At 37.1% G+C, this 288,358-nt stretch overlaps 3 protein-coding genes and 1 long non-coding RNA gene across 4 annotated transcripts; 2 read left to right on the forward strand and 2 right to left on the reverse strand.

The window, feature by feature from the left end:
* Positions 1 to 38,514: 38,514 nt before the first annotated feature.
* LOC5572908 (Krueppel-like factor luna) lies at positions 38,515 to 182,020 on the reverse strand. The gene is made up of 3 exons (XM_021842987.1): positions 181,275 to 182,020; positions 181,064 to 181,204; positions 38,515 to 39,963 (listed from the first exon to the last, which is right to left on the reverse strand). The coding sequence occupies exons 1-3, from the start codon at positions 181,984 to 181,986 to the stop codon at positions 39,788 to 39,790; spliced, it is 1,029 nt and encodes a 342-aa protein (XP_021698679.1). The 5' UTR covers positions 181,987 to 182,020; the 3' UTR covers positions 38,515 to 39,787.
* LOC110676173 lies at positions 80,617 to 81,556 on the reverse strand. Its single transcript, XM_021842988.1, has one exon. The coding sequence runs from the start codon at positions 81,468 to 81,470 to the stop codon at positions 80,652 to 80,654; it is 819 nt and encodes a 272-aa protein (XP_021698680.1). The 5' UTR covers positions 81,471 to 81,556; the 3' UTR covers positions 80,617 to 80,651.
* LOC5572910 (protein artichoke) lies at positions 98,267 to 100,064 on the forward strand. Its single transcript, XM_001660601.2, has 2 exons — positions 98,267 to 98,389; positions 98,447 to 100,064. The coding sequence occupies exons 1-2, from the start codon at positions 98,361 to 98,363 to the stop codon at positions 99,978 to 99,980; spliced, it is 1,563 nt and encodes a 520-aa protein (XP_001660651.2). The 5' UTR covers positions 98,267 to 98,360; the 3' UTR covers positions 99,981 to 100,064.
* On the forward strand, positions 130,939 to 131,511 carry LOC110676175. The gene is made up of 2 exons (XR_002500132.1): positions 130,939 to 131,201; positions 131,268 to 131,511. It is a non-coding gene; the product is annotated as an uncharacterized LOC110676175 (long non-coding RNA).
* Positions 182,021 to 288,358: the final 106,338 nt, after the last annotated feature.

A 288,358-nucleotide genomic window follows, 5' to 3' on the forward strand; every position in this document is an offset into this window, starting at 1 on the left:
TTTATTTTTACGCAAAAAAAAAACTATTTTTGTGAAATTTTATATTTTTCAGGAAAGGTCAAAATCTTTAGCTTCCATTTCGTCCTTTTGAAATCAAATTGATAATCGGTCAAGCGGTTATAATATTTTAAAAAATAAAAATTTTGCAAAATCGCGATTTTTCTGGTCATCCTATTTTGGAAATGGTCACCCTAATAAAACAATTCCAAAAACACGTGTATCCTTATTTCGGATAAGGAACAGAATAGTAAAATTTCACGGAATTCGGTGACCCACTAGATCGATTTTTCATGGTATGGCTGCATGTTAAGATTTTAGATGAACTTAGCTTCAATTTTAGACATATTTCATCATATTGCCACTTCTAAACCTTCTATAAATACCAATTCAGAGCACTATTATTGCATTTAATGTATGTTTTTGAAATGTACATCCTCTTGATTTGTAGGTTTCACAGGTGTTCTATTGATACAATTTACAATTTTGATATTTTTGAAGCCAATTTGTAAGTGTTATGAAAATAACCATCATTAATAAGTAGCATAGTGTATTAATAATGCAATACATGATTTCCCGCACATATATTGCTCATTGGAAATGAGCATAGAACGACCAGCCTGTCCAAATTATATGAATGTCCAAGTTATATTCCCTATGAATCCAAGATAAGACTATTCAGAGACAAACGCCAAAACGTATGCTTTCACTAACACACTATTCGTTTACCTCGCAGAACAATTGCTGTTATAGTGTTTTGATCCATAATTGGGTCTATTCTACGAGTGGCGTGAGGTGACAATTGTCGGTGTCGTATAGCAAAGTGACAATTCTCGACTCGAGTGAAGTGACTTTCCATTTGATTTGCACGGCGAGTCACTTCACTCGAGTCGAGAGTTGTCACTTCGCTATACGACACCGACAATTGTCACCTCACGCCACTCGTAGAATTAACCCAAATATGAGTCGATTTGATCAATAATAAGGAACCTCCCTTTCTTGCATCAAAATCAACACTTTTTGGTGAGGCATATGCTCAAAAACCAACTATATTATACTGTACATGGTAGGTTATTTTGTTTTGTACAGCGTCACCATGTTTTCTAATCATATTTTCTAAGAAATGACACTTAGTTGAACTGTGGGGTACTTTCGTACTAATAAGGCCCAAACGCAATGATAGCGGAACGGCAACGGAAAGCGGAACCGGTTCGCCAGCATGAATCACACCATCCTGACTGAGCTGTCAACGAACGAAAGTGAACCAAGTCTGAGTCGACAAGCATGCTATAGTTCATGCTGGCGAACCGGTTCCGCATTCCGTGGCCGTTCCGCTATCATTGCGTTTGGGCCTTGCGCTATTGATTACGAAATAGTGTTCTCTTAGTAGTAGGGTAACGGTCGTATTTTGGACCCCCTAAGGGAGTGATTTTCATTTTTTGTCCCAATTGATTAATTGCACAGCGTAGCCAAGTCAAAAAACTTCATCTACGAGATACCCATACGGTCATAGAGGATCCAAAAAACGTCTAAAATGGCTTAATTGGTCGGCGTTAAGTCAGAGTGGACTAAGTGATATTTTTCATATTTTGAGAAAAATATGCCTTTTAATTTTTCCACGCGTTATAATTTTGGTTCAAAATTTCTACACATCTTTGTGTTACCTACTTTCAAACATTATTATGTGAAGTGATAATCATGAAAAATCATAATCCAAACCTTTGAAAGCACGACTGTTTCCTATCAAACTATTTGCACTTGGTCCACTCTGACTGAACTAAAGACCACCGTTCAGTGAGTTGGTTCACTCTGAATGAACAATTTCTAGGAGAAAACAATCATTTAATGCTTGCATAGTCAAACTGGGTGCATATCTCTAAGATAAACAGATTATCAAGACCCTGAGACAACAGTATTGTAAATTCTTCAATAATCCATATCTTCTCTCCCGAAATCAGTAATGTCGATAGCTTGAAAATTAAGGGTTTGAAGGGTCAGGGCATTGAAGACCATAAATATTCTAATATTTATATCAATAAATGCAATAATCAATCAGTTTTTTGCTTCTTGACACTTGGTCCGCTCTGTCTGCACAGAAGTTCTTGCAATATCTGACCACCCAACCGAACATGATAAATGGTCAAAAATAAAAATCAAAGGCATCAAATTAAGTAATATTTATGAATTTCTGTTGATGGATGAGTAGAAGAATCATTCGATGTCGAAAAATATGATAAATCTCTTGAAGTGTCTTCTATTTCCTCGCATTCCTCAGCGCACTGATAATTTTCGCTTTTATGGTTATAAGCACTTGGTTCACTCTGACTGCATACTTTTATTGATTTTTTTTTTGATCATACATAGCAAATTCGTTACATATCTCTGGCAGTTTACAGCATTCATCAAATCTGATAGAAGTGAAATGGAGGTAAGGTAATTTCGCATCTTTTGATAGAATAATCCAATTTTTCCATGTTTTGTACTTGGTCCGCTCTGACTTAACGCCGACTAATTGTGACGTACTTTTTTTCATTATTTTGGACCCTCAAAGTATATATTTTGGACCCCCGGCATTTTTTATCGTTTGTCGACACTAGTTGTATAATATGCTTGCCCATAGTCTAATCAATCGATTGACAATGGAAAATCGAAAAAAAAAACTACTTTTAGTTCAGAAATTTGAAAAAAGTTTTTGTTTACATTTGAACAACTTCTGACGGCTTCAATTTCTGTGTGTAACGTGTTGTAACGGTTGCATGAGTGAACCGATTAAATTAAATTAATTACAGATAAAATAAACACATTTTCTATGTACAAACGGTTGATGCAAGTGCGGAATAGTCCTATCTTTCCTAATGGTATGCGAATTGAGTTGGTTTATTTAAACTGGGAAATTCCAGAAATTCTACGATGGATTTTCCAAGAAACCCAAAAATTCTTCAAACTGCAAGTTCAGATATTCCTTCAGATATCCTATTATTTAAGAATATTTCCCAGTTCTTCCATCATGACGTCCTCCAGGACGTGCCTATAAGGCTTCTCAAAGAGATTCATATTGGAATTTCGATAGGAATCCGTCAGAAAATCCTCCAGGAATTCTTTCAATTTTTTTTAAAGAAATTTATTCAGAAATCATTGCATCCAGGAATACCTCCAAATGTGTCCTTAGGGATTTTTTTTTCCATAAATGCCTGCAGGAGTTCCTCCAGGGAATCCTTTGGACTTTTCTAAAGAGATTTCTTCAGAATTTTATTTACAGAAAATGCTCCAGGAACATTTCAGGAATTCCATTTTTTCCCGAAATTACTCCAAGAATTTCTTCAAAAAATGTTCTTGGTTTCTATAAAGGCTTGTTTACCGTAAAATTGGGTGTTAAGGGTGTCAAGTTTAAAAAGTCACAAAAACGTCGAAAGTGGATAAATGTGTCATCTGAAATACTTGATTTTCGGGAGACTGTGAGCTGCATTATGTGATAAAAGCTGTCTATAAATATAAAGTATTGTAGATTTTAGATATTTAAAACTTTTCAAAAAAATTTTGTATGAATTTTATGGACATTTATCTACAAAACTATGAAACAATACTGAGAAAAATATGTGAGTATCTTAGAAGATAAGTATATTTAATTGAGATCATGACACAGACAAAAACTTTAGAAATTGTATCTAGTTTTTGATTTTTAATAATGTTTGCGATAAAAGTATCTTTTCGAAAATAAGTGGGGTGTTTGGGAATTATCTATTCTACTTTTTATAACTAACTAACTCATTCGATTTATGCTGTAATACATTTCAAAATACATTTGTCTTGTTCCGTGACGTAAAACTGCATTGTAAAAGTTAAGGGGTTTATTTTGTTTGTCCTAAACATCACCAAAAATTTCTAATCTCGAAATTCTGAAAAACTGATTAGAAATTGATGAGAACATATCATTGTGAAAATGGGATACTTCTTGAAACTATTTCCAAAATTAGTTCGATTATATTGGTAAAATGTTTGGAAACATGAATGATTCCACTATTTAGAAATGGTTTTGATGTCATTTTAGGCACTACATAGGTAAACAATAGTAATATTTTGAGCTCTTTTTGACAAACTTCGTGACTATGGGAAAAGTGTCGTGGGGCATTAAGCGCATTACACTATAGAGTGTGCGTTACATTTCCACTCCATACGGGAAAACTTTTCGTTAGCATTATGACGTAAAAAGTTATAGTGACGACTTCCTTCGGAAGGGAAGTAAAGCCGTTGGTCCCGAGATGAACTAGCCCAGGGCTAAAAATCTCGTTAATAAAGTCAAATCAATCAATAAGTATTAAAATCATTTCAAGACAATTGTACGATGTACTGATAGCTTCCAAATGGAATTTATAAGTATGAGAGATTAAGCAGGTTTGCATTTGTAGGTGTTCCAACTTTAATAATATTGATCTAATATCAGCTGTAGATTGAACAAAATCTATGGAATTGAATGCAACACCAAAGAGACAATGTTTTGTTGTTCGTAAAATATGGTTTTATTTACAAAACTCAAATTCCTTAACACCCCATTTTACGGTATGTATTTCTAACGCTTAAATTGGTGTCCATCCACCCCCTTAAGACGCTTTTTATATTGGTACTCTACAAAGTTTGTGTGAGCTGTAACAACGTTTAAATAAATTACGTTTCATCTAGCAACTCATTCAGTTACTCCTTCAGAATATTCTTAAAGGTACTCCTAAAAATGTCTGCATATGTTAATTCAGGTATACCTCTAAGTATAAAAGGGTTTCTTTAAAAATTCCTTTGGAGATCGCTCTAGAAATTACTTCAGAAATTCGAATAACAGTCCTGCAGCTATTTATCTATGTATTGCTCCAGGAAATCCTGTAGGAACTCCTCCAGTTTTTTTTTTGAAGTATCACTGTAAGAATATCATGAAGAATACTTGGCGTAATACCTGAAAAAAAAACTTAAGAAATTTTTGCAAATATTCTGGAAGCAATCTCTGAAAGAATTTTCGAAGTAATTTATGGAAAGCTTTAAAATTCCTTAATAAATTTCCTGAGGAATGCCTGGCGGTGTTATACCTGAAGGAATCTCTTGGGGAGTTGCTTAAGATATTTTTGAAGAAATATCTGAAAAAAAAATCATGCGCAAAATTTTGCAAATACTACTGGAACATAATTTTGCAAATATCTGGAAAAATATATTAAAGAATTCCTTGCTGATTCCATAGTAAAAAAATCAGGAAAACTCGTGGAGAGATAATTGGAGGATTCTACACACTCAATCACGATTTGCTTGTTCGGTAATTTTTTATACTGGGTAGGAATTGTAAATCATAAAAATACCGAACTTTCAGCTTTTTGATTGAAAACTTCTGAGGTTCATTAATAATTTTTACTTTTTACTGAACTACGGTAGCTGTCAGACCCAATTTTGCAACATTACCAAACAGGCCGAAAAGTCAGTAAAAACAATTACTGACTATTCAGTAGTTGATGTTTTTTACTGACTTGTCGTTAAAATCAAATCAAAACAAACTGATGTGCATGCGGTAAAGTGTCAAATGAGAATCTCCTGCTGTAAAATCATCCGGCGCCGGGAGACACGACTATGGCAACCGAACTTTTCCTGCACCTATTTTGCGATTTCTCGTGGTAAGTAGTCGAAATTTAGTGAGAAACTCAACTATTTTAAGCAACCAATACGGCTCAGGACGATTTAACTGCTTACGTTGGTAAATTCGGTTGGTTTCCATACAAGAGGTAAATTCATCTGCATCATTGAGTTTGCCTCTCGTATGCAAACCAACCAAATAATGATTTTGTCACACATTTTTCGATTACTTCCACTGAGATATGAGCATACCGTAGATGTTTATTCGTATGAAAAATGCATGTCGATGTTCATGTTCATATCGATTGGGTTTTAATTTGTATTGATTTCTGAAAAAAACAGTATCCGGAAAAGCAAAGCATGAAGCATGGGAAACTGGAAAGCCAGTAAAAACGCTCAACAATTTTACTGAGTAAGTCAGTAATTTCCATCAATCAAAACATATTTTGGTTTACTGTTTTTTTTTCGGTAATCGTAAAAAATTACCGAAAACCCGTAATTCCAAAACCCAGTAAATTTTACTGGGGTCGCCTTGAGCCAACCCTTCTCCAGTAGAGAAATCTGAATTGGCTGTGTATAAAGAAAAATCATGAGAAATTATTGGAAGAATTTCTGCATAAATCTTTTGGAGAATATCCAAACAAATGTCTGAATGTATTTCTGGAAGAATACCTCTAGAAACTCCTGGAGAAATATTTGCAAATATTCTGGGAGGACTCTGAAATCTCTTGACGGATTTCCGGAGGAATTCACAACGGTTGTATACCTGGAGAAATCTTTCACAGATATCCAAGAGGAAACTAGGAGGAGGAATTCTAGAAATAAAATCTGGAATATTTTCGGAGAAATCATTGGAAAAATTTCAGTAGGAATACCCAAAAACCAAAAAAAAAAATTGAAGTAATCTATGGCTGTTTCACTGGAAAAAAATTATGGAAAAATGATACAATGAAAAATTTTGTTTGATATGAGCTGAACAAATGGCTCTTAGCTTATTGCATTTTAATAAACTTTTGTTCAGCTACTAATGTTACATGGGAATTCCTGTAGATATTTTTGAATTTCTCAACGATTCTCAATTCTCAAGCAAATTTGGGAAGGAATATTTTTAAGAATTCCAGAAATAGTTACTAACTGAATTTCTGGAGGAATATTGAAGGAATCTATTAAAGAACTTCTAGGAAAATCCCTGGAAATTTGTGGTGGAAGCTTAGAAGAAGGAGGAGAGATTGTCAAAATTCAGAAGCAATCTCTGGAGGAATGCAAAGAGTAGTTTCTGAAGCAGCTTCTGGATGGATTCCTAAAGGAATCCCTGGTAGAATTCTTATAAAAACCCTTGCAGCAATACATAAAAAAAATTCCGGGAGCAAATCGTTTAATATTTCATGGAAAACATCCTGAAGGAATTCGTTTTAGATGTTCTAGAGATGCTACTGGGTGAATTTCTAGAGGAATTGCTGCTTTAAGAAATTTCTTTAAAATCTGTGGAGTAATTTATGGAAGAATCCTAGAGAAGTCTCTCTAATTTTTTTAAGAGGAGTTCTGTGTATGTATTTCTGAAGAAATCTTGAGAAGCATTTCTGTGAGAATTTGTTGTAGAACTAATAGAAGAATCCCTAGAGTAATTTCCGAATCCTCTTTGTAGGATTTTTTACAGAAATTCTTAAAGGAATGTCTGTAAGAATACTGGGATACATTCCCAGTAGTTATTTTAGAACAAAATCGAGAAAGAGTTTCTGGAGGAATATATCAATAAATCGGATGAAGGTTTTTTGGAGGAGAACTGGAATATTAGGGACGAACTTTCAGATAAATCTCTGATGATAACTTCCTTAGGAATTTCTGGCGCAATTTCTGCAGAAAATTCTGGATGAACCTGGGATGTATTCTGAAGGAATTTCTGGATTATGTATAAGTAGAATTTCTGAAAGAATCAGTAAGAAACTTCGGCTTAATCCCCTGAAATATTTGAGAAAGGAGTCCATGGAATATTTTCTGGAGGAATCCCCTTAGAATTTTCAGGAAGTATTCTTGAAGGAGAAATACATTCCTTACCCAAGTGGTTAGAGTCCGAGGCTAAAAAGCACAGCCATGCTGAGGGTGTCTGGGTTCGATTCCCGGTAACTTCCCTGGGCATAAAGTATAATCGTACCTGCCACACCATATACGAATGCAAAAATGGCAACTTGGCAAAGAAAGCTCTCGGTTAATAACTGTGAAAGTGCTCGTAAGAACACTTAGCTGAGAAGCAGGATCTGTCCCAGTGAGGACTTTTGTTAGGCATCTCTGAGGAATTTTCTGAAGAAATCACTGGAAAATTTGTAAAAGTATCTTTAAAGGGGTTTCTTTTGGAATTTCAGAAGGAATCACTGACAGAAATGATTGAGGATTTCCCTGAAGAAGTATCTGGAAGGAATTTCTGCTGGAATCTATGAAAGAATTTCTGAAGGTATCCCGGGAGGAATTTCTAATGGGTATTCGTATTTCAGGAGGAATCTCTGGAGGATTCTTTTTCTTCTTTCTGGCGTTACGTCCCAACTGGGACAAAACCCGCTTCTCAGATTAGTGTTCTTATGAGCACTTCCACAGTTATTAACTGAGGTCAATTTGCCGATTGCCGATATTTACGGGAAAATTCTTAAAGTTCTTCTTTTAAGTGTCTTCTAAAGATTCTGAATATAAATCATGATTGAACTAAATTTATATCAAATGGAAAAAAATTAAAAGGTTATTCTGTCTAAAAATATGTTTTCAACATGCACAACGTATAACGAATTTCAAATAAAATGGCTTTTATTCTTAAAAGGATTGCTCGTAAAAGGCTCATTTATTGGAATTAGTCGGTTTTGAATAGTCGCTTTTTTATTTTATATATTTTGATTGATTTGGAATCTCTGCCAAATACAGCTGAAATTGTACAGAGTACCATTTTTTGCTTACCTTGCATAATTATGTAGAGAAACTTTTTCAACCAATTTTTGTTTCGTTTCAATAGGTCGATTTTGCCTTTAATGTGTAGAAATGGAAATTATAAAACCGAGGTCCTTTCAAATTCCCTTTTTTCGTTTTTTGAATATACTTCCAAATAGAGAAAGCTTAAAAGTAGATTGGAGTACCTTGTACCTTTTAAATTCTCCCTAAATGCCTACCATTTGCAGTCTTTTTCAGTGTAAATTACTCTGGATAAGAGTATTTGTTCAGCTCATATAGATACTGTTTCAATGCAACATTGTTCTAGCTTTTAAGATACCATTTAATTGAACACGACTCTTACCTCGACGTCGAATGCAAGCTTAACCCTCTAATACCCAAATTTTTATTTTCGATTTAAGTATTATTTTTCGTTATCTAAAATCGTTCTAAACACGTTTTGGGCATTTATTTATTTTTATTCGAAAATTTTTAAATTTTGGTTTTTGATTTTTATAATTTTTATTTTTGAACATCCCTAGCTTTTTTCATTTTTTCTTGAAGCCTTTTCTAGTTGTTGATTTTTGGCAATAATAAAAATTTAAATTGTCACGGTATTTTTAAAAATATAAAATTTTAAATTTTTTTTCGGAGCGTATTTTATTTTCCGTGTAACTAACGGGAAAACAGGTTTGAAATGATTTTAATACCACCAGGCTCTTCGTTTGTGATAGGTTAATCGTAGAAAAATATAAAAGGTACGATTTTTTATATTACACGTTAAATGAAGCCCAGGCATTTGTAGGTTATATAAGAATGCAATTTTTCAAACAATTTCTAAAAATACAAAAAAGTTTAAAAAGTCATAAAAAACTTTTCCTATATGCGTGTTATGAGTCAAGGTATAAGCCAAAAATAAAATCATTTTGATTTGCGAGCTACGAAAAAATACACAAAATTCCAAAGTGTACCCCGTCTAAAGGCGGGGTTGGGTATTAGAGGGTTAATCCAAGTATTTACTGAAATATAACCAATGCCGCAACATTCCAATCTTTACCGTTTTATCCATCCCTGAGATAAAAATTTGTTTCAGTCACTGTGCTTCTGATAAGCCATTTTTTTTTCTAGGCAACTAATATACACTATTTACGGCACTTTTCATTTGTCGTGGTCACTCAACACATTTCAACACTTTTCAATATTGCAGATTATCGACAGATTTCTCTTAATTTATCGTTCTTCTCCGGAAATGGCAATGATCCATGATCATTAAAAACTTTCCATCACTTTACACTTTATTAGTTGGTAGACTACGCTCCGCACTGATCTCTTCCTCCTCCTCCGTTATGGTCAAGTTTTCCCCTTCAGCTTCGTGTGCAGAATGGTCAGCACTCGAATCTGATTCCACATCATGCTCGGGCTCACTGCTCTCGTAGTATGAGTAATCTTCAGCGGATTCAGACGATGGTGACAGCGTTGGGGGAGGTTGAGTTGCAACGTTTTTCATCTCTTCCAGCATTCCAGTATAATTTTGAATCAAAGTGTTCAATTGAAGTCGCATCTTTTCGACGGTATCTTGTAGGTTGTGGTTTACTTGCTCTAGATTTTTGATTTCACCTTGGAATTTCGCCTCCGACTTTATGCTCATTTCTATGATGTATCGATAATCAATCAGATCCGTGGTATCAGAACAACATACTTTATGGACGGACCTGGTTTTGCACTCACTGCTTCGAATGATAATGTTATGGTCGAGTAAGTACTTGCTTACAATGGACAAATGTTGACAACCCCAGTAATTGTCATCGATCACAATGCTGCGAATATCCGGCAAGAAGGTTCTGATTGGTTCCAGTTCCATGTAGAAGATTTTATTCCCGTTCAACCATAAGTGCTCCAATTTGGGGAATGTTTGAAACAGCTGCATGTCAATGTAGGTGAGCTGATTGTTTGAGAGATCTAATCTTTTCAATTCTTGTAGATTTAGTCTGAGGCTGTTAACGATTCTGGTCATACCAACGTTTTCAAGATCCAATTTCCACAGCTTAGTCATTCGTGAGAAAACGGCTAGATCCACATTTCCAAGATGTAAATTATTTTCTAAAACCAGTACCTGTAGGTTTGGCAGATTGGTAATATTTGAAAGATCTTTCAGCATGTTCGCCTCCAAGTATAACTCCTTCAAATTGTTTGATCCATTTCCATCCACAATAACAGAAGTGATTTGATTGTTCCCGGCGTACATTTTTTCGATCAACCTCGTTATTCTTAATGATTCCAAAGAACATCTCCGAACATATAACTCCCGAATATCATCAAAGTTTCGATAGAGAGAAGGTGGCACTATAGGAAACTTCGAATTTGTGAACGCAATCTTCTGATAATCCAAACTGCTGGCCATGAAATCACCATATCGAATACTGGCCGACATGTACACTTCGTTGAATACGCAAAAGTCGTCCTTTTTCTTGTGGTACATGCTATCGTACAGTTCAAATTTTTCATAATTACAGATCACCACATCACACGCGACTTGAGTTACAGTGAGCACGAGAGCAATCGTTAGAAAGTCCTGGGCCATCGAAGCCCACCGAAACGATTTCAACCTCATCGCTGCGCCGTTACGAACTACACTGTGGCCAGTGGCTAGGTTCGAATCGCTTCAAGGTCCGTAATGGGTCGCTGCGAGAGAGCCGTGGTTCACTTTTACTTTTATTAGCGGGGTCTCTGCTTAAGGTGTCATTATCTTCAGCATCGTGCATCACCTATCAGCGTTGTGAGCATAATTTACGTGGATGAATGAACAAGCTCAGGAGCGGATACTGAAGTGGGAGTTCATAAGCCGTTTAAAAAAATGTTCACCTATTAAAGCTATTAGGTCGACCCGCATATTTGAGATAATTGTATTCCAGGAGCTACAAACCGGATATTATACACGTTTCATAAATCACTGTGGAAATTTGTTCACCTATTCGTTTTTTCCTACTGACTAACTAACTGACTTCATTTATACTGGGTCAAGGGATTGACAGCACCCCTTCAGCATTCAATGAAATTTTGTGGGTATGAAAACATAAGTCAAGTAAGAAACTATGTAAACATAGTTTATCTGAAAATTAATCTAGACCAATATGTAGAAAGGTTCACAGTTTTTACAACTCATAAAGGTAAGTCCAACAAAGTGTGCTCTAAGGTGGATCTTCGCGATAAAGAGTGGATTCTTTTATAAAAAATAACTCAAGACCAGGTCGTATGCATGTACTGAGTACACGCACCTTAAGTTCGCTTTACGTTTACATACACAACTCGGGGAAGCTGACTATGGCTGAATGCACGGCCGCTCCTGAGTTCATAATAGGAAAAAATAAAACATGAATTCCATTATGTTATTGAACTCTGCTTTAAGTTTAATAACAGTTTTGTAATCGCTTACGTAATGCCCTAGTAGACGAATAAAATTTCAGGTACGTAAAGGTTTATTTTGGAGCTTTATACAGTGATATACTTCTTCTTTCTGGCGTTACGTCCCAACTGGGACAAAGCCTGCTTCTCAGATTAGTGTTCTTATGAGCGCTTCCACAGTTATTAACTGAGAGCTTTCTTTGCCGAATGACCATTTTTGCATGTGTATATCGTGTTTTTCAGGTACGAAGATACTCTATGCTCTGGGAATCGAAAAAATTTCCTTTACGAAAAGATCCTCGACCAGCGGGATTCAAGCCCACGACCCTCGGCATGGTCATGCTGAATAGCTGCGCGTTTACCGCTACGGCTATCTGGGCCCCACATACAGTGATATAATTTATCCCTTAAACTCATTCTCTTGAATAAAGTAAGATATAGTATGGTTCATGAAGTTGGCAGTTTGCTTAACGACAGTGAGGAAATTTTAACAATTTATTTTATTTTGTTTTGTTTTTAAAGTTTTTTTTTTGTTATTATTTCGAGTTTTACTGTTGCAAAATATATTGGCATTGAAGTTTCTCATATATTAAGACAGTATGAGAAGTCATTGTAGTCACAAATAAAAGCTCCCGTGTTACTTTAAGCATAAATTTAACCTTTTTTAAATATAGAATGTTCTTTCTAGTCATATTGTTTAGTAATCGAAATCATTAGCAACAGATTTATATTTTTATCTGAGCTTCGTTGCCGTGCGGTTAGTGTTACCAAGCATTTAGCTGCATCGAGTCAAGGAGTGTGGGTTCGAGTCCCGATCCAGTCCAGAAAACTTTTCGTCAGAAATGTATTTCAACTGTGCCACTTGGCGCTGCATGCTCTAGCCTGTTGTCCTAGTGTGGTGCTTTTTGTAAGATGAGGATTCAACTGAAAGCATTAACGTTTTGGTGTTTTTTAATGTTTAACTGTCCCAGAAAAGATGGGTAGAGCCATCAACTTTTGTATGTTCTTCTTCTTGGCATTACCTCCGCACTGGGACAGAGCATGCTTCTCAGCATCCCTAGTTATTAACTGAGAGCTTTCTTTGCCAAAGTTACTATTTTCGAATTCGTATATCCTGTGGCAGGTACGATGATACTCTATACCCAGGGAAGTCAAGAAAATTTCCATTACGGAAAGATACTGGATCGACCGGGAATCGAACCCAGACACCTTCAGCATGTTATGTTATACCTTTTTTATATATTTTATCTGTTAACAATACATTAATAAATTGTTTCAAAAATCCCGCATTGTGCAAATTTTAAACTAAGAAGGAGGACTAATCTTTATCTTTCTTTAAATCTATTTTAACTAATCATATTGAAAAACTTTTTACTCTTATAAAAACTGTTATATTAACCCCTCATGAAGTATTACAAATCGATTGTTACATCATAAATATATTGTGTTTTAGTCTGATCATTTATGTTACGTATTGTTGCAAATAATGAATATACATAACGACTTTATGCCAAATCACTTTTACGTGAATTAACCTTATGCCAAATGCCAAACGACGTTATGCCTAACGAGATGTAGGGGAAAAGTAATGATTTTCGACCTACAAGAATTTTGTGCCAATTATCGGATTTTCATATAAAGTTAGCCAAAATCGGGCCTTCCTTAGCCGAGTGGTTAGAGTCCACGGCTACAAAGCAAAGCCATGCTGAAGGTGTTTGGGTTCGATTCCCGGTTGGTCCAGGATCTTTTCGTAATGGAAATTTCCTTGACTTCCCTGGGCATAGAGTAACATCGTACCTGTCACACGATATACGAATGCAAAAATTGCAACTTTGGCAAAGAAAGCTCTCAGTTAATAATTGTGGAAGTGCTCATAATAACACTAAGCTGAGAAGCAGGCTCTGTCCCAGTGGGGACGTTCATGCCAAGAAGAAGAAGGCCAAAATCGTATGAATGGGTTGAAAATTAGTGCTTTTTCCCAGTGCAAGACTGCACTTAGTGTTGAGGATAGAACGTATGCTGCGATGGGGCAGATTTGGGTCATAATACTATGAACAATAATTTCGAAATAAAAGTAGGGTAATTTACGGCTTCCGCACCATTCGACTATTATCGGCAACCAAATTTCAAACGTGAAATACACAGTATTTTTTTTTTTGTCAAAACACACCAATGAAAACATTCAGATGATTCTTTGTCCTGTTAGATTCCCGCTGACGAGATTTCCGAGACTGAACAAACAATTGCGCTAGAGATGTCATCAATTCAAATTAACACGCCTCAAATTACGACAGATTTCGAGCTGCCGAAGAGATTCGCCTGCATTTTTTATGGGAAAGCTGTCGAAAAGAATGGGGCTGTTGACAATAGTCACGCTGACAAGAGACGTTCGAAGCGTTGTAAAAACGTTTCTAAAAAAGCTTTTAACAAGTCTGTCGGTGTGAATCGATAGAGGATTGAGCAGCGCATAAATGCAAACAGACACACACGTAATTTATCTGAATCTCGGCATCGGCTTAGCCTGCCGAGAATACGTAAAATCTCCTATGTTCTGTTTTTATTAACACGGTCGGAAATTTTCAGTTGATGACAACGGAACCGTGACCAAATCGGAACAATTTTCTTAGACAAAATATTTTACATGTGTGAATAGAAAACTGCAGATTTGACAAGAAAATAAACCTTTTTTACCATATACACGCACAGTTAAGGGCATGTTAAGGGGCAGATGGTAGAAGAATCAATCAAATTTTTCTAATTTATTCCAGGTTTAATATAATTACTGAATTCCTTAAAAAAAAAAAATTACTAATTGCTGAATGTTTACTTATTAAGTGCTTACGTCTAATGATTAAATTCCAATTTTCTACGCAACTATTTCCCTTCTGATTATGCAAACAAATTTGTTTTCGCTTATGGACCGATGCACGAGTTTACTATTTGACATTTGAGCGGTGCCGTGTTATTCACGTGACCATGGCAATAAGTGAATTCGGCACCGCTCTAACGTCAAATTAGTGAACTCGTGCATTGGTCCATAGCTTTGTTGGCAAAGTAGGCAAATCATTCACTTGTACTCACAGTGAGGAGGTTGAGGTAGGTCTGAAAATCTTGAAAAAATGACCAAGTGGTTTATCGACAGCCCCATACGTAATTCACAAACAATAATCACACAAACGTATTATGAACTTATTCACGGTATTTTTCAATCCTCAATGATGCTTTTCTTTTCAGAGCAAATATTGTCAACTCCAACCTCTGCGATTGATCCTTGAACTAGGGAGACATTGATCACATTGTTTGGGAATGTATGCGATTCGAAGAGACAAGACCATCCCTGTCACAACAATTGAAACGAGAAAATCGAGCTCAGCAACCTATCAGAGATATTTTGGGAAATATGGGTATATTTATGCAAGTCATTTGTCATTTTATCATCAAGTCAAAAATTCAACTGTAAACTATTCTGATAATTATACATTATTTTTGTTAATTCTATATAAACAAATAACAAAGTAATATATGTAAAGAAATTAAACAGCTAACGTGAACAATCGGTTCCGTTGAAGTCTTCTAATAAGCCTAATAAGCTACCTTGTAATTGAAAAAAAAAAAAACAGACCCCTTTAACTGGAATGAATTGAATTCTACATTGATTCATCAATCGAAAATTTGAGGTCGAGGTAATCGCTGAGCTGAGAAAGTGTTTGTTCTTCTCTCTCCGTTTTTAGATAATGATTCTCTCCATAGTTGAATATGCTTGTTAATTTAGCCATCAAATTACACCCCAACCTCTTTTTACGAGCGTTATCGGGGGGTCATAAAAAAAATCAGGGTTATAATTATGTTTTTGAAAAATGCAACGTCTAGATGTGGAAACACTTATTGGAGATATTCGGCAAAGTTGAACCATGGGTTGAGCACTTTCCAAAATGGCCGTTCAAAATTACATATTACCTATTACCAGATGGCAACACTGCTCGATTGTTATCAAAAGAACCAATTTTATGGGGGTGTGATATGTAAATACCAATTTTTTTAAGTTATTGAACCAATGTTGGTTGAGCAGTCTTCAGGGAATTAAAAACGCTAATTTTTGATTTTTTCCCTAGGGAAAAAATCAAAAATTAGCGTTTTTAATTCCCTGAAGACTGCTCAACCAACATTGGTTCAATAACATAACCTCAGTCGAAGCTCATCCAAAAAATTTTTTTAAGGATAACGATACCGAATGTACAGCAAAGTTGAAGGAGCTGTTGCGTGCCATACAGTTGGCCGAATCACAAATGTTCATGTGGCTGGCAGCACTGTTTAATAAGAATAAAGAAAATATCAAAACCATAAAACTTGAGCGGAACAGAAAAATAGAATGCTTAGCAACATAGCAATACTCTTCAACTGTAATCCAGTTTTTCATTAAGGGTTCAAAATTTTGTCGTAGCTGGCAACACTGCATAAGTGAAATAACGCCACCAGGCAGTACAAGTGTGCATGCAACTTTTGTTTTGCGGATATTTCAGGATCCTTACTACTAAGAAAGATGGCGCCTTCGGCAAAGATGTTCAGTAGCTCAAAGACTATCATTATTCTAGCCAAGAGATTCGAGATTTTGCCACCAGGTGGCGCTAGTGAGCATAGAACTTTTGTTTTGCGGATAGCCCAGGATCCTGACCACTTAGAAAGATGGGGTCTTCGGCGATGCTACTCGGTAGCTCAAGGGCTATTATTATTGCAGTCAAGATAATCGAGATTTTCCCACCAGGCAGTGGAAAGTTAGTGAGCATAGAACTTTTGTTTTGCGTATATCTCAGGATCCTGGCCACTTAGAAAGATGGCGCCTTCGGCAAAGTTGTTCAGTAGCTCAAGCGCTATCATAACAATAGCTATGCGATACATAATTTTGCCACCAGGCGGCGCTAGTGAGCATGAAACTTTTGTTTTGCGGACATCTCAGGATCCTGACTACATAGACATAGCGTCTTGGGCAAAGTTGAGCTACTCAACAAATTTACCGAAGACACCATCTATTTTAGTGGTCAAGATTTCCCAAGACGCCATTTTTCTAAGTGGTCAGGATCCGGAGAATCCGCAAAACAAATGTTCTATGCTTACTAACGCCGCCTGGTGGCAAAATTTCGAATCTCATAGTTTTTTTCATGATAGCGTTTGAGCTACTGAACAACTTTGCCGAAGGCGCAATCTTTCTAAGTAGTCAGGATCCTGAGCTATCCGCAAAACAAATGAATCATGTTTACTAGCGCCGCCTGGTGGCAATATTTTGAATTTTATACCTCTTATAATGATAGTCCTTGAGCCAATGAGCAACTTTGCCGAAGGCTCCATCTTTCTAAAGGTTTATGGACAAAAGGTCGAAAGACAAAAGGTCCAAAGGACAAAAGGTCGAAAGAAAAAAGGCCGAAAGGACAAAAGGTCGAAAACGATTTGCTTGGTGGGAAATTTTTCCTTCTTTGAAAAATTTTTTTCCACCATTTGTCCCTCCTTTTTTGTTCTTCGACCTTTTGTCCATTCGAACTTTTGTCTTTCGAACTTTTGTCATAGATTCCTAAGGCCAGGATCCTAAGATAACCGCAAAACAAAAGTTTCATTTTCACTAGCGCCACCTAGTGGCAGAATTCTGCAATTCAATGACCACCATATGTTAGCCCTTGAGCTACTGAACAATTTTGCTGAACATCATAATCCTCTATTTTGAATACTTTTTAAGATATTGATCATGTATTATATTGCTATTTGCATTTGGGATGCAAATCAAGACTAAAGGTCCTCCAAATGCGGTAACACGAAACAATCAAAGGACACCTAGGAACGATTAAATAAATCACCGCCGTCTTAGCAAGAAAAATCTATCTTTGACATCGCATTTCTTGTGAAAAATCTTACCGCGTTTGGTGTTCCCGCATTTGATATTTGCATTTCAAACGCACACAGCAATACAAACGGTCGTTAATCTGAATTTCGGTCGTAAACAAGTGGTCGTAAAACGAACCGTCGGTTAAAAAACGGTCGTAAAAAGAGGTTGGAGTGTATAAACAAAACACTCCCGCAGTTCAATGCTTCGTTTAATCTGTTCAGTGTATCCAATGAACTTTTTTTTTGAGAAGTTTCAAGAAGTTAGTGCGAACATGATTAGTGCCGGAAAATGACCACTTTTATCACACTTTTGCATAAGCCTCTATGACTTCAATGCCATTTAAGCTAAAGCAGAGTATAATGAAGTTGAATCAATCAGTCGAAAAATGGGATGTCTCAGTACCAATCAGCATCCGGTATGAAGGGATGGCTGAAGTTAAAACTAAATTCTGAAGTCGCACCCAAATTACACACGATCAACAATAGTGAAAACCTCATATTTGTCGACTTGTTACTATTAGGAAATGTTATCTCGGTTGTGTTTGCCAACCAGGCCCTCATCGAATAGCAACATCCTGAATTACGGTTCTTCATTTGCCGCTCGCAGTGGAGTGGCAGTATCCCGGGTAGAGGTGAATAACAAACTAATGTTAAATTCCTCTAGCAGTAAAGTTTTTGAAAGGCTATTTTGCACATAATGATGGTCCATACCAACGTACAATCAAATTTTGCCAATGAACAGTTCGGATTCTGACATGGACATTCGACCACTCATTAAATTTTACGTGTAACAAAATTGAATCGTTCTAACAAATCTGAAGGCTATTCTACTGGTCTTGCTCTTTTAGATATAGAAAAAGCATTCGACAGTGAAGGCTTGATTGTAAAATTAAAAAACCTCAATTTTCCAACATACATTGTTAGAATAATCCAAAGTTATCGGTCAAGTCGTACACTTCAGGTTAATTGTCAGAACTCCAGGTCTGAAAGACCTTCTATAAGAGCTGGTGTTCCTCAAGGCAGCATTTTGGGACCAATATTATATATTTTCACATCTGACTTACCTGAATTATATCACGCAAAAATCTTTGTTTGCGGATGACACAGGCATCTCTGCCAAAGGACGAAACCTGGGTATCATCATCATTTCAAAAGAGTTTGGATATTTTTCTTCATACTTGCAAAAATGGAAGATTTCTACTAATACTATCAAAACTCAACTTATAATATGCACACATAAACCATAAGCTCTTTATTTGAAACCTTCAAGTAGAAATGTTGTCACGATGAGAGGGGTTCTAACAAATTGGTCAGATAAGTATTTAGGGCTCATGCTAGATAAAAATTTAAATTTCAAGACTCACATTCCAAATGTAACATACACTTCCGTGCATAAGTTTGGGTTCACTCCCTTAAAAACATTCAAAAGTGTTCAGTCCACACGGATAAAAATCTGATCCCCACACTATGATTTACAAATCATGAAATTCATAAATTGGTTAGGTCATGATATCAGGATCACAAATCATGGCTCCTGGAGTCATAATCATGATTCCTCATAAGCGTAACATCCAGTGTGAAAACACTAAGCGGCGCACTTTGCTTCATCACATTCGTATCGATCACTCACAATTCAAGATGACGAAGCGGTTGAGTGGTAGAGTACGTGACTCACAATCGGAAGGTTCTTGGATCGAATCTCAATGTATGCTATTTTTAACTTTTTTTTTTATTTTTCTCGATTATAAACGGATGCGCGACTCAGCATTCTTGGAATTTGAATCATGATTCCGAGCAATCAGCTACAAAAACCTAACGCGTGTGTTGCGTTACGGCAATCTGACTCATGATATCATGAGTCCAAATCATGGTGTATTTTCATAAGACAAAAACACGCTGGAATCATGATATCATGAGTCATAATCTTGTTTTTGGGTTCTGATTTCTACCCGTGCATATCTCTGTGATTACACGTCCAATTGAAACTCTTTAAGCCACATTCGAAAGGCAAAGAGTTATTCTCGTATGTATTTTTCCAAAAACATTTTTTGAATTTTGTATACTAAATTTTTACTTGAAGTTGTGACATTTTTCAAAAAACACACTGAAAAGTCTAATCTAATTTCCTCAGCATTGAATCGACAAAAATTTTAAATCAAAGTGTCATTAGAATCGTAATCTTATATTCTTCGAAGAGACCCCACGAAATTTTAGCGGAAAAATCTGGAAAGTATTCAAAATCAATGAAACAGTCAGTCAAGTCATCGTGCAAAAGTTTGGGTTCACCCCTCAGTATGGCGAATCGTGCAAAAGTTTGGGTTCACCATACCACTCATTATCACTCATACCAAATTAGGATAATAGTGTTTTCTAAAACAAAACACCTAGATATAAGAAATCAATGTCATGTTTGAAATTACACTAATAGAGGAATTTAAAAAATGGTTGAACGTCAAAATACGTATTTCTACATTTTTAAGAAGAGTTAAAATATCAAAAAATAATAACTTAGTTTGTATGGGATAAAAACTTTTTTTAAAAGACAATTAACACCGTCTTCAGCCATAGGCTGCACAGACTGAACGATCACTAACATTAGGTAACGGACAACACGGAACACCCAGTAACCCAGTGATGAATTTTCCGTTTGACGAAAAGTTTCCACCGACTGGAGCGGGAATCGAACCCCCACCTCGTGGAACAATACGCCTGAACGACTGACGCCGCTAACCGCACGGCCAAGAAGCCCACCTGATTACACAAATGTAATAACAAACTTATATCAAAAATACAGACACGTAAAAAATACAAAATAGGTTATTATTTTGTAATCAAAATCTCAATAATTCATTATTTGGTTGATTTTGTCCATATTTTTGTTATTGGTTTATTATTGTAAAGGAAAAATAAGTTATTCTTGAGTTTTCATGTCATACAAACTGAGTTATTATATCATTACTCCTATATCAAACAAACTAGTAACACATTTTGATATTCAAACGTTCTAGTTAAATGGTAGAATTTGATATTCAATTGCCATTCTCCTCTACCCGGGTAGCAGTTGAAGCAGCAGCAGCAGCAGCAATTTCCATCATCAACGAGGCAAGAAACAAACAAACATTAATTACAGTGCTGCTGTTTTGTGTGTGATCTATGCATCCCGAGGGAGTGATGGAAGGACATCCGTAAGTGGGGGTGGTAAGGCAGGATGTTGCCCAAAAATGTCGCCCTGCCAACTATTTATATGTGCGCGTTCACGAGCTAGAACGAAACAAGGAAACGGAGGACCATGTCGTTACGTAGTTTAGCACTTTTGAAACTCTCGGTTGAGCTGCCGTTCCGAGGGGGGACTTGGGGACTCTGTCGGATGTAATTAACAAAAGGCTACACGGTTCGGTTCATTTTTGTAACAGGAACGTACGTTTATTTTTTTCCTTAAATTTAATATGCACATAGCAGAAATTTAAGCTATAACTTTCATTCACTTCTTCCAAGGTGAAGGTAATTTTCAAATTATTAGATTAGAATCGATAGAGGTCGCCCGTCGCCATATTTGTCAGTGTTCGCACAAACAAGTTTTTTTTACACAGGCTGCGTTGGGCCATCCGATTGGAATCAAACATGGATACTGATTAATTATTTGGAACTAATTTTTAGATTTAATCTGTTTTGTTGCACTTTGCTGTTGAGTTTGGACTCGCCTTTGCGCTGGTAAAATATTAAGCTATCAATCAATGAATAATAAGCTGGTTTTGATTTAAAGTCATATGATGTACTTAACGGTTCAATTATTATATTAAATATATCTTGCACAACGAAAGCCTTGCTTTCTATATTCATAGTTTTCGTCATTCTTTGCTTCGAATGGTTAATAAATATACTCCTCTTTTCCAATCAGTAGCAGAAAAGCCAGCAAATATATGGTTGATTAATACTTACAGTATTATAGCATTTTGGTTTACGTTTTCTTTTGTTGTAGTTTGATGAAAAAGCTAGAACATTAAGATGCAAACAATGAATATCTTACGTGATGCCAAAACATTTAGTAAAATCTGTCATAAAAATTTATTTACGATCTTTTTCAATCTGAATAAGTCTTTAAAGCAACTTAGACTGACGTCAAAGGAATTATTCGATTATATATCAACAACTATGAGAATTTCAAATTCCGAAAGCATTCCTTACTTCGCTCGCTTCCGACTCCCACCGGTCCGTACTGCTTTTTTTTTCAATAATTAACTAAATGACCTGCTCTTTATCTACAATCAATCCAAACAAACATGTCTCGAAATAGTTCAGTTTTCTGCCACCGTCTCGCACACTACTGGTACGTTTGAAACAATTCAAACCGTTAGCACGTGGTTCGAAATTTCTCAGACTCACTCTCGCTCCTATCAAATACAATTACAGTTATAAATTTCTCATAAAAATAGCTTTTCTCTCATCTTTAGCACGGTCGCTCGTTCGCTTTCCCTTACTCACTAATTATTTTCGTTTGAAAACTACTGGAAAATATCACTTATTTACTTACAATTACTTATTTGCTTCAATTTACCTATGTACACGTGATTTCCTCTTTTGCTGTAGTTTTAGCTTGCATCCGTTCTTTAGATTTATGCTCTCTTGTCTAATAAACCTTAATTCGTAAGTTTTGCACCAAATAAAGTAACATTTGCTTTCCGTTTGAATCTTCCATGGGCGAAACTCAACAGACGGGATTCGCTGATGGCATTTTTGTTTTCCATTTTTCTCATATGGCGACGAGTCCATCGATTCTTTTTGATTTCTAACATAAAACTAACATTACCTTTATGCTTCAATGCGTGAACCACACAAAGGGGACTTAAGTCGATTTGTAACCGTCAAAAACGGAAAATGAAGTGATGAAAAACTGTTGATTGTACATGTAGCGCATGCTTGAAAAAAAAATGTACTCGTTACATGATTTACGATCCTTAAAACAATAAATTACATTTATGGTAATCATTTTTCTTTTGGTTGCGATGATTATCCTTTTTTTCTCTTTTTTATCTTTTTCGTTTTTAAAATGCGTTTTCGGTTTGGGTTGACGTGCTCTTGGTTGTATTATTCACCTCTTCTTACTATCCTCCACACCTTGAAACGACAAAACTCTTTAGAAAATACAGTAAAAATATCAAGAGCGTTAGAAAATAACTTCCGAAAGAGTTTTTATCGTGAGCTTTTGTGATTCTGTGTATGTGTCTGTATGCGTGTGTGTGAGAGAGAGTTTGTGTCAGTGTTACATGCATGTTATGTGATAAAAATGTGGGCTGTTGTCTGTTTCTACTGATGACATCGCGAATCATTTTTCCTACACCCATTCCAACAACAAAAACAGCTTATAAACAGCAAAAGACACAGAACTAGCCTAGCAAAAACGATCGTGATGATGAAATTCTCACTCGACAAATCTGCCTGTAACACTTTATTTTCTCTTTTACCTAAAAACTTCAAGCATAAACATTCTTACTCAAAAATTAGATAGATTGTTGATCATTTTCATTGAAAATGGGATGGCATAGAATCAACATAAATTTGATTGCTCAAAAACATACATAGACAAATTTTATTTCTTGTTTTGCTAAAATTGCAACTCATCAAATTTTGAACAAAAACATGGTTTTGATTTTTGCAGTTAAATCTTACAGATGATTTTGGTGATGTAATAAGCAGAAATCTATTGTTAGCGACGTGACGAATCAAATTATTTTCAAAACTGCTTAAGGTAATTGTATAAATTGTAAAAACGTTTGCAGTTCCTGAAAAAAAAAAATGCCTTCAGCTTCAAACATATATCCTGATTGATCACTTTTGAACGATAATGTTTTAATCTGGTAGAATGTTAAAGGGTCAAATGTTGCCTATACATAGTTTACAAATGTAATTGAATCCAGTTTCTTAATTCGAGTTTCTTGTACATAATTGCACCTTGAGCTGGCTATCTGAACAGAAGTATATTACACAGTGGCACAGTGTCTATCAAATGGGTTAAACCTGTGCACCTTTGGCTACGAGAATATACGCCAGCACCAGCTAAACCTTCAAGAAGAGAGCCACCAGCATACAATATTGTTGGATATACCTCTTCCGAGATAGAAAGACGTCCACTTTTCACGTGAAGGGAATTGCGTGGAGAAATTTATGTAAGGAAAACTAAAAACAATAGTGGGATCACTTGAAGCAAGCACAATTTTAACAAAATTCGTTCGAATTTATCAAAAGTCGACACAACAAAGCGCGTGTAGATCTATGATTTACAGGATTTTTCTCCTGTAAATCCAGTACGCAGGAACGAGAAGAACTAGAAAGTGTTTCTTGCTAAGATGTATATACACTACCTGTCATAAATACGGATTCACTTAATAAATGAGTATTGCAACACTCAATTGTATATTGAATCACCCCTTAAAAAGTTTAGCATAACCTCAAAACAGGTAAATTCATGATGAAATATCTCTATATCCTTCTTCTTCTTTTCTTCTTGACATTAACGTCCTTACTGAGACAGAGCCTGCTTCTCAGCTTAGTGTTCTTATGAGTACTTCCACAGTTATAACTGAGAGCTTTATTAGCCAATGTTGCCATTTTCGCATTCGTATATCGTGTGGCAGGTACAATGATACTCTATGCCCAGGAAAGTCAAGGGAATTTCCATTACGAAAAGATCCTGGATCGACCTGGAATCGATACCACACACCACTCTAACCACTCGGCTAAGGAAGGCAAAGAAGCGATTTTCAGCGGATCAAGGACATCTGGAAGGCAAACAGTTTTAAATTGTGCCACTAGGTTGCGCTAGTGAGTTTGAGTAGTAACATTGAGCGTTCTAAACTAGTTCTACCTTGTAATCCACATGAGATAGAAAGTTCGAGTATTCGACAACGTTTTTCGGAAAATCGTGGACATCCGAAAAGTAGATAATTTGGTTCGAAATTTTGCCACTAGGTGGCGCTAGTGAACATATAAAATGAGCGTCTATCTCATGATCCCGAAAGTTCAAGTCTTCGACAAAATTGTTTCGAAAATCAAGTACATCCGGAAGCCAACAGTTTAGTGTTAGTAGATGAAAAAACCGAATTTAGTACTATACCATTTAATTCCACTAGAGTTTGTATCCTTTGACAGATACGCGTATTTCGTCTTTCCGTCTTCAGTGTCGTGTCATTCGACTTGAAGATGTTTAGTGTTACCGCTAGGTGGCGCTATTAGGCGTTTAAAAAGTATTTTAAGTATTTCAAGCAATTCCTTCTTGTGATTCACATGAGATAAAAAGCTCGAGTATACGGCAAAGCTTTTCAAGATGTCAAGAACATCAGGAAGGCAGACCTTTTAATTAAAAAAAATCAGCGTGGTGTAGCTAGTGAGAAAATAAAATAAAAAAAAAAATCAAAAAAATCAAACGAGTAATATCTTCTGATCCAGTTAAGATAGAACATTCGAGTCTTGAATATTCAATGACTTAGACCTGAATCAATAGGAAATAAATGAAGTCCAGAATCTCTTGAAAATTAGGTAAATCAGCCCTTAATTATTTGAACTTGAAGTGAATCAGTTTTGTATAACTTGTTAATTTAGTGAATCAGACCTGAATTCCTTAAAATACAGGAAATCAGACCCGACTCACTAAAAATCGAATTGAATCAAACTTGAAACACTTGGATATAAAATATATCAGACATCAATCACTTGTAAATCAAGTGAATCAAACCTGAATCACTTAAAGATGAAGTGAACCAATAATAATTCCCAAAATATGAAGTAAATCAGTCCTGAAACTCTAGAAAATGAAGTCTATGGCACCTGAAACGCTTAAATATAAAGTAAATCAGACATAAATCACTAGAAAATGAAGTGAATCTGTCCTGAACTGCTTGAACATCAAGTGAATTATTCCTGAATCACTGAAAAATGCAGTGAAGCAATACTAAATGACCTGCAATTGAGGTGAAGGGTAATTCATACCTAAATCAGGTGAATATGAAGAAATTCAGACCTGCACCACTTGCACATAAAGTGAATCAGACCTGAACCACTTGTATGTGGAATGAATCCGACATGAATAGGGCGATATTCAAAACTGAAAAGGCAATAGATGGCTCTTTTTCAGTGTTAGTAAAAACAAAATCCTGAAGCAAAGAAAGGCTGTCTTGGTAGTGTTATTCGAACAACACGCTAAACCGTTCCCATAGGGGACGTAGGCCACAAGGAAGGACGTTTCAAGTGATACTGTTTCATCCAATTTCTCTCGTCGTTTCCTTACGGTACCTATTCATCTAGTATTAATTGCTTTCTTCTCCATGCTCCTTCTTACTTCGAGCAAAAATAGACCGATATGCTGGTAAACAAATTAAACTTAACACAAAAAGTTATCTATTAACATTACGCTTGATTTCTTATCACTACTACTTCGATCCAGATTCTTAATTGTTGATAATTTTCGTTTTTCATTATTTTCCATACGTTTTGACAGTTCTCGACTATAATTCTTCCACACGCTTGTGTTGGGAGTTTGAGAAATGAGCGTAGCGCGATCAGTGAGTGAAATGCAAACATCAGTGTCGCCGCTCGGCGGCCAGTGAGAGAACCTGCATGTTCGAAACGTTGTTGTCTGTAGTTTTTGCCGCTGGCGCCAACTGTTATTATTTTAGAAGGATGCTACAGTCATTACCCTATTACTTACGCATCTAAAATGAATCACTTTGATATGGAGCCAATCAAACATGAATCACTAGAATATGGAGTGAAGCAATCCTAAATTACTTGAATACATTGGCGCGACACTTAGTTTTGGGTGTAACTTTTTATCGCGTGGGTAAAAAATAATGGAATTTTGGGTAATACTAGTTCAGAGTGTAATGTTTATATGTGCAAAACAATCGCGATCTGTCAAGTAGTTTTCATGATGCATTCGGAACAAAATCAGCAAATCTTGGGCGCGGTGATCGATAATCCTGGTCAGTCACAAAAATGGATCGGCAAAAGGCTTGTAATCCACCATTCCACCGAGTTCCGCATTGTGAAGATGTTCCAGGAAACGAAGACCTTTGAGCGGCGTGCTGGAAGCGGCCGAAAACCAAAAACGGAATATTCAGAAAAGGCGCGGAAGATAAGGCAGTACTTTAAGAATAACCCGAACCTTCCCATCCGAGACGTGTCCAAAAAGGTCAATTCGTCGGAGTGGTTCGTCCAGTAGACCATGAAGCGGACTGGGCTACGCGTTTTTTGCGGTCAACAAGGCGCCAAACCGAACTGAACAGCAAAACACGGAGGCCAAACCGGCTCTATAAACGGGCAGATTAATCGAAAGGAATGCTTGCAGAAGCGCTTGCTGCCCTTCCTCCACTCTCACCTGGTGGCAAAATTACGAACTAAAATGTTTGCCTACCGGATTCCCTTGACCATCTGAACTATCATTCATTTTTTTAACATAGAATTATTGAAAAGTTCACATTTAAACATGATCAATAACGCCACATGACGGCAAAATTACCTATAAATAAATCTGTCTGCCTTTCGGATGTCATTGATTTTCTAAACAACTTGGCTGAAGTCTCGAACTTTCTATCTCATATGGTTCACAGGATTTATGTTTTTCATATGTTTAGTACAATATGCTTAATAGTGCCACCTAGCGGCGTAATTGAGATCCAAACGGTTTGCTTTTCGGAGGTCCTTGACTTTCTGGATAACTTTGCCGAAGATTCGATTTTTCTATCTCATTGGATCACAAGATAAAACTTAATTGAAAATGCTCACTAGCGCCACCTAGTGGCAAAATTCGTCACTAAACTTTTTGCATTTCGGATGTCCTTGACCTTCTGAACAACTTTTCGAAGATCCGAACTTTTTATCTTAAATGGATCATTAGATAAATGCTCATTTTTATATGCTCACTAGCGCCACCTATCGGAACAATTTAGAACAAAATTGTTAACCTTTCTGGTTTTTGGATGACGGGTAGAGTAGAGTAGGACAACGTCTTAAAGTAATATTACCCCATTATCCCGAATGCCATTGTCTCGCCTTGAATTCCATCACCCTGAATGTTATTTCGCCGAGTTTACAATTATTTTGACATGATGAAATTAATGACATTTCCCCATAATATTGGAATTCGGGGTAGCATCATTCGGGGTTATGGGTCGTTCGTGGTTTTGGGAGTCGGAGTAATGGCATTCGGGTTAATGGCATTCAGGATAATGACATTTGGAGTAATGGGGTAGAATCCTTTTTTTAGGTATTCATAATACCACTATTATTTAGCCACAGGTAAAAGAAGGCGATAATTATAACTAGAAATCAAGTTTAACCTTTTTTCAGGAAACAGCAAACGTTACAGCACAAAATTCTAGCAACTGAATCCACTAATCTTCGTTTCCCGCGCTCACTCTTCACCTCGCACACATTCCATCGAAACTAGGTTCCACCAATATAGAGTTGTTTGTTGCGTTGTTGTCCTATTAAAAACCACTAATCAGACCTCTAAATTTACATTGTTCAACACATGGAACAGAACACACATAGAGTTTTGCCTCTGCACAGGTTATTCATTCGCTAGCAGCACAAACAAAACGCACACGTTTTATCTGACTCGCTTTCAATAGATACAAAAATTGTCCAATCAAACAGCCTGTGCTGGCAACGGTGCCAACTCAATGGATCAGCTGTAGTGTTTCCGCATTGGGGCTTCTAAAACAAATGGAATCAATTTACAAAACTATTTGCTTGCTTACAGCAGATTGCCTTAACTTACGTAACATAGAATTACTGTTTCTTTTTTCTGTTTTTTTTTTTTGTTCTACATGTCCTTCTCCGTTTGCCTTAGTGTTTACCTTAAATATAGCTTGTATAAAATTCGTTTCTTTATTTTATTGTTTTAAATGTATTTTTAATCGTATTGGATTTCATTTCCTACCTTTTCCCCGTCTTTTAAATCATTCGCTTTTATACAAGTTTTTGCTTTGCTTCATCAATTAACCTGTGCAACGATTTCTTGAAATTATTCTTTCACGTCTCAGTGTGAGCATGGTTGGCTTTGCTGAGAAAGTTGTTGAACGTACGCGTTTCATCAAATGCATAAAATTAATCAACGGAAATCATACTTAAAAAAAATAAAGGTCAACTTAGCATACGAATAACTTTTTTGATTTTGATTTTTGGTATCATTCAATTGGGAGGGATAACATTTTCGATTAACCTAATTGTGCTCTTAGACAATATTATTCAAAGTTATTCTGCCAATGCAAGTTTATGCTAGAAGCTTTAAAACCTATAGTGCCTGAAATGAATACGACTGACTTATCCCAAGCAATTGTGAAGAATACTGGAAGTTTGTAATACACACGATAAGGGTTTTGGAAAAGCGCGCTTTCTGCTTTCATGGTTTCAGCAACTTTTTGCAACACTTTGCTCTAGATCTTCAGTTGTGTTTCTTTTACGATTTTCTTTGTTACGAAAAAAAAGTTCGTAAAAAATATATTTTGTCTAAACTACAGTTTTTTTCCGCTAGTTTTTTTTCCTAATGTTCTCACCGATTTGCTTCATTTCTCTATTCTAGTTCTAAATATTACACCATTCTTTGTTTTGCTGTGCTTCCTTTTTTCTTTCACTATTCTTTTCTTCTCAGTGTCCACATCATTAGTAATCTAGGCTGGACTGTACCTTCAAAGTTAAATGCAGCGTGTTGATTCACTCTTAAATAATACTTTTTTTTTCTTTTTGATTGTGTTTGAGTGTAAAACTGTGTTTCAATCTGGTAGTTTGCTTTCTGATTCATTTCTGTAATATATGAAAGGAAATAAATAGCTTTTCATCGTGTGTTCTGGTTATCAGTGCTGATTTTATTTTGTAGTGTTGCTTGTTCTGTTGTAGTTTGTTCTGTCATTATTGCATTTCGGTTTTTTGTTTAACTTTTGTCAGTTTGTTTTCAGTTTTGGGTTTTATAAGGGTTTTTATTTATTTTGCGCAGGTTCAGTTTTCTCTTAGTTGATGGCAATAGTAGTTGCTAATTTCATTCTACGGACACAACTATTTTTATCGGGTAGATTGAACGGCTGAAACAACGAACAAAGGAGTACAAAACGATAAAAACTTTTGCAACGGTAACACACTTAATCCGTTTGGCTTATCTGCCCAAAGCAGCCATATCAAACGGATTGACATTGAACATTCGGAAAGCGCTGTAAACTCTCATCCATGGGGTTTAGTTTTGCCGGACTCTTACCTTCATTTCTCTTCGTTTTTTTTTTATTATTACGTGTTTTGTTTAAGATTCATCTAGTGGTTTTAAAATACGTAAAAAATTATCCAGTCTTTGATTAATACTATTTTTGACACATTTTTCCACTGTTCATTTTTAATCAGTTTTATGATCCGTTCTTGTTATGGTTTCATTAAGCTAGATTTTTATTCTAAAATGGCATGGGTAATGGGGGTGAATGAAAAGTTTGTGTAAGCGTTTTTGATAGTGTTGTGAAGGTATTGCTAATTTTCACTGGAGTTTTGGAGTCTTCTATAATTTGTTAAAATATTAGAACAATGTCATGAGTACGGTGCAGATTCTTTGTGAACATTGTGAATGAACTTTTCAAATCAGTGGTGCTCAAATAGCGGTCCTTGGATTCCAAATTTGCGAAAATTTCAAATGTTTCCAATCGTATCGATAAAATGTTTTAAATACGAAAAATTTCCATGTGGCTTTATTACGAATTACAACATGAGCCTGATGGTTTGGTACCACGTTAATACTGTGTACACAAAGCAAGGGTTTTCCAAAAATATTGTACAAAATATAAGATCGCAATCGCTGAAGGGCTAATAACTGTGGAAGCGCGCAAATGTGGAGGAATGTGGAGGCAATATACTTATATTTTGCATGTAGCCTAATGGCGCTTGTAAGGCACGGTCCATAGAAAATGCGAAATTTAAGGAACTAATTTAGCACACAAAAGAAATATTTTAAATCATATAGTCCAATTTTGTCCTATTTTATACAGATATAGTTAATGTGCTAAAACAAAGAAAAGTTCGAATGTTTTGTTCTTCAAGAGTTTGAAAAAGCGTTTGATCGTTACATACTCTGGATATAATAAACTTTCATGGTTCGAACATTGCATTGAATTGTTGAAAATATTAGTTTGTTCGGTCTTGGAGAATATAAGAGGTCTTAGAGGACTTATTTTTCATGGTGCAATAAAATATTTTACCAGAGTAATGGTCTTGGGGCCATTTGCTTCTTATGGGTTTTTGTGCCTTAATTATTCGTCAAAGTTGCGGATTTTTTAACGAAATTTGTTACTTTAGTTGGAGACATCTTAGATGAACACCGGGTTACAGTTTTCAGTAAAACAGAGCCGCATGCAAGGCCGCATATCAAACTTGCATAAACCTCAATCACGACGAATGCTCGAGACAAGACTTGTAAAGAGTCTCAACCCGTGGTTGACGTTTCAGAATTATTCATCACAAAGATAAGTAGCTCGATGACTGCATGATAGCAGGCCGCTTGAAGATTGGAAGCCACATGTTCCAGTTCGATTGCTTTCGCCTGTTTTCTCACGAAATAAATTATGCCTCATATCGTTTTTTTTTGTTCTTGCTGAATAGCCCTTTTCTTTTCAACCAAACAGATTGAACTTTTATTGTCGCATTTGATTACCAGAGATTCGTTGATGTCGTACAGCTCACGGATGAATCCCCTCCATCAGACAGCCTCTTGAGTGACCATTGAAATCGCCATGTATTCTGCTTCTGTGGTTTATAGAGCGACAGCTTGCCTTCTGGAACTCCATGAAACTGCTCCAACACACTGTAGAAATACATATCAATTGGCTGATCGCCTGGTCTCCGGATCGTTCGCCCAAAGCTTGCACTGCTTGGTCCCTTTGAGGTAACGCAAAATTCGTTTGACCGCTGTCCAGTGTGGAATCCCAGGATCAATGCAAAATGAGCTTACCATCGGCCACTTTATAGTACACACACATGTCGTACTTCGAACGCTTCAGTCCTTGAGTTTCGCTTGAGTTTATGGTCCAGCTTGAACTCTGCTTACCTGTTTGAGTCCGTATAAAGCTTTCTTCAGTCTGCAGACCTTCCTTGGGGCAGCATCATCTTGGAATTCCTCAGGCTGCTCCAAATATGCCTTGGAGGAATGCTGTCACAGCGTCCATTTGGTAGACAAGAATACCCATTTGCGTATCTAGCGCAAGTAGATGTTAAACTGTGGTGTAGCGGACAACAGGAGCATATGTTTCGTTGTAATCCATTCCTTCCACTTGCGAGAATCCTTTAACTACAAGTCTTGCCTTGTAACGCTCGACAGAACCATCCATAGCGTGTTTGATCTTGAAGAGACACTTGTTCTTCAACGCTCTTCGCCCCTTTGGAAGATCTACAAGACACCATGTCCCGTTGGAACTCAATGCTTCGTACTCTGACTGCATTGCTGCAATCCATTGTTCGCGGTCCTCGCGATTCAGTAGTTCCTGCACCTTATCAGGATCCTGGACTACCTGTGGAATACATTCCGGCGAAAAATGGTTACCGCTATCGATGGTACTAGGTAACTTGCCTTGGACTGGGCGCTCCCAGTCACTATACCCAATTTTGTGTTGCAATTCAATAGCTACTTCCTTCGAGTGTGATGGGAGCGCAGTGCTGGTCAATTTCCCGAGCTACGCATCACGCCGTACTTGGCTGCTTTGACTCTGTGAAGTTGCAACTCCCTGCGCTACCTCTCACTGCGCGTAACTGTAGAATTCTGAGCAAATTGCGAGGGGAGCGCAAGTTGATTCAGTGGGCCTTCTTACACTATCCGCGTCAAATTTCCGCTGCCCCTCTCTGCTCTGCCGGAATCCTCGCTCGAGTCGACGACCACGTGTTGATTGTCGATCACCTTCAACCGGCGCTCGGCATCTACGACCACTTGCTGATAAACTTCCGTGAATGAATACCATCACTTCGACGGTCAAATCCGCATTTTCCGTCTCCGGTAACTCCTGTACCGGTCACTCGTCCGGTATTACGACGTCTCACCTCTTAAAAACATGATTTTTCTTCGTATCGTACATACAATGGACCTTGGAACACTCCGAGTAGCCTATCAAATTGCACGGTACCGACTTGGGGTCCCACTTCGCACCAGTGATGGAAAGTGGCGAACATATCTACTGAACTGGAACACAAACAAAACCAAACGCTCCCGAGCGTCAGAACGCTGGTTTTCTCGCATCTATCGTGCTCCCGAGTAACTAAAGCTAAAAGTGATTCGTGAACGTTTTCGGAGCTGTTCAAAGTCAATCGTGCTTTTGGGAAAAAAGCTGCTTCCCCTCCGAGATTTATGGTTTCCAAGGGTTTTTGACTACAAACTAATAGTTTACTCTCGATTTGATGGTTATAAAATTAATTTGTCGGACAAAACCATAATAAATCACTCATTGCTCGGTTACTCGCGAGTAAACGTTCCCGAGCTTGTTGATACTTCTTTAGAAATGTTCTCCCGAGCAGACGGGTGCGGACTTACTCACACCTAGCCAGTTCGCGAGTCTGTAATGTTTGTTATGCGTTGGTATACACCCGTGAGCTGCTTCATGATGTATAACTGCTTCGCACGCTTGACCTTAGGAACGTACGCCATTGCTCTTGCTCCGAAGACTCGCAGTTTAGATAAATCCGGTTTGCTTGCCGCAAACTTCTCGAATGGGGTGACTGAGATGCGCTTCGTTGGCGATCGGTTGATTAGGTAAACCGCTGTCGATGCCGCCTATGCTCGAAACCGCTTGTCCAACATACCGTCGAACAACAAACATCTTGCTCACTCCTGAATTGTCCGGTTCATGCGTTCAGCCAACCCGCTTTGCTCCGGATTGTGAGGCACTGTTGTCTCATGACCAGGTATTGCAGAACTCGCTCTCATTTGATTTTGAAGCACGATCAAAGCAAGCAAAGGAAAACATCCCATCTGTTGCGCTCCATGATCGGCAATGTAGGGTAGGTGTATAAGTTATGGACATACAGTAGAAGCTCGTTATAACGACAACTTTTATAACGACAAAAGCTCTCTATTGCGACATTTTTCGGTCCCATGAAACACATTTCGATGTTATAACTATTCTCTATAACGACCTTTCTCTATTGCGACGGTCCCTTGCGATGTCGTTATAACGCGCTTCGACTGTAGTGGTTTCCTAATTCACCATACGTGATTACTTCAATGTCTTCAAATTTTGAAAATTTTTGTGTGTTGTAGTAGTTAGATTTAAGATATATCTAGATGTTAAAACATCCAAAAAGATTTAAAATGTGAAAGTTATCAAAATTTTACATATGGCCAAATAGGGAACCACTATGGCCATAACTGGTACACTTTCCCTATCACAAGTTGTAACATTTTTCTCGCTTGTTTGCAGTTGGGGGAAGGTGTTTTACTCTACTGACACGATCAACAAGCCCCGAACTTCCGATAGTAAATGTGTCCCCCAGGTTTTGAGCTTGTTTCAATCGTCACTGGATACCTGAAACGTCCATTCTCATCGTCGGATGGTATCTCTTCGGCAGTCCCATCATGATTATCAACGACATCCACTGGTCGTTTAGCTGACTTGTGGTCAAAATTTCGTCCACGTACTCTTCAACGGAAGAACAGTCTTCGAGTACCAGTCTTATTAGCTTGCGCAGCAAACTAATCTTGCGATACTTTCCGCAGTCCTGGAAGGCCATTCGGAGACTGTGCCAAGCTTCTTTGACCGTTCGTGCGCTTTGGACTAAGCTGTAATTATACCTTTTGATACTGAGGCAAATCATCGTCAAAGCACGGTCCGACAAGTCCTCGCTGATCTGCACATCGTCCGGTGAATTGACGGCACGCCATTATCCCTCCTTGATCATCACAATCCGCATTCTAAACGCACATGCTGCGTAGTTTTTTTCGACAACTCACAGAATGTTGTTCCAGTTATCAAGAACAAAATGCTTAATATCTGGATTTTGTTGCTGGTAACGTTAACATCATTCATGCGCGCTGTCAGTTTTAGTAACGCTGGAGAATATACTCAGATGTCAACAAAGGTGCAACGAGTGGGATGAAAGTAAGAATTGCAGGAGATTGATTTTTATGTAGTTGCCTATTTGTATGAATATTGCCAATTTATTGAGCTGCTGCTGCTGCTAATGTTGCCGGAAGAATGTGAAGGGTGCTGTCTAAGTGCAACCAGATCGTGTCTACAAGCATTTACTTCCGTGAGCGGTAGTTCAGTTGTCATTAAAATGGGAGAAATCATCGCTGTGAAAAATAGTGATTATGCTTCCAGGATACCATTAATAGCGATAGATTCCTTGAAAAAGTACTCCTTCCAAGATGACCGCTCATTGCCTGATATCTAAGGCCGGTATTAAACTTTGGAACCAAAGTTCCTATTTAAATGAATTGAAAATTTGCCTCCATGAATTAGGTCCCGTGTGAGAACTGACAATCACAAAACCCCAGGCAATGGACATGCCCTATATCAACTGCAGCGATTTGCAGTAGACAGGATGTCCCGGGCCCGATCTATCTGGCAAGCCAATCGAGCCCTCTGTCACCATAGAAGATGGTGTCTCCATCATGTCGATAGCCTGCAAAACCCGGAACAAAATTCATGCATTTATGATTTTGGTTCTTGGCACCATTCCGTTACCAAGGCGTTACGTATGTGATGTGGAATGATGTTCACAAGCTCGTGACTTTTGTTCATGGTGTATATTCGTAAATAAAAATCTGACGTGTTCCAGATAACATGACTGGATGTTGACGATTTTCGGAACGAATTATTTTGCGTGCGTGCTCCATTCCCAACCGGAACACCGAGTTGAATTGGCGGTAATCTTCCGTTCTTCCCATGGACATGCTTCAGAATTGCCTGAAAACTTTTTGCGAAAAAAAATCCTTTTTCGGCTAATTATTTGGCCGGTTGCTAGGTTCCCAGTTGCAAACAGCTATGGACCGATGCACGAGTTCACTATTTGACGTTTGAGCGGTGCCTTGTTATTTACGTGACCATGGCAACTAGTGAATTCGGCACCGCTCAAACGTCAAATTAGTGAACTCGTGCACTGGTCCATACTGGGGCAATAACCTGATAGAGAGTAAAAGCGTCTGAACATGTATACACAGACAAACAGACGTAACACTCGAAATGTTTGCATTGTACAATGAAGTAGCACTCAACTCTAAATTTTGGTAGTTGGCCTCATATCGCTTTCGTTCGTGTTTGACGTTTGCGCACTACTGCCACCTAGTTAATGGTTTGCCAAACACCGTATTTTAGCACAGAGCTGTAATATTCGCGTGGCTATGTTTTGCATTGGTAATTAGCTGTTTCGTCTGTTTGTCTGTGTATACAGTCTAGCAAAGAATGATTTATTGGTCCAATTATAAATGCAACGCTTACAACGCTTATGCTATGACGTTTTACGCATTTGAAATGGACCTTACTATGCAAATATTGCCACCACGCATACGTATACGAGTTTGTGTTTACTGTGTGCTTAAAAAAACTTAAACCAAAGTAAAATTTCAAAAGGACACATCGACATTGGTAAACATTAGCTTTGCAAGACGCTGGTGAGCCCAATTCAACTCGATCACGCTTACCAATACCACTATCAGGAAGAGCTAATATCAATCTTTCTAATAGTGGTGATAGTTTGCGTGGGCGGGCTTAAAAGGTCTCAATAGCAACGTTTCTGAAAAAAGGCTCAAGACCTCTTGGGCCCTTTTCAAATGTTTGTCCAGATTTATGCTCTCCCAATAAACAAAGTAATTTGGGGTAATATTTATCAGTATTTTATATTTCTTAAAAAAAGTTGCAATCGAAAATGCAAATGTTGCAAGTTTTGTATTTTTAAAACAAGTGCTGGCACTCGTCGCTTCTGACTATACATTGTATTTTCCTTATTTTCTGAGTCTTCGATCTCAGAGCAGAATCTCACTACTACTTTTTTGATTCTCCACTGTATTTTGTTTTCTGAAAATTTTAAGCACGTTTAAAATAGTAGTTTACGGAACTAGTTGCAGAATGATGATTTTTACAGCACGAGTGGTAGATTTATCCTACGAGGCTTGCCGAGTAGGATAATAATGACGAGTGCTGTATAAATCGTGTTCTGCAACGAGTTACGTACAACATTTTTTGCAATTTTGTTGCAGACCACTTGAGGGCATCAAAAATTATATCGGAATGCATTCACCATTATTTTACAACTTCTGTAAAATTGTTATGTAATGATTCATTACGCAACTCAAAACAGTTGCGTTATGAGAAAGCGTTGCGTAATGAATCATTACAGCACTGATTTCAGATGCGTAATGACTATTCCCGCACTGCATACTTCAGTGCAGGAAAGTAGGCCGTTTCATGACAGATTTTCGTGATGAAAAACACCCTATTCATTCGGCAACTTATTCCGTAAACTACTATTACGCTTTTTCCAATATGGCTGTAAATTGATCACTCATGTAAATAGGGGGCGGACCTGGTATAGTGGTTAGACCACACGCCTCTCACGCCGAGGACCTGGGATCGAATCCCATCCCCGAGATAGTCACAAAAAAGTGACGACTTCCTTCGGAAGGGAAGTAAAGCCGTTGGATGAACTAGCCAAGGGCTAAAAATCTCGTTAATAAAGATAACAAAAAAACTCATGTAAATAGTATATCACGAAAACTATTCCCAAAATAAAAAAAAAACAAAGTCTAAACACATGAAACAAATCAATTAATGAATAAAAATTGGGATTCGTTTTCCATATAAAGGTTATGTTGACATGACGATTTTCGCATTTTAAATGGGCCGTACTGTACGTATATCACCTCGACTTTTGTATTCTTATGTGTATTCGTTTACCAGTTTGTTTTTGCTGGGAGCTGCCCAACAGTCGAATCAAAGTGTCTGCAAACGCACTGAAAAAGAATTATGAGAATCATGGGCAAACATAATATATGGTTTAAAGTGAACCAAATTGAAATTTAGTTGAATTTATTCTTCGTGTAAGTTTTTGAATACGTTTTTTCTCGGTTCATCAAAAAATCTGCACTGCAAGCTGCCACTAGTGTCCAATCAAGCACAATATCGGAAACGGAATAAAACTGACCCTCATGGCTGTAATTACTATTGAAACTCAACGGTAAAACATCAATCCATTCACACTGCACTAAATTCTACAATCCTACAGGTAAGAGTGAATGCAGCTACTTATCTCACAACTACGTGGTATGTGTCGTTATTTGCGTTGCTTCTTTTGTCCATTGAAATGTTACACTGTAAACTGTTTTCAATCGTTAGTCACCTGTGTTATTTTACTCTACGTGTTGGTTTTATTTTTTGTTGTTGTTGCTGTATAAATCTGACCACTGTCGGTCACTCGAAAAATGCTGTATGCAGATCACAGAAATTGCATCACGCAATCGATAGGATATTTCTCCGTTTCTTGTTTTCATTTTTATTTTTACATTCGCGGTCAATTTGAATCACCTTCCGCTTTAGTGTGAATTGTTGTGTGAATGTAATGTTTGTGTCGCAGTTGTGTTACTTTTTATGTTGAAAAGTCATGGATGTTGAGGTTTTCATGAGTTTGGTATTCAATGGAAAACAAGCTTGAAAGCAATGAAATATTTTAAGGAAGTACTGAAGCCACCAGCATCGAATTGTTAACAGAAACGTTAAACTACAAACATTAAAGTGGCATTGATTTATTTATACATATAGTTTCCCTATATTAACACTAAGAATTATAAAATTCAAGGGCAGGATATGTTTAATTTTCATTTATTATTAAGTTCAATGATGAAAACCTGAAAAAATAAGCAAAAATATAAAGCAAGCTAGCAAAGTTAAACCGTCGGATCTTATCCTAGTCGAAATGTTTTTTTTTTGTATTTTGGCAGTGATGTTTTCTTCAATATTGTTGGATAATTGTATTTATTCTCTCGTTTACTTTGCTCACCTGTCGGGAAAACAAAACTGAAAGATTTAAATGTTACGCTTTGTCACTATTGCAAATAAACTTTTAAACAAAACAAAAACAAAAATATTACATTCTAAAATGGCCACATTCGATACGAAATCTTTTGCACTCTTAACTTGAAGAATTTTAAATTCACTTGACTATAACAACAAAGTTATACACTTCAAAAAATCTATATACATGTCAATTATCCTAAAGTAAAAAAAACGCATTCAATGAAGCTGATGTAGTAAAACGAAATGGTCCGAGAACCGATTTGCAAGGGAGGGTGATGTGATTCTTAAAACTAATTAAAATACAATGAGACTATTTGCAATTTGCCCACGCTCATGGAGTTATATAATACCAATACTCAAATTTTACTTTTTTCGCAAACGCTTGGAATTGCCAGATGTGTGCATCTGAGTTTTAATTTTTGATCCACCTTCTGCTCTAAAATCAGTTTATCTAGGTTCGCTAACCGCTTTTCTATTTCTCACTCGTGTTTCTAAAAAACTTACGTCCTGGTGTATAATAGTCTAATGAGAAAACTTTTCTAGATAATGATGTGTTTATTCGGGGACGATAGCGAGAATGAGCAGAATCGTATCAATGCTGAAGATGAAGATGATGATGATGGCGTTAGTGATGACTTAAAAGTTTTTGTGATGATGACAATGTCTGAGGGGAAGAGGTTCATTCTAGTCTTCTAAAGTTACTTAAATGTCTAAATATGAGTTTTTGTTTACAGGAAATACTTTTCAAACGGAATCATCTCAAGGTGACGACAACGAATGTACCGCACTCCAGCTTTTGAAGTGTTTCGGTTGTCGTTGCTTGCTCTTTGAATGTGTGTGTGTCTGTCTGTGCTTGGGATGTGTGTGTGGTTCATGACCGTAGAGGATGATACAAGCTCATTTTTCGGGATGCCAGGGATAATTTACGTCCTGCTGGGCTTCCTCCTTCACTTCTCAATGCTGAATGTCAGTTCACGATCTTAGGCTTAGGCGTGACGTTTCATGTGTAGTGCCAAATGGTCCGAGCGGGAGAAACACCGGTCACAGTGTCGACATTTGAACGGTTTCGCTCCGGTGTGCTTTCGGTAATGGCGGGTGAGTTCATCGCTGCGGGCAAAGCGCCATTCGCATCCATCCCAGGAGCATTTGTACGGTTTCTCGCCTGTAACAGAAAGAGAAGGAAAAACTGGATTAGTTTTGAAACGAAACATTTGTACGAAGTTGGTATAGGCTCATGTCATAGTCCAGAATATGTTATTTATGGCGCGAAAACTTCGATGAACAATGTTACAAATTTTGCTCGATTATGTAATTTACAAATTCATTTGAGCAAATAATGGTGTAACATAAGTATCTTGACGAATATAGCATAGAACTACATTATGCAAACGCAGCATGGAAGCTTAAGTTTTCCTGGATACCAAGGATGCTTCTGATTCGGCTTTCATACATACAGTATAAAAAATCTGTGCAAAAGTTTTACACAGCCAATCAGCATGGAACCTTTTGTGTTCAGTAGATCACATTCACATGATAGAGCTACATTCATTTACTCGTCCAAATTGATTTAAATAATAAGAAAAACAATTTATGTTCCTTATAATTTTAACTCCCATACACCTAATTTGGCCAAGGCACTCCCAAATTGGCCACTCCCATGAGAAATCAATGCGATTGGCCAATTTAGAAACCGAAGTTAAATCTCTGGCCGAAACTGGTTCCGTTGGCCTATATTGACCAACGGGATTTTCATAGCGTAAAAATGGTTTTAGCTCAGTTTTGATATTTACACACATAATATGGATTGAAAGCTTACTTTTGACATATTTGTAGTATAAATACGGCTTTTTTTTAATTATTTATAACATTTTCTCTTAGAATGGCCAAAACCGGTGATTTTACACTATTGAAAAATTACTCGCACATTTTGAATCCAGACCAAATACCTAGAGATGCAGAATAGTAATGGATATTACAACGACATTCCTTCTCTTCTCCGATGCCGTTTTTGCCTTCATAATAAACACAATTGTTCGATATTTAACTGTTTCATACAGATCTAAAAGAAATCTTCTCAAAGCAATTCACTATTAATGCAAAAACCTGAACACTTTTGAAGTTATGTCCCCATACCCTATTATAATGAAACACGTTTTGTTCGCACACAAAAACTACAAGTGTACTGGGTGGCCTTATCGAATTTCTTACTTTCAATATTAATGTAAACAAATTTAGGGAATGCTCTTGCTTAAGTCTAATAAATTACATTCATTTTTCTTTGTCTGTCGGTGTGCTGCCGCTATGCTGTGTTACCCACCGCTTCGGGATGTCGAGTCCTTTTTCAGAGGACTTCCGCTTCTTCCTGTGCTCTGCAGCACACGATGTCGGTGGAGCTGCTGTTGATTTTAGTTGCGAAATGAGTTCTACTATTGCACATTGCTCCTCGTATGGTGACGGTGAAACGGATACGACGACACAGGACCACCGGAAGTCAACGGATCTCCTCTGGTAAACTCTGCGACCCTTTCGAAGAAGAGCGTGTTTCGTACCGAGGTGAATGTAGTACTTGAAAAATGAGTTTCAACTTTATTGTGCAAATCATCGCTAGCTGCAAGAGTGTAAAATGAGTAAAATTAATCCGGAACAGGGAAGTCAAGTGGAAGCATAAAATTGAAATATTTATCAAATTTTGTGCGGCTTTCGAGGAAGTAAATCTGGGTAAATTGCCACCAACAACGTCGGCAATGGGAAACTTTTCTGGGCTGTTTGAATTTTGACACTATCTAGGCGTTCATCCACCAAGCAATGGCAGAAAACCGTCACCCAATGGAGACAGTTACACATTCGTTAGATACAATTAAAACTTTAAAACAAACAACCACACAAAAAAGCGTAGCAAAGTCCCTCCGGCAATTAGAGGAAACGGAAACTGTAGCTGTGGTTTTTTTCCTGATGTTTCCGCTTCCTTTAGTTTTCGTTTCGCTTTCTGATCGGACCCCGTAGAGTAAGGTGGGGCAAAAGTTCGACTTTAGTGGAATAGTCAATGTTTCCAGATATACTAAAATAGTTGAAAAGATACAAATGCCACAGTGGGCCTTCTACACATTGACAACTATGTTGCCCATAAAAGCATAACTTCGCCATATAGATCTTCGAACCTATACCTTTTTTCGTCGCATCATTCATGTTTTCATATATACTTTACTATGCATATGAAAATTAACAAATCTTTGATTTTGATAACCTTCAAAAATTGACCGTTCCAAATATTTTGTATGATTCCTGTGAAGCTGAATCATTTTGGTGACTATTTAATTTTCACATCATGGTACAATATATGTACAGAAAACCAATTGTGATTTCATGAAGAAATAAAAAGATACAGCATGCACAAAAGGGTACAACTTATTTCTCGAATCAGTGCGCATCGTACCTTCGTGCTGTGCGTACACGAATTCTCTCTGCTCTTGGAAGTTTTCCTAAAAACTACCTAAAGCAATAAAACAGTACTTTTCAGTGCTACATAAACAGTACTTTTCAGTGCTAAAATTAAAAACGGTACTTTTCAGTGCTACTAAAACAGTACTTTTCAGTACTATTTTTTCTGCTATTGATCCCTTTACGATCCTTGTTTGGACCCGTGCCTTCGATTTTTCGTTGGACCCGTTGGCGAAAGCTAGCGGTGGTAATCCTTCTTGGACACCGTTTAGGGAAAAAACCTTTCGAAGGTCACGTCTTTCTCGTTTATTAACTAAACATGGTATCAACAACTAACAAAAGGAAGGGTGAATCTCTGAATTCACTACTTCCTTCCAAAAAAGTGGGTTTTAAAACTGTCACTACACGTGGCAAGAATGGAAGAAAGGACGCTTCCCCGGAATGCGAAGTTTCTTCCAAGGGTGAAATGAATAATTGTATCGAAATGAGCAATCAGTTCGATGCTCTAGACAAATTTTCCGAACACCAAATCGAAGCAGCCTCTAGCCCAGGCTCTTTGATTCAAGTGAGGAAGCAAAGAGTGCCGCCTATCGTGGTCAGTTGTTCCGAATTTGCGGGATTTAGGCAGGAGATCTTGAACTCCATTAGGGGAATCAAGGTTTCCTTCCAAATCGCAAAGAAAGGAGACTGTCGCGTTTTGCCGGAAACTCTTAAAGATCGTGAACTTCTTCTCAGACATCTTGAAGAGAAGAAGCACAAATTTTTTACTTATGACGACAAAACTGAACGTTTGTTCAAAGTTGTCTTGAAAGGTCTCTCAAGTGACTATAAGTCACCTGAAGAGATCAAAAATGAAATAAATGATATACTTGGATTTTCCCCAGTCCAAGTAATCATTATGAAAAAGAGAACCCAATCTGGCATTGTTCGGAAAGGGCTTTCTCAAGAATTTTATTTAGTTCACTTTAACAAAAAAGAACTAAATAATATTAAAGCTTTAGAAAAAGCAAAACTTTTGTTCGATGTCCGTGTGACGTGGGAACATTTCCAGAAACCTGGAGGAAATTACCAGAACCCCACTCAGTGCCGTCGGTGCCAAAAGTGGGGTCATGGTACAAAAAATTGTCGCATGGATGCTAAATGCATGATTTGCGGAGGTTCTTCTCACGCCAAAGACGTCTGTCCAGTGAAGGAAGATACCACCAAATTCATATGCTGTAATTGCGGGGCTAACCATAAGTCCAATTTTTGGAATTGTCCTTCACGCAAAAGGGTCATTGAGGCTCGTGCCAGGCAGATGAAAGATAATATCCGTTTCGATAACGGTCGTTTCCGGAATTTGCCTGGTAGAGTATCGAACAATGCTCATTTTTCAGTTAACGATCGCTTGATCATGAATCATACCCATCAGGAAGATCATAATCATGCTCATTCACAAACTAATTTCAATCCGTCGGGTAGCCGTTCGAATCTTTCAATTTCGAATGTATCTACCCACGGTAAATCCTTTGCCGATATCGTAGCAGGAAATTCGAACTCCTCCCCTGTTCGACCCATGGGTACCCATTCTACTTGTTTCAAATCAAATGGAAAAAATTCTACCGCCACAGGTAACTCCGCTTCTTCGTCCACCGGAAATTCCAATGGGAAATCACATGACATGTCTGCCTCTGATTTTAATTTTCTAACTGAACAATTGAATCTAATGATTGATGCAATGTTCAAAGCCACCACTATGACTGAAGCAGTCCAAGTAGGTGTAAAATTTACAAATCAAATTGTTATTGGATTACGTTTTTCTAATGGATCCAAATAATAATTTAAATATTTTAAATTGGAATGCTCGTTCTCTGAATGGTAAAGAGGACGAGCTGTTTAATTTTCTTACGGTTAATAACGTGCATATAGCAGTTATTACCGAAACGTATTTAAAACCTGGATCTAAACTCAAAAGAGATCCTAACTTTTTTGTTTATTGTAATGATCGACTTGATGGGGCATGTGGGGGAGTTGCAATCATCATTCATAGGCGTATAAAACATCAACTGTTTTCATCATTTGAAACTAAAGTTTTTGAAACTTTAGGTGTTTCTGTTGAAACACAGTTTGGTAAATATACTTTCATAGCTGCCTATTTGCCTTTTCAATGCTCTGGACAGCAAGTTAATTTGCTCCAAACTGACTTGCGAAAATTGACTCGCAATAAGTCACATTTTTTTGTCATTGGTGACTTTAATGCCAAACATCGGTCATGGAATAATTCTCAAAGTAATTCCAACGGCAGAATTTTATTTGATGAGTGCTCTTCAGGATATTTCTCAATTCAATACCCTGATAGCCCCACATGTTTTTCCTCTTCTAGAAATCCATCTACGATTGATTTGGTCTTAACCGACTCTAGTCATCTTTGTAGCCAACTGATTACTCATGCTGATTTTGATTCTGATCATGTCCCTGTTACATTTCAAATATCCCAAGAAGCGATTCTCAATCCTATCAGCTCCACTTTCAATTATTTACGAGCCGACTGGAATATATATACAACGTATGTTGACTCTAATCTTGATGTTAACATTTCTTTAGAAACTAAACTTGATATTGACAATGCTCTTGAAACTTTAACAAATTCCATTGTTGAAGCCCGGAGCATTGCAATTCCAAAATGTGAAGTAAAATTTGAATCCGTGATTATAGACGATGAACTTAAACTCTTGATCCGTCTTAAAAACGTGAGGAGAAGGCAATTTCAACGCACTCGCGATCCTGCTATGAAAATTATATGGCAGGATTTGCAGAAAGAAATCAAGAAACGTTTTGCTCAACTAAGAAACAAAAATTTTGAAAATAAAATTTCTCAATTGGACCCTGGCTCTAAGCCCTTTTGGAAATTATCTAAAATCTTGAAAAAACCTCAGAAGCCAATACCGGCATTGAAAGAGGAAAACAAATTATTACTAACTAATTGCAAAAAAGCTCAAAAACTTGCTATGCAGTTTGAAAGCGCGCACAATTTTAATTTAGGACTTACTAGTCCAATTGAAAATGAAGTTACTCAGGAGTTCGAAAATATTCTCAATCAAGAGAACGTTTTCGAAAATGCCTGGGAGACTGATTTGGAAGAAGTGAGAACTATTATTAAAAAATTCAAAAACATGAAAGCTCCTGGCGATGATGGAATTTTCTACATCCTCATCAAGAAACTTCCAGAAAGTAGCTTATCATTTTTAGTTGATATATTTAACAAATGTTTTCAATTAGCATATTTTCCTGACAAATGGAAAAATGCTAAGGTTGTTCCAATTTTAAAACCAGACAAAAATCCTGCAGAAGCTTCTAGCTATCGTCCAATCAGTTTGCTTTCCTCCATCAGTAAACTTTTTGAAAAGGTTATTTTGAACAGAATGATGGCCCACATCAACGAAAATTCAATTTTTGCCAATGAACAGTTCGGATTCCGCCATGGACATTCGACCACTCATCAACTTTTACGTGTAACAAATTTGATCCGTTCCAACAAATCTGAAGGCTATTCTACTGGTCTTGCTCTTCTAGACATAGAAAAAGCATTCGACAGTGTTTGGCATGAAGGTTTGATTGTAAAATTAAATAACTTTAATTTTCCAACATACATTGTTAGAATAATTCAAAGTTATCTGTCAAATCGTACACTTCAGGTTAATTATCAGAACTCCAGATCTGAAAGACTTCCTGTAAGAGCTGGTGTTCCTCAAGGCAGCATTTTGGGACCAATATTATACAATATTTTCACATCTGACTTACCTGAGTTACCTCAGGGATGTCAAAAATCTTTGTTTGCGGATGACACAGGCCTCTCCGCCAAAGGACGAAGCCTGCGTGTCATCTGTAGTCGATTGCAAAAAAGTTTGGATATTTTTTCTTCATACTTGCAAAAATGGAAGATTTCTCCTAATGCTTCCAAAACTCAACTTATAATATCCCCACATAAACCAAAAGCTCTTTATTTGAAACCTTCAAGTAGACATGTTGTCACGATGAGAGGGGTTCCAATTAATTGGTCAGATGAAGTTAAGTATCTAGGGCTCATGCTAGATAAGAATTTAACTTTCAAAAATCACATTGAGGGCATTCAAGCCAAATGTAATAAATATGTAAAATGTCTCTATCCCCTTATTAATAGAAAATCAAAACTTTGTCTTAAGAACAAGCTTTTGATATTCAAACAAATTTTCAGGCCAGCCATGTTGTATGCTGTACCAATATGGACTAGCTGTTGTAATACCAGGAAGAAAGCTCTGCAGAGAATTCAAAATAAAATTTTGAAAATGATTCTGAGGCTTCCTCCCTGGTATAGTACCAATGAGTTACATAGAATATCCAATGTTGAAACATTGGAACAAATGTCAAATAAAATAATAAATAATTTCAGGCAAAAATCGTTACAATCTTCTATTGCCACGATTAATGCGTTATATGTTTAGGTTAAGTTAGGTTAAGTATATTAAAAACGTTTTTTTTTTCTCTTATAAGCAGGTGAAATCAACTCACCTGTAAAAAAACTGAATTGCTACGGCAAATGAAATGTAATATGTTGTTAACAAAATGTTAATTAAATCTTAAATTTATTTTACCAAATTAGGATGATAGTGTTGTCTAATAACACAGAACACCTAGATATAAGAAATGAATGTAATGTTTGGAATAATACTAATAAAGAAATTAAAAAAAAAAAAACTTATTTCTCGAAAGTTTTTAAAACCGACAATTTGTATATTCTACGAAATTAAAATCAAAATAAAAGAGAATACTCAAAGCTGGAGCCAAAATAATAGGATTTGGATATTAGGAGGTGCCACAAGTGACTGGAAGGTGAATTTTCAAGTTATTAAATGTAACCATCATAACTTTGTTGTTTTCGAATCAATTTTTAAACCTTATTTTTAAATAATCATTCTCTACAAAATTAAATTTATGAAAAGTTTGAAGAACATCAAATTTGTCTTACGTCAGAACTAGTCTTTGTTAAAAGTAGTTTTCTTCAAAATTTTCCTCATTTCAATACAAAATCATCTCTGTTTGACATAAGCTGATGCTGTGCAACTGTTTATGTACAAAATACAAGAGCAAGAACATTGAAGTGTTAATTAGTATTAGCATTATTAGCAAATTCACACAAATTCGTAGGTGGCACAGTCCTAGACCGTTTTATGAGGTTTGCCTCCTTCCAGTCCGTTGCCAAGGTCAAAGATTTGGGACGGACCCTTGACTCTTAGACAAGATTGACGCATCCTTCAACAGCCGAGAGCTGTCCTTGCCACGTCCTTGCGAATACTGAGGAATGGGAAGGAATGATAAATTGAGCACCTACTTAAGAAAGATGCAAAGAACTCTACGACCTCTCATATGTGTTACGGGATATTGTGGAATGTTAATGAGATGGGAAAGGCCATAGAATACGTTTGATAGACGTTATGTAACATATAAACAATATTTGGGCAATGGTTCATATTGGAACGAACCCACCGAAATATGCGTTTGAAACCTGTTTACAATTCATCGATTAATCGACCGTCCAAATAAAAAAATGTCTTTACACGGGTTTGTGTAAACGATCCTGATGGCATGGATCGTATTCGCAAAACACGCAAATACGAAAGCCGAGAAAAAAATCATTTCGGCGATGCACTAACCGAACTCGCTTGCTTGGGCTTTCGGAAGCACACTCTGAGGACGAACACTGAAGTGTAATATGACCAAAATAAGAAAGCTCGTTTGTTGGTTGTCAACATTTTCAGCAAAGTTGTTTTGTTGGTTAGAAGCGTATTTTTGTGGAAGGCAGTCATGCTGAAGTATAAACGGTTTATTAATTATAAAAAAAATATGAAAAATTCCGAGATCTGATTTTTTTTTTCGAGCTGTTTTAAGTTCCAACACTACGAAACAATGAGGATATTGTCACGACTTGTCCACGAGAGATGTGCCTTTTGGTGTGAAGAAAATTTCGTCCAAGGATTGAGGAATTTCCAATAGTTTATGATATAGCTGTACTGTACTAACATCTAGCTACGAATTGAAAAACGTATAACTACGTGTAACTAACGTATAAAACTTCGTAAAATGAACAGTCCTTAAAGTGATTTTTGCATAAAAATACTCACTAAAATTGAATCAGAAATTAGCCAGAAACCAGGTTCATATTAATATATTCATAAATAGCCGTTTTTTGCAAACAAGTAGAACGAGAAACTTTGGAGGCTTTATTCGTGTGATCAGACATTATTTTTTGAATGATAATATAATGATCTTACCAATGAATTTTATTTTGATTTCATTCCATGCAATAGAAGACCGATCGTAAATTATAATTTTCTTGTAAAAAAAACAACAAACAGCCATAACTTAACCCAATATTTATGGAATCTTACTCTTAAAAATTCGAACCACCATGACATCTATAAATTGAGCTAGAAATTTTGATACGAAACTTTTGCCCCAACTTACTCTACTGATTCAAACCAACATATAGGAGGTGCATCATTTGTTTCAGAAACTTCAAGCAAATATGCAAAGCATTTGCTCTTCACGGTGCTCTGCCTTTTTTTAGACTCGTGTATTTGTATCAGTGCAGTGGGTCACATAGTTCAAATCACGATTGAAAATGATAAGCTTTTATTGAACTGAAAGCATTGTGTGACTGTCTACAAATTTTGAATCGTTGAGAACCATTGTGCAGCAGGGCACAGTTATGTAAAAAGGAACACCATTCTGAACGCAGCAGAAGGGTTGGTGGGTGTGTCTAGGCGAACAGCCCGCAGGGAAAAACCGGAGAAAAACTGCAACCGCATCGCATCCTTTAGTTTGGCCAAAAATTTCCCGTATTTGTCTATGCATGCCAAACTGTTGACCAAGAGACCTCGGAGGCAGTTTGCGACAGAGCAAAGGAGAGAGAGGGCGTACGTTCGTTCAAATATAAAGTTGTACAAAAGCATGGCAACGGATCATGGTACGAGAGTTTCCAGTGCCAAAAATCAGCACCAAATCTTCTGCACTACCCGGTGGAGCAAATATAGGAGCAAAATGGTGGGAATAATGGCTTGCAATGGGAAAATGTACGCGAAACAGTCTCGTGATTCAGCTTGCCTGCAGTGGATCTAAAGCAGTTGATTTTTTTTTTTGCTGAAAAGTGTGCATCTTAACGGAGACAGCTTTTATCCGCTCACATTTTATTACAATCCATGGGAAGCCTAGACGTGCTCGGAATGCATGTCTGTCATGTTGAAAATATATCCACCAAACATACATACTGAGACAATTGCGGCTTGCAAGACCTGCTTGCAAACATATGGAGGGATGCGAAATGAATTTCTAATGTCTTCAATTGGTCCTGTTTTTTTCCTGTATTTTAAGTCCTGTTAAAGTTATGCAAGTATTAAGTTATTTACGTCACGAGGGCCTTCCTTAGCCGAGTAGTTAGAGTCCGCAGCTACAAAGCAAAGCCATGCTGAAGGTGTATGGGTTCAATTCCCGGTCGGTCCAGGATGTTTTCGTAATGGAAATTTCCTTGACTTCCCTGGGCATTGATACCCTACTCGTACCTACCACACGATATACGAATGCGAAAATGGCAATTTTGGCAATGAAAGCTCTCAGTTAAGAACTGTGGAAGTGCTCATAAGAACACTAAGCTGAGAAGCAAGCTCTGTCCCAATGAGGACATTATTGCCAAGAAGAAGAAGGAAGATGTCACGAGTTGAACAACAGTGTTTCTTCTTATTCTTGGTATCACGGATACGGACCCTAATGACAGAGGTGAGGTAATATAATGAACAAGTAGGGAAGCTGATTATGTGCTACTGAAATAATGAAAAGATTCTAACTGACAACAGTCTAAGAAAGTGAGAGCAGGAATTGAAACTGACCGGAGGGATCGGTATCACGCTCGATTTAACAAATTCCACAATTCATCAGAATTTTGATAGGATTTATCATATTATATGTAGGGAAGCAGTGAGCAGCTATTGAAGGGAAATTCGGGTAAAATGAGCGTGATGCCGAAGTAAATCTTTACCCTTAATGAAAATACTTCATAGATTTAGAAGTGATGCTTTGTATTATGTATGATTCTGCTCCTTTTGTTTTCCTATTTTTAGGTTAAGCTCCAAGTAGTATTTTAGTCATGCCTTTGTTCAAGAATTTTTGCTCTGCAATGGATAAATTCCATCTTGGCCTATAGTACAATATTTTATTATTATTTTTATTATTTTGTAATATTGTTTTGGAAAAATAAACAGGTTTTGCGCCTTTTTGTGTACTATTTCAAAAATAAAACATTCAAAGGGGCTTTTCCTTCTTTCAAAATTGTTTGGTTAAAAAAAAGTAAATGGATTACACTGCAAGAGTTATACCCGAAAAATAAAGGCTCATTAATCAAAAACAGTTGCATAATTTTGTATAATTTTAATCACATGATAAACATTCTGTAGCATTGGATATAACGTAGGTCATAGAATCGATCCTACCATTTTGTTTTTTGTTTTAATTATTTTTAAGTATCATTTCAAATATTACATTCATTCTTATATGTAAGTCCTCTGTGTTAAAAACACTATCATCTTAATTTGGTTAAACTAAATAAAGCATTTATCAACATTTTCTTAACAACATATTGCATTTCATTTGCCGTAGCAGTTCAGAATGTTTACAGGTGAGTTGATTTCACCTGCTTATAAGAGACAAACTAATAAAACGTTTTCAATTAACTTAACTTAACTTAACTTAATCTAGATATATAACACATTTATCTCCACAGTAGAAGATTGCAAAGATATTTGTTTAAAATGTTTAATAATTTTATTCGACATTTGTTCTAATGTTTTAACATCGGATATTCTATGTAACTTATTAGTACTATTTCAGAGAGGGAGCTTCAGAACCGTTTTCAATTTTTTTTTGATTTATTTGCAGAGCTTTCTTCCTGGTATTACAACAATATGTTCTTTATAGTTTTTTGTCCGATATAATTGTTGCAAGTAAAACCGTTAAAATTTAAATTACGAATATTGTAAGAAAGGTTTACCAAATGCTCGTAACTTATCGTAATCTAGGGTAACATTGATCAGCGGTGTAACATTGATCTGTATGACCGTTCTCGTAAAAAGCTGGAATCATCATTTATTGATGGAATATTTTCAAAGCATGAATGGTGTCTCTCTTTCTTGCATTCATAAGCTAATTAGTGGGTTATTCTCATTGCGCCGTGCCGGGTTGGGGCCCGACCAGGTTATGTTTTGAATAACTTTCTTATGTTTTATATTATTTTGAGCGTGCACACTAAAGCTATCGTGCCGTTACCGGGTCAATCCGGGGTATAACCGGGCTGTCAACGATATTTGAAACTCTCCGGTGGCTGCATGGGTGGCAGCATATTCTTTGTCATGTGTATGTAGTTGTGAGATCTCTGTGCATTACCATTACCATGATAGCAATGTAAAGCAATTAGGCATTTCACGGCGAAATTATCTCTCTTTGTTTTTAGTGGTGGTTTAATGTTGGGAATCATACTAATTCCCGTACATATTTCCAGGCAATTTTTTCTATTTAATTATTGAATATGTATCACCAGCACTGGAAATTTAGGTTGTTGAACAGTGAATTGTTTGGCTGAATGTCGTGAATCCTTTGAAAATGTGTAATTAAATCCTTTGGGCTTTGTTCGATCGTCTCGATCTCTGGTAATTCTGATGTCAGACTAATAGTAATGCGATTGAGGCTAATAGAGTTTAAAATTCCTACAGGAATTCTTCCAGGTGTTCTTTAAGGTATTCCTACAGAAGTTTCTTTATGAATTCCTCCAGAATTTCCTTGTGGAATTCCTCCAGGGATTCTTGATGGATTTTTCATTGGATTTCTGAAAGTATTCTTTCAAAGATTCATTTAGGAACTCATCTAGGAGGTTCTTCAGGATTTCCTCTAAAGTTTTTTTTTTTAAGAATTCCTCTAAGAGTTCATTCATGAATTTGTCTAGGAATTCCTACATGTGTTCTTTCAGGAATTGCTTCAGGAGTTCCATTTAGGATTCTCCCAGTAGTATCTTTAGGATTCCTCCAGAAGTATCGTAAGAAATTTCTTTAGGAGTTCCTTCAGGATTTTTCCAGGAGATTCTCTCCATGAGTTCTTCCAGATTTTCCTCAAGGAGTTTCTCCAGGGATTACTACAAGTATCCCTCCAGGAATTCCTCCAAATATTTCTAAAGTAGTTCCTTAAATAGTTACTCCAGGAGTTTCTCTAGGGATACCTCAAGGAGTTCCTCGAGGTATTCCTTCAAATATTCCTCCAGGAATTCCTCCAAATATTCCTCTAGGAGTTCCTTAAGGCATTTATCCAGGGAGTGAGTTTCTCAAGCGATAACTCCACGAGGTCCTAAAAGTATTCCTCCAAATATTTTTCCTGAAATGCCTTCAAACATTTCTCCAGGAATTCCTTCAAGATTTTTCCAGGAATTCTTCGCGCTGTTTTTCCAGGGATTACTACACAAGCTTCTCCGGATATTGCTCCAAATATTCCGTCAGGAAATTCTTTGGCAATTACTCCAGGGGTTCGTCCAGGTATTCCTACAAATATTAATCCAGAAATTCCTCAAAATATTCCTCCAGAAGTTCATTTGGAACATTTTTTTTTTTATTTTATTTATTTCTTCTTTTTTTGGAGCAGGGAAAAGCCCATTGGAGGTGAGCTTCTTTTAAGCATCTTCCTCCAATAGGCATAAAACCTCCTCATCTTTTCGTTTATATAGTTCACATTTTCATTTTTCATACAATATGATACACTTTCCAGTGAGCATAGTCGCTCTTTTAAGGAAGTGAAATTTGATGGTTAATGTTAACCTAGGTTTACAAATTTCTGATTTTCTTGGCAAGACATTAAATTTTGGCGATGGTGGAGTTGGGCTGATGTGGGCGGTTGCTGATGGAGGGCAATGGCGGTTGGTGGCGAGGCTGGCGGTGGCTGGCGGGGGCTGGCGGAGATATAAGAAAAATTATGGCAGGTGAATACTTATATATAAACACATATAAGGGAAGGAGGGTGGAGGCGGCATTAACGGAGGTAAGAATAAACGTTTTCTTTCAAATGATTTCTCAATGAAAATTTGAACTTATTGAGAGTTGCTGAAGTTTTACAAACGGTTGGTAGTTCGTTGAACAGTTTGCTTCCTGCATATTCAAATCTTCTACGGCCGAATTCTGTATACGGTCTTCCCAATGATAGGTTTCCTTCGTATCTTGACTCTCTGTTACGAGCAATTCTCCTGAGATGCGTGTTATGATGCGTTGAGGGGTCGCTGAGTATTTTCCGTACATGCAACAACATTTGGAACGATTGAAGAGCTTTCACTGGAAGAATCGAGTCCGTGTTCCGTGTGTAGAGTGCGATAGTCGGGTACAGTACTGGAAATCCGTGTATTATTTTCAAGCATCGATTTTGAAGTACTTGAACCTCTTTCAAAGTAGATTTGCTGGCCGACCCCCAGCAGGTCACCAGATATTGCAGTCTGGAGTGGAACAATGCGTGATACAACTTCATCAACCATTTTTTCGGGATACACTCGGCGATTCTTCGGAATATTCCACAAATAGAGCTTAGTTTGTTTTTCAGCATGTTTACATGGGCATTCCATTTCATTGTACTATCCAACAAAAGACCAAGAAACGAATATTCTGCTACTTCTTCTATCACACATCCCCGAACTTCCAAGATATTGCGAGCTGGAAGCCGTTTACGAGGAGAGTGAAAGATCATATACTTGGTTTTGCTGAGGTTCAGAGACAGCAGATTTGCGCTGAAAAAATCTTGCAGTAGAATGATGTCTTCCTTGATCTGCCTTTGCAGATTCTCGATGGAGTTGGCTTCATACAGCAAAGACGTATCATCGGCAAAAAGCCTCAGTTTACCATTCAGTGGAAGTTTAGAAAGATCATTGATAAATAGCAAGAAAAGAATGGGGCCTAAATTGCTACCCTGTGGCACCCCCGTTTTCATTAATCCAGGAGGACTTTTATATCCTGCTATAGCGACAAACTGACGACGATTTGTTAGGTAGCTGCTCAATAATGATTTTGTAACTCCTCTGAATCCCATAATTTCTAATTTTTCAATTAGTAAGTGATGATCGATTGTATCAAATGCTTTTTTAAGATCAATAAAAAGCGCGGCAGAGAGTCGTCTGCGATCGAGTGAATCGTAAATATTATCAACGAGATCACTACAGGCTGTAAGTGTGCTGGATCCACTCCGGAAACCATATTGATGATCGAAGATTAGATTGAAGCGTTGTGCAAAGCTGATGATCCTTGTAGCCAGCAGTTTCTCCAATATTTTATCCATTATGGATAAACAAGATACTGGGCGATAGTTGTTAAGATCTTTGTTATTGCCTGATTTGAATATGGGCACCACCCGAGCAATTTTAAGACAATCAGGATACTGACCAGTAGATATTATTTCGTTAAACACATCCGTTAGCAAACGAGCGAAGAACGAATGGTGGGTTTTGATAAAGTTGGCTGGTATATTGTCAGGGCCAGCTGATTTTTTTGAGTCCAAGTTATGAATCATGATTGTAATTTCACTGATCGTCGTGGGATTTATGTATAGAGAATTTCTTTGGGGAACGAGCGTACCAAACTTGCTGATGTTTCGATCACTATTGATTTTGGCTGCCAAGGAGGATCCTACGCTACAGAAAAAATCGTTGAAAGCACTGCAGATGTGGCTGTTATCGGAAACTAATCGATCGTTCACAGATATCGCAGATATTTTGTTGATATTTGGCTGCTTTCCTAAATTTGAGTTGACGAATCTCCACGCAGTCCTGGCGTCAGCACGTTCCAGTTGCTTGTAGTAGTAGTCACTTTTACATTGAGCTTTCTTCCGCTGAACTAGTTTCGATGCATGCTGAAGCGTTTCTTTTATTGCAACATCATCAGGGTTACGGTGATATCTGCCTAACGCATTTTCTTTTATACGAATCAGTCTTATCAGATCGTAAGTCATCCAAGGACAGTGGCCTTTTAGTTTTGTCTTCAAAGTCACTTTCTTAGTGCATTGAGTTAACAGAGAATTATATGTTCTAATCACGTGCTCTAGTTTACCGTTTGCATCACAGTCGGGCGGAATTTGTGTACTGTTTTGAGCAAACAACTCATTCAAACGTGCGTGGTCTATAACATTTTTCGTGAAAATTTGTTTACTGACTTCATGCCGGAGTTCTACGTTTGTTACAATGAAGCAATGATCGCTCAAATCATTGTAAACTGTCTCGTTTATTATGTTATCTACAATCTGGCCTGAACATACAACATGGTCCAGAATGTTGCCACTTGCCTTTCTGGTAACCATGGTGTTCGTCAAAAATGCATGGTATGATTCCAAAAGCCGGATGTATTCTAACGCAATGTTATTTGTGACAATGTTTACAGGAACGTTCATATCACCAAGTATCAAACGGTCATGATTACTACTACCTGACGATAACATAGTTTCTATTTCCGAGAAGAAGCGCCTTGCATCAAAACTTGGTGGTCTGTATACTGCGTGTATTTGAAGATGTCTTCCCTTGGTTTGAAGTTGCAGATGGATGTGATGAAAGCCATCCACATTTCTGTTCGAACAAAGATCATAGTGCATATCTTGTCGAACAAATAACGCCAATCCCCCATGCGAACTATCTCTGCATGAAAAATAGCCTTTATAACCCTTTATTGAGTATAATACAGCCTTGTCATCTTTCAACCATGTTTCGCCAAGAACGATTATATCCACCCGTTCCCCATAACGATCTAACAATTCTCTTACATTGTCAAACTTGGACAATTCATTCATCCCTCTGATGTTTAACTGAATGATTTTCAAAGACGTATTTGATACTGCACAGTATTTATTTTTCAACCACGATTCAGAACAATCATAAAAATAATTTGAAAACATTGAAATAAATTTTCATAGTGTGTCCGCAGTGGGCCTGCCTAACGTCGCTTCGCCGCCGGTTCCGACACAGGCGATGACTGTGTAGATGAGTTGGTCGTGGATGTTTCCAAATTGCGTTTCGCACCAGTCCGCTGTAATCCCGCAACGTCTGAGCGAGAGCGAATGAACTCTGTTTTTGAGTTTTCGGATTTTTTTGCCAATATTACACCGTTTCTGCCGGGCCACACAAACTTGTAGTTTAAACAGTCTTGTATCTCACGTACTTGTTTGTAGAGTTCCATTCCACGTGGTGTGAGTTCGTCGCGTAAAACGATTTTACGTGAACCATCAGGCAACGGTAGATCAACAGCAGCAGACAGCAGCGGACCGAAGGAACGCTTTTTGGCAAATAACTCCTCTTTGTACTGCTCACTCACAAACACTACTTTTATCGGTGCGGGTTCGGTGTTCCGTAGTTTTTCTCCATTCGATGTCAGACGTTTGGCCTCCAGTATTGCTCCATCCGGGATTTCATAGCCGATCGCGGACGACACTTTTCCGATGATTTCCTTGACGTTTTCATCCTTTCTTGGGGGTATTCCAAGGACTATCATATTTCGCGACAAGGTCATCCTGCTCAACCGTTCCACATCCATCTCCAGTTCATCCACCGTGTAGCTTAATTGATGATGTTTTTTTCGTATTTGATCAGCTTCTGCCTTCATTGCTGCATGTTCCACTTTAAGTGCCTTGACCTCGTTCAGAAGAGTGTCGAGCTTGCTGGAGAGGAAATTCTGAAATTTCTCCATTTCGCAAATCGTGCTCTTCATGTCCTGCACCTCCGAGCGGGTTGCTCTGACCTCCATAAGAACAGTATGCAGCTCCTTGAGTATGTCCGGGTCAGTCGAAGAATTCCCTGAAGCCCTTTGGAAGAACTCCTGGCATTCTAGGGTACAAAAGAAGTCCTTTCCTTTAAGCTTTCGTATTGCATTTCCAAATGTGTTTCGGCATTTGAAATGCTCGCATTTGTGGCACTGTGCACACTCTATGACCTTTTTGGGGTCTTTTTCTTCCTTCTTGCACGTAACACAGACGATGGTATCGTCAGACATTGTTTATATTTTACGATGGTGATAACAGACTGACTGGTTTATCGCTACCAACCGCAAACTCCGACAGAATGTGATAGACAGATTGACGAAATATTTCACGATCACGCTTGTGTGTGTTGTGTTAAGAATAAAGACGAAACTGTGCAAAGACCACCATGAATCACTTAAAGCGATAATTATGGGATAAACTGATTCGTGCTTTAGAACGTAATCGTCGAAAAACCAGATTGTATAACGTTTCAGCAGATTTATCTATGTTAAGATTCCTGCTTCTTCGATGTCGTAGCTTCAGAATTTTTCGATTTCACTTCACTTTTTGTAATTTATTCCGAGCCCTAATAGGATGCCGTTCTAGTCGATTCAGTGTTGCCAGATTTATTTTTGATTTATCTTTAGGAATTTTTCCACGAGTTCCTTCAGATATTTCTCTAAGAGTTCCTTCAGGAATTCCTCCAAGTGTTCCTTCAGGAGTTCCTCCAGGTATTCATCTAGGATTTTCTCTGAATATTTCTTCAGTTTCTTCAAAAATTCCTTTAGAAATTTCTCCAAATATTCTTCCAAGAGATCCTTCAGGAATTTTTCAAAGAGTTCCTCCAAGAATTCCTCCAGGATTTCCTTCAATAATTCCTCCAAGAGTTTCTTCAAAAAATCACCAGGAGTTCCTTCAGGTATTCCTCCGAGAGTTCCTTCAGGAATTCTTTCAGAAGTTTCTACAGCAATTTGTCCAAGAGTTTTTCCAAGGATTACTTCCGAAGTCCTTTCAGGCATTCATCCAGGAGTTCCTACAGGGAAATCTTTGAAAGTTCCAGAAATTCCTCCAGCTGCTTCTCCATGGATTACACCAGAAGGTCCTCCAGGTATGCCTCCAAATATTTCTGCAGGAATTCCTCCAAATATTCCTCTAGAAGTTCGTTCAGGAATTCCTTCAGAAATATCTCCAGGAGTTCTTTCAGAAATTTCTCGAGGAGTTCCGTCAGAAATGCCATCAAGAATTTCTTCAAGAAGTCTTCTAGTAGTTCCTTCAGGAATTCCTCCAGGTATTCCTCCAAATATTCCTCCAGGTGTTCATTCAGGATTTTTTAGGAGTTTCTTCAGGAATTCCTCCAGGAGCTCCTTCAGAAATTCCTCTAGGACATCCTTACGAAATTCATCTAGGAGTTCTTCCGCTGGAGATTCCTAAGAAGTTCTTCCAGGAGTTTTTCCTGGTATCCCTTCACGAGATCCTCCAGGGAATTGCTCCAAGTTGTACCTCTAAAGATTCCTCCATCTCCTGAAGGAATCTTTAGAGGTACAACTTGGAGCAATTCCCTGGAGGATCTCGTAAAGGGATACCAGGAAAAACTTCAGGATTTCTAGAGTATTTCCTTAAGAAACTCCTCAGAAATTTCTCCAGAAGATCCTTCAAGAATTCCTCCAGGAATTTATCCAGGAGATCCTTCAAGAACTCATCTAGGAATTTTGTCCAGGAGATCCTTCAAGAATTCCTCCAAATATTCCTCCAGGAATTCCACAAAATATCCTGCAAAATATTCATTCAGGAATTCCTCTAAGATTTCGTTCAGGAATTCTTCCTGGAGTTTCATCCGGAATAACTTCAGGAGCTTCTCTAGGAGTTCCTTCAGGAATTCCTCCAGGTGTTCCTTCAGGAGTTTCTCCAGGTATTCCTCTAGGATTTTCTCTAAATATTCCTTCAAGTTCTTCAGAAATTCCTTTAGAAATTTCTTCAAATATTCTTCCAGGAGATCCTTCAGGAATCTCCCCAAGAGTTCCCCCAATAATTCCTCCAGGAGTTCCTTCAATAATCCCTCCAAGAGTTTCTTCAAAAACTTCTCCGGGAGTTCCTTCAGGAATTCCTCCAGAAGTTTTTTTTTTCAGAAATTCGTCCAAAAATTTTCCAGGGATTACTTCAGAAGTCCTTTCAGGTATTCATCCAGGAGTTCCTACAGGAAAATCTTCGTAAGTTCCAGAAATTCCTCCAGGAGCTTCTTGATGGATTACTCTAGAAGTTCCTCCAGGTATTCCTCCAAATATTTCTCCAGGAATTCCTTCAAATATTCCTCCAGGAGTTCGTTCAGGAAATCTTCAGAAATATCTCCGGGAGTTCCTTCAGAAATATCTCCAGGAGTTCCTTCAGAAATTTTTCGAGGAGTTCCGTCAGAAATTCCATTAGGAATTTCTTCAGGAAGTCTTCTAGTAGTTCCTTCAGGAATTCCCCCAGGAGTTCCTTCAGGAATTCCTTCAAGAATTTCTCCAAATGTTCCTCCAGGAATTCTTCCAAATATTCCTCCAGGTGTTCATTCAGGAATTCTTTCAGGAGCTCCTTCAGAAATTCCTCTAGGGCATCCTTATAAAATTCATCCAGGAGCTCTACCGCTAGAGATTCCTAAGGAGATCTTTCAGGAGTTTTTCCTGGAGTTTTTTTTTTAAGAAACTCCTCAGAAATTTCTCCAGGAGATCCTTCAAGAATTCCTCCAGGAATTTCTCCAGGAGATCCTTAAAGAATTCCTCCAGGAATTTCTCCAGGAGATCTTTTAAGGAATCCTCCAGGAATTCTTCCAGATATTCCTCCAGGAATTCCACAAAATATCCTGTAAAATATTCATTCAGGAATTCCTCCAGGATTTTGTTCAGGAATTCTTCCAGGAGTTTCATTTGGAATAACTTGAAGAGCTCCTCTAGGAGTTCTCCTTCGAGAAATTCTCTAGAAGTTCCTTCTGGAATTCTTCCAGAAGTTCGTTCAGGAATTCTTCCAGGATTTCGTTTAGGAATTCATCTAGAATTTCCTTTAGAAATTCCTCCAAGAGTTCTTTATGGAATCCATGAAAACCAAATCCGACTAGGCGTTATCCGCACGTTATTCGCAAACCAGCATGGAGAGCTGCGAGATGGATCAACTAGGTCCAAGCTCTAAAGAAAGCAAAGAAAAAAAAAACAACGATGTGAGCAACGCTCTTCCTCGATCGCAACATTCCTGAAGAGTTGTTAGAATCGAGTCAGACTGAGTGGCAGAATGCACGAACCCTCTCTCCCGCAGAAAGCTCTCACAAGCCTCCCGACGATGCTATCAGTAACCTTGCTTCGGAGGAAAATAACCATCATCGTTTTACAAATTTTTAAAACCAGTTTTTTTGTTCAAATTTGAAGCAATTTTCATAAAAATGTAACGCTTGCTATTTGTAATGTAATGATAGATTTGCATGAAAATTACTATAAATTTCAACGTATTTTTGTTTTTTTATGATTGCTGATTAAATGATGGATTCTTGAGCCTTAAGGTGACTTAAAGTCACTTTAGAGCAGTGGAGGAAATAGGTGAACATAGTCTGTTCAAGCCAAGGCGGGTCCAGCTCCTCTGGCTACAGAGTACAATGAACCAGCCTAGGATCAAGCACTTTTGTGCGATTGTGTTCTTGCTTTCTTTGTTCACGCTCGTCCGAACACAAAAACTTAACACGGCATCGCATCATCTTATTGTGACATGCATTCACGCATCCGATTCCCCGTGATATTTCTACAATAACACCATGTATCGGTCAATGTTCTCAATACTGTCGAGCATTGATTTGTAATATATCTATTAAAATCATAATCTACCCAATTAATAAAAGAACCTCTGCTCATCCAGCGATCACGCTCACGATCCCTTGAGTCCCCAAATAGAGTTCAAGACCTCCAGCCTAAATCCTCCAAATTCGGAACAACGATATCACGATAGGCGGCACTATTTGTTTCCTCAATTGAATCAAAGAGCCTGGGCTAGACTGCTTCGATTTGATATTCGGAAAATTTGTCTAGAACATCGAGCTAATTTCTCATTTCGATGCAATTATCAACATTAACCATTTAACCATTTCACCCTTGGAAGAAAGCGCGCATTCCGGAGAAACGTCCTTTCTTCCATTCTTGCCACGGTTAGTGACAAGTTATAATCCCACATTTTTGGAAGGTAGTTGTGAATTCAGATGTTCACCCTTCTGTTCTGATGATTTTCCAAAAGGAACCGACTTCAAAGAAGACTCGGCAGAATCAAATAGTCAAAAATTCACAATCTAAATAATGTCGATTTATTCTAATAAGAGGATTTTACTCAGAAAGTTCATCATATTCGAAGAAAAGAGAAACGCAAATATAATTTCAAACTCAAATCTCATCAGGATGCATTATGAAGTATTTATCATGCAATCATAGTTTCATGCCTTGGTGCAATCCAAACATCTTCGAGTAAACAATCCAATATATGTACTGCTATGCTGATCTCGCATGGGAAATACAATGAAGCTAATGGAAATAGTTTCGTTTCATGGCGATGTAAAACCTTATCAGGCAATGTCTCGAATTCACATCCACAAAACTCCATGAGAAAGTGATGCATCGAAGGAATGTCGTATGCTTTCACCAAAATGATGCATGTCACAAGTGGATTGTACTAATTGCCCTTCTTGCAAGGCAAGATTTCTGTTTCAACAGTTGTAAACCGTTGTTGCATCCGAAGGGAATTGGTGGTGATTTAATTTGAGAATTTATTGTTATAGCTATTACATAATGCATTTCTCAATCAAATATTCGATGGAGTGTATAGTACCATTATTAAACTCCATAAAAATATCACCGAAAATATTATTTAGTTCTAAATTTGAGAGTTTCAGATATTTTTCTTCCTTGCTCCCTTATGACTTTAAATAGTCGCCATCTGTTACGTCGTTTGTTGAATTTTATGGACCGCAATGTGCTGTATCTTACCTCGCATAGCAACAGCATTCCTTAATCCGAGAGGTAAAGACGTCTTAGTTTCATTGGCCCAGAACATTTTTCCTCCAGTTCATCCGATTTACGACTGGACAACAAGCTCAAACCAAAGTAGCTCTTAGCTTAATCACATTAGCCCGGTAAAACTGCGTGTTTTAATTTGCAAAAAGACATGTGGGTATATCCGTTTGCAGTTTGCGTATCCGACGAATGTAATGCTTGGGGCAAACCTCAGCATAACACGCAATCCAGACCCGAAATCTGTGTTACAGCGAAATGTATGTGCTCTATAAAAATAGGTTTAATAACAGAGTCCATACATTAAGTCGTATCCTGGGCACCCACTCTCGTAAGCTAAATGGAAAGACATTCTTTTCCTGATGGTAGAGAAAGGAGGGGGGCATGAGAACAAGCCATGATGGCCGAAAAGGATGCCGTAAGGTGGTCCATTAACCGTTTCCGAGTTCAGACGAAGAAGGAAGATCTCCTGGCTGATGAAGCTTTCGACCATTTTGCCGTCTGTGTAAGTGTGCATTTCTAGGAAGCGGAAGCAGATACAGATGGCTAGAAGAAAAAAAAATCGGCTCGATTTCTTGCCTCTGGAGCATTTGGGCGGAATGGAAGATAAAAATATTTGCCCTACACGACGACGATGTTCACGTTCCGGGTCATTCAACAACCAATCAGCGCTGTTTGCTTTTCGGGTGGGAAACACGTGTTTTGGCTGGTTTTGCTGGTCTTTGTATGAAAATGCTGTGCGAGACGAAAACAACGCATTAATGTTGATTTTGTTTGTTGTGGAGAAATGTTGAAATTAGTTATTAGGCTCAATCGGAAGACTACACTCTATGTTAACATATGAAATTTTATCATTTTTTGATATACATAAATTTTAAGAATGAAAAAGTGTAAATCATGGTTGTTTCAATGTAGCAGTAAGTCAGGTAATGGTAAACGTACAGCTTTTCGATACATCTATGCTCAGACTTTCAACGTCGAAGAAATTCTGTGAGGAATTCCTACATGTGAATCTATGACAAAAGGTCGAAAGACAAAAGGTCGAAAGGACAAAAGGTCGAAAGACAAAAGGTCGAAAGGACAAAAGGTCGAAGAACAAAAAAGAAGGGACAAAAGGTCGAAAATCTTTTTTCAAAGAAGGAAAAAATTCCCTCCATGCAAATCGTTTTCGACCTTTTGTCCTTTCGACCTTTTGTCTTTCGACCTTATGTCCTTTCGACCTTTTGTCTTTCGACCTTTTGTCCATAAACCCCTACATGTATTTAGTTTGAAATTTATTCGAAAACTGGGGAAAAAAATCTTATAATCGTACTGGATGTTACATTCGTCGGATACGCAAACTGCAAACGGATATACCCACATGTCTTTTTGCAAATTAAAACACGCAGTTTTACCGGGCTAATGTGATTAAGCTAAGAGCTACTTTGGTTTGAGCTTGTTGTCCAGTCGTAAATCGGATGAACTGGAGGAAAAATGTTCTGGGCCAATGAAACTAAGACGTCTTTACCTCTCGGATTAAGGAATGCTGTTGCTATGCGAGGTAAGATACAGCACATTGCGGTCCATAAAATTCAACAAACGACGTAACAGATGGCGACTATTTAAAGTCATAAGGGAGCAAGGAAGAAAAATATCTGAAACTCTCAAATTTAGAACTAAATAATATTTTCGGTGATATTTTTATGGAGTTTAATAATGGTACTATACACTCCATCGAATATTTGATTGAGAAATGCATTATGTAATAGCTATAACAATAAATTCTCAAATTAAATCACCACCAATTCCCTTCGGATGCAACAACGGTTTACAACTGTTGAAACAGAAATCTTGCCTTGCAAGAAGGGCAAATAGTACAATCCACTTGTGACATGCATCATTTTGGTGTATTATTGTTCGAAAGTATTCAAGATTAAATACTAGGATAAACCGCTGAAAAAACTCTTGAAGGGCTGTAAAATAATCTCCAGATATTTTGTGGATTTTTTAGCTTTACATAAAAAGATTCCAGGACAAATTTTTGAAGATATTTCTTTTCTGAAAGCTTTAAGAATAAATTTTGGTTGAAACTGCTAGAAGAATTTTCGTTGAATTGGTAAAAAAAAAATCTGGACAATTTTCTGGAGGAATTCTTAGAGTTATGCTGAAAGAAAAATTGTCTAAAATATCACCATGATGTTTTGGAGGACTTTTAAAAGAAATCCTTGAAAGAATTTTTAGATGAATCTCCGAAAGGATTTTAATTATCTGAAGGAATTCGCAGGTTCTAAGAGTTGCTACTGGTGTTCATTTTGTAGGAGCCCCAGAGAATATGCCTGCAATAATTTCTGAAGGAAATCCTCAAGAAATTCTTAGAGATGTTCTAAGAAATATCTCTATACGAGCTTTTGGTAAAGTTCGTATAGGATGCATTTTTATTAATAATCTCCAGAGGAAAGGATACGAGGAAGAATTGTTTGCAGAATTCATGGATTAATTTATGTTGAAAACTCAAACTCGAAAATAAGAAAAGAAAAATAGTGAATGATCCTTTGGTAATGATGCTTGCCCCTGCGGAGGTGGCAGAAACAATAGGATCAATCGTGTTACGCGTCTATATTTGTGCAGAGTAAATAGTATCATGAATTGCTATTTTTCTGTTGTGTTGCTTGATCTTGAGGGGATGAGTATTATTGATTTCATTGTTTTGTTGTATTCCAGAAGTGATCGAGATCGAGAGAGGTTAATTCGAAGTCAATTGTTATTAATATTATTTTTATTTGTCACTCCAAATTGTCGAATGGAGCTTATCCTAAGAACCATCCTGTTCTTCTAACACAATTGTTTCCTTCCTGTGACGTTTATGAAGATAGTTTGAGTTTCCTGTATCTTCTTAAGTAGAGGTTTAATTAAAATTCCTTTCCTTCCTTAACGATTGTAAGGACGTGACACATTGCATAGTGGTGCTTGTTTTGTTTATTTATTTTTTGTAATTTCTCATCATAATAGGCTGTTTTTCATCACGCCAATCTGTCATGAAACGGCCTACTTTCCTACACTGAAGTATGCAGTGCGGGAATCATTCATAACCACTGAAACCAGTGCTGTAATGATTCATTACGCAACGCTTTTTCATTACGCAACTGTTTTGAGTTGCGTAAGGAATCATTACACAACACGTCCTTACGCTCATCAGGGGAAGGGAATGAATATTAGTCAGACAACCATTTTTACTAGAGACCGAAGAATCGTCTGCATCACCACAGTTGTCATGGAAAGGATGTTGGATTAGTGGGATAAGGTAAAGATCTGGAAGTCACCTTTGGTTGTTGATGAGATATGTGATACATCTACGCCTAACCGGATTCGCGTTATTGTTCAATCAACATTGTACGCCGAACAAGTGATTGATTGCAAGCGATATTGTCCATACGCGACTACGATTCCAAGTCCTTGGTGCGATATTCCTTCTTTTAAGTATAATCTCTATATGTGTACTTCCATCTTTTTTGTCTTCATTTTCTATTTCCTATCTTACCACGCTAGATGATAGAAAAGGCTTAAACATGGCGATGGCACAAATCTTCTTATTGGAGGGATACGTGTCTCTCGAGTTGGCCATCTGGTAACTGATATGCAATGATATTTTCAAAAGCGGCAACTGCAAATTTTAATTGAATAATAAGCGGTATTTAGGTACTTAGAACAAATAAAAGATTACATTGTGTGATATGGGCGGTTTAAAACTTAAAAAAGTTTGGAAATGCAATCTACCATATTCTTTACCACCCTTACCATAAAAATAGTGTTCTGTGAAGTTTTAAGCTTTCTATGTTGTGATTGTAACGTGGAAATTACTGTGGAGAAATTTTGAAAAATGTTCCAAACACGTTAGTACTGTAATGTAAGTACAAACTCATCATCCCATAGTGTAAAACTTATACTTAAAATCATAATAAAGAAATTTGCTTAAGAGAGCAATCCAATCCGATGAGTAGGAAAAAAATATTCATGAGTTTGTTTGTATTATTTAGCTTTATATGGTATTACAGTTCTACAAAAAAAGATTTGTTTCTTCAGCAACATCGTTCATATACGTTTCAGGAATGAGTTTTCACTAAGGGATGATAAGTTTGTACTTACATTACAATACGTGCTTGGAAAATTTTTTAACACCGCTCCACAGTAATTTCCATACTAACCTACATTGGCCTTAGGTCTCCTTTAAATCTCCACCGAAAAAGCAGAAAATTTCACAGAACACTATGTTTTTGGTAAGGAGGGTGAGAAATATATGGGAGATTAAATTTGCAATCATTTTAAATTTTGAAACGCCCTACTGTATGATTTAAAATGGCACCTTAATACAATACTTAACGATTCGCAATAAAACGTACAAAGCTCGCTCGATAATAGGCATTAAAAGTACAAAAAAAGCTTCCAAGCCTGTTCCGCACTTCGAATGCAATTATACCGGTCTTAACACGTCAAACAGAGACCCCAGGTCCAATCTAATTTACTATCGCGCTTCCATATGCGTCGAGCTTCGCAAAAATGGACACCAGAGGAGATGATGTCGATTCGTGTTCCCGGGACCGTAATCCATTATGGCGGAATAATCAACATTAAAAATTCATAAACTGTGCCAATTTCCAGACGCGAGCCCGGCCATAAATTAGGTCCATCTCTTCCAAGCGAAAGCTTTGAGGTGGTGATCGTTTGGAAAAATTTTCCTTATCATTATGTTCTTCATTCTGTATGGGGGAGAGAGAGAGAAAAAAAACAATTTTTCTTGCCCCCGGCATTCCACAGCGAAGCTTCACAGCCAATTTACGACCCAGCCCGGCCGACAACAGTAGTAGGAAGACGAACAGCATCATCCGTGCATTTCGTCACAAGGGGGAGTGGGGGCAATAGCGCGGGTGGGTGGACCTGATTGGTGGGATGGCAAAGGATCACGTCTACCAACACTATATACATCCCTGTGCAAAAGTTTGGGGTCACCTTCTAAGAAACATATAAAAGTGGTTTGTCCATATCTCTATGATTTCACGTGTTATTGAAAATATATGGCTCATTTAAAAGGCTTCAATTCGTATTTAGACAGAAATATTTTTTTTAAATTTTGTTTACTTATTTTTACATGAAGTTGTGAAATTTTTTAAAATTACACTGACAAACATTGTTAATTTTCTAAGCATTCAATCAACCAAAATTTCAAAAAAGTACTTGTTGAAAACTTAAAAAAAATGTCAAAAAAGCTATCCACAATTAACCAAACAGTCATTCAAGTCAACGTGCAAAAAATATAAGTCAGCCATCAGTGTATCGTTCGAAAGTTCAGGGCCACTAGAACTAACTTAAAACATAAAAATGAGCAACAGCTTAGTTTAATGGGCCGCACATGGTTGCTACTTAAGGATCGCCAGATCACCTGGAACCAACCAGATGACTACTTGAAGCTAACAGGCACACTCAGTAAAAAAGTTCTGTTGATCTTCTATTTTTAGGCAACAATGGCGCCTGCCACGTCAAAATGCAGACCAAAAAGGGGAAGGAGTAGGAACATACACATGGAACCAACCAGATGACTACTTGAAGCTAACAGGCACACTCAGTAAAAAGTTCTGTTGATCTTCTATTTTTAGGCAACAATGGCGCCTGCCACGTCAAAATGCAGACCAAAAAGGGGAAGGAGTAGGAATTGGCGTTGCATTTAAAAGTGGCCCACAGTAGACCGAATACACCCCTGAATCTACGCCGGGTTATGCGGGAAGGTATAGGGGTAAGATATTTTTTGGCTGAAAGGCTTGCTTCTGGTTAGCAGACTGCTTATGTATCAGGCGTAAGGAAAGGAGTGCTATAACGATGGAAGAATAGAAGTGTAGGGAAACGGTTTCTTGTCTGTCTCTGAGTTCTAGCAATTCCTATGAACAAATAGTTTAAGTGCGAAAGATTGAATGAAAAGAGTTTTTGAGTGGGTGACCCCAAACTTCTGCACGGGACTGTAACATCCTTCAGTATCGAGCTCCGAAAGCGTCGTCGACGACTGCCCTTTTCCAAACATGACGATGATGATGACGACGACGTCGACGGATGGATAGATGGTTGGACGTACCAACTTCCGACAACGATCTACTACACCGAGCGCGCGAACTAAAATCCACATAATGCTCTTGCCATGGTCTCCATAAATGTCTTCATCGCGCAATTAAAATAAATTATGCACCATTAATGCGCGAAAGGTATCCGTCAACAGGATGTCTTCATCAAACCGATAAACTTTTCGAACCATATTTTGGAGGCGATCCGGTAGCAGCAAAATAGGTGTGAGGAATATTTGGGTTGATTTCATATGAAGTTCATCTGACGTGTTGATTCGTTATGTATTGCAAACTTGGAGATAAAATCGACGAGGTATCAAAATTTATTGACTCCAATAGATTAGAATTAAAAAAAGACGCTGTTCCTCTTCCTATACTTTATATTGCCATGAGTATGCAAAACGAAACATCGTTATGTTAAAAGCTTGTATTTCCTTGCAAACATCAAACATGAGTCTAAAATATCTTGCACGAAAGTAAGACAAAAACGAACCTTCTATTACAAGATTCTGCATTGCACTGCTACATATTGGCAACAGCCATCAATTCACGGAAGAAAAGAAACATCTTTGCTCCGGCAGGGCACGATAAAAAAAAAGAAACCATGTACCTAACATCCAACGGAGCAAACTTTATGTAGCCGTAGACAGTTTCAATTCGAACCAGCAGCGTACAGATTCCTCAAACTGCCATGAACCTTTTGTTTATGATCTTCCCTTTGCTAGTAGTGCTTACACTGGCTGCAGCATAGCAGCAAGAAGGCAATATTGGCCTGTACGGTGGAATGACATTATAATCATAATACATGCAGAGCAATTTTTCCACGTTGCAGTGGCGTACTGACAGCTAAACAAATGAAGCTGATGGGAAATGTGTTTGGAATGGGAGTTTGCGGCATTCAGCCCAGCTGGAGAAGATGGTGAAAAATCTCACTTAACTGGCGTTTTTTTTCTCTCGATCAACAGGACGGTAAGTACTGTGTGCAGTGAAAGTGTATCACTCCATGACGTTATTTTATTAACATTTTCAATGTTTTTTAACTAATCAGTTCAATGCTCTTGCCAAGATTTCCGAACACCAAATCGAAACAGTCTTTAGCCCAGGCTCTTTGATTCAAGTGAGGAGAAAAGAGTGCCGCCTATCGTGGTCAGTTGTTCCGAATTTGGAGGATTTAGGCAGGATATCCCGAACTCAATTAGGGTGTTAACACTTGTCCGCCTAAGATATTCGTCACTTACACGGACGACGAAGCCTCAAAATCAGTTGGAACGCTAAATTCAACCCACTATATCTCGGCTGTCCTAAGCCCGATTTACAAAATTTTGGCACCTACAGAAATGTATGGGCTTCTAGATTCATGTCATATTTTTGAAATATTTTTGGGAACTACTGTTTGATTTGTAGTACTTAAAACACCGGAGCAAGTCCTAAAAAAATTTCTAACCGGCGGTAATTTGTAGATAACTTAGAATTTATCGCGATAACCTATAGATTTTTTTATTGTATGATGATCGTTTTAGTGTAATCTAACAATTGGCATTTGATTGTTAGCCGTTCAAAGAACTACAATATATTCACAAAACTGCGTAGAATACAGAAAAAAATACATTTTCAATTATAACTTGAAATTTATCGCGATGACCCAAACATTTTATGATCTTAAAATATACTCACATTAGAGGCCATTAAATTTGCAGAACACTGATAAAAAATTCCTGTTGGAAAAACTACAATATTTTCACAAAATAGTGAAAAATACAGGAAAATACAGGTTTTCTACAGTAATTTCATATATATCGCAATGAGTCATCAGTTTTATAATTTTAATCTCATTGTTTGTTCATGAGAAACAAATTTCCTGAACATTTTTGATCGCTGTTTGTTTAAAGAACTACAATATATTCACAAATCTGCGTAGAATACAGAAAAAAAGACATTTTCAATTATAACTTGAAATTTATTGTGATGCGCCAAACATTTTATGATCTTGAAATATACTCATATTTAAGGCCATCACATTTGCAGAACACTGATAATGAATTTCTGTTGGGTAAGCTACAATATTTTCACAAAATAGTGAAAAATACAGGAATACAGGTTTTCTACAGTAATTTCATATTTATCGCAATGAGTCATCAGTTTTATAATTTTAAACTCTTTGTGTGTTCATGAGAAACAAATTTCCTGAACATCGTTGATCGCTGTTTGTTCAAAGAACTACAATATATTCACAAAACGGCGTAGAATACAGGAAAAAATACATTATCAACTATAACTTGAAATTTATCGCTATGACCCAAACGTTTTATGATCTTAAAATATACTCATATTTAAGGCCATCAAATTTGCAAACACTGATAATGAATTTCTGTTGGAAAAACTACAATATTTTCACAAAATAGTGGAAAAAGGCAGAAAATACAGGTTTTCTACAATAATTTCATGTTTATCGCAATGACTCATCAGTTTTATAATTTTAATCTCTTTGTATGTTCACTTTCACAAAATCTTGTATTGTAATTTTCTGTATTAAATTCTGAAATTTCTTCTACAATTTATTGGTTGTCTCTAGACCTTATCAATTTAAAGACAATGCTTCAATTGTGAGATAAAAATAAACATATTTTAAAACATTTTTTATGTTTTTCAAAGAACGACAACTTTTTCGCAAAACTGTGAATAATATCGGAAAAATACGATCCTAACAACAGTTTGAATTTTTTTGTAATGATCCATGGGTTTTTTTTATTTTAAAATATTCTTATATTTAGGGTTGTCAAGTTTGCACAACATAATCGATGAAATTTTATTGAAAGAACTACAATATTTTCACAAATCATCGTATAATACAAAAATATTCTGTTGCTACCGAAGTTTGAACATATTAGTGTGCTCGAAAATCATGTATAATACAGAAATATATAAAATTTCTCCTGTAATTTTGAAATTGCTGCATTTTCTTATAATCTCCACGGTTTAAAATTTTTCAGATTCATATATAAATTGATAGAACGTATCAAACAACAAACCTTTAATGTGAAAACGTCGAAAGGAATAACACATCGAAAAGAAAAAAATATCGAATTATATTATTCTTTCGGAAGAGAATAATTCTTCCAAGATCATTTCTTTCTCTTCCAATTCCCACCTTTCGACGTTTTGTCAGTCAAATGCAAATAACTGATTGCCTCCAGACCATATAATTTTAAGGGTTGGGAGCATAATTATATATAAAAGTAAATATATCTACAGAACATTTTTGGTGATTTCTGAAGAACTAAAACATATACACAAAACTGTGGAAAATACCAGAAAAGTTAGATCGTAATAACAACCTGAAATTGACCACAATGTTCCATGGATTTTATGATTTGAAAATGTTAAATAAAATGTTATCATTTAGAGTTGGTAAGCTTGTATAAATTAACCGATGAAATTTTGTTAGAAAACTTCGATATTTTCACAAAATACTATGTAATACAAGAATATACTATTTCTGCGCTTGTTTCATATTATTCAAGATGACTAATTGATTTTATTATTCGAAACCGTATAAAGTTTAAAAAAAAAAAACTAACTTTCTCAACAATTATAATGGCTATTTACTCTAAGAACTAACAATATTTTCAGAAAATCACGAAAAATACAGAACAGTCTCTGACTATGGTTGCGTTTTCATAGTTGTGTTTACGATTTGAAATTTTCTCAACGTAATAAATATAAAAAAATAGAGCAGTTATTATTTCTGTTTTCAAAGCACGTCAAACAATTTACAAAATTGGTAATATAACAATTTCAATTTATTGATAATATTTGCACAAATCATATCTATGTATTATTATGTATTATAACAGAAATGGGGCCCAGATAGCCGTAGCGGTAAACGCGCAGCTATTCAGCAAGACCAAGCTGAGGGTCGTGGGTTCGAATCCCACCGGTCGAGGATCTTTTCGGGTTGGAAATTTTCTCAACATCCCAGGGCATAGAGTATCTTCGTACCTGCCACACGATATACACATGCAAAAATGGTCAATTGGCATAGAAAGCTCTCAGTTAATAACTGTGGAAGTGCTCATAAGAACACTAAGCTGAGAAGCAGGCTTTGTCCCAGTTGGGACGTAACGCCAGAAAGAAAAAGAAGAAGAACAGAAATATATCAGATTTCCGTTGCAATATAATAATTTGTTGCAAAGATTTTTCATTTTAATAATTTTATTATATTTTTTCATATTATAAACCATAAATTAACTGAGCAAATTTTATAGTTTCTCCAATGCATTAAACCATTCTCAAAAAATTGTAAATAATACAGACAAAATACCTTCAACAATCTTACTTCATATTCACCGCAACGACCCATAGATTTTGTGGTTTTAAACTATTCTCATGTTTGAGACTTACAACTACAAATTGTAGCTAATCCATTATTGTCGCAATGACATCATTTTTTAATTTACTCATAATAACGCAATTAATGATATTTTACTTACATGGATGACGGTGTTAAAAAAAAGTTGATCGCTTCAACCCTAGTTTGTCCTTATTTGTAGATTCATGTGCGGTTATAGAAATGTGCTTGGAATCTATTGTTTGATTTGTAGTACTACAAACACTGGAGCTAGTCTAAAAAAAAATAGCGTTTGTTTGTACACAACTTGGAACTTATCTAACAATGAAGTTCGAATTTATATTACCAAACATTTTTCATTGTAATTTATACATTTAACGAATTACAACATATATATTGAACTGCGTAGTATTTGGCAGAAAAAAAGTTTCAGCAATAGTTTAAAATAATCGCTATTACCCATGAATTTTACAATTTATAATTTTTTTCATATCTAGTGTAGTTTGATATTCATTGCGATGACGCATTGATTTTATTAATTAAAACCATTTTCATGTTCACGAGAAAAGAATATAAATGGAAGAACTAACATATTTTCATTAAATAATTTATTCAAAACTAAGAACTCTTTTGTAATTTAATAATTTTACGCAATGACCTATATTTTATGGTTCAAAACTTTCGCATAAAAAAACAAGAACATGTTTGATGCCATCTATCTAATAACCTATAATAAGAATTAAGAATAAAAATATAAAGGTAAATATTTCAAATATGCAGTTACCCTAATCACTGTCTCAGCTAGAGCTTAATTGAAAACCCATTTTCATGTCACTTCTTCTGATCCATTTTGATGTTGTACTAATAGCATATACTTTTAACTACCATGTAGTAAGTTAAACAGTAAGAATCGATTCAACCAGCTTTACTTTAATAATATATGAACATGACACATCTTAAAAAATCTGCTTCCAAATACTATCATTTTATTCTTAAAAGAACTACAATCACAATAGAATGTTGAATGCAATAAAAAACTTTCGTTTACCTATTGCTATGGAAAACTTACAGATATTTTAATGTTTAACCACATAGTACTGTTTACTATCACCGTAGTTTTCCTATTTCGCAGGGAAAAGAAATAGAGTACCATCTGTGTTCGAAGGTTCATTTTAAAATAACTATTGAGTCGATCAATACTTTTTTTATGTTACAATGCAGCTCCAAGTATAGATGATCAGCGTTAATACAGAAATTATTTTAAAAACATTCATAAAACATATTTAATAGAAACTGTTACTGCATCTAAGTGTTCCTATTCCGCTCACGGTAAACAGATTTCGTGACGAACATACTGGATAAAAAGCATTACATAATTAGAATTTCGTTATTTATCCTGCTATTTTTTATGGTCAAATTATACCTACTTCAGCAAAAAGAATAAGTATACATAATAATTTTTGAATGAGCGATTATTGAAACATAAAAAATACCTACTGATCCAATAGCCACTCAAGGCGTCTTGTGTTATAAATGTAAAGAATAATTTTACCACATAAAAATAAAGTCAGACGACTTCATTTGAAAGTTGTTAATATTGCTAGAATATATCACGCTATGTCTTAATCAGCAGATTATGCAAATCGAATGTACCTCGGATTTATTTCTGCTACAGTTCAGTAATTGGGTTATGTTTTCATAATTAGAAAGTTTTACAATATTCCAAAGGAACAAACAAACAAACAGCTTCTAATAATTTTGAGCACATTTATTTTTATTGAAAATACACAACGATTTAGAAAATTATACAAGTGATAAAATTTTCAAACTTCGGTAGCAACAGAATATTTTTGTATTATATGGTAATTTGTGAAAATATTGTAGTTCTTTTAATAAAATTTCATCGATTATATTGTGAAAACTTGATAACCCTAAATATGACAATATTTTAAAATCACAAAATACATGTATCATTGCAAAGAATTTCAAACTGTTGTTAGGATCGTAATTTCCCTGTATTATTCATAGTTTTGTGAAACTGTTGTAGTTTTTTAAAAAACATCAATAATGTTCTGTAAATATATTTATTTTCATAAATAAAAATACTTCAAATCTTTTAATTGATCTAGAGGCAATCAATACATTGCAGCAGAAATTTAAGATTTTTCTGTATTATACAAGATTTTGTGAATATATTGTAGTTCTTTGAACAATCAGCGATCAACGATGTTCAGGAAATTTATTTCTCATGAACAAACAAAGAGTTTAAATTTCTAAAACTGATGACTCAATGCGAAAAATATGAAATTACTGTAGAAAACCTGTATTTTCCTGTATTTTTTTAATATTTTGTGAAAATATTGTAGTTTTTCCAACAGAAATTTATTATTCAGTATATTTTAAGATCATAAAACGTTTGGGTCATCGCGATAAATTTCAAGTTATAGTTGAAAATGTATTTTTTTTCTGTATTCTACGCAGTTTTGTGAATATATTGTAGTTCTTTGAACAAACAGCGATCAACGATGTTCAGAAAATTTGTTTCTCATGAACACACAAAGAGTTTAAAATTATAAAACTGATGACTCATTGCAAAAAATATGAAATTTCTGTAGAAAACCTGTATTTTCCTGTATTTTTCACTATTTTGTGAAAATATTGTAGTTTTTCCAACCGAAATTTATTATCAGTGTTCTACAAATTTGATGGCCTTAAATATGAGTATATTTTAAGATCATAAAATGTTTGGGTCATCGCGGTAAATTTCAAGTTATAATTGAAAATGTATTTTTTCTGTATTCTACGCAGTTTTGTGAATATATTGTAGTTTTTTGAACGGCTAACAATCAAAAATTCAATTCCAATTGTTAGATTACACTAAAACGATCATCATACAATAAAAAAAATCTATAGGTTATCGCGAAAAATTCTAAGTTATCTACAAATTACCGCCGGTTAGAATTTTTTTTAGGACTTGCTCCGGTGTTTTAAGTACTACAAATCAAACAGTAGTTTCCAAAAATATTTCAAAAATCTGACATGAATCTAGAAGCCCATACATTTCTGTAGGTGCCAAAATTTTGTAAATCGGGCTTAGGACAGCCGAGATATAGTGGGTTGAATTTAGCGTTCCAACTGATTTTAAGGCTTCGTCCTCGGTGTGTTAAGGTCTCCTTCCAAATAGCAAAGAAAGGAGACTGGTGTATATTACAAGAAACTCAAGCATCTTGAAGAGCAGAAACACAAATTTTTACTTATGACGACGAAACTGAACGTTTGTTCAAAGTCGTCTTGAAAGGTCTCTCAAGTGACTATAAGTCACCTGAAGAGTTCAAAAATGGAATAAATGATTTACTAGGATTTTCAACAGTCTAAGTAATCATTATGAAAAATAGAACCCAATCTCACATTCTTCGGAAAGGGATTTCTCAAGAATATTATTTAGTTTACTATAACAAAAGTGATCTAAATAACATTAGAGCTTTAGAAAAAGCAAGACTTATGTTCGAGATCCGTGTGACATTGGAACATATCTAGCAACCTGGAGGAAATTTTCAGAACCCCACTCAGAGCCGCCGTTGACAAAAGTGGGGCCATGGAACAAAACATTGCCGCATGGGTGCCAAATGCCTGATTTGCGTATTTCTTCTCACGATAAGGACGTCTATCCTGTGAAGGAAGATACCACAAAATATGTATGCTCAAATTGCGGAGGACTTAATAAATCTAACTTTTGGGATTGTCCTTCACGTAGGCGAGTCATTGAGGCTCGTGCCAGGCAGATGAACGGTAATGTCAATTACGGTAACGGTAACGGTCGTTTCCGGAATCCCCAAGGTAGAGTATCGAACAATGCTCATTTTTCAGTTGACGATCGCTTTGTTAAGAATCATACCAATCAGATGGATTATAATCATGCTCATTAACAAACTGTTTTTTTCCCGTCGGGTAGCCGTTTTAATCTTTTAATTTCGAATGGATTGACCCAAAGAAAATCCTATGCCGATATCGTAGCACTCATATCAGGTAATTCAAATTACTTTTTTTAATACTATGAGTAACTGTTCTAAGTGTTTCAAATCAAATGAAAAAAAAAACCCTGCCGCCACAGACAACTCATATTCCGCCTTTTCATCTACCGAAAATTTTAACGGAAAATCTTCAGATAATGTACCTACTTCAAGCAATAATCGAAATAATAATATAAATATATTAAATTGAAATTCTCGTTCTTCGAATGGTAAACAGGACGAGCTGTTTAATTTTCTACCAGCTAATAACGTACATATAGCAGTTATAACCGAAACTTATTCGAAACCTGGGTCCAAACTCAAAAGAGATCCATTTATTTTTGTTTATCGTAATGATTGATTTGATGGGGCGTATTGTAATCATCATTCATAGGCGCAAAAAAACATCAACTGTTTTCATCATTTGAAACTTTAGGTGTTTCAGTTGAAACACAGCTTGGTAAATATACTTTCATAGCTGCCTATTTGCCTTTTCAATGCTCTGGATAGCAAGTTAATTTGCTCCAAACTGACTTGCGAAAATTGACTCGCAATAAGTCATTTTTTGCCATTAGTGACTTCAATGCCAAACATCGGTCATGGAATAATTCTCAAAATAATTTCAACAGCAGAATTTTATCTGATGAGTACAGGATATTTCTCAATTCAATACCCTGATAGCCCTACAAGTATTTCCACTTCAAAAAATCCATCATACGATTGATTTGGTCCTAACCGACTCTATTCAGCTTTGTAACCAACTGGTTACTCATGCTGATTTTAATTCTGATCATGTCCTTGTTACAATTTTAATATCCCATGAAGTGATTCTCAATCCTATCAGCTCCACTTTCAATTATTTTCGAGTCGACTGGAATATATAGGAAACATATATTGACTCTTATCTTGATGTTAACATTTTCTTACAAACAAAAATTGATATTGACAATGCTCTTGAAACTTTAAAAAAAAATCCATTGAAGCCAGGGGCATTGCAATTCTGAAATTTGAATCCGTGATTATAGACCATGATCTTGAACTCTTGATCCGTCTTAAAAACGTGAGGAGAAGACTATTTAAACGCATTCGCGATCCAGCTATGAAAATTATACAGAACACAGAAACAAATAAAATAAAAACAATTCTCACTAATAAGAAATAACAATTCTGAAAATAAAATTTCTCAATTGGAAGCTGGCCCTGAGCCCTTTTGGAAATTATCTGAAATTTTGAAAAAAAAAAAAACTCAGAAGCCAATACCGGCATTGAAAGAGGAAAACAAATTATTACTAACTAATTGCAAAAAAGCTCAAAAACTTTATATGCAGTTCGAAAGAGCGCACAATTTTAAGTTAGGACTTACTAGTCCAATTGAAAATCAAGGTACTCAGGACTTCGAAAACATTCTCAATCAAGAGAATGTTTTCGAAAATTCCTGGTAGACTAATTTGGAAGAAGTAAGCACTGTTATTAAAAAAAAATTAAAAATATGAAAGCCCCTGGTGACGATGAAATTTTCTACTTCCTCACCAAGAAACTTCCAGAAAGTACCTTGTCATTCTTAGTTGATATATTTAACAAATGTTTTCAGTTGGTATATTTTCCTGACAAATGGAAAAATGCTAAGGTTGTAACAATTTTAAAACCAGACAAACTTCCTGCAGAAGCTTCTAGCTATCGTCCAATCAGTTTGCTTTCATTCATCAGTAAACTTTTTGAAAAGGTTATTTTGAACAAAATGATGGTCCACATCAACGAAAATTCAATTTTTGCCAATGAACAGTTTGGATTCCGTCATGCACATTTGACCACTAATCAACTTTTACGTGTAAGAAATATAATTCGTTTCAACAAATCTGAGGGATATTCAACTGGTCTTGCTATTCTAGGTATAGAAAAAGCATTCGACAGTTTCAGGCATAAATCGTTTAAATCTTCTGTTGCCACGATTAATGCGTTATATATTTAGGTTAATTTAGGCTAAGTAAATAGAAAACGTGTTTTTTTTTCTCTTATAAGGCTGATACAAATATTAATTTTCTTTTATGTCACCCCCCCCCCCTCCAACAACCGAAAATTTTGAAGGGGAGAAAAAAAGAGATTCATCATTTTGTTGACATCAGTTAGGTTTTTTCAATTTACAAAGTAAAAAACAAGTAAAATAATGATCCAGAGGACGAATTAAAACAGTTTAACAACTATCATTAAAAGTAAAAATTCGAAAAAATAACTTTTTTTCATTTTTTTTTTGTTCCTTATTTATTTTTATCCCCCCCCCCCCCCCCTCGTACCTTCCAAGTGGTCTCGGACATAAAAGAAATTTAATATTTGTATCAGCCTAAGCAGGTGAAATCAACTCACCTGTAAAAAATCTGAACTGCTATGGCAAATGGAATGTATTATGTTGTTAACAAAATGTTAATAAAATCTTAAATTTGTTTTACCAAATTTGGATGAGAGTGTTGTCTAATAACACAGAAGACCTAGAGATAAGAAATGAATGTAATGTTTGGAATGACACCAATAAAGAAATAAAAAAATAAAGCAACGGGCAACACGGATCACCCTGTAGCCCATTGAAGAATTTTTAGTTTGATGAAAAGTTTCCTCTGACTGGAGCGGAAATCGAACCCGCGCTTTGTGACATAATAGCCTAAACGACGTTATTTATTTAAGAATTTCGTTTGAGTTTTTTAGTATTAAACCAGAGATTCGTTTAACCCTTTGTCTATTTTCTGGGGTGAATAGGAAGGGCTGTAACTCATTTTTGCTTGTGAATCGATTTTTGTGATTTTTTTTCACACATTGTTATTGTGTCCACGAGTTGTTTGTTTTGACCATGAATGGTTTTAAAATGTCTTGAAAAATAGTTATCGAAAATTATAGAATTCGAGGTATCAGAATTCCCAACTAAGCAATGTGCAACGTAGTAGCCCTACCCATGTTGCAAATCTTTATCGAAGCAAGTATAATCTTATAAAAAAATTGTTTCTAAGATAAAGATAATTTCATGTTGTTCTTACCCTTTTTCACAATAAACCCTTCCCACCAAGAACCACCGCCTCTTGAGTTTTCTCTTATTTTCAAGTGAAAGTGAATCAAATTTTCCGTGGAATTCCGTGAAGTTATTACGATTTGAATTTGAGGACAATTTAACCCCATCGTGCAGACAGAAGGCTACCCAAATCTTGGAAATAACCCAGTGCAGCGCTCTATCCAGTGCATCACCACCGTATCGCCACACCTCAGCGGCTTTGTTATTTTTAAGCCGTCCAATCTCCGTTTTAACCTCTTGGAGATCTGGAGGCGGAAGTCTTTCGTCCTACGCGTGTGCTCTCAAAGTTACTGCCGTACCACCTTCGCTACTGGCCACATCACCGTTAAGAGTCTCATTGTAGTGCTGCCTCTAATGTATGCTCTTAGAATTCATCCCAGACCTCCTTCAGTAATACTTATAATAATGCGCACAAATTTTTTTTTTGTATTTCTGAAGGAGTTCCTCCAAAGTTTTCTTCACATCAACTTTAAAACTAGTCATTATTAGCACATGTTTTGCTACTAGAATTTAAAAAAAAAAAATCTTGTTTTTTTTCATGTTAACTTTGAGAATATCTTGAAACACTCGTGCAAGAATTCTTCGAAGAGTTCTCCCAAAAGTCTAACAAAAAATATCCAAAAATGCTACTTACACATTTTTTTCGATAATTTATACACATTTTTCTGGGCTCAAAACAGAGAACAATTTTCAAACATTTTGATGTTGATTTTTTTTTGCACGACGATGTACGCCGCCGTCACTGCTGCCAAAACTATTCTCAATAAACATTGCTTCAATTTCAAAAAGAAATTCACTTAGAAAAAAAATATTTTTCTTTTATTTTTGTAAACACATTTTTAAAGTGTGTTCGAACGTATTGAACATTCTGGAAAATTCTGAACTGCTACTGCAAATGAAATGTCATATGTTGTTAACAAAATGTTAATAAATGGTGAATTTAGTTCTACCAGATTAGAATTCACTTTACCCAGTTCGTGAACTCGACTCCTATTATTCCCATCCTATTAATGACTCTTTACTCTTTATATATTGTTTCGGAATAAACAAACTCCACACTAAGCTGTCTTTTCATTAGTATGCTTCATAGATTTATTTTTTAACTAGCACTATTTCTCAAATCTATATCCGGGATGACGGAAGTTTGGTCTGAACCTACATCATCTCCAGAACTCGTTTCACTTGTTACGTTTTGCACTGCAGCGGAAGCTTCGGTTGTTGTTGTTGAAGATGTGGTACCGACGATTTCACGTGCCCCGATGGGATATTCAATTCCAGTTGTTCCGTGGATGGCCGGTGAATTTGCGTTGATTTTAGCCTGCAGTTTTTTCTTGTCACTTTCAAGTTTATGAACGGTCACATTTAGACTTTTGATTGTTTTTTCCAGCTTGGCACGATTCGCTTTCAAGGTTTGTATCTCGGCTTCCAGTTCTGTTTTGTTTCCCTCGCTATAGTATTTCTGTAGCTTACATTCTTCATTCTCCTGGAAATAAAAGTTGCTCTTATCTTGCTGATATTGCAAGACTTTCCTTAGCCGCTGCAAATTATCCTCCAGTCCAATCTTTTCAATTCCGAACTCTCTGCTCTTGGTCAGAATTTCATCCTCTAATTCTTTACATCCATTTGTTGGTTTTCCTCTGCCATTTTTGTTATATTTGTTATGACTATAACTGCCATAGTAACTCTCTTGTTGAGCTGCACTTATTTCAGCATTCAGCATTTTGAGAATGTAACTAGTTCTCGATACGTATGATTTTCCGCCGTATACTTGCATATTGTAATTGTGATTATGTGCTTCATTTATGAGTTGTTGATGAATTTGTTCCAAAGAATCAATGTATTGCAAACAAGATTCCTCACATTGTACTAATGCACAGGCAATCATTACCACCAAAGCGGTAAACAGCAACGATCGCATGGTTTTGTTATTGATCTGAACACTTCACACTCCGAACCGTATTTGAGAGCTCGTTCTGAACGACTGAACTTGCCCAGCTTAAGAGCTCCGTCGAGCTCATTAAACAAAACAGCAAGCAAGGGATCGCAAAAAAGAACCGCTCATTGAACTGGCTAGGAATTCCCCTACGACTGAAGGAATGATAGTGATGTTGATATTTGCCGATGAGTCGGTGATTAACCGTGGAAATAAATGGGATGGTCGGAGCTACGCTGAAACACATCAAGCGGCTGTTTGTTCTTTTTTTAATAGAGTAAGCATGCTTGAAAACGTTCTGAAGAAAGTTTTTTTTTTGTATTTTCTACTCTAAGTAGCACGCTTTACCATAAAAAAGTAAAAGCTACTCTAAAGCCAAATTATTTTACAGCACATGTATCAAACTTCTTGCTCGTTTATGGGATCTCAAAATTGAAAAAAGTTCAGTTGAAGTAGGTATGCCAGTTTCAACTTCAAGTTTGCTACGTTTTAGCGTTTCGTCGACTAAATATTGTAGCAACAGTCATTAGCTAGACCTATGCCTTGAACCTTGAAGCTTGATTGTCATGCTTAAATATGTTTTGTTTTTGCATCTGTTCTACTTTGCTTCTCGTTTTTTTTTGTTTTATACGCATTTGAGCAAAGCAATTTAGAGGAAGCAAATGTAGTCGATTATTACTTAGCTTATATAGCAAAACTAATTCGATCGATTTGATGATTTGCTAGTTTATGTTGAAACAGGTACTGCCATACAGAGTAGAACTCATCACTGGAAGCTTGTTTTATACTGCGCTTATAAAAATGTATACTCCTTGCGTTTACTGCAATGGCTTTGCAGACTGGACAGATTAAAAACAAATAGGGTAGAGGGCTACTTAGGTACCTCAATAAATCAATTTGGTATACAAAATGTTTAGATCAAACTGTCAAACTAAACAATAAGATGCTCTTGAGGATTTTTCTGGGTTGGAAATTTTCTGCTTTAGAGGAAACTTCTTCAACACATAATGTAGTAAATTTTAAAATGTGTTCAGAAACTTCCAAGAAATACTAGGAGCAATTCCTGGGCAAATCTCCGAAAGCATACGTAAAAGGAATTCACATTAAATTCCTCGAGCAATCAACAATTCCCAAAACCCATCAGATTCACTATCAATGTTCCTCAATGCTTTAATTAAAACACCGAAGTTTACCTACTCACTCAATTTTCGTCCCCATTTGCTACATCAAAGTGTAAACTGAAAACTCGAGTTTGTCGTATCCGTGAGATCCGTTTTCCTTCCGGTACGACTCTTCGTTGTCGGACCGAAGCATGCGAAAAACAATTTCGTTCCACCCCCAGGGCAGCCCCATACGCCAACACTTCTCAGGAAAAGTTGTTTGTCTTCGTGTGTTAATGGCCCCTGTTCAAACAAACCATCTCACGCATCATGTGAAGCATCACACAGCAGCATGTCGTTCTCCGAAGAGAAACACCCTCAAACTTACTTACAGTATTGGGCAATACAATTGGAACCTTTTCGATTTTCCATACAAAGTTGGCAATTTTAGAAGTTTTTTATGTACAGATTGAAATGAAATTTTCACAATTCGTCAGACATGACTTGAATTTTAACATATCCCTTTCGGGACGATCCAGCACAATTGTGCTGTTCGGCACCCATGACATTGAATGATTCTTTTAGCCAATAAATCATTGTTTTACTAAACTTTTTTGATTTCGATTATTGAATTAACATTGATACTTGTAATTAAGCACAAAAGCTTTTGTTTACATCGTGTTTAGAAAACACCAGCTCAGGGTAAACAAAATGTAAACAAACACTATGAGAATTGAAAAAGTTTTATCTGTCGCAACTTTTCAACTATTCGTTTTTTCTAGGTATGCACAGATACGAATCGAGAGTGAAAGAGTCATTCTTTGAAATGGTGAAGACCAAATGAGAATTGATTCACACAGCAAAGATTTCTGGAGGGACAAAGTGGGACCAGCACAATTGTGCTGGTGCCGGCACTTACCCGGTCGATGTTCGTTGTGGACTACCAACTTTCATTTTCAGTATTTTGATCAAGTTAAGTGGATGAATCTGTATCTAATGTCCACAATAGTGCATAATATTGCATTAAAACATGAACGAGTGGATTACGAACGAATCATAACAATTATGTACCGTACAAAAACTATGTAACAGAAACTCGTAGCTTTGGTTTAAAACCTGTTTTATAAGTTCATATTTGAAATAGATTGGGAATCATAAATATTTAAAATAGATTAGGAATCATAATCATAAATCAAAGCAAAGTTTAAAAAACAGTAAAATTTTTGGGGAACGTTCGAAAATTATGTCAATCATTTAGGAGAGTGGGGTGTACGAAAGTGTGACAGTGCATGTACTCGGGGCATGGGAAAAAGTGGGATAGTGAGCATAGGATACTTAAAAACAATAGAGATAGACTTAAAAACAATGGACGTAATATTTGAATGTCTCCTTGCTTTGATAATCTGTCAATACCATGTTGAATCGATAATCCATTTTGGTGTTCTACAATGCATGTTGGTTCAATATCTGCTATAATATTTATGAAGTTGGACAACTGGAGCTGAAAACCTTTACTTACTGCAGAGTTTTTTAAATGGCATATACTATTGATGTATGTAGCCCGTGCTGGTATCACTCGCAAAAATGTTGTTCATTATTTGATGTACGAAATGCGTTTTAAACTAGGAAATTTTAAACTATTGCAGTACTATGAAATACTCATTTACATTTTTAAGCAATGTATGAAGTTCTGGAGTCTAGACTATCCGCTCATATAAAAATAAATATCGTTTGGTTCCTTTTATCTTTACAAATATATTTATATATATATATTAAAATTTGGACTTCATTGCCGTGCGTATAGTTTTGCAAAGTAACTAGCTGTATCGATCAAAGAAGTTTAGGTTCAATTCCCGCTGCAGTGTTTTTTTTTTCGTCATGAACGTATTACGACTGTGCCATTTGGCGTTGCATGCTAGTCCGTTGTTTCGTGAGATGCTCCTTTCAAAGGTCATAATCGTACATAATGCTTTCCAGGAAACTTTCCACGGTAAGGTTAACAGCTAAAAGTGCCCATGCAACAGAAACGAAAGGGAAACAAAACGTACGAGTGTGGTCAGAGCATTACATTTTCATTTGTAATCTAACTCCAGCTATTTGAAAAATTACATAAAACAATCATTTTTTTTTTCGAATGTCTTCAAATATTTGAAGATAATAATAACACACCGATTGCGAAACTTTAAAAACACATGGCAAACCAAAAAGCCTGCTGATCGCAGTTGTCTTACGGATTGTCTTATTAGAAGCATTGTCAGTATCTTTATTTTCAAATCTGATAGTTTCCAAATATTTGAGGATATTCGAAAAAAAAATTGATTGTTTAATGAAATTTTTCAAATAGCTGGAATATATGTAACAATTTCAAAAAGCGAATTCATGCTTTATTATGGGTAGTGACCCGATTTTGACAATCCGTTTTTGAACGGGTTTTAAAATTCTCTGTAATATGTAAGCTATCCGTCTAAGTTCTTTCAATCCTACAAACTAATCTAATCTAATCTAATCTAAGTGCTTGCACAGCCAATATTGAAAAGCATCCTGTAAACACCAGAATTTCTTCTAGTATTTTCTAATCAGCATTAATATTTGCAGCATATCGAAAATAGGATACAAGTATTAAAATGGCCAGGCCCACTGTGCAGACTTGGGTTTGAAGGTAATTGCAAAATTCACGGCGATCAAATTATCCACGAATGAATAACGTGATAGACGAAAATTTTTCAATTTTACGATGGAAGAAACGGGGACAACCGTTTCATTCAGGGAGAGATAGATCAAATCGTTGGAAGTGGCGTTGCTAAGAAAGTTAATGCACGCTCAATTGTTGAGATCGATTTCCTGGGATGGGAAAACGATATTTATTCCTTATGTCCTGGCATTATATCCTCGGCTAAAGCGCCGTTACTCGCTCTCTGAAACGAAAAGACAAATTGTCCCTCTCCCATTATATATAAATTTACTTTAGTAAGACAAGATCATCGATCATCAACTTAAAACCAATTATCACTAGTCTTCTACTAAAATAAAGGATGATAAATGGAAAGGTCTCACCGAACACTTTGAAGTGTCTGAACAGGAATGGAATGTCCTCTAGGGGTATTCTGCTCCATTCATCGAAACCTTAGTAGCTGTCCTACTGCTTTTTCTTTAAGTCACCAAGCTTGATACTTCCAACACACTGTTACCCCTTCAGCGCTGCTTTGGTCTTTGGTCTTGATTGTTGTACACACTTTTCATTCAGTTTGAACACTATCCACATTTGACCACTTCAACTAAGTTGCTTTCATAAAACCTAATATAAGAATTGATCAGCTGAAACACCATTTTTATTCACTATTTTATTTACGCTAGTGATTAAATCATAAGTTCCTTCAATCCTACAAACTACTAAAAACTAAAATTATAATGACGTAAATTCAATTTTAAGCAAAATAGGGTGCAGAGCTACTTGGGCACTTCCATGATTCACTTTGGCATAGGAGGTTTTTCTCGGCCGAATTGTCTGAAAGTTTGTACTTTAGTACGACGCATATTGTGGCCAAATATGAGCTCACAAGCTTTCAAATAACCCCGCTGCCGCAGTGAATCAAGAGTGCCAAGAATAGGATCCGGCTCCCTACACGATGTAAAAAATAAAATAAAGTAAATTTGATATTGGGGGCCACATAGCCATAACGGTAAACATGCAGATACCATGCTGAGGGTCGTAGGTTAGAGTCCAGCCAGTTGAGGATTTTTTTTCGTAGAGTAAATTTTCTCGACTAGACTAGGGTAGAGTATGATCGTACCTGTCACACGATATACACATGCAAAATTGGTCGATTGACAAAGAGAGCTGTCAGTTAATAGCTGTGGAAGTGCTCATGAGAAGGTGAAAGCAGGCTTCTGTAGCGTCAGAAAGAAAAAGTAGAAATTTGATGGTAATTATTTGCACTAAAAAATGCGTCATTTTTGTAATTAACCTAAAAACTGTCGGGCACATATTAGGTGAATTTACATGATTTTTAAGGATGCTGCATACGCAGACTGAATGTTTTTATGTTTCCATTTAAATTCTAGGAATAAAATAAATTATTCCATTTAAATTCTAGGAATAAAGTACATGATTCCATTTATTGAAAATTAATCAGTTCCATGTTAGCAACCTTTACAAAAACATAGTATAAGTATCATTTGAAGGAGGGCTATGTGATTTCAAAAGTGATAGTGCATATGTTAGGTAAAATGAGTGAAAGAGGTTGGAGGGGGTCTCTAAAAAATTAACTTAATTTTCGAGTCTAGTACATGACTCTGATAACGGACTTATAGTGGAGGTCGAATTACGAAATCTGTCAAAAGATACAAACTCTAGTGGAATTAAATGGTGAAGTACTAAATTCGGTTTTCATTTGGGGCCCAGATAGCCGTAGCGGTAAACGCGCAGCTATTCAGCAAGACCAAGCTGAGGGTCGTGGGTTCGAATCCCACCGGTCGAGGATCTTTTCGGGTTGAAAATTTTCTCGACTGCCCAGGGCATAGAGTATCTTCGTACCTGCCACACGATATACGCATGCAAAAATGGTCATTGGCATAGTAAACTCTCAGTTAATAACTGTGGAAGTGCTCATAAGAACACTAAGCTGAGAAGCAGGCTCTGTCCCAGTGAGGACGTAACGCCAGAAAAGAAGAAGTTCTTTATAAATATTCCACTTAACAATTCGAAGGTTTATCATTATTTTTAATTTTGATTTTAATTACATAAATTATTTTTGAGAAATAAAATGTTATATAATTTTTGAGATTATAAACAAAATAGCAAAACCAAGATGGTTTGGTTGAGACAATTAGTTTTCAAGTCATTCACACTTGTATGTTTACCCATTTTTCTATGACGTAGATTAGTTCTTGAATTATAGCAATAAACGTCATTGTCACCTAATGCTTTGAATCTTAGAGAGAATATGAAGTATTTATGTATCTCGTACATTGTTTTTGATCCATTTATAACAAAAATCATATAAATTAAAGTATATTTTTTTTATTTTAATGTACATTAAAAATAAAAAATATTTTTTGAATTTTTGGGTCACCCTATCTTACGAAAGAGCACCCTAATGACGAAATAAAAAATACGGGTCCAAAATTTTTTAAAAAAGCATGACTGGAACAAATAAAAAATAAATAAAAAAATATTTGTTTTTTCGAACATCGACCGCCTTGGGGACGGACCAGCACAATTGTGCTGGTCTGAATTTGACCCTAAAAAGTTCATGGATTGATAGAATAGCCAAAATAAAGAAAGTTTTGTTCTACGAGATGATCAGTTTATAAGATAAATTTTGAAATAATCACTCAAATATGGTCCGTCCCGAAAGGGATATAGAGTAGTGATTGATCTGTAGATTCTGTGCGAGTGACGAAATCAGGATCTTGTCCGGTCGCGTAGTGTGGCTATGATAAGAGTATCGATCATCTATGTTCATGCTCACGTATTCTTTTCAAATTATATCTTTATCATTTACCAAAACGAATCCCTTGAATAACCGTTGAACATTGTGGAAGTGCAGAGGACTCCTCGGCTTCCATGAAGCAAGTAATACGACAATATTTCCCTCCGGTCCTCAGATTGACCTGCAGTACTCACACATTGAGGATGCTACTTGAGTAGTGTCTGTTGATTCCCTGTGTAAGTACAGCTGTTCTGACAATAACGAATAGCAACTGCGAAAAACATGCCCATGCTCATGCTCATAATATGAATTTTATCATATTTCGCTTTAGCCAAATCGTTACACAAAAGTATAAATAAAAAGCACGTTATAAGGACTGTTCATTTTATAAAGTGGACACTTTGGACATGCAATATCTTTTAATTTATCAATGAAATCGAAATCGGTTTTCTGTACATCGTTCGACTAATATTGTACAATGCTGTGGTAATAAAAAAGTTACCAAAATAATATGATTTCACACTAATAAGGCACAACGTTTAGAACGGTCGATTTTTGGAGGTTATCAAAATCAAGGATTATTAAAAATCGGCAGGAAAGTTCGACAATTTATATTTTTTATTTTCAAAAAATGGTTGTACTTAGAAAGCATCATCAATTAGAAGCTTGCTAAAAAATATCAAGTTATTTTTGGAGAAGCAATTTTGCAGATATCATAAAATCATTTTTTATCATTTTTTTTTTAAAGAAAAATATCTTAAATTTAAATGGAACTGATATGAGTAGAATTTTAAGATTTAAAGTACGTTCAGACGGAAGTAATAATATAGTATTTATAATAAAAATAACTTACGCCTTCATAGAGTTGCTGATTTAGTCCCCACGTCATATTTTAAGCACAATAGAAAAACAAATAATTCATTTTCAGAAGACCACTCAAAGCACAGTGACAATCATCAAGATTGGGAACACTGCTTGAATTAAATCAAATTTATTTTGCATGTATTATTTTCAGAATGTGTTATTCTGAGACTACCTATCACAATATTTTGAGAAAAACGCTTACAGTTTGCTCTAGATCGATAAACATGCGTATATAATTTTAAATGTATGGGATTTTTCAATAAAACGACCATAAAGAGTAAATTTGGTACCCAAGAATGCGGTTAAAACTCAAGATTTTGCTTTTTTTATACATACAGTCATCTCCCCTAACTCGATATTGAAGGGACCATCGAGTTAGGGAGGTATCGAGATACAGAACACATATTTTTTAAATTTTAAACTTTTCATTATTTTGACAAAATACATTCAAAACAGTGATTTTAGCGTGACAAAGAGTACCATTTTGTCATATTTACCTATGTGGTACTCTTTCAATGGCCTGAATGAATGAAAATTCAATCACCCAGAAATGGGTAGTAAACCTTAATTTTACTATCAATTTTATCATAATATTCAAATTTATAAAATGTATAAACATTTGAAGGGCATTTGAAACTTTTCATGAAAATATCGAGTTAGAGAGGTAAGCTCACATGGAAAACTCGAACTGATCGCATCGAGGTAGGGAACATCGAGTTAGAGAGGAATCGACTTACAGAGGTATCGAAGCAAGCTACATTGGGTCCCTTCATTCCATCGAGTTAGGGGAAATATCGAGATACAGAATATCGAGTAAGGGAGAGTTAACTGTAAATAGTTTCTTTAGTAATCTAAACCAGTTTTGAACACGCTTATTACTTTACTTTTTTGCTGGTAGTAAAAATATGGTGAATCAGCAAATTTGACCATAAGGAATAGATCACTAAAGTGACTCAGCGTCATGAACTGATGGAATATTACACTGCGGAACACGTTTTTGTCTCCAGCACCAAAAAACCGCTATTCACTTAATTAAGGGTTGCTGAATCCATTGCCGTTTTCAGAAATATCATAGCACGTCTAGTTTTTGAGATATTGGCTGTTGAAAATGCAAAAAATGACTATTTCAGCCAACTTGCATGCAAGTTTGCCAGCTTGTAAGGTAATATATTGGCTTAATTTGCCACAGAATTCAAACTTTATGTGTATAATAATACTTATTATCAATGTTTGTAATACTTTCGATGCGAAAAAGTTAGTTTTTGATGGTTTAGAGAATTGTTGTTTTTTTTTCATATAGAAGAAACGAAGAATTTTGTATGGAGACTGCAAGCATATTGAAAAAATCGGTTTAATCGAAATTTAATCGCGCAATTTCAATTAAATTATGTCTGAAATGAAAGTTCAAGTTCTATTTTGCATGTTTGGCGGATTAGATCACAAAAAATTTTGACAAATCGTACTTTAAATTTCATGTACACATGAATAAAACCAGTGTTTTATACAACTTTGGCGACCTGCAGCTAAAAATTGTGACGTGTTGGAACATTTCTGAGACTGGCACCAGATTTAGCAACACCAAATCTACTAAAGACACATAATTTGATCCTTGAGACACGCAAAAATGTCATTTTTGTTACGCTGTGTTATTGATGTTTTTAAAAGCTCTACCTTAAGTTGAATAGTAAAGGATACCAACATACAATTTGTTCATTAAATTTAGGATTTTTTCATGCGAAAAATAATGCTTGAACTTGACGTACAGTTTTTCTTAGGAGTTTTTGCAAAAACTATTTAGTTCTTCAACCGAAAGCATTTTGTAAGTTTCTGTATTTTCATAACATTGTAGAATAATAGTTGAACGATACACAGAAAACCGTTTACGATTTCATCAATAAATAAAAAAGATATAGCATAAAAAAGGTGTCCACTAGGGTGCGGCTTATTTTTCAAAAGTTCTCAAAACCAAAAATTCGTGTGCTCTACTGAATTATTATCACATTAAAAGAGAAACCTCAAAATATGAGCCAAAAATATTAACATTTAGAGGTGGCGCAAGCGTCTTGAAGGTGAATTTTCAAGTTATGAAAAATGACCTTCAGTGAAATAAACATAACTTTGTAATTTTTCAACCGATTTTGAAACTTTTAGCATAAATACCTTCAAAATTAAATTTGTAAAAACTTTGTAGAACATCGAATTTATCTAAAATTAAAACTAGTCTTAGTTATAAATACTTTTATCCAAATTTTTCCTCATTTTACTAAAAAAATCATTTTTGTTTGACCATTACTTCATAATTACTCAATCGATTCCGAATCTTTCTTCATGTTTTTGAAGCAAATTTATTTGTTTTTCATTGTTCATACGACACTTTTTTTTCTAAAAAAAGGTTTTGACTTAGTAATTCAACAAAAACTACCCAAAAACATGATTTTTCAATGAAAAAATATTTTTTTTATTGATTATTTAAGTTTTTTCGCCGGAAATTGCATTTTTTCTGTTAAACTTAAATTTATAAAGCATCTTGCCTTAATTACGAGTTGAACAGTGCATATATATTTTACATACGCAAAAATATTTTTGTTGCAGAATTATTTAAAAATTGTTGCAAAGTCACTCACAAAGGTTAAACAAATGAGAAAAACCAGTTTCAGCTTTGATGATAATATTTAACTGGCAAATAATTGAAAAAACTGGCATTTTTCGTTAAAAATCATGTTTTTGTCAGGGGGAGTATACGCAACGAGGTGCGCCTACCGTTCATGTTTTGTGGGTGCATTCGTTTGGTTCACAACGCTGCTAGGCATCCTGCTGTTTGAGTTTTGAAATGCATCAGCATTTGCTGCCTGGCATGGCCCGCGTTTCAACCTGTGCTTTTTGGGTCGTCCCGCGTGAGAGATGATGCTGTTTGGGCCGGCCCGTCCGATAGATGATTGTTAGGGGAGTTTTGTTTATAATTGACAGACGTACACCCACCCTGGTTTTTGTTCAGTTTTTGCTAAAAAACTTGGTCAAGACATTTTTTTAGTGAAATGTGATGTATGAGAGGTTTGAAACCAATTGAATAAGCTTCAAAATCATATGAAAAGATTTGGAATCGGTTGAGTAATCCTGAAGTTATGGTCAAACAAAGTTGAAATTTATAGAAAAATGAGGAAAATTTTTGAGAAAATTACTAATAACTAAAACTATTTTTGATTTTAGACAAATTTGATGTTCTATAGAGTTTTCATAAATTTAATTTTGAAGGTATTGATGCTAAAAGTTTCAAAATCGATTGAAAAATAACACAGTTATGTTTACTTCACTGAAGGTCATTTTTCATAACCTGAAAATTTACCTTCAAGACGCTTGCGCCACCTCTAAATTTTAATATTTTTGGCTCAGATTTTGAGGTTTCTCTTTTAATGTGATTAGAATTCAGTAGAGCATACGAATTTTTTGTTTTGAGAACTTTTGAAAAATAAGCCGCACCCTAGTGTCCACTTTATAAAATGAACAGTCCTTATTTGAAATTTCGTTCATATTAGTCCATAAATAAATGAGATCTAGCCTATTAAAGTTGATTATTTTATATGGAACAGTTTCTAACGTATTGTCCAATACTGTCGGTAATACGTTGAAGGACATCCGCTGTCTGCTGTGTTTGTTCGGGACCTAGTAGTTCATCATCACCCAGGCAGAAGCATTCGCTACGAAATTTATTGCAGAACACTAATTCGATAACATGTTTGAATAATGGTGAACTCTAGTATTTTGTAATTACGTTATTCGTTCATTTTTCTGATATTAGCTCGACGGAAGGTTCCACGGCGTCCCTTCGTTTGCGCAAATTTGTTCTTGATTAGGTACAGTTTCTGTTGAAAACAGATTCATCTATCGAAACGAAACAGATACGTTTTGGTTGAGATTGGTGATTGCCTGTCAAACATTAATTCCACAACCTGGAAGGGAGAAATGTTTGTTTTTCTTTTTTAAATTTCTTTATTAGTATCATTCTCAATATTACATTCATTTCTTATATCTAGGTGTTCTGTGTTATTTGACAACACTATCATCCTAATTTGGTAAAACAAATATAAGATTTTATTTTCATTTTGTTAACAACATATTACATTCAATTTGCCGTAGCAGTTCAGATTTTTTACAGGTGAGTTGATTTCACCTGCTTATAAGAGAAAAAACACATTTTCAATTTACTTAACCTAAACATATAACGCATTAATCGTCGCAATAAAAGAGTGTGACCATTTTGGGTGTTCTGTTTGATCTTTCGACATTGACGCTTGCTCCTTAGCAGTGCGTCAAGAAAGCCCGAGTAGTCCTCAGTTGTTTTCCCTCTCGGGTCGTGCGCCTATTTTCTCTGAGTGCTTTTATATAGCCGAGCAAACGAGTTAAGCTGAAGTGGATTGTTGCTGCTCAGTCAAGGATGACGGATCAATTGGTGAGCTCGTTTCATGCTACTATTTCTATTCTATAAAATATGTATGACTGCACATTCAATCGATACAACGGTAGGACGTTAATATGATTCTAATGATGATTCTCTAATTCATGAATTATTTATGTTTAACATTTTTTTGTTTTCAAAACACCCCTTTCTTTTTATCTTTATTTTTGTAATTAAAAAATCTTTGAACGGTTCGATACTACAAGTGTAGACTTGCGAAAGGTTCACTTTATTCAACAAACTTTTGATGGTTCGCCACTGTAAGTGTCGGCATAAGAATAAGAGTGTTCTTTGATGTTCCAGCCAATCGAGTTTTTTGTTTCTTTTCAAATAAGTAAAATATAATAACACATGCTTTCGTCCCGACAGCTGTAGGAATGTTACATTTAGGGGGACCTCTTTTGAGTTTAGATCCAGGTTTCAAATACGTTTCAGTAATTACTGCTATATGCACGTTATTAACTGTAAGAAAATTAGTGGTGGCTTTGAACATTGAATCAATCATTAAATTCAATTGTTCAGTTAGAAAATTAAAATCTGAGGCAGATATATCACTTGAAGTGGGTACATTTGATGCTTTCCCATTGGAATTTTCGGTAGACAAAGAGGCGGAGTAGGTGTTACCTGTGGCGGTAGGGTTTTTTTCCATTTGATTTGAAACAAGTAGAATGGTATTCATAGAACGAATAGGGAAGGAGTTCAAATTACCTGCTACGATATCGGCAAAGTATTTACCGTAGGTAGATACATGCGAAATTGATAGATTCGAACGGCTATCCGACGGATTAAAATTAGTTTGCGAATGAGCATGATTATGATCTTCCCGATGGGTATGATTCCTAATCAAGCGATCGTTAACTGAAAAATGAGTATTGTTCGATACTGTACCAGGAAAATTCCTGAAACGACCAGAGTTGCTTGCTGTCACTATCAACGCTTGAAATTTGCTGATTTGTACAGGCTGACTGCGATACAATTCGGATCATTCCATTTCACATCAACATCATGCTGTCTACTCCATCACCAGTGCATTGATAGCGATAGACTTTGGATATCACTGATAGGTCAAGTTTAGCCTTAAAATAAGCAAATAAAATGACAATTTATCAGTACTATATTCTTGATAGTGCTGCAGACGGATTGAAACTGTTTGTTGGTCACTGAAAAAGTTTAATAGCGTGGGTAATTACCACGTGATCACTCATTCTGCAGTGATTATGATCTAGAGTGCGATGTCGCATCACCGCTGTTGGTTGTCAAATCAAAGTGATATTGATAGTTCGCAACTGATATTGACAGTTTTAGACCATCAGTCATGAGCTGATATGACTGATATTGTGCAACTCTGGAAACGACCGTTATCGTAACGGATATTATCCTTCATCTGCCTGGCACGATCCTCAATGACTCTTTTGTGTGAAGGGCAATTCCAAAAATTTGACTTATGATTGGCCCCGCAATTAGAGCATATAAACTTGGTGGTATCTTCCTTCACTGGACAGATGACCTTGGCGTGAGAAGAACCTCCGCAAATCATGCATTTAACATCCATGCGACAATGTTTTGTACCATGACCCCACTTTTGGCAACGACGGCACTGAGTGGGGTTCTGGTAATTTCCTCCAGGTTTCTGGAAATGTTCCCATGTCACACGGACTTCGAACAAAAGTTTTGCTTTTTCTAAAGCTTTAATATTATTTAGTTCTTTTTTGTTAAAGTGAACTACCGTTTTGACTCATATTCCGAACACTTAAGGATAAAAGTGACTTCAAATGCATCTGATGGTCATAAATTAGCTGATATTCGTGAAAATTTTGATTCTCCCACAAGGTATAACTGTTAGCTGTTGGGTGAGCACATAAAAATGTGTATTTTAACTTGTTTAGTATTGTTTTTACGTAAAAGTATGGAATAATATTTTGATTCAAATGCTGAACACTGTGTTCATTCTGCCTCATATTCCGAACACCTTGATTCAAATTCCGAACAGCACGAATAAATCGTATTCTAATGAATAATTTTGCAAACAAATTTATTTGAGCTAGTTTTACTGACCCCGAACTAGACAATCAACACTACTCCCGATGTATAAAATATATTGGAAGACGTAAAATTCAATTGCAATCGACTGCCATTTTGAGGTTATTTGGTGACATTTTTCAGCGAAACATTTCAACCAAGTCGCCATACAAAAACAACAAAAAGTGTTCGAAATATGAGTCTGTTCGGAATTTAAGACAAAACGGTAAATAATATTCTTAAGAAAGCCCTTTCCGAACAATGCCAGATTGGGTTCTCTTTTTCATAATGATTACTTGGACTGGGGAAAATCCAAGTAAATCATTTATTCCATTTGTGATCTCTTTAGGTGATTTAAAGCTTATTTTAGAAGTTAAGAGGTCTGCTACTGATTTGGAATCGTTTCCCTCCTAGATGTCGAAAGATAAACTCTTGAACTCGGAAAGAAATTGTCTCATGCGTTGAAACCAACCTCAGATGCTGATTGAGCCATTTTTCTACTTCAGCCTCCTCATCATCTAGGACAAATAGGTGGATCTTAGTAGCTTGTTACTCTCTAATACTCTTCCGACCGTAACTTATAAGTATTCACAAGAACAGATACAACAAGAGCACAATTTGGTAGATCTTACCCCGTAACGCACCTCGAAAAGGTGATCTACCTACGTTACGGGTCAACTTAGGAGACCTTTCAAGACGATTTTGAATAAACGTTCAGTTTTGTCGTCATAAGTAAAAAATTGTGCTTCTTCTCTTCAAGATGTTTGAGAAGAAGTTCGCGATCTTTAAGAGTTTCCGGCAAAACGCGACAGTCTCCTTTCTTTTCCCCTTTCTGATTCCCCTAATGGAGTTCAAGATCTCCTGCCTAAATCCCCCAAATTCGAAACAACTGACCACCATAGGCGGTACTCTTTCCCAAGACGGTGTCCAAGAAGGATTACCACCGCTAGCTTTCGCCAACGGGTCCAACAAAAAATCGAAGGCACGGCAAACAAGGATCGTAAAGGGATCAATAGTAGAAAGAATAGTACTGAAAAGTACTGTTTTAGTAGCACTGAAAAGTACCGTTTTTAATTTTAGTTTCTTTTATATACCAAATTTCTTCTTCTTTTCGTTCAGTTGGCGTAGTCATGTGAATATAATGCGTGCGATCTGAAAATGCTTTTGGTCATGAAAATAGGTTCGAATTCCATCGGTGGAAGCTATTTTTGTTATTTATGAACCTTGTGATAATTATCGCGATAAATTTAGAGACGATAAAGTTGGATAAGTGAAAATGATCTGATCATTCTTGGCCTATCGTCAGTACTATGATCAACAATTGAGCAGATCACGCATTGAGTTTTCCGCAAAAAAGACAGCAAGGAATGGTCGGGTTGGTTGTAGGACAAAAGGTTGAAGGACAGAAGGTCGAATGACAAAAGGTCGAAGGGACAAAAGGTTGAATGGACAAAAGGTCGAAAGGATAAAAGGTCGAATGACGAAAAAAGACGAATGGTCAAAAATTTAGGAAGAACAAAAGGCTATGCTCTTTAGATAAAAAAGCAAGTTATCACTAAACCAAGCACAATAGTTACAGCTAAAATAGACGTGACGAAAACGCAACAAATTTTCACAGAAAGACCGTGTGCTGAGGGAGGTTCAATTTCAGTTGCTCAACTATATTTTCGGGGTGAAATTTTATTAGACTTTGCATACAAGCTGGCAAACTTGCATACAAGTTGGCTGAAATGGTCGAATTTGGCATTTTCAATAGTCAATATCTCAAAAACTAGACGTGCTATGATATTTTTGAAAACGGCAATGGTTTCAGCAACCTATAACTGAGTAAATAACGGTATTTTGGTGCTTGAGACAAAAACGTGTTCCGCAGTGTAATCCATTGCAAATTTTTCATTACTTGTAAGATTTTTGGAAGAAGCCTGATTTCTAGTTGGATTCTTAGAGGTCTTCAGTGTTATGAGAAACTCAAATTCTCATTACTCACAATTGAAATTTTGCATGTGTAAGTTGTCAAAAACGCATCTCAAAAAGTAATGGATGAGTTGGCTCTTCTGTTTGACCCATTGTCTCGCAGTTCCACAGTTTACTCCCATAAAGCAATGTTTTTTTGTTAGTCTGGTAGAATTATAGAAATCCTTTTTAACGAAAACAACAACATTCAGCTATCCCAAGTTTTTGACAGGATTTATAACTCAATTATTTTTGACGGGTTGAGTGTGATTGAGTGATTTTGCACGAAAACAGGTCCGGCTCTTAGTATGTATTTGCTTGTATTAGTCACGAAAAAGATGTAAACAAATCGATCAGCTGATGGTGACGGCAAGTCTGCCAAAAATTTTGTTCGCAGTTTGCCAATATGACGTCATTTTCATTGCACAACTATCCCTTCAAATACTAATTTGATCTTCGACCGCACCTCTTAACATCCCACATCGTAGAGCGGGTCCAGATCACGTGGGGATCATACGGGAGCGTTCCCCGGTCAAGTATCACAATTCTTGGACCGAGTGAATTTATTACACCGGTGGATTAGACTATTCTACAAATTTTCTCACCTTTCGTCGATCATATGCCCAAGCTTAATGAAAAATTCTAAACAAACATTTGAAAAGGGCTCAAGATGTCTTGGACCTTTTTTCGGAAACTTTGTAGTTGATCCCATTTTAGCTCGCCCACGCAAAGTAACACCACTATCAAGAGGATTAATGTTGGCTTTTACTGATAGTGGTATTGGTGAGCGTGATCAAGTTGAATTGGGCTCAACAGCGTCTTGCAAAACCATTGTTTACCAATGTTGGTGTGCTCTTTTCAAATGTTTGTCCAGAATTATCACTGAAACGTTTATGTTACGTAAATCAGGAGCATTGCTTTTTTTGTTTGCTTCAAAATTGTATTAGTACTGCGTCGATCAGGTTGTTGCGTTATCAGTTGCAAGTTTATTTCTTTTCGTTAGTCAACAGCGAGGTGTTTTTGGTTCATGCACTGATTTGCAGTTCAAATCATAATGTCAGCGAAAACGGTACTTTTCCTCTGGTGAGTTGGTCATTCGATAATTTTCAACCGAAATTTTATTATTTTCTTATTTTTTAGTTTGATTCAAATCCTTGAGACCATAAGCTCTCTGGGGACAAAAACATCGTTGGCTCTGAATTGTGTCCAACCACAAAAAGCTGGAATATGTAGTCTTCGTTTTGTCAAAGTGTTAGAAAAAGATGTTATCGATAGTGCTACCCAAGCAACGTCAGACAAGGTGATACACATCGAGCAGTCACAACTGGAGTACATTCCGGAAGTTTTGTTCAACAGATTTCCACAAATGGAAACCTTTCAAGCGATTGGTGTGGGGCTGAAAAAGTTTTCTGCCGATGCTTTTGCCAAATCGCCAAAGTTGAAGCTTTTGGACGTGTCGGTCAATTCGATTAGCATCCTGCCGCAGGACGTTTTCGGAACATGTCAGCACCTGGAACTGATCAATATGGCCCAGAACAGATTGCATCTCTTCAATGGAATCGAGCTCATAGGATGCAATAAGCTTCGTCAATTAAACATATCATCCAACCAACTTATATTTATCAATTGGGATCCACTGAACGATTTGCGTCATTTAGAGCAAATTGATTTGAGTAATAACTTGATCTCCTCCGTTACAGTTCCAAGACATGTAAAACGCATTGTAGCCCGCAATAATCACATCCATAAACTGACCACTGATTCAAATTCCTTCATATTTTTGCTGGAACATTTGGATGCATCGAGAAACCGGTTGAGCAATATAGATGTTCTTGCCCGCTTCGGTAAGATGACCTACATAAATCTCTCGTACAACCGATTACTGAATGTGGATTTTGCACTGTTTAAAAACATGCCTTCCCTCGTGGAGCTTAATCTGGCCTATAATAACATATTCGTTGTAACGACGTCTGATGTTAAGCTCATTGCGCTCGAGTCGGTAGATCTGTCAAACAACGAGCTGACGCGCTTATCAGAAGCTGATAGTAAGGGATTCTCACAGGCGAGGAAACTGCTCTTGAACAATAATTATTTGGTCAAATTGGAGGTTATGAAAGGTGCAATCAACTTTCCTAGACTGCAGTCGATTTCACTGAATGGAAATGATTGGGCTTGTCCGGATATGGAGGCAATGCTTACAGAACTAGGTGCAAAGAAAATCACTGTCAAACCTACCGATGAAGCATGTGGAACTTATCAGGTCAAGAAAAGAGATTTATGCTGTCGCGATTTGAGCACTTCTTTTGACGAGCTTGTTTTGTTGGAAACACAAAAATTATCCGAGATGAGACAAGTGGACCAAAGTAGAACAGTATCAGCCTCGACCGTAAAACCAACATCGGTGACGCGTCAGAAACAAGTTTCCGTTACAGCAAACAAAGAATCAGTTTCCCGATACTCTGAAGAGATGCACAATCTATCGAATTCGTTGCGTGAGACTATGAGTCGTCTTGCTATCATCGAAGCAGAGCTAAAAGCTTCGAAAAGTGAGAAGGTCATCTTGAAAGATTCCCTGGACCGAGCACAGATCGAATTGAAAGCCCTGAATGAGAAGCTAGCTCGTTGTAAATCTACTGTTAATCAACGGACTGGACAAACTGTGCTGATTAATTGAAATACTGGGACATATAATTGATTTAAGATAAAGAATGTAAATCTTTTTGCTTTAAACAAATAAGATTTGTTTCTAAGTGTGTTTGAGGTGCGTATTTTTCTCAAAAAACGACAATTTTTGATGAGCTCAAAATATATGAATATCCAAATTGAAAAATATAAACAGGCGCCCGAATGCACATACTCTCTCTCTCTCCATATCTGCAAATTTATCACTTTCCGCTGAACGATTTGCGTCATTTAGAGAAAATTGATTTGAGTAATAACTTGACTTCCTCAGTTGCAATTCCAAGACATGTAAAGCGCATCGTGGCCCGCAATAATCACATCCATAAACTGACCACTGATTCAAATTCCTTCATATTTTTGCTGGAACATTTGGATGCATCGAGAAAACGGTTGAGCAATATAGATGTTCTTGCCACTTCGGCAAGATGACCTACATAAATCTCTCGTACAACCGATTACTGAATGTGGATTTTGTACTGTTTAAAAACATGTCTTCCCTCGTGGAGCTTAATCTGGCCCATAATAACATATTCGTTGTAACGACGTCTGATGTTAAGCTTGTTGCGCTCGAGTCAGTAGATCTGTCAAACAACGAGCTGACACGCTTATCAGAAGCCGATAGTAAGGGCACGGTGTCTTTGTGGAGCAACTTTATTGCAAAAAAATAGGTAAGTCTGAAATTTCAAACTTAAAACAATTAGATTTTTCTCTTTCATTTGCGACCAAAATCAAAATAATCGGTCGGGGGGTCCAGAACATTTTTTTTTTAATTTTGTGTAAAGTGTTTATGGATATGCGTTGTTGTACCAACGCACATTGCGTGGAACGTATGGAGGTACGGGACAAACTGCAAGATCAAACCATTTGAATACCTTGGCATGGAAATTAAAGTTGTTCTTGGTCAAAAGAGCTGTAATAAGCATAAATGACATATGATATACGCATAATCGCAAAACTGTCTCAAGCATCATTTCAATTATTTTCCACAAAAACCCTTGAAAATCGTACCTAAATTGATCATAATGATATAAGAAGTTATTAGGAAATATTTCTCGCATAACTTATGATCTCGTCCTAAGGTGAAGATGCATCGAAGTCAAACTTCGAATTTTCAAGAGCACAAATCTAGAGAACCAGACAACCTTTTACGTCGAACATTTTATTGATTGGTCGCCACCAGCGAGTGACCCGTGAGTTGCCGGTTGTCTGCTTCTCTAGACTTGTGCTATTGGAAATTCGAGGTTTGGCTTCTACGTATCTTCACCCTAAAAACCATTGGTAACTGAGTGTGTAGCTCGTTGTTATTAAGCAGATAAACGGACAAAAATAAAAACTGTCACTGCTGGGAGACAGAGGGGGATGATCTTCTCTTCATCGTAGCATTGTGAAATAAAGTGTAAATCCATTCGTTTGCTCAGTAATAACAGTAATTTGGTCACCTATGGCTTTTAGGACGAGATCATACATTATGCGAATTTCCTCTTTTTACTCGTAGATACAAAAGTGAAACACCGGAATCTTTTCAAATGTATTACATAACATAACAGTCTCTATATGAACTTTGAATCGCAATAGCAATTGCAAAACTGGAATTATGTTCAACTTTTTAATTTTTTACTGATCAATATTAGCAAAATGAGTATTCTGTGGGGTTGTGCTAAATGAATATTGCATTCAAAAATTTACTAGAATATTATGAACATTTGTATGAAAATGCAAACTTCAAATTTTGAGCGCTGTTTTCTCAATGTCTACTTATTCCATATGGGACAGTTATGCCTTTATGGGCAGTATAGATGGATAACAGTTTTATAAAATGACCGGTCGCATTTGAAAAAAAGCGCTGAAATCTTGACTAATATCCATTCTACAGTATTCCTAGTATACTTAAATATTTACTTACAGATATACATACGTACATTCATTTATATATACATCCAAACATATGTACATTAGGGCGATTCAAATTTGAAAATTGTTTGAAAATCCAATCTCCCATATGCTACTTACCATCTTTACCATAAAAATAGTGATCTGTGAAATTTTCAGTTCTCTAGGTGCTGATTTAAAGGTGGTCCAAAGACAATGTAGGTCTATATGTAAATTACTATGGAGATTTTTTGAGAAATGTTCCAAACACGCTATTACTGTTAAGTAAGAAAAAACTTATCATCCCATATTGAAAACTCATTCTTCAAATCTTAATGAAGGATGTTGCTGAAGAAACAAATCCTTTTGAGCTAATTTTGTTTGGGATATTTTTACATGTTTGCAGGGCTATAATCCCATATTAAGCTAAATAATAGCAAACAAACTCATGAATATCTCTTCTGCTTTCCGTTGGATTGAATTTCTCTCTTGAGCAAATTTCTTTGTTATGGTAGAAGAATGAGTTTTTAGTTTGTACTTATATTACATTACAAGCGTGTTTGGAATATATCTCAAAATTTCTTTATAGTAATTTCCATATAGAGCTACATTGTCTATGGGCCACCTTTAAATCTCCACCTAGAAAGCTGAAAATTTCACAGAACGCTTTTTATATAGTAAGGATGACAAGAAACATATGGAAGATTGGATTCTCAAACATTTTTAATTTTTGAACCACCCCAATGTACATAAACACACGGATACGCAAATACAAACATATGTGCAAGTCTCTCGAAATCAAACAAAAAAAAATACTCTAGACCCCCCGACCGATTATTTTGGTTTTTGCAGCAAATGAACACGAGAGACCTAGATTTTATTGTGGCGAAGTTTCAGACTTACCTATTTTTTTGTTATAAAGTTGTTCTACGAAACACACCGTGAGGGATTCTCACAGGCGAGGAAACTGCTCTTGAACAACAATTTTTTGATCAAATTAGAGTTATGAAAGGTGCAAGCAACTTTCCTAGACTACAGTCAATTTCATTGAACGGAAATGATTGGGTTTGTTCGGATATGGAGGCAATGGTCACAGAACTAGGTGCAAAGAAAGTCACTGTCAAACCCACCGATGAAGCATGTGGAACTTATCAGGTCAAGAAAAGAGGTTTATGCTGTCGTGACTTGAGCACTTCTTTTGACGAGCTTGTTTTATTGGAATCACAAAAATTATCCGAGATGAGGCAAATGGACACAAGTAGCACAGTATCAGCCTCGACCGTAAAGACAACTTCGGTGACGCGACAGAAACAAGTTCCCGTTACAGCAAAGCTTCCCGATACTCTGAAGAATATTGAAAAGTTTCGAAAACTTTGCGTGAGACTATGAGTTGTCTCGTAATCATCAAAGCAGAGCTAAAAACTTCTCACAGTGGAAAGGTCGTCTTGAATAATTTCCTGGATCGAGCACAGATCGAATTGAATGAGAAGTTCGTTGTAATGTTAATCAACGTGTTGATTGATTGAAAGACTGGGGCTTATGTTCCAGGGTTTGTAATTGATTTCAATTAGAGAAAGAGTAATCTTTGCTGCTGTCATCATAGGAGATCAAAACGCCCAGGTTGGCCAGGAGGATGAGTTCAGACCGACTATTGGAAAGTTCAGCGCCAACCGGCTGACGAATGGAAACGGCTTACGATTAATTGATTTTGCCGCCTCCAAGAATATGGCCATTCGTAGCACCTACTTCCAGCACAGCCTTCCATACCAATAAACCTGGAGATAACCACAGCAGACAAAATCACGAATCGACCACGTTCTGAACGTCATTATCGACGTCAGGACCTATCGTGGCACTAACATCGACTCTAATCACTATCTGGTGATGGTCAAACTGCGCCAAAAACTCTCCGTCGTTAACAACGTACGGTACTGACGGCCGCCCCGGTATAATTTGGAGCGACTCAAGCAACCGGATGTCATAATGGCATACGCGCAGAACCTCGAGGCTGCATTACCGGAAGAGCTGGATGAAGCCCCTCTTGAGGACTACTGGAGATCAGTGAAGGCAGTCATCAACAATGCAGCTGAAAGCAACGTTGGGTACGTTGAACGGAGTCGACGGAACGATTGGTTCGACGAGGAATGTAGGCAGATTCTGGAGGAGAAGAACGCAGCGCGGGCGGTCATGCTGCAGCAAGGGACCCGACAGAACGTGGAGCGTTATAGACGGAACCGGCAACAGCAGACCCGCCTCTTTCGGGAGAAAAAATGCTGCCTGGAGGAGACGGAGTGTGAGGAGATGGAACAGCTTTGTCGGTCTCAAGAAATACGTAAGTTCTATCAGAAGCTCAAAACATCCCGCAACGGCTTCGTGCCGCGAGCCAGGATGTGCAGGGATAAGGATGGGAGCATCTTGACGGACGAGCGTGAGGTGATCGAAAGGTGGAAGCAGCACTTCGACGAGCATCTGAATGGCGCTGAGAGCACAGGCAATGAAGGTCAGGACAACGGAGGAAATGCCTTCGTCGGTACTGCGGAGGATGGAAACCAACCAGCCCTTACTTTGAGGGTGGTTAAGGATGCCATTCACCAGCTCAAGAACAATAAAGCTGCTGGTAAGGATGGTATTGGAGCTAAACTCATAAAGATGGGCCTGGAGAGGTTGACCATTTGGCTGCATCGGCTGATAGCACAATCTGGGAAAAAGAACAGCTATCAGAGGAGTGGAAGGAAGGAGTGATATGCCCCATCTACAAGAAAGGCGACAAATTAGATTGTGAGAACTTTCGAGCGATCATCATTCTAAATGCGGCCTACAAGGTATTATCCCAGATCATCTTCCGTCGTATTTCACCTATAGTAAGCATGTTCGTGGGAAGATATCAGGCCGGCTTCGTTGACGGCCGATCGGCAACGCACCAGATCTTCACTGTACGGCAAATCCTCCAAAAATGTCGTGAATACCAGATCACAACACATCACCTTTTCATCGATTTTAAGGTGGCATACGATAGTATCGACCGCATAGAGCTATGCAAAATCATGGACGATCACGCCGGGGACTACGAAAAGGTGATGGACTATCGTGCCTATTGTTCAATATTGCGTTAGAAGGTGTTATGCGGAGAGCTGGGCTTAACAGTCGGGGTACGATTTTTACGAGATCCAGTCAATTTGTTTGCTTCGCGGATGATACGGATATTGTCGGCCGAACATTTGAAAAGGTGGCAGACCTGTACACCCGCCTGAAACGCGAGGCAGCAAAAGTTGGACTGGTGGTGAATGCGACTAAGACAAAGTACATGCTAGCTGGTGGGGTCAAGCGCGACAGAGCTCGCCTAGGTAGCATTGTTACGATAGACGGAGGTACCTTCGAGGTGGTCGACGAGTTCGTCTACCTCGGATCCTTGTTGACGGCTGACAACAATGTTAGCCGTGAAATACGGAGGCGCATCATCAGTGGAAGTCTGGCCTACTATGGTCTCAACAAAAAGCTGTGGTCAAAAAAGATTCACACCCGCACCAAATGTACCATGTACAAAACGCTCATAAGGCCGGTAGTCCTCTACGGGCATGGAACGTGGACGCTGCTCGAGGAGGACTTACAAGCACTTGGAGTCTTCGAACGTCGGGTGCTTTGGACGATCTTTGGTGGTGTGCAGGAAAACGGTGTGTGGCGAAGAAGGATGATCCACGAGGTCGTCCAACTCTACGGCGAACCCAGTATCCTGAAGGTGGCCAAAGCTGGAAGGATACGATGGGCAGGGCATATTTCAAGAATGCCGGGCAGCAACCCTGCAAAGATGGTGTTCTTGTCAGATCCGGTCGATACAAGAAGGCGTGGAGCTAGGTGGGTGTGGAGCAGAACCGAAAATGGAGAGATGCGGCCACGAACCGAATATCGTGGCGTGAAATTGTTGATTTAGTGTTATCTGTTTAGGTGTTAACTAGGGTAGGTGTACCAGTTATGGACATAGTGGTTCCCTATTTCGCTATACTTGTTTACTTACATGTCTTCAATTTTTGAAAATGTTTGTGTGTTGTAGTAGTTAGTTTTAAGATATATCTTGATGATAAAATATTCAAAAATATTTAAAATGTGAAAGTTATCATAATTTCACATATGGCCTAATAGGGAACCACTATAGCCATAACTGGTACACTTTCCCTACATAAATGAAATGAACATCCTTACCTTAACGTCGCCACGTGTTGGTTTTCAACAATGCATTCACGATATTCAAATGAACCGTATTCACTATAGACGGTACGACAACTATTAACTTAATATCCACCAATTTTTCTTCCATTCTCAACTAACAAACCGGAAATTAAATATCCGACCCTATAATTGGCTGCTTGCAGAAAAATAAACACTACTACTGTCGGGTTGAAATTATTGTCAGCTCCTTCGACTAAGAGTCTTCCCAGCCATCTTCAAATCTTCTTTTCTTTTCTATACGGAGAGGAGCAGAGTGGTATAATTCTCACTTTCACAGCTGTCTGAGGCACCACTCTGAAAACCGTCATCTCAAGCCAGCCGGTATCATAAAATAATCAAAATAGGAAATAAAATTTAATACGCGCCTTTGTGAATTCACGCCGTTGGTGGTGATTGTCATTTCCAGCCGACAGAGACAAGGCAAGGTCGACATTTTTGCTGAACAGGGCTAGAAATTAACATTTTGTATTTGAATTAGATCCAAATGCCAATGAATGCATAAATAGCACATTTACTCAGTTTTTAACAGCATTTCCAAGTTTCAGTTTCGAAAAAGTAGCAAACAAATAAAATTTCCGTTGTCAGGCTCGGATCTGGCAACACTGTCAATCATGAGTCGTGATAATTACAGTGTCGCACGTGACTCTCAGACCAACTGTAGACGCACCACTGACTGTTGTTAATATTGTTATAGTCGTGCCGAATGACAGTTGAAAGGTACGATTGCCCAGAAGAAGTGCACGGTTTAAGGGGAAATAATACGGAAGAGATTTGAAGCACATTTCAGGACACAGCCAAAGTTCCACTTCGTTCCGCATCTGATAGGTCCTTATTTTAATAACAATGATTATTAAGCAGCCAATTGTTTGGGCCTCTGAATGTAAATGGCTCAATTTATTGCGAGTCGTGAAAGCTTTCTATTGGGACATCTTTGAACGGCTTTCTTTCGGGAATGGAAGCTCATTTCGACTCAATGGCACCGTTTTTTGAGAACTTCTGTAGCCGACTCATTAGCAGTTAGTTGATTAATGGTAGCTAAGAAGTGTCTGGTAATCATTAACGTTTAAAATTTTATTATAATTTCTATGTTAACCAATTTCACAGTTCAAAGTTATTCCGTTAATGGAAGTTGCCAACAAAAATGTCACTTTTGAGTTTTAAATACGGATATGGTAGCAACACCCATGGTCAACCTGCGAGATTTTTTTAATGTTTCGCTAGTCCTTTATGTGCTGCTTATATTGTTCATTACAGAGGGTAGCTATCCCAAAAAGTAGAGATTTAGAACGTTCGGAATTTGTTCATCATTCAAACTTTCTGCGTTATGTTATAATACCTACTATAACGTATCAATCACGTGAAAATAAGCCCGAAAGTTAAACCATTTCATTTGATAGCTGTAACCACATTACAGTTAATTCGTTGAATGCAGCAAACCAACACCCCCTAGTTGGCTTAAGGGTTTCACGCTTTTCTCGCCTCTCGTTCTTATTCAATAGAACGTGAAAATGAAATATGATTGCTCATTAAAAGCGCTATAAATTTTATAGACCTCGTCGCACTAACGTGCTCGGGGTCGTAGGATGATATCAGACATTGCCTGTGCGGTGGTGCATATTCGCACTATGCGCCAAGTAACGGAGTCGAAAGAACGTCTCTGGTCGACAGAAAACATTTTCCAAAGGAAACTGAAAGGTGATGCTAGGCTTCAAACTTGATTTTCTTCGCCAGACTTCAATGATTGCTCTCGGTCGGAGCGGTAAAATGAAACCCACAAAATGGGAGATTTGAACGGAAACTTTCATAAAAGCCAAACGGATCTGTAATCTGGTTGGCTGCTGGTGAAAAGACGGTTAATTTTACCTTTATTAATCTCTGTCTGTTGGTACATAGTTGCTGATTTGTAGCAGCAAGGACCCCTTGCATTGCACTATGGACATAGGTTATTGACTTCTAAAATATGTACCTTATCTGGATATACAAATTGCAACTCAGCAGATGATGTGCCGTGGGAAGTTCAGTGGCTCCGAAAATGATTCACATGAAAATTTACCTAAAAAGAAAAGAAAAAATGTATATCTGTTAGCCTTAAGTGTTACAAGAGTAATTTTCAAGTTTATTTCCAAACTAATAATACATATACAGCTATTTAGATATGAATTAATGGATTCCAACAAAAGAAATCATTATAGGCCTTTCTCAAATAAGCTAGCTTAGTTGATCATCACAGAACTAGCTCTGAAAACAGCTTTTCGTATTATAACTAATACATATACCTACATTTCATGAACCAAGATTTCATACATTTTTCATTCGTTATACGAAATATTTGAACTTTGACACAATTTCCGCGATTCAGCAACTTTATGAAACATTCGTGAAACACTCGTTTTAAAATTCGTACATAATCGTTTTCGTTTTCATTCGTTGTTTTCTACAACAAAACGGTTTCGTGGATTCATTTCGTAGAAAAAAAAAACTGATTTTTTCGAATATATGACATTTGGTCGAAAGACATTTGGTCGAATGACATTTAGTCGAATGATGTTTGGTCGAAGGTACATTTGGTCGAACGGACATTTCGTCGAATAGACATTTGGTCGAAAAGGTTTAGTTGCAACAGAAAACATATGATATTTAGTCGAACCGACATTTCGTGGACAGTATAGTGGTTGAATCTAAATAGGGATGGTACACAAATTATGTCACGCTAAATTTCGACTTTTCCAACCCCCCCCCCCTTGTCACTTTTTGTGTATGAGTCCTCTGAAAATTTTGTAAGGCTTGTCACGCTTGGCTTGAACCCCCCCCCCCCCCTTGGGGAGTGACGTAATTTGTGCATGACCCTATAGTATGGAAGCAAAGTTCTACGTTTATTCTGACTATCGTCGAGAGTAGCATTTTAAAAGACAATTTACACCGTCTTCAGCCATGGGCTGCACAGATTGAACATAACTAACATTAGACAACGGACACACGGAACGACCAGTGAAGAATTTTTCGTTTGACGAAAAGTTTTCTCCGACTGTGGTGGGAATCGAACCCACACTCCGTAGCAAAATACGCCTAAACGACTGACGCCGCTAACCGCACGGCTATGTCGCTAATACAGGAAACAAGTGATTGAATAACTGGAAAAAAATATCAGCCCAACAATTTATAGGCAATTGGCAAATTTTTGTTATTCAATTTAATGAGCACTCTCCCAACAAATTGATCAACCTCTTGCGTTTTTGACGTTTCATGCTGCTTTTTCGTTCAGGCATGTTCTACAATTCAAGATAAGCCGATCTTAAATAGATGCAAGACAACTTCTGTCGCCTCAGTCAACTCGTCTTTCCTCACCCGATACAAAGGATTCGTTTTCAATAACTCAAAGCTTCTACTGCAACCTCTGTTATTCACCCAAGGTCATTAACGCAGTCAGCAAAGCCATATATTTTCTTAAGGAATTTTATTAAGCTGTAAATCACAATAAGCCAATTAGCCATAAATAGAGTTACCGATACCTAACATTCACTTCGCCATAAAGGTTTTCCCTTTAGTAAATTTTTCCTGCCGTTTTAATTTTGATTTCCGCATTTAAAAATCTTACCCACGTCCGTAAGCTGCAAGACCCGCAATTTAAAGAAAGGTCCCGAGCACTCTCTCCGAATGCTTTCATCAGGTAAATTTCAGCAATTCATTATGAAGAACGATGAAATTTCAAAAGAATAATAAATAATGAAAACATTATGTTCACAGCATTGAGTAGTTAAATAACTTGTTAAGCAGATTTTCAAAGAATGATGATATTTTCAAAGAATAATAAATTCACTTGAACATAATATTTTAGTCAATGTACATAAAATAAACTTCTAAAAAGTTCATAACTTCAAATTACAAATAAAAAGATGATGATGATATGAAATTAAAAAAAAAAACAGAATACATAATGTGTCCCATTTTTTATTCAACAACAGTTAATGATTCAGATTATTCAAAAGAATACGTTACCTTACCAACTTTGTAAAGTTTAGAAAAAAATAGTCAATTTTATCAAATGATTTTTCAATAAACCATTTGAAAATAAGCTTTCAACCAAATTTCCGTTCAACTAATCGTCATTCGACCAAAATAAGTGTTCCAAAGCAATTCGACCAAATGTCCATTCGACCAAATGTCCATTCGACCAAATGTACTTTCGATCAAATGTCATTCGACCAAACGTCATTCGATCAAATGTCATTCGACGAAATGTCCTAAAGCCGATTTTTTCCCATACTTTTGTATTTTTGTAAAATGTATGAAACAAGCTCATAACATGCACTGAAGCATTAAAAATCCGTAATGTTTTTACTGAGGGTTTGCACATTGTGTTTCAGTATTAGTTCTTACGAAAAAATAACTAATTTCGATAAAAAAAAATGCTTGGTACAATATAACAATTGTTTGTGTATAGCATGGAGATTGAGTTTTACGAAACTAAGTTGGTTACACACATGCTAAAGAGACGATTCCTTACAAAAAACCAACGAATGATTTTGTAGTTTGAACGAACGAAAGTACAATAAGCATGCTTTTGCAAAGTTGTGTAGACCAAGCCATTTAAAGTAAATTTTCCATAAAAGTTATTTATAGCTCTCAAATTGGCCAATTCAGAGCTTTTTTTTTCCTATGAGACATAGGGTCACCCGAAGAAAGCTGTTTTTTGGCTTCAGCGTGTTTTGAATTCTTATATCCCATCAAAGTAGTCGTTGAAACACTTTTCGAATTTTAAAAATTGCATAATTTGGTGAGTGGATGAACTCGCTAACTCTTTTCGTTTAGGAGTAACTGTTGTTTATCTTGCGAAAACACGCCTACTTTGATAGCGAATATTTATGATTTGGGCAAACTATAAAGAATAACCAAAATAAATTGTATTGTATATCCAAAATTTACAGATGTGTTATTTTATCTGACAATTGAAATACTTTGAAAAACAAAGAGATTTGTATCAGAAAAACTTCGATAATATTTGAACTAAAGTAGAAATCGACAATCTTTATTTATCAGAATTTAGTTTTAAAAGTCGTTCGTAGACTGCTTTGACGAAAATATAATATTAGAAAAATTTACATTTTTCTTGGACCACCCTACTCTGATTGGGTTTGATTGGGTTGCTCTAAACCGGTTCAATTGTGAGCTACAGAAAAACTTTTTTAGCAAAATAATTGAAATTTGACGTTGACATCTTTGTCTAAGGGTATATACCATTATTTGTGCAAACACATATATTATTTATGAGAAAATGTGAACCACTCTAGTTTTAGATAATACTGAATAAAACACTACAATTTTGATTTTTTTGAAGAAGTCCGTTTTTGTCTAAAATTTTATTTTCATGTCAAATAATAGAATAAACATACAATAAAATTCTGAAAACTATTTTTATTCCAATATCTTTCTTATTCCAGTTTTCTCGTCAAAGTAGTAAATGAATAACTTTTAGAACTTGAAAAAGGCAAAATTCATGCAAAATAATGGTGATATCTTTTCAGTACAAAAATAAGACGATTTCTGATAACAAACCTTTGTTTTCAAGGCATATCACTAGAGTTAACTTTTCAATACTGTTAACGGTGCTGAAATGTAGTACTCTTCATTTTTGATTCGTCTCAAATATATTGAAAACTGTCCATATGTCACTGTTTCGTTCCGTATACTAATTGATTGCGTTCAATTGAGCCCATAATGACAAATACACTAGTTGATACCCTAATGAACAAAATTGCAGAAGGCTGTATCTGTATTTAATCTAATTTTCATTACCCTTTCAGTTATTGAAAGTTAGGCTTAGTTCAGCACTCCCGTACAATCACTTATATGCATGCTTCTTGGGCAGCAGCTCGCCTAGCGTCATAGGTGGATATGATGCGCTTAGTGACTACCACCAAGAAGAAATACAAAGCAGTATTGCATGATCTACTTCAGATAGGTAAAACACTATCTTTCTCAATTCTAATCATAATACAACCTTCTACAATATTGTTCGCTATTATATCAAGTAGTGTTTTTGACATTCTGGGTTCAATTGAACGCGATCAACAATTTTCCTGAGCCAAACAGGAGATTATGTGCTGTTTCCCATATGTTTGAGCTGAAAATCCCATATTAAATTAATTTCAATTGCGCCAGCTCATGGAACGACCAAATGAGCTGAAATTTTCAGGAAGTCTCCATCTAATCCCAAGGAATTATCCTGAGAGGTTCCCTTTGGAATTATACAACTTTATTTTTCTCCCATACTTAGATGGGCCAGTCTACTATTTATAATTCAACTAGAACAGCATTTTTGTAATTGCAAAAAAATGTTTCATGTATTGCGTTGCAGAACAGTGTTTTCAGCAATCTCCGCAATTATTCATTTTGTAACTTGTTGCATAAATAGTAGGTATATGTTTGCCCAAATCCCAATTCAGAATCAAAGTAGGCGTGTTTTTGAAATAAAAATAACAATAACTCCCAAACGGAAAGAAATTGCGGGTTCCCTCACTCGCCAAATTACGCATTTTTCAATGCTGTAAAAGTGTTTTTGCAATTTCTCATCGTAATAGGATGTTTTTCATATCGCAAATCTGTCATGGAACGGCCTACTTTCCTGCATTGAATTATGCACTTTTAAGCAACACTTTTTCATTACGCAATTGTTTTGTGTTGCGTAATAAACCTTTAAAAAACTTTTTTTAGAAATGTCTAAATAATGTTGAACGCATCCCGATATGTTTTCTGGTACCCTCAAGTAGATTTCTACGAAATTGCAAAAAATGTTGTAATTGAATAATCCACAACTTTGCTGAAGCATAAACTATATTTTTTTTTAATAAGAAAGCAAGTTATACCATTTCTATGACCCACCTTATTTTCAACAACATCAAACAAAGAGGCAATAACTTTGTTTTCGTTTTATATATCATACTGATGCTCAGAATGCAGTTTCTTCTTAAAATGGATTTTTGGATCACTGTGCACTGTCGACAAATCTCGATTACTTTTTCAAATCTACGTAAGTTACTTTCATACGGTTTTGAGAAAATTATATAAGAAGAATCACAAACTGTCTCCTAAAAGTGTTTTAAAATGAATCACCTTTTTAACAAAAGTAGATTGTTTCTACTTTTTCTCTCAAAAATTTTATGGCAAAATGATAAGCCATTTTACTCAGTAACTTGCGACGTTTTTGAACCAGTGCAAAATCGACTAAAGTAGAATTTTGTTTCGATTCGTGGTTAAGTAACTTTATCTCTCCATAAAACGGAGCGGTGAATTTTTTTTTTAAAAAACACTGATACGTTAATGCTTCCAGTGGGCATTTATGCCCTTTGAAGGAAGCACCACACTAGACAACGGACTAGCATGCAACGCCCAGTGGCACATTCGGAAAGCATTCCTCATGAAAAGTTTACCGGCATGAGGCGGGAATCGAACCCACACTCCCTAGCACGATGCGGCTAAATGCCTGGTGACACTAACCGCACGGCTACGAAGCGAGAATTGAAAATCTTACTTCCGTCGTTTTGTAAATCCAGTAATTAAACGTTCTAAAAGTGAAAAATCGAGTTGATTAAGAGCTGAACACGTAGAATTTCGTACGCAGAACACGTAGGATCTATAAAGTAGGTTTGTTTACTATTTTGACTTGAGACTATAAGTTTTCAAGAAATGTTTAGCTCTGAGAGACTCGCGAAGAGGACAAATATCAACTTCATGAGCAGTTAAGATTCCGTTGTCACGAAACGTCAAATGCAGCCAATCGTTTTTATGGCTGAAAAGTGATAAATACCCAAGTAACCATAAGCACTAATAATAAGCCCTTAATCAGCATCATAGATGCGTACATGCCTTATAATAGCACCACAACCTTATAACAGAACTTCCGCTGCATAGAAACCCTTTTACAACATCATTAATGCTTCTAAGCCTGAAGCATACAGGCATTAAATAAGCACTATATTGGCTTTATATTCGAATACAGGGCATGTTTAAATGCCATCCAGTGTTTTGACAGATATACCACGTGTTTTGTGTTTGCAAATAGTGGTAAGAGGGAGTCAAACATAAATCTTCTCACTACTACAATTGCAGGTTTTATGACGGGGAAAAGTGATGGTTTAAACTATGTGGCCGTAGGAGCAAAGGAGCAGGACAACAACTCAACAATACGGGTGTCGCAGGTTCGAGACGCAAAATGAGGAATTTCATCATCATAAAACGAGGATAAAAATGTGGCAATTGCAAGTCCTCAAAGGATGAAAACTACCAAAACGAATATGTCTGATACGGAGAAGTAGGGTGCAGAGCTACTTGGGCACTTCCAAGATTCACTTTGGCATGGGGGGTTTTTCTCGACCGAATTGTCTGAAACTTTGCAACAAGAAGCACTTCAATACGACGCATATTGTGGCAAAATATGAGCTCAGTAGCTTTCAAAAAACCCCACTGCCAAAGTGAAACAAAAGTGCCAAGAATAGGATCTGGCTCTCACTATCTGTATAATTTTATTACTTTTTTTGCATACTATTAGAAATTTCCGTTCTCATTCATTCATTTATTCACCTCGTGTACCAGTTGCTTGGCCGCATACGTGAAAGCTCTCTGGCTGCGTACGCGAAAGCACAAAATATTCGCCCTGAAAACCTGGCGAAAACAACTGACGTTTCTCACGTGGTCTTATATCAGCATTAGTGGTGCAGAGAAGCACGGTTATATCTTGGCACTATAATGGCACGCTATTTCGCCTTTTCTGGCATTATAATAGCATTATATGCGTATATAAAACTGACATGCATCAAATGATTACCCTATATGCGCATATAATGCTGTTACCGTGCCGCATTATCGTGCCTACTGGTTACTATTCAAACAATGTTAATAAAACCTCAGTCAGCAGGAGCAGATTTTCAAAAAAAAAACATGTTCAATTTACACGTTATAAATGCTTTATTTTTATTTTTGTGGCATGAGTTGTACTATACTGATTTCGAGGGTTGTATCAAACTTGGTTATGTTTGAAGAGAATCAAAAAACTAGGTTTGAGTATCGTTAATTTTAATTCCGCTCTTATTGCTTATCTTTTGGCAGATATGCGTGTTTCGAATACCATTTGCAGTCTTCTTCAGGTATAACATTCATATCTACTTTCTTGATTCTCTTCAATAGGATTCTGCTCAGAGGGTTCGAATACGTAAAAAAATGTTAAATATGTTTTTTGATACAATTTATTCTTCTTCTTTAAAAATTTATAACGTCATGGAACAGCGTTTTGCATGAAGCAGTTTCGCATAAGGACGTTTCGTATAAAGACTTCTGTCATAATGGAAATTTTTAGTGAAGTAGTTAAAGACATAAGCATAAGCATAGATGACCAAATAATTCGTAGTTGCAACTCCATGATTGACCAAAATATTCAAAATTGTACAAGAGACCAACAGATGGAGCTTGGGAAAAGCTCACCATCCTTAATATACACTTTTGAGAGTCTGAAAAATTGTTAAGTCAATAATAGTGCCGGCCAGCCCTCACGGTCATTGCGGAAGCCGACACATGTAGCGACGAACCATTCAAATGTTTCTGATAGATTTAGTGATGAAACAAAATATATACAAAAACTCACCAATTGGTGGGCTGAACCTAGATAATGTAACCCTTGTCGTATGGTGATATTTTCGTACAAAATTATCGGCCAACGCGCAAACTGGACCAAAATGCCTCTTCCCGAAATCATACTAGGAAAAACAACGAATGTTTCCATCGGAGTAGCCAAAACGCACTGCAAAACGGTTCTCTTCGTTCATGTCTTCATCTTGTTACTGATTCTTCTGTGTAAATTTGTAAATTCCTGCTAAATAACTAGGTAAAACTTTTTCACTTCAGTTTTTTGATCAGCGAAAAAACGCTACACTTAGCAAAAAAAACAACCGCAACCGCAAGCCTTGGTGGGAGGCTTACTACGTTCTCAGTTTTGAGTAAAGTATCTAAAAATACAAAAAACAAAAAACATTTAAAAGAATGTACCTATCTTTATGTTGAACTGGACTTAACTGAAACGTTCTATCATAAAATTAACATCCTAAAGTTCATCAGAACTATTTTCTTTAAATTATCAATTCAAATGGACGTTAATACTTAAATGGTCAAATTGCATTTAAAACTACCCCTACGGTTTTTTAAGTGAGATATTTTTTTCTGATTGAGATTGGTTGTATAAAAGCCATACAAAAAAATAATAACGCATGAAAAAATTAAATTTCTTTTTCCCATAGTATTCAACACGATGTTATTACATTTTACCACTTCGATTTCCAAACAATATTTTGCTATGAATGGTACTGTTGTTTCATTAACATGCTAAGAAACGACTATTGTTTAAATTCTATATCTTTTACTCAGAAAAAATATTAAAATATCACATTATGTTTGCTACACATCAGTTCAGCAAATATTTTGTGCTGCTATGCATTAGTCCCATTTTTTATTGAGTATGGTTGAGGATGGTCTACAAATGGTGTTGATTTAAACGTTTTTTTTTGATAATTTTTCAAACACGTCGTATTCTAAGTCTCAATTTGTCTATTTTAAGCCTCAGATGGTTGTTTTCTAAAATATGTGATTGGTTATCATATTTTGGATACTTATGCAACTCAGAATGTTTGATAAGGTATTGAAAAGTAAAGTAAAAGTTATTTAGGTGCAAAGTTTGTTTTGGACTTGTTGTTTCACGTTCCGATGTTATGATTTACTAAATGAAAAGAATTTTCACAAATTTTGTTCAGTAGCTGTCGTATTGAACCGATTTTCCGACAATAGGAAGAATCTGGCCATCCTCTTCGCGAACCAATCTGTAAGCACAATCCCCCCGTTTAATCCGAAATGGTGCTTAACAAAGTTACTGTAACAACATTGTTTCTGTTTCACCGCTCATCGCACAACAGTTGGTATGGCGCAAAAAGCATTCTTGAGCGGTGCTTTCGGGTAAAATTTTCCTCTAATGAAAAATCTAAAATATTCTACCCCACTTCTGCTATTATGAATTCATTTCATTTTCTCGTTGGCGCGGAGAAATCTGCTGCTGGAACACAACTTCCGTGCAGCCAACGAACCCAGCCCAATAATGCTGGGAGCGAGCGTAGAATGCTTTCCTTAGTATAGAATAGAAGATATTTGTGAACATTTTCTTTGCCGCTGCCAGGCTCCGTGTTGGGTTGTTCCACTACTGCCTGCGTTCCATTGGTGTTGTGGTTACTGCGTTTGAATGACTGACTGACTATCCACGTGAAGGCAAATGTAGCTATCCAACTCCCCATAAAATTATTCCGCTGCCATGTCAGTGTTCTCCGAAGTAATTTAATTTATGACGGCATAATTACTGCAGAAATCCATTTCATATCGTTGGTTCACTCATACTTTTGTTCCGTTGGAATCTTTGCCCAATGTTTGGATGATTATGGTTAGTGGAATTTGGGCATCAGAAGTTTTTTTATACACTTTTGCATAGATTTTGGAGACCAGAAGTACACAAACAGACTTTAAAGCTGACTAAGAGTACACTACCCATGTTCCCCTGCTGTATACATAGTAAATTCTAACATTATCAAAACATATCTGTAGAAATATTCTCCTCTGGGGACATTGAATGGAATTTTATGTTGTACGCATGAGCGTATACAAAGGTTAAATGGTTTGCGGTTTGGACGTTTTCACTACCGAGCATCTTGCGATGGAGAAGGCCAGTCAAACAACCGGAAGACGTTTGTTTTGCCGGAAGCTCAGCGTTGAACAGCATCGTTTAGACAAGCACACGCTCTGATTGGTTTACCTGAATAGGTACGAGCAAAAGTTAGGTCTTGTTTTTTTTGTCCCAAGTTCAATGATACATGTTTCCCCGAATGGACCCCACTGGAAACAGGAACCTACATAAAATATGATTTTAATAAGCTTCAGTCTTAGAAGTTTTGCAGGACATTGCACAGTGGTTTGATCTAGACAAAATGTGGCCAGAACTTAGAACTTCCGTGAAAATGGTGAATATTGCTGTATTTTTGCTTATTTTATATATTCAACAAATATTTTCTTTTAACAAGAATTACGCAATTTTACTTTCAAATATTTCTTGTTCTGGGTTGATATATTGGATATAGTTCATATGATTCTTGACAAGAGCATAACATTGATTCAAGTATCAATTCTCATTCTGAAAATTCGATACGAAATAATAAGCTTGTTTTTTTTTCTATCTTTATTACAGTTTTTAGCCATGGGCTAGTTCATCTCGGGACCAACGGTTTTACTTTCCTCCCGAAGGAAGTCGTCACTATAACCTTTTTGCATCATAAGTGACTATTTCGGGGATGTGATTCGAAATCAGGTCCTCAGCGTGAGAGGCACCACTACACCAGGTTCGTCCCCTCGAGTTTCTTCTTCGATTCTATACTAAGTTGAAAGTACACAACCGGTACTGTTCAATATTATGAGTTTCACTTTAAATTTGAATTTATACAAAATATCCATAAAATTCTTATAAAATCGGATTGAGTAATATCTGTTCTTGTAATTATTTCTGAATTACTTTCATTGGTCATACTAACCAACAATAGATTAGGCTTGGAAAAAAGCTAAGACGTTTAACAACAATCATAAATGTGTTCAAGAACCTATCTGTAGAAGCTGCCTCAATTGAATTCTTTTTTTTTATGGATTTTTCTAGTTCAGAAACAAAAGGAAAGCCTACTGTTATTTCTGAATGCCATGATTTGAAATGGATTTGTGATAACACTTTTGTATAATTTGCAAGGAAATCTAAGATGGGAAGCGTTCATAAATAACTTAACACAATGTTGGAATTAAGAAGAGCATGAACACAAGTATGGTTGACCGCCCATAGTTGCAATAGCTGTACTAATACAGGGAAATATGCTGTATGTATATGTCTGGTACTCTTATTATGAGAAACTATGATGGCGTCGGCTACGTTCGAATGCAGGTCAATTTTGGGATGGGAAGGAATTGTTGACGTGTTACTTGCTTCAAAATGCTGTCCAATGAATCGTAGAAAAATGTACGTTCAAAATCACATATTCATGCGTCAAAAATCAGAATCGTACAATATGCCAAACTAACATGAATATTGGAAGCATACCTTCAAATTTGATCATACAGTCATCGAGTTCGATATATTTGTTATAAAAGCGTCAATGATGGGTGTGATATTTCAGAGGACTTGTCTTGAACATTCGCCCATGTCAAATTATAGAATTTATTTATAACTGTTAAGCGGCTCTGTTTTGCTAAAACGTATAAGCCAGTATAAGCGTCAATTTATGTATAAGCCAGTATTGATCTAAATTATCTCTAACCAAAGAAAAAAACTTTTTCCTCAAAAAAGTTTTCAAGACCTTTGTATTTATTTATCATTTAAATTTAACAAAAAATAAAACCACATCAAACCTATAAGGGGGGTCTGTAGCCTTGAAGTTACGCTTTCGCTTCATAAGCGGAAGGTCATGGGTTCGATTCCCAGCCCCTCCACAATAAACCCGTCCAGCCACCAGAAGACGCCTCACGGAGGACCGTGCTTTTGGGAGCACATCCATCTTCCGTCAGTATCAGATGGTGACTGAGACAAACTGACCCTCTTCACAGGCAGCTAGCCTCACTAATAGCAGAGCGCTCTCCAACTCCTCGGTGTGGTAAGAGTAAAAGAGTAGGAGAGAGTGAAACTAGATGTAAATATAGATAAGTTGAAAATAGATCTGTATCGGTAGAGAAGCTACAAGATCAACTGAGTCCGGCACAGTAGTGGCCACGAGCACGGAGTGCCTTAAAAAAAAAAATCAAACCTATAAGAATAATAATGATGATCTCCAAATCATGACCCTGGCAAAATAATTTACAGTCAACCCTCCATGAGTCAATATTGAAGGGACCATCAACTCATGGAAATATCGAGTCATGGAACAGCAATGCTAAGGAAAGCCGTTTGAGGGGACCATCATAGTAACCATGAAATTTTATTTTTAGTATGGTTCCATGAGTCGATATCGAGTAATGGAACATCGACTCATGGAGGTTTAACTGTACTATCCCCCTGAAAAACACGTTCTCTAAGACCTCTTCTATCTTCTGATGCCAAAACAAATATTTTCAATAACTAGGTGTGATTTTAGAAAGTGGAAAGTTTATCACCAGAGTATGCGACAATCTAATGCTTTTTTCTGAGTTTTAGAGAGCAAAGCCTTTAAACTACTTTTCTTCAGTACATTATTTGAGTTAGTATAAAAATATGATAAAAACTGTCCTATACCGAGAATATATGTCAGAATGTACTACAGTAATCAAAAATCACATTCACTTACGGAAACAATGAAAATAACTTTTGCGTAGGCTCAACAAATTTTCGCATTTTTATAGGCCATACCGTAAATTAGGGTGCAGCTTGTTTTTCGAAAGTTTTCTAAACCAAAAAATCGTGTCCTCTTCCGAATTCAAATCACACAAAAAAGAAAACCTCAAATTTTGAGCCTGAAGCTGCATTTGCTATGTAATACTACTTTCAGAGAAGTCTTCATAGCTTTGTTATTTCCTAACCAATTTTGAAGCTCTTAGCATCATTCTCTTTAAAATTATATTTATGAACAGTTTGAAGAATACCAAATTTACCATCAATCAAAACTAGTCTTAATTTAGAGTAGTTTTTTTTTCTAATTTTTTCCACCTTTTATAAGAAAAAATCATGTTTGTTTGACCATAACTTCATGGATACTCATCCGATTCCAGCTATTTTCATAAGTTTTGAAGCAAATTAAGTTGTTTTCAAGTTGTGTTTACAACAATTTGATTAAAAAAAGATTTCGTTATTCAACAAAAACTACCCGAAAAACATGATTTTTTAATGAGAGTATTTTTTCGAATTGAATGTGCATATATATATTTCAAAAAGTTCAAAAATATTTTTGTTTTAAAATTTATGAAAAATTGCTTAAAAGTTTAAATGATGAGAACAACTAGTTTCAGCTTATTTTCTAACGTTTAACTGGCAAAATTTGAAAAATATTGCATTTTTTTTTTGTTAAAAATTCATATTTTTGGCCAGTTTTTTATTAAAAAACTAAGTAAAAACTATGTTTTAAATAATTTGTTGTTTCTTAATAATTCTAAATAATTTGCTTCTAAAGCGTTTACAAATATTTGGAATTGGTTAAGTATTCATACAGTTATGGTCAAACAAAAATGATGTTTTTTAGAAAAAAATGCTAAAAACTACTTTTAACTAAGACTTCTTTTGATATTTGACAAATTTTATGTTCAACAAACTTTTCAAAAATTGAATTATGAAGAGAATGATGCTAAGAGCTTGAAAATTGGTGAGAAATTAACAAAGTAATGAAGTTTCACTGAAGGTCATGTTTCATAACTTGAAAATTGAACTTCGAGTCACTTGCGCCACCTCTAAATCTTAATATTTTGGCTCAAAATTTGAGGTTTTCCTTTTCATGTGGTTTGAATTTATAAGAGCACACGAATTTTTGGTTTTGAGAACTTTCTAAAAATAAGCCGCACCCTACTGTACATTTAACCTTTTTTCGATTTTTTTTACGTTTTGATGAAAATTTCGTGGTGAAAGGTTAAAAAATTTCTGCTAAGAAAAATTCACCTATGGGAGGTTTTCCGCCAGAAATTAGCCATTGATACTACGTCTTGTGGAACCCGAAAAATATATATTAGGCAATAGCTTGTATAGAAGTTTCTACACATTTTTGTTGAAAATATATTTAAATATATTCTTAAATAACTTTATGTATATTGTATGGTATTTAGTAGTTTGCTTACGGTTATTCCTTATTCATAACCTCTTGGAGACTCGTGAAAAAAAAATCTTGGAACAATTTATAGGAAAATATCTAGTTAAATCGCAGAACAAATTCCTGAAATTCTAGTATTGCACAAATCGCATATTTCCCTTGGGACTTTGTTTAAAATCCTTAAATATTTTGATTTGTTTTTAGAAACTTATAAAAGAAGTCTTATCTCCTAGAAGAAATCTTGCAAGAATATTTAAAAGCAATGAAACGTCCTGATGACGCCTGGTCACCCGATAATAAATTGGGATGATTCTGGTGAATATTTTTGTATGATTTTGAAAATAATACGTTAAAGAATATCGATTCACAATAAAATTCGTGGAGGAGCCATTGGGGGTTGTTCAGTGAAACCCGGCGTGGAATAATCAAAATATTTTCTAAAATGATCATTAGTATACTTTTTAGCAGAAATGCATGCAGAATTATTGTAATTATCTTCAAAGCATTGATTTTGAGTCAAGGCTGATACAAACAATATTTTTCCTCTAAAATTTCAAAAAATTTGAAGGGTGGAAAAAAAGATGTATTATTTTGTTCAAACCTATCAGGTAAATTTCAAAGTCAAAGAACCTCATGGAACGAGGACCCTAAGAACAACCGTAAACATGAAGAGCGTAATATTACTTTCTCGTTAAGGTCCAAACGAAAAACATTAAATTTAAATTCACAGAAATAATTTGTATTGTATCGTAAGAAAATGTGTACAAGCTCAAAGCTCACAAATGCTCCAGATTTTTGCAGGCCTATAAACTTGGAGTAATGATCGATGAAAAGCTCAGCTCTCAGCTTCGCTAGCCACGTTGAATATGCGTGTAAAAGGGCATCTACGGCTATATCGGCGCTTTCGAGGATGATGTCTAACAGCTCTGCTGTAATTGCCAGCAAACGCAACCTACTGGCAAGCGTAGCGCTATCCATACTAAGGTATGGAGAACCAATCCACAGTGGTTCGATCTAGAACAAATGTCGGACAAAACCTCAAACTCTCTTCAAATTAGCTGAAATCATATATTTGACATATTTTATGCAATATTGAACTATTATGGACTTTTATTTTCGATTTTTTCTTGTTTTGGCCTGATAATTAGAATTTTCAGGTTTGGACAATACATTTTCAACTTTCCAATCTTCCATACAAAATGGTCCACTTAGGCAGGCTGATTCGCAGTTATTTATTGACAGATTGAAATGAAATTTTCCAGCATGCCAGGCATTACTTGAATTTCAACATATAGTTTTGAGTAATTTTTCCATGCACAACTGCAATAGTGAAAACAACTAGACTAAAGCGCAATTTTTGACAAAAAATATTAACTATACATCCAAAGATATGGAAGCTCTACACAAAAACCATCATAAGTAAATATGTTCATCTCGTCTTAATGACCACCATATTTATTAATTGCGCCAATTTTTTACAAATTTGTTAAAAAAACACTACGATGAACTCGTGATTAGAAAAACCACTCAAAAATTCATGTTGAAATTCTTGTGACGTCTGAAAAAAAAAGTGAGAATTTCATGCACATTTGTCCATAAATATCTCAGATCTAACCCTGCTTTTATGCAAATATTATCCATTTAATCAGTTTCAGCATGTCATGTCTTTAGCTTCAGTCTGTTATCATACTTGTTTTAATAGCTAAAGCAAGTCCACGTAGGGAATGATTTTTCCAATTTGTTTCATTTTATCTGGAGGCTGCATTTCGAAGGAAATAGTTTCGTTCAACCATCTAAATAAGCCGAGATAATTTGTCTTATTTTATTTAGTGACAGCTCAAATTTTAATTCAAGGAAGTTCAATATCCTAATAATATCAAATAAAGGTATAGACAATATTTTATTAAGGTATAACACCAAAATATTGCATACATAGGGGCCCTGAGAATCCTAGCGGTAAACGCGCAGCTATTCAGGGTTCGAATCCCACCAGTCGAGGATCTTTTGGTAAAGTAATTTTTCTCGACTTGACAGAGCATAAAGTATCATCGTACCTGCCAGACAATATACACATGCAAAAATGATCAATCGGCAAAGAAAGTCCTTAGTTAATAACTGCGGAAGTGGTCATAAGAACACCTGCCTGCTTAGAAGCAGGCTTTGTCCCAGTTGGGACGTAACGCCAGAAATAAAAAGAAGAAGAAGAAGATTGGAGCGAGTTTTTCGTTTCTTCTCGGGACGGGATGCAATTCATGACTACTGCGATTGCAATGCACGTACTAGCGCATTACAGGATTATTTTTATTTAATTAGAATTGCACTCCGTACACCTTCAAACGCGTTGAAAGTGGTCTATCGCAAGTTTTCGCAAAATAATTTGTACCCTACTTGAAAGCTCTTGTTTTTAGATTTCGAATGAACTTATTCTCATCGCGGGCATTCGCGGGCTACTAATGTCTTAGGGTACTTTTATAAAAAATAATATGTTTTTTGAACCATTTTAACTTTAATTCACTTTGTATGTATATAATGAAAATTTTTATTCAACTCAGGTGTGCTTTATGTATATACAAACAACTTCTCTAAAGATACCATTGCGGCTTAAGCTCTCTTGAAATTCATAAATAGCTTGTGAAAAATGGATCGTAAATATTAATTTTCTTGAAAAATCATGTCCACGGTCCACTCAAAGAGCTGTAAAAAATTCAAATTTCAATGAATCTGCTTCAAACTTTGGATTTGAACAACAGAAGTGTTGAGGAAGTCGGGAAAAATATTACTGTTCGGATAAAACAACTTTGATTTTTGAGGTTTTGGCCGCCCTCGGACCATTGTGCAATCTGGTCAAAAGCGCTTAGAACGAGCAGAAACCTAAAGCGCCTGGAAAGCACGTACAGGATAATGTGTTTAAGAGTAGCAAGTGCATTCCGGACGGTATCTAAAGAGGCCGTGTGCATCATAGCCGGGATGACGCCCATCGGGCTCATCATCAAGGAAGATGTTCAATGCTTCAACCAAAGGGGTACCAGAGGAGTCCGCGACGCGTGTAAAGAGGAAACGCTCAGAAGCTGGCAGCAGGAATGGGATAACTCCACTAAGGGTAGGGTACATCTACCCCGGCTAGTACCAAATGTGTCAGATTGGTATAGTAGAAACCATGGGGAAGTGAACTTCAATCGGACGCAGTTTCTGTCAGGACATGGTTGCTATAGACAGTACCTGCATAGGTTCGGGCACTCAGAATCTCCTGCGTGCCCCAATTGTGCTGGTGTGGAGGAAACAGCGGAGCATGTCGTATTCGATTCCCCCCGTTTAATTGTTGTGAGAGGTCGCATGCTCACTACATGCATCCCCCGACAATATAATAGAGAGAATGTGTGTGGATGCCGAGAGCTGGAATGCAGTTACTACGTCTGTCACTCACTTAATGTTAGAATTGCAGCGCCTATGGCGCGCCGACCAAGAGTTGGCTGCAGAGGATTAGCCCTGCCGAGGCTGGTCCCTTGTAACATTGTTTAAGTCGGCTAGGAGAAGCAGTTTGCCTAGGCTACTTCTGCTACACGTGTTATGCTATATGCACAGGCCCCTCCCTGAAGAAATACCGTAAGGTAGTTCCGGGGAGATAAGGGTCTGAGGCCAAGGGTAATGTCGATGCACTGTTCACCACTAAAAGAATTGCTCAAGCACAGTCCTTAGGCTGGTTTTATGGGGTCGTCGTTGGTGCGCCATCCCTGCATTCCCTGAGTTACCTTCTGTTTGCAGATTTTCCACTTGTAAATAACAAAAAAGGCTTACAAACTTGAGTTGATTTGATTGAAAATCAGAATTCATGACGTTATTTATTTTAATTTTGAATAGGAGTTGTTTAAACTTCGACTCAGCTGGTTAGCCGCAAACACGATAAATCGTAATCAAAGAAGGAACCCTAAGAAAAAGTATTTTCTATAAAAAATCAAAAGATGTCTATACATTAAACGTTTTCATTTCATGTTTAGCAAGAAAAATATAAAAACTTGTTTTAAATTTCACTGAAACAAAAAAATCGATATTTCCGGTACATTTCACAGAATTGTTAAAAAATAAGCATTTTTCATTAATTTAATCAATTAAACCTTATTCAGATGAAAATTAATCTAAATCTGTAAATTTGCATGTCAATTTGAAGTTGAATATCGTGGGCAAACTTTTGGCGGTTTCTGAATCTATTCGGGAAATATGGTGTTAAAATCGAAATATCCACCGATCGATCTGAAACTTTGGGGTATTGTTATTCGATACTAAAGAAAACAAGAAAAAATATTCGAGAATAAATTTGCAAACTTAATTTTTAATTTTGACTTTAGGCCAGCATTGGACCACTGTGCGCCATGGCGAAAATAGGTACGAATGATCAACGCGGCAAACACTTAACGATTTTTTGTCTATTTGTGTCATAAAACGGTACAGTCAACTCCCCACATCTCGATATCGAAGAGACCATTGAAATAGGAAGAAGTCGAGACAAAAAACAAATTTGTAATTAATACTAGATTGGAAATCACACCGTTACGAGAAAAATTAAAAACAAACAGACGTCATTTCATGTTTGAAAATTGTTTTGAATCACTAAAATCAGGTCTAGTAACCTTTTCTAATGGGCATATCGACATACGCAGAGAAAATCGCGAACAAAAGCAGGTATGGCGATAAGGAGAATATCGAGATATGAGAGAGAAATCGTATGCAGAATGAAGGGACCGACCAAATCATCGACATAGGGGAAGATTTCGAGATATAGTACATCGAGATGTGAAGAATCGACTGTAAATAATCCAGGGTGGCGAACACTGATACTATGGCGAATAACAATACACATATTATATGTATACATAATTCAAATTCTTATCATTCTGTACCAAACTTTGTGGTGTAACCAAAAAAGCGTTTAGAAAAACGAGAAAATATTACAATTTAGAGAAAGATACGCTGTTTTTCGAGGTATTGGCTGCCTTCGAAGTTCGAACCACTGTGCATTGGTTTCCCGCTTAATTCCCAAACGGCCGGTGAAATGCAGCCCACGACCTACTCGGGAGTGGAATTTAAAGCTAGTCGTTCGAAATCCCCGACTTCCTAATTTTTATCGTAGCGATGGCGTTGGATTTTAGCTTTGTTGAAATTCGCCGCATACCGTCATGAGCCAAGTTCATATCTTAACACGCGCGCTTTGGCAGTCATCCACCACGCATTCGTCCCTACGGATCCCATCCACGGCAAATCTCTTCTTCATAGATTTTAGCACAGCCAGAGATAAGAATGTGCTCTACTGGGCTAGGTTGGACGACGTGGCAAGACGTGCTGGAGCTACATGTCGCATGCCGTGTTGGGACCCCAGGAGGCCTGATTGTCCCATTTGTACCACGGGGTGAGATATTCGTTTACAAGCCAGTTCGTGTGTGTAAGGAAAAGAGCGTTTTGCACAGTTCATCTTGAGAAAATCAGGTCCTAACACTAATCACGACCGCAGCTGCGGGATTTGGCAAATGAAGTACTCCAGAGGTTAGGGATTTATTATATCCACATTATGGTAGCGTTAATCTTTAGGGGCAGTAAAAGTGTGCTTGGTTTTATGACAGTTCCAAAAATCAAATGGTCTGAGAATTTGCTATTAAATATTTTCGGCCTCTTAAATACAAAATAATAACGATAATAATTATTAAAAATATAATATTATGAACTCTACCTGATACTAAACTATTATCAATTCTTCCAAACTTTAAATTGAAAAAACCATAGGGTAAGGAAAATATGGAGTTAGAGAACACAAAATTAGATAGCCATGAAAACCAACTTCCACTGTAGTAGTGTTATGGAGGGTTAACTGTATTTCTAAAATAACAGCAAAGGACCGTGGTGTCAGTACTCTTGACAAATACAGATGAATGGGATACATTCTGATACCGTTTTTAATATCCTTTTCGAAGTAACACATTTGTGTTTTATTTATTTGCAAAGACTTATTGAATGAGTTACAATAACACTTCATGATGATGTACTATTCATTCTCGAGCGTTATTACTTAGAAAGAGAAATTTAATCATAAAGTTGAAAAACCATTCATCCCGAAAGGGTAACTCGATATCTTCTTAAGTCGATTGTCCCTTCAAAACCGAGTTATGGAGAAATGACTATATATTGAAACAATTCTTTCGCATCAGAACGAATCATACAACCATTCGTCAAAGAAACCGATCTCCGAAACCATCATCGATTCGTGAAAATCAGCAAGTCATTCGTATCATTAGCCAGCCGGGTCCATCCACCCTTGAAATCAAATTTTCTCAATTATTATCATTTCTTTGACGTGCACAAAAGACCATCCCCTCCGTAAAGGACCTGCCTAATTGCCTCCTGGGAGAAGATTCGGTTTCCGTTCGACAACATCAAGATTTACCTCGCCTTGAGAGCTTTTTGTGCTGCCACACTTCCCGAAAAAAGTACGTGCGGCTTGGGATAATAACATCGCCCTCTCAAAAGAACCAAGTTGTGCTTTCTTTTCGGAGGGACTCTTCCCCCTACGATACCCATAAACGGTCCAGTGCGGTAGATGAGGATGAAGCATCTGGCTCGGCGGAACGATGTGCCGTGAAATAATCCAAATTCGACCCACAAAATGAAGCTGGTGAGAGTCCGGGAATCGTGCCGCTAGATAAGTGGCAATGACGGCTCCATCCCATTACCCCGAACGCCATTACCCCGAATGCCACTACCCCGAACGCCACTACCCCGAATGGGTCACTACCCCGAAAGCCATTACCCCGAATGGGTCATTACCCCGAACGCCACTACCCCGAATGAGCCATTACCCCGAATAGTTCAGAATATAGGTAACACAGTATTTTTTGTGGGCAATAAAATATAACTGAACTTGGTTTGTATGTTACATTACAGCTGGTAAGCAACGGTACGTAAAAAAACGACTTAAAATTATCTCTTCCTCCATATGTTGATTGTTAGTTCGAAATATTCTGTTGGTAACTATACCCCACTACAGAGATTTTATTTTCTATTGGTTGATTGATCAATTCTTCTGTAATGTTTATTGGCTTTATTATTATTATTTTTATAACGACAATTTTAGCCGGAGCCTGGTTCATCTTAGCGCTTATTGTCCTCATAGCTGCAAGCATTTCATCAGGAATATTCCCTTCTTTCTAAAATAGGCTGTTCTATTGAGTTATTGTCACAAAGCCACAGATATTTTCCAATACTGCTAATTCTAATGGAAACAAGCTATTTTTAATAAGTTGTACCATAGACAGGTTGTAAGGATGTTTGAATAGAGATTAAGCAGCTCTTTTTCTCCACTAATGCTGACGGGGCTATTTTTTTGATCAGAATATTTTATTTCTTTTGAAATTTTTGTTAGGTGTGAGTTCAGAACTTTTACTGAGGTGTCCATGCTAGCACAAGCTACCCAGCCTTTCTATGCCACAGCCCAGCGATTTTATTCAAATTGTTCATTTAGTTGGTTCAGAAATAAAATATGGCTAAGGAAATTAGACAGCAGTGGCTTATGGACCTGATTAAATAGTGTTATTTGGAATTTCATAGTTTTTAACTTCATAAGAAATTTTCCCTTCTTTTCAATATAGGCTGTTCTTTGGAACATTGCTCTTATATTATCTTCAATATTTTTCTGACGTTACATCGGTTCCAGATTGCCGTACTCGAAAATGCACAACTATCCAGCAAGACCAAGCTAAGGGTCGTGGGTTCGAACTCCACCGGTCGAGAATCATCTTAGGTTGGAAGTTTTTTTTTCGATTTCCCGGGGTTTGGAGTATCTTCGTACCTGTTACATGATTAAAAAATAGTCAATCAGCAATGAAAAGTCTCAGTTAACTATTGTGAAAGTGCTAATAGAAACACTAAGAAGCAGGCCCTGTTGGGACGTAATGTCAGGAAGACGAAGTAACAATTTGGCAGTAACAAAGCCTGCTTCTCAGCCTAATATTCGCACGAGCACTTACACAGTTATTAGCTAAGAGTATGCTTCGTCAATTATTCATATATGTATGACTAATTCGAATGTCAAGCATAAAAATGCGCTGTCTCGATCGTCGGATTTGAACCTGTAACTCTCAGCATGATCTTACTGCGCGTTAAGGGCTATGTCTGTTTGAGTTCCATAGGAATATTATCTAATTGATCGAAATTCCACACCCAATACTCCACAATTATCCATCTCACAATGTTATACTTTCGGGGTAATGGCGTTCGGGGTAGTGACCCATTCGGGGTAGTGGCGTTCGGGGTAATGACCCATTCGGGGTAATGGCGTTCGGGGTAGTGGCGTTCGGGGTAATGACATTCGGGGTAGTGGCGTTCGGGGTAATGTCATAGAGTCGGCAATGACACGTTAAATTTGCGTAGAGCGTTGGAAATTTATTCAGCTGGAAAGGATTTCGGACATGCGAACCAACTCGAAGCTTGAGCTTCGCCATATCCCCACCCTCTTGAAATTTCGACCACATAATATGGAAGATAACCACACGAATCAAAGCAAAAGTAGTCCAATCGAATATGAAAGGATCGATTTGTCTTTAGTTATGTATTTGCAATCAAGCGAATGAAATTCTCAAGGCCTAACGTCTGAATCGATATTCATGGAAAACAGATTGGCCATAAAGAAAGTGTTTCAGTGTTGTTTTTGTCTGATTCGGGCGGGGGTTTCAAATGCAGATAGCTGTACGTTGTGGGATTTATTCATTTCTGCACGCCGGTCCCTTCTTCAGTTTCATTCTCATAAATTCGTAAAACTGTGTTATGAGTTATAAAAGATAAAATGTTTGATGCCTGATTCGATGAAGGATATCACTAAATAATCATAATTTCAATACCCCTGTAGACACTACCAAGACAGCCATTCTCAAAACACACCCAAGCCGTTCCCATAGGGGACGTTAGCCACAAGGAAGTGACGTTTCAAGTAATACTGTTTAATATGGTATGCCCTCTTCAACATCTAATCCAATTTCTCTCGCCGTTCCCAATAGACGTATAAAAATTAGACCGCTAATGTCGCTGCAAATGTTGTGACCAACATCTAGTTTGCATGTTTCAGAGGTGGTACTCAAAGTGTCAAATTTTTCTTCAATTCAATCATAGTAACGTGTTTTCGAAATCAAAACATAATCTCTGTCATAGTTCTTGCCATCGTACTTGAGTCGTGATGACTTGAGAAAAAAAAGTTTTTCGTGTGCCTTGATGATTTGTAACTTTAAAGGCAAAGGAAAACATCTTCAATTGGTGTCGTTCCACAGGTAATTAATTATTATTATTGCAGAGAGCGCAATTTGAATACACAAACTAATATCTCTCTGTTACAGGATCGCATAGATTGAGGAGGTTCAATGAAAGACAATACGGATGGCGGATTAGCTTTTGCTCCTAGTTCTTTCAACCTGCTGCAGGAAAAAGTTTTTGTCTGCTACGGTTTGACCATATGTAAGGAAGTCTGAAAACCGTGAAGATCAAATGCTTCTATGTTTGCACATTCCTAATTGATTTTTATTATTTATGGTTGGGCGAAGAGAAAAAGTTGTAGCAAATAAACGTTTTTTTTTATTCAAATGTAAACCATTTTATTACGTGTATGTGTTCCGAACAGTTACCGACTAGGTATTATGAATCTTATTCGTTCTGTCTTCTTATACTCGATAAAACTATGTAGCAGCAAATTACATAAGACCGCCAGCAAGTGGAAGCGTTCAGTCGGTCACACGGAGGCTTCAAAATGTATAAAACTCTAGTCAATGGAACATTACGGAGATTGATTCAAAGTTTTTCACATTGTGTATTTCTCATTCCAGCGATTAGCTTTCTAAGTATTCCAGCGATTAGCTTCGGTTACACATGCATTCCGTATTTTTCTCGTACCACTTCTCTTTTCACATCGAGATATGATGCAAAACAAAACAAGTGTTTTGACACTTTGAGTACCGGTGGGTCGCGCCAAGAGAAAATCAAGGCTACTGTGGTTGATTCATTCCCATCAGTAGAAGCATTAGCCTTAGAATGCTAATGTCGCTGCTGTTCGTGTTACCAACATCTAGTTTGCCACGAACTGACAGCTTTAGTACCGGGCCTCAAAGTGTCAGATTAATTTTAAGAACCAAAACAACATCATGGTATAGAACAAACAATGAAAAACCATAATTTGAGGTAATAAAAATTGAAAACAGTTTTGTGACAACTACGCCATTAGCGTTCTACTACTAATATTTCTATTTTCCCATCACAACTATAGTATAAACGTAACAGCGCCTCTAGCGTTCTAAATCTAATATTTCTATTCCGTTCCCTTACGGTACCTATCCATCTAGTATTCATTGCTTTCTTCTCCATGCTCCCTCTTACTTCGAGCAAAATGGACCGATATGCCGATAAACAAATTCACACTATATCCGTTATTTAAGTGGAAAATTTGTCAAATTAGTAGTTAGAATATGCTCTATACAGTCATTTAATAAAAATAAAATTTTATCAATGGTTAGACTATTGGAAATTATTTAGCTACTACCAATCGATCAAGTTTTCAGCTCTGGGAGATGCGAACAGAAAATCAACAAGCAGCCAGGCTGCTGTCAAACTAAAACTTCCATAAAAATGATCAGAGTACGCCTAGAAAGTAACATAAAGACCGCTAAATGTTAAAGAATTGTTGTGCTTGATCCAAGTTATGCATAAGTCATGTACAACTGCTCAAAATATGTTTCTAACTTAAATACGGCCCGAAACTTTCTGATTAAGTCTATTCATTACGTTCATTTCCTGCATTGAACTGAAGGAGCTTTGTGTGAAGTATTTTAAGTGTGCATTTTGAATGTGGTTTCCTACGAGACAATCAAACACACAATGGTTAGCACTCGTGGAAAAGATTGTGTTCAATTTGAACAACCTAAATCTTCGACTCCGCACTCCTTAGCTCTAAACTACCAAACAAACCGGAAAAAAGGAAAGTAAATTCCTTTCCCAAATGATACACGAAATCCAAAATTGGAACCGTTCCTTGCAATGTTTGTTTCACACTTCACTAAACATACTCTTACATCTTGAATCGTAGTATTCAAGATTTATCGTAAATTCGAAAGGCTTTCAAGAACTTCCGCTTTTGAAGTACTTTATGCCACATACGGCAAATCCCTACAGTCAAAGTACATTACTTACAGCAAGAGTATAAAAATTCTACCACTACACATGCACATCAAACCAAACCGCAATAGTTGCAGGCTGTTACTTGCTTTTCCGAGTACCGCACTGGATTTTCCATACCTTCACCGCACAGAGGTCCAGTTTTTCAAAGCTGGCAAAAACGTAATTTTCAAATATACCTTTAAGTTTAAATACAAAGTCAAACCATTCCTCTAAAATATGAGATACCATCGTGCGGGGTGACATTAGGCCATAAAGGTGACTTTGGGCCAAGATTTTTACAGAAAACCAAAACCAGGAAAATGGAAACAATGTGACATACCTCAAGAATACGTTATAAATTGCCAGTCATGGATTATTTTTTTGACCCCCGTACTAGCCATAAGATGCATCGAAAAGGGTGGCCAAAGTCATCCCCTAGGCCCAATGTCACCCCGCACGACGGTAGTTAAGATTACGCACAAAAATTTAAAAAGAAAAATATTCTCCTTCATTTTTAGATGATTTTTAGTAACTGTTTCCTTAAACTACACAGCTAAAAATATGTTGTAAATTTGAGTTTATTTTCATGCACATATTTGGAGCATCAAAATAAATGTAATTTTCAACGACCAATCCATTACTTTTCAATTGAATTCACTTTAAATTTACACGATCATGTAATATTCCACCATTTATAGTTGAAAATTGAATGTATATTCATTTAAATTTACATGATGCTGTAATAACACAATTTGATTTATTTTTACAGTAGACTTCAGTTTACATCACATTGAAAATAAAATATTTTTTTCTGTGCTTCACCTTTGCTTCGAAACTGCTCGACTTCGCCAAAACCCGTGCGAATTAGTGTTTCAGCATTGTTTTCATTGGCTTATGTTTTTTTCTCAACTAGATATGCAAACCTATTTGTAAGTGTCGTTAGTTGTATTGAGCAAACAGCTATTATTGTAGCTCAAATTTGGCTACAATATACGTCATATGAATTGCAATTAGAAGCATATTTTCAGACAATTCGGCCGAAAAAAAAAACCCATGCCAAAGTGAATCATGCCACAAAAGTTCAATCCAATGGATGCAGTGGCTTAACCCTCCCAACAAAAAAAAAAATGAGTCATGGAAGTGCCCAAGTAACTCTGCACCCTATGTCAAATAACACTGCGGAACACGTTTTTGTCTCAAGCACCAAAATACCGCTATTTACTAAATTAAGGGTTGCTGAGTCCATTGCCGTTTTAAGAAATATCATGACACGTCTAGTTTTAGATATTGACTAATGAAAATGCAAAACTTGACTATTTAAGTCAACTTGCATGCAAGTTTACCAGCTTGTACGGCAATTTATTTGCTTAATTTGCAACAGAATTCAAACTCTATGTATAAAACAATAATTATCAACAAAGTTCATAATATTTTCGATTGTTATATGTTATTTTTTGGTTGTTTCAGAAAAGTATTGTATTTTGCCATATAAGAGAAACGAAGAATTTTATATGAAAACTGCAAGCATGTTGAAAAAAAATCGATTTTAACTCAAATTTATTGTAAAATTTCAACTAAATTATATCTAAATTTAAAGTTCAGGTCTTATTTAACATGCTTGGTACATTATGTCACAAAAAAGTTTGATAAATCATACTTGAAATTTCATGTAAACATCAATAAAACCAATGTTTTATACAACTTTGGCGATCTGTAGCTAAAAAATGTGACGTGCTGGAACATTTCTGAGAACGGCATCAGATTCAGCGACCCAAAATCTACTAGAGACACATAATTTGATCCTTGAGACACGCAAAAATGTCATTTTTGTCACGCTGTGTGATCAAGGTACAGCTTCTTTATGCCGTACAAACCGCTCTCTGCAGAAATATCTTGCTCAAACGCGTTTCCAAGACTAAGGAATCAATTAGGGACTATTATTATTGCCTAAGGGTGCCAAAACATTATTTGTTTTTAAATGAGAGCATAGAGAACATATAAAATTGTTCTACGAGAACCAAAACGTGGTAACTATGGCTAAAATCAGAATCTTCAACCCTAAATCATGTTCCAAAACACTTTTCATTGCTAAAAATAATAAAATATTAAGAGTGCCAAATTTTTGTCATGTATTTTGTTTAAATCTTGACCACTGTGAACCGTAAGTACGGTTCTCTAAAAGCCCCACCATGTCCGAATCTGAGTGGGGGGCCAGAACGAAGACGACGACGACATGGCGTGTCAGTAGCATACGCCAGATTACGTTTGCTCGTGCTTAGGCTCCATTAAGGTTTCTAGCAGCCCAAGAGGCTGTGTGCGCTTTGGATTTTCTTTGCTTTGCAATCCAGTTCGGAAATCGGATACGGATTAACTTCCGCTGCTGACAGATTTGGCACATATGCTTTCCACTGTATCAGATTGTGAGTCTTTTCATGCCATATGTGTACCTATGGAGGACTTGAACTTTTAAGTCGGGAGGATGATTTTTTTATTGGTCATGTACAGAGGCGTAATCAATCGCCCAACAATGTCCTAATTTTTCAAACAATATTGCTTTTTGTAAAAATGTGTGACTAAATGAAATCTTCAAGTATAGCGGTCTATTTAAGAAAAATTGTATGAATAGATAATTAGAAATTTAATTTTGGTATCAAAGATTTGAGTTTAGGTCAGAAAAACATGTTTCTCAATTTTTAAAAGTTTTCCGTTGATATAAGTCGAAAACATATTTTTCCGTTTTATTTTTTAATTTTGCGATAAGCACCTAGTAATTTTGTCACACCTAGCAATTGTCAACCTACACGCAGCAATAAATACATTGTCATCGCCTATTCTTGTTGCAACAATTTTGTTCCTTAACAACAGTTTATCACCACTTGAACAGAATATGACAATGATCGCTTATAACGTGTGCAGCAATTTTCTGGGTTTCGCATTGCAATTTTCGAAAACAAATTTGATAAGTATTTACACACTATCGAACAGCATTCAAAACATAAATATGATTTTGTTTTTGAAATACCGTAAAACTGGGTAACTTTGATAGTTTTTTCGAAGAAAACTTCAGTTATTATGCATTCTGTTTCAAAGAATTACAATTTATATTTTTAAAACAATTACTGCCATCCTAGCAGTTGATAGATTGCCAAAAGATTTATTCTGAATGGATATATTATATTTCATATAATCGAAAGTCGGCTTTCTGTTTTGGGGTAACTTTGATAATAGAGTATAAATCGAACAAAATTTAAGGTGATTATAAAACGAAGCCAAACTTTGAATTTTCAAGTGCACAATACTGAAGAATCTGACAACAGTTCGCGTTGAAAATCAATCAAATTACTTGGTGACCAATGGGATAAATTTTCAACGCGAAGCGCTGTTTGGTTTTCAAGTCTTGTGATCTTGAAAATTTGAGGTGTGGCTTCGTTCTATAATCACCTTAATGAATTACGGAACATTTATAGGGCGTTGCATACCTCTAGGCGTTTAACGCTATATGGAAATTTCTGACTTGGATTACAAAAATGGTCCCGGTTTGTAAAAATGGTTTTCGCTAAGAGACCGAATTCATGTTCTATTATATCTAGGCTGTCAAGGATAAGTGACGAACTCATCATGACTTCATCAAATAGTGATCGTAGAACAGATTGTTTGTAAGCTTTGCAAAAATGCTAAAGTCTTACAAATTTTTAATATTTTCATTTAAATCCTCAAATGCACTTGATTCCAACGAAAACCGCTTTGACATGAAGTGTCATATTAATACTCTTTACTTTTGCATTCGTTTTGCTTAACTGATTAACAGAAACTTCGTTATTTCGTTTAATATGTTGTGGGCCTCGCACTATCAAAGTTACCCGCATTATCAAAGTTACTCCGTTTTACGGTAACTGATGAATTGCGAGTTGAAAAGGTTGCAACAGTATTGCGCCCTGTGATTGTCATGAAAATTTTGCTTTTGATTGTATCCCAATCCGCAAAAGTTGGGGCAAACGGTTGGCAGCATGCATTTACTACGTAACGCAAAAATTGGAATTTGTTGTTGTATGGAAAATATAATAATTTTTGTATGAGCCGTAATACCGAATTGTGAGGGAGCTTGCTTTGTTGTTTGTTTTTTGTCAGTTTTGATGACAATTTGATACACTGGTTACACCACTTCAAACTCAAATTTTGGGTGTATTTTGTTTTACGTGTCCCCTCCGAAACGTCAGATGGGAATAATGTATTGAGGGCTGTTGTTAATTACCCATAACGCGGGTAGATCACCTTTTCGTGGTGAGTTATGGGGTAAAGATCTACATTGAAATCCAATGCTACATAAGAAATTGATATGAATCATAATATTGTTATACATATTATAAAAACTATTTTTTGAGGAAATTGCTCTAGAATCCTTTGGGAAATTCTCCTGAGTTTCTTCCTTACAGTGAAGATGAATCGAAGCCAAATCTCAAATTTTCAACAGCACGAATCTGGAGAACTGAACACCCGTTTGAGCTGAAAACTTAAACGATTGGTCACACCCAGCTAGTACCCAATCGCTTAAATTTTCAGCTTAAACGGATGTTTGGTTCTCCAGATTCGTGCTGTTGAAAATTTGAGGTTTGGCTTCGATTCATCTTCACCTTAAATTCCTCTTGAATTTTACCTAAACCTCTTTGGGATTGTTCAGAAAATCTATTGATTATTTCTGATATCTTCTTCTGGAAACCCTAGTATTCTTGGAAATATTTTATAAACATCTTCTGGTATTACTTCTGAGATTCTTCTAGATATCCTTCTGTGATTCTTTTTAACATATTTTTGATATTCTTAAAAAATCCCTCTGTGATTTTTGCTGGTCTCCTTGGAATTTCTTTAAAAATCATGGAAATTAAAATCTTAGATTTTTTTCGGAAATATCTACCTAAAATCCTGATGCAATTCTACCGAATATTTTTAAATAATTCTTCCAAAGATTTCCTAGAGCCCTAGAAAATATAAATTCTTTTGGAATTCCTCCGAGCTCTGAGATTCATCCGAAAAAAAATCTAGATGATTCTGCGCAATACTCCTGGGATTCTTACAAGAATGCATCTGGATTCTAACGAAAACCATCTGAGACGTTTTAGGAATTCCTTCTGGAATACTTTCTGATATCTTTTGAGGAAATCTGTCTGCAATTCTTCTCAAATGTCTCTGTATTTTTTGTTAATATTATCGTAATACAGTGGAAGCTCGTTTTAACGACATTTTTATAGCGACAAAAACTCTCTATAACGACATTTTTTGGTCCCTTGAAAAAAATTCCAATGTAGTAACTGTTCTCTATAACGACTATTACGACGAGCCCTAGCGATGTCGTACTTCTGAGACTCCTCCGAACATCCTGTTGGAATTCTTCCGGATATCTTTGGATGAATCTTTCGAAAAACTTTATGGGATTGTTTCGGAAATCTTTCTGAGGGTCCTCTGCATACTTCTTACTAGATTATTTTCGAATATTGTTTCATAAGTTCTTTCAGAATTACTTCTACGATTCTTCTGAGCATTTCTCCTGAAATTTTCAAGAAATCTCCGTGTGATTATTATATAGAGTATCTCCCTAGGATTGATTGGAAATTTTTCGGGAATACTTCTGGATTTCTTCCGAAAATCTTGCTGGAAGGCTCCATAATATCTTTCAAAGATTCTGTGGGAATTATTCCTGTTCTTCCGTAATACCTCTGAGATTCATTCGGAAATACCATATCATCAAGATATCATTCAAGGATGCTAACGGACGTTTTCCTAGGATTCTACCGTGAGTCGTTCTGGTATACGTCTGGAAATACCATTGGGATTCATCAGACAATAATTCTAGGTTTTTAACAAATATCTTTCTGGAATTCTACTGAAAATCCTTATGAGAATTTCTTTGGGATTGTAGAAGGATTTTCGGATAGGATAATTTGCGAAATAACCAAAGAAAGATTTCTGATTAAATTTTGAGGGGATTTCTTGAAGTATTACTTAAGGATTTCGGTAAAAATCTTAAGAGAGTCCCATTAAGATTTATGACAGGAAATTTCACAGGATTTTTGGTTCACTAAGACATCTGGAAAAATTTCTGAAAATTTTCAGGTATAATTTCAGAGCGATGTTCAGATGAACTCCAGAAGGATTCATGGAAGAATTTTTAACGGAATTTCCGGAAACATCTCGGTATTAGAGTATTAGAAAGATTTCCATAAGAATCTCAGGGATTTTTTATAAGAGTCCCAGAGGGCTGTCTGGGAGTATTCTTAAATGATTTCCATTTGAACTCAATATTGATTTTCTGAAGATAAACTAATAAATCAAAATTGGAAATTAACAAATAAATAAAGAAAATCAAGATTATTCCCCGAAGAATCACAGACAGATTGTAGCAGAATTCCAAACGAATATTCAAAATTTTCCCAGAAAGATTTTTGGAAAATTTAAACAGGATTTCCATTAGATTTGAAGAAGGATTTCTAGAAAAGAGCCAGAAGGATTTCCAAACAATTTCTGGGGAGTTTTCGGAAGAATTTATGAGAAAATACTTAAAAAGTTTCTCCATAGAAATGTTGTTGTTTTTTGTTTCTTTTCGCATTTTCCATAAAACAATTATAAAAAAAATCTTGGAAGATTCTTTGAAAAGTTTTCTGTAGTATTATAAAGGAATTCCAAGAGGAATTCCAGAAGTATTTCCGAAATAATCCAACAAGGATTATTGGATGGATCAGCTCGAGATAGGTTTATAAAAGAACTACAGAGGGATCTCCTGATAAATTTTAGAAGGATTTCATATAAAGGAGTCCATGAGGATTACCGGAACAACTCTAGAGATTTTCGGAAAATTTCCAGAGAAATTTTCGGAAGAATTAAATCTCCGTGAGATTTTACGAAGAATCTTAGCAGGATTTTCAGAAGAATCACATAGAGCTGTGGAATTTCTTGATAAATTCTAAAGAGAATAAATTTATTATCTCAGATGAACTTCTGATAGAAACCCAGATTAAATGAAAGAAGAATAGACATTAATCGTTAATTCATAAACTTTAGTTATTCGGTGACTTTTTTTTCTTAGTGTTCAATCACAATTGTTATTTTAACCGTGCACGCGTTCGAGAAATTAATCTGAACATGGTGCAACAACCGCGCTACATTCTATGAATCCTATGCAACAACAGTTGTCGGCACTATCCATCAAATTCGTTCACCAAAACCATTTTGGTGAATATAACAGGACTCAAGTGTTAAAAAAGAAAACCCCTATGGTGCTTTTGTCGACTAAGTGAACGTCCAACATGATCAAAAGTGTCAAGGCTCATATTTTGATCAATTTTTAAAATTAAAGTTAAAATATGATACAACCATGATGATACAACCGTTATTTGAGCGGGAAAAAGGGCCAAAAAAGTAGGAAGAACACGCTCTATCGTATTATTAAAAACACTAATTAATCAAAAATTCAGGGGACGGACCTGATGTGGTGGTTAGAAATCAAGCCTCTCACGCCGAGGACCTGGTATCGAATCCCATCACCAAGCTAGTCACTTATGACGTACAAGTTATGGTGACGACTTCTTTCGGAAGTGAAATTAAGATGTTGGTCCCGAGATGAACTAGTACAGGGATGAAAATCTCGTTTATAAAGGTAGAGTAAAAAAAATAGGAATTATATTTTTTTTACTTAAAAGATTTTTACAATTCACAACACATTTGTTTATATAAAACATTTGCTGCAGTGTTGCCAATATACATCGTCTTTAGGTTGAAATTTTAATTACCGTAAAACGGGGGTAACATTGATCAAAATACACCTCCCATTAAGAAGTTCAAATCAATATTTATCGATGGAATATTTGGAAAGCATGAATGGTACTTCTTCTATTCATAAGCTAATAAAATTTAGGTTTTGGCTTTTCATTACGCCAATATGTCATGAAACAGCCTACTTTCCTGCACTGAATTGTGTAGTGTCATAAGAGTCAATACGCAACTGATCTCGGTTGTGTAACAACCATTACACAACTCAAAACAGTTGCGTAGTGAAAAAGTGTTTCATTTTTTTTTTAAATTGAAAAATTATGGTGAACGCATACGATTTCGGGTATGATTTATGATACCCTAAAGTGGCCTTTTATTAAATTCTACAAAATTTTGTACACAAATCATTGCAGAACTCATTTTTACAGCATTCGTCAATGTACGGCATTAGACTGATGCAAATTTTGAAGTTTTTGCTCCCCTATGCTTAAACGATGTCAATTATGATGAAAATGATCTTCCCAAAATTTGAAGTGATTCGGAAGAAATTTAGTTGTGCACACGCTATTTGAAATTTATATGGACATTACTATGGAAAAGGCAAACCTTTTGTATTCAGTCCTCTAACTACTCGTCATAATAATCTATGGAAAAGTGAACACACTCATCTCATGTGAAAACTTCCCAGCTACAACTTTGCCGAAGACCACATTTTGATTGGATGTATGGATAATTTGTTATTCTTGATTCCAAAGTTCAAACCACGCTGACATGATCATTCAATTACTTTCAGAGCAACACTGCTTTTTTGCTGTAAAACATAGTAGCCTGGATTACTTTGATCTATTCTTCCCGCCAGGAGCACCACTGTTGCCTGCCGAGCAGTTGGTTAAGCATTTAAAATGCAAACCCACTTTATGATTATGAATAACAATTTATCCTGACGTCCAATCAAAAAGTGGTCTTCGGCAAAGTTGTAGCTGGGAGGATTTCACGTTAGGAGAATTTGTTCACTTTTCCATAAAATATTATAACGAAGAGATAGAGAGCTGAACACAAAATATTGGCGTTTTCCATAGTAATCTCCATATAAACTTCAAATGGCGTGTGCACAGTCAAATTTCTTCCGAATCACTTCAAACTTTGGGAGGATGCTATTTATCATAATTAAAATCGTTTAAGCATAGGGGAGCTAAAATTTCAAAATTTGCATCACTCTAGTACGGCATGTGCTGTAAAAATTATCATTCTGCAACTTGTTATGTAAACTACTATTTTTTTCCCTCTGGGTATCATATATTCACAAAATTATCCACTACGCGTTACCTCTACAATTCTTACCCATAGACATCTCCACTGTACTGTGTGTGAAGTACCTGCTTTCCAACAATTTCAACAATTCTACTGAAACCATTGAAGTAACCGAACAAATACTACTTTTTATGCATGAACCGGTAACCCATTGACCACTGGAAATTGCATCAGATACCATCAAACCAATCACCATTCAACCGAGCAACCTCAATCAATAATAATTGATGTGAGTACTCGCCTGGAGCCCACTAAATCAGTTCACCGAAGGGAGAAAGACAAAACGAATTCTCCTGTTCAATTACAGCGCCAGTTCAATCGACCGCATGCTTCATTATGCACCATGAAATGTTTAGAGATCATCAATGGGAGATCCAAAAACTTCACGCTATTCCAATCGCGCTAATAAATCTCGCCGCAACTAGGCCATATTCTTCCTGCGTATTCGGTTCAATATCGGACAAAGCAGCGTTCCGGCGGGATAGCGGCGGGAACGGGCATATTCACGCATTCCAGCACACGCTTTTGAACTTTTCGATGCAGCACATCGATTGCAAATGGTCGGTTGGCCGCAATCAATTCAGAATTGCGCTCTTTTGCACACTAAAGGATGGTTGAAATCTACCGAACTGCAAAACTGCTATTGGAAGTCCGGTGCCAAAATTTGTCAAAATCAGTATAGATTATTTGCGAATAATCGATTATTGCATTTTACAGTGGGAGTCCCTACTCCCTAGCAGGCTGTGGTGCCAATTTAATAACACTAGTCTCAAAATTCCAAACTTTATTCGCACACTTTGACCGTTTGTAATGGATTTGAAAAATTTTGGCCTGCTGTTCCTAATTCTGTTCTCAGAATTTTTGTGACACGTTTAGTTTTTTAAATAAATGTTAACCTCCAATTCATGTCCTCTGTCGCAGTTGACGTATCGCCAGTAAAAAAGAAAAGAACACTAGTCGTTGAATTTTCTACAAAAAAAAAATTATAAAAATCAACAGCAGATTTATAGATCTTCCTTACTCGATATTTCTTATAGTAGGTTTTCATGGCTACACTGATGGATACATTTGGATAAACACATTTAATCAATTGTTGAGCAACAACAACAGTTTTTTTATTCAAAAACTGTATGTTTTACTAAAATTTCTAGAACAAGTTCGAAGTTAGCGAATCCATCGAATTCATTGCAAATGGTCAAAATGCGTGAACCACTGTTACCTTGTATAATTCAAGTGCAATATCTAATTACAAAGCTTTTACTATCAATTTTACTGCATTGAAACCTTTATAAGTGGATGTCCCATGTCGCGATATCGACTCATGGAACCATACTAAAAACAAAATTTCATGGTTGCTATGATGGTCCCTTTAAACAGCTTTCTGAAATATTTCTGTTTCATGACTCGATATTTCTATGATTCGATGATCCCTTCAAATATCGATTCTTGGAGGTTTGACTGTATATTCTGATGCAATTCTTATCAGCTGTTTGTTTATTTTTCTATAAGTTTGGAAAAACAATCTCCCCCTCACAGTCTGTTGAATCTGCAAGCCATCTTCCGAAGGCGCACGTATTAGAACAAAACCAACCGTGATTGCTAATGTTCCCTACCGTAGGGTACAATCAATATTCAGCTCATCCGTCGCCTTCAACTAACGGTCATGCATGCTTGCCAACCATACATGCTTGATTGTATGCATATCAAGGATGCACGTTATGTTGTAGCAAAAAGATGACGACGACGACGACGACCGGTTACGGATCATGAAGCGTTCATTGTTTCTGTTCCTGCTGTTGTGAAGGTACACCTAAGTACCCATCCGTATCCTGTGCACTGACTGAAGAACATCGTCATTGCCATCCATAAATCGGCGACACCATCGGCTAGCTTCCGTACAAGATGGCAATGACAACGACGACCGACGACGGTTTGGATGACAACAATTTCTATTATTCCTTTGTAGCGATTTCTCGCACTATTCTCATTCTAGTGCTGCTGCCTCCTCTGCTGCTGAAGTTATCCAGTGTCCCTAGGGTGACTATCGTGCTCCTGTGTGTATGGATTTGTCTTAAGTGGAACAGAGGTTCCTAACCGCAGGATGTGGAAATTGTTATCGATAATACAAACGCCAAGATAGGAATTTGGGACAAGCGATTCCATTTTCCACATCTATCACCAGAAAATGGAGAAGTTTATTGGTATTGTGTAAATGCTGGATCTACTAAACGACGACTAAGGAATGATCGGGTTGATGAGAAGTGCTAGAGAGTGACGGATGAGAAGGAAGCCGGATATTAAAGGATCCATCGCAAGAAAAAAAGAGAACCTGTAGCGTTTTTTATCATATGGATGTACTACTTTTATAACATATACTTGCTCTCTTTAACATGTGTAGCTTTCATACATTAGCCTTCTTTAGCCGAGTGGTTAGCGACCGCGGCTACAAAGCAAAGTCATGCTGAAGGTGTCTTGGTTCGATTCCCGGTCGGTTCAGGATCTTTTCGTAATGGAAATTGCCATGACTTCCCTGGGCATAGAGTATCATCGTACTTGCCATACGATATAGGATTGCGAAAATGGCAACTTTGGCAAAGAAAGCTCTCAGTTAATAATTGTGGAAATGCTCATAAGAACACTAAGCTGAGAATCAGGCTCTGTCCCAGTGAGGACGTAATTGCCAAGAAGAAGAAGAAGAAGAAGAAGAACAAGTCAAATCGAACATGAATGCAAGAGCAGGCCCAGATAGCCGTAGCGGTAAACGCGCAGCTATTCAGCATGACCATGCTGAGGGTCGTGGGTTCGAATCCCGCTGGTCGAGGATCTTTTCGTAAAGGAAATTTTCTCGATTCCCAGGGCATAGAGTATCTTCGTACCTGCCACACGATATACACATGCTAAAAAATGGTCAATCGGCAAAGGAAGCTCTCAGTTAATAACTGTGGAAGTGCTCATAAGAACATTAATCTGAGAAGCAGGCTTTGTCCCAGTTGGGACGTTACGCCAGAAAGAAGAAGAAGCAGGCCAAAAAAGGATCCATCGCAAGAAGAAAAAAAAAGAGAACCGGTGGTGCCTCTTATAATATGGATCAACCCCTTTTATTACTTGTACTTACTTTCTGAAACTTTTGTAGCTTCCATACCGTTAAATAAATAAATCATATTCAGTTCTCGTATATGAAACAAAGCAATGCTTTTAAAAACCAGATAGAATAGCGAACTTATCAGAATTAACCGAGATACTGATGCGGTTTTTGATTGAAAAATAAAAATACTTTCAGTTTCAAACTATGGTTGTGTGAAAATACTATAAACTATAAAGCTTCAATTACGAACAAGCTAGAAAACGAACGAAAATGTGCTTAAAGAAACTTTCAGTGCATAATGATTCAGAGAAGTTATTCTTAATTGAGTATTGTATGTTCTAGTAAAAAAGTTGAATAGGGTGGTCTTTATTTATGTTTAAATTTTTAATCAAACTCTTTTGTTCGATGAAATTTGTGACTCTTAAGCAAACTTTTAGAAAATGTTATAATGAATAACTTTGTCGAAGACACTTTTGATCCAACTCTTCATTTGAGCTCAGAAAATTGAAACTGAAAGTTTTGACTTAGACTAGACCCGAAAAATCAGTTATTTTGGACTTACTTTTTTGTTTTCAGTTTTACGTGAATGTGGTCTTCAGGAGAATTGCAGTGGAAGTGATAATACTCATTTTTGCTGAATATTCTCAAAATTTGCTTGTAACTCACGAGATTTTAAACTTATCGGCGTGCTATTCTTAGCAAAGTTATAGGTTTAGGATCCACAACTTTTCCATAAGCAACTTTATAGAGGAATGTGAAACAAAGAAATAGAACTTATAACACATTTTGGAACCGGTTCCTAAATATTACGACCAAATCCGGCCAAATCTAATCGGTCCCCTTGATGCTCTTAGAAATCGGAATTAAAGATCGTGAAATTCAAACCTTCGCATAGAATATTATGTATACCAGTTCATTCTGAAAAGGTTCCGAGTGCCTAGATGTCCAGAACAACCATATTTATAAATAAAAATCTTCCATTTGATTGTAGGTTTTCATATCGTTCATATATAGCTACAAGAATGAAAATCGGTCCAAAATGTATTTTTAATAGCGTTTCAAAGTCATGGGCCATTTTTAACCAGGGTCTATCCATTTCACATGAAGACGTTTCGCATAATGACGTTCGTATAAAGACGTGTGACACAATGGACGTTTCGTATAAAGCAAATTTAACGAACAGGTAGTATTTTTAAAAAGGGATATAAATCTCTTTATTCCAAACGTCCATTATGCGAAACGTCTACCCATAAAATGATAGAAAACGTCATTATGCGAAACGTCACACCCCCGTTTTAGCTCTTGTTCTAATCAATTTTAGACTTTCGTTGTCTTCAGAGAAGTTATTCGTAGTTGAGCCTTTGACATTATTTAGTTGTGAAAGACTTTAGCGGCATGTGTCATTGACTACATTTGAACATGCTTAACGATATTTGAATGCCTAATTAATCTATTCGATATTAGTGTTTTTAATGGTTATACCTCAAAAAGGGCGTAACTCCAATTTCGACTATTTTCTCATTCAAAACTACGCCCAGAAGTTACTATAACTAAACAAAGTAATTTGGAATCGAGTTTTGATGGTATATTTCTTCTGATAATAATGGCCAATGAAAAACCCGTTCAATTATCTCAGATTTCTTTTAAATTTATAGACTTATACAATCAAAATGGCGTTACTTCAAAACGGGCCCTACGTTTTTTTTTTTTAAATTTTGCTCAGACATGCAGCTTAGCTATAGAAAACGGCTGGTGAGCACAGAATTGATGCAGATTTTTTTCTGATAATAACGGTCAGGGGAACACCGTTACGTCCCAACCGGGACAGAAACTGCTTCTCAACAAGCTATTATTTACTAAGAGCTCGATGCCGATTAGTTTTGTTTTCCAGAAATACTACGGCTATATGGGCCTCACGAACATAAAATAAGCATATCCGAATACCCTGAACCGTTTTCGATACGACCAAATTAGAAAAAAAAATATAACGAATCAACATCATTTGACAAACCAGAATGCATGTTTTTACCTATAAAAATAGACAGTTTATCGCTGACAAACAAGATTTTTTTTACCGCATTCGCAATTTTGGGTCCAGTTCAAATATGGTTTAAATACATGCTGCATGGATTACTGCAGGAAAACCAGGCTTCCTATAAGAATCTTTCTCTAAATATCTTAGGAGATTCCTACGGAAATTTGTACAGACTCTTTTAGAGATTGCTCCCAGAGTTGTTTTGAAGATCCCTGCAGGGATTTTATCAGAAATTCCTCTAAGGTGATCTCTTTTGTATTCTTTACCGTAATCTCTACAGCGGTTTTTCAGGTTTTTTTTTTTTCAGGCGCAACTTCTGATTGCTACCAGTCTTTTTAGACCGGTTTCAATAGGGCTTCAGGATAACCTTCAGCAATTTCTGTAGATATTCTGTCCTGAGTCACTCCGGGGGTGGATTCTTACGTGGAATACTCCAGGGATTTCTTAAGGAAAATTTAACGGGATTTCTCTGGAGATTTCGCAAGGGTTCCTCCAGAATTTTTTTACTGGGATTCTTCGAGGAATTTCTCCAAGGAATCTTTCAAGAGCTCTTCCAGAGGTTGCTCCAATTCCTTCAGACATTCCTTCATAATGGTGGCTTTGAACATTGCATCAATCATTAATTTCAATTGTGCAGTTAGAAAATTAAAATCAGAGGCAGACATGTCACTTGAAGTGGGTACATTATCTGATGATTTCCCATTAGAATTTTCGGTAGACGAAGAAGCGGAGTAGGAGTTACCTGTGACGGTAGGGTTTTTTCCATTTGATTTGTAACACGTTGCATGGATACTCATACTATGAATAGGGGAGAAGTTCAAATTACCTGCTACGATATCGGCAAAGGATTTTCCGTGGGTAGATGCATTCGAAATTGAAAGATTCGAATGGCTATGCGACGGATTATAATTAGTTTGTGAATGAGCATGATTATGATCTTCCTGATGGGTATGATCCATGATCAAGCAATCGTTAACTGAAAAATGAGCATTGTTCGATACTCTACCAGGCAAATTCCGGAAACAACCGTTATCGTAACGGATATTATCTTTCATCTGCCTGGCACGAGCCTCAACGACTCTCTTGCGCGAAGGGCAAGACCAAAAATTTTACATATGATTGCCCTTGCAATTGGCGCATATGAACTTATCGGTATCTTCCTTCACTGGACAGACGTCCTTGGCGTGAGAAGAACCTCCGCCAATCATGCATTTAGCATCCACGCGACAATGTTTTGTACCATGACCCCACTTTTGGGGCACTGAGATGGGTTCTGGCAATTTCTTCCAGGTTTCTGGAAATGTTCCCATGTCACACGGACATCAAACATAAGTTTTTTTTCTTAAACTTTAATATTATTTAGTTCTTTTTTGATAAAGTGAACTAAATAATACTCTTGAGAAAGCCCTTTCCAAACAATGCCAGATTGGGTTCTCTTTTTCATAATGGTTACTTGGACTGGGGAAAATCCAAGTAAATCATTTATTCCATTTTTTATCTCTTCAGGTGACTTCTAGTCACTTGAGAGACCTTTCAAGACGACTTTGAACAAACGTTCAGTTTTGTCGTCATAAGTAAAAAAAATTGTGCTTCTTCTCTTCAAGATGTTTGACAAGAAGTTCGCGATCTTTAAGAGTTTCTGACAAAACGCGACAATCTCCTTTCTTTGCGATTTGGAAGGAAACCTTGATTCCCCTAATGGAGTTCAAGATCTCCTGCCTAAATCCCCCAAATTTGGAACAACTGACCACGATAGGCGGCACTCTTTGCTTCCTCACTTGAATCAAAGAGCCTGGGCATGAGACTGCTTCGATTTGGTGCTCGGAAAATTTGTCTAGAGCATCGAACTGATTGCTTATCTCGATACAATTATCAACATTATCCATTTCACCTTGGAAGAAAGTTCGCATTCCGGAGAAACGTCTTTTCTTCTATTTTTGCCACGTTTAGTGACAGTTTTGAATCCCACTTTTTTGGAAGGAAGTTGTGAATTTAGAGATTCACCCTTCCTTCTATTTGAAGTTGCAACCATGTTTAGTGAAAGAAAACGATAGAAGACGTGACCTCTAGTGCTAGCTTTCGTCAACGGGTCCAACGAAAAATCGAAGGCACGGGTCTAAACAAGGATCGTAAAGGGATCAATAGTAGAAAAAATAGTACTGAAAAGTACTGTTTCAGTAGCACTGAAAAGTACCGTTTTTAATTTAAGCACTGCAAAGTATTGTTTTCTTAGCACTGAAAAGTACTGTTTTATTGCTTTAGGTAGTTTTTAAAAAAAACTTCCAAGAGCAGAGAGAATTCGTGTACGCACAGCACGAAGGTACGATGTGCACTGTTTTTTCGTACCATGCCCACACAGTTACGGATCACCCACAGTGACGGATCACTTTGGCGTTCAACATCGGATAACTCGTTCGAAACATAAACGTTGACGTAAAACATATTTTTCCCATGTTATACTATTTGTCCTCTACCATTTATAATGTTAAGCACAACATTCAACCACTAAATAACGGTGTTTTTGACAAATGTTTAGTTGCTACCACACAGCTATCATTATATGGTCGTTTTCTGTAAGAAGTGCCGTCAGCATTCATAAGCTCCCACAGGTGGTAAAATTCAAATGTTATAGCATAAAACATGCTCGTTCCCTTCGATTTAGTATGAATTCACCTTTGGAAAACATTTTTCTTGATTGTTGATTCTAAATACCGACTGTTAGCACTTCTATCTAGTGATCCATAATATAGACCAGGAAATGATTGTTTACCACGGTTATGGATCACTTCCAAAGAATGTAGATTTCTGACATTTTAGGCATTGGATTCGACATTTTCAGACAATAGCACTAAGGATAAAACTAATAAAACATCAAGGTTTGTAATTTTCATTTTTTAGCAGACAAAAATGGGTGGAAAACTTGGTGTGGAGCGAAAACAGTTCATGTCTCAGTTACTACAATGCAGTATCACAAAATAAAGGGCATTTTACCCTGGTTTTCAGCTCTAATACTGCTATTTTTGCAGTAATATGTGACGCATTGTTAACTTTCGCCAAATCATGCATTACAGATGCATTGAGTTAAAAATCTCTTGATTTTGCGCACTGATCCGTAATATGTCACATCCATAATATGAAAATTGATCCATAATATGGTTTTCAGATACCGATACAATTTTTAATTTTTATGCAGTCCTAAGTAAATATTATACTCAAAACAGATTACAAATCGAAGTTCCAGTTTGAAACGATTCAGTTCGTGCTTTTAAAATACAATTTTACGTTTTCCATGTCGTTTTATTGAATTTTATAGGTTGGATTCCACACTATTTGATCCATAACTGTGGGGTCATGGTAATAGTAATTTTCTTGACTCTCCTGGGCATAAAGTAAACATCGTATCTGCAACAAGATATACGAATGCAAAAAAAGACCTTACAGTTTAAAATCGTACAAGTGCACTTAGAACACTCAGCTTAGAAGCAGGCTGTGCCCCAGTAGGGACGTTGCACCGAACAGAAGAAAGGTTCAACATAATTGTGAAATATTACCACCATATTGCAATATATTTTTGAAAGTACTTCATATAAGTTTGTGTAGTTGTTGAGCTTCAAACTCGTGTGATTAAAGGCGTTTGTCTTTTAGGCGTATTGTGAGTGCCATGAAGCGTGGGTTTTGATTCCCGCCAAGTCGGTTAAAACTTTTAGTAAAAAAGAAAAATTTATCACTGGGTTACTGGGTGCCTCATATTGTCCGTTGCATAATGTTAGTGATTGTTCAGTACATGCAGCCTTTGGCTGATGACGGTATAAAATGTATATTTTTTTTATGTTAAGTTTATAGTTATGTTAAGTCAATTACAATAAAATACGAAACCATTCATATTGAATTTCTTAGTCAGAATTAGAGCATAACTTGCGAACCACTGACCGTGTAGTGCAGCGCTAGCCGAGCTGATCCACCGAAGGAGCATAGAAGTGTGCTTGCACAAGGAAACATAATTTCATAAATATGATATAGTTATTATCACGAGACTTCATAAATATAATAAAACTGTGTACCGAGCGTGATGTGCTTCCTCCGCCGTTGGTTGGCTGCATGGAGGGTGGTGGCTCCAAGTAGGGTTCCATGGATCGAATGACTGAGTTCCTCGTTGCTTTAGGATAATTCAAGTCCTGTTGGGTAAATATGCACGCGCTTTGGGAATGGAGTTAGCTGCCCGAACTAAGCAAAGATGGCTTGGGATTTGACTTTAAAGCTTCGACGACCGACCGGTTTCGTCGCTTCGTCATTCAAGACGACGACCATCTAAAAATGATAACTTGCACTGAATCATTTTCTATAGACATTCCGGGCATATTACGAAGGGGTTTCAAGTGAACAAGATTAACGACTGTAATGGGGCCACTTGGTAAGACAATGACGTTACTGCTTTGGTGGTGTATGAGTGTATGCAAGTGAGAGAGAATTTTCGCTGCATTTCCGTGTCTTATGGAGTGTGAGATCCAATATTTATTTTTACTAGCAGAAATTATACTGCATAGTATGAATAATGCGACGTTTTCCGATAATTGAACGAACGATGATGGGACGTCTACAACGGAAACATCTTTAACGACGAACGTGTTTCAGCATCACAGTAACTACTTGCATTGTCACTGCTGGTGGGAACAACGACACTTGCTGCCTAGCTCGGCGTTACGCAACAATGAGATTTCGATGATGCGCACGGAAATGGATAGAGATGGTAATGTACTGGGTGCCTACAGTGCTGTGACTAGAATAGATGACAAGGGTAACGGTCTTATCAGCAACCTTAGATTACAATTCCTTATCACGTTGCACAGGCTTGAAACAACATTCGTTCGTAGCGTAGTATTGATTATTTGATTTTTCAATAGGTCACGACGTAAAATGTATGATGATCGTCAAATTTATTCACTATAAAATGATAATTTTATTCTTTACTCGGCTCGATGAAAGAACCATTAATTGAAAACTTGGTGCATTATTGTACTAAAGGTGTAAAGAAGTTTCTGATGAAAGTCAAGATGGCGGCCAAATCCAAAATAGTCATCAGAAATTTTAAATTAAAGCTGCCCGTGGTTGTCACTCCAGTATCGAAAGATAAGATGCACTTACACAAAGAAACAACCAGATGACTGCAAAAATGGTTCCTGCCACCTCAGAATGCCGGCCAATAAGGGGAAGGAGGAGGAATTTATGTTGCACTAGTGGGCCCGGCAAACTTCGTCTTGCCATCAAGTAGGCTGTTGAAAAACGCTATGGATCATCCCATACAAAATGACAGTTCCGTATACGCTCGTTTTTCCGACTTTCCCGGTGAATATCCAGGGTTTTTTTATATACACAAACATGTCGGAACACTTGACGAACAAAACGAAAGAATAATCATTCGAATCGGTTGACCCGTTCGGAAGCCATTTCGTGACATACAAACACCACTCCATTTTTATTTATATAGATAGATAGATAGATAGATAGATAGATAGACCGTGGAGTCCGACTGCATCTACGTCAGTTCATGCGGGAGTGGGCATTGAGACTCTTGATCGAAAGTTCATTTAGTTGAAGGGACATTTGATCGAATGGACATATGATCGAAATCTTATTTTGAAATGTTTATTGACAGATCATCATAAAAAAGACATATGGCTGAAATTCAACTTTATATAATTTTCAACTTCATAACATTTGATAAGGATTACTTTTGATCAACTGATACCAATTTCCTAATTATTGGGGATGGTTATTCGAAAGTAGTTTGAAGTCGTTTTTTTGCACATTGACTGAACAACTTATCTTTGGCGAATTTATTTTTCTTTCAAAATATCATAATTCTTTGAATAATTGCCCAACAAGTTATTTCATAACTCAACGATGCGAACAAAATGATTTATTGAATTTATTATTCTTTCAAATGGTCATCGTTTTTCATAATGAAATTATAGACCTTGATATGGTGGAAGAATTCAAAGAACATACTCGGGATCTTATACTGAATTCCAAATTTTGAAGCTTACGGACGCTGGTACAATTATGGAATGCAAAAATAATACTTAAAACGGTAGGAAAAATTTGCCGAAATTAATTTTAAGTGTCAGCAACTGGATACGTTTCTCTACTTATGGTAAATTGAATTATTGAGACTTCCAGCTATATATCATTCAACTGTATGTATGACTCTGCTGACGGTGTTAATGACTTCAGGTGAATAACAGAGTTTGGACGCTTTATATGATTTTCATGAGAGTACCGAGAAATAGTTCAATGTAAATTAACTTAACATGAAAATAGTGCTTATTTTGTAAATCGGGTGAGGTATGGCGAGTCGACTTAGGTGACAAAACACGTGTTGCTTCCATTTTAAATTAGCTCGTCTCGATTCGGAGAACAAACGTCAAAAGAGTATTAGCGACAATATGCCACTCTCAATGATAATCAGACTAAGCGTAAAACTTTTTTTCCATATTATTTAGATTCGACCGAATGTCCATTCGACGATATGTCGATTCAACCATTGCAGAGAGGTGTGCTGTATGGTTACCGGACTGCCTATTAGAATGGCGCTTAAACAAAAAAGTAGTACAACTCGACGGGGCACCCCCTAGCAGAGCTGTTAAATGTCATGAATTTCACGTGACTTTGACTTTTGAGTATTGCTAATATCATCGATCCCCGTGGAAAAAGTAATCGGAAAAGCATTTTTCCGGTGACGTTTTCCAGACTACTATCGGTTGGCATTATGTGCTGATATGATATTTCGCATAGGAGGGTGCAATGAACATTCCAATTTTTCTAAATTTTTGACATTTAACAGCCCCCTAGATATACACTACCCGTCATAAATACAGACTCACTAAAATAAGTATTGCAACACTCAGCTGAATATTGAATCATCCTGAAAAGTTTAGCATCACCTCCAAACAGGTAATTTCACATTGCTATATCTCGAGATCCATATGACTTGCAAAGAAGCGATCTTCAGCAAAGTTGTTCAGGGGTTCAAGGACATTCGGAAAGCGAACAGCTTAGTTTGCGATTTTGCCGCTAGGTGGCGCTAGTGCGCATGCAAAATTGAGCATTTTAAACTAGTTCTAGCTTGTGATCCATAAGAGATAGAAAGTTCGGGTCTTCGGCAAAGTTGCTCAGGGGTTCAAGGACATCCGGAAAGCGAACAGTTTAGTTCGCGATTTTGCCGCTAGGTGGCGCTAGTGAGCATGTAAAATTGAGCATTTTGAACTAGTTCTAGCTTGTGATCCATAAGAGATAAAAATTCGGGTCTTCGGCAAAGTTGCTCAAGGGTTCAAGGACATTCGGAAAGCGAACAGTTTAGTTTGCGATTTTGCCGCTAGGTGGCGCTAGTGCGCATGCAAAATTGAGCATTTTAAACTAGTTCTAGCTTGTGATCCATAAGAGATAAAAATTCGGGTCTTCGGCAAAGTTGCTCAAGGGTTCAAGGACATTCGGAAAGCGAACAGTTTAGTTTGCGATTTTGCCGCTAGGTGGCGCTAGTGCGCATGCAAAATTGAGCATTTTAAACTAGTTCTAGCTTGTGATCCATAAGAGATAGAAAGTTCGGGTCTTCGGCAAAGTTGCTCAGGGGTTCAAGGACATCCGGAAAGCGAACAGTTTAGTTCGCGATTTTGCCGCTAGGTGGCGCTAGTGAGCATGCAAAATTGAGCATTTTGAACTAGTTCTAGCTTGTGATCCATAAGAGATAAAAAGTTCGGGTCTTCGACAAAGTTGCTCAGGGGTTCAAGGACATTCGGAAAGCGAACAGCTTAGTTTGCGATTTTGCCGCTAGGTGGCGCTAGTGCGCATGCAAAATTGAGCATTTTAAACTAGTTCTAGCTTGTGATCCATAAGAGATAGAAAGTTCGGGTCTTCGGCAAAGTTGCTCAGGGGTTCAAGGACATCCGGAAAGCGAACAGTTTAGTTCGCGATTTTGCCGCTAGGTGGCGCTAGTGAGCATGTAAAATTGAGCATTTTGAACTAGTTCTAGCTTGTGATCCATAAGAGATAAAAATTCGGGTCTTCGGCAAAGTTGCTCAGGGGTTCAAGGACATCCGGAAAGCGAACAGTTTAGTTCGCGATTTTGCCGCTAGGTGGCGCTAGTGAGCATGTAAAATTGAGCATTTTGAACTAGTTCTAGCTTGTGATCCATAAGAGATAAAAATTCGGGTCTTCGGCAAAGTTGCTCAGGGGTTCAAGGACATCCGGAAAGCGAACAGTTTAGTTCGCGATTTTGCCGCTAGGTGGCGCTAGTGCGCATGTAAAATTGAGCATTTTGAACTAGTTCTAGCTTGTGATCCATAAGAGATAAAAATTCGGGTCTTCGGCAAAGTTGCTCAAGGGTTCAAGGACATTCGGAAAGCGAACAGTTTAGTTTGCGATTTTGCCGCTAGGTGGCGCTAGTGCGCATGCAAAATTGAGCATTTTAAACTAGTTCTAGCTTGTGATCCATAAGAGATAGAAAGTTCGGGTCTTCGGCAAAGTTGCTCAGGGGTTCAAGGACATCCGGAAAGCGAACAGTTTAGTTCGCGATTTTGCCGCTAGGTGGCGCTAGTGAGCATGCAAAATTGAGCATTTTGAACTAGTTCTAGCTTGTGATCCATAAGAGATAAAAAGTTCGGGTCTTCGACAAAGTTGCTCAGGGGTTCAAGGACATTCGGAAAGCGAACAGCTTAGTTTGCGATTTTGCCGCTAGGTGGCGCTAGTGCGCATGCAAAATTGAGCATTTTAAACTAGTTCTAGCTTGTGATCCATAAGAGATAGAAAGTTCGGGTCTTCGGCAAAGTTGCTCAGGGGTTCAAGGACATCCGGAAAGCGAACAGTTTAGTTCGCGATTTTGCCGCTAGGTGGCGCTAGTGAGCATGTAAAATTGAGCATTTTGAACTAGTTCTAGCTTGTGATCCATAAGAGATAAAAATTCGGGTCTTCGGCAAAGTTGCTCAGGGGTTCAAGGACATCCGGAAAGCGAACAGTTTAGTTCGCGATTTTGCCGCTAGGTGGCGCTAGTGAGCATGTAAAATTGAGCATTTTGAACTAGTTCTAGCTTGTGATCCATAAGAGATAAAAAGTTCGGGTCTTCGACAAAGTTGCTCAGGGGTTCAAGGACATTCGGAAAGCGAACAGCTTAGTTTGCGATTTTGCCGCTAGGTGGCGCTAGTGAGCATGTAAAATTGAGCATTTTGAACTAGTTCTAGCTTGTGATCCATAAGAGATAAAAAGTTCGGGTCTTCGACAAAGTTGCTCAGGGGTTCAAGGACATTCGGAAAGCGAACAGCTTAGTTTGCGATTTTGCCGCTAGGTGGCGCTAGTGCGCATGCAAAATTAAGCATTTTAAACTAGTTCTAGCTTGTGATCCATAAGAGATAGAAAGTTCGGGTCTTCGGCAAAGTTGCTCAGGGGTTCAAGGACATCCGAAAAGGGAACAATTTAGTTCGCGATTTTGCCGCTAGTGAGCATGCATTCAAAAATGAAGTGTCACATGACATGAATCATTTGGATATAATGCGAATCATATCTGAATAAATTGAACAAGAATGTAATCGGTCCTGAATTACTTGTGCATGAAGTGAATAATACCTTAAACACTTGACTATGCAGTGAATCAGACATGGATCACATGAAGTGATTCTCACTTGAAACACTTGAATATGAAGTGAATTGGACATGAGTCTCTTGGATATGGAGCTAATCAAATCTGAAACACTTGAATATAAAGTGAATGAGACCTGAATGCCTTAAATTTGCTTCAAAAATCAAACATCAATCACTTGGATATTGAACTTATCAAATCTGAAAAACGTACATAAAGTGATTCAAATCACTTCAACTTCCAAATGTCAAAGGATTTCTGAACAGAATTCTGGAAATTCTATCTTATCAAATTCATAATGTTTAGGTACAGTCATCCCTCCAGAGTAAACTGTTTCCTGGATTCCCTTGACTTTCCGAACAACTTTGCCGAAGACTCAAACTTTCTAACTCATCTGGCTCGAAAGATAGTATTTGTTTCATATATTTAATTAAATATGCGTACTAGTGTAACCTAGTGGCAAAATTAGAAACCAAAAAAATTGATATTTGGATGTCCTTTACTTTATTTCTGTTCTTTACTTACTGAAGACTCGAACTTTCTATCTCTTGTGGATCGCAAGCTAGAACTAGTTCAAAATGCTCAGTTTTACATGCTCACTAGCGCCGCCTAGCGGCAAAATCTCGAACCAAACTATCTGTCTTCCGGATGTCCTTGACTTTCTGAACAACTTTGCCGAAGACTGGAACTTTTTATCTCATGTGGATCAAAAGTTAGAACTAGTTTGAAATGCCCAATTTTGCATGCTCACTAGCGCCACCTAGCGGTGAAATCTACAACCTAACTGTTTGTCTTCCGGATGTACTTGGCCTTCTAAACAACTTTGCCGAAGACTCGAACTTTCTATCTCTTATGGATCACAAGCTAGTACTAGTTTGAAATGCTCAATTTTACATGCTCACTAGCGCCACCTAGCGGCAAAATCGCGAACTAAACTAATCGCTTCCCGGATGTCCTTGATCCCCTGAACAACTTTGCTGAAGATCGCTTCTTTGCAAGTCGTAAGGATCTCGAGATATAGCAATGTGAATTAACCTGTTTTGAGGGGATGCTAAACTTTTTGGGGGTGATTCATTATTCAGCTGAGTGTTGCAATACTTATTTCAGTGAGTCCGTATTTATGACGGCTCTCTCAAAATGTCAACTCAATTGGTTGCTAGACCAGCTAGCGCATTCAATTTGAAGTTTATGTGGGATATTTGTCTCAAATATATTGGAAATTGACCCTATGTCACTGTTTCGTTCCGTATATAAGTTGATCGCGTTCAGTTGATGAGCCCAGAATGACAAATACACTAGTTGATACCCTAATGAACATAATTTTAGAAGGGTGTATCTGGATTTAATCTCATTGTCATTGCGCTTTCAGTTGTTGAAAGTTAGGCTAAGATCAGCACTCCCGTACAATCACATATATGTTAGCGCCTTGGGCAGCAGCTCGCCCAGCTATGTTGAAGAAATACAAAGCAACATTGCATGATCTATTTCAGATAGTTAAAACATTGATTTTATCAATTTTAATCATGATGCAACCTTTTACAATATTAGGTCAAATTGAACGCGATCAACAATTTACTTGAATCAAACAGTATGATTTGCTGTTTCTCATATGTTAGACCACATGAGCTGAATTTTTCAGAAAAGCTTCCTCTAACCCCAAGAAATAATTCAGGGGGATTTCCCGTGGAATTGCACAACTATATTTTTCTCTTATACTGAGCTGGGCCAGTCTACTGTCTAAGTATCAGACGTAAAGGAAAGGCGTGCTATAATGATGGAAGATTGCAAGCGTACACTGAGGCAAATGGACTATCGAATTACATAGAAACCCCTAATGAAAATTCGCCACAATAAATCTGATTCAAATTCTAAAATTTAAATTTTTAGAACAAAAAATGTTTTTGCAGCAACCTGAAATCGAACTAAGAACCTTGCGATTGATGGACCCATGCCTACATCACGTGGCTATCGACGCCTTGATGTGGAGTGATGCTAAAACTATACTGCTCATAAAGGCATAACTGTCCCATATGGAAATAGTAGGCATTGAGAAAATTGCGCTCAAAGTTTGAGTTTTGTATTCTCATACAAATGTTCATAATTTTCTAGTACATTTTTGCATGCCATATTTATTTAGCACCACCGCACAGATAACTCATTTTGCTTTTAGGCATCAGCAAAAAATATAATCTTGAACACAACTCACGTTTTGCAATTGTTATTCGGGTTGAAAGTTCATATAGAGACTGTTGACTACACCAGCTTTATATTTTTCCGCAACTTTTCCGAACAAAGTGTGTGAATTTTAATATGCATAGTAAAGTACATATAAAAACATGAATGTTGCGACGAAAAAAGGTGCTGGTTCGAAAATCCATATGGGACAGTTATGTTTTTATGGGCAGTATACATAACTTCAAATCTTAAAGCGTTCGTATTGCAATAATAGTTCCACCTTTCATAAGGCAAATTGCTTACGGCCAAGTCCCGTGTCGCTCCCTTGAGCAGTAAGTCAATCCCGAGATTGGTACTCTCCGCCGCGTTGCTTCTAGCGTATCTCTTGGCTCATGTACAGAAAACTACTTCTCTTGATGCTCCCGTTTATCTGTGGACATATACGATACGAGTTGGCGGCCAGCTACACCACGCGGCCCTGACCGTTGATGAACGGCATCCTGTGGTACTTCCTGCAGACCATCGGCTAACCCGAATGATTGTCACCCTCGAACATCTGAACACGCTCCACGGTGGCCCCAACCTCCCTGCGTCGTCGTTTCTGACCGTTGAATGGTCGGAATCTTGGTAGTACCACTGTTCATCGTTGTGTAACCTGCAGTCGTGCTGCTCCGGAGACCTTGGAACAACTGATGGGTAGTCTTCCGCCGGTGCGAGTAACAAAGGCTTTTCCGTTCGAAAACGTTGGCGTTGATTTCGACGGCCTTGTATTTCTTAGAGCTCCCAGCAAGCGTGCGTCTCCGATCAAGACGTACGTTCCCGTATACGTGTGCCTTGCTGTTAAGGCGGTACACTTAGATCTTGTTCCTGACTTGTCATCTGAAGCATTCATCGCCAGCTTGCATCGCTTTACTGGAAGACGCGGCAAACCTAGCAACATCTATTGTGACAACGGTCGCAATTTCGTGGGAGCCCAGCGAGAGCTGAAGGAGCTCCATCAACTGTTTGTTTCCCAGCAACATCAAGACGCTGCACAGTAATTCGATCGGCCGAAATCGTGAACTTAATTCTGTAGCACCTTTAAACGTGATTTTTTCAGAATGGTGTCTTCGGACGAAAATTTTCTAAAAATATAGCGCATATATTGACGGTAAATGTTTGTTCGCAACTTTGTCACAGGCGGCGCTGCGAAAATATTTTTTTTGAAATGACGATCTTTAAATATGATGTCTTTGGCAAAGTTGTAGATAATTCACATACAAACAACTTTGCCAAAGACACCTAGTGTGTATTCAGCCGCATTTTTAAAATACGGGAGTATTTTATGAACGACCCCCTAAAACTAGTTTTTGTCCGATATTTTGAAAATACGAAGTTTCCGGTAGCAGCAATGTTCTACAAAATTATGTAAACAGTCAAAATGAATCATTCTCTAGAAGACACTAGTCTTCTAAAGATCAAGGAAAAGCAGTTATAACCGTTTAAGTGCAAAAATCAGTCATTTTTGGGGTCCGTGTATTTATTCGGGTGGCAGCTGATGGCAGATGAAACCTAGTAGAATTCAAAATATGTGCGCTGTTATTCACGACTACTCAACCAACAACATCGAGTTCCATTTCATCCCTCCCAGATCACCAACCCTCGGCGGAATCTGGGAAGCAGCGGTGAAATCGATGAAGCTCGACCTTCGCCGCATCCTGGGAAATGCAATGCTGCCGGAAACAGAGTTCAGAACCGCCCTCATCCAAGTTGAAGCTACATTAAACTCACGACCAATAACCTTTATGTCCGGAGACCCACAAGACTTGCAACCGAAGACCTCTCAATGCGCTTTCTGAGCCAAGTCTGGATGACGTTCCTGAAAACCGTCTCTCGCGATGGCAGCGTCTGTCTCAACAGATTTAACGACGTTGGCACAAAGATTATCTCGGCGCACTTCATAATCGCTACCGTTGGTCTTATGTAACAGCTAACCTCGTCCGTGGTGCCATCGTATTGCTACGTGATGAAAATCTGCCACCTCTGAAGTGGTCAATTGGAAGAGTAGTCGACGTTCGTGTCGGAACTGATGGGCTTGTTCGGGTAGCTTCGGTAAGGACCAGTACTGTATCCACGAAAAGGACAGTGAACAAGCTCTGCCTGCTACCAGTGAAGTTCAATCCGGAGGACATCCAGATCCAGCAGAAGCCGCCATCATCCGATGGCACCAGCAATGGTGAAGAATAGAAGAATATTCTTGGCTGCTGAAATGTACAATATGCAATCGGCATTGAATTTGCATTATGTAATTTTAATTTTTACCATGTTTGCATTTATTTTGATCCACTGTGCGGTCATTGATCTCAATACTAATCCACACGCACAGTCCCTATGTAACCATCATAAAGTACAGTAATAAAGTTAGTTCATTGTAAGAAGTCAATCATTCCGGGCGTTTTCTTGAATTTTCCCCGTCCGAGTCTCGAGTGTTCCGCCGCGAGTTAAACCGAGCTGTGAATTGGGTTGTTTAGTAATGCAAAATTCACAGTTCTTAGTAGCTTGATCGAAAGAGCACATTTTTCTAAGTGTAACACGATTTTATTGCGCTTCAATATCTTAATTTTGATATAGTAAATGATTGAAAAAGATTTCATTACGTCGACTCAATGACATTTCAATTTACATAATGACAGCTCGTCCCGAAGTAAAATTTTCCGAGGGGTGATTCAAACGCGATTCCCATACTAAATTCAAACGTGTTTTAAAAATAGTTCCAGGGCACGGAAAATTATGAAACTTTGGATTCTGGCTCAGTTTGTAACGTAGAATCAGAATATGTCAAAAACAGGATACCCCTAAACAAGCCAATTGGGTTGTTTAGTGAAGAAAAATTCACAGTTTGTTGCAGCTTGATCGAAAGAGCACATCATTTTAAGTATAACACGATTTTATTGCACTCCAATATCTCAATGTTGATATTATAAATGATGAACAAAAATTTCAATCCGTTCACTCAATGACGTTTCAATTTACACAATGACAGTTCGTCTCGAAGTAAAATTTTCCGAGGGGTGATTCAAAAGTGATTTCCATACTAATTTCAAACTTGTTTTAAAAATAGTTCCAGGTAACGGAAAATTGTGAAACTTTGGATTCTAGTTCAATTTTTAGCGTTGATTCGGAATATGTAAGAAAATTGATACCCCTAAACAAGCCAATTGTAGTGTTCGCTTAAATATCGAACGCCGGTTCGCGTGATTAGTGATTCGGAGTCTGGAAAATTGCTAAATTTTACAGTAGTACCGTTTTGACTCATATTCCGAACACTTAAGGCCAACAGTGACTTCAAATGCATCTGATTGACATGAATTGGCTGATATTTGGGTAAATTTTCATTTCTTCGCAAAGTCTAACTGTTAGCTGTTGGGTGTACCGATAATAATGTTAATTTAATTAGTTTTAGTATTGTTTTTACGTTAAAGTATGGTACAACATTTTGATTCAAATGCCGAACACTGTGCTCATTCTGTCTCATATTCCGAACACTTTGATTCAAATTTCGAACAGCACGAATAAATCGTATTCAAATGAATAATTTTGCAAATAAATGTATCTGAGCTTGTTCTACTAGTCTCAAACTTGAGAATCTTCACTACCCGAGGAGGAAAGAATAACTCGCCAATAACTTATGCATACCATATTTTGGTATCATACCAGAATTAGGTATTGTTCAGTTATCAATACCTCATTTTGGTGTTATAATGGTATTTGAAAAAAATGTTTACAACAATTAAAAATACTTCATTTTGGTATTCGACAGCTATTGAGGACTGCTGGATGTATTGAACTAGTATTGAAAAATTTCACTTTTATATGAAATTCCATCAAGTATTATTTAGGTATTACAATACCTGATCTAAGTATCAGCTTGGTATTTGTAGAATATGCAGAAGGTATTATTTGAGGTATTTTACCTCTTATGCAGGGCTCATTCATACCTCATTCAGGTCGTAAGTATTGGAAATTATCTGGTATGGAATACCTCAATTTGGTATTCAGTAGTTATTTTCTTCTGCTCGGGTACTCCCACGGTATAAATTATATTGGAGACGTTAAAATTGAATTGTAATTGACTACCGTTTCCTTGATATTTGGTGACATATTTCAACGAAACATTTCAACCAAATCGCCATACAAAAACCGAGTGTTCGGAATATGAGTCTGTTCGGAATTTGAGACAAAACGGTACCTAAAGACAGTACATCAGAGCAATTACTGAAAGGCGATGTAAGATCTGAGGGGGATAATAGATAGAAAAATGGTACACAAGGATCTTATAGTAGCGCCAGTCTTGAGAAATGCTCGATGGTCCGAATTAGGACAGGGTCCGAATTGGACAAGGTTCCCCTAAGAATGCCTATCTATCTTCTATATAAAAATAAAAATGGAATGGTGTTTGTATGTCACGAAATGGCTTACGAACGGGTCAACGGATTTGAATGATTCTTTCTCAGTTTCGTTCGTCAGGAGTTCCGACGTGTTCGTGTGTATAAAAATCTCAGGATATTCACCGGGAAAGTTGAAAAAACGAGCGCGAACGAAACTGTCATTTTATATGGGATCAAAAGCGTTTTTCAACAGCCTACTTGATGGCAAGACGAAGTTTGCCGGGACCACTAGTATAAAATAAAACAGAACAAGGTCGACAACCATGTTCAACAGCATTTTTTTGGTTGACATCCTATTCTATTTTTATGTTACTTCTCCAAGCCAGGTTAGTGTTCCGTTCAGCGTTCTGATAGCACTTCCAGAGCTGTTTGGTAAGCATATCCGCATGGTTTTTTTTTTTTAAATAATTGAATTTATTACGCGTGGTAAACATGGATAAAATATGAGTGAAATTATGTAGAAATGGGATATGATAGACAAACAGTTTCAACACTAAATTAAATCGCACTCGCTCTGTGCGCGTGTGTAGTACTCATGAGATGGATATAAAGGGGCTATGAGAAGGGTATGCGTGATCTGATTTGCATTTAAAAATAGTAACCTTCTGAGTCATTGGGTCACCAAGTGACTCGGTAGCTAGTCGGTAAAGCAGTCGTCCAGCATACAAGAGTCGTGGGTTTGAATCCCTCCTGAGCAATTTTTTTTCATAATTTATCCATCTCTTCATCGCGTATAAAAAAACAGACTTTGCTCTAAAGAAGGGCTAATCATAGATGACGTTTATTAAACTAGAATACCAATTGTTATTGGAACGATATGATTCGGAAAAAACAGCGTATAAAATAAAGTAGGCGAAATTTCTTATTGAAATATGAATAATGTTATAGTCAGTCATTTACCGACAGTATAACAATAAAAAACATCCTTTGATTTGAAGAAGGGAAACCATCGGATAGAAATAATAATAATTACATACGCATTACAACATTTTATAGGGGACCAGCAAGATAAATTGTATCTTCAATGTTTAGTGTGATTATAATATGTATTAGAACTTTGTTGATTATTGGTAAGCTTTATCCTATAAAGTCATAGTGCCATGAAAATTCAAAACGGTAATAGAGCATCATCAAGCTTAATTTCTATATTTTGGCATAAAGATTGACTTTAGGTAATTTTGGACCTTAAGAAGCCGGTTCGCAAAAACCAAAATAAATAACCTACTTTTTCTCACCATCTAGAATAATTCAGAGTTGATTTCGAATATTATGCCAATCGTTCATTAAGCCTTACGTATGTTTTGTCTATCGTACTTAGATTTAACCTTCGTATACCTTAAGTTTTTATACCTAAAGTCGTGCACATGAAGTTTTAATAGAACAATAGAAGGATTAGTTGGGCCATAATGCCACGAAGAAGAAGCGTCAAACCTATCAAAGTTACAAAGTTTTGAGGTACGTTCTTGAATAGACACTTCTTTGATATGGGATGATCAAATTGAAACAAGGATTGAAAATAGAACGAGACGTCTGGTCAACAGAACACAGCTACTAACCAAGCGGCCATCTTTAGTGTGACTCAGCGCGCACAAAATTACGATGGCAGCGGAAACAATAGACAAAGCATTTCCTCAGTTAAAAAGGGCGTGAATGGAGCGTGCGTTCACAATGATAAAGTTCCCACGAGAGAATTCTATTTCAAATTTCATATCCCGTTATACCCACCATAAGGATAGAACGGGATGGTGTGAATTGAAAACGTATGCCAAAAAGGGTTTTATCACATCGACCAGAGTCTGCATCCATTAATGGATTTTTCACTGAATACCCGTTGTAGGCTGTGACCAACTAGAGTGAAATGAATTATGGTCCCTGGCTGCGGGAAGAGAATGGCCACCCGACAGACTGAGTCACAGTCCAAAAACCACTCAATAAAACTTTCATTATGTTTTTCGGTTTGTGTCATGAATGACGGCAAACGAGGACGCAAAAAGGATCTGCTCAATGCTGTGGCAGGAGAACATATTTAAATTTGACGAATTACATCAATCTTGGCGAAGAAGACCCGTAAAAGGCCGTAAATCTGACCAACGACAAATGAACTTGTGGTGGTTGAATGGGGGAGTAGGGACACAAAACTTTGCGAATCTTTAACTGTCTTTAATTATTCAGTGCTTCTGGCTTGGGGTGGTCTCAGTCGGATGATGCGGCATAGTAAAAGTAGCAACTATTTGAGTGTGGAAACCGGTGATAATCGTCCGATGCGTAATCCAATTTATTCTGACCAAGATATTCTAGGCTTTATTTAATTATTCAAATTGGGTTCGTACGACACACATCACATGTGGTCCTGTTTCCCAGGAAAACCAAGTTTTTATCGTGGTGGTTAAGTTCAAGCAGTTTGCATTCGTTTGATTGAAGTTGAATAAATTAGTTCAATGCTCCAAGAAAGGTCGCTCGTAAAGGAAGCTTTAAGTATACACAATGGATTAGCAAACTTGTGTTTAAAGTACGGATGCGAAAGGGTGGGAATATTATGTGACCTGATTCACTAATTTTCGGGAAAAGTTTTCAGTCTCGAACAAGTCGCTCGCTTCCACGTCAACATTGGCTCAAGCTGACATTGCTGAGTCTCTCTAGGGTTGTTTACGGTTTCGTTTTGGTTGTAGGAGAAAAGTTTTCGGCCACCAAGATGTGTCCTATTATGCCTAAACCAAAGAGGTATATAAAGTCACTTTCACCGGAATAGCTCAGAAGATAGAATGTTGCGGAGAAGAAACAAACGACGTAAATGCCACGTCACCTAGTATTTCTTATCCACAAGAGAATTGAAACATGACACTGGTGAAAGTGTTGGAAATAGTTTGGAAAGATGCGTTACAAAAGAAAAGGAACTGTTGTTTCGAGCAAGCAGCTACGAACACTGATTGATGGCACCAAAGTTATCAAAGTTTTGAAAATTACTACAAAAGTATCAAAGTCTTGAATCACTTTGGGTCTAGCAAAGTACGCCAAAAATCGGCAAAATATTATATGCAACGAACTACTATGTAGAAAACACCTCAGCGCAGCAATCAGACACGCTTCTGTTGTCAGTCTTGCGAACTTCAAACATGAAATTCACTTTACATCATGATTGAGTTGCAACTCTCTGTCATGTAAAAGGTACCGTGCATATGTTCATCTGCAAATTCTATCAAAAGTAAGAAACACACCGAGTCGAGTCCACACTGAAGTTGTCACCAACGACGACGACGTTGACAGCAAGCGCTCGACTCAAAAGCATCGCTCAAAATTCAATTGCCAACATGTGAAAGAGCCTGCACTGATGCTTTCCGTTCTGGCCCAATGGCTCTACAGTATGTGTGTATGTTTCTGTCTCAAACCTTCCAGCAGTCCGTGAAGGGAAGCAATGAAGTGTGCAGCCATCGAGGTATTGAAGCTTTCCAGATAAAAGAGACACACGTTACATCGAAAGTTTTCCCTCCTGGGGCAAATGTTTGTATACTTTCATTGAAAAATTCAACAATATTTACTGTAGGCGAGCGATGCGATGCGATGTATGGCGCGCTGGCAGAAACAGCAAAGTTTGCTTCTCCGGCATTTACAGGGCGCTTTCTTCTCGTCGTTCCAGCACTTCCTAAATTTCCTCCAACGTCTCGCCGGTCGGTCGTTCGCCGATAAGGGAGGCCGCCATTCTGGTAAAAAAGCTATCGTCCTTGTACGGAGCGTGTACAATTTGCTGCAACATAAGCACTTTTTGAGTAATGGCAATACAGTACTCCCTTGATTTTGGTAATACCTCCAAAAATTTGATGTTGCCAAAATAGATCTTCTATTATCGTAGTAACTATTAAATTTACCAATTTTGAACATGATAAGCCCACAGAAACATTAAAATTAAAAAGATAGGTGACTGACCCATGACTATTTTTATGTAAACTTAATGATTACACTGCAGTGCACTGCGGAACACGTTTTTGCACCAAAATACCGCTATTTACTTAAATAATGGTTGCTGAATCCGTTGTTGTTTTCGAAAATATCATAGCACGTCTAGTTTTTTGAGATATCGGCTGTTGAAAATGCAATATTTGACTATTTCAGCCAAATTGCATACAAGTTTGCCAGCTTGTATGGCTATGTATTTGCTAAATTTGTCATATAATATAAACTTCATGTGTATAAAAATACTTATCAACACAGTTCATAGTACTTTCGATTGCCAAAAGTTATTTTTTGATGGATTAGAAAAGTATTGTATTTTGCCATACAAGAGAAACAAAGAATTTTGTATGGAGGAGACTGTAAGCACGCTCAAAAAATCAATTTAATCTAAATTTAATCGTGCAATTTCAACCAAATTAACTCTGAAACGAAAGTTAAAGTCCTTTTTTGCATGATTGGTGGATTAGATCACAAACAAGTTTGATGAAACATACTTCAAATTTCATGTAAACATCAATGAAAACAGTGTTTCATACAACTTTGGCGACCTGTAGCTAAACATTGTGACATGCTGGAACATTTCTGAAAACGGCATCAGATACAGCAACCCCAAATCTATTAGAGACACATAATTTGATCCTTGTGACACGCAAACATGTCATTTTTGATACGCTGTGTTACCTATTCTCCTCTCCGTTATCCATGTCAATGTGTTGAAAATGTGTAATAAAAGTGACAATTATGATCACGAGCTATATTTATTACAATAAAAAAATCAAAGTTTTTTCAACAAAAAATCAAGTTCCGATATATGTCTAAAAATTAAAAACGTTTGGTGTACCTATGAATCAATGATGTGTTCTGTTGCTTTAAGTCTTTCTTCCTTTAGCGTGTTTCGGGTTGTTGAAGTAGGTATTGCTCTTGTGGTGTTGTATGTTTGTTGCCACAGGTTTCATATAAAACTCATTAAGCTTACAAATTACCAAAAGGTACCGTTTTATTCACGTCTGCTAAGACTCAAATATGTAAAAAGATCAATTCTGTAACGCCTCCTTTTAATAAAAAGCATTTAAAATCATCGGTTCAAATGAAAAATATCAACAATATTTAACAATTCTGGCATATTTTTCGAGCAGACTACTATTTGAAATTGATATATTTTAAATTCCAAATAATTTCGAAACATGAGGTTTCCAGTAAAGTTGTTCTGGAAACGGAGCGCTATCTAATTGAACCTAATTTAATTCGGAATTTGACCAAGAGGTGGCACTAGTGTGTACGAAACTGTTACTTTTGTCTTGCCGATATCTCAGGAACCTGTCCATCATTGTTCGAGCAAGCTGATTCAAATTTTGCCACCAGGCGGCGCTAGTGAGCATAAAACTTTTTCTTTTACAGATATTTCAGAATCCTGACTACTTAGAAAGATGGCGTCTCCGGGCTATCATTATTTCAACCAATCTCCAATTTCATGGCTTAAATAAAGATATCCTTTTAGCTATTGAACAACTCTGCCGAAGACGTCATCTTTCTCGCTGAGATCAACTGACACTAACAATGATAGTCCTTGAACTACTGAACAACTTTGCCGAAGACGCCATCTCTCTAAGTGCTCAGGTTCCTGAAATATCCTCATAATAGTTTCATGCGCACTAGCGCCACCTGTTGGCAAAATTTCGATTTCTTGGCTCAAATAATTATAGCTTATGAGCTATTGAACAACTTTGTCATAGAAAGCATCCTTCAAAGTTGTCAGGATCCTAAGATATCCGCAGAACAAAAGTTTCATGCTCACTAGCGCCGCCTGATAGCAAAATCTCGAATTTGTTGGCTCAAATAATAATTGCCCTTGAGCTAATGAATAACTTTGCCGAAGACGCCATGTGACTAACAGATCGGGTTCCTGAGATATTTGCAAAACAAAACTTTCATGCTCATGTGCCACCTGGTGGCGGAATTCCGAAACTGAATAATCACTGCATGTCAGTTATTGATCTCCTTAAAAACTTTGTCGAAGATGGTGCTTCTAGATTTAATCTATTTAATCTATTTCCTGTTGAACACGAAAAACCTAGCGTGTTGTACAAAGTACTACGCGCGACTACTCGCGTTACAAAAATTCGCGCGACAACCAAAAGGGTACAAGCTTTATTTACACGTTTGACATATTTTTTAGACAATATCAGAAAGCAGTTAAGACTATAGTAGAAAGTAATTTTACGCGGAAAGATGCATTTTGAGCTTTAGAATGAAACATTAGACGAAAATGGTCTTCTATAAAGTTTGAGCTGAAAACCTAATCGATTGGTCACCATCAGCAAGTGACCAATCGATTAAGTTTTCAGCTTAAACAAATGTTTGGTTGTCCAGATTTATGCTGTTGAAAATTTGAGGTTTGGCTTCGATTCATTTTCACCTTAAAGCTTAAATGCATCTTTCCGCCTAAAACTGCTTTCTGCACCACTGTGCAATGGAACAAACCTGAAGTGAATAGATGCATTGGATCTTTTCGTCGAAGTGCTCCGAGCAGTAAGCGACGCGACGCTCCAAATATGGATGCAGGAGAGCTGACAGAAGCGTTGTCGAGAGCGTGTGACGCAACCATGCCGAGAAAATTGAGGCCAAGGAATCAGCGGCGTCCTGCATACTGGTGGACCGACAGTCTCAGCACCCTCCGTGCAGCCTGCTTAAGAGCCAGAAGACGCGTACAAAGAGCTAGATCGGAAGCCAACATGGAAGAGCGTAAGGTGACCTACCGGCTGGCCAGAGCCGCTTTCAAACGGGAGATAGCGACGACTCAATCGAACTGCTACAAAGAGTTGTGCCGGGAAGCTGATGCAAACGCCTATGTAGTAGTGATGGCGAAGATTAAGGACCCAGTAAAACCAGCTGATATGTGCCTCGACAAACTGAAGTTGATAGTGGACGCCCACATCGTACACTGACGAAGATGAAAAAAATGCCGGTGTCCAAGTCTTTAACGCCGAGCTGATAACGGTTGCGAAAAGATTGACGCTGAACAAAGCGCTCGATCCGATGGTTTCCCTAACGTAGCGCTAAGGGCAGCGTTCTTGGCGTTCTCAGGTATATTTAGGACAACGTTGCAGAAGGATGCTTCCCAGACCGATGGAAGGTGCAGAAGCTGGTGTTTCTGCCAAAACCGGGAAAAACGCTAGGAGATCCTGATTCGTATAAACCAATTTGCTTGCTGGATACTCTTGGTAAACTTCTGGAGAAGGTCATCTTCGACAGGCTGACGAGATAAACGGAAGGCGGGAACGGATTGTCAAAAAGGCAGTTCCGTAAAAAGACTTCGACGGTGCGTGCGCGGAGAAAGCGTCCAAGAAGAAGGGGAGAGGTAATCGATACTGCGCAGTGGTAACGATAGATGTTCAGAACGTGTTCAACAGTGCCAGATTGGAGGCTATCGCCGCAGCCCTACACAGAATGTGGGTCTCCGAATATCTGTGTGAAGTTCTCCAAAGCTACTTTCAGAACCGGATACTAGTTTACGACACAAACCAGGGACAGATCCCAGACAACCAATATGTACGCATAACGAAATCACCTGGAGGCTTATAAGATGTCCCGAAAAGGCCTTCTACGTACAAAAGTGGAGGCGATATGAGTGCATATATTATGTAATGATTAATAACATACAATGCGAGTGTATAAATATTCTCCCAAACTAACCTGTTATCTTTTGCGACTTAACTTATGATAACAAATGTTGATTTGACAGCTGCTACGGATTGATTCGACTTACTTTGTTCTAGTGTACGGGACGAAACAAAATGTATAAATGAACTTAGAAAAAAAGTGTTTTATGCGAGGAAACTCATCAATTTGACAAGTTTATCCACGGTGTTTTGCGGGTTTGATGTAATTAGTATGAATAAACGAGTTATAACGTGAACTTTCATGTGATTTCTGGTTGTCTGGGATGTCAACGAAAGTAACGGCGGGAGTTACATAGGGATCCACACTTGGTCCAACACTGTGGAATATGATGTACGATGGAGTGCTAACCTTGAATCTGCCGAATGAAATCGAGGTCGTCGGTATGACGTCGTTTTTGCGATAACTGGTGAGGCTGCGGAGGAGATGAAGATGCTGACGGCGGCATCGCTAGACATCATTGAACCGTGGATGACTGGAGTCATCCAGCAGTTGGCAGTTGGCTCATCGCAAAACGGAGGTGGTGCTGGTCAGCAACTGCAAGGCGGTTCAGCAGTTCGAGATCAACGTCGGAGGACACGCAATCTCATCGAATTGCTCTCTAAAGTACATGGAGTGCGATGAACAGGGGGATAACGCAGATTATGTAGTTGCTGCAAAGGAGATGGCGTGAAGACCAGAGAGCTTCGAGCTGCGATCGGAGTAGGCTAGATCCTCCGTTGAGGACTAGATTGAGTAGAGCGGACGTAGCGTAGTGTCTGTAGTAAGTCGTCGGGGCGCCTGTAAACCGGGGATCATCCTCCAACCGGAATTGCAGAACCGACCCTGGCACTTGTCCGTCCAACGTCGAGTCGGAGAAGGCTGAGTCTAGCTGAGTGATTCGCGAAACAGCACCGGCAAATGTCGCGGACAGCCTGTGAACCAGATTTTTTCCTACACCGGAATCGCAGAACCGACTTCGGCATCTGCCCGGATAGGATTGGTTCGGGAAATTTTCCGCTGCCGGGGAAATCTTCGTCGGAGTAGGATAGATCCATTGGACTACTCTGGCTAGTACGTAGCGTATCACCGACTTGATCGCCAGTGAATCGGAAGCTATACTTAAACCGACTTCAGCACTCCACAGGTCAGTATTGAAGCATGAATAAGCGCGGAGCCGGAGTAGGCTAGCTCCTTCGTCGGGGACTAGGCCGAGTAGCATCAATCATCACAAACCAGCTTTGTGCCGTCGGGGCGCCAGTGAACCGGAAGTCATCCTCCAACCGGAATCGGTGGACCCACCTCGGCATCCAACTGGTCAACCAGGAGAGTTAAAAAATCAGCAATAGGGCAACAAAATGCACATGAGCGTCCAGTAGAAGTTCAACAGGGCTCTGACGCAAGGCCAGCCCAAGGAAAGTATGCGTCGTCGCACAGAAAGCTGTCCAAAGCCCTGGCAAGATCATCAGCCGCCAATAGGACAAAACGAGTAGTCGGAGAAACATCGTAGAAATGTCGTAGCGAGCAGCGTTTTTGACGACATCAAGCTCCAACAGTAAACTAGCAGAACAGCTAGAAGCTGAGGCTGACGAAATGCATGAGCACCCCTCTTTTCCGAAGAGTTGCGTGATCTAGCTCCTAGGGAGATCGATGCACAGGAGCAGTAGGGACATTTTCTTTTAGTTGTCAAGAACGCCTATCCAGTGAGTTTCACACTGTGAAATTACACAACAGGTCAGGATTTTGTATTTTTTTTGTACCCTACTGAAAATTAAAAAAAAAATAAGCATTGGTTCAAAACTTATCATTGTTGAAATTTGGCAAATTAAGTTCGTCACAGTCCTTAACTTAGATTACAAAAATGTCGCCGTTTGAAATAACCTTCTGGCATTGTTTAAGGAATTTCTACAGGGATTTATTACGTTACAGATTTTAAAGAGAATGACTCTTGAAATTTCTCCTAGGACTCGTCCTGGAATACCAGCAAGAACAAGGATTTTTTTATCAACACTTTTGGGGTCTCCCAAGAGAATTCTTAAATATTCCTTGAATATATCTAAGCATCCAGTCAGGTACTCATAGAGGAACATCACAAGTGTAATTCGATTTTAAATAACTCCTTCAAAAATTTCCCCAGAATAATTAACAAAGATTCCTCTAAAAATTCTTCTAAGAATTTCCCCTGAGGTTCCTTCAAGCATTCTTAAGGCATTTTAATAAACAATAACATTTATCCAGAGGTTCCTATAAGAATGTGTTCAAAATTTCGTTCAGGAATTGCACTGGAGAATATTCCAAGAATTCTCCAATATCCAATATCAAAATAATTTGCTCAAATCTTTCAAAAATCAAATCACAGTATGTAATCACAAATGAATGTTTTTTTTCTTATGAAATTTTCAAGACAATAAGATTATAGAATATATAAAAATACTGATCAATGATAATCCGCGTTACGGTACTAGAATTTGATCAGGGATTATTTTTTTTAAGAAATGAATCATATTGAAAGTCATCTAGTTATTTCTTCAGAATGTTCTTATAGGATATTTCGAAGAATTTTCCCAAAGAGTTTCATCCATCGATCAATTTTGTTCATTATAATTACGTTTCTTTATATGGTGCTTTCTCCGTCAATTCCCCTATAGATAAATTTGATAATAATTCGAGAATGGTTTTCATAAATTCTTTCAAGAGAGTCAGCTAACATTATTTCAAGAATTTTATTAGGATATTTGTCTTAAAATTCTTACTGGTAAACATGGCGACTAGCTGAGGAATCCATTGTCGATCTGCTCCATGAGCTACTTGTCGAGATCTGTGGCACCCCGCATGGATGAGATCCATCTATGTGACTAAGTCACCTGGATTAGGCGAAGGATGACCTATCCAAGACGAAACCATCCCTGCTACGAGCCTACAAGAAGAAGCTTGATATATACTTACGAGAGTACATCAAACTTTATCAGGAGATCCTGGAACGGATTTCATCAACGAAGTTCAAGGAGTATGAATGAGGCCATGAAGAGCGCTCTGACTGAATTGCAACGAAAACAGAGAAAAACGTTTTTACACGTTTTTTACGATTTTCTTGAGAAAAACACATAAAAATATATTAAGAGAAGCATTTTTATTCGTTTACTACAATCTAGGACGAAAAAAAGTATTCTAAAACACATGGTTTGTTCAAATCGAGGGTTGTGCGTTTTGCCCCCTATGGGCACATTACCCCCAGTTCCCCTACCAATAAGCTCACCCAGGATGAGCACGGCAGCCTGTCGTTTGTAAAGCAGTTGAGAGTTACTACAACTTTCAACAAAAAGGAGGTCACTCAGCAATAATAGGCAAGCTACCCTAAATGAATTCCACCTAGAGCTCCTTCAGAACTGCTTTTTTTATACATGCAGCAATACCTTCCTCCATATATTGCTGTTCGAATTTGTTTAGTTTTCGTTTTATTTCTTTAGGAATTTCATTTAATATTTTCAAATATTTTTTTCAGAAATTTACTACAAAAATTTCTCAAGATTGTTTTAATGTTTCCTTTAAGAGTTTTTCAGATTCCCAAGAGATTTTCTTTGAGTATGCTTACAAGAATTTATCCAGATTTTTTAAATTTTTCAATTAATTATTAGAGCAGTTTTCCAGTTTTAGTAAAGAACTTCCTCCTAATATTACTTTAAGAATTTCTCTAAGGACAGAATTCGTCCCATAATTTCTAAAATAATTTTTGATTTTTCCTTCAAGGAATATCTTCAATATTTATTGTTGCCAAAAACAAACAAGCAAAGTTGTATAAATCAAACCATAAAGGTGCCAAAAACAAACCGTTTCAAAATCAAACAGGCACTGTACCCACATCTCGAAACAGGCAGGGGAAGGGTGCCAAATCGGTCGCGGTTCGGTGCTTTTCTTACACTTGATTGCACTCTCGATTTCCTGTTCGCTACTTCTTGCTGATGGATTTTTTAAATGCTTCAAAGATTTAGAAGTTACACTGTAGTGTACTTGCCATTCGTGGATACACACACACATAGATTCAGTCATACCCTGCAAAGTGCTGACAAAGTTTGATCTTAAGGCAGATGCACTTTTCCCCGATCGAAGCAAGAGCAGTGACTTTCGATCCAGCGGCACACATGATAGCAAATACCAGAAACGGTAATACCGGCATCATCATCGCCATCATAGGCAAAAGGTTGTCGCGTTTTATTGCATGCACAATCAATTATTCATGCATCGTTGATTGATTACGCTCGAAAAAGGATTGAACGGTCCTCCGAGGATTGATAGGGGGCAGAGAGAGAGAGAAAGATTGGGCGAGATGTGTAGAGATGGAGCGATGTAGCACCACATGGTTCACTGGGGATGCTGCGCCAAGTGAAGTGACGGTTGGCAGCAGAGGCGAAAAGAGTGTCATGTTGTACCGATTAACGTCAAACAAACATTATGCTTTCCAAGTGGAGACGATTACCAGGTGAAAGTGATTGGTTGCCCATAAGCGTGATGGATAATTGGGTGGAAACAAATGGGAAATCGATTCACTGTGTGGATGCTTGCTAGTGATGGGCACATTACTTCTGTTTAAATAATTGATTACAGCATGAATTGAATTAAATTGAATCGGCCAAGTGGGAATTTGACAACAGCTTGAAAAATGTTGGATAATGTTGCCAAGGGCTTACCGGATTATGTGATTTTTCGGAGGAAGTTGCACTTTACACAATCCGAGTGGTCGAATGGTTTATACTGATTTACTGGATTGACTAGTTTTGCTCTCTAAATACTGCATTCTTCATTATTTACTAGTAAGGAAAGCTGTACAAACAGATATCCATTGTATGTTACAAATTTTTGTTTAGGATCGTGAACAAAATTTTGATCCACTTTAAGGTCTGCAACTATTGGAGGTTATCATAAAATAATATACTAAGGAAGATCAAAAAAGTATGAACATTAGTGTGGAACAAAATACAGATTCTTGCTCCAGTCCACTTTTTGAATTGCTTTTAGGTCTCATTACAACTGTGTAAAATTTCAGCTGGATCGGTGAAACTATATTTTAGCGCCAGTCGTTCAAATTTTGTATGGGATTTACTAAGATTTTACCGAATTTAAATCTTAGAAGAAATTGTTGCATTACATTGAAAATGTGTTGAGGAATTCATAATAGACTTTCAAAAATGAGAATCCATAGGTACAATGATCCTGCAATTTTTCAAAACTCCTAGAATATACTTTTTTATGATGATTCCTTAAAATGTAGCTTTTAAATACAAATACAAACTTCTCAAAAAGTTCCATCAGAATCATCATAAGAAATTATTCATGAAATCTAGCAGAATTCCGGATTGATTTCTGAATTCACCAGAATTCTGCCAAGAAGTCTCTACCACAAGAACTCAATTCCAGAATATGGATTCCACCAATAATTGATATAACTAATCTTAAAGTAATGCTTTTGAAGAAGAAAATAATTTTCTTGAGGATTTCTTAATAAATCCTTTCCCAGCTATTTTGCTTAATATTTATCCATAGATTCCTTGATCGCTATGTTAATTACGGAGCAAAAGTATACCGACTAGCAGATAACATCAAAATTATATCACAAATACATCATATTGAGTTAAACATATGCCCCGTTGATGACATTTAGATATGCTGTGTTAATTTTCCAATAAATCATAACAAGATTATATCAGAACGTGTTACAATTCATTTTAAAACACATCATGTCTTAAAAAGTTATAACAAATCTTATTACAATCTTGTTATAACTGTGACACGATTTTAGCTACATTCATCATCATAACAAAATAATATCACAGGTTGTTATGATAACAGGTAATGATATAATTGTGTTTTATTGTATGAAGAACATCTACCAATGAGAAAGTTTGTCGTTTATTTACGTCATTGAATGTGACGTCATTTTATTCAGCTCAGACGCAAGAGCAATTTGAAAAACACCAAGTCCATTCATATGATCTGAGAAGATGTAAAACCAGTTGAGTTTCCATCACCCTTTGCTTCAATAGCTTAAACGGTAGGGGCGTCTGGTCCATTCTGGTGGTTTGGTACATGTCTCAGTTCGATTCCCGTTAATGACTTGTTTTTTTTTAAAACAATGTAAAACATTTTTTCCTCTCTGTCATTTTCTAAAAAATTACTTACACACTTAAAAATATTTGCCCAAAATATGAGTAAAAATATATAATTCTTATCCTAATTGTTTTTAACCCAAAGCGGTATTTGTAACAAAATATGTTACAATTTTGCTATAGTGCAAAATTTTAGTTATTTTAACAACATTTTGTATTAAATATATAACAACCGGTGTTCCAAAAAAAGATCGTAACTAAATAACACATCAAGTTATGAATTTGATAGCTTTATCTAGTCGGGATGTCTGGGGTTCAAAACAAACTTCCTCTGATTATTTTGAAGCAAGTGACATTTCAAAATTACTTTTCGTAGATAATTCCTGTATAATCCGGGGATTTAAAGTAGAATTTACAAAAAAAAGGAAAACAAAGGATAATTTATGAAGCAATTTGTGATTTTTTTGAATATCTATCCGAAACACTTCTGATGAACATTGCGAAGGAATGTGACAGAATCAATGAATTTTTGGAGGAATTGCGAGGAAAAATTTTAAAAGGTTAAGTTTATCTCACAATATTATTTTCAAGAGCTTTGTAGCAAAAGGTTTGAAGCCAGTCTTCGATATTTCTTGAGGAATTCGATTATACTAAAAGAAGAATAAAGAAATATTGAATGATGGCTTCAAAAGCTTTGCTACATATCTGTTAAATATGAGTCAAATAATTTTTGAAATTTTTAGAAAATATATATATATATATATATATTTATTTGAATAAACGTAGTTTAGAGTTTAAGCATTAAGTTTACTCTAGTGAATTAATTAGAATAATTGAAGCGAAATCAAAGAAAGAATATTTGCTGGAATCAAAAACTATGGCCGATTTTTATGGACTGTTCTTAGAATCCTAAACCAAGTTAAAATTACTTGAAAATATCTATTATGACCAAGGCCTTATTTTTCGCCAAAAATGTATGAATTTCTTTAAAGAATCATCATCATTATCGGGCTCCATCTCAAGCAGGACACTCTCCAAAAACCTTGTAAATCATAACGCAGTGAATATGCTGCTATATGCTAAAATATTTAAAACAGTATTATTTTCATTATTGAGAAAACATGAATTCATATTTTACAAAGGAGATGTTGAAAAATTTCGCTTATTTCACACAACAACAGGCTGCCTCTAGTGATAACCAATCGAGCTACAGTCGGGCGATTAATTTTTCGGTTGTCGCGCGATTCACCGAAGTCAGAACCGCAACGGTGATGCTGTGTGCGACAAGCGCGGTTTTCCCACTACTGCTGTACAAAATAAAAAGAATATAAATATTTTTTAAATAAATAAAATTTTAAAAATATTTCAATATTATTTTTTTTTATTTCTTAAATATTTCATTTGAAAATGCATACGCCGCAAGTTTTATATTTTTAAATCAAATACTGACACCCATGGCACTGACAAAAACACGTCACACTCTCATCACTGTCCATCGACTACTTTTTAAACAGCCGATTCAAATAGTTCAAATTCAAATGGTAGGTTGTCAATCCACCAGTCACAGCGCTCGGATCGTTTTTGTTTGCCTTTGACGTTTGCTCACTACCGCCATTTGTCGGTCGTTTTTTTACTTAGCTGATATTACATACTAAAATAATGGTTCCTAAAGCCGAATGTGAAGGCCAAACTCTTACAAGTCATTCACTTTTAGAGTTATCTAAAAATTGAAAACTCCTTTGAATGTGGAATACGCCTAAAGGTATGCAATTTCTTAAGGAAATTCTGCATTCTTTATAGTACAGTCACCCCACAGTTATGTATCAACTTAAAGTAATTTTTCAGAACAAAACATGATTAAAAATCATAGTGACGATGTTTTAGAAAATACACCTGATAATTCGCGGTAATTTACTAAAGAGTGCCATTTTCTATAGAAACTTCAAACGTTGTCCATCCCAAAGATGTAGATCAGTGGGAGAGGAAGATCCTTATCATGGATCAAATCGACTCATATTATGGATCAGAGCACTATAATAATTTATCTGCGCGGTAAATGAATTATGGGTTCGTGAAAGCATACGTTTTGGTGTTTATTTTGGAATCTTCTTATATTTGATTCATAACTGTGGTAGGGTTTTCAATGCCCCACAGTTATGAATCAACGCTTCTAGGAATGTGGTTGACATTTTAATTCATAGGGACGGAAAAAATATTCTTAAGCATAATAGGATTGATAGCGATGTTGTAAAGATTTATGGTTCACATAAGTAAAATGTATTGCGTAATTGCAATTATATTTGATAAGATATTCCTATTTTAATCCAACTCTAATTCATATTTGTGTGCTATCCATAACTGTGGGGTGACAGTTATTTGTGAATTATGTTTCACTGAACATATTTAAAAAAGTTTTGACAACGGAATCGTTTTTGGCTGTGTCATTTTAGTCAGGACTGTTCCTTTTATAAAGTGGACACTTTGATTTTGCTTTATCTGTTTTATTAATTGATTAAATCGCAATCGATTATTTTAAATGTTATTAAAAAATAAAATCTTACAAAATGCTTTTGGTTGAAAAACTAAATAGTTTTTCCAAAAACTTCTTAGAAAAACTGTTCGTCAAAGTAAAGCATTATTTTTCGCATTATAAAAATCCTCATTTCATGAACAAATTGTATGTTAGTATCCTTTATCATTCTACTTTGAAACATATCAGTAATATTACACCGTTCTTTGACACTAGGTCATTCCAGTGAGTGATCCTGTATGGCCAAATTTGCTAAAACACCATCCTTTTACTCCCAGCAAAAAATTGAGTAAAAATCGTGTTAAAAATTGGTTTAGATTACTAAAGAAGCTATAATTGTATAAAAAGTGCTATATCGCGAGTCTTAACCACATTCTTAAGTATAAATTTATCGCTTTATGGTCGTTCAATTATAATATCTCATACATTTAACATCTTGTACGCATATTTATCGATCTACTGCAAATTGTAAGCGTTTTTCTTCAAATATTTTGATGGGTAATCTCACAATAACATATTATGAAAACAATACATGGATAATAAATTCGATTTCATTTCAGCAGTGTTCCCAACTTTTATGATTGTCATTGTGCTTTGGAAGCCAATGAGCATTCCTTAACAGTCGCATTTCTCATGCTCATATCGTTTTCAGATATCATTTTAAGGCCATCTCTTGGACTCGTTTGTTTTTTTTATTTTGAAACATCTTCTTAAAACATTGCTTCTATCTGCTGATATACTACTGAAATAAGACGGCAACTGCTGGTATAAGGGAGTTAAGTTTTAGCATAATCTTAATTATTCATATTACTTTTTAATGTGATAAAAAGTTGAAATTTAGCAAATGGACTAAATGGAAAATGTAAATTTACAACCATTGGTATCAGCATCCTATACTAACGACATTGTGCCATCATAAAAGTTTATTTTGGTTAAAAGCAAATTCATCTGAAAGGGTCTGGATTCGTTTGCCAGTATGGTCCAAAACCTTTCCTTTATGGAAACACGAAACATTATATTGATTGTTCAACGAGAAACGTGAGACGATCGAAGCGACTCAATATTTCATATCACGGAGGGTATAAGAACTAAGTTGGAGGTGAAGATTTCGTATTTTGGATCACCTCCAAACACTAGCGATTTTATGGTTAGATGCTGACGTTTGATCATGAATACGATTACGAAAAGTAAAACTTCGGAAAATATATCTTTCAATCAACAACTGATTGTGTGCTCTAAAACACTAAGCTGAAAATTAGTTTTTCCTCTCATTGGGACGTTATGCCAGGAGAAAAAATATTATGTTTAATTTCAATAGTTGGGATGTCACTTACCTGTATGCGTTCGTTGGTGCGCTTTCAGGTGCGAGCTTTTCGTGTAGACTTTTTTACAACCAAGGAATTGACACTTGTGTATCCGTCGTTTCGAGTCGGGACTGTGGTCGTGCTGCCGCTGGTGATGTTTCGCGTTCGTCACTGTTGATTACAAATGAGACAATGCTTAGATATCTTACTCATTACACAAGTTCAGAATCTGCTCCCATACCTGCCGATAACGATGCACTTGGGGACGCCGTGGAACTCCTCTGGGCGATGGCGGCTTGCAGCTGGGGACTGACCTGTATCACTCGTGTTAACCCGACCGTACCTTTACTACTCGAAGTCGTTAGCCGAACAATGGCATTTCTTGGTATGTGCGTCCCCGTCGTTACCCTCAGAAAACCCTGGTGGTCGAGTAGCGCAATTTCGGGTTCGGATTTCACTGTCGCCGCCAGTTTGCTGCCTATACTGAGGTGTGATTCTGGTGAGGAGGGAGGTGTTAACGTTGGTAACAGGTCGGAGGTCGTCGCTCGCGCCACTAGCCTTAGTTCGATTGCATTTTGCGGATGATGAAGGTGATGATGCAGGGAGATTTTGCCAAACTTTTCACTCTGTTCGTCGTAGCTGTCGCTATTGTTGTCCTCGTCGTCGTCCGGATCGAGGCGTTCTTTTTTCACCACCACCGCACAACTGAGCGAAGAACTGCTGTCCCACGATCCGGAGCAAGGTGACGACGAGGTGGAAGAGGATGACGAGTTTGAATGTGAGTCTGAATGTCTATCATTTAAATTTAAATCTTCTAAACAACACGAATCTACTTCTACTTTCCAGCCGGAGATAGGTCCGGGTGCGGCGAACAGGTCCCATGGTGTGTCCAGGTCAGCGGGCAGCTTCTTGTATGTCTGAAGTTTTGGTTCATCTTTCAGGTATCGTTCCATCTCGTAGCAAGTCTGCGGAGAGAGGAGAGAAACAGAAATCAGTTAAAGTTGGCGAATAGCGACAAATTTGAATGGACCAACTATACAAAAGTTCGGAAGGGACTTTCATTCGCACTATCGTTCTTGGCAGAGCGCTACCGTCGGATGGGGCTTCTTTTGAAACTATTTTGAAATTCTTCAACTTAAAAAAAATTGTAGCTATATGAATTATGGACAGATCCCGATAGATGTAGATGTATGAATTATAGATCAGATCCCGATTTCAAAAATTTTCAATTCCAGCGTTACGTAATAAATGGGCACTACTTTATATGCTTACTGTCTTACTGTATTTCGAGTTTCTGGCGAGAAAATACTTGAAAAGAGCAGCAATAGCTTTCAAAATAATGTTTTTCAGCGGTCATACATTTCAAACACCAAATAAACATTTTAGATACCCGCAATGGTTTCATAAAATGACAGTTATAATAAAATTTACATAGTTTACATGTGACTTATGCTTTTTTTCGCTTACTTGATGTGTATTTGAGAGGTAATCATTAACGTACAAGAATCCGTCATCGTAATCATCGTCATCATGGATGTTTAAAAAACTTTTTTTTTGTTCGAAACTGAAAATTATCCGAGGAAAATGTGTTGCACAGTAGCCGTCTAAATCGAAAGTAGCCCCGTCTGACGGTACGCAAAAGGAATTCAATCTAAATTTCGAAATCGAAATTTACCGGAACATTTTAAAAGTTTTCCGGAGCGATGATAGACAGTTTGGGAAAACCCGGAAAATATAAATCAAAATGTGTGAATTTGGCGAAAAGGAACTTTTACAAGGGGGAAAGTTTATTTCTTCGCCGCGTGTTAAATCAGGAACCCGAAAGTTTACAATGCAAGGAGCTGGACTGGTGGCGGTGTCCAAGATGAAGCAACGGTGGGACATTATGCAAAAGAAAAGAAGTGTCACCTCAACATCCCTCACAACATGGATGGGCGGTTTTTTCTGCACCCTTACAGTTGACAAAGGGTGGTCGATAAGAAGGGGGAAGGATGTTGTAAACTTTTGCACGAGTTCGGTTAGTTGACATGGCCAATGGAGTTTTTATTTCAATTTTTGAATGCAGAAATCGGATGAAAGAATCGTAGTTTGGAATGTGCAAATTATCATAGTTTTATTTTGTTGGTAGATAGATTATTGTAGGGCAGCGATGCTTGATTGTAAGAGCATCGATTTCGTATATTTGACATACAGTAAACATAAATTGTTACAAGAAAGATTACATACATGACTGCTGAATAGTCACAGTTACTGTATCAGGGGAATTTCACTGATGAATCATTTACGTAATTTGTTAATAACTGCAAAACTGCGAAAAGAAGATCTTTTATATAAATTGTTGATCGGACTGAATACTTATTTGCAAAGCTTTTTTGAGTAATTCAAAACTAGCCTGGGCATTTTGAAAATGTTTTTTTTTTATAAAGCTGAGCATTGAAGCTTGATATTCTAGTAATAAACAAAAAAACAAAACAAATGCTCAAAATTTCGGTAGAGAACAAGATATTCTTGTCCTAATGTATAATTACCGTCGATGGGGGTGACAATGGGTCTAGGGGGTGAGATTGGGTCAAAACGGAAAAATATGTTTTGTGAAATATTTCAGCTAATAACGCTGATATTACTAAAATTAATAATTCATATGTTTGGGAACATATTATTACACTTAATTCATAGCAATAAACATTTTTAGAAATAGTAGTTTTTGTGTACTACATCAATTAACTTGCATGTTGAAACTAGATAAAATTTACAACATAAAATTTCTCCTGTACAAAGTATCACGCATGTACTCTAGCCTCTATTGTTGTATTAGTAGAATGTTGAAAGCCTTTTCATTACACATCACAGGTATTTTCCGGAATCTATTTGATTTTCCCACAAAAAAATCTTTTTTTTCGGTACGATGTCTAAAACATTGAAAATGGGGGTGAGATTGGGTCAAGCAAGAACGATAGTAATTGAAATTCCAAGTCCACTTTTTTGACATTTTACGGTGCCGGGTGTTCTCTTTTTTCATTAAGATGTGTTTATTCTTTCTAAATACTGCATCTCTGAAACATCAAACAAGTCTACTTGAGTATTTCGTGCATTGAATAACAATACAACGCATTTTGACAACTTCTCAAACCAGCAACTGTGTTTCGTGCTCAGCAACATCGTAAATTTTTATCAAAATGGTGTTTTTTTTCTAAATTTGATTATTTATCAGTGTTTTCATATTATAGAACCATCTCACGGAAGTACAAATGAGTTTCATCGCTGAAAAACTGGGATTATGACGTCAACTTCTGCCTGAAATGTATTGATCGTGGAATGTCGCACCGAAATTTAACTATTTGCGAAGGTTTAAAATAATCACTGTTTCAGTACACCTTTGGGGAAACTGAATGGGCTTCACAGCAATGGGTATGAGACTTTGAAGACAATTTGAGGGAAAAACCAAGAAAATTTATGTAAACTTGACGATAAATGTTGGGTTTACATATTTTTTCTCATAGCTCTTCAATTTTCAGCATAATCTTTCTGTTAAGTGGGTTTATCATACTTGTGAAACATCTTAGATATCTTTTTGTCTTGTTTGCATCGTTTTTTATTAATATTTTTCAGTTGTGAATGGTTTTGAAATCATATTCTCAAAAACAAGTTATTTCAATTACAGTGACCCAATGTCACCCCCTCTATGGGGTGAGATTGGGTCATTTTTCATTCACTTGTGGTGCCGCTGTGAATAAATATTTCTCTTTAATTTTTTGAACAGTTGTTAATGTGCCATCAAGGTACATACACACCAAATTTGAAGTTCATTGGAGTTAAATTGCGATAGTTATTCAAAAAATAAATCGCACATATCCGTTTTTGACCCATTGTCACCCCCAACGACGGTATACTATTACTTCTTTGACTTCCCACGGATTCTACTAATTCCAGTAGGCATTCTTTAGAGATATTTGCAAGACTTTTAGAAGCAATTAATCCCTATCAAATCAATTTCAAATTCCCTGGAGATTAATTCACGGATTACTTACGATTTTTACTCAAGAATCCCTCCAGTTGTTAGTTTCCACAAGAATGTGTTTTGGAATTCGTTCAGTGAAACGATTAAAAATACCATGAAACTCTCCTGAGTTCAAATAAAAGATCTTCTCTGAGAATTACTCTGCATTTTTTTGGTCAAAGTTCATTCGAATGGTTTCTCTATGGATTCAAATTTCCTCGGACATCTTTCAGTGTTTTCCTCCTTCAGGAGCTCTCCGAGAATTCTACTTCCAATTCCTCTAGGTATTCTCATAAAGACCTATCAAAGACGCACGGGAAGTCATTGTAATAATTAGATATCACCCTATCAATTTGGAGAGACAAATCTCAAAAATCACTTCATAAAGATTTATTGAGAACTTTTCTATCTATCTATCCAAGATATTAAAAATGACTGTTCCAGTTTTCTGTAGTAATGTCTTCAGATTGTGCTCAGATTGAATACCAGGGAGTCCTAAAAGATATGTCTTTAAGGGTTTTCCCATAAATCTTCATTAAAGCCTTCACAGAAAGTTCTAGATCACAAATATACAATAAGATTTCCAATGGTACTAACTAAAATGTATTAATAAATTCAACAATAAATTTTGAACAGATTTCTCAGTATTTCTCATACTCTATTTTCACAGGCTATTTTAGAAGTGCAATTAAGTGTCCCAAACTCCCAACAAGGATAATCTTTTTCGAAAATATCTTTATGTTTTTTTAGATAACATTTGGAGTAGTACGAAAGAAATCATAAAACAATTTTCGAAGAAACCAATGCAAGAAACTCCTACATACGTTCTCCGAATGATCTCTGAAGAGAAAGTCTTTACATGCATCTTTCTAAGAGTATTTCGATGCTAGATCAATAGATTTTACGGTAGAGAGAGTTCAAAGACATTGTGAAGACTTTCTAATTGATTTTCTAATAAAAAATGTAGGCGTAGGAGTTTTTCTTGGCATTAGTAAGAACATAAACGAATTGTGATAGAGGGTTCCCAGGCGCTAATACTGAATAGTTCTCAGCGGTATTTTTGAGGAACAAAAGGAGAGCAGGCTTGTTTGTATCTTCATGAAGTAGCTGTATATTTAAGAATAGCCAAATCATTATGTGGAGAAACACTTGAGAAGAATTATTCATTGGAAAAAGCATTATTGGAGTTTAGCATCACCTCAAAACAGGTAAATTCACATTGCTATATCTCGAGATCCTTACGACTTGCAAAGAAGCGATCTTCAGCAAAGTTGTTCAGGGGATCAAGGACATCCGGAAAGCAAACACTTTGGTTCGGGTTTTTGCCGCTAGGTGGCGCTAGTGAGCATGTAAAATTGAGCATTTTAAACTAGTTCTAGCTTGCACAGTTAAAAATAATGAAGATTACACGTCATGTAAACTTCATTTATGGGATGAAAACATGAAGTCATGTACATTTAGGTCTGGAATCATGTAAACTTGTGTTATATGTCATATAATCACACAGAATCCTGCTGGATTACATGACATATAATTGAAGTTTACATGACATGTCATGTAAATATCCATTATACACCACGCTCCAATTATGTGCATTATATTTCTCAGCAATTTGCACGTTTCGTTCGAACTGTGTGTAATTCACAAGAGATAGAATGTTCGGGTCTTCGGCAAAGTTGTTCAGGGGTTCAAGGACATCCGGAAGACAAACAGTTTGGTTCGAGATTTCGCCGCTAGGTGGCGCTAGTGAGCATGTAAAATTGAGCATTTTGAACTAGTTCTAGCTAGTGTTCCACAAGAGATAGAAATTTCGAGTCTGATGTTGTATTTTATTCTACCGTCGAACTTGAGTGATGAGCGGTGCCAGTCACGCTCGCCGTACCAGTGAACCTTGGAAACTGGGGATAGTTTCGTGCCAGCGATGGTGTTGAGCAGATTGTTGGCCTCTTCTAGGAGGCGGATTCTAGCATTACCAGCAGTCTTCTCTGCGAAGACGGCCGCCTTCCTGCAAAGCGTCGCAGTAATTAAATAACGGAAAGGCAGAAGGCCGGCTTCGGTGCAGACTGTTTCGGCCGGGGTAGATGGGAGGAGACCTGAAACTATTCGCACGTACCGGTTATATATGGGAGATAGTGTGTCAATCAGTCTGTTCAACGCCAAGAATGTGGTTTCAAGACCGAATCAACAGATTTTTTTTGAGCAACATGAATAAAAAGGAGAAATTACCATACAAATTTACTGGTACAAAATTCCATCAAATTTGCATCATTTCCTCATTTTCAAGAATTTCCGGCAAACAAAATTTTTTTCCCGTTTCCCGGGAAGTCAAATCCCGGGAAAATTGGAAACTCTAATATGATTTAATATTAAATATTTTAAAAAATGTCTAGATGGGGCCTGCAGGATTCTAGGGGAAGGGGCAGGTTCCTGCTTCCCTCCGTATACCTACACCAATGTGCATATCGGTAGTGCAATAAAATAATCAATTTTCTTGTATGCATTTTGAAAGAGCAAAATAAAATACGAACACCGTATGTCTTCAGAGCCGTTTAGCTGTACAGACTTTGTACAGAGTGCTCTCTGTGTGGCTGAATATGAAAATATCGTGGAACTTATTGTAGAAAATATCAATGATCCATTACATTCATTATATGAAGCAACCACCAGACCACGACATCTTGAATAATCTACGCATGCATAATATGCCTAGTACAATGGTGTTGTCACCAACGCCACCAACAATCAAGTACATGTCTGCTGCCCGAAGATTGGCGCATCATGTCGTCTGACAGTTTGACACATTCCACTTGACAGTAATATGAGTAGCTATTAGCTACTTCTTCATTATTTCCAATAACTGCAGACTGGTGTATGGGAGAAGTAGGTACGAATGACTCATGGTCTATTAAACATGATTCAATTCAGATGAAAAATTGAAGAAAAAATAAAGAAGAAACTTATCTATCTAATTCTCAGTAATAATGGAAATCTAGAGAAAACATAGTTTTCTAATACGGTAAGCTTACTAAACAATTTCTGACGTTAACACATTATTTCCCAGTGCAGCATTTCAATATTTTAACTCCTCTCCAAGATAATTGTTTTCTGCTCATATATTTTTCATAAAAGGAAAGATAGTTTTCAAACACGCAAGTAACTAGCTTTTTTAAAAGGACTGGCGCAAAAATTACGGCGTGACATCCAGAAGAGACTGACACAAAGAAGGAAGTTTTTGTCATCAAATGAATTTGAATGTAGCTACCTAACATTAAAATTACTTCTTTAAATAAAGCCAAACAGCCTCGGTACTTCTCACACTCCAAGCTGCCACCTTTTCACAAGGCACCCAAAGCATTGTGCAGGTTTTTAGAGCATCCAAACTGGTGCTAATCGACGGAAGCCGCCAAGGGAGGGAATGTTTACGGCGTCGACTGGTTTTATTACATTCGCACGCATCCGGTTCGGTTTCTGAAAGACTCAACGGAATCCGTTGCCGGGAGCGGATGAAGAAATGGAGATTCCTGGAGCGTGTAAGCCTTTCTCATCCTGCTTCCCATTACAGGGGGAGGTATTTAGGAATGGGAATGGGGGTGGTGGATAGGGTGAAGGCAACTGACAACCTGCAAAGTATGTTGTAATTAAGAATTTTCCTAGAATCTCTGGTGTTAGACGTAGGTTGCTGCCAGGCTTGGGGATAAGACATGAGAGTTTTATAACTGAGATATATGAGGGAATGCTTCTTACGAAGAAAATATTTGTTTATATGCAGTATAGGGAATTTCTGAAATTTTCCGTAAATATCGATGTGTTTCAATAACATTTTTTCAATTATATTTTGAATTCCATTTCATGGACCATATCGTTCTTGGTTCAATAACGAAACATATTAATGATTTGTCTTCTTCTTTTTTTTCTGGTGTTACTTTTCATTTGGAACCTTCTTAGAATCGTTCCCCGTTCTGTGGCGTAGTTGGTTAACGCGCCCAGTCTAGCGTATTAGGAGTCGTGGGATCGAAGCCCACCAGAACGATTCTATTATTTTTCACAATCTTATATCTCAATTTGTCCAAATTGACTTTTGTGTTTACGACCTTCAGTTTTTTTCAAAAACCTTCTAAGCTTTGTGTTCTTATGAGAACTTCTATGGTTAAGTCTTCCTCAATCAGTATCTTTTAACACTCTTTAATGAATGTTCGAATCCTCTGAGCAGAATCTCAAATAGAGAAACTTTAAAGTAGATGGAGTACCGTGTACCTTTTAATTCTGCTCCTAAATTCTTATCTTTGACAGATACGCGTATTTCGACTACCACTTGCAGTGGATACGAGTAACTGACACTGAAGAAGACTGCAAGTGGTAGTCGAAATACGCGTATCTGTCAAAGATAAGCATTTAGGAGCAGAATTAAAAGGTACACGATACTCCATCTACTTTAAAGTTTCTCTATCTTTTAACACTTTAGCCATCATTTTCAAACAATTAGTATTTGAACATGGCTGTCGTCCTCAAAAATATGGTCCAAATCGATATTTACAATGATCAAGAGGATTCTTAGGACCAATTACAGGCTACCAAAATGTGGAAGAATTCATCGTATTAATGTAGAGAGCATTTGTGTAAAAAGCATTCATGCTGGTTTTCGAATTGTGGTCTAACTTTAAAAAAAGTTTTTTTTGTGGGACTTCTGCTCTAAAATATTGATGGATGGATCGAAATTTTCAAATTAGTTTTGGATCTTAAATTGTGTTTATTACTATTAGTCTGTACTTTCAGAAAAAAAAAGTCAGAAATAAGTTCCTTATACCATGTTAATAATTTGACCGCATATAAATTGTTTGTGTAATGATCCTTTATTTAAAGTTTTGAATCAAAATTAAAAAAACGAATAAATTTAAACCGTAAGTGAAGTTGGTAGTTAAATTACCAATGCTGTATGAAAATTTCTACAGGATTAAATTGATACAATTGGCATTGAGCTGAAGATGTTATTCATTTGCTTTGACATCGATAAAACTACAGTATCGTCCTAAGACCACATTGAAACTATTTATTTGTCAATAAACGCACTGATTACAACCGAAAATGGATTCTGAAGCCCGGAAAATCTTAATTAATATTAACGCCCCGTATAATGCCACCTCTATGCCATTTCCCGCTGCGGTAAAGTCTCATGAAATTTTCACGACCCTTCTTCGGAAAACCCAAACGCGCATATCCTCTCTGCCAGCCAAACAGTGCCGCAATATCGTTCTACTTTAACACGCTCATTTTGCGCAATACCGGTCCTTTCCGCCCGCCGAGGTTGGTTACGTTTCAAGTTTGGTTTCCCGATCCACTGCTCTTTTTTTTCGGCACCATCATCATATCCACCCACATGTTCACATTCTGTGGTGACCCTATATATCGTGCCATTCGGATGCATGGATTGAGCGACCTTCTGCTGATACATACCTACTAGGGTGGCCCAAAAATAGTACCAAAATGTTATCTTGCTCATCCACAGATGGTAACTTTCCATTATAGCGAATTATTTTCACCAACTAGTTCTTATTTTCTGCTTGTGACTACTATTTCCCCACCTTATTCTACACATCTTTTGATAGAGATTTTGTAGCATTAGCGATTTGTTTCTAACTCTCTTATCTGTCCTTTAAGGGGTAAGGCAATTAAGGTTTTGACACTTTTTTTTGTATTTTTGAAACACCCTAACACCTCCACGTGCTGCTGTTGACTCGGACTCTTCGAGGTTTGTTATGTGCAAATTACAGCACAACGACCGACGACGGCGACAACGACGACGCTGTGAAAGAGATTGGGTTTGGGAACGATAGAACCAACGCAAAAAAAGGAAGCTTTTCCGCATTTTATCCCCATGAAGACAAGTGTGAAATTACATTGAAATGGATATTACGACTTTTGCTGATGTTGATGCGCTGTACTTCCCGTATGGGAAATGGCCGGGTTGCGGTCCTGTTACTGTTGCAGCTGCTTTGGTGCTCGCTCAGCCATATAGCCTCCTCCTCGGTAGGATTGGGTCGGAACGGGTTGACGTTTGCTCATTTTGTGTTCCATTTTCTCGGTTGACGGTTTTTTCTCATTTCCTTTGTGCGATTTTTTTGTTACTATAAAAATGGTGATTCTACATATGCGTTGTAAAAGTTTGTTAGGGTTCAGTGTACATTGATGATCGCTAATTAATGACATTTGTTTCTTTGAAATCCGATCAACATCGAGATAATTGAAACTGAAAGTTTTAGTAAGTTCAAAAGAACAAACTCAGATTAAAAAAAATTCGTTCGTTTGGTAGTAACGCCCTTTTGATGGTTTAAATCTTAACTCTTGTAAGGAAACGGTAATATTCAAATGGTTTTCCATTTGTCGTTAGCATTAAAAGAAGTTATTAATGATTCCGGACCTTTAATTTACAGATCTGTGCTACCCTGAGACGAGACTCGCGAAGTCGGTCTTCTTTTTCTACGGTTGCTAAGATTTTCTTCTTCGATTCTGTGCTTACACAAATTTGTGAGCAAGATGTTCAAGCTTTTACATGAACTCAATGGCAAAGATGAATTGCGATTGCATCGTTCCAAGTTCAGAAAACCTTTTCAAGTTAAATTTCACATCCGCAAACGCAGTAAACATTGCAATAAAAAATGTTTTGCTTGTTTCGATTTAGTTTCGTCAGCGCAAATCAAATGGAATATTTCGCTGAATGTTTTTTTTATTAATGATTCCAATACTCTCCACATATTCGCCCACAAAATCAACTGGCTGACGTTGCTTTTTTTCCTCTTCGCGAGTCTCGTCTCAGGTGCTACCGATCCTCCGATAGGTTTTTCAGTCCAATTTTGATATTTTTGACCAAGTCTTACTCTGGTTCACTCTGATAAATTATGTTATCAATGTTTTTCGAGGAAAATGTGGATCTTGTGTGGAATGAGCGAAAATTGAGAGGATTAAAAGCAAAGTCAGCATAAGATTCTTATAAAAAAAAGTGAATAATATCTTCTAACCGCTACGGCTATCTGATCGTCTGATTTTTAGTTTGTGTTTTCTGAAAATCCGACAATAATTTTTCACTTTGGAATATCTGTGATGAACGATTCTCTTCATCGTTGCTCTATTCGCATTTTTACAGAAAACTCGTGGACGTTTTAGAAAATTTTACGTGGAATTATGAAAGATTACCAGATTTGTTGAATTTGACTTAGTGTTTTGTAAGGAGGACAAAAGAAATTTATTATTCCATTTGAGCTCTTTGGGAATCTTCAACTGCAACGAAACATAACTTATTTCACCATAATCTGGTCCGTATAACATAAAAACCGCAGGTTTTTTTGTGAGATTTCATTACAACATTTCAATTGATTCTACTCTGTCACTTTCAAGTTTATCTGATCAAAGCATATCAGCCGCTTTAACTGTCAAACATAGGAGCATAATTTGCGTATGCATAGGAAGATGTATACTACATTGAAGGGTACTGTAGAATGAATTTCAAGTTTTTTACCAACCCTGGTTATGCGCATTAGATTCCGAAACATACGCAAAGCATGCAAATCACTGAGAAATATACTAACATTATTCTAAATGGTATTCTGACAGGATCGCTAAAAGTTTTCTGATGGAATTTTGAGGTCATATTTTTAATCCAGGACAATATTCTCACATAGTCCTTCAAATAATTTTAAAAGGATCGTTGGCAAGATTCTGATGAAACCTTGTGCCTAATTCTAGAGCAAGACTATTAGAGATCCTGAAAAAGATTCCAACAGAAACCTGAGCAAAATTCTTTGTGAATTCTATAACAACGTTATAAAAACATGAGTGAGATTCATCGACAATATTGTTCATTATGTCAGAAAATCATAGCCTTTCGAAAAAAATCTGCAGAATACTAATTTACACTGATTGATCTCTATTTGATTTTACGATTATGGTGATTTAACTTGGACTGCATTGAAAATCCTGGCTCGTGTGAAATTTTTGTTTCAAAGATTTGTTCCGTCTATATAAATGGTTGGACACTTGTTTTAGTGATCTTGACTGGTATTTTTGTGAACTTAATTTTGGATTTCGGCTTGCAGTCACAATCAAAAGCGTTGATAATTTTAATTCAAATTATCAACGCTTTTGATTGTGACTGCAAGCCGAAATCCAAAATTAAGTTGGACACTTGTCTATCTTGAATTTTATGGCTCATAGAGATGCTTGTAAGCTAAATAAGGTAATAACCGCTGATTAATTCAAATAAATCTGATGCTAACATTAGGCTGATTTCCTGCAGATATAAAAATAACTCTATCTATTGAGCTCCCATGGGTACCCAAAGGGTTTTCAAAGGTCACCGAAAGGGATTCCTAGGACATTTGAAGATGGTTTTTTGAGTATCTTAGGGACTTGAGGAGTTTTGAGGAGTTTCCATGAGTTCTCAGTACTTTTCAAGCATTTATCAGAGGATAATAATAACGTTGAATCAGTTACTATACGGTCCTTTCCTAAGAGATCCTGATATGTATCCCAGAAGTTTACAAAAGTCCCCAATGGTTTCTATAGGTTTACAAGAATTTCGCAGTATTATCCAAGGGGGTTCCAAATGATACCAAAGGTTTTATGCGGTTTTCACGAAATTTCTAAGAGGTTCCCGGAAATTCCCAAGCGTTCCTTGAACTAATAGGAACATTTTTTTAAGCTCCGAAACCTTATTGGGTGCCCTTTGAAAAACCTCTAGATACCGCTAAACAACTCATCCAAAAATATTATGAACTGAGAACCCTTGGGAGGCTGTGGGAATCAGTGAGAATCATATAGAATTCTTTTATTACAGCTAACCAGATTATACAAGATTTTTTCAGCAATTGTGTATATTACTATTTTTGGGTTTCTTGCTAGAAAGTCAGAATCTTCGACTCATCCTGGTTATCTGATTTTTTGATAAGGTTTAGGAGCTGTGATCACTGACTAAACTGACGTGACTCTTGATTGCAGAAGGTAACCGAAAATATGCAACGGCTAATTCAAATGATGAGTGGTCGCAAATGTCAAACTGATGCAACGTCAAGAGTACGAAGGTGAGATTTATACAACGAGCATCTTCATCAGTCAAAATATAAACACAAACATTGCACAACCAAATACCTTTCCGTTGTCTCTAAATTTGTAATATCGTGAAAAAGTTGAATATGGGTCGATTTTGTGAGGTAATTAGTTGCTACAGCAATACTGTGCAAAACTGCTCAAACCAAACAATACACACTGGTTTCAAACTAGTAAGGTATGAGTGAAATACTAAATCTAAAATAAACTAAATCAATTTCGTATGATGCATTTTAGTTTTGTCAAAACTATCGACAATCATGTAAGTCTGATTCTAAAGCAATATATTTGAGTCAAGAAAATTTTATTTCGTAAAGGAAAGCTTAGATTTTTGTATTCTCTATTTCCCAAATATGATTAAATATATTCCTCGTATTTTTACCCGAACATGTGTAGTTTTTCCTCGGAGTGCTAAAGATTTGTCCGTCAAAGTGTTTCTTTACAAATACCACCAGGTGGTGTTAGTGTTCCAACGTATTTTCATTCAAATATTTGGCTATTATTCATGAAGCAAAATGCTCTAGCCACCACGTCAGTTTAGTCCGTGGATCTACTTCCTATCTTAGCATTGTTAAATAACGTGTAAATCCATTCATTTGCTCAGTATTAACAAGCTACACACTTGGTTACCAATGGCTTTTAGGTAAAGTGACCAGATGTGATTGGCTTCAATGCGGGACAAAAATAGTAAACTTATGAAAATTATTGCAAGAAATACTAAAAAGTACAATGTCGGTTCGATTTTACCAACATGACAAAAATTTTCATGTTCCCTGAATTGAAACGTGGTTGATTCCATTAAAACTTTTTTCACCGTAATAATGACCGCGAATTGAATTTACCTATTTTGAACGAGGTATGTCTCAAAAGAGCCCACAGAAACAATGAGATTAACAGTTCCAAAATCAAAAGAACACTTTATACACATTTTTATTAGTATTTTCAAAGTAATAAAATAATAAAATTTGGATTTTTAAGCTATTTTTATGAAGTTTTTAATTAAACAGGCATTTTCTGATTCGCACTTTTGCTCAAAATTTCAAATGTGTTTTTCTAATATTTAGTTGGATTTCCATAATCTGTTTTGAAAGAGTTAATATTGAATATTTAATAGATAAAAAATTACAAAATAAGATTAAATTTAGGTCTGGATCACGTGATATTTTTGAACCAGAATTTTCAATGTGTTGCAATCAGAATTTTGTAAGCCTCACATACCAGTTTAAGAGACATTGAAGCAAAAATGTATGGTGTTTCGAACTGAATTCTTGTTAGTATTTTAGACTGAATATAATCCAAGAAAGAATCTAGAAGAATTATGAGTAGACACGGTGATTTAATTTACTAAACAAAATCCCAAGAATTCAGACTTCATTACGATCAAAATCATTGCAGAAATAGAAAAACCATTTTGAAAACAATTGGAACAATTGGAAATGAAAAGTAGATTCTGAACAAAAGCATAAAAGGGTTTCTTAACAGTGTCATGAAAAAAATCTGAACCACATCATGAGCTGAAAATATAGTTATTAGTATTTTGTCAAGACTCCGGCTGAAATATTGTGAAAAAGTCTTGTGAATTTTGTGAAAATTTCACATTTTACCCTATTTTTGTTGGGATTCTGATAATAGGAATATTTGTAGATTCAATAAATTTAGATCATAAATCAGATATTTTAATTAATTTTGCGTGCGAATAGGATTAGGTTAAGATTCCAATAATATTTTGCAAAAAAATTCAGCACGAACTTTGTAAAAGTAAGCACAAAGTTCTGTTCAAATTTAGCTTCTTTTTCGGTGGAGAAAGCCGACCAATGTGTGATAGATGATTTATGTAACAATTAAGAACATTTCATTGTTCAAGTTTCAAGTACAATGTTTTTGTGTAATCCCCACAATCCGGGACGTTTTTCGGGATGCTTGGTGATGCGGGACAGGTTGCTCAAATCCGGGACTGTCCCGTACAATCCGGGACGTCTGGTCACTTTACTTTAAGGGAGAGATCGTAAAGTAGGCGAGGACTCATTACGTAATAAATAAATATTCAAAACTTACCAATTTGGTTGAGATTAAGGCTTCCGAACAACTGGTGATTTCAATGTTTTCCAGGACATTTCTCCGAAAAATATCAAAGATTATGTCATTTCGGCGAAGCTTCGAATGTTCAGGAATTTCTAGAAAACAAACTACGTATATAATGACTGTTCATTTAAGAAAGTGGACACGTATTTTATAAAGCAAACTGTTTATTTTCGAACAAATTCATGAGTTCTCTTGAAATACATGGAAATCAGAGTAATCTCGACCAAATTCACATAAGTTTGAACATTTATTGAGCATTCCTGGATAATGCTCTGACTTTTCTCTTGATGCCTACCATCGGATTCTGCACAACTTTCTTCGTAACTTTTCTTTGTGTTGCTTACCACATTTTCTTGAAAAAATCCATGGCACTTGCTTATCTTCCATCCTTCTTAAGATGTTGTTTGATTATTGCACAATATTTCCAAATGGGGCGTGGTTATGGGCAATTCGGTAGAATCTGCCATGTTTAAACAAATTCGACTTTTTCCTTCTTGATCATCTCCAAAGTAGCTGAAGCATAGTGAGTCGATGCTAGGCCTGGCCAAAACAATGGAGGCTTGTTATACTTTCGGTAGATGGGCAGAAGACGTTTTTAAATGCATTCAGTTCTGTAATTTTCGTCGTTGATTGAACCCGTTGTGAAAAATGTAGTACTTTCCATACCGCAGGAGCAAATTACTTGCCATAAAAAAACTTTTTTCCCAAATTTTTCTGTTCGGATGTATTGCACGTCGTCATAAGCATCTGTTTTCGATACAGTGTTGAAAAATTGGAATTTGGACACTTCGCGATTTAAGCCAAATCTCGGAACGACAGCTTTTTTAACACCATTTGTGCAGAAAAAATCTGCGTGTCGCCATGTTAACCCGGTCTATCGCTTGGAATTTACAACTGTTTGATGTCAACTTTCTTCTGCTGTCAAAATAAACACTTGAGTACACACTGAAACAAAATTTGAATTTTTTCCTTGGAATTTTCACACCAAAATGTTAACAATCAGGTGTCCACTTTCTATAATGAACAGTCCTTAGTGCGGGTTTTAATGGAAAAAATTTAAAATTTGAATTACCCATTAAACAGTTTCACCAAAATTAAAATTTTCATCCAAAATCGAGTACTGAATCTACACTTGATTTTGAATAAATTTGTAAATGGAGAGCAAGAAAAAATTAAAAAAATAACGCCATTGCAATTGACTCAATATTTTTTTCAATTAACCTCACCATTGAGTTCAAAATAAGTAAAGTCAAAATGAAATAATATGCAAAACAGTAGTGTTGGAGAAGTACTATATTTTGAGTAATTTTCAACTCAAATTTGTCTTTGTCTCATTTCTCCGTACATACACTATTGCACTCCACTCCGTGCAGCAACTATTTCTAACAATAAGCTAGATAACGTATTTTGCTTGGCGTAGTCTCCGATTAAAGTACCACAAATAATAGCTCATGGTTATAAGTGTGGGACAAAATTTAGATTCTCGCTCCTGTCCACCTTTTGGATTGCATTTAGTTCCCATGACAACTGTGCAAAATTTCAGTTCGATCGGTGAAGCTATATTTACGTGCCATCCGTTCAGTTTGTATGGGATTTACAATGGGAAAACTTACTTTTGCTAAGAAAAATCGCCAGAGATCGCCCATCGAACTCAATACAAATTCTGAACACAGACTTCGATAGGCAGAGTCCTGCCGATGACCGCGAAACAATCCGACACTTGTTAAAAACGTTATTCAATGAAAACCTATTAGCAAGGCAATGCTGATTAACACGTAAAGGAGTAACAATGATAACAAAATTGGGCAAAATTTCCGAATAGTACCGTTTTGATTCATATTACGGACAGCTACAAATTCTGGAAACTCTACTTTGTATGGGAAACATTTCACACGAAATGTTTCAATTCTTGCCGATTAAAAGTTCTCACTTTCAAGGCTCGTTTTAATAAGCATTTGCCATAGATATCTGTTAAACATTTATAATGCCCAACTACCTTAGGCGTCTCTCTAGTGGTTTGACGATTTCATTTAATGATTTGACTTTTCTTTTTATGATTTGTGTGACCTGTCCGGAATTCGAATCGAGGTGTCCGGAATATGAGGCAAAAGTAAGGAAGCGTCCGGAATAAGAATAGTGAAAAGTTCAGACATTTATCTTTGTTTAAAATTATTCATGTTTCGGAATCGAAATACTCACTCACCATTCGAAAGTTAAGGGGTTTAAAGATTCGATAACGCGGAGGAATCATACAGAGTGATTTATTTTACATGCTTTTTGGTGGTTTATACTTCACTGAATATGAAGTTATTAAGCAAATACCGTTGCTTAATAACTTTCTTGACAAGCATCGCATTGCTTTGCAGTCTTCGACAATGTTGTTCATCGTAAAAATACCTATCGAGATCTGAGTTCAGAATTTTTCTTTGCAAAGGTAAGTTTTCCCATAGTAAATCCCATACAAACTTCGAACAGCGCGTAAATACAGTTTCACCGATTGAGCTGAAATTTCGCACAGTTGTTATGTGACCTAAAGTAGACTGGCGAGTATCTAATTGTTTCGTATAACCGTGTCCCAGGCTAATAGTTATAGGCTTTAACCTGTACTTCCGCTCACAAATGATCTCTCCTAGTGTTATAAGGTTCTATAAGTCAATGCAGTAGCGGATCAAGAAACGGACCCCATACGAAAAAAAAACAAAAACTAGTTACTTAAAATTCTATACAACTACGTAAATAGTGAAATCTGTGTAACGGATGTTACATTTTTGCAACCAAGCAGACTGATCACCATAGACCTCCGTACTACAATATAAGCTTTCTACGCAAAAGCTTGTTTGTAATAGCAGCTTGAAGAAATCCGATGTTCTCAGCGCCAAAACGCTTCCCGACCAGACTGAAGAAACATGATTATAACAGAATGCGTTCCCCTGATATGATTGTTTTATATCACCAGTTATTATAAAACATGTACCGTTAGTAGTTAAAATAACAAAAATTCTAACAAAAGTTGCACCAAATTAAACTAAAATATAACAAACCCTGTTACAATTATATCAAAATTATTACAGAATGTGTTGCAAGGATGTTACAAAATAACAAAATTATTGCAAACTATGTTACTGTTTATGTCATCGGATGTTATTTGCAACAAACTTACAAATGCGATGTCAAAAATATAACAAATGTTGTTATAAACATGTTACTAAAAATATAACAAGTTGAGAACAAAGCCATCTTGATAACAACATTATATCAAATCCTGTTATTTTTAACTGCTGCTGATAGGAAGTGTTATAATTTTGTTAGGTGGTTCTGGTCGGGTTCCCAAGCAGTCCAGCTGTGACCATTCCGTTAAACTGTCATAATTTAGCGTAAAACGATTATGGCTCCCGATTATCGTTTACGCAAACTGTCTTTAAAATTAAACATTATTTAACACCGAAACCGTATCGCGTCGCGGTGGTCTGCTTGGTAAGAAACACAAATTCTTCTTATTAATCCACATTCCCTCGTTCCTCGACGGTTATGATAATGGTGTAACTTTGACTGATAAATAACACTTTATCTTCATTACCCGAGCAGCTCGGCTGTTTTTCTATGGATCAGCGCACGCACCCTTTACGACGATGTCGGATAATTGAGTAATGAATTTCAAATCAGTCGATTGCATTTCAACGACTGGAATTGATTTGCAAACATTAGAATTTAGCTGAGCCAGCAAAATAGGTAGTAGGTATCGCTACCCCTTGAGGAGCGAAGAATTTCCCAACAAGGGACGAATTAATGAAGCGAGATGGGACTGAATGGGGAATTTAATTAGAACGAAATTGAGTTAAAGTTTGGCCAGCTTTCACGATTGATTGACTACGGTGATTGCTGCTGTTGACGCAGGTTCTGCGGGTGTGATTATGATAAACAGGTGGAAGTTAGTCTGTCGTTTTTGTGCTCGGCAAACAAACTCCATCACGGGATTGCATTGCTGTTGCCAAGGCCGTGATCCCCCATGGATCGGCAAAATAATGCTTAAGGACGACTGCCGAAAATTTATAGCTACATTTCGTGGGTGATTGGGAAGAAAATATACGTAGGATGTGGACGAATACGAGGGAAGTATCGATTATATGTACTTACAAACTTCGCAATTGGTTCTATGAGGTCATAAATTTTGATAGACCACGTCATTAGGGTGGAGGGCTGGAATATTTTCGGCATATATGGTACGACAAATGATCTTGTGTGTCAGGGTGATTTAGAGACGCACTCGAGTAGAGCTAGACAATTATGGCCCATATGGGTGGTACATTAAATGTCTGCCATAAATTTTATCGTTTTACGGCTTCTGTCACACCTTACGTCATTTTGCTAAAAGTGACAATTCAGAGGTTTTATATTCGCGAACTAATTTCCAAACTACCTCACAGTTCTAATGCCCCTAGGAAGAGGGAGTACACAGCAAAAAATTCTCAAATTTACATGGCACGTATTTTTTTCTGATAATCATGTAAAACGAGTTGCAACTGAACATTCAACGATAATTAATGTAAACTGTCTCATTGCATTCGATAATGCTTGCAAACTTGAGCGAAACTGAAACATTTCATGATCTTCCATCCAACATTCGCCAATGTTGCATGCTTTCTTGCATCTTGAAAGTGAAATTACAAAGAAGAATTCTCGGTTTACATGATTCTACGCTGAATATTCTGTCAAAAATAATGCACATGGATGGATCGACGGCTTGTCATTCCATGTGCATTATTTATGATTGAATTTTCAGCGTGAAAATCATGTAAACCGTGCCGTTTTGCATGCAACATTCTTCGAGAGAGGACGTTTTGCGTTCAATATTAAGAGTTTTGGTAACAATGTTGTATATAATAGATGTGTTTATAGGTTTTATCATTGAATAATACATGAGAAATGGCTTTGCATGATTGAGGCTAATATTACGTTACGTGTAAATCTAAGATTTTTTTGGTGTGTATCACTAAACTCCAACCAACTGGATTTAGAGGTAAGTCAACCGTGACTTCCTATGATTTCCTCAACCAGCATGGTGAAGGTTTATGTACGTCCATCGCTCCACATCCGTTTTGAAATGTTTGCCAGATAAATTATCTAAATGCAAGCCAATGTGGTACGTGTCACTAGAGCTGGCCTTCTGATTACCTCACAGGCAAACATTCTAAAATGTATGTGAGCCAATGAACATAAGCAAAACTTAGCATGTAAATTTGCCAACACTATTTCAACATTTCGTTGAGCAGACATACGTATTGCTTGTGGGAATGAACTAGAGTGTCAACGATAAACGACGGTCACAAACTAACATGTAGAAAACCCACCAACTATGATGTGTAACTATCAGAAAACTCGTTGAAGGACTAAACGTTGGGACAACGACCAACCTTCGCGAAATGAGCAGATGCTTATTTGAATTGCTAGAAGTTTGATGGCATCTCTTCCTACATGTACAATATTTGCAGGATGTATGTTTAACCAAAATAAGGTTTCTATTTTGTACTAACATTAATTAGTGAGGAACTTTTGATTTGCGAGGAATACAGAGATGACACAATGTTACACCCTACCCGGTAAAATCTGAGGCAGTTAAACAAGAACAAAGCTAAAATCGATAGTCTCACGGAATTATAGGATCGCGGGTTTAAAACTGGCCGGTCTACTTTTCTCAATTACTTTTTCAAATCGACGTAAGTAACTTTCATACGGTTTTGAGAAAATTAATTAGGAAGAAGCACAACCTGTCTTCTAAAACTGTTTTAAAATGAATCACTTTTTTTCTACTTATAGGTATTCTACTAAACAGCTCGAAGATTATTATCACTTTTTTAAGATTTTTTACCGTATACATCGTTTAAATTTTGCATACAATCAGTTCGCGTTCAAAAACTAGATAGTTTCCATTATTTCCCACAAAAATGTTATAACAAAATGTTAAGCCGTTTCATTCAGTTACTTTCGACGTTTTTTTAACAGTGTAAAATCGGCTCAAGTCATGTTTTGTTTTAATTCGTGGTTAAGTCACTTTGTCTCCCCATACAACGGAGCGGTGAAAGTAGCGATTGGGTTGCAAAAATTGAAATTCTTACTTTCGCCGTTTTGTAATTCCGGAATTGAATGTTTTAAAAGTGAAAAATCAAGTTGTGTAAGAGCGGAACGTGTGGAATTTCGTCTGCGAAACACGTAGGATCGATAAAGTAAGTTTGTTCACTTTTCTGACTTGAGACTTTTTGAATAAGTTTTCGAGATTTGTTTTTTGGCATGGAAATAATTTCGACTTTCCAATGTACACAGTATTTTCGTACATACCATATGATTTGCAAATGCAACAGCAAAGAGGGAGAAGGACACAAATGTTGTTAACTATTCCGCAGTAAGGTTTAGACTTAAAGTATTTGAGACAAGTCTACACGCCAAAATGGACATAACAAAAATTCCAAAATTTAAATGGCACGTAAACTTTTATGATTGCATTTAAACGAGTTTTAGCTAAATATTCAACGATAAATAATGTAAACTGCCTCATTGCATTCAGGAATGATTGCAATCTTCGATGAAACTGATGCAGTTTATGATCTTGCATCCAACATTCGCCAATATTGCATACTTTCTTGCCCCTTGAGAATGAAAATGCAAACGAGAATTCTCTGTTTACACAATTATACACTGAATGTTATGTCAAAATTAATACACATGAATGGATCGACGGCTTGATCTTATCATTAGCATTACCATTAGCATTAAGCAAATCGCACAAATTCGTAGGAGGTACAGCCCTAGACCGTTGTATGAGGGTTGCCTCATACTCGTCCGTTACCAAAGTCAAAGATTTGGTACGAACCCTTGACTCTTAGAAAAGATTGACGCATTCTCCAACAGTTGAGAGCTGTCCTGGCCACGTCCTTGCGAATGCTGAGGAATGGGAAGGAATAATTAGTTGAACACTTACTTAAGAAAGTTGCAGAGCACTCTACGTTCTCTCAAAGGTGTTACGGGATGTTTTGGAATGTTAATGGGATGGGAAAAGCCATAGGAAGACGTTCTGGCACATATGAATAATATTTGGGTACGATACATGTTGAAACAAACTCACCGAATTCTGCATTTGAAACCTCTCTGCAATCCAATGTTGAATCGACTGTCCAACAGTGTTAATAGACTCCCACTCAAATCTCAATCAAAACGCTCTCCCGTAAGAGCAAACTCATTAGAGATCTGCTTCGCAAATCTAACGCTTGAGATTTTGATGCAAAACCACTCAATCAACTCAAATCGTAAAAAATGACTCAGTCGCAACACCCGTCAAAAACTCGTGAAACCCGAATGTTGTTGTTAACGTTAGAAAGGATTACTATAATTTTACCAGACTAACAATTGCCGTATGTGAGTAAACTGTGGAAATACGAGACAATGAGTCAAAAAGGTGAGCCAACTCATCCATAATTTTTTGACTGCTGAGTTGCGTGATTGACAACTCACGCATTAAAAATCCCAAGCGTGAATTATGAGAAATTGAATGTTTCGCAACACTGCCGTCCAAATAAAAAGGAATCATTAAATGATCACTGATGGACGGTACACTAGAGCGAATCAGAATTTAAAAATGTTTGAAAATCCATTCTTCCATGTCTTTTTTAGAATCCTTGTTATACAAGTAGTGTTCTGTGAAATTTTCAGCTTTCTAGGTTGCGATTTAAAGGTGGTCCAAAGACAATGTAGGTTTATATGAAAATTATTATGGAGAGATTTGGAAAAGAGTTTCAAACACGTTACAACTGTAATGTAAGTACAAACTTAGCATCCCATAGTGAAAACTCATTCTTCAAACCTTTATGAAGGATGCTTCTGAAGAAACAAATCCCTTTTGAGCTAATTTTGTTTGGGATTTTTGCAGATGTTTTCGGGGTTATAATTCCATATAAAGCTAAACAATTGCAAATGACCTCATGAATATCTCTTCCCTTGCCGATCAACGAAATAATGTGCAAGTTGAGGCTCAAAGGCCGGTTCTTCAACTTCAGCATCATAAACGTGCATATCCCTCACTCCGGAAGCACTGATGATGACAAGGACGCATTTTACGCACCGCTCGAATGCGAGTACGACCGCTGCCCAAGCCACGACGTCAAGATCATCATAGGAGATTTGAACGCTCAGGTTGGCCAGGAGGAGGAGTTTAGACCGACGATTGGAAAGTTTAGCGCCCACCGGCTGACGAACGACTTCCAGCACAGCCGTCTCGATACACCTGGAGATTACCACAGCAGACGGAATCACAAATCGACCACGTTTTGATCCGTCCATCGATCCATCCGTCGCACATCTCCGCTATAACTGACGTCAGAACCTATCGTGGCGCTAACATTGACTTTGATCACTATCTAGTGATATTGAAACTGCGCCCAAAGCTCTCCGTCATCAACAATGTACGGTAACGACGCCCGCATCGGTATAACCTAGCGCGACTGGCTCAACCGAACGTCGCCGCCGCATACGCGCAGCATCTCGAGGTAGCGTTGCCGTAAGAGGGCGAGCTTGACGAAGCCCCTCTTGAGGACTGCTGGAGCAACATAAAAGCAGCCATCAACAACGCAGCCGAGAGCATCGTCGGGTACGTAAAAAGGAGGACATGTAACGCTTGGTTCGACGAAGAATGCAGGCAGGTTTTGGAGGAGAAGGATGCAACGCGGGCTGCAATGCTGCATCAAAGAACACGACAAAACGTGGAGCGATATAAAAGAAAACGAAAGCAGCAAACCCGCCTATTCCAGGACAAAAAGCGCCGCCTGGAAGAAGCTGAATGTGAAGAAATGGAACAGCTGCATCGTTCACAAGAAACGCGAAACTTCTATGACAAGCTTAACGCATCCCGAAAAGGCTTCGTGCCGCGAGCCGAAATGTGTAGGGATAAGGACGGAAGCATATTGACGGACGGACGAGAGGTGATTGAAAGGTGGAAGCAGCACTACGATGAACACCTGAATGGCACGGAGAATACAGGCGCAGAGAATACAGGCGCAGAGGGTCACGACAGCGGAGGAAGTGACTTCGCCAGCACGGCGGACGAAGGAAACCAACCTGCCCCCACATTGAGGGAAGTTAAGGATGCCATCAACCAGCTCTAGAACAACAAGGCCGCTGGTAAGGACGGTATTGGAGCTGAACTTATCAAAATGGGCTCGGAGAGGTTAGCCGCCTGTCTGCTCCGGCTGATTGTCAGAATCTGGGAAACAGAACAGCTGCGTGAACGTGAAGCGAAAAAAGTCCTAGTGGTGAATGCGTCAAAAACAAAGTACATGCTGATAGGCGGAACCGAGCGCTACAGATCCCGCCTAGGAAGCAGTGTTACGATAGACGGGGATACTTTTGAGGTGGTTGATGAGTTCGTCTACCTCGGATCCTTGTTAACGGCTGATAACAACGTTAGTCGTGAAATACGAAGACGCATCATCAGTGGAAGTCGCACCTACTATGGGCTCCAGAAGAAGCTGTGTTCGAGAAAGATTCACCCCCGCACCAAATGTACCATATACAAAACGCTTATAAGACCGGTGGTCCTCTATGGACATGAAGCATGGACCATGCTGGAAGAGGACCTGCAAGCACTTGGAGTGTTCGAACAAAGGGTGCTTAGGACGCTAGGCTCTACGGCGAACCCAGTATCCAGAAGGTTGCGAAAGCCGCAAGAGCGCGCTGGGCAGGGCATGTTGCAAGACTACCGGACAACAATCCTGCAAAGATGGTGCGTCGAATCCGGTTGGCACAAGAAGGCGGGGAGCACAGCAAGCGAGGTGGCATGATCAGGTCCAACAAGATCTGGAGAACGTGGGCCAAAATCGAAGTTGGAGAGACACAGCCATGAACCGATTAAATTGGCGTAACATCGTTAACGAGGTATTATCAAATGAATTTATTTAACACCAACTAAATAAAATAATAATCTCTTCTCTTATCCGTCTTTAGATCTGATTTGATTGGTCCCTCCAGCATTGGATACACCATCAACCATAACGATTACAAGGCCTTCTTCTGCGAATTCCACCACTTCCTGGAAAGATTATTTTGTCATCGTCCACATTAGCAATGCCTAATCAGTACTGGGGGCCGACATCGAAGTTTCAAAGCTCTGTAACTTCGCAATCGTTCGATAGATTTCGATGAAATCTTCAAAAAATATTACAAATGAGTAATATTTTTGATTCGTGCATTGAAAATTTGAATTCGGCGAAGGACTAAGGTGCAAATTGGTTAGGGTGCCTAGGGTACCTCGCAACTGAAATAGAGTGTAAGTTCAAGAAACCTTATCAATAACATTATAAAATTAGTGTGAAATTGATATACACCGTGTCCAGTATATTCTCATACAAATTCGAGATAACATTACTTTGCGCTTGTTTAACTGACATCATTGGTGATAATATTTTATAAAAGTGGTTATAACACTGATTCACTACAGGAAATATTTTGGAAATATTTCAATTATAAACTTATTTTATCAAATTAAGAATTTACAAAAAATATTTCCAGCGACACGCTCATAGGCAGAACCCAATTTCAATCTGCAGTTATCGCACATATATTTATCAAATTTTATCAATATTTATCTATTCAAAACGCAATATGATTAACTTAAAGTTTCTGAAACTTTTTTGTGAATGCTCTGATTTTCACTTCATAAACCAGACCAAAATGGACAAAAATTCATTTTAAGTGCAAAACACGACTTCAATGGACATTTCATCACTTATCATAGCAATTATTTTTTCATATTCATAAAACAAGCTATTCTACGTTAGTATAATACTACCAGACTGCAATGAAATACTACAACATTGGATTAGCCTACATTCAGTAAAGTTATACCACAGAAAAGAAAACGTGTATGAGAATATATTGGACACGGTGTACTTGGCAGAATGTATCAACTGTTTTGGAATTTGAAGAATATTGCACACAAATGGTCATTAATGGGAATGAGTTTGTAAAATATCAAGTTGAGAAGAAGGCTTCATTCCGATTGGGTCGTAAGGCCAAACAGAAAAGAAAGCGTTAGAGAAGATTAAGGATATGCGAAATACCGAATGATTCCTTCAAACTCTCTTCAAACGAAATTCCGCGGTGTTCCACGGAATTCATATAAGCGGAATTTTTATTTTACGATTTCGTTTCGTTTCGCCAAATTGTAATATATGTTTACAAGTTGCTGAATGATGATTTTTACAATTTATCTGCAACGACTTACATACAACATTTTTTGAAATTTCGTAGAAGACTACTTGAGGGTATCAGAAATTATATCGGAATGCATTCACCATTATTTTACAATTTCTGAAAAATTGTTGTGTTATGATTCATTATGCAACTCAAAACAGTTACGTAATGGAAACGCGTTGCGCAATGAATCATTACAGCACTGGTTTCAGTTGCGTAATAATTATTCTCACACTGCATACTTCAGAAGAGTGATGCAAATTTTGAAATTTGGGCTCCACTATGCTTAAATGATTTTTATTATGGTAAATAGCATCCTCCCAAAGTTTGAAGTGATTCGGAAGAAATTTGATTGTGCACACGCCATTTGAAGTTTATATGGAGATCACTATGGAAAACGCCAATCTTTTGTGCTCTGCCCTCTATCTCTTCGTCATAATATTTTATGGAAAAGTGAGCAAACTCTTCTCATGTGAAATCCTTTCAGCTACAACTTTGCCGAAGACAACATTTCGATTGGACAACAGCATAAATTGCTATTCATAATCATAAAGTGGGTTTGCATTTTGCATACTTAACCAACTACTCGGCAGGCAGCAGTGGTGCTCCTGGCGGGTAGAATAGATCAAAGTAATCCAGGCTACTATGTTCTGCAGCAAAAAAACAGTGTTGCTCTGAAAATAATTGAATGATCATCTCAGCATAATTAAGACTTTGTTATCAATGATAACAAATTATTCTTACGTCCAATCAAAATGTGGTGTTCGGCAGTTATAGCTGCGAAGAATTCACATGATAAGAATATGTTCACTTTTCCATAGATTATTATTACGAGCAGTTAGAGGACTGAACACAAAAGGTTTGCATTTTCCATAGTAATTTCCAAATCACTTCAAATTTTGGGAGAATGATTTTTATCATATTTGACATCGTTTAAGCATAGGGGAGCAAAAACTTCAAAATTTGCATCAGTCTAATACATCAGTGTAGGAAACTAGACCGTTTCATGACAGATTGGCGTGATGAAAAACAGCCTATTGCGATGAGAAATTGCAAAAAAATATACTAAATACTAAATTGATACGTGTCGAACGAGATATTTGGTTTGTCTATAACCGTGTGTGATTCGTAACTGTGTGAGCATGGTACATATAGCGGATTCGGGACAATAGAATTTGGTCGTAGGTAAAGCCACCCTATAACAAACAATAATAAAAAATGGTTGAAGTTGTGATAGTTTGTAATATACTCACTAAGATTAAATCACTGGGGTTGGTAAAATTTTACTGGGTTTTGGAACTACCGAAAAAGTCAGTAAAATGAAAACTGTCGCCACGCGTAATTGAAAAGCAAATTTCACCATGTTTTATTTTTTATCGATATATGATATAAAAAGAAAGCTCTCTGCAAAATTTCAGTGAAAAATCTCTGTTTCGATTTCTGACATTTATTTTTAGTTTACTGACTTTTTCGGTAGTTCCAAAACACAGTTATTTTTACCGAACAGATTGAGTGTATAGAGGACCAAATGCAATAAAACTGGAAACATTATGATCAACTTCAAGTCACTCCATTCGTCAAGTGTTCCGAAAACAACTCATGTTCATAATTTCAGACGAAACAGTACTCCTTCCAAATTATGTGATGGAACTCAACGACAGGGTATAATTTTGATAAATTTCGCGTTAAGCATGTCTGTATCAAGTAAATCCCAGATATGTGTCGTTCCTTCATACCGAACCCTACAGCGAACCAGTCATTTTCCACACTGCGGAGCCCATTCCGGAGGATCAACTTTTCCGGTCGTCTGCATTGCCGTTTCTGATGATACCTACTAGCAAGGCTGATGGTCACCGCAGGGGATAGAAAAAGTTTATTCGCACAAAACAAATTGCTCTGAGGTTTCGCTCAGCACGGATGGGGGTGAATGATGATGATGGCGATCCTTCTCGGCTGTGCGTATATGTAGCCAAGCGTGCGAGAGCGCTAGTGCGGTTTATGTCCAACTAAAGTCAGCCAGCCCAACCAGCAGGATTCTAAACTGGATGCGGTTTTGACAATGGCTGCGAGAACGGCGAATTATGCGGCTGGACGTCGGATCGGAGTCTATCGGTATGACAATCGAGGAGGATGATTACTCTCGGGAAGCAGAAACAGCACAACCCTTTCCCAACGGAAGCGAGATAATGTAGAGAGTGACAATTATCACCATCCCATCAGGAGTGTGCGGATTGATTGTGGCGGAAATGTAGGTTGCCGGGGTAAATCAGGTTTTATCTAACTGTCATAGTGTTGTCAGTGAGAGATACGCTGGAATTGGACTATCAAAAGTGAACATAAAAATGAAGTATCAATAACAAAGTCGTAAAAAGAATCCACAAACCGTATATTAGACCAAACATAGTTCCTTGAGAATCTAAAGAATTCTAAAATAAAATCCAATGGTTTCACGTTTTAGCCTTAAGGTGCCGTAATATCTACTAGATGGATCTGCTTCGTTTAAAAAGTGATAAAATTCCTTATAACTTATCTGTTGAAATCGCATGTACTTTGTCTAAGCATCCAAAATACGTTGACAGTGTTCTTCTTCTTTCTGGCGTTTCGTCCCAACTGGAACAAAGCCTGCTTCTCAGATTAGTGTTCTTATGAGCACTTCCACAGTTATTAACTGAGAGCTTTCTTTGCCGATTGACCATTTTTGCATGTGTATATCGTGTGGCAGGTACGAAGATACTCTATGCCGTGGGAAACGAGAAAATTTCCTTTACGAAAAGATCCTCGACCAGCGGGATTCGAACCCACGACCCTCAGCATGGTCATGCTGAATAGCTGCGCGTTTACCGCTACGGCTATCTGGGCCCCGTTGACAGTGTTATAAACTGAATTGATAGAAGAAAAAAAAAACTTGCTATCTAACTGCAAATTCATAATGCAACTACCTTTACTTAAAGGCCACAAAGCTTGCAAAAGAAAATATTGATAACCACAAAGTTCATTTCTGTTCACGCACACCCCATTTCTATTGACCCGCTGATCCACTGAATTTAATGATTTACACAGCACAAATCGCAACCATGCTTCCCTCCCATTAAACTGTCAGCTGATTTCAACTGTTTATGTTTCATGATCCCATTCTTTCGCCGATAGTTCCGTTCGCTCACATGGATAAGCGCCAAAACAAGCATATTTTCCCAGCGAAACTGCACCAACAAAAGATCCACGAGCGCAAATGTTGTAATTGAAAAAAATAAAACGTAAATATTATGATTCAATACAAAGCCCGGCTCCGCTTGTTGTTGCAGCGGTCCACCCTTCATAGAGCAACACAACACAAACCAACGGCAACGGAAGCGTTCCCACCTGCGTTCCGTGTTTCCCAGTTCCCACACCCAAATTGGCAATGTTTCCGATCGATTCCGGGCTCCATTCATTGCTCCATAAGCTTTCAACAACAGACCCGGCAAATAATAAATATCGAATAACGTTGTCGCCACCGACCTCGACGTCGTCGTCGTCGTCACCATCCTCACCAAGGCAAATGGTAACAAGGACGACAGCAGTAACGCCATTGAGCTGGCTGAAACTAGAAACAACATCGAAACAAGATAATGTTAGTCCTATGATTCCTGCCCTGCTGCCGAACGGGAAGCATAAACTGCAGAAAGCGTTATTGATTTCCCAAATGTAATTGAGAAAATTATTTTTCGCTTGCCTTAAAGGTATAAGAGGTGAAGGTCCTCGTAGCCAAGAGTGTTTGGGAGCTACACTCAGGAAATCTAACATGAGAATATCGAAGGGCAAGCCTTATAAAACAACATGAATTGCGAAAATGAAGCTTCAATTTGGCCCTAATGAGCTTATATATATTTTTTTAGGTTTCAAAACTCTTGAACGATTTCAACAAATATAACTTGATAACTTGCCTTGATAACCGTAACCACCTTACAGTTAATTCGTTGAATGCAGCAAACCAACACCCCCTAGTTGGCTTAAGGGTTTCACGCTTTTCTCACTTTTCTCGCTTCTCGTTCTTATTCAATAGAATGTGAAAATGAAATATGATTACCCATTAAAAGCGCTGTAAATTTTATAGACCTCGTTGTACTTACGTGCTCGGGGTCGTAGGATGAAATCAGACATTGCCTGTGCGGTGGTACATATTTGCACTATGCGCTGCATCACGGTCGAAAGAACGTTTCTGGTTGACAGAAAACATTTCCCTAGGAAACTGAAAGGTGATGCTAGGCTTCAACTGCATTTTCTTCGCCAAACTTCAATAATTGCTCTCGGTCGAAGCGGTAAATGAAACCAACAAAATGAGAGATCTGAACGGATACTTTCATAAAAGCCAAACGGCTTTGTAATCTGGTTGGCTGCTGGCGAGAAGATGGTTAATTTTACCTCTATTAATCTCTGGTCGTACATAGTTGCTGATTTGTAGCTGCAGGGACCCCCTGCATCGCACTATGGAGATAGGTTATTGACTTCTAAAATATGTACCTTATCTGGATATACAAATTGCAAATCAGCAGATGATGTGCCGTGGGAAGTTCAGTGGCTCCGAAAATGATTCACATGGAAATTTACCTAAAAAGAAAAGAAAAAATGTATATCTGTTAGCCTTAAGCGTTACAAGAGTAATTTTTAATTTTATTTCCAAAGTAACAATACATATACAGGATTAACGGATTTCAACAAAAGAAATCCTTATAGACCTTTAAAAATAACCTCGCTTAGTTGATCATCATATGCATATGGGCCTCGTGGCCGTGCGATTAGTGTCGTCAGGCATTTAAACGCATCGTGTCATGGGGTGTGGGCTTGATTCCCGCTTCAGCCTTCAAAACTTTTTGTTAGGAATTTTTCTCGGCTGTGCCACTTGAGCATGCTTGTCCTTTTTCTAGTGTTACGTTACAGTCTGTGCCGCTAAATGACTGAAGACGGTGTCCATGTCTTTTAATTACAGAACTAACACTGAAAACAGCGTTTCCAATTCTAACTAATACATATACATTTCGTGAACCAAGATTTCGTACATTTTTCATTCCTTATACGAAATATTTGAACTTAACACAATCTTCGCGATTTAGCAACTTTATGAAACATTCGCGAAAAACTCGTTTTTATATGCGTACATAAGCGTTTTCGTTTTCATTCGTTGTTTTTTACAACAAAATGGTGACGTGGATTCATTTCGTAGAAAAAAATATGAATATGAAGCATTAAAAATTCGTAATGTTTTTCTTATGGTTCGCACATTGTGCTTCAGTATTAGTTCTTACAAAGAAATAAGTAATTTCGATAACAAAATGCTTGGTTCAATATAACAATTGTTTGTGTATAATATGGAGATTGAATTTTATGAAACTAAGTTGGTTTCACACATGGTAAGGAAAAAATTCGTTGCAAAAAACCAACGAATGATTTTGATTAATTCATAAAAAAGGTATACTGCAAGGTATAGAAGAATAATCTCTTAATAAATATAGTACCTTGTCAATATAAACCATTTTACTAAAAACTTAGAAAGGAATAGATTTCTGTCAAATATATAAAACCCCAAATTTCTGTGCCATACCTCCACTGCATAATGGTCCAGAGAGCAGTTTTAGGCGAATAGAAGCATTTTGAGCTTCAAAATAAAACATAAGACGAAAACGGCCTTTTACAATCTTATTTGTATTAGTTGATCACTTTGTTTGGTGTTATTGAAAATTAGGGTGGTCCACATTGTCATAGAAATGGTATAGCTTTCTTATTTGTGGAAAGTTAAGTAAACATGCTTTTGCAAAATCGTAGACCATGTCATTTAAAGTAAATTTTCTTTAAAAGTTTTTTTGTAGCTCTCAAATTGACCAATTTAGTGCTTTTTTCCAATGGGACATAGGGTGATCCGAAATAAGCTGTTTTTTGGCTTCAGCGTTTTCAATTTTTATATTCCATCAAAGTAGTCGTTGAAACACTTTTAGAACTTTAAAATTGCGTAATTAGGTGAGTGGATGAACTCGCTATCTCTTTCCGTTTAGGAATTATTGTTGTTTTTCTTGCGAAAACACGTTTACTCTTAAAGTGAATATTTATGATTTGGGCAAACTATGAAAAATAATCAAATAAAATTGTATTTGATATCAAAAATTGGCAGATGTGTTATTTTTTGCAACCAATAATATGCCTTGAAAAACAAAGAAATTTGTATCAAAAAAAAAAAACTTCGATGACATTTGAACTAAAGTAGAAATCAGCAATCTCTGTGCATGAAAATGTGCGTATTCTGAAGTTTTATAAGTCGTTCCAGTCTATGACAAAAATATAATATTAGAAAATCTTATATTTTATTGGACTAATCTACTCTGATTGGGTTTGATTGGATTGCTCTAAATCGGTTAAATTTTGAGCTATAGAAAAACTTATTTAGCAAAGGTGATTGAAATTTGACGTTGACATCTGTGCCTTAGAGACATACCATTATTTGTGCAAATAAGAAAGCGGATTATATTATTTATGTGAAATCGTTAGCCATTTTAGTCTTAAATAAGATTGAAGAAAATACTACATTTTTAGAAACAATTTTGTAGAACTTTTTGTGTAAAATTTTATTTTCATGCTTTATATGAAAAATAATAGCAAAATTCAAGTTTTTTTTTTCAAAACTTATAGTTAATTTTCATAATGCCGTTTACGAAATCCTTAAATTCATTTGCTCGAGTGTCGGAAACATCATTGCGTAGGGTTGATGTAACAGACCATTGATGGTGATTGTGCTGAAGATGCTAGGTAAATAGGGGATTACGGGTTTTCAGTAGAATTTTTCAAATTAAGAGAAAGATTGAATATGTTTGGTACAATGCTACTTGTTAAGCTTCACTGCTAAATGTTTGTCTCTGTAATTGTAAAAAAAAGTCTCTCGCGTACATATCAATGTCACCCAAACCCTTACATCCGCTTCAGCGAAAAGGGCTCTCTTTTGTGTTGTTGAGAGGTTGGAACCAGACCAGAGGCTTTCTCTTGCCGCGCCAATCACTCGCTTTCCATATCTAGTTTGGCACTTGAACACAGATTTCTTGTCGGCTAGCTAATGGATCGCAAAATGGGTGCTAATTGATTTTCGCCGATGACAATGGAAGATTTCAGTGAAATATAAGGCTCTCATATTTCACTGAAATCTTCCATTGTCAAAAACATGCTAGTGTGGAGAATCTTGCGATTTGTATGTTTGGGTTATTTGATTTGGATTATAACGTGTAATATTTAAAAAAAAATAGTTGCTTTCATTATAGAAACTTAATCCAATAACATTTTTTTTCGTAAATTTTACACCACCTTGGACTACTTTTGCCATTGTTGTAGTTTTGAATTGCATCAATCATTTGATTCAATTGTTCAATTAAAAAATCAAAATCAGAGGCAGACATTTTACCGGAAATAGGTGCATATAATGATGATTTTTGATTGGAATTTTCCGTTAATGAAGAGGCGGAATATGAATTGCCTGCAGCGGCAGGGGTTTTCCCTTATGATTTGTAAAAATTAGAACGGCTATTCATAGGAAAAAAAATTGAAGGGGAGTAGCTGAAATTGCCTGCTACAATATCAGCATAGGAGTTTCGTAGGGTAAATCCATTCAAAATTAAAAGATTCGAAGGGTTCCCCGACGGAAAAAATAGCTTGTGAATGAGCATGATTATAATTTACCTGATGGGTATGATTATTAGGCAAGCAATCGAGTTAACTGAAATATGACGGAAAGTCCCAAAAGTCGCACTTATAATTGCCCCCGCAGAACTGACATCCTTAGCGTGTTTTGTATCTGTTAGATATAAGTTTGATGATAATTTTGTACACCACTGTAATAGCGTAGATCGGCTAGTTGAGTGACCATACAGTCACCCCACAGTTATGGATCAGAGTTGGATTGAAACAGGGATATCTCATCGAATATAGTTGCAATTATGGAGAACACATTTTATCTATGTGAACCATACATCGGTACAGCATCGCAATGAATTACAATAAGCTTAGGCATATTTTTTTCCGACCGTAGGAAAAAAAAAATGTCAACCGTGTTCGCAGAAGTGTTGATTCATAGCTGTGGGGCATTGAAAACCATACCACAGTTATGAATCAAAGATAAGAAGATTCCGAAACAAACGCCAAAACGTATGCTTTAGCTAAAACACCATTCGTTTGCCTTGCAGATAAATTGCTTTTATAGTGTTCTGATCCATAATATGAGTCGATTTGATCCATAATAGGAATCCACCTCTCCCACTGATCCACATCGTTCGAAATTTCTATCAAAATCGACACTTTTTCGTAAATAATCGAGAATTTTGAGGTGTTTTCTCAAAAAACAACTATTTTCGGCAGGGAGGTAATTTTGTTTTGTACAGCGTCTCCATGATTTTTAATCATATGTTGTTTTGAAAAATGACCCTTAGTTGATCCATAACTGTGGGGTGACTGTACATAGGTTTCACACAACCCGTATTGCTACTCGAGAGATGTAGCTACGAAGATTCGTTCTCTCCGCTTCGATAGATGTAGAATCATGCAGTTATACCTCGACCGTCGAGATAATCGGTTTTAATCGTTGGATCGTGCGTTGGTTCATACAATAGAGACCATGATATGAAGTACTTTGTAGTTACTGATCTAGTACATAGAATAAACGATAAAGTGATCGTATCACCTTTGGCATTAGTCGTCGCGTGCGCAGTCAGAATCCTTTCGCGGGTGTTTTCGCTAAAGTACGAACCGGGAGTTTCCCACATATTTGGTCCTGGCGAACCGGATTTGCTAGCTCATGAAGAAAGTGCTTTCGGTAACACTGCGCGTCGCTTGGGTTTGAAACGGTTATCGACCCGATACGGAGCACCAGGGCCGGATTTACAAATGTGGGGGCCCCGGAGCCAGTTTTGTGGGGGCCCTTTCCCAGAAAACTTGTTTTATACCATAGAATGTATTGGGTAATTTTTCCAATATCTTCCAGGATTGATGTTCAAGGAAATGTTCTGAATGCTTGGTGTTAGTTTTAAAATCATTGAAACCCCTTATTATATTGAATATTAACATTTTTAATCTTAGAAACGAGATCAAAAAGATGGTTCACAAATATGGTCACGCTAAATAAGGGCCTTTTCAACCCCTTGCAACCCATCATCACGCTTTTTGTATGAGACTTCCAGTAAGAAAGGATTGTTGTAAGGATTGTAAGGATTGTAACGCTATGCCTGACTCACACAATGCCAGATATGTCGCAAATTTACACGTCACATCATGTAAAACTATAATAACATCATTTAATGATCCGCTATACATCGTGTAATCTAGCATGGACAGTAACCGATTACTCGACAATTCGCATAGATTTACATGATGTTGATGTAATTTTACACGATGTGTCATGTAAATTTGCGATAAATCTAGCATTCCCTTTATGTGCATGATTTTACGTTTTCTGTGTACAGTAATTCAGAAATGGTCACCGAGAAAAACATTTTTCGATGACTTTTTCCAAGGGAAAGGATAATATTCAGAATATTCATTCGTCAAAGTCATAAAATATTCATGAATTTGAACGGCACTGAAGAGAAAACACTCCAATTTTTTTGACTCACCTTGTTTTTGAGTCATTTTGAATTTGTTTGAATGTCGAAGGGTCAACTAAATCCCGGAAATGAAAGTTGGAATATTTTGTTTAATTATCAAGCTTTGGGTTTTTTTTTATGGAAATTACACCTATTGTATCGAATCACTTTGTTCATTTTTAGATCACCCTGAATATTTCGAATCATTCGATGTTATTCGAAAAAGTTGGTACCAATGCCAAGGTTGGGTCTTTAATAGTTTTTAAACGTTCAACAATAAATATTTATAGTCGTGCTAAAATGTGGGGGCCCCTAAAATGTAGCAAAGTAGTTCTACGCTGTCTGCGTGGAGATAGGCAGGAGAAAGTGAAACAATTTGTGGGTGTTGATTGTTGCTGTTGGACGATATTTGGATATACGCACGCGTGATCGCAGTGGGGACTAGTGGAGGATCAAGAACGATCTGGTTCGTCTGCTGTGGACATCACCATCGTTACCCAAACCCAGGATGGCTGGAGTCAATAGCAGGAAGTCAGGTGGTTTAGTCTGGCTTCATTCCTCTTACTAGAGCGCTACGGGCGGTAGAGACAATTTAGGCATTAATTCAATATTAAATGCATGCGATATTATTGTACACGTCAGTAGCATCCTGTGGAGAAGTTGTTTGTGATTCTCTGGTTTGAAAATTTATTGCGCTTTGAGATTCTTAATTTCATTCAGGTTTTACCATCTGGTAGTACATTTCGTCGCTTGAGCTCCCGGATATCTTTAGAGAATATCGAGAAGTTTCAGTCGACGTACCAGGAAGATCGGGATAAAAGTGCAGTGAGTTTACGAATGAAGAAGTTAGACAGATGACAAATACTGTGAATTACGAGTGAACATTGAAGTGCTGACCGATGATCTGGATATTGGTCAAGACCCGGAAAATGCTGCTGATGGGGAAACTTCGGCGCAAGCTGCCATGGCTGAGGCTCGCCGGAGAGAAAATGAAGAGATTTTCAAGGAATTTAAAAATAAATATTTTCGGCTGTAGCAGGTGCTGGTCATTCGTTGCGGATTGCTCGAGGTCATCGTGTGGTAAAAGTGGGCAGCGACACCACAATCTGCTGCATCCTTACTATAAACCTGTGAATCAGAGGCAGAATTTGAATCAGCCCTCCTCCCAGAAGCACACTAAAGGACCTCAAGCCGCGAACTCTCATTCTCCGAAATCCAATCAAGCTCAAAACCAAAGCAATTATCAACAACCACAGACTACACCAACTCCAAGAACATCTTTGCAAAATGCATGCTCACCAACTCCTACCAATTTTTCCACTGTACACCACACTGCCCAAACACAACACCATTCAAAAACTGCCTTACTATCCACTGCTATCGTGAAGCTCGGTGATCATCATGGAAATACCGTGCTTACACGCGCTTTGTTAGACAATGAATCTCAGGTCTGTCTCATGACTGAGAATCTCTCTCAACGGTTGAATTTCCAAAGAGTTCGGGAAAATTGGTCGGTGGATGGAGTTGGTGGTTGCCATTCTGTTGCTAAACAAGCTGTATTAGCAATAGTTTTGTCATGTAATTCGTCGTACGTGTCCGGTGAAGTCAAGTTCCTGCTACTACCGAAGATTACATCAAATCTGTTGCAGCAACACATCGATACTTCATCGTGGAATCTGCCTTCAGACATATTGCGGATCCAGATGCCTGAAACATCTGTCGTCAGCTACAGTGCAGTAGCTTCATCGTCTCAGAAGAAATTTTCGACGAACTTACAAAATTTTGGGAGTTGGAAGCTTGCCGCACAAAGAATTGACTTTCCATCGAGAAGTCTGCCTGCGAAACCTTCTTCGAGGAGACAAGCACTAGAGATCTAGATGGAAAATATCGGGTGCAGTTACCGAAGAAGAAGCACATGTTGGAGAAATTAGGGTGTTCCAAGACCATAGCTAAGAAGCGCTATTTATCTATGGAGAAGCGGCTTGATGCCAACCCTGAGCTAAACGCCATGTATACGACATTTATGCATGAGTATCTTCATATGGGCCATATAGAAGAGGTGCTCAGAGAGAAGAACATGGTCAGGAATACTACATTCCACATCATTTTGTTCTGAAACCAGACAGCCCCACTACCAAACTTAGAGTTGTTTTCGATGCATCCTGTCCAACGGACTCGGGTGTTTCTTTAAATTATGTGCTGATGGTTGGACTTGTTGTCCAGGACGACCTACGGAGCATATTGATGCGGTTTCGTCTGTTCAGATACGTAGGAGATGTAGGAGATGCAGAGAAAATGTACCGAATGATATGGCAGCATCCATCGGATTAGCTTCTACACAAGATATACTGGAGGGATTCTGCTCAGGAGCAGTTACGAACATACCTGCTTACCACTGTAACATGCGGTACATCATCTGCGCCGTATCTTGCCACTAGATGTTTTAAACAAATGTGCCAAGGATGGAGCGGAACGCTATCCAGCGGCTGCAGCAGTAGTCAAGAAGAGTTTTTATGTTGGCCGGTTTCCACACAAATGAAGAAGGAAAACAAATATGTAAAAATGTTCTGGAGCTACTAAAAGGGTCAGGCTCCAATTTCAGGAATTCCTTCTGATCTACGAGATGACCCCGAAGTTCTTTAATCGGATTAAAAGTCTACAGTGAAGACATTGGGTCTTACATGGGAGCCAGCTACGGATAGGTTGCGGATCAGAGTTCTGAATTGGAGACCTGAAGACTCTGTTACCCATCGTGTTGTGCTATCGGAAATAGCACACCTTTTCGATCCTTACGGTCTAGTTGGACCAGTGATAGTCCAAGGAAAATTTTTCGTACAAGAGCTTTGGCAAGCGAAATACTCGTGGGAAGAGTTACTAAGTAATGATTTTCACACAAGGTGGGTAGAATTTAGAAAGAACCTCAGTGATTTGGATGCAGTTCCTGTACCTAGATGGATTGCATTTGGACGGGATGTGATTTCGTGTGAATATCACGGATTCAGCGACGCTAGCGACAAGGCTTACGGAGCAACCATCTACCTTCGATGTGTTAGTAGGAATGGAGAAATAGCAGTCAATCTAGTGATGGCGAAGTCAAAGATTGCACCTCTAGAAGACCTTAGCAAATGGAAGAAGAAGAAATCAACGACTCGTCTGGAGTTGTCTGCAGCGCTACTGTTAGCCCATCTGTATGAGTTCATTATTAGCAGCCTAAAAATGTCAGCCTCAGCATTATTTTGGACCGATTCAACCATTGTAAAATGATCAAAGTCAATATCGAATTCCAGGTTTTCTCCCAGTATTTCTGAAATATTTCCGGTTTAATTAAAAGCTATTTTTCACCATTTCAAACGACTTCAAGTACGAGTTTGCGGTCATACAGTAAAGCATTCCTATAAGCGTTATATGGAAATTAATTTGTTTGCCGCGCACTACAATTTTGTGGGCCCATCCTGTTTCTGCTAAATTCCAGTCTGATCTATGGAACGATATTATAACGTTTTAAGTAATCATGGAATTTATTTGAAAATTTCAAGTGTAAAAAAATGGACACTGTTACTACGATGCAATCAAGTCAATCTTAGAATGAATCATGGTTTTAATTGTAAACGGATACACAGTCTTGGTAGACTTTAAAAAAAGTTTATAAATTGTCATACATTTCCTGATCAGAAGACAATAGCAAGCCTGCAACAAAAATGTTTTTGAAAAGTTAGGTTAACTGTCCCATAAGTTTATTTCGAAAAATGATTGAAATAATATTATCATCAAAATGCCAAAAACATACCTTCAGCAATAAAAAATAGAAATAATTAGTGGAGCGATTATTAGCAAAGATTCTTAGAAAGTTGAAAATGCATTTATAAGAGCTTCACGAAATGCATGCTTGCTTAGAAAAAAGTTGATTGATGGCATCCAAATATTGTATTTTGTAACATGAAATTCTTCAAGAAACGTTATGAAAAAAATCATAATTCACAAGAATAAAAAGTTTCAATTTTTTATCTATTTAATTAGACAAAGTTGTCGTTTAGACTTTTTCTAGAATATTGATCAAATCAGTTCCAATTGATAAAATTTGATATATAAAGATTCTGTTTCTATATACTATCCCTTGACTTTATTGAAAAGCTTGAGATTCGAATGTTTAAGCCATAATGAAAACTATTTAAATAATTTTATAGGCATTGTGTTGGTTGGAATAATATCTGGTATGCACAATTTTCCCGATGTTAATTGTAATTCCCGTATATTTCCTGGTTTTCTCCCGGTAGTTTTAAATTCCCGGCTTTTTCCCGGTTTTTACGATTTCCCGGTGCACTGGTCTCCCTGTCAACTGTTTCCTTAAAACTACCATTTTGTCTCAAATTCTGAACATACTCATATTCCGAACACTTGGTTTTTGTATGAAGATGTGGTTGAAATGTTTCGCTGAAATATATCATCAAATAATTTGAAAATGGCAATCAATTACAATTCAATTCAATCATCTTCCAATCTATTTTATACATCGGGAATAGCGATGATTCTCTAGTTCAAGGTCAGTAAACTAGCTCATAAATTTATTTTCAAAATTATTTATTTGAATACGATTTATTCATGCTGTTCGCAATTTGAATCAAGGTGTTCGGAATATGAGACAGAATGAACGCTGTGTTCGGCATTTGAATCAAAATGTTGTTCCATACTTTTACGTAAAATCAATACTTAACAAATTCAAATAAATATTTTTTTCAGTACACCCAACAGATATCAGTAAGGCATAGCGAAGAAATTGAAATTTTTACAAATATCAGCTAATTTATGGCCACCAGGTGCATTTGAAAGCACTGTTGGCCTTTAGTGTTCGGAATATGAGTCAAAACGATATGCCTCATAGACTTTTATGGTTAGTGATACAAATACCGTTTTGTCTCAGATTCCGAACAGACTCATATTCCGAACACTCGGTTTTTGTATGGGGATTTGGTTGAAATGTTTCGCTGAAATATGTCACGAAATAACAAGGAAATGGCAGTCAATTGCAATTCAATTTTAACGTCTCCAATATAATTTATACCGCGGGAGTAGTGATGATTCTCTAGTTTCAGACCAGAAGAACAAGCTTAAGTAAATTTATTTGCGAAATTGTTCATTTGAATACGATTTATTCGTGCTGTTCGGAATTTGAATCAAGGTGTTCGGAATATGAGACAGAATGAACACAGTGTTCGGCATTTGAATCAAAATGCTGCTCCGTACTTTAACGTAAAAAGAATATTTAAACTAATTAAATCATCATTATTATCGGTACACCCAACAGCTAACAGTTAGGTTTTGCGAGGAAATTAAAATTTACACAAATATCTACCAATTTATGCCAATCAGATGCATTTGAAGTCACTGTTGGCCTTAAGTGTTCGGAAAATGAGTCAAAACGGTAACTCAATTTATAAAATAATATTTGTATGAATTAAATTTAAATATTGCTATCATTTTTCTTAACGATACACATTAAATTCTTATCAAATCTTAGTTCAATTCAAAGCGAAAATTATCAAGATGTCATCAAACGAAATCACTACTACTTAACCGCAAACCGTGACATCTTCTTTTCCCTCCCCACCACTACTGCAGCTTCAAAGACGTTGTAAGCCTCAGCTGCACGCTGTAAGCAGTCTGCTCGACATTGAACGATGGGCGTTGGGTAGGAAAATTGTAATCCTCTTGCACGCTAATCGAACCGTTTCGAGAAAAACTCACTTCTTCGATCGGTTTCCCTTTCCGCCCGTTTGACTTTGGTAGGAAAATACCTTCCTTCGGCTGTAAACCATTTGAAGTCGGGATGAGTTTCTGACACAGAGAACATGATTGCGCGGATCAGGTGACTAATCTACCCGAGGCTGCTGCTGCTACTGCTGCTGCTAAATCGATTCGGTAACATGCCGGTAAGGGACCCGGGAAGTCGTGGCGGTAAGCGCGTAGCTATTCAACACGAGCAAACTGAGGGTCGTGGGTTCGAGTCCCACTGATCGAGGATCTCTATGTGTTGGAAATTTTCTCAACTTTTCAAATACAATTAGCAAAAAAAGCTCTCAGTTAATAACTGTGTAAGTGCTCATAAGAACACTAAGCTAAAAGGCAGGCTCTGTTCCAGTTGATACGTAACATGCCCTGGCGTGCCTTTTGGAATTGAAGCCTAGTAAGAGAAAGCCTTTTCTTGAAATATCTCACGTTTGGTGGTGGATAAAATGGAATCAGATATTTGATTTATTGCTTTTACGACAGATTGGAATCCGGTGCGCGAATGTTGCCCCTGGGCCTTCGTAGAGAGGTTCTCGCATTCGGCGGCAGATGGATTACGTGTGAAATTTGAGGAAGTGTTCATTGATTCTGAGGGCGTAGTGCGTTGTGAAGAACAGTCGCTTTTGGTGTGCGATATCACGCATTGTGGCAGCTCGTGTAAGCCATATTGTAACTCACCATGTTAATTAATGACTTTGTTCTCATTAAGTGTGCGGAAAAGGTGAAATATTAAAAGGTTTACAGCTTCGGCGATAAAGAAATATTAATTAAATGAAACAGAAAACTTGCTCCAATACTTGTTCTTTAACATTCCAACTATTCCAACGCTTGTTCTATCCCATCCCATCCCGTATACCATCGTTTAAAAAAATTTCGGATTGGAAATTTAAACTTCCAAGGGCATAGAGTACCTTCGTACTTGCCACACTATAGTGGCTCAGTTTCATATTCATCCATATAGATGATATATTGAGTTTAAAATACTTCATCATTAATGAAGATCACGGGTGTCATCTATTATTCGACAATCATGAAGCTTTTACATTTACATTTAGGATTAATGAAAAAGTAATGAATGTGTGTATAAAATTGACCTACAACTGTCAAAACTCAAACAAGGAAAATTTTAAACTGGATAAAAAGTTTAACTTTGAGATTACAAACTGCAAAGCCGAAACCTTTATCTACTTCGACTAAGTAATATAAAAAGAAAGAAAACTCACACATCACACATATCTGCAGTCTGAATTTCAATTCCAAAAGAAAATTTGAAGTGTTATCTCCATCTGATGTCAACATCCAAAGAATGACTTTCTTTACCATTCGCTGAACCACGTGCGCTTTACGCCATTTTTAATAAAATAAATAGTAGTGAAACCACACAACTAAAGTAGTCGTAACAAGCATTCCACCGAACAGCCCATACTTCTGCATGATTTCCACTCTATCTTAAATGTCTTTCACAAATAGCAAGGTTTCCAACTGTGTTGTTACGCTATTCGTTTCCGATTCTTGACAGCGAAGCTTCCGCCATATGTCCCCCAACCCCCCTCCTTCCAAAGGTTTTACCTTCCTGTGTTGAACCGACAAGTTCACTCCACCCTTCAAAACCCATTTTTCTAATGTAGTTCGTTACGTTTGCGGCATACGCTCGCTGCATTTCAAGTGCACTTCTGTTTTTTTTTTGTTCCTCAGTATGATGCACCCCGGTATATTTGCTCCTTGAAGCGTTCATGCGCCGGTTACCGATGTATAACTCCGAAGGGTCTCACCGAGCGACGATAGACCTCGGCAACCGCGACGTCTAGCTCGTGATGAAATGATACTATTTGAGTGGAGCTTGGTGTTCATGTCGCTTCTTCTCGCATCCCCTGCCATATCTATCGATGAGTTCATATGCAACTCAACCCCAGTGGCTCGGGAAAAATCCGGAAGAAAGGAAAACCCAAGGAATAACTAGTGTCGAACCTCACGTACTGGTCCGGGAACAAAGTAAGAACTTTACCGAGGAAACCATTAGTTAGGATAATGCCATACGAAGACCATTGGCGTAGGAATAGAAAGGATCAGGGTGGCTAAAACTCCTCCTCACGTAGAAAATGTGCAAAATGTAATACATGAAAAAAATCAGGGGCAAGTATTCGAAATCAGCAAATTGTGGTAACATTATGCTAAAACGGTAATTTGAGGGATTTGTACCCAAAACTTCCATTAGGGTCTTAGAGCCTCTTCAGTCACTTTGAAATTATATGCTAAAAATTCGTCCTGAAATTCGATGGCAATTACAATGTCACTTGGAGTTCCTCAAATATATTAACAACGTTTTTCTCTGTTTTTTTTTTTCATAATTTTGTTTGTGATTTTTCCAGAAATGTCCCCGAATCTCTAAAAAATCTTTTGACATAATATGTATTATTATTCTTGACCTTTAGAATCGTTGAAAAAAATCTACAAAGTATACTTAGACATTTCTCAGAGAACTCTGCCAAATATTCTATCAGGAATCTTTTTTTTTTCTAAAATTTCACTATGTATTCCTTAATTCTATCGGAAAGTTTCTCTGTGCTACTTCGAAAATTTTCCACAAATCCTGGTTATTGCGTAGGATTTTTCATCTGTGGCATTGAAAAACGCTGGGCCCTCAACAGGCCCCCTTCTTGAAAAAACCCTACCCATGTCAATGGCGAAGACGACCCAAAGACCGTCCCTGCAATGATGAAGGAAAAACGGTCTGGGATGCGGCAACCTAAGCACATGCACCATCACAATCCCGCTCTTCTTCAAGCAAAAGGACGGACAACAACTTGACGGACGTGTCAGAAGAAAAATGGAAGCGAAAAACCGGTCCGTTCTAGTGATTATTATTCTGGTCATAATTTTAATTTCCAAGGGAATATTTTTTCTCTCATCCAATATTATTGCTTCATTGCCAACATGACGACGTGGGTGAATCGTTCGCTTGTTCTAACGAATGACGGTAGGAGACAGGAGAAAAAAACTGAACTTGATTTATGCAACACTATCAGTCACCTCTTACCGTGTTTGAAGGTAGGTACTAAGCATGATTAATTGAAGCAAACTGGGGGGATGCACAAACTCTTCTTGCATTACAGGCATTAATGAAGGAGTTCTTTCCTCCCCCGCTTTCTGCAACACTTTCAACATCTCATTAAAGATACATTAGCTAACACCTACTTAGAGAAAGTCAGAAGAGAGAGAGAAGGACACATTCATGACATTTAATGACCCCCGTTTGAAGGGCTGGACCTAATAAAATGCTATTAATTTCGCCAACTGTCAGTCGGTGTCGCTACCCTCGTCAGCAATTGCTTAAACGGTACTGATGAGGAAATGTGTAGATGGGGAAACATTGTTTGCCAAACTTTTTTTTTTTGATTTTCTGTCATTGACTTACGATGCCTATGTCAATACTTTTCTTCTTCTAACTGGATTTAGTTTCCTGCAATAGTTATCAATGGAAGCTTCTATTGCTGGATAGTTTTTTTTTATAAGGCGCTCTGTGCTCGTGGCCACTACTGTGCCGGAATCAGTTGATCTGTAGCTTCTTCTTTACCGATGCAGATCTATTTTCAACTTATCTATATTTACATCTTACTTTCACTCTCTCCTACTCTTTTACCCTCACACCGAGCAGGTAGGAGAGAGCTCTGCTGTTAGTGAGGCTAGCTGCCTGCGAAGAGGGTCAGTTTGTCTCAGTCACCATCTGATACTGACGGAGGATGGATGTGCTCCCCAAAGCACGGTCCTCCGTGAGGCGTCTTCTGGTGGCTGGACGGGTTTTTTGTGGAGGGGCTGGGAATCGAACCCATGACCTTCCGCTTATGAAGCGAAAGCGTAACCTCAAGGCTACAGACCCCCTGCTATTGTCAAATCTTTTAGATGCCCTTTTTTGGGTAACCAACAAAATGTTCCAACCAAAATTGCCTTTAACTGCGTGAAATATTGAATCGCTTGAAAATTAAGACTAAGCAGTAGAGTTGTCCATAATCATCGAACTACAAAAATCTTATGTTACAATCCCTATTTTTTAATAAGGACCCCCTGAAACTACTGTGAAGGTTTCAGCTCGTTTAATTCTCTTTCGGTGTAACATAAAAAAAAAGTGATGTAGCGCAACTACACAGCCTGTTGGATGTAAACATTACGTTTGACGTTTCACACTCTTTTACAGCATTTAAGGTGGTGTAAGCGTAGTTATAGAATCTTATAACATCATTATAAAACATTACGTGAAACGTGTTCGATGTAGAAGAAAACGGTGTTTTTTCTTTGCTTTCGATATACATATACCGTGGTGGCAGCAAGGATAGCGTCGAGACTTGTGGATGCAGAGATCGTGAGTTCAATTCCAAGCGATGCTGGATACTCTAATTGTGTAAAGTTGGGAACATTATATTCAGATACTTATGAATTGAGTTTCGGATGCTATCAAACAGCTTGAAAATAATATTTAATCGGTAATACAGTGAAGCTGTATAAAAATTATTCAACAGATGCGAAATGGTTGAAAAAGCACCTTCCGAAGGTGTTATACGGCAAATTGTCCTATACCATACTAGACAAAGCAATAAATCGGTATGCATAAGAGCTGCCAACACAGCTTGAAAATAGCTGAGATTCGCCAGATTTGTTGGTAAACCGATCGTATAAAAGCTTTCGCTCGTATGTACAGCACATTTACTCAGCTTCAAGAATGTTTACATCTGCACTAAATGTTAGTTGGGAATGTACAACCCCACTATCCTTAATATTTCTAGATTGATAACGGCACCGGCCACGTCCTTATGTCCATCGGAGAGAGAGGAATGTTGGTTGGATAACCATAGTTACTAGGAAACCGAAGAATCTCCTGCATTTTCCACATCCACCTTGGATGTAGGAATGTTTTGTTAGTGATGGATGAGGTATTCGACCGTAAGGATCGCAGAGTGGTAATCGTTTAAGTTCGATTCTGATGGTAGATGTCATTATCAAGGATGACGCAGAGAGATAGATAAAGAGAGCCATTAGAAAGAATATTACAAATATGATAAAAGGGACGGGCCTGGAATTGGAATCACGACCTTCTGCTTTGAAAACAGAAGCGAAGTTCAGTTGGTTCAAAAAAAGTCAGGAACTTCCCGTGGTTCATGTAGATGTTGGTGTAGATGGTCGAAAATTGTATGCGGCGTCTGGTCTGTTTCTAATAAAAACAGTGTAGAATATGTAACAGCCATTTAACTTTGATTGCAGTTTTCAAACTTGCAGAAAAATGTCATATGCAACCCGTTGCAAAATTCGATTTTCATTAGCACAAATTGTTTATCTCTATCTTTTTTTAATTTATTGCATAACAAATTTAAGCATTCACATGATAGAATAATTTCGTGAAGAATTTAGTCTTAACCGATTACTATACTCTTTTTTTAGTTTTAGAATGAGAAATGATGCATCAAAAACTACCAACGCTTATCACAGGAGAAAATATTGCGTTGAAAGATAAAAATCTTCAAGATACCCACTAAATTAAAGTTTGGACTCTCACCTTTAACCTTCGGGCTGTCTTGCTCTTGTACCGTGATTTCGGGTGAAATTGATCATTTTTCACGGTTTTCTAGTCTGTTTTCTATAATGTTTAGAATGCCAAACAACTAAATGCAGGAAAACAAGTACGAAGGTGAGCCTCATCGACTTATGTACTGAAATTTTCTAACAAATGTCATTTTAGTGTTAACAAATACCTCTAAAATAAAAAATCAGAGGATCTCATTTCGGGGTGAAATTGATCACTTGTCAATGCCATTATTTTTAGTTTCCAAAACAACTCTATATGATAAATTTGAGCTCCCTGAATCCGAATATGCTTGTAAAATTCTTAACAATGCAATATTTGTATAAATAACGAGTAGTTAAATTTCAAGAATTACGCGGAAAACGCCTAAATGTATGTAACTTCCTAAGGAATTCAATGATATCTAACAGAAATTCAATTATTTCAACCATATTAGCTAATTGGTACGAGTTTTGGTGATGAAATCTGGTTTGGGGATGTATCTCAAACATCCTCATAAACTTTCAGGTTTATACCATGTTCAAATCCTTGCTTATAAATAGAAGTTCATAGGTGTTTGTCAATACTGCACCGTGCATGATTTTGAAATTTTACTTTATTTTCATAGTAATAAACATTATTTAACGCAAAAAACTTCACAACACACAATTCGACAATAGTTACGACAATCAACGTTTATTTACTGCAGCTTACATTGATATTTGTGCTCCATTACGAATAAATAAAATCGTGTGATACGATGATCAATTTCACCCTTCTGATCAATTACACCCGATTTTACGGTACTTTGTACAACAGTTGTGATTTCTATCCCATGATTTTGTAACAAAGATATCTATCGACACCAAACCAAAATGTATTGCTCAAGAATCTTCTTAAGATCAATACTTAACAGTTTTGTTTACAGTAAAGCTCTTTAGAATGCGGTAAAATCAACAAATGTACATAGAAGTCATAATAATGAGTTGACCGCAATTTTACATTGGTATATCTCAAAACCCAGATAATTTCGAAACATGGGGTTTTCAGTGAAGGTGTTCTGGAGTTGGAGCGCTATCTGATAGTACAACTCATGCTGAAAAAATCATCATTTTGCAACTTGTTGCATAAATAACTATTGAATCCGTTAAGTTTCCGCTGAGCAGTGAGCGTTTTATTTTTGCTTTCAATCAGGCCTATACGGGTTAATCAATGAAGATTTACCACTCAGAGCTATTTTGAAGATTATGCTAATTGATCCTATCATGACATTATATTATCATAAATAATATGCGTTCTTTATTAAGTAAACCATGCCAAATTTTGTGGAAGCGCATGGTGATTCTCAATTGCTGTCTAACTGTATGAGATATTAACCGCGAGAGATCTATTCCGTTAGATCGTGCAAACTAACAAAAGGCACACTTCATTCTACCGTATCAGCACCTCTACAAACCGACGCAGATCGGAAATCATGTAGAAGATAAAGTTAATCCAGTCAATACACTTAAATCTCGCTTATTTCACCTGACTATGCGGAAATGCTATTGAAATCCGATATGATTGGTCCCTTATCAACTGACCGGATGGCAGAGGAAAACCAACTCGAGCAGATCCCTTGTGTGTGTGAATCAGGAGTACATTCTCCTTCAGGTATTGCATTGATACTGTTTGAAGAGCATTCACACATTGGCCTCCACGTCATACAGATACACTGAGAAAGGCTTGCGAGACTTGCCGGTCCAGTTCGCTTTCGAAGAGTGATTCCTACTTCAGCAGTGATCAGTTTTGTTCAACAGTGCCAAGTTGCTGATAGCATTGCTGCAGCCCACTCCCAGAGGAAAATGCATAGCCGATGGTTTGCAACCACCGACCGTCTGGAAACGGGAAATGGAAATCGGAAGACCACTGTTCGACCACAGTGTGGTGTCGAGTAATGCGAACGATAATAGGTCACTGCTGTTAGCATACTATCGTCCCACATTCTCAACGAATGCCAATAAACTGATTACAAGTTTTTCCAGTATTTTGGACAATACAAAAAGATATCTGAATTCAGTGCTCTATAATTATTTTTACATTTATCAACAAAAAGCTTACCTTTATCATATTTTTATTATATTAAGACATATCATTTAGACAAAGGTAAATAACAAACCAAAAAAATTTGGGTGAGAAACAGTATAACGTTTTGGACGTTGATGTTTTTTAAAACTATATCTTTATTTTAGAAATTTGAGAAGCACAAGTATAGGTACATTTGAATGGATCATTGAAGGTAGTTTTTACAAGTGCTTATCGCATCAAAACAAAGGCGCCACTGTATATGGGATTTAACATTGTGACAGCATTGCTGTTCTGTCAAACACACAAGGCAACGGTGGCGTTATCTATGCTCTCTATAGCGGCCGTTTTAGTTATTTTTATGATCCATTATATTACAGTTAACTCTCCCTTACTCGATATTCCGTATCTCGATACCGAGTTAGAGAACCATAGTAAAAGTTGGTTTTCATGGCTATCTCGATGGTCCCTTGGATCGCAGTTGCACTGGTTTTGTGTTCTGTAACTCGATACCTCCTTAACTCGATAGTCCCTTCAATATTGAGTAAGGGAGAGATGACTGTAATTCAAAATCGGTTTATCGTTCAAAAACAGTTCTTAGGATTAGTTCTGTATTAGGAAATTTTAAACTTTTGAATACTGTTCGACCTAGTGTTATTTGAGCGAAAACTGTACTGATACCACCAGTCCAGACAGGTAGTATTTAATTTTCAAACAAACATTCCAGTTGATCAGAACGAAATGGCAAGCTTATTTAATGATACTTAAACAAATTCATTAAAACCGATAATATAACTTATCTGAAGATGCGGTTTCTCAGTGCCGGTGGGAATTCGTTCCAACCGCAAATGTAAAATTTTTCTCTCTCCAGATATGTACTCAAATGCCCAGCTCGACTCGGATCGCTCCAGCAAGTTAATGAACCATGTGAGTATTTGCCGGCAATTGTCCGCTCGGTTGCGGTTCAGGAAATGCACTCCGGTGAAAAGTTTTCATTCCCATGCCAACATCCTTCGGGATTCTGCTCAGTCACAACTGGCGCAAGGCACAAGGCAGAAGGTAAGACAATAGAATCAAAATTGCAATTAGATGAGAATTAATTGAAACTTTCAAGGTGCCACTTATTGCTGAACCGGCTTTGCTTCTCGGTGAGGAGTTTCATTTCGACGAGGCAATCGATACTCCATCTAGACGGATATTGATCTGAGAATATGATGAGAGTTTTTATGTTGTTTGGGGAAATAAGGAAAGAGATACTTTAATAAGAGGATAGGAGTCTATTCAAGTTCTTTCTCATGATTTTATTGAACACACATATTGCATTCTTTTCTAAGCATGCTATTGGTTTATAACATTGTCAATGCTTTTTTTTTGAGTAAACTGTTAATGATAAACTGTTTCAAACTTTTTATTTCTGATAAGTTTTTAAATTCGTATCGTATTATAAGACAATACTTTTAAATCAATTCAAGCCAAGGCCGAAATCATTTTGGAAAAATGTCCCGTGTCAATAACATTGGATTGTAAACCTGGTCTTCACAAGTCCCTACCTCACGCTTCCACGGGTCTAACGATGACAAAGACCGTCAGCTAAGGGTTGCGTACTTAGCTGGTGGTACAGTCACACCACAGTTATGAATCAACTAAGGGTCATTTTTCACAACAAAATGTAATTAAAAATCATGGTAACGCAGAATATATTTGTTTTTAAAAATACACCTTAAAATTCCCGATTACAGTGATACCTCCATGAGTCGATGTTCCATGACTCGATATCGACTCATGGAACCATACTAAAAGCAAATTTTCATGGTTGCTATGATGGTCCCTAGAAGCAGCTTTCCAAAGGATTGCTGTTCCATGACTCGATATTTCCATGAGTCGATGGTCCCTTCAATATCGACTCATGGAGGTTTCACTGTATTTACGAAAAAGTATTAATTTCGATAGAAATTTCAAACGATGTCCAAACTCAATCCAAGTAATGGATCGATTCCCTATCCAAGAAGTAGTCGAACGCTCATACGAGGGTTTCGTGCTCGTCAACATCAACGGAATCTTAGTGTGTAGCTGTTAAGTACGCCCCCTGAGGTGGACACTGGAGCATTACACGCAGATGTTGGATGTGCTAACCGACAAGCTGATCAGTCGAATGCCGGTAATCATTGAAGGAGCCTTCAATGCTTGGTGGTAGCAGACTTCCCAACGCTAGATGGTATTTTTTGCTCAGCAAACTTTTCTGGAAACTTTAACGAAGCACGGCATAAGGTTGTGCAATAACGAAGCACTCCGAGCAGTAAGCAACGCTTCAAGCATGGACGCAGGAGAGCCAACAGAAACGTGTGACGCAACTATGCCGAGAAACTTGGAGCCAAGGGATCATCGGCGACCTGCATACTGGTGGAACAACAGATTCAGCACCCTCCTTGCAGCCTGCTCAAGAGCCGGAAAACACGAGCAAAGAGCCAGATCGGAAGCCAACATGGAAAAGCGTAAGGTGACCTACCTGCTGGCCAGAGCCGCGTTCAAACGGGAGATAGCGACGAGTAAATTGAACTGATATAAGGAGTTGTGCCGGGAAGCTGACGCAAATCCCTTGGGCAACACCTATCGAGTAGCGATGGCGAAGATACACCAGCTAAAATGTGCCCGGACAAACTGAAGTTGATAGTGGATGGTCTCTTTCCTACACATGCTCCCTCCCACACCGTATGCTGACGTAGATGAAAAAATGCCAATATCCAAGTTTCAAACGCCGAGCTGATAACGGTTGCGAAAGGATTGAAGCTGAACAAAGCTGCCGGTCCAGATGATATCCCCAACGTAGCGCTTAGTGCAGCGATCTTGGCGTACCCTTGGTATATTCAGGACAGCGTTGCAGAAGTGTTTAGCGAAAGTCTGCTTTCCAGACAGATGGAAGAAGCTGGTTCTGCTGCCAAAACCGGGAAAACCGCCAGGAGATCCTGCTCCATATCGACCAATATGATTCTTGCTGGATACTCTTGGCAAACTTCTAGAGAAGGTCATCCTCGGCAGGCTGATGATCTACACGGAAGGCGAGAACGGATTATCGAAAAGGCAGTTCGGATTCCGTAAAACGATAGATGTTAAGAACAGTGCAAATTGGGAGGCTATCGCCGCAGCCCTACACGGAATGCGGGTACCCGATTATCTGTGTAAAGTTCTGCAAAGCTACTTTCAGAACCGGGTACTGGTTTACGACACATACCAGGGACGGATGTCAACCAAAGTAATGGCTGGTGTTCCACAGGGATCCATATTTCTTCCAAAAATATGAAATATGATGTCGATGGATTGCTAACCTTGACACTGCCAAATGAAGTCGAGATCGTCAGGTACACAGATGACGTCGTTCTTGCGATAACTGGCGAGATTGCTGAGGAGGTGGAGATGCTAACGGTGGAATCACTAGATATCATTGAATCGTAGATGACTGGAGTCAAGCAGCAGTTGGTTTATCACAAAACGGAGGTGGTGCTGGTCAGCAACTGCAAGGCAGTTCAGCAGTTCGAGATCAACGTCAGGGGACACGTAATCTCATCGAAACGCTCTCTAAAGCACCTTGGAGTAATGGAGTGCGACAAGCTAAACTTCAACTGCCACGTAGACTATGCTAAGGCAGCGAAAGCAGCTAACTCTGTAGCTAGGATCCAGCCCAACATTGGAGGACCAAGAAGCAGTATGAGGCGTCCTCTGGCGGCCGTATCATCGTTGATATTGAGATACCGAGTCCCGGCTTGGGCTACAGCTTTAAATACCAAACGCAATCGAGATAAGCTGGCAGATACGTTCCGGCTCATGTCTATGCGGGTGGCGAGTGCGTTATCGCCGGAATGATCCCCATCTGCATCACTCTGGCTGAGGACAAAGCATGCTACCAGCAAAGGGACACAAGGAATGTGAGGAATACGAGCAGATTGGATACAATGGCAGCAGTAGTGGAATAACTCGGAGAAAGGAAGGTGGACCCACAGGCTCATTCCTAACGTGTTGGTGAGGATGACTAGAAAACATGGAGAAGTTAACTTCTTCCTGACCCAGTTTTTGTCAGGCCATAGATGCTTCCGGAAATATCTGCACAGATTCAGACCCGCAGAGTCCTCACGTTGTCCGGCCTGTCCAATAGTCGAGAAGACACCGAAGCTGGTGGAGCATGTTATATTCGACTGCCCTCGTTTCAGGGATATACGAAGCGAGATGATGTCAGAAACCCCAAGCGTCCTAAATTCGGAAAACATCGTGCAGAATATGTTTCAGCATGAAAGCACTTTGAACGCGGTGGACCGGGGGGTAACGCAGACTATGTCGTCGCTGCAAAGGAAATAGCGTGAAGACCAGAGAGCTCTGGGCCATCGAGTGGAGTGGGCGTAGCGTAGTATCGGTAATAAGTCGTCGGGGCGCCTGCAAACCGGAAGTAATCCTCTAACCGGTATTGCAGAACCGACCCTGGCACTTGACCGACTAACGTCGAGTCGGAGTAGGCTGAGTCCACCTCCGGGGTCTAGCTGAGTAACATCGTCCACTGTCAGGGACTAGTTGAATAGATCGCGTACTAGCACCAGCAAAAGGTCGTCGGGGCTCCTGTGAACCGGGAGTTTCCTTTCCCCGGAATCGTGGGACCGACCTCGGCATCAGCCCGAATAGCATCGGTTCAGGAGATCACTTGTCGCCGGGGAAATCTTCGTCGGAGTGGGATAGATCTACCGCCGGGGACTACTCTGAGCAGTACGTAACTTATCACCACCGGCTTGAGTCAGCAGCAGCGGAGAACGAGTAGCGAATTGCATATGAGCGTCAAAAAGAAGTTCGATAGGGCTCTGACGTGAGGCCAGCCCAGGAGTTAAATACGTAGTCACACAGAAAGCTGTGCAAAGCTCCGACGAGATTTTCAACCGCCCATTGTACAAAATGAGTGGTCGCAGAGACACCGTAGAAATGTCGTAAAGAGCAGCGTTTTGGACAACATTAAGATCCTACGGCTAACTAGCAGAACAGTTAGAGGCTGAGAATGACGAAATGCATGAGCACAGTTCTTCTCTGATGATGTTACTTGATGCTGTTCCGGGGGACATCGAGGCACAGGAGCAGTAGGAAAAAAGCTTCCTTGTTCCTTGTACCTATAAATAACAAAAAAACGCCTGTATTTTTTTCGGAATTGATTGGGCTATTCAACATTTCTAGTCTAGGATTCTTGAGATTCCAGTAGGATTTCTTTGATTTTGGTAAAAAATATGGTAAAATTTTGAGCCTTCCTAGGATTTTGTTGGGTATTTTAAGAGTATTTTAATTTTAAATGATAAATATGGGATTTTAGATGTTCGGAGGTATTCTTGGTCTTTCGATCATACTTCTGAAATTCCAACTCAAAATTAAGTTTTGGTGAGAGTATTTCAGTGATCATTCTTGGATTTTGGGTGAATAAACCTTACAACCTATATTGCAAAAAAAAAACAATGTGTCTACAATCCTCCATCTTCTGGCCGTTATAAATACACGTAGATATTTAAATAGATGCAGGCAATTTTAGCTCTGGGCATGGAAAGCGATATCGGAATTTCAAAGATTCAGACCAAATGGCAGCCATAGAAGATTCCAAAACGTTCGTAACCGAAAGCCACCACCATTTCCACCCGAATCCCAAAAAAATCCCTGGAAAACCTGGAACCTGGAAAATTTTAACTAAATTCCTAAAATTGAAACAGGAATCCAAGAGCAATAGCTATCGAACTCCAAGAATTTTATTTACTTTAGAATTGTTATTTACCTCCTAAACCTTCCTTGCGCGAAAAATAGCCTTACTAAATAGACCCGGTATAAATAAGATGATGGGGCATCCTCAGCCGAGTGGTTAGAGTCCGCGGCTACAAAGCAAAGCCATGCTGAAGGTGTCTGGGTTCGCTTCCCGGTCGGTCCAGGATCTTTCCATAATAAAATGTTTTTGACTTCCCTGGGCATGAAGTATTATCGTACCTGCCACACGATATACGAATGCAAACATGGCAGCATAGGTAAAGAAAGCTCTCAGTTAATAACTGTGAACGTGCTCTTAGAACACTACGCTGAATAGCCGGCTCTGTTCCAGTGGGAACGTTAATGCCAAGAAGAAGAAGAACAAATAGGATGATCCGTTCTGAGGTTATGCACAAACAAATGTACGTCTTTCATTTATTTATCAATAGATTTAAAATAGAACGTTTTCTAGAATTTTCCAATAAAGTTCAATTTTAAAATTTGAATTTCTTCGAAAAGAGGTCCTGTGCTGTTGCCATAGGTGCCGTCTAAAACTGTAGCTAGAAACCATAAAACAGATCACATGTTTACCCATATCGCGCTCGTCGGTCGCATGTTGGAACAAAGCCATATGTGACAGTTGTCGTTGTCGTAGCCTTCGTCGTCTTCTTCGTCATCGTTATCCTCGTTCAAGTTCTCCAGCAGCAGCTCCACCACCACTGACTGTGAAGAATCGTTCGATTGAACAAGATTCCCATCCCAAGCTGCTGTCAAATGTACCATGAAAAACAATTTCGCAGCAATTTCATCGCACGAACAATGATTAATCGTACATTGTTCGGGTCGACAGTACAGGCGTAGTGTGCGCTGTTTGCTGTCACGCATTTTCACGTACTGTAACAAGGGGCTGTCTAGCGGGATAGATTGGCAACAGCTTTTCTCAGAATGCAGTGCTTTGAAGATAGAGTGGTTTCCGACGAAGGTCTTGAATGTAGCGTTTGACTGCTAATGTGACCTTGTTTTAACAACGAAGCACCAAATTGTTTTTTTAGTTTTATTTCGAAAATAACACTATTTGGAATTCATTTAGTTTTCAAATTCATGACAAACAAATAAACAAATAGGAGTTCCAATGTTCAACAGCTCGTCCTGTTAACCATGTAAAGAGCGGGCATGCCAATTCAAAATGTTTGATGAAATATTTGAGAAACCTAATCAATAACAATTTTATTAGTAAATTTTACACCAAATTGGACTGCTGCAGTCATAGTGGTGGTTTTGAACATTGCATCAATCATTTATTCAATTGTTCAGATTAATTCAAAATCAGAGAACTAGAAGTAGATATATTTTCTGTTGTGATTTTCCGTTGATGAAGAGACGGAATTCAAATTACCTGCGGTGCCATAAGTGTGGGTATTTCAAATTGAATTGAAACAATTCGAACAATTGTGAGAACATTGGCATAGTTATTTCCTTGGGTTGAAATGAAAAAAAGAACGGTTGAATCAGCTTGTGAATAAGTATAATTGAAATTCAGCTGATGGGTATGCAAGCGTTCGTTAACTGAAAAATGAAAATACGATTCCACAAAAAAACAAACAAGAATCTATTTATGAAAATGTACTGCAAAGTCCAATTGGATCTAGAGGTCCTATTTATGAAAACTTTCAAGACCAACGCTTAAAAATAAACTGCGCAAATGAAGAGTGTTGTTAATGAAAAATCCTCGTATAAACTGTTGCCAACATTTTCGTAGAAAAAGGTATTCCACCATACTCATATAACATTGAACCAGCGGCGCAAAACTGCTGGACATCTATAATGTTCAACTTTTTTCATTTAATTAAGGCTGATTGCAGCGAACCAGCGTGATACCGTCGCCTCACATTCATTCCGCAAGGATTTGGCATGGCATGAGATCAGCCCACATTGCACTTCATGGACCGTTTCGCACACATGTAACACACTGAGTTTCCATTGTGTGATAGTGTCGCCATCTACTGATTTTATTTTTTCCGCTTAGCATTCATGGATTCGTTGGCCACGGGATGCAACGACGACATGTGGGTGGGAGAAGGATCTGAAAATGTCCTCGTCCGACCGAGAACCGGAGCGTTCCGGGAGAGACAAATGCATGGCAGCACAATTGAATAAGTACATGCATGAAATGAATTTTTAATTATATCAACGTGACACACGTTGCTTAAATTATTAAATTAACAGCGGAGAATTACTCACTCTTCACGTATTTCCGGTGGTTTGCACATTCAAAGGCACACATACACTGGATGTGGCGTTGGATCCGACAAAGCTGTATAATGCAAAGTGCAAACTTCATCTCTCTTTGAAGTGGCTTTGTCTACGCAGAAAATCTGAAGGGAAGTCGTGGAGCATTGTTGAGAATGGTATTATGGTTGGTTAAGACAATTAGGAATTCACTATTTTTACTACTGAAACACACAAATCTTGTGCGGTTCTAGGAATAATGAATTGCACACATGGAACATGGGGCCTTCCTTAGCCGAGTGGTTAGAGTTCGCGGCTACAAAGCAAAGCTATGCTGAAGATGTCTGGGTTCGATTCCCGGTCGGTTCAGGATTTTTTCCTAATGGAAATTTCTTTGACTTCCCTGGGCATACACGGGTAAAAATGCGGCACTCTAAAACAGGAGAAAGAGTCATGATTTCGAGAGGAAAGTGTGTTTTCATGTCATGAAAATACATCATGACCAAAAGTCATGAAATCATGAAGCATTTTACCGTAACACCGGCTGTACGTTACGTTTTCAATTTTTAGCGAAGAAAAATGGCAATTAAAATTCTCAAGTCATGAAGCATGTATGCTGGAACCATGAATGAAATTCATGAAAACATAAACACTATTCATGGATTTAGTTATCTGTCATTTATGATTCCTATTTTTAATACGAAAAGTGACAATTTCGGCCATGAAATCATAAAGCAGGATCTGATATCATGAACACAGGTCATGAAAACATAAGCACTTTGCATGTATTCAGATGCCTGTCATTTGTGATTCCAATTTTGGTGCTGAAAAGTGGCAAGTTGAGTCATGAAATCATGACGCAGAATCCTTAAATCATGAACTGAGTGCATGAAAACGAAACATTATGCGTCAATTTAGAACCCAGTTTATATTTGCCAATGGTAAACAAATAAAATAAAGATTAGAATTGTTACTGCTTTTGTACCGATAGTTTCGTAATAAACCGTGAAAACATTCCACAAATGTCAACCTAACGAGTGTGACATCTTTAGCAGGAACGCAAACATTCGGTGGTTAGGTTTGTACGCAAAATTTTGTTTCGAGCATCAATTGAATTGGTAAATGATCCCTGGGCTGATGGATTGCATGAGTCATGGGACACTCCTTCTACTCTGCGGATGTGGAAAGTGGAACTGGATCATCCGGCTGCCGATGGCCTTTTTTGACCTGCTCTGTTATAGGACGTGGGGTATGCATCACTTCCGAACAGTTAAAATCGCCGACGAGCTTGTCAAGCAAAATCTACGCTCAAAGTCAAACATTGCCTGGTTCTGCAAAGTCAGGATTAAGTAAGTACATTGATTGTGCCGTGAAACAATGAGGGAACTCACGAGAATTTCACCAAGAATGTCATCGATATGATGACAAGGTTCCGAAGAATTTAAACTTTTTCAAAACATTTTTTTTTTATAATTTCACTAGAAAAGATTACCGATCGCCATGAGACACGTAGACTAAAGTGAAGAAAGTGACAGTTAGATTTGTGTAACGCTCTGAGCATACGAATTCTTACAGAATAGTCACGATTTCATGACTTTTAGTCATGATATCATGAAACATAAAATTTTATGAAATCATGACTTTTTGTTCATGAATCCTGCAACGGATTTTTTTTCCGTGTAGAGTATCATCGTACCTGCCACACGATATACGAATTCGAAAATGGCAACTTTGGCAAAGAAAGCTCTCAGTTAATAACTATGGAAGTGCTCATAAGAACACTAAACTGAGAAGCAGGCTCTGTCTGAAATTGGTAATTTTTGAATGAAACAAATTTTAACCTCGTTTGAAGCCCCCCCTGAAAGAAATCTTGCTTACTAATCGAGGAGTCGAACAAAATAGATCCCATGGACCATCCCAATCCTACGAAAAATGTTACAGCCTCACAGCTGTCAGAAGCAGCGCTCCCGAGGAACACAGTTTCAACACCCACCGAAAAATCAACTTGGAGCTTTGCATTTCATCCGGGAATCATCTCTCATTCTCGGTCGATGATCCTATTCACTAATGCCGGAACGGATCTCTCTTTCACTCTCTCTAGCACGGACAAATTGGGTTTGCCTTACGGTATGAATGTGCAGTGCATCCTCCACAGCCCATCGACTTGAGCGACACAGTTTTATCTAATACCCAACGACACGGCGGCAGCACAACGACGCACCAAGGGGTATTGGGTAAATCTAGCTGGTCATAAGTCATTTTTAAAATTCGCTAAGATTTGGAAATAATGTTCCACATGTGGCACATGAACAATTTTAGGAAAATGTCTCACGCTTAGTTTTCCCTTATTCATGTATATGTTAACCAGTGTTCGAAAGCGTCAATGTAAATAGAGGGAGTCGTGCGATGCATCCCTCACTGTCATCGGATGGTAAGACAATGACAGAGATTTTCTCCAAACTCGGAACGGAATCGAAAATTTGACCATATTTAGTTAATTTTTTGGTATATTGTTATTTATATCACTAGAATCATCGAAGGACAGCCACTTAGCTGATCAAACAAGTTTTATTCCCAAAATTCTCCAAATGAGATAACAAAAATTAATAGCAAAACAGCAGGAAAATTGCACTCGTGAATGTTCCTTCATAGCGAGATGACGAAGAGAGCACATGAAATAAAGCTTAGTCTAGTGACAGTAAGAAGACTCGTTTCATAAGTGTCGCAAGTTGGTCATGATACTTAACAGCCCTGATGTGAACGCATCATCACCCCAAAATCAGGAGTTAAACAAACGAGATTTTAAGCTGATTCTATTTTTAGGTGGTACATGATCATATTCCGATTTCTTGTTATAATTTCAGTTTCCTATGACAAAACAATACAGACGACCACACAATAGATATGTGAACATTTATTATAGGTTCATTGATTATGATCTTGAGCTTGAGTTTGATTGGCCGCCCGTGATTGCTTGTCCAGTATCGCCAGATCAGCTGCACTTACACAATAGGGTGCAGCTTATTTTTCAAATGTTCTAAAAATCCAAAATTCGTGTGCTCTTCTGAATTTAAATTACATAAAAAAGAAACTTAAAATTTTAGCCAACAATATTAACATTTAGAGGTGATGTAACCGACTTGAAGGTTAATTTTCAAGTTATTAAAAATGACCTTCAGGAAAGCAAAAATAATTTTGTTATTTTCTAACCAATTTTGAAATTTTAGCATCAATTTCTTCAAAATTGTAAAAACTTCGTGGATCACCAAATTTGCCTAAAATCAAAACTAGTATTAGTTAAAAGTACAGCCAAACCTACCTCTTTTTACGCCCCCTCCATTTATGCTCCAAATTCCAACTGACTTACGCTCCCTCTTTTTACGCTCCACAAATTCCAACTTACGCTCCTGCATCATAACGACCCACGAGAACCAATATAGTATTGCGTATTTCTGGAACGGGACAGAAGAGTAGATGATGGAGATCGATGTCTGATGCCATTTTGAATCCAAGATGGCGTCTTCCGGTTTGTGAAAATCACTTGAAACCCACTAAACATGGGTATTTTTGGAACGGGACCGGTGGGTAGATGACGGGAATCGATGTCTGACGTCATTTTGAATCCAAAATGGCAACTTCCGGGGTTTTAATCAATTTTCTCCGTTCCAAAACCAAACCAGAAGCCACCATCTTGGATTCCAGAATGGCGTCAGACATCGATTTTCACCATCTTTTCATCGGTCCCGTTCCAAAAATACCCATACTGCATGGGTTTCAAATGATTTTCACGAACCAGAAGTCACCATCTTGGATTCAAAATGGCGTCGGACATCGATTTCCGTCATCTACTCATCGCACAGTGGCCCAAGGCTAGCCAAAAGTCAAAAGAATGAAGTTTGCAAATTCCTTCTCGCATATTATTTCTTGATTTCTTTAGTATTGAATAACAATTCCCCAAAGTTTCAGATCGATCGGTGTATATTTCGATTTTTCACAGCATGTGACCTGGAAAGGTGCCAGCTAAAATTGACCCTTTTGAATTTAACAAATTTCGTGAAGTTTGTTTTTTAGAAATTGCAGTTCCTGTACTAAATCATGACCAAATCTTCCTCAACCGGTCTCATTCGAAAGAGTATACCTTAAGCTTTGTTTTGAATATATTTCGAACCATATTTGACATGTTAACCATTTGATAATGTCAAGACGTGTATAACATACAGCTCCTTTAAAAATAAGGCATTTTTTCAAAGGTAGTTGAAGATATCTGGGAAACGTTCTAAAATGATCATTTACCCCTCAATGTGTGGCAAATATTCCATAGTATTCGATATTTTTAGTTACACTGCGAATTAGCCCATTAGACCATCATACTTGTTATAAATATCGCATTTTTTACCATTATATGCACCCCAATAAATTCAAAAACCACCTCGAGCTTGCCCACGATATTTAACTTTAAATTGGCATCGAAATAATGAAGCTTCATTTGATTTTGATCTGGATACGGATTTCTTTGATTGAATTGAAAAATATGTGCTATTTTAAAAAAAATTCTGTCAAATGTACCGGAAATATCGATTTTCTGTTTCAGCAACTGTTTCTATTATTTGGTCGGCGTTAAGTCAGAGGGGACCAAATACAAAACTTGGGAAAATTGGATTATTCTCTCATTAGATGCGAAATTACCTTACCTCCATTTCCCTTTGATCAGATTTTAAGAATGCTGTAAACTGCGAGAGATTTGTAACAAATTTACTTTGGATGATCAATAAAAATCGATAAAAGTGTGCAGTCAGAGCGGACCAAGTGCTTATTACCATATCAGCGAAAATGATCAGCGCGCTTAGGAATGCGAGGAAATGAAAGCCATTTCAGGATATCTGTCAGATTTTTCGACATCGAGTCATTCTTCTACTCATCCATCAATAGAAATTTGTAAATATTACATGATTCGATGCATTTGATTTTGATTTTTTACCATTTACCGTATTTGGATGGGTGATCAGAAATTGTAACAATTTCTGTGCAGACAGAGTGGACCAAGTGTTGAAAAGCAATAAACTGATTGATTATTGCATTTTTGAGTCAATTTCAGAGTCCGATAGAAGTTTATGGTTGTTCTATGGTGTATGTATGGAATGTGCTAGAAGCCGCTTATTGGACCAGTATATTTTGGTCGGTACTCAAGATTTTCACTTGGTCCACTCTGACTGAACACATGTATGAATATTTCTGGCCTTCAATACTCTGACCCTGCAAAACCTTAATTTTCAAGCTATCGTAATGCCACTGATTTCGGTATTGATGATATGGATTATTAAAGAATTTACGATATTGGTGTCGAAGGGACTTGATAATCTGTTTTTCTTAGAGATATGCACCCAGTTTGACCATGCAAGCATTGAATGGTTGTTATTTTCCTAGAAATTTTTCAGTCAGAGTGGACCAAGTACACATAGTCCATCAGAAAATCGTCCTATGAGAGGCTTTGATTATGATTTTTCATGATTATCACTTCACATTTTATTGTTTGAAAGTAACACAAAGTTGTGTAGAAATATTGAACCAAATTTTAAACGAGCTCAAAAATTACAGAGCGTTAGACTTTAAACCCATTTTTCTCAAAATATGAAAAATGTCACTTGGTCCACTCTGACTTAACGCCGACCATTTAACCTCTAAAAATCCTGTTTTGCCAAATAATAAGCACTTTTGAACGTTTTTAGTGCGAATTGTACTTTTGGCCAGCATTTGTATGGGATGTGGCCACTGTGCATCGGTCCCGTTCCAAAAATACCCATATTTCATGGGTTTAAAGTGATTTTCACGAACCAGGAGTCGCTATCTTGGATTCAAAATGGCGTCAGACATCGATTTCCTGCATCTCCTAATCGGATCCGTTTCAAAAATATTGCATGGGTATAAAGTGATTTTCCCAAACCGGAAATCGCCATCTTGGATTCAAAATGGTGTCGGACATAAACTTCCGTCATCTACCCATCTCTCTCATTCCGAAAAAAGAAATTTTCACAAACCGGAAATCGCCATCTTGGATTTGAAAGAAGCGTCTGACTATTGTTACGTCATTCTTATTGATACCCTTCAGAAGTGCCACGGATAAACCCCATCTCTTCGCAAAACTTCTCGAGAAAAAATTAAAAGCTTTATCACGGTTCTAATTCCCTTTACGCTCAAAATTCAAACTTATGCTCCCTATTTTAACGCTCCAAATTCCAACTTACGCTCCCTCCTTTTGCGCTCAGATTTTTTTTTGTGCTCCCTCAGTTAGGGGCGTAAAAAGAGGTTTGGCTGTTGTTTACTCCAATTTTTCCTCATTTTACTAAAACTTTCATCTCTATTTGACCATAAATTCATGAATACTCAACCGATTCCACATATTTTTACATGCTTTTTAAGCTAGTTTAATTGGTTTTAAACTGTTCATACAGTTTACATATTTCACTAAAATATTGATTTGACCAAGTTATTCTACAAAAACTGCACAAAAACATGATTCTCTAACGAAAAATGTCATTTTTTCAGTTATTGCCAGCATAACATCATTTTTGAAGCTGAAACTGGTTCTTCTCATTTGTTAAATCTTTAAAAAGGAATGTGCAACATTTTTTAAATTATTTCGAAACAATATTTTTGCACGTTTTCAAAAATATATGCGCCTTTCAACTGTAATTATAACAAGATGCTGCACAAACTAGAGTTTTATATAAAAATGCAATTTCCGGCAAAAAAAACTCAATTAATCCAAAGAACTTCAATTTTTAATGAAAAAATCATGTTTTTGAGTAGTTTTGGTCAATAACTAAGTCAAAACCTTTTTTTGAAAAATGTTTGAAAACAACTAAATTTGCTTCAAAAACATGAAAAAAATTGGAATTGATTACTTCATAAACAAATGGTCAAACAAAGATGAGTTTTTTTTTTTAGTAAAATGTGGAACAATTTGAAAAAAAAAAAACTATTGTTATCCAAGACTAGTTCCGATTATAGATAAATTTTTATGTTCTACAAAGTTTTCATAAATTTAGTTTTGAAGATAATGCTAAAAAATTCAAAATTGGTTGGAAAATAACGAAATTATGGTGAATTCAGTGAAGGCAATTTTTATGACTTGAAAATTTACCTTCAAGACGCTAGCGCCAACCTCTAAATCTTTATATATTTTGCTCAAACTTTAAGTTTTCTCTTTTCATATGATTTGAATTCATTAGAGCACACGAATTTTTGGTTTTGAGAACATTTGAAAAATAAGCCGTATCATTTTACACAAGGAACAACCAGAATGATTTCTTAGATTTCTGTAAAACATGCAAATCTGTTTTATTTGAATTATTACACTATAGAAATTTACTTACGTTTGATATTCGGCAAGCGACGATCGACATTTCATTCAATTTTAACCCATGTGGAAGTTGCAGTTGTCAGGTCAATCCTGGGAAAGTTCATTTTATAAGGTTCTACGTGATTTTTCACGTAGCCTTGACGTGAGGATTATTTTGAGTATAGGCAACAATGACGCCTGCCACGTCAGGATGTAGATCAATGAGGAAGGTGGAGGAAATGATGTTGCACATATATGTACTATACTGGCCCACTGTAGACCGTGGAGTCCGACTGCATCTACGCCAGTTCATGCGAGAGTGTATGGGTTGAGTAAGGCATGGCAGAGGGGTTTACTCTTTGGTTAGCAGACTGCCTATGTATCAGGCGTAAGGAAAGGCGTGCTATAATGATGAGAGAATGGAAGCGTAGGGAAATGGTTTTTTGTCCGTCTCTAGTTCAGGCATTTGCTATGAACGAATAGTGTATGAGTGTGATAGATTGAGAATGGAGATAGAATCAAGTGGAAGATATGACTACAAAGTACGACGAAAGGAATGGGCCTGGGATTGAAACCATGACTTTCTGCATATGAAGCAGAAGCAGTAGCCATTAGACCACCAACCCCGTCTATAGTTTTATTTATTGTGAGTATCATGGAAGATCGATTCCATGCCTAATGCTTATTTGTTGGAAGACTGGGGAAAGTTCAACGGAGTTTTATTCGGTACGCCCTTTGACAGTTGCCTTGGTCAGATCCTATCAACTTGCCAGATTACCCAGCATCATGTAGGCTCATCGAACTGGAGATGTTGGACGCCAGACGTGACAATCTGCAAAGGCTTTTCCTTTTCGATCTCATCATAGGAAATATCGACTGACCTACACTTCTGGAAGACGTTCAGTTCTACGCGCCGCTCCGTCAAACATGGGAACGTGGTTTATTGCATATTAGACGTTACAGAACATCTTACGGACTCAACAATCCGCTGTCTAGATGTTTTCGTTTAAGTTTAACGTGTCTAAGTATGTCTTTAAGAAAAGGCTTAAGGTTTTTTAACATAAGAAACAGTCTGTGGAATGTAACAATTCGAGACGGTTAGAATAAATAAATAAAGTTCCAATATGGGCAAAAAATCGGCTCATATTTGTTCAGACAGAAGTACTTCTACTTGAAACCATTTTCGAGTACGTTTTCTCAAAACCATTACAACATTTGGTCCAGTCTGTCTGAACCCCGACCATTGTTTATCTTACTTCTTGAAGAACTTTAAACAATCTCTTCGTTGCGTTGGTGCGCACCATGTGATGAGGGAGCGGGTTCGACGAAAGAGCACAAAGGATGGGGTGGGTTGTGCTCCCAGCTAATATGCCCTAAAGGTTCTTACTATTGTTTAAATAGATTTTTACTAAGAAAAGAACATTTATCTTGTATTTGCATTTCTTAACACATTTTTAAAGTGTATTCAAACTTATTGCACACTATGTATTATCTTTCGAAGCATGCCTTTTTGTGCGAAAAAGCTCACTAAAATTTCAAGTTACGTCAGTTTTGCGGATAACTGCTTTCTCTAGTAATATGACAATTAGTTCTTCTTTGGACAAAATTATTATAAAAATGTAATGTGTATTTTTATGTTAACATCATACGAACTGAATTAATGTTTGCTAATCATACAAATATAGTTTTTCGTATGCGATTTCTAAGAGCCAACTGAACCAGCTTGCGTATCATTTTCAAAATTTGTTACCAAAAAAGTCGATATTATATCACATATTACACCTTCTTGATGCAAAGATTGTCAAAATACTGTTATTTATGGATTGCTATGAAAAATACAATCTTAACACTCAAAAAATCGCACAAGAATCACTTATGTTAATCCAACGTAATAATCTTCTTGGACTGCTAAGAAAAAATATTTTCTTGTAAAATAAGAACAGTGTATCAAAATCAAAAACATAAGTATTAACATGGTACATTAATGAATGTTTGCCCTTTACTGGCATATACCAGATTTGCTAGTATGTCCGAAACATAGTTTTGGGAACTTGAAATCAGAAGACACAGTGTGTTTGTTTGACAAATTGAGACATGAATTTGCGAAAAAATACGCGTTCTAGTGAGACTCGAACTCACGACTCCGTGTACGCTAGACCGGCGCTTTAACCAACTAAGCTACAGAACACCTTATGATTCTGCGGAATAGAAAGCCAAACTGAATCCGAGTACTAACTATGAACACATCTCTTTTCGCAAATCCATGTCTCTTTCGGACTTAGATGCCAAACCCCCACCACGCTCACGTTTGTATCTCCCGATCGCAAGTGAGAGCGAATTGTTTATGGATGCTGAGTTCTTACGCTCTACAGCCGCATACCTATAAGCCGAACACTTTCGGCACGAAATTCAGTATGCGTTGAGCTAACGTTAACATGGTAAGTAAAAAGAAAATCATGAGATATTGTACTAATATTACTTATGACGTAAGTTTCATCGTAAGCAAAATACTCGATGTAAATACCATTATATTTTAACTCAAAAATATATGTTTCTTGTGAAGTTATGTTTAATGTGACTGAAATTGTTTGTATTTCGAACAATATTCAATTGAATGTGACGGGAAACTACGTCACATGTAACTTTAATCTACGTCATTTTTCTTGCCTTAATATCATTTTTTAAATTTTCATAATGAATTTGACTCCGGAAAACATAGTAATGATGAACTGCAAATGAGATTGCAATATTGATCCATGTTTGTTTAAACACCCTGTGTCCATTCCTCATACCATGGCCTCGATTAGAATTCGTAAACAATAGGCCTTTTCACAAGGCGTTAAAAATCAGGGGATCGGAAAGCTCTATGACAGTTCTTTTATGGAAATGACAGCCTCGTTTGCACAGGTCCTCCACCGACGTAACAAATGCATAGGAGGACCTGTCACATGAATAGGCCTATTGTGCTCAAGAGGGGCCTCCCTTAGTCAAGTGATTAGAGTCTGCGGCTACAAAGCAAAGTCATGCTGAAGGTGTCTGGATTCGAATTTCGGTCGGTCCAGGATCTTTTCGTAATGAAAATTTTCTTGACTCCCCGGGCATAGAGTATCATCATCAGTGTTGTAAGCAATCACGGTAGTCGACACGTTTTCGCTGATATTCGGCAGCGCTTCCCTTAAACATTCACAACACGAACGTTCAAACAAATGTCGAAAAGAAAAATGTCAATTGATTGCCACTGACCACGATAGCTTCGCTTGGAAGCGTTATGGTTTTGTTTGTTTTTGTTCTGCTTTCACTCTTTGTGTGTCACATTCGACATAACAGACAAGATCAAACTATCCATGTTGTTTATGATCCGATGTATGAATTCTTTGCAAAACTTATGATTTATCCAATTTCATCGTATCAGACGACATTCAATTGACACTTTTTTGTGTTGGTCGACGTTCATTCTACCGCTCGTGCTGTGACTGCTGACCATGGCAACGAAATGAACGTCGCGATAAGTGTCGAATGTTTACAGCACTGCATCATACCTGACACATGATATACGAATGCAAATATGGCAACTTTGGCAAAGAAAACTCCAAGTTAATAACAGTGAAAGTGCTCATTGTAAATTAAGCTGAAAAGCAGGCTTTGTCCCAGTGAGGACGAAATTCAAAGAAAAAGATGTACACAATAAACCACAAACACGTAATTTGTGGTTAAAAGCAAGCTTTCATTATAAGGCTCTCTCAGCCATCCCTTTCCAGCAACAAGATTAAATGGGATTGTTGTTTTCAAACGGAAAAGGTTCCTTATGTTGTCTTTCAGTGAGCGAAAAAAAAGTTCGCGATTTTTTTCAACTCCTCGCGAATTTGATGTACACTTTAAGTGTGCCATTCACCCAAAATACCGTTCATAACAGTTCCACTACTTACATAAAGAATGCGAAAAATATCTCGAAATACTTTTGACCAGCTAGATTGTCCAAACACTCCATAGTTCGGCGATGGCCATTCCAGAAGTGTCAGCTCAACCAAGATTTACCCTTAGCATCAGCCAAGCCAAGCCAAGCCAGCAGAGCCATCCAAGCGAGCAGGGAGGACACAGAAACAGGATTAATTGCGGGTAATAAATTAGAACGATACACACCAATTGACACGCCTTCCAGAAGCCGTGTCGGTCTAACGGTTCTTCGTCGTTGTCGACGTCGAAGTAGAACTTCCGTACAACCATCCGGGACAGTCGTGAATTAGAGAAACTGCTCCACGCTGGAAGGGACTTCGGTGTGAAAGAAGGACGATCTCGACAAGGATAAAACCTCCGGCAAAAACTGAAAGTATGTGTATTAGAAACACTGAGGAGGCAGAGATTTCCTGATACTCTTCCCTTAACGAATCTCGTCGGGAAGAGCGGCCAGGGTCCGTGTTGAAGAGGGTGAAGAACGGCGGGGAAGACCTAACAACGTTGGCAAGTGAGTTTATTAAGGCCACTAGTGAAGAGTGGGTGGATCTCAGCACCCAGCCCTACCTCAATGAAACAACCGGAAATCAGAGCCAAGGAACGCTGCACAAGTAGCTGAGAATAATTGCTCCGCTGGCGCGCACCTACCAGCTTTTGCTGAATGCCGTGGATTTAGAGTGCGGAAATTTTTGCTACCGGTGTTGATGCAATATTGTATGGTGAAATGTGCGAAGCAAAGGAACGCCTACCGAATTGTGCCACCCCTTGGCAGTCTGATAGAACAGGGCCATTTTGGAAGTAGAGTTTGATGTGCATTTTCTCAAAATAGGAACGACTTAGGGATAGAAATAGATATTCCATGATTAGTTGTCACTTAATGTAAGATTATTAATAAATGTTATCCTCATATTTCATTGACTGCTTCTTGAGCGAAACATTTTTTTTTGTAAGAGAAATTGTCTCTTACAAAAAAAAACCGTTTAGCGAGTTTAAGGAATATTATGAAATAATCGATTCTGATGAATAAGGCAGTTTTCAAGATGTTACTTTGCATACAATGCTCACCAAACTTGACCCAAATCTGACTATAACCTGATTTTTAATATGAATTGCAAAAAAAATGTCTTATTGTAGCAACACACGATATACACATGCAAAAATGGTCAATCGGCAAAGAAAGCTCTCAGTTAATAACTGTGGAAGTGCTCATAAGAACACTAATCTGAGAAGCAGGCTTTGTCCCAGTTGGGACGTAACGCCACAAAGAAGAAGAAGAATAATTATTGCATTCTGAGTTGTTTGAAAAGGCAATGCTGATTGCTTACATTAAATGAGTCAATGGAAAAAAAATAACAGTATTTATATTAGCACAACTACCTTTACGACTTAACATGGAATAAACCGAGTACGAAATTTTCCCATTAATACTGAACGTCGCAAAAATCCACATTCATTTTATAAACGTCTCACTTCAGCAGAATCTTGAAAGCATCACCTTCAAAAAAGTCATTTGAATTTTTGTGTAGCCATTTAGCAGTTTTTTTCCGTCTTCTTTTGTGATCAAAGATTGCCCCAAAGACAGCAAATGACAACGCATGACCGCGACAGTCAGTGGCATGGCAAACAAATTTACTCACCAAAACACGGACGGCCTTATCGCGAGGCAATTATCAAATTTCCTAATTTTCCGCTGTCAAGCAAGGGCCAAAGGATGTTACACAGAGCAATAACCCCTCGGTTGCGAGACGGGAGGGAAATTCTCAGGGGAACAATTTTCCGAATGGTCCACTGCTGATGCCGCGCTTGATTCCGGAGTCAAACGCAATATGCTCGTTTGCTGCTGGGATCTTTTCGTGTGCTTTTCTTTCTTTTATGTGTTGTTGCTGGAAAGCGATCTGATAACAGATGGAGAGACGACGGGCACCTTTCCCGGAGCTTTCAAATGCTGCGTGGTGGAATGTAACTCAAATTAAGGGAAAGGCATGAAAGGACGACCCCGCTATTGAATAATTGCCCTTTTAATTTAGTAGTTTTTATAGTATTCTTTAGGGTGTAGTCAGTTCGGCAAATAGCCCGAATAAGACTGAAAACTGTATCGGAATATACCAAGAAAAATTTGTGTGATATTTGACCATGTTAGTTATAGTTTAAGTAATCAATAAATGATCGCATTGCATGTATAACACAATCAATAATTTGCATTGGATTTAAGTTAAATGTTGAGAAGAAGTTATTATGTTTCTTCCTCTTCACATTACATCTTCACTAGGATTAAGTCTGCTTTTCAGCTTATTGTTCTTATGAGCACTTCCACAGTTATTAATTGAGAGTTTCCTTTACCAATTGACCATTTTTGCATATGTATATGGTGGACAGGTACGAAGATACTTGATGCCCTAGGAAGTAGCGAACCAGTGGAATTTGAACCCACAACCCTCAGCTTGGTCATGCTGAATATTACTTCGCAAGTCCTTTATTACCAACCAACATTTTTGTACTGAGTGATTCCAAATTAATAAACAGCAGTCACCAGTCAGCAGGCACAACATGAGCCACAATCTTCCAGATCACTTGCCAAGATGGAATGAATTTGATTAATGTCTGCACAAAAGCGTCCCTGATAGATGCGAACAAAAGCTTCACTTTGCTCCGTCATCGTCCGAAAAACAAGGCAGCACGTTTCGAAAAAGTAGACTTCCTAACTTTGGCGCGACGCTTGTCAAGCCAAAGCATTCAGGCTAAAAGGCTGCCAACTGGTTAGCACTTCTTCGAATCCTTCAAACCAGCAAAACGGTTCATTGTGCCCGGCTTTCACTTTTGGCTTTGTTATCTGGGTTTTGATGCGCACTGCATGGCGAGATATTCGACCTTTTGTTAATCTTTTTACAGAGCGTGCATTTGCGGTGACCGAAAGGGAACTATGAGACATGAGTTTATGAAAGGTACTACTTCACATTTCCGATTTAAATGATGCTTGTCGCATTTCATAGAATTCGTACTACTTTTAAGCTCAGTTGGTGAAAATTTTCTATAAACCATATAAAAAATGTTTTTGGTAAATTTAATTCAAAACAATCTTATTGTGTAAAGCATTTATCGTAGCAATAGAAGATTTCAATGATCAATATCCGAAACTATCGATAATTTCATTCCTAATGTGTATTCCTAACGTACTGTGCAAATCAGGCAACTTCAAAATTATGTTCAAAACTTTATTTTGAATTCTTTTAACCCGTATAGGCCTGATTGAAAGTTTCGTTTGCTTCACTCAAACACGTTGGAACACTTGACCAATGCAATAGTGAAATTATCTTGTAAGTCAATTGACCCGGTCTTAAGCCATTTCGTGACATACAAACACAAAGTTCATCAAAAACACAAAAGTGTACGAACTCTAGAACAAAAATCACCAAATTGGAACTTTTTGATAAGAAACTCTTTTGTAAAATTTTATGAATAAGCGTATGGCTGTTGGTATAAGACTCCTAATTACCCTTTCTGTCTCAGTGCGGCGAAGGGGTTGATGTCTGCTCAAAGATCTAAATCCCAGCAAATTTGGGATGAGAAGGTGCGTGACGTGGGAACGTCCAGTATCAACAGTTTCTCAACTTAAGTACGTATTCAACTAATCACAAATTCCAGTTGTTGCTAGCACGTAGTCAGAGCAACACTCGATTGTTGAAGGATGGGGCAATCTTAGCCAACAGACCTTGCTAAGTTTGAAAACTCCAATTGATTAGCTGATAGGAAGGACGCATACTTTATTTAATCGTATATGGTTTGACACCTACCATATATCGTAGGTGCTCAACATTAACATAAAGTCAAAAATTCAACTCTGAGGCTATTGAAAAGCATTTAATTGCTTCAAAATTTGTATATATTTTATATTTTAAACATTTTGAAAATTAAAAAAATCAATTTTTGTGTGTTGATAAAAACGGAATAATTTGTTGATGAAATCGGAACGTGACAAAATCGGAACGTGATAAAAACGGAACACACCTGTATTCTTAAATGCCGTTTCTGTTACGGCCAAATTAGAAAATAAATTATAATATAAAGAATCGAATTAGGGGCCTTCCTTAGCCAAGTGGTTAGAGTCCGCGGCTACAAAGCAAAGCCATGCTGAAGGTGTCTGGGTTCGAATCCCGGTCAGTCCAGGATCTTTTCGTAATGGAAATTTCATTGACTTCCCTGGGCATAGAGTATCATCGTACCTGCCACACGATATACGAATGCGAAAAATGGCAACTTAGGCAAAGAAAGTTCTTAGTTAATAACTGTGGAAGTGCTCATAAGAACACTAAGCTGAGTAGCCGGCTCTGTTCCAGTGGGGACATTTATACCAAGAAGAAGAAGAAGAAGAAGATAAGGAATCGAAATCATTTGGTAAGTCATAATTCATGTTTTTTATGTATAATTTATTCGACATTTTATCGCTGACGAATTATAATTTTTGACAGCAATCGCAATTTTGGGACCTGTTCAAATGGGGTTCCAGGAAAACCTCCAGAAATGCCTTTAAAAATTCCTCTGAAAATATCTTTAGGGACTCTAGAAATTTTTCCAGGAATTCTTTAAAAGATTTATTCTGGGACTTTACCAAAAAATCCTCCAAGATAATTTCAAGAGATTCACCCAGAAAGAACTTTTTTTCGCCATTTAAGGTGATTATAGAACGAAGCCACACCTCAAATTTTTAAAAGCACAAGACATGAGAACCAAACAGTGCTCCGCGTTGAAAATGTGTCCCATTGGTCACCACCAGTAAACAAGAAAATTGATTGATTTTCAACGCGAACTGTTGTCAGATTCTCTAGTTTTGTGCACTTGAAAAGTTTGGCTTCGTTTCATAATCACATTAAGACTGGATCCAAAAGGGTTCCAGATATACCTTAGCAATTCCTCCAGAAGTTCCTGCATGGATTCGACAAGGAATTCATCCAAGCCCCCAAATCTTCCAGATACTTCTCCAAGTGTTCTTTAAGGAAAATCTCTACAAGGATTCTTGCAGAGATATCTTGAAGGCTTTCTCTAGTGATTTATCCGGAATTTCCTCCGAGGATTTCTCTACGGATACATACAAAGATATCCCCAAGGGATTACTCTAGGTGTTCCAGGGATTACTCTAGGTGTTCTACGAATTTCTCAAGTGGTTTCCAGAAATCCAGAGCTACCACCAGGAAAATCGCTACATGACTAATCCAAGGATTTCTCCACATTATTCTTCACCCAAGCAACCAAAACTTCAGATTTTACTTGAGCAAATAACTCAAAAGTTCACTTCTAGTAGATTTTAATTTCTAATGACACTATATCGCTGAATAAAAGAACATAACGGATACTAACAAAATTTGATTCTCGAAAAAGTAGCTCATGAACTTGTCACCAACTAAACACTTCAGATCAAGTTCGAGTTGAACTTTTTTTTCACTTTTATGTTTAACAGCAATTAATTGAACTTTTTGTTAACTGAATTTCGGTTAATTTCTTAAAAAAGCTAGCTGCCTAATTCAAAATATATCCTTTTATCTGAACTTTTGGTTGTTTGGGCAGGGATTCCTCAGGTTTTTCTCAGGAATTTGTTCTTGACCTCCAAACATCTTCCCTGGAATCCTCCAAGAGTTCCTCTTGAAATTCCTACAAATATTATACCATGAATTTCACCAGAAATTTAAATTTCTCCAGGGATTTCTTTCGGAACTCTTCCACGGATTGCTCCTGGGATTCTACCAGGTATTTCTCCAGGAGTTCAACAACTCACAAATTCCTCAACAGGCTTACTCAAGAATTCCCTTTAGGAATTCTCCCAGTGTAACCACCAGGAAAATCGTTACATGACTTACTCCAAGGATTTATTCAGGGACTCTCCATAAATTTCCCCAGGAATTCGTCCTTGGCCTACAAAACTTCTCTTCTTCTATGAATTTCAGCAGCAATTTTATCAGAAGTTATCCAAAGAATTCCTCCATGGATTACATCAGGAAAACCTCTACAAATTCCTCCAGTTAAATCTTTACATAAATTCCTGTTGGAAAATCTTTTCTTAGATTCCTCCAGAGATTTCTCCTTGCATTCCACCAGAAATTTCTACATGAATTCCTGTAAGGATTATTCCAGAGGTTTCTTCCGATGATTCTCTACAAAGTTTTTTTTTTCAAGAACTTCTGTACGAATTCCACCAACAAAATCTCTACAGTGATTTTTTTCTGCAATATCTCCTAGAATTTTCCAGGGGTTCCAGAGATGTCTCCAGGAGTTCTTCTCAGTAATTAACTTAGATAATCTTTCAGAGATTCCAACGGGAGTTTCTCTAAACACACCTCCATGGATTTTTCTAGGAAAATCACTGCAGGGATTCCTATGGAGATTTCTTCAGTTTTTCATCAGGATTTTTTCCAAGGATTGCTCCAGAGGTTTGTTAAAGTAGTTTAAATTCAACTGGTCTCCGTCAATTCCTTTCTAGCTTTTTGCATAGACTCATCCAGGCATTTCATTGAACATTTGTCAATAATCTCCTCTCGCAATGACGGAAACTTTTTCTCGGAAATCATTCAGACTTTTTAAAATGCAATATGGAATGTCTACAATAAATAGAAGGATTTTCTTTTAAAACAAATCAGGAATTGCTCTAGAATTTCCCCAAGATTAGTGAAATTCCACCAAACGTTCTTCAAAAATAAAAAGACAAAAACTTTCTGGAATTGAGATTTGTCAAGAGTTCGTCCATAAATGCGATTAACATCTTGAAGGATTTCATTTGAAGCTTCCTTCAGAGATTTATTGATTAGGTGTATGACTTGAACATGCATTCCAAAGTTTCTACTGTCTATAAATCGTATATTCATATGCTGAAATTTAAAACTACAACCCCATTTATGGTTGAAAAAAATACTAGATTGTTAAATTGACAACAAAATTGACGAAATTAGAACGGTTGCCTACTCTACGGCTGTTATAAAGCATTCATAAGAAACGTCAAAGGAGGATATTTGCAATTCAAGAGTTCGAACATGCAACCCTAAGCATGGAAAACTGTTAACTTTACCTAATGAAATGTGACTGGGGTTATGTTTGTAAACGTTTCTGGGTAATCGTCTCGTTAAAGGCTCACGAAATTATTTTCTTTGAACCGTTTTGATAACACTGTTCGACAAAAAAGTCGATATGAATGCACAGAGACCGGACACCCTGGGCTTGAAAGTATAAAAATAAACAAAAATAATGGCGTTTTCAGAATGTTCGTGTCTGCCCCAGGTCATTTTTAAAATATACTTGAACTTTTTGCATTTTTTATTTAAAAATCTAATCTAATCAATAAACCGACACAGTGTTTTATATTCAGGACAGGGGAATTCATGTGCCATATCATGTTTTCAACTTTAAATACAATATGAAGAGTTGTAATAAGATTTGCAGGGAGCCCTCCCCCCTTTATTGTACCCTCCCCATTTTTATAGTATCGCAAATGATGGAATATTTGATATACAGGGGGTTGTCAAAATAACTGGGACAGGCAAAAATTGGGCCAACTTTGGAATGCTGTAACTTTGACAAAAATTGACCGATTTCAATTCTTTAAGAAGTAATGGACGGGTCAACTAATCTAGTTTTGAGGTGCATCCACGGAGATGAACTATGACCACCGGATACCGGTGATAATCCGGATTTCCGGAAGCATGTCTTATGCAGTAAAATTATGACGTGTTTTTAGCAAAGGTCTCGGCTAAAAAATCAAAATTTTACTACACATGAAGATAGAAGATCTAATTCTGAAGCGATTGGTGCGCCAAGTATTAATATTGGTCCAGAAACAACCAATATATGGCCATTTCCCCGGAATCGGTGCCGGTAGTGGATCCGAATTGGGATCAAACAATTTATTCACTCAAAATATGTCGCGCAGTATTGTTTTCTCCCTAGCTTATCATAAAATACCCTATTATAAGTTGAAAATGAGTCTTGTACAGATTCGGCCACTCATGGCGCCGCCCAGTGCCCCGGGGGAATCTTGCATAGGGGACATTTCGATTTTGACACCAAATCATATCATGCGACGGCTCATTCTTCATGTCTTGTCGTAAATAGGGCAACTGTAGACTCAAAATGGATAGTTGACTACAGTGACTACTTCCGGGACCACCGGATGTCCCCGAGGGAACCTATAATTAGGGACAATTGAAATTGAACTCCAATACATATCGTGCGACAGTTCATTTTTCATGTCTCGTGCTAAATAGGGCTATTGTAGACCTAAAACGGATAATTGACAACAGTGGCCAATTTTGGGACTACCGGAATTTCCCGGAGTATGTGAAAATGATTCAAAAATATTCAAAAAGCTGCACAGCAAAAACGGTTCGTTCGATTGTTAGACAACTAAAGAAACAAAGTTAGACAACTAAATAAAGATTCCAAAAAAAAATACACACAGTAAAAAAATTTTGTTTTTGCATTAAAAACATAATTTTTGACACAAAAACTCAAATATCTCAAAACCCTATCGGAATACCAACGTAATTTTTTGAAGGAAACGGCTATCTACCATAAAAATTTGGTGATGGTAAACCAATAAACAAAAAAGTTATGACATTTCAAACCTGTCCCAATTTTTACATATAGTAGAAAAAAAATTTTTTGTTTCGGTGTAAATTATTACGGGAACCGCAGTTTGTTGCTGATTTTATTGTTAAGGGCCTTGCGTGAATAAAACAAGTCGTTTTCATGCATTCATTAGTATTATGTATATTATATGTATAAATATTATGTATATGTATAAATATTATATGTATATGTATATATGTATAAATTAAAATTCATTAACAGATTACACAAAAATAATTTTTTTTTTTTACCAGGATATTTTTTTTAGAGTATGATCGATGAGTTTCTAAATGTTATATATAAACTTTAAAAGTTTTGGATTTGGGTATGCGTTATGAGATCATGAAAACATTTTATTAATACTTATTTATTTATTTATTGTTATTCAATTTTTTTACAATATCGAACACTTTTGCATCATTATCAGTACAGTTCGAGTATAGTTTTGCTTTAATTTTATTTTCTCACAATGGAATGAAACAGTGAAATTTTTGGGTTCCTTGGATCGTTTTCGCGTTATTATATTGCTCGCTGAGCTCTGATGCCCTTAATTCGTACTCTTCAGTAGTAGTAAAACAAAATGATAATTTTGTTAAATCTTCTTCTTTTCTGCGATTCGCCCAATCAAATAGTTCTTTTGCAGTTTTAATTGGATGCTCACGTTCTTTGGCTAAACTTGCTCTTGTGGCCATGCGCTTTATGGTTCCTCCAATAGCATCACAAGGACCTTTGCCATGTGACGTAGCAAAGAAATGCCATTCTGCATCAATTCCGTACTTTGATTTAAATTGACATAGGCTCGAAAAATTCTTACGGTTTTTGTACTGCGATGCTGCTCCATCAGACATGAAATATATCTTTCTGATTTATTTATCCTTATCAACGCGTAAAAAGTTAATCATTTTGGCAATGAACAAATTTACAGATACTGAGTCGTGTCTTAAATCTTCGGAAATTACAATAAAACTAAAATGTTCAATTTGCGTACTTCCATTGCAATAAATAACGAATGGATGAATTGTAGCTTGTTGTACGTTCCAGTGATGGGACTACACTTCATCTTGCAATACAAAGCTATAGTTTTCAGAAAAATCACAAATGACTAAAAATTCACCATCTTGTAATGTATTCTTCGTATTTTTTAAAAAGCGGGATTGCTCTGTTTTAATAAAGTCGTGAGGAATTAAACTTTCTAATTTCAAGCAAAAAAATGACACAAACTCATCTACAATAGTTTCTAGGTCACACCTATCCGTGGTCACCCATTGCTCAAATGATAACTGATCAATATAATTTTCTTCAAACTCAGCGAATAAAGTATTTTCCAATGATGAAGAATCTGGACAATCCGAACAAGATCGTAGATAGCAATTTGATGTTGTATTTTCACACAAAAGACTACCAGTTAACATTTTAATATCCTTTGATAAATTGATTCTTTTCAAACTATGTAAGATTAGGTTAATATTTTCGTGTGTTGTGCACACACAAACATTATGTGTTCCTGAATTGGATAGAAGCTTGCATTGCCTTGGACGAAGGCTTGCAAATGAGGAAAAACCTACCTTAATATTTTCGTTAATTTCCTTGAAGCGTGTATACTAGAGTGGTTCAAAAAATCGTTTTTGCTCCACACCGCTCATTCGATTGTAGATCAAATTCTGAGTGTCCTTCCAAAATTTGAGCTCATTCGGATGAAAATTGAGACTGCACAAGCCCTTCAAAGTTTATATGGAAATTACTATGGGAAAAGCAAGCAAATCATTCAATCAGGCATAGTGTTTGCCCATGTGCTCTTGGGGATTGATACTGTTGATACTGTGAGATACATTTATCAGCTATAAGTTTGCCAAAGACCGTTTTCAAATCGGATGCCTCTGTAATTAGTTATTGATTTTCATATGAGTTGTAAAACTTTTGCTATAATTATTGTGCTGATCTGCAGGCATCACTGGATATATGCAGTAAAACATAGTAGCCATGATTTATGTGTGCTATCTTTCGCGCCAGATGAAGCAATGTTGCCTGTTCAGAAGATAAATAAGCACTGTAGAAGAATTTGCGATTGGATATAAATCAATAACTAATTTCTGAGACGTCCGATTTGAAAACGGTCTTCGGCAAAGTTGTAGCTGATGAATGTATCTTACATTTTCAACATAGCTCTATTCCCCAAGAGCACATGGGCAAACACTATGACTGATTGAATGATTTGCTTGCTTTTCCCATAGTAATTCCCATATAAACTTTGAAGGGCTTGTGCAGTCTCGATTTTCATCCGAATGAGCTCAAATTTTGGGAGAACACTCAGAATTTGATCCTGAATCGAATGAGCGGTGTGGAGCAAAAACGATTTTTTGAACCACTCTAGTGTATACGCTTCTTTCAAAGTAGTCATCATTAATCGTTTTTGGATTGCTTGACGCTTTCCATCTTTTTTTACAGATACATAATCTTTTTGGCCAGGCATAGCTCTACTTACTTCATCGTCTTCAAAATATTGAATTATTTTTTCTTTTGTCTCATCTGTTAATGAAATACTCGACCTAGCATTTTTGGTTGCAAGACAGTTATTTTTGAATTGTTTTGGCTCTTTTGCTGTATTTCTATTGGTTTTGAACTCATCAATGGCGTCTTGAATAGACCACGAGCTTGGCAGCATCGACAAAATCAATAATTTTTCTTTCCTTGTCGTGGCTAGATTCGAGAACCTTTCCTTCATATTCATAATTACCTCATCGTAGTCTGTATTTTCCACATCCTCAGGTCCTAATTTGAAGAGGTTTCATCGTACAGCTTCGTTAATCGGAGTCACTTTTATTCCAGCTATCCCTTCGTTGAAGCGTTCGATGTTGACCTTCTGGATGCACTCATCTTCTGATTGATTTGTTGAAACAGATGTCGCTGATGGTACCGTGGCAAGACTATCTGCACTTGGTACTTCTGGTAACTCCTCAGTTGTTGTCGGTGCATCTAGTAATTCCTCAGTTGTTGTTGTTTTCGAACTTCCTGCAACCTGATCCACCGATGATGTACAGATTGCCCGTTTGTCAACGTTTAAACGGCAGGACGTACAAATGCGTAAATTTGTATTCAATGTAGACATTGGAGCATAACCAGCCGCTTTCAGTTTATCTATGGTGCTTTCGGTGAGATTTCGTAGCTCTTTCGAACACTTTTTTTCTGCAACAGTTGAGAAAGCGACTACTCATGTTGCTCGTTAGATTTTAATAAACAAAATCACTTTTAAGTTTTTACTGACTAGTTTGGTATCGTTTGTTTGACTGAAGAAAAATTTTACAATTAAATCTTTTATAACCATAGTGGTAGTATATTTTTAGCTTTTTCGTGAGTATGTTCATGGTATGTACCTATCATGTTTTTGATGTTGTTGAAGTTACTCGCTTTCTCCCAAATATGATTAACAAAGTCTATTCTCTACCAAGGCGGGTCTATACCCAGGTGTAATCAGATTTTAACATTGTGGAGAAAACCAGCGCCGAGAAAACTTTTTTTGTAGCTTTTGTCTTCAATATTAGATTTCTTATAGGTTTCTTTTATCAAAAGGTTTCAACACTATTGAGAGAATTTTTCTTCAGTTACGTACAATAAAAAATATGACACTATCAAGACTTTAGATCACAACACTGGATCGCGTCTAACTTTCTAATAGATGCTATAATAGTTATGAATAATTAAATAAAATATCATGAAAACAATTTGTTAACCTCATGTGGTACCCTTAACAAAAAATTCAGCAACAAACTGCGGTCCTAAAAAAAATTAACAATGAAAAAAAAATGTTTCACTAAGTGTCAAATTTGTGAAATATTTGAAATGTCATAACTTTTTTGTTTATTGGCTTACCATCACCAAATTTTTATGGTAGATAGCTAATATAATGGACCGTTTTCCCTCAAAAAATTACGTTGGTATTCCGATAGGGTTGAGATATTTGAGTTTTTGTGACAAAAATGATGTTTTTTAATGCAAAAAAATTTTTTTTTTACTGTGTGTATTTTTTTTGGAATCTTTATTTAGTTGTCTAACTTTGTTTCTTTAGTTGTCTAACAATCGAACGAACCGTTTTTGCTGTGCAGCTTTTTGAATATTTTTGAACCATTTTCACATACACCCTTTTGAAAAGTTAGTCGTGACTCAACTTGAAGATTTGATATCGGAAAATGACGATTTAGATGGAACTGAAAAACTGTGCAAAGTTTCAGATATTTTTGAAATGGTCGATCAGAATCGACTTGCATGCCTCCGTGGAATCCCTCAGCTGTAAGTTGAAATTCAGACACAAACCAGACTAAATCAGACTATACGATATTTTAAACACAGTAATTTTCATAGGACTTCCTATCTCTAAGAATACGACAACAGCACAGGCTAAATGTTTTTGGATATTCACAAATAATTCACTGTAAGTTTTTTGTTACATGATAGGTTTTTCAAATAATGTAGATGTTTAACCCTCTAATACCCAATTTTTTTCGATCTAAATATCATTTTCCGTTATATAAAATCGTTCTAAACACGTTTGGGCAATGATTTATTTCTATTCGTAAATTTATGAATTTTGGTTTTTGATTTGTATAATTTTTAATTTTGAACGTCTCTTTTATTTTTTTTTTATTTTTTATTGAAGCCTTTTCTGATACTTGATTTTTGGCAATATGTAATCACAATTTGGCAATATGTAATAAAAATTTTAGACGATACTTTTGAGAATATTTTTTTAATAGAGATTATTTTCTTACCCGAGTAACTAACGGAAAAACACGGTTGAAATTATTTTAATACAACACGGCTCTTCTCCAGTAATAAATTGATTGTAGCAAAATTCAAGAGGTATTATTTTTTGCATCACACGTTAAATGAACCCCAGGCATTTGGACATTTTTTTTTTGAATACAAAAAAGTTTCAAATGTCATAAACAAAATTTCTTATGAGTGTTATGAGCTAAGGTTTAAGCCAAAAATAAAATCATTTTGATTTCCGAGCTACGCAAAAATAAACAAAATCCCAAACTGTACCCCGTCCTAAGGCGGGGTTGGGTATTAGAGGGTTAATGTATTGTCTTTCGTCCAAATAAAATAGTTCCCTGAAGAAGATCCAAATTAGGATCGAAACGTTGGAGCCTGCAAAATCACGAATTTATCCTTTTATAAGACTGCAAGCCAGAAACGATTTTTTTTATGATTAGCTTTACGTTTGCCACTGCGGTCTCTACTGGTGTAAATTCATTTGAGAAACTTTGTTTAAATTTGGATTACTCTTAGTAATCCAAATGCATTTTCAATGCTGCAAAAAAATCATACTAGCTTAATTTGACACAAATTCCATCAGAATCAACATTCGTTTTCCTATTGGTCCATCAAATTCCTCATACACAATTCAATTAACCAGAACGTGGCGCAGAGCTTTTCCGCTGATTGGCCCATTCAACAAATTTTCCCGTAACCTATTCAGAAACCACACAATCCAGTTAGCTTCCCGGTTGTGAAAAGCCAAAAAGTTGTTCGGTCAGACCCAGGAAAAATGATTCGCCTCGGCCGCCAACTGTTGGTCAAAACTAGAAAGATCCGTGCTTCCATTCGTATTCTTCGCCTCCGCTAGATTCCTCTAGAGACCGTAGAGTGGACGGCCCAGTGCACAATTTTCACAAATGCAGCTTCAGTCATCTTTGAATGCTTCTTTAATAAATCATAAAAATTATTTCACAATGCTTGTGGCTTGTGTTACGAGCGATGCATAAAGGGACTCCTTCTGGTGTGCTGTCCTGATTCACAGAATGGTAGCTACCAACCAACGAACCAACCAACCAAAGTCTGGGGCTCTACGACCGAGAATGGGAGATTGAGCAAACCATAATTGAACTCTAAAAGCGATATAAGATGCAGAAATATCTCAGAAGAAGCTTTCCCTCCGGCGAATTGTCAGACACTATTCCTGTGCTCTGGATGATGAGGGGAGGGGGTCGAAGACTCAGAAACTAGCCAACCAGCATGAAATAGTTCCTGATAGCCCCTTTCTCTGTTCTGTGCACCACTCCGTTCCAGATTGGAGCACGAAACGAACCTTACTTCGACGGTAGGTACAGATATGTTCCATTTTTGTCAACACGATTGGCAATTGTCAGTTGACAAAAACGGAACCATAACCAAATCGGAATGATTTTCTGTGTAAGTGTAAATTTAGAGCTGAATGGATAGCAAACGAGAAGGAGGCACACCTCATATGATGTTATAGGACCTTACACGTATGATACCTGTGCTGAATATCAACATAATGAAGGAATTTCAACTGTGTGACATTTGAACAACATTGTTTCAAAATATGACTTTGTTCCTTATTTTACGTACTCGAAAACATAAAATTTTGCGTAAAATATGGAATTATTTAACACTTGTCCGTCTAAGATATTCGTCACTTACACGGACGACTAAGCCTCAAAATCAGTTGGAACGCTAAATTCAACCCACTATATCTCGGCTGTCCTAAGTCCGATTTACGAAATTTTGGCACCTACAGAAATGTATGGGCTTCTAGATTCATGTCAGGTTTTTGAAATATTTTTGGAAACTACTGTTTGATTTGTAGTACTTAAAACACCGGAGCAAGTCCTAAAAAAATTTCTAACCGCCAGTAATTTGTAGATAACTTAGAATTTATCGCGATAACCTATAGATTTTTTTATTGTTTGATGATCGTATTAATGTAACCAAACAATTGGCATTGAATTTTTGATTGTTAGCTGTTCAAAGAACTACAATATATTCACAAAACTACGTAGAATACAGAAAAAATGCATTTTCAACTATAACTTGAAATTTATCGCGATGACCCAAACATTTTATGATCTTAAATTATACTCATATTTAAGGCCATCAAATTTGCAGAACACTGATAAAAAATTTCAGTTGGAAAAACTACAATATTTTCACAAAACATTGAAAAATACAGTAAAATACAGGTTTTCTACAGTAATTTTATATTTATCGCAATGACTCATCAGATTTATAATTTTAAATTCTTCGTTTGTTCATGAGAAACAAATTTCCTGAAAATCGTTGATCGCTGTTTGTTTAAAGAACTACAATATATTCACAAAACTGCGTAGAATACAGAAAACATACATTTTCAATTATAACTCGAAATTTATCGCGATGACCCAAACATTTTATGATCTTAAAATAGACTCATATTTAAGGCCATCAAATTTTCAGAACACTGATAATGAATTTCTGTTGAAAAAACTACAATATTTTCACAAAACATTGAAAAATACAGTAAAATACAGGTTTTCTACAGTAATTTCATATTTATCGCAATGACTCATCAGTTTTATAATTTTAAATTCTTCGTATGTTCATGAGAAACAAATTTCCTGAACATCGTTGATCGCTGTTTGTTTAAAGAACTACAATATATTCACAAAACTGCGTAGAATACAGAAAAAATACATTTTCAATTATAACTTGAAATTTATCGCGATGACCCAAACATTTTATGATCTTAAAATAGACTCATATTTAAAGCCATCAAATATGCAGAACACTGATAATGAATTTCTGTTGGAAAAACTACAATTTCTTCACAAAATAGTGAAAAATTCAGGAAAATACAAGTTTTCTAAAGTAATTTTATATTTATCGCAACGACTCATCAGATTTATAATTTTAAATTCTTCGTTTGCTCATGAGAAACGAATTTCCTGAACATCGTTGATCGCTGTTTGTTTGAAGAACTACAATATATTCACAAAACTGCGTAAAATACAGAAAAAAAAAAACATTTTCAACTATAACTTCAAGTTTATCGCGATGACCCAAACATTTTATGATCTTAAAATATACTCATATTTAAGGCCATCAAATATGCAGAACACTGATAATAAATTTCTGTTGAAAAAACTACAATATTTTCACAAAATATTGAAAAATACAGGAAAATACAGGTTTTCTACAGTAATTTCTTATTTATCGAAATGACTCATCAGTTTTGTAATTTTAAACTCTTTGTATGTTCATGAGAAACAAATTTCCTGAACATCGTTGATCGCTGTTTGTTTAAAGAACTACAATATATTCACAAAACTGCGTAGAATACAGAAAAAATAAATTTTCAATTATAACTTGAAATTTATCGCGATGACCCAAACATTTTATGATCTTAAAATAGACTCATATTTAAAGCCATCAAATATGCAGAACACTGATAATGAATTTCTGTTGGAAAAACTACAATATTTTCACAAAATAGTGAAAAATTCAGGAAAATACAGGTTTTCTACAGTAATTTTATATTTATCGCAATGACTCATCAGATTTATAATTTTAAGTTCTTCGTTTGTTCATGAGAAACAAATTTCCTGTACATCGTTGATCGCTGTTTGTTTAAAGAACTACAATATATTCACAAAACTGCGTAGAATACAGAAAAAATACATTTTCAATTATAACTTGAAATTTATCGCGATGACCCAAACATTTTATGATCTTAAAATAGACTCATATTTAAGGCCATCAAATTTTCAGAACACTGATAATGAATTTCAGTTGGAAAAACTACAATTTTTTCACAAAATAGTGAAAAATTCAGGAAAATACAGATTTTCTACAGTAATTTCATATTTATCGCAATGACTCATTAGTTTTATAATTTTAAATTCTTCGTATGTTCATGAGAAACAAATTTCCTGAACATCGTTGATCGCTGTTTGTTTAAAGAACTACAATATATTCACAAAACTGCGTAGAATACAGAAAACATACATTTGCAACTATAACTTGAAATTTATCGCGATGACCCAAACATTTTATGATCTTAAAATAGACTCATATTTAAGGCCATCAAATATGCAGAACACTGATAATGAATTTCTGTACGGAAAACTACAATATTTTCACAAAACAGTAAAATATACAGAAAAATATTGGTTTTCTACAGTAATTTCTTATATATCGCAATGACTCATCAGTCTTATAATTATAAACTCTTCGTATGTTCATGAGAAACAAATTTACTGAACATCGTTGATAGCTGCTTTTTCAAAGAGCTACAATATATTCACAAAATCTTGTATAATACAGAAAATTCTTGAATTTCTTCTGTAATTTATTGATTGCCTCCAGATCAATTAAAAGATTTGAAGTTGTTTAAGTTATAAAAATATATATATTTACAGAACATTTTTGATGTTTTTTAAAGAACTACAACAGTTTCACAAAACTATGAATAATTCAGAGAAATTACGATCCTAACAACAGTTTGAAATTTATTGCAATGATACATGGATTTTGTGATTTTTAAAATTTTGTCATAATGCGTCATCGCAATGAATATCAAACTACACTAGACACGACAAAATTTATAAATTGTAAAATTCATGGGTAATAGCGATTATTATTAACTATAGCTCAAACTATTTTTTTTTTCTGCCATATGCTACGCAGTTTATAATATATGTTGTGATTCGTTAAATGTACAAATTACAATAAAAAATGTTTGGTAATATAAATTCGAACTTCATTGTTAGATAAGTTTCAAGTTATGTACAAACAAACGCTTAATTTTTTTAGACTAGCTTCAGTGTTTGTAGTACTACAAAACAAACCATAGATTCCAAGCACATTTCTATAACCGCCCATGAATCTACACATAAGGACAAACTAGGGTTGAAGCGATCAACTTTTTTTTAACACCGTCATCCATGTAAGTAAAATATCAATAATTGCGTTATTATTAGTAAATTGAAAAATGATGTCATTGAAACAATAATGGATTAGCAACAACTTGTAGTTGTAAATCTCAAATATGAGAATAGTTTAAAACCACAAAATCTATGGGTCGTTGCGGTAAATATGAAGTAAGATTGTTGATTTATGGTTTATGATATGAAATCTATATAAATAAAAATGGAGTGGTGTTTGTATGTCACGAAATGACTTGAGAACGGGTCAACGGATTGACGCAAACGTTTCACTGTTGCACACCACAAGGGATGCGACGTGTTTGTGCGAGGAAAAAGTTCGGAAAAGTCTCCGGAATAACTGGGAAAACGGGAGAAGACTAAGGTGTCATTTTGTATGGGGGAATTTTTGACGTTTTCCAACAGCCTACTTGATGGCAGAACGAAGTTTGCCGGGACCACTAGTATATAATAAAATCATGAAAATGATAACTCTTTGTCACAATTATTATACTGCAACGGAAATCTGATATATTTCTATTATAATAAATAATAATAATTAGATATGATTTGTGCAAATATTATCAATAAATAGAAATTGTTATATTACCAATTTTGTAAACTGCTTGTCGTGATTTGAAACAGAATTTATAACTGCTCTATTTTTAATATATATTACGTTGAGAAAATTTCAAATCGTAAACACAACTTCTATGAAAACGCAACCATAGTCAGAGACTGTTCTGTAAAATTCGTGATTTTGTGAAAATATTGTAGTTCTTAGAGCAAATAGTCATTATAATTGTTGAGAAAGTTCTTTTTTTTTCAAAACTTAATAACGGTTTTGAAAAATAAAATCAATTAGTCATCTTGATAAATATGAAACAAGAGCAGAAATAGTGCATTCTTGTATTACATGGTATTTTATGAAAATATTGAAGTTTTTTAACGAAACTTCATCGGTTAATTTACACAAGCTTGCCAACTCTAAATGATAACATTTTATTTTAACATTTTCAAATTATAAAATCCATGGAACATTGTGGCCAATTGCAGGCTGTTATTACGATCTAACTTTTCTGGTATTTTCCACAGTTTTGTGTAGATGTTTTAGTTCTTTAAAAATCTCCAAAAATGTTATGTAGATATATTTACTTTTATATATGAGTATGCTCCAAACCCTTAAAATAAAATGGACTAGAGGCAATCAGTGATTTGCAGTTGGCTGACAAAACGTCGAAAGGTGGGAATTGGAAAAGAACGAAATGATCTTAGAAGAATTATTCTCTTCCGAAAGAATAAATATTTCTATATTTTTTTCTTTTCGATGTGTTATTCCTTTCGACGTTTTGTCATTCAACGTTTGTTGTGTTTTGATACGTTCTGTCAATTTATATGTGAATCTGAAAAAATTTAAACTGTGGAGATTATAAGCCAATGCGGCAATTCAAAAATTACAGGAGAAATTTTAATCATTACTGTATTATACATGATTTTCGAGCACACTTATTTTTCTTGAAAATTTACAACAATTTAAAAAATTATACAGATGGTAAAATGTTCAAACTTCGGTAACAACTGAATATTTTTGTATTATACGGTAATTTGTGAAAATATTGTAGTTCTTTCAATAAAATTTCATCGATCATGTTGTGCAAACTTGACAACCCCAAATTTGAGAATATTTTAAAATCACAAAACCCATGGATCATTGCAAAAAAAAATCAAACTGTTTTTAGAATCGTATTTCTTCTGTATTAGTCACAGTTTAGTGAAAATGTTGTAGTTCTTTGAAAAACATAAAAAATGTTTTAAAATATGTTAATTTTAATGTCTAACAATAACTTTAAATTGATAAGGTCTAGAGACAATCAATAAATTGCAGAATAGATTTCAGAATTTTGTGTATTATACAAGATTTTGTGAAAGTATTGTAGTTCTTTGAACAAACAGCGATCAACGATGTTCAGGAAATTTATTTCTCGTGAACGTATAAAGAAGAGTTTAAAATTATAAAACTGATGAGTGATTGCGATAAATATGAAATTACTGATTGCGATAAATATGAATTTCTGTATTTTCCTAAATTTTTCACTATTTTGTGAAAAAAATGTAGTTTTTCCAACAGAAATTCATTATCAGTGTTCTGCAAATTTGATGGCCTTAAATATGAGTCTATTTTAGGATCGTAAAATGTTTGGGTCATCGTAGTAAATTTCAAGTTATAATTGAAAATGCATTTTTTCTGTATTCTACGCAGTTTTGTGAATATATTGTAGTTCTTTGAACAAACAGCGATCAACGATGTTCAGAAAATTTGTTTCTCATGAACATACAAAGAGTTTAAAATTATAGAACTGATGGGTCATTGCGATAAATATGAAATTACTGTAGAAAATATGTATTTTCCTGAATTTTTCACTATTTTGTGAAAAAAATTGTAGTTTTTCCAACAGAAATTCTTTATCAGTGTTCTGAAAATTTTATGATCTTATATATGAGTCTATTTTAAGATCATAAAATGTTTGGGTCATCGCGATAAATTTCAAGTTATAATTGAAAATGTATTTTTCTGTATTCTACGCAGTTTTGTGAATATATTGTAGTTCTTTAAACAAACAGCGATCAACGATGTTCAGGAAATTTGTTTCTCATGAACATACAAAGAGTTTAAAATTATAAAATTGATGAGTCATTGCGATAAATAAGAAATTACTGTAGAAAACCTGTATTTTCCTGAATTTTTCAATATTTTGTGAAAATATTGTAGTTTTTTCAACAGAAATTTATTATCAGTGTTCTGCAAATTTGATGGCTTTAAATATGAGTTTATTTTAGGATCATAAAATGTTTGGGTCATCGTAGTAAATTTCAAGTTATTATTGAAAATGCATTTTTTCTGTATTCTACGCAGTTTTGTGAATATATTGTAGTTCTTTGAACAAACAGCGATCAACGATGTTCAGGTAATTTGTTTCTCATGAACATACAAAGAGTTTAAAATTATAAAACTGATGAGTCATTGCGATAAATATGAAATTACTGTAGAAAATCTGTATTTTCCTGAATTTTTTACTATTTTGTGAAAAAATTGTAGTTTTTCCAACAGAAATTCATTATCAGTGTTCTGAAAATTTTATGATCTTATATATGAGTCTATTTTAAGATCATAAAATGTTTGGGTCATCGCGATAAATTTCAAGTTATAATTGAAAATGTATTTTTTCTGTATTCTACGCAGTTTTGTGAATATATTGCAGTTCTTTAAACAAACAGCGATCAACGATGTTCAGGAAATTTGTTTCTCATGAACATACAAAGAGTTTAAAATTATAAAATTGATGAGTCATTGCGATAAATAAGAAATTACTGTAGAAAACCTGTATTTTCCTGTATTTTTCAATATTTTGTGAAAATATTGTAGTTTTTTCAACAGAAATTTATTATCAGTGTTCTGCAAATTTGATGGCCTTAAATATGAGTATATTTTAAGATCATAAAATGTTTGGGTCATCGCGATAAATTTCAAGTTATAGTTGAAAATGTATTTTTTCTGTATTCTACGTAGTTTTGTGAATATATTGTAGTTCTTTGAACGGCTAACAATCAAAAATTCAATGCCAATTGTTTGATTACATTAATACGATCATCAAACATTAAAAAAATCTATAGGTTATCGCGATAAATTCCAAGTTATTTACAAATTACTGCCGGTTAGAAATTTTTTTAGGACTTGCTCCGGTGTTTTAAGTACTACAAATCAAACAGTAGTTTCCAAAAATATTTCAAAAACCTGACATGAATCTAGAAGCCCATACATTTCTGTAGGTGCCAAAATTTTACAAATTGGACTTAGGACAGCTGAGAAATAGTGGGTTGAATTTAGCGTTCCAACTGATTTTGAGGCTTCGTCCTCGGTGTGTTAATTAAGAAATCGGAACGTGTCAAAATCGGATCGTGACGAAAACCATACCTACCTGTATAAGACACACACACACAATAAGAAGCTTTCACAGCGGTCGTCGAGTGCACAGTTTTTGGAAGAAGAAAGTCTTATCCCAACCACAACTACCGAAAGACCGGAAACAACGGAAAACGAGATATAGACAGAGAGCGCAGGAAAGGCCACTGACTATGTTGGAATACTGTTCACAATTCTCGTTTCCCCAGTTATATACCAGAAATGAAAGAGCCAGAGCCTCTTCACAATATCCAGACATCCTGCTAGACTCCGGCAGCAGCAGAGAGAGAGAACCATCTTCAGGCCGCCATCGGCAATCGAGAATGCATTCTTCCACTTACGATTGAGAAACTTTTGCTTCTTGTTCGAAAAAGTTTTCTCCTTCGACTTCCTTCCTTCCCCTCCTACCGACGACAGCTCGCTTATAAGCGCACTGAGCCTTTCCAATCCGAGCGGTTTTCATATATTCCACATAAACAGTTTCATAAAATTTTATCAATAGGAACGAATCTATTTCCTAAATGTCAACTACAGAGAAATAATTTTCTATTTGGAGACACTATCCACACCGATCCAAGACGACCAACCGGGGAGTTGCCCCCGGGCTTGTGAAGCTTTGCTTGACTTCAACCAATTCTTTTTTTCTTCCCTGAAATGGACTGATATTGGCAGTGGATTGGTTTGTCGGTGCCACCACCGTGGCATCGAAAACCGGAATCAAAAGTCAAACAAACAGTTCACTTTCGTTAGCCTCTCTGTACGAACGGCTACCGGCTCTTCGGTGATTGGTTTCGGTTGGTGGAAATTGCATCTCATGGTGTTAGACGAGCACCCGATTGGAGTTTTTTTTTCATTCTTCGGGTTCAATTTTTATACGCCAAGGGTACTTCCACGTGGGCGATAAGCTACTGAGGACAACGTGGTGATGGGACTGCTGTGGCGGAAATGAAAGGGGATGTCCTGTCAAAATGTATAAAAGTTTAATAAATTGAAGCATTGTAAAGGGGGTTTGCAGTCGCTTTCTTTCAGTCGTCAAATTCGATGACTAGAGCAGCTGAGTACTGCTAATCGGACTGTCAGGGGATAATATTGCATGAAATGTCTACTTTGTGGAGCGAGCCATGGAAAAGGAAATACCTATGTAGGAGGATTTAGATTTTGTTTTGTGCACGATGAGAATAAAATATTAGGAAATGTTATTTAAAAAAACTGACTCCTTAATGATCATGGAAATGCCGAAATTTACATTTCAAGTTTCATAAGGGAGCTATTTGAGACCTTCTTAGTGACAAACGAAACGAATGATATAAGCATTCGTTGGTCGTGTGAATAACATTTTGGTCGGTTTTCAATTGAGTATACAGAAAACCTTTTTTTTAATAATTTGTCTTCCAAAGGTTTCTTTTGCTATTTCGTTAATTTCAACGTTTTGTCATTTCAAGTTATGCAGAATTGAAAATTAACAGTTTAGCTTCCTTCTTTCATAAATTTAGTGAAGCTATGAAAAGTCTTGAGAATACCTTGTTGAAATTGATTGATCATATCATTTTTACAGAAATAAAACAGTGTTGCCAGATTGTCACGTCTAAAATCATTAAATATGCGTATATGTATGCTCACAGATAAAAATGCTCACAGATTCTTGCATTGGAGAACCAGAACAAAACAAATGTAAAAAGAGTGTGATTTCTGAATGAGCAAAGTCTGCTCATAGTCGTTCTTTTTTCTGTTCATTGCTATTTTTGTGAATAATTGGGTGGATTATGATTATAATATATAGATAGATTACAAACTAATGTACGACAGTATTGAGAAAATAGACCAATATATGGTGTTATTGTAGAAATATCACAGGGATTCGGACGCGTGATTGCATGTCAAAATAAAATGATGCGATGCCCTCTACAGTACCTATATGTGTTCGGGCGATCGTGAGCAAAGAAAGCAAGAACGCAATCGCACACAAGGAACCACCGATGCGGTAGCATTTTTCTGTTGTGCATGATCAGACTCTGTTCACCGTTTAGCACCACTGGATAGCCTGGATAATCTCTAACATGTATGAGCAGGTAAGGTTATGGATTTAATTTTGTATATAATTGCATATTTTACATATTTTGGCAAAGCTCATTCAGAGCTGAATGAGAAAACATACCACTTTTAAACTTTTGGAACATTATCTTGGATGCAGAATGTGGACATGTTAACCTTGTTATTTTACCAAAAGCAACGAAATTTGCTTAAAAATTTTGTCTGTTTTTTAGATTTTTAATTTTTTAATCGGTTACAGTTGTTGGTTGCTTCATCGAATCCTGACCATATACCTCTCCTAACTTCTAACTCCGTAGCACTTATGAGGGTGTCGCTAATTCGGTGGCCTCTCATTAAGTAAGTGCAACATCAACATATCATTATCATTCCTCTATTCCAAGTAACAGTAAAGATGGGCGTGGCCGGGAATAGCAATATTCATGATTTTATTATTTGAACAAGATGTATTATAAGAACAAGTTATACTCCCCTACCTTGTTCCTGAAAGCAGTGTGGATGAGAATATTAGGAAGAAACATGAATATTGCTAGTATCCAATCTACGAAGTATACCGTTACTACGCTAACGCTTGCACTATTATTTTGTATAATTTAATTGCATATTTTATATGTTTTAATAACACACACTCAGAACTAAAAGGGAAAAAATAGGACAACGACAATGAAATTCATTAAGTGTATTTTGCATTTTCTTGATAATGTAAAACATTTGGTACGCTATCTGTATACTTGGTAATTTACCAAACGCATCGAAATTTGCGCGAAATTAAAAATATTTTAATCGGTTACGATTGTTTGGGTCTGTTATAAAAATCTTGGATTCATCCTAAAAGTATCTAGGTGTGTGGTCTTTCAGTTCTGTTGTGTTCTGTTGGACAAGTGACGGAATCAAGATCGTTCGCGTTGTTCGAGTGCGAAAACAGATTCGTGTTAAGTCGAGGATTGAAAACCAGTTTGGTGAGCTCGTTTCATACTTATTATAACACATTTTTATCGTCGCAACGTTACGTTTAGGTAAATTTTTTGAACAAACTTTGAATGGCTCGTTACTACAAGTGTCCCTAAACCCTATTCAATTTTAATACATTCAACTCTACCTTACTCGTTAATACAAGGACCATCGAGTTGGGGAGGTATCCAGATACGGAACACATACTTGTCAAATTTTGATATTTTCGTAAATTTTAAAAATTCTATTCCAAATAGTTTTTTTAACGCGAAAAAAGTAGATTTTTGACACATTCATCTACTTTTAACCTTTTTAACAGTCAACAGAAATTTAAAGTGTTATCACCCAGAATCAAGTCTAAACCCTTTATTTTAACATAATCATAACATTCAAATTTATGGAATTTATTAACATTTGGAAGACAATTATTTTTTTATGAAAATTTCGAGTTAGAGATTGCATAGGAAACTACCCAGACAACCAAAATGTACGTATAACGAAATCACCTGGAGGCTTTGTATGTGCAAAATTTCACTTATAAGATGTCGCGAAAAGGCCTTTTACGTACAAAAGTGGAGGCGATATGCGTGCATACATTATGTGATGAATAATAACATACAATGCGAGTGTATAAATATTCTACCGAACTAACCTGTGATCTTATCCGACTTAACTTATGATAACAAATGTTGATTTGACAGCTGCTACGGAGTGATCCGATTTTGTTTGTACGAGTGTACGAGACGAAACAAAATGTACAAATGAACTCAGAAAAGAAGTGTTTTATGCGAGGAAGGTCATCAATCTGACGAGTTTATCCACGGTGTTTTGCGGGTTTGATGTAATTGGTATGAATAAACGAGTTGTAACGTGAACTTTCATGCGATTTCTGGTTGTCTGGGTAAGAGAGGTATCGATTATACAGAGGGATCAAAGTATATTGAATTGAAAGGAATCCATTGCATTCCATCGAGTAAGGGAAACAAATCGAGACACAGAATATCGAGTAAGGGAGAGTTGCCTGTACCCCTCTACCTGGCAGTTTTAGATTTTCACCACAAATAAAAAATAATCAAACTGCGATAACTTTTTCATTTTTCGATGATTTTGCACCATTTTTTTACAAGCCCTTAATTCTTCTATTTTAAAACTCTGTGTCCATATTAATCAATAGTCATCTACGGCTTCATTTTTTTTTTCCAAGTTCGGTCGTTCGCTGTTCAGAGCAATACTTCAATGGGAGTCTGTTTTGAATAAAGAAGCAAATTGGTGCAACCGTTTTGGAGTGGTGTAGATTTCTGTGCCTGGTACTAACTTAGTCATATAAGGGTCTTGATCAATCATATAAAAATCTTGAAATTTGAAATCTTTTTGTAATTTCAAATTTTTTTGAAGACAACTAAATCGATTTGTTTGATTTTTTTCAGAGAAGCTCCTTATAGCCCACATTTTAGTTTTTCGATAAATTGACTAAAAAACAAAATGGCGACTAAACAATTATTACATGGGATGGGGAATGTCGGTCCCTCAAGAAACATTTGAATAAATTGAAAGCCAGATGACTAATATAATCAACATCGATGCAGATGCTGAAAATAGAAGAGTTTTTTTAAGAACTTGTGATAAAATGGTGCAAAAATATTGAAAAACAAAAAAGTTATATCGATTTGAATACTTTTTATGATGAAAAATTGAAGCTGCTGGTAGAGGGGTTAACACACCTTTCTGTTTTCAGCATTACCGTAAAATCGGGTGTAATTGACCAGAAGGGTGAAATTGATCATCGTATCACACGATTTTATTTATTCATAATGGAGCACAAATATCAATGTAAGCTGCCGTAAATGAACGTTACTTTTCGTAGCTAGTGTCGAATTGTGTGTTGTGAAGTTTTTTGCGTTAAAGAATGTTTATTACTATGAAAACAATGTAAAATTTCAAAATTATGCACGGTGCAATATTGACAAACACCTATGAACTTCTATTTCTCAGTAAGGATTTGAACATGATATAAACCTGAAAGTTCGTGAGGATGCTTGAGATATATCCCTAAACCAGATTTCATTACCAAAACTCGTACCAATTAGCTCATATGGTTGAAATAATTGAAATTCTGTTAGATATCATTGAATTCCTTAGGAAATTGCATACATTTAGGCATTTTCCGCCAAATTCTTGAAATTTAACTGTTCGTTATTTATATAAATATTGCATTGTTAAGAATTTGACAAGCATATTCGGATTCAGAGAGCTCAAATTTATCATGTAGAACTGTTTTGAAAACTAAGAATAATGGCATTGAGAAGTGATCAATTTCACCCCGAAATGAGATTCCCTCATTTTTTATTTTAGATATATTTGTTAACACTAAAATTAAATTTGTTAGAAATTGTCGGAACATGAGTCGATTAGGCTCACCTTCGTACTTGTTTTCCTGCATTTAGTTGTTTGGCATTGTAAACATTATAGAAAACAGACTAGAAAAACCGTGAAAAATGATCAATTTCACCCGAAATTACGGTACTAAAAATAGCTTTGAATACACGGCTAAAAAATATTGTAAATGTAAGTTTATTTTCATGCACATATTTAGAGCATCAAAATAAACAATCAATCCATTATTTTTCAATTGAATTGAATTGAAATTTACACGATCATGATGTTTAATGAATATTCATTTGAGTGTACTTGATGCTATAACACTACTTTTTTACAGTATTCTTCAGTTTGCACAACATTGAGATTTAAACATTTTTCTGAGTAGTCCGACGTAGTTCTTAAATCTTCTACCAACATGGTCTCATCATGAGACATAAATGTATAAGTATTTTATGATTAGAGTCCTATTTACCCGAACAGTTGTTGGGGATTATTCGCAGATTCTGTTTTGGTGACTGTAAACTGTCTGGAACACCGCTAGCGCATGACGGCTCACCATAGCAGCATGTCCGAAAGAACTTGGAACTATTGAGAACCAGAACTACAGGTCCAAAGCCCTGATAAAGGTGGGTGGTTGTGATGGCTATGAACGTGGTCATCATGTAAAGAACAAGCGGACGATGCTGTATCGTGTCAGTATCGAGGAGGCAGCCCCTCTAGCACGATGTAGGTAGCGCAACCCTGGTTAGGTGGCCTATCGAAGACTCTTCACCAACCAAGAAAGGCAAAAGTAGAGCAAACGGATTGATTTTACGGCAACAGACCCGGCAACGAATAAAGGACAACGATTGGAAAGTTGGATCTTGGAACGTGAGAACTTTGAATGAACCCGCGCGTGTTGGGCTCCTGGCTCGTGAACTGCGGAATGTCGGCGTGAACGTGGCAGGTATCCAGGAAATACGCTGGCCTAGAACCGGAGAACGCGAATTCCGAGCGGTGGACCCCATCGCCAACACTTCATTCAAGTACCACATCTACTACAGCGGTGGCGACAGAGCAGAACATGGAGTTGGCTTCATAGTGATTGGGAAACAGATGAAGCGAATTATTCGGTGGAAACCGGTAAGCGACCGAATCTGTGTGTTGAGAATGAAGGGCAAGTTCTTCAACTACAGCCTGATCAGCATATATGCGCCAACGAACGATAAGCCCGATGACATGAAGGATGAGTTCTATGAGAGCCTGGATAAGGCCTACGGAGAGTGCCCAAAACAAGACGTCAAGATAGTCATCGGCGACGCAAATGCGCAGATCGGGAAAGAAGATTTCTTCCGACCCGTCATTGGAACGGAAAGCCTTCATTCCGTTACCAATTATAATGGCCTGCGGCTAGTAACCTTCGCTGCTGCTAGAGGGATGGCAATCAGCAGTACATACTTCGCGCGAAAGAGTATCCGCAAACACACCTGGCGACACCCGAGTGGCGATGCCTGCTCCCAAATAGACCACGTTGCTGGTAGATGGGCGACATTTCTCAGATGTCATTGATGTCAGGACCTTCCGAGGCCCTAATATCGACTCGGATCATTATCTCGTTGTAGCTGAAATTCGGGCGCGGTTATCCAGCGTCACGAGTTCCGCAACACACAGAACGCTGCGCTTCAATATACAACGCTTGTCGACTGATGGGGTAGCTGCGCAGTACCGTCAGCAACTAGAAGAGTCAACGTTGCTGGTGACGTCGACAGCCTGTGGGACCCTATCCACGAAGCTGTGACAACAACGGCGCGGGAAGTGATCGGCACTGGTCAACGACGAAGACGAAACGACTGGTTCGATGAAGAGTGCCAGAGGGTGACAGACATGAAGAATGTCGCCAGAAGCCGTATGCTTATGGCCGGTACCCGACAGAACAGAGAGCGGTACAGGGCAGCGAGAGCCGAAGAAAAGCGAATCCACCGCAGAAAAAAAAGGCAGCACGAAGAAAGTGTGGTAGCTGACGCTCAAGAAAGCATTAACCGGAATGATATGCGGAGATTTTATGCAACATTCAATGGTGCGCGGCACAATACCGTACCAGTGCCCGCCATGTGAAATGACCGAGAAGGGAATTTGCTGACCGATAAAACGGCGGTGGCTGCCAGGTGGAAGGAGCACTTTCAGCAATTGTTGAACGGTATAAATCAGTGTTTCCCAAACTTTTTTGACTTTCGCCCCCCTGAGGCCAATATATTTTTGGAATCGCGCCCCTGATCTGTTTTAAAATATTTGTAAAATATTTTGCTAAATTTAAGACCAATATATTATAATAAGTAATCAAAGACTGATTAAGTTATCAAGTTTACTGATGTAAAAATGCTAAACATATGTGGTTTTAAAGCAAGATCTATCTGCAGATCTGCGTAATATAATCAAGATATATTTTCTTAAATTTCAAATACAACCGTTTTTTTTTTTTTGAAATGATATACTGATAAGCAGTTCATAACAGCAAACAACCCTAGTGTATTACATGCTACTGACCCAGTTTTTACGGCACCAAATGAATTTGGCTAACTATCTGAATTTCGAAACTTATTAGTTTGATTGGGAATTTTGTGAAATACATGTTTGACCATTTCAAAACTACAAAACTTAAAAAAGAACATTGGTAAACAAAAAAAAAAAAACTTTCCACTAGCAATGCAATGTAAGAACATTTGTTTAAAAGAAATGTATTTTTTCTTAAAACCTGGATGTTTTTATCCGATAATTCTTCAAATCTATTTTTATTTGCATGATTAACGTCTTCGGTAATAATTAGTTTCAACTTTGGCACCTGATCTTTGCGAACAATATTTTTAGATTTTTGTTTCATAGTTTGTGCTATAAGTAACTAACAAGTTTTGTCGAAAACTTTGCTTGTGAGGACCCGCTGATAATCATAACATTAGCCGCCCATTTCTGAAGCACTTTTATTAATTAAACATCAATTTATTCAGTTCAAATACTTGAACTAATATCTAAAAATGTTCAATATTTAAATGAAATTGATCACTTTAAAAACACTTTCAAAATATCTCAGACTACAAATATATAATATAGTTTTCAATACGTTATGTTTTGGGAAAATTTCAGTCCCCAATTCATAATTCATAGCGAATTTTAGCACTTATGCATAAACTGAATGCTTTACAAACATATATTCGGTATCCAAGTTTTGTCAATCCTGATTTTGAAAGAAAAAATTAAAAGGTACAAACAAATAGAGAGAAAGATTTAGATGTGGAATCTTCAGATTATTAGAATATTTTCTCCTATCAAATTGAATATCTTATCCAAATGATTCGTAGTTTTCAGTTTCTCCCACTTTCGCCCCCTTTTTAGTATTTTCGCCCCCCAAATTTCATTTTACAAATTTTCGCCCCCCTGGACCTGAAAATCGCCCCCAGGGGGGCGAATTCGCCCACTTTAGGAATCACTGGTATAAATGGAAATGTAGCGAGGAACAGGATGATCATAGATGACGACGATCAAGCTGTGGACCCACCGACCATAGGAGAGGTTAAAAAGGGTATCAGTGAGCTGAAGAACTGAAAGGCTGCTGGGAAGGACGAGATCCCGGTCGAGCTTCTCAAGCACGGAAGCGAGCAGCTATACCAGTCGATCCACCGAGTACTTCTGAAGGTATGGGAGGACGAAGAATTGCCCACCGGCCGGTTGGATGGCCTCATCCGCCCGATCTACAAGAAAGGCACAGACTGGAGTGTGCCAATTACAGAGGAATTACCCTGCTGAATTCGGCATACAAAATTCTGTCGCGCATCCTGTTTAACAGACTGAGACCGCTCGAGGAGTCCTTTGTCGGCGAATACCAAGCTGGTTTTCATGAGGGCCGTTCGACAACGGACCAGATGTTTAGCTTGCGAATGATCCTAGACAAATTCCGGGAGTATAACTTGCAGACTCACCATTATTGATTTCAAGGCGGCGTACGACTCAGTGAAAAGAAATGAGCTTTGGCAGATAATGTCTGAAAAGGGTTTTCCGGCGAAACTAATTAGGCTGATACGTGCTACGCTGGATGGTTCGAAATCAAGTGTTCGGATCGCAGACGAGGTGTCAACCTCGTTCGTGACGTTAGACGGATTGAAGCAGGGAGACGCACTTTCGAATTTACTGTTCAACATTGCACTTGAGGGTGCTATTAGGAGATCTGGCGTGCAAAGAAATGGCACTATTATCACAAAGTCACACATGCTCCTTGGCTTTGCGGACGATATAGACCTGATTGGAATCGATCGCAGGTCAGTGGAAGAGGCCTTCGTGCCTCTGAAGAGGGAGACAGCGAGGATAGGCCTGACCATCAATTCTACCAAGACGAAGTACATGATTGCAGGTAGAGATAGAGTCAGGCATGGTGGTGTAAGTGCTGAGGTTGTGTTTGATGGGGATGTGTTTGAAGTTGTTGAAGAATTTGTTTACCTTGGAACACTTGTGACATGTGACAACAACGTTTCCCGCGAAGTAAAAAGACGTGTTGCGGCTGCGAATAGGGCCTTTAACGGACTACGTAACCAGCTTAGGTCCCGCAGCTTGCAAACCGAAACAAAATTCGCCCTGTATAAAACATTGATTCTTCCGGTGGCTCTCTACGGGCACGAAGCGTGGACGTTGAAAGAGTCAGACCGGAAAGCTCTCGGTGTTTTCGAACGTAAAGTGCTGCGGACAATACTCTGTGGGAAACTCGAAAATGGTGTGTGGCGCAGACGCATGAATCACGAGTTGTATCAAGTGTACAAAGATGCGAATATTATCAATCGTGTAAAATACGGCAGACTTCAGTGGGCTGGTCACTTAGTGCGAATGTCGGAAGAAAGAATTGCGAAAATAATATTCAGCAGGGAACCAGGTAGAGGTCGGCGGCTTCGTGGAAGACCACGAATACTCTGGCTGTACGCAGTGGAAAAGGACCTGGCGACCCTAAACGTTCGGGGCAACTGGAGAAATATCGCCCAAGACCGACGAAGATGGATCTCTACAATACGCCCGGCAATGGCGTGATGCTACGCTGTAGCCATCAAGGTATAGGTATACGCCAGTTCATGCGGAAAGGGGTGGTATCTTCTTCTTTTCTGGCGTTACGTCCCCACTGGGACAGAGCCTGCTTCTCAGCTTAGTGTTCTTATGAGCACTTCCACGGTTATTAACTGAAAGCTTACTATGCCAATGACCATTTTTGCATGCGTATTATCGTGTGGCAGGTACGAAGATACTCTATGCCCTGGGAAGTCGAGAAAATTTCCAACCCGAAAAGATCCTCGACCGGTGGGATTCGAACCCACGACCCTCAGCTTGGTCTTGCTGAATAGCTGCGCGTTTACCGCTACGGCTATCTGGGCCCCGTGGTATATTTATGGCAGAGAGGCTAGCAGACTGCCTATGTAACAGGCGTAAGGAAAGGCGTGATAAACGATGGAAGAATGAAACCGTAAGGAAACGGTTTTTTTTGTCCGTTTTTGGTTCTAGCAAATGTTATGAACTGGGATAGGTCAACTGGGATGTATCAGGTGTTGAAGATAGACGCAAGTGAAAGATACAACTACACAGTACGATGAAAGGGACGGGCCTGCTATTAAACCCATGACCTTCTGCTTAAGAACCCCGTCTTAATACTCTTCTTAGTTATAACATTTGATTCTGATGTTTTATATAAATTTAAGCCATTTCATCACATAAACTGGTATCATATGGAAATAACCGCACTGGTCAAAGTATTGCGGACGATTGATCCATTCAACCGCAATTAATGTGAAACGGTTCGAGCGCTTTCCACGAACGCGTCCAAGAGCATACATCTCAATTAGCAAAATCATCCAAGTTTAATTCATAGAATATTGGCTCACCTAATTATGCAGAAAATAATTGCAACCCTTCAGAAATAGACCTCTTCACCTCTGGCGTTCTTAATGTTCTACTGCTGTCGGAGTTATTGATTTTTTGTTACTTTTCATGATAAACAAAACAAAATTTCCTCGCATTCCGCAGAAGAAAAATATTGATAGGTTTTCATACAAATAATTTTATACAGTCGAAGCTCGCTATAACGACAACTTTTATAACAAAATTGACTCATATTCTACTAATGGAAAAATATAGAATGGTTTTCAAACATATGATTTTATATATGCAACAAGACATTTCCTACTTATTATAAGACATCAATCTGAATTGATTACTATACAATAAGGAGGAAAGAAATGTTGAAATCTTAAAAGAAAACAAAAACAATTATATTTAGAATCTAATCGGTAAAATTGAAAGTATCTCATTTGATGAACTTGTTATCATCGATTACACGATCGGCTCCCAGGTTTATCCAAAATATTTCCACAATCCGCCCGAGGAGTAAAGCACGTAAGAAAGAAGCGAAAATTAGCCACAACGGATCTGAGGGGTATCTGACAGGATCATGACGGCATAGTGCTGGCAGTGGTGAATGGAGGTGGGTGGTCGACATGAACGAACTGCTACTGATGATGGCAAGCGAAAAAACACTTGAGCAAATTATTCTGCATCAATGAGCATAACTTGGCTCCATCGCGCCACGCGTCCCTTCCTGCATAACTAGGGTTGATACACCAATTAAAGGGATCCAGATAGCCATAGCGGTAAACGCACAGCTATTCAGCAAGACCAAGGGTTTGACTTCCGCCGGTCGAGAATTTTTGCGTAATGGAAATTTCCTTGAATTCCCTGGGCATAAAGTATCATCGTATCTGCCACACGATAAACGAATGTAAAAATGGTCAATTGACAAAGAAAGCTCTCGGATATTGACTGTGAAAGTGCTGCAGACTAAGTGCAAACAAAAGCTGAGAAGGAGGAATTTAAGAAGCTGTAGATTAATATTTAAAAAACTAATTTTATCTGTTTCACGAGTTTTCAAAATAGTAGCTAAAATCAACAAGTTATGCAAAAGCGTTATCCAAGTTTTATCCATACTGTTGACTTATTGAATACATAATTGGTATACCTACCCTATAACAATTCCGGGGTGGGGTTTTCCCGGTTGGCCGCAGTGTGAAGTGCAGCGAACAAATAAACTTGGTGGTGGATAGTCGCGGGAAGTGCTGATGGAAGTCATGCCTTCGCGCAGCCGATTGAGAGAGCGAAAGAGTCTGATAGGGAAAAGAAAAAAAAATCTAGGACAAAACAATGGGAAATAACGATGAAAATTTTCCACTAATTTGCGTGAGATGCTTAATTATAGCTGGAGGGGAAAATTAAAATTATAATGCTAACCATCATCGGTTAGCAGCCAGCATTCAACTTTTTTTTCCAGTTTGTCCTTTTTTCTCCGTCCTGTCAGTCAGTCTGCCAGGTCGGGACGATCGGGGCAAGGGCACTGAAAATAGGACCACAATTGTTAATTAAATCGAGCTGTCCGGTGCATTTGCTTTTTACACCATCTGTTAATTACTTGTTCGATTAAATGCGGATTTTCAATTGATCCGATAATGGTTGTGAAAAGTGGATCACGTTGGGAAGTGTGCTGGTTAGGGTCGGATGTTTTTTTTCAAAGATATGTTTCTGATGAATTGTTTTTTAAATATATAGATAGATAGAAGCAAACTAGCGTTTATTTGATTTCTGGTTGAATTCTTCATGGTGCTTCCAGCCCAATCCATGCATCCATTTTCGCATTGGCTACAGCGAAACTTCACGTCCGAACCGAAGGTGTTCTACCTTTGTAGATCATAGGCGATACTTCTTCAGATGCCTCAAACGCTTAGAGATTCCAAATCTTTCCAACATTTACTGAAGATCGTATCAGAATTTTGTGGGAAATCTACCTGTTTGTTTGAGAATCAAAACAAGGATTATGTGTAAAAACTTCCCATGAATGTGAAATAAATACTTTTACTCTTATCAGAAAACAGTTCCAGGGATGATTTTTTTTTTCAACTAGAGATTCATACAAGATTGCTTCTGTACTTTATGTATAAATTTAGCTTTCTATAAGCTTAGATTAGCTTAGACTGACTACACATATCAATGGTTGCTATTCCGTGATTGACCGAAGTCAACGAAAATGCACAAAGAATCAACTAGAAGTTCGGCTGGGATTGGCCATAATGTTCTTCAGTGTGCAGAATTCAGTGCCTCTATTTATACATGGTCAATAATGGCGCCGGCCACGTCCTTGCAGTCAGGTGGGATTGGGGGAAGGAATGTTAGTGTGTAACCATTGCTATTTGGAGACCGTGTTTGCCTCTGCATCTCCACAAAGGTTACTGGGAGGGATGTTTGTCAATGGGGAGGATCGTTGGGTCACAGGATTCACTTTGATAAGCGATTAGACTATGATAAATAATTATTTGTGAGATATAAACATGCTTATATGTAAATATATTATTTTCATTTGATATGAACAATATCTATGTAGAGAAAAATTATGCCGACACTTGAGGTGACGTACCTTTCAAAGCTTGTTGAATAAAGTAAACCTTTCGCAAGTCTATTGTCTAACCATTCAAAGTTTTTTTTTAATTACAAAAATAAAGGTAAAAAAAAGGAGTTTTGACAAATAAAATTAGACTTAAATAATTTATGAATTAGAGTTTATGTCGACACTCACAGTGACGAACCTTTCAAAGTTTGTTGGAAAATCATATTTACGTCTCATCGTTGTAACGATCAAAGGTGCAGTCATACATATTTTATAGATAAGAAATAGTAGCATGAAACGAGCTCACCAATTGATCCGTCATCCTTGAGCAGCAACAATCCACTTTCAGCTTCACTCGTTTGCTCGGCTATATAAAAGCACTCAGAGAAAATAGGCGCGTGACCCGAGAGGGATAACAACTGACGACTGCTCAGGCTTTCTTGACGCACTGCCCAGGAGCAAGCGTGAACGTCGAAAGACCAAAAAAAACTAATTGAACGCGGCACTTATTCACTTAACTCGACCGATGCGCGACATGTTTGATCTTGCCCTCATCGCCGGCCCCCGCAGGAGCAAGCGTCAAGGTCGAAGGATCAAACACAACTCTGTATAAATTTAGCTTTCCATAAGATTGAGAAAGTCATAGGAGAAAAATTGTTGGCCATACATTCTTCAAACTGTTTTCAAGGCCGCACAAAATCGCACAGTTTACTAAAATAATAAACTGTTCATGATTAAATTTTTCTTCTACTCCTCAAAACCAACATGAAAATTTTACTGTTACTTGTTGTTTCCTCCTTTTCCTTCTGAAATTTGGTGCAATATTGAAGCCAGGTTCCATACTGTTTCCAACCAAATCTAACAAACAATTTCCAAATCTCCCTATTAACTTTCTAAAACCCAATTGAACCGGTGCGATTAATTTTGTGATTGACTTTTGCCCCTGTGTGGTTGACCTCCTTGCAGCAGAAAAAGAACGAATCAATGCTGTCAATCAGATAGCAAATCCACCGGAATCCAATTTCGAGGACAAGCTGTCGAAGTGATCATGATTCGGCAGCAAACTTGGAGCCATAATGGCTCCGGAGAAAACCGACGAAAGCCGCCGGCCAGTGATTTTTCCCGGCCTTCGTCATGTTTTATTTCAATTAAACTCCCAAATCCTACCCGCATCAAACCGAGGGAAGAACAGAACCTGGTGGGCCATGGGCAGACAATAGGAGGCCAGCCTTATGTTTGTCTGTTTTGTCTTCGGGCATGTCAAGCTGGATGATGGCGATGACAAACGACAATGTCAGAGTTGGAAGACAGAGGGAAACGATTGACTGGGGTTTTTGAATTAGGCTACCAGAGATCATTTAAAGCAATCAGGTTAATGTCAATTTTGGGATTACTTAGTAGGTTTTAAGGGATAAACAATCAACAAACAAATTCGTACACCTCAACCTATTTTTACGATTGTTCCTTTTTAAAGACACTACACGTTAATGCTTCCAGTGGGCTATTTGCCCTTTGAAGGAAACACCACACCAGACAACGGACTAGCATGCAACGCCCAGTGGCACAGTCGGAAGACATTCCTGTCGAAAAGTTTTCCGGCCTGAGGCGGGAATCGAACCCACACTCCTTAGCACGATGCGGCTAAATGCCTCGGTGACACTAACCGCACGGCTAGGAAGCCCACCTATTTTTACGATTGTTCCTTTTACGACTTAAATACTGATGAGAGACCGTTTTAATAAACGATCAACAAAAAAACTGTTAAAATAGCTCTTAAACGCTAACAGTTGGTGCCAAAAGGTATAGACAACAAGCTTTGCACGTTCAGTTTCTCTCACTGGCCGCCAAGCGACGACACTGATGTTTGTATTTACTTGCGTTGGAAAACTAGATCGAAAAAGTAGTGATTAGAACTTAAGCATAATGTGAATATAAGCGTGGCGCTTTCTTTGCTTAAGGATTTCGTTTTTCCTACCGCTGGTAGTCATTTACCGGAGTTATCTTTTGTCTTTTCAGTTTTGAATATCGCCTATTTTGGCCATTTTAGACCACCTTTGGGGGCCAGATAGCCGTAGCGGTGAACGCGCAACTATTCAGAAAGACCAAACTGAGGGTCGTTCAATTCCCATCGGTCGAGGATTTTTTTTTCCACTTCCCAGGGAATAGTGTATCTCTGTACCTACCACACATACAAAAATGGCCAATTAGCAAAGAAAGCTCAGTTAATAACTGTGGAACTGTGCTCATTAGAACACTAAGTTGAGAAGCAGGCTTTGTCCCAGGGCTTAACGCTAGAAAAAGGAAGAAGAAGACCAGCTTGGATACTATTAAACTTCATTATAATGAATAATGGTGTCTAGAGTAGCCTCATCTTTGTAGTAGATACGTAGGTCGTAAAAAGTGATCGGAGTATATTAGATGCGCAAAAATGGTTAAGACATGAAATACGAACTAATTGAAACCAAGACGAAAAGGGTCATAGCTCATGATTTCAAATTATCGAGCGTCTATTAATCCAACTACAAAACTACGCTTCAAAGCTAGATGGTCATAACGCACTGATGAGTAGCGATTTACAAGTTT

The sequence above is a fragment of the Aedes aegypti genome, chromosome 2 (genome assembly GCF_002204515.2).
Source record: "Aedes aegypti strain LVP_AGWG chromosome 2, AaegL5.0 Primary Assembly, whole genome shotgun sequence".
In the NCBI taxonomy this organism is placed as follows: Eukaryota; Metazoa; Arthropoda; class Insecta; order Diptera; family Culicidae; genus Aedes; species Aedes aegypti.

Bases quoted from the DNA above. Each gene is read 5' to 3' on its own strand.
- LOC5572910 (XM_001660601.2), top strand. From the start codon at position 98,361: ATGTCAGCGAAAACGGTACTTTTCCTCTG. The intron at 98,390-98,446 runs GTGAGTTGGTCA...CTTATTTTTTAG, and splicing joins AAAACGGTACTTTTCCTCTG to TTTGATTCAAATCCTTGAGA.
- LOC5572908 (XM_021842987.1), bottom strand. From the start codon at position 181,986: ATGGAACGATACCTGAAAGATGAACCAAAACTTCAGACATACAAGAAG. The intron at 181,205-181,274 runs GTATGGGAGCAG...TGTAATCAACAG, and splicing joins AAGTGCATCGTTATCGGCAG to TGACGAACGCGAAACATCAC. The intron at 39,964-181,063 runs GTAAGTGACATC...TTTCTGTTACAG, and splicing joins GCACCAACGAACGCATACAG to GCGAGAAACCGTACAAATGC.
- LOC110676173 (XM_021842988.1), bottom strand. From the start codon at position 81,470: ATGCGATCGTTGCTGTTTACCGCTTTGGTGGTAATGATTGCCTGTGCA.